Raw genomic sequence first — 266,283 nt, 5'->3', positions numbered from 1 at the left:
ACATATCCCTACTCTTATAAAAAACAGAGTTTGTGATGATGGTGTTCCTGCCATCCTGCAATATAGGCCATCCGATTTATACCCGACGGATAGGAAGGAAACTGTGGCAATTTTGCAAAATGATACCCACACCCGTCTCCGCATTTGCAAATAAGGCATTCCCTCGTTCATCCTTTTCTCCCACAAGATAAACTACTCATACAAATGAACCTTGATGTTCGGTGCAACGCATGGGCATCTTGCTAGTAGGGAGAAGGAGTTTGTGTGACACATACCTAGCTATATTAAGGGATAGGTAGATAGCATTTGTGCGAGGCATACTTAAAGCATCACGAAGATAAAAAATTGTGTGCATGCAAGTGCCGGAAAAAATGAAGCGAGAAACAATGTGTTGGAGAGAGAGAGAGAGTGAAATCTCAAAACAAAAGGTGCCCTGTTGGAATCCCATTGTATGTATTCATATGGTTCCGGAACTCGAGTTAACCTTAGGCATATGTGTGAGAGACATTATTATACTTTGAGATATTAGTGGCTGTGGGTGGGCGGAATTAAAGGGGTGGGCATGTTCGACAGAGAGAGCGCGTGTGTTTCTGTGTGAGAGACTTGTAGGACGGGGTAGAAAGAAGAATTCTAACCTTGATGGAGGGAGAGAAATACACGACGTGCGTGTGTGTGATTCCGATGACCACAGTGAAATGAGATATGTATGCGTGTGAGAGAGATTGGACAATTCATTCACGTAACACTATCTATTGACCGTGGATGTGCATCGCTTGAACATAAATCAATATCTACTTTGTATCATGGCCAAAGGTACAATATCGATTCAACGCTATAAAGATTGGACACTCACATATCATATTTGTGTCTATTTAAATAAACCTTTTCAGTTGTGCATGCCAAAGTTACAGTGATGTTTCTTCAAACAACCAATGTAGCTATCATGTACATGCACCATTGTTACTCTTGCATTCAAAATCATTAGTCTTGGATGATTTAAGGTTCTATTTATGAAGTAATATATGTAATATTCATATATGAATTCAACGGGTACGCAATTTATGAAATGGAAGCTATGTAATCATATGAGGTAACACTTTTAAGTAGCGGACTTCTTTTTGTGTGCCTCTACACTAACACGTCAATGCATTATGTTTAAAGTAAATAACCAATTGCACTAAATTATCTATTTACATGAGAAATACATAGGCTGAGCGTTTGATCCCTTTTTTGTGAACGCGCCACTACACCCGTACGATTGGCCGCGCCCGTGTGAACGTCCAAGTTATCGGCGCATCATCCCGCGTTATTGTCTTTTTTCTGGGGTGGACACACCAGTTATTAACTGCTGACGCGTGCCCCGTGTACACAGTCTCGCATGACCTTCCCGCTAGCACGGTCAAAAATTAGTTGAAACTGGATACGAACGATCCCACGGGCGGCAAAATATCCCGCCTCCTTCTAAAATTTCCACCACCTTAGTCTTTAGCATGCGAAATTCCCCTTTTGTCCTTGGTGCACGGAGACCAACAGTTACAATACCGCCCTCATCTACATAATAGGTCGGGGCTGCTTTGGTAACTTCCGGTTCCCCCCACTACACGGCACCCCCATTTCCTCTCCCCCTCCCGCAAAAACGACTAACTCCACAACACCAGAGCATCTCACATCACGCTGTCCGTACTTCATCGGCCTTTCTCCCCTCCCCTCTCGAAACCCTAGACTGCTCATCCACTGGCGTACCAGAGCCCATTCACTGCCAGCGGCGTCCACCTTGCCGGATCTGCTTCTGTGGCCGCATCTACCCCTCGCACCTCCCCTAGAAACAAGTAGACTGCTCATCCACCACTGTACCACAGCCCATTCAGTGACGTCCTTGTCCATGGCGCCGGATCTGCTTCGCTGGTACTCTCGTCAACTGCAGCGCATCTGCAGCGTCTCATTCGTACTCCCCACCGGAGAAGCTTCGTCCACACCCCCCGGATCCGCCCCACCGATGCCCCCATCGATGGCCTCTGATCCTCTTCGTAGACACCTTCCTCAACCCTACCGGAGCCGCTTCGCCGACAACATCATCAACCCCACTAGAGTAGCTTCGCCTATACCATTTTCAACCCTACCGGGGCCGCTTTGCCAACTCACAAGTCCACGGCCTCAGATCCGCTTCCTCGCACCTCATCCAACCTACCGGAGGAGCTTCTGACGCCCCGTCCACGGCCGCAGATCCGCATCGTCGACACCATCCTTAACCCAACCATCGGAGCAGCTTCACCTACACCCTCGTCCATGGCCACAGATCCGCTTCGCCCACACCGTAGTCCACCCTACCGGAGCCGCTCCACAAACACCCTACTCGACGGTTCTAGATCTCCTCACCGGACCCCGACAGCCAGCGCAGCGTCATCACCCTTGACGTTTCTAACCTGATTCCCACCGTCTGGCAAGATGCCAAGCACCCGCCACGGCCTAGGTACTTGTCACCTTTAAACCCATCCAGCATCACCTGCCCGATGTACTTCAAACATACTAACAGGTCGCTTTTACCTGTTATGCAGCTGGCAAAAACTACAAGGATGATGTTTCTTCTGGATCTAACAGCTTGGCCAACCAAGATCCTGGACCGAGGCATTGCTATGATCTTGTAAGTGTGTGTCTCTCTCTCTTGTATTGTTCTGTGCCTGCCAGCGTGCTTTGCTAGGATTTTCGACCAGTAATCCCTTTGTGCAGACAATGATTTCTACTACTGGCTGCTAAATTAGATATGTAGATGTCATACATGATACTACCTCGTACCTCCGTTCCTAAATATAAGTCTTTCTAGAGATTCCAATATAGGCTACATACGGAGCAAAATGAGTGAATCTACACTTGAAAGTGCATCTATATACATTGTATGTGGTCCATATTGGAATCTCTAAATAGACATATATTTAGGAACAGAGGCAGTACATTACACAAAATCGTAGGTGGCATGTAGGAATTCCAGTACACTACATTAGGCTCCCTTAGAGTGCCTGCTAGTCCAGCACACAGAGTCATGGCTAGTTTATGCTACGCACACAATCATTAATTGGTGGTTTAAATATGCGCAAGGGATATGCAATGTATTATCATGTAGAGATGTCTGAAATTAGCCGTGCCAAGTTGCAGATTGGGTTACACAATGAAAAAGTACAAGATGTATGTGGCAATTTCATGGAACTTTGCAAAAAAGGAGAGCCAGCGGTGAGCCTATACAGTGTGCTATGGTACGTCACTCCTCCATTGCAATCATCGTGACATGTTATTTGTATGTCAGTTCTATTGGCGAAGTTTCTTAGGGACAGTTATTACGAGTTATCCTAAGAAAATAAGCACCTGTGAATATAAGCTACATGTAATAAGCCAACCAGTTCTTATCATTGCGTTTTCAGCTTATCTTTGGTATGATAAGTGAAAAGTCTAGATTGCATTATATTTTTTCATTTTGATGCCATATGAACATTAATTTGACTTGCAAACATCACAAATTGAACCCAGTGTAGTAATTAATATGATAGGAAAATGGACCATCACTATTTGCTCAAAATGCAAATACAAAGATACCATCTACTTGGCACAATCTACTTCGGTCAATGTTTTCCATAGAGATCCCATTGCCGAATTTAAACGAAAAACGCATGACCCACATTTAAATGAAAAACAATTATTTATTGAAATTCGATGGTCCAAGTGGCTGGTTATTATCATATAGCAGCACCACCTGAAAGCATCATATAGCAGCAGCAGCTCATAGCAACTCATCATACAGCAACAGCAGCAACAACAGTGTGCAATTCCTCATATACCAGCAGCAGCTCATAGAAATTCATCATATAGCAGCAGCAGGAGAAGCTCATAGCAATTCATCATATAGCAGCAGCAGGAGCAGCTCATAGCAATTCATCATATAGCAGCAGCGGGAGCAGCTCATAGCAATTCATCATAGAGCATCAGCAGGAGCAGCTCATAGCAATTCATCATACAGGAGCAGCTTATAGCAACTCATCATATAGCAGCAGCAACTCATAGCAATTCATCATATAGCAGCAGCAGCTCATAGCAATTCATCATATACCAGCAGCAGCTCATAGCAATTCATCATATAGCAACAGCAGGAGCAACTCATAGCAATGCATCATATAGCAGCAGCAGAAGCAGCTCATAGCAATTCGTCGTATAGTGGATCAGAATGAAAATTTGGCAAAAAATCAGAGGAGATCCTCACCTTGTTGGATGAGCTCATCCTTCAACAGCACCTCAAGGCCATGGCCTGGGAGGTGGGGAGGGGGAATAAGGTGCCTTCTGCCGCAGTGTGGCATCAGCCGTAGTTGTGCAGCGCCTGCCGCAGTAGTGCGTTGGACGAACCACAGTGGAGCAGCTGCTGGAGACCATGAGAATGAGGGGCGGCACCAGAGGGAGGAGCAGCCAGGGAGATTTGCCCCTCCTCGCCGGCCATGTAGGCTAGCTGGACAGAGCATCGTTGAGGACCAGGCCAGATGGGACCAGTGGCGACGGCTTGCTGGAGGAACCCTAGTGCTGCAGGCAGGGGATCGAGGTAGAGGGAAAGGGGAGAGGAGATGCAAGCGGGCAGGGCAATGAACGCTTGCATGTTTGTTTTTACTTGAAGGTGAGGTGTGACGCAGGCGTCACCAGTTGCATTTTGAGTGTAATATCGGCAGACAACAGAGTCATTCCACTATTCCCCTTCCCTTCAATTTTTAGTGAGGTTCTACCCGAAACACCCCCCTCCAAAGCGAAATTAGTTAAGCCCAAGCCCATAACTCAAAAATGACTTCCTTACATCTTTTATGGCTTATTTTGGCAATAAGCCCTGAAAAGGCAGAATAGAACTAGCCCTTAACCTGCAATTCAATTGTGCGTGCAATGATGAATCACTCCTGCCTGCTATAGTGTACATTTAGGCATCATCATACATGGCATAACCTAATACATGTGCATTCCATTGTAGAATCTGGAATATGCAATGTTTATGTTAGTTCATACATTGCACATGATGTTTAAATGCCCCTTAAATCTGGTCAGTCAAGTGATGGTCTTTAAGCCTCCTTCTTTGCTTCTTTTCTTGATATGCACTAGTAGAAAAAGGGCCTATTGTCCCGGTTGGTAAGGGCCTTTGGTCCCGGTTTTTGAACCGGGACTAAAGGGTCGTTACTAATGCCCTAACCCTTTAGTCCTGGTTCTTACACGAACCGGGACAGATGGGCCTCCACGTGGCCGGTGCGGCGAGCCCAGGCAGGAGGGCCTTTGGTCCCGGTTGGTGGCACTAACCGGGACCAATAGGCATCCACGCGTCAGCATTTCAGGGGCTGGGGTTTTTGTTTTTTTAAGGGGGGTTGGGGGTTTTGGGGGGTTAATTTAGGTGTTTCATATATTGTGTTAGCTAGCTAATTAATAGAGAGAAGTGTCCTCTCTTATCTCCGTGCTTGGTCGACGCTACGTACTATATACATATGGAGAGGACTAGACACGCTAGCTAGTAAGCAAATGAAGGAAACAGAAGATCATCATGAACATATGCATACAGAGAGAAGTGATATCGACCACCTCTCCTTCTCCGAGAGATTGGTCGAACAACAAGTTCTCGTATATCTATCCGACACTACCGGCTACATATATACAATAATTATCTCTTACAATATAATTTCCTAATTAAATTGTAAGAACACAGCGTCCACATAGTATTCTCCGTTTTCTGCGATCACGTGGTCAAGGAAGAATGCCGCCAATTCCTCTTGAATTGCTCGCATACGATCTGGTGCTAGGAGTTCATCCCGCATCCGAAAGATCTAATTTGAAGAAGGGGGTCAATACATATATATATGAATAAATGAAACTCAACACAAATGATGGTAATAAAATAAAATTGTGAATATTATTGCTTACGCACTTCATATTGTTCGTCAGAGTAGCCCCGCTCACAGGTCGTGTAGCGGATGGACTCGCAAACGTAGTATCCACAGTAATTATTCCCGGGTTCCTGCCACAACCACTTTACAAGAAATAGAGGTCAATGAAACTGATAAGCAATCATGCTAAATGGTATTGATGAAACTAGCGCTTGAATCACTAGGAGATGCGCGGAACATGCTACTGTAGTACTTACTTTCGGGTGTTTAAATTTCAGCTTCTTCGGCAGTCCCGGAGCTTTTTTGGTGAATTTTCTCCAAACCCTGCCAGACAAAGAAAACAATTACTTGATATCAGGAAATGAACAAAGTTGCTGATATGGTGGATAATGATCGATTTAACTTACTTCTCGAGCATTTGAGTCATGTCCGCATAGTCCTGGGGATCTTTTCGTCTCGAGTCTAAGACGGTTACTACTCCCTGCTCAAGCTTAATCTCTAGGAGAATATAGTGGAAGCTGCGCACACATGCATAAGTCATCAATTACATTACTATAACCTGGACTAATAAGGGAAACCGAATATGCACAAGACAGTAACACTGACTTGAAGTTGTAAGGAAAGAGTATTATATCTTTGTTTTCATTTATTACCAACGATCGTAGCAAGTTGGACTCGGTATTTTCGGCATGATATTTAACCTCAGTTGCATCTATGAGATTTGTGTTAATGAACCCAATATCACCGATTTGTCTTTTCTTCAATTCGGCAATCTTCAATCTGCATAATATAGTGAGGATAATTATAAATACATGCAATGAAAGAGCTGACCTATATAGAGAGACTTGACATTACGCCACATCACTCCTTAGCCTTGGTATGATTTCTGGATCGATCACCTTCTGAGAGATTGCATTGAGGAATGCACATAGCTTCACAATGGCTAATCGGACGTTTTCCGGTAGAAGCCCCCTCAATGCAACCGGAAGCAGTTGCGTCATAATCACGTGGCAGTCATGAGACTTTAGGTTCTGGAACTTTTTCTCTGGCATATTTATTATTCCCTTTATATTCGATGAGAAGCCAATCGGGACCTTCATACTGAGCAGGCATTCAAAGAAGATTTCTTTCTCTTCTTTCGTAAGAGCGTAGCTGGCAGGACCTTGATACTGCTTCGGAGGCATGCCGTCTTTTTCGTGCAAACGTTGCAGGTCCTCCCGTGCCTCAGGTGTATCTTTTGTCTTCCCATACACGCCCAAGAAGCCTAGCAGGTTACTGAGAGCGGGCCAATCGTTGATGGTTACAAACAGCAACGCGTGCAGGTTAAATTCCTAATGTTTGTGCTCAGCCCACGTACGTACACCGTTTCCATTCCACAGCTGTAAAAGTTCTTCAACTAATGGCCTTAGGTACACATCAATGTCCTTGGCGGGTTGCTTAGGGCCTTGGATGAGAACTTCCGCTTCATGCACATCCAAGGAGGAAGGTTATACATACATAGAGTCACGGGCCAGGTGTTGTGACTGCTGCTGTGCTCCCCGAAAGGATTAATGCCATCCGCGCTTAAACCAAACCATACGTTCCTTGGGTCAGCTGCAAACTCAGCCCAGTACTTTCTCTCGAGTTTTCTCCACTGTGACCCGTCAGCGGGTGCTCTCAACTTCCCGTCTTTCTTACAGTCCTCACTGTGCCATCGCATCAACTTGGCATGCTCTTCGTTTCTGAACAGACGTTTCAACCGTGGTATTATAGGAGCATACCACATCACCTTCGCAGGAACCCTCTTCCTGGGGGGCTCGCCGTCAACATCACCAGGGTCATCTCGTCTGATCTTATACCGCAATGCACCGCATACCGGGCATGCGTTCAGATCCTTGTACGCACCGCGGTACAGGATGCAGTCATTAGGGCATGCATGTATCTTCTGCACCTCCAATCCTAGAGGGCATACGACCTTCTTTGCTGCATATGTACTGTCGGGCAATTCGTTATCCTTTGGAAGCTTCTTCAATATTTTCAATAGCTTCTCAAATCCTTTGTCAGGCACAGCATTCTCTGCCTTCCACTGCAGCAATTCCAGTACGGTACCGAGCTTTGTGTTGCCATCTTCGCAATTGGGGTACAACCCTTTTTTGTGATCCTCTAACATGCGATCGAACTTTAGCTTCTCCTTTTGACTTTCGCATTGCGTCCTTGCATTGACAATGACCCGACGGAGATCATCATCATCGGGCACTGGTTCCTCTTGATCTTCAGCAGCTTCCCCCCTTGCAGCATCATTGGGCACATCGTCTGGTTCCTCTTGATCTTCAGCAGCTTCCCCCGTTGCAGCATCACCGTATTCAGGGGGCACATAGTTGTCATCGTCCTCTTCTGCTTCGCCGTCTTCCATCATAACCCCTATTTCTCTGTGCCTCGTCCAAACATTATAGTGTGGCATGAAACCCTTGTAAAGCAGGTGGGTGTGAAGGATTTTCCGGTCAGAGTAAGACTTCGTATTCCCACATGTAGGGCATGGACAACACTTAAACCATTCTGCTTGTTTGCCTCAGCCACTTCGAGAAAATCATGCACGCCCTTAATATACTCGGAGGTGTGTCTGTCACCGTACATCCATTGTCCGGTTCATCTGCGTGCATTATATATAATTATGTGTGTCAAAAACCATTACAGAACATCATGAATAGATAATTAAGTGACCAAATTAATAGAAGTTCATCATCACATTAAAACCAAAGTACATACATAGTTCTCATCTAACAACATATAGCTCTCCAGAGCATCTAATTAATTAAACCATACATTGAAACTATGTAAAACATTTCAATGCGAAAACAAATGTGATCATAATCGCAACCAAGGTAACAATTGATCCAACGGCATAATGATACCAAGCCTCGGTATGAATGGCATATTTTCTAATCTTTCTAATTTTCAAGCGCATTGCATCCATCTTGATATTGTGATCATCGACGACATCCGCAACATGCAACTCCAATATCATCTTCTCCTTCTCATTTTTTTATTTTTTCCTTCAAGTAATTGTTTTCTTCTTCAACTAAATTTAACCTCTTGACAATAGGGTCAGTTGGAATTTCCGGTTCAACCACCTCCTAGATAAATAAAATCTATGTCACGTTGGTTGGCATATTTGTCATAAATAATAAATGAACCAAATAGTTATAAAAAGATAATATATACCACATCCAAATCATAGACAGGATGAGGGCCAACGGGGGCGGATACCAAAACCATCGCACTATGTAATAAGAAGGAATAATAAAAGTAACAAAATTAGACAGTATCTATCTAAAGTAAGAATTTTTTTTCTTTCAGAAAGAAGATAAGAACAAGAGGCTCACCAAGGTGGTGCTGGCGACGAGATCGGCGCGGGCGATCGACGGCGGTGAAGACGGGGACGGGACGTGACGAACCGCTAAACCTAGACAAATCTCGAGAAAAATGGAGCTCGGAGGTCGAGTTTCAAGAGGAGAAAGATTAACTGGTGTGGCTTAGACATTTCATCGAACACCTCATGTGCATAGGAGGTGAGCTAGAGCACCCAAATGCCCTGCCCTCGCCGGCCAGAAAAAACATAGCACTGTGGCGATGGGGTATATATAGGCAACTCATTTGTCCTGGTTCGTGGTAGAAACTGGGACTAAAGCTCAGCCTTCTGTCCCGGTTCGAGACACGAACCGGGACCAATGGTTGTGGGCCAGGAGCGAGGACCATTAGTCCCGGTTCGTGCCTAGAACCGGGACAAATGGGTTCATACGAACCGGGACCAATGCCCACGAGGCCCCGGCCGGCCCCCTGGGCTCACGAACCGGGACGATTGCCCCCATGGGTCCCGATTCATGACGGAACCGGGACTAATGGGCTTGCCATGCCCGAACGAAAGCCCTGTTTTCTACTAGTGATGTAAGATTTGCTCACACATCTGTTCAATTGCTTGTTTGCATCAGCCAGCCATACTAGGACTGTTTGCTTTGATTACTCGTTGCTCTTGACCTAACACTCTGACAGAGCTTGTCAACGATTTAAACACTAAGGGCTGCTGTAGTGGGGCCTTTTCTAACTCATAGGTGACATAAAGGTTTGGCTGTACACTAAAGTAGGCTCTCCAAGAGTACCTGGAGATCCAGTTCGAAGGTATGCCTAGTTTTTACATAGTGCACACATAGTAAATGCTCATTCCATTGTGTGCAAGTGCAAGAGATGCGGCATGTTTCATTATGTGGTGTTGTTTTCTTATAATCTCATCCTTTTGTGTTCACAGACTGGAAAGTATGCATATTTATCTTCCAAGGAGACGAGTAACTAGTTTGTGTCACCTTGCAGAGGGGGTGCAATGAAGATAAGATTGAGGATTTATAAGTACAAGATGCTAGGAAGGAGCCTTGCAAGAGAAGTAGGAGCTGCGCTGAGCCTCTTCAACCTATTAAGGTAAGTCACTGTATCAAACTCAACAGTTCAATTCCTTGTTTGTTTCAGGCATAGTTAATTTGCTCTTTTCAATTGCTTTATTTGTCCTCAGTTAATGATATGCCCAAAGAATGATGCCTAATTTTGGGTACTTGTATAACTATTAGTTGACATAATTAAAGGCCTTACCATTTAATTACTCTGCCAAAGTGTGCCTGAAGCTTTGAAGTCTATTAACCAACTATTATTGAATGAGGCTCACAATCTAGTTTATACTGGGCTAATGATTGCATAGTTTTGCTTGTTGTAGTATGTTTGTATGAAATCCTCTGCTGTTCATTATGCTCCCTAAGACTTTAATTGAGCTACAGAATGGCCAACTGCTTGCTTACTTCTACACAACGTGCTGTCTAAATTTGTAACTTGTCTGTGTTTTGGATTGGGCCCCAACATCATGCTCCTCTGGTGAGCTAAGAGAGATTTCTGTATGCAGGTTGCACAGACTACCTTTTTTATAATTTTTAAAATATCACCTGCTTATGCTTCATGAAGTGTAACATTATTGTTAGTCTTGTTTTGCCATGTACAAAATAGTCTGTCTTGCTCGCTTCACTGTTGTAACTATATTTTTTCCCTAGTCATGTGTACTTACAGAAACATTTCAGGATGAAGTGACATCGACACAAAGATCTGCGAGCAGTGTGGCATGGCCGTTACCGAATGATTATGGATTGGAATTGGAATGTACTGATGTTCTCGAGCATCAACTAGAGGTGGCAAGACAACGTGTACATGATTCTGAATGTACAATCAACAAGTTGAGACTGGACATGCAGGTATTAGATGCAGGAGTCAAAAAAATGAAACAAGACACTGAGGTAACAACGAAGGAATTGGAGATTTTGCAGACTGAAATTTCTGCTATCTAAATCCGGCCAATCCTATTTTCTAAAGAGATTATAGTTCAAATGGTAAGTTATGTTGATGCGCGTCCACGATGTATGAGCTGTATTTGCCCAGTGTATGTAATTTGCTGTTTGTGTATGCTTTATTATCACTAGTGCCGAACCATAATGCCCAGTGGGTATAATCGGCTGTAATTTCTTTATTGTATAGTGTAGGATTATTCTACATTTCTATGCCTTAGTCTCTTTATATTGTATAGTGTATGTTTTTTAGAGGTGATAGTATAGAGTAGGATAATTCTTTGAATATGCTATATCGTTCAAACGGGGGCCAACTCGCCCAAACGTTGTAGGGACCATGGCCCTCCACAGGCCGTACGTTCCATGGGCCATCTACGGGACGGACGATCCTTGGCCTTCTGTGGCCGTCGGATTTTTGGGCCTTCTATGGGCTGTCGGATCCGTGGGCCTTCTATGGGCTGTCGAATCCATGGGCCTTCCATGGGCCAGCGGATCCATGGGCCTTCTATGGGCCGTCGGGTCAATGGGCCTTCTGTGGGCTGTCAGGTCAATGGGCCTTCTACGGGTCCTCTCATCTATGGGCCTTGTACGGGCCGTATAAGGGGCCGTAAACGGGCTAGAGTGGAAATCATATGGGCTGACCATAACGGGCCGTTAGACGGCCGTATTTGATGATGCTATGAAAATGGCCCAACAGATTAACGGGCCACAAACGGGCCGACTGTATCCACGGGCTGAATTTGGCCAACAAGCAGAAAAGGCCTGTAACGGGCCGTAAGTAAACGAATGCTGGAAATGAGCCCAAGAATAAATGGGCCCTGAGAAGGCCGAAAGATAAAATGGGCTGGAAACGGCCCAACGGTATAATGGGTCGTTAATGGGTATAAAGTGATACACTGTTCATCACGGGCCAGTTTTACCATGGGCCGTTAACGGGCCGAGGGTTACTAAGGGCCTCGGATGTGCCAAAAGACGTCATGGGCCATACATGGGCCGGAAGTTAAAACGGGCTGGAATTATATTGGACGGCCCAGATGACGCTACTGGGCCTAATTCGGATAGGCCGTAAACGGGCCCTGGGTTAGCGGGCTGTAAATGGGCTATATGCGAACATGCCGTTAACAGGCTTGCCGTGGGCCGGCCCGCACCTTTTGACCAAGTCAAACGGGCCGGCCTTTTCACAGGAATGGGCCTCTGTTGGGCCGTGCCACGTGTCGACGTATCATAGGCGCTTTGGGTCCAATGAGTGGATGACATCTGTCCCAACGGTGAGCCGACACGTGTTTCCTCCAGCCAATGATGATTTTACACATGGAAAATCCCCATTGGTCGGGGCTGTTAACGGGTTATCGGATCCAAAACCGGACCCGATAGCTTAACGGCATTCCGTTACGGTGGATGCCACGTGTCGGTCACCCTTGACGAAAGCACTTCTGTGACGCGCGATTTATCGTCATGGAAGTGGACACTTCCGTGATGATAATTTTGGTAATGTCATGGAACACTTCTACAACAACACAGGTATGACTATCTTGATTCTGTCATAAATTTGTCATGGATGTACATGCATGACAAAAAATGCGACCTACTGTGACAAACACGTATCATCACGGAAGTGTATTTTCTTTGTAGTGTCGGGTATAGACATGGTAGTGAAGTAGCGGTTTTCTCTTTTGACGGCCTTAGCCTATCTAACATGGAACATCGTCGCACTATGCAGTCCAACATAGTCAAGCTCCTAGATCTCTTCGACCCTTCCGTAGAATCTTTCAGTTGTGTCATTGTCACCAGTCATGCATTCCATCGTCGCCCCTGAGTTCTGGTAATCACTATCCATGTCTTTGGCCTCTGTGTAGAACACGTATATGTTGATGTCGTATGCCTGATAGGTCACGAGGTTGGTCGCGGGGCCATGTGCTAACGCGTGTATGCGCAATCTGTCCGCTCTGCCCTCTTCCAAGGGATTAGCAAGAAGATGCTCTTCAAACCAATGCAAGAAAGGGGAGTTTTGCTCTCTAGTAAGTTTGGCGTCCATCTTGTTTAGCCTCTGGTCACGGTACTTCTTTCCGATGGTTTCTTTGTGTAGTGTCACAAAAGGATCAACCATGTGTAGGTGCTGTAGCACTACTAAGTTTTCTATGTCAAAGTCGTTGCGTCAGCCCGCGTGGTCCACATGCAATTCCCTCCGGCCGTTCATGTGACCTTCTCCTCTGAGCCTCCCAAGGCGCTAATTGACGGGCAAACCAACAACAAGATTTTCACCACCTAGATAATTCTCACAGAAGGAGGTGCATTCTTGGGTCAGATAGCCATGCACGATGCTTCCATCCGGATGGGACATGTTACGACGAATCCTTTGATAACCCCATTCATCCTCTCGAACGACATCATGCTGTGAAGGAATGAGGGCCCGCGGTCGATGATGTCGTCCACAATGTGGACAGACAGATGCACCATGACATAAAAGAACGCGGGCGGGGAGTAAATCTCAAGCTCATTTAGTATGACAACAATCTCTTCCTATAGCCTTCGGAGCTGCTTCACACTGATCGGCTTTCGAGAGAAACATCAAAAAAGTTGCAGAGACCAGTAAGCATCTCACGAACGTGCTTGTCCATTATCCCTCCAAGGAAAACCGGAAGGATCTGCGTCATCATCACGTGATAGTCATGATACTTCATCCCGCTGAACCTTTTCTTCTTGGTGTCTATAAATCTGTTTATCTTCCCATAGTAACCAGAACAAACTTTGATTTCGATAAGGCACTTGAAGAATTGATCGATCTCCATTGGACTTAAGGTGAAGCAAGAAGCGGGCAATAATTCTCTTCCTTCTTGTTGACTTTTTTTGCCCCTGTCCCCCGCCTACTTCTCTGTATCCTCCGACTTTTTATAGGGAGGCATGTTGTTGGGGATATTACCACTGGGTGTAAACCGGCCAGGAGAGGCCGGGTTAACCCCATAAGTAGTTCATCTGTATCTGAAGTCCATGAAGACAGACGGTGACGCTTTATGAAAGCCCAGGGCCCAAAGCCGGTTTAAGGCCTGTAGACATAAACCGGCGTTGATATGTAAACTTGTGTTGTAAGATAGAAGTAGCAGAGACCGAGCCGGACACAATTATGAGCCGGCCTCGGGATTCTATAAGCCGACGGGCGTCAACCCATGTATATAAGGGGACGACCCGGCAGCGGTTCATGGAGAACAGACAACAACTCGAGACTCAGGCAAAGCGTATTCGCTCCCTGGTCATCAAAACCCCATCAATTCCATCACAACTAGACGTAGGCTTTTACCTTCATCGTAAGGGGCCGAACTAGTATAAAACTCTCTTGCGTCCCTTGTCCGCTTTAACCCCTTTAAGCTAACCCGTAGCGATGGCTCCACGACTAAGTCCTTTCTCTAGGACATCTGCCGTGACAAAACCACGATAGTTAGCGCCCACCGTGGGGCTATCGCACGATGGTTTCAAGTTCTTGGAGGGCAACTTCGAAGGACTCAAGGGTTACGCTGTGGGCCGGATGACCAAGAATCTTCACGGAAGCTCTACATCGACGATGCAGGCTGGGGCCCAGAGGCCGGCTCAATCGAGTACGGGTACCGGGTCCCCTTTGGTGGCATACACGTTTTCATTGGCAAGATCGGCGAATCGGGCCCTGAGCCGGACATCTGCACCGACCTCGTCGAAATGGCTCAGCGTGCGAGATCTGCCCGGGTCAAGCCTGTCATGAAGCGTGCCTTCGTGGGAGTTATCCATGGAGGGGAATCTGAGGATAGATCAGAATCTGGTGGTGAGACCGTCGTTTATTCCGGCGACGAGTCATCGGCCAGAGAGACCGAGTCATTATATCAGTTCCAAGATGGCCGGATTGGGGGCAGTTCCGATGGCGACAGTAATCCGGACCCCTTTGATCTGCCAAACCGGGTTGCGATCTTCATGGCCGGCATGCAACCCGCGCTCCACTCTTTGACCGCAGCGGCGATGATTTCCGGATCGGCAGCGGCGGCAGCAGCCGGGCAGGAGGCCTTGTGCGACTGCCAGCTCAGGTTCTATCTGATTTGTTTGACGTGTTGGCAACGCTGATGGCGGAGGTTAACCCGGCGGATCAGGATGCACACAATGCGGAAATTGCAAAAGTGAAAGATCAGATCGCCCAGGCCAAAGCCGACTTAGCAGCTGAGGATACCAGGATAGCTGCGGAGCGGGCCGCTCTGGATGCACAAGCTTATCGGATTATGCTGGATCAGAGTGTGTCGAACGAAGTCCTGAAGTGGAGGCACTGATCTCGCCTGCCGCCGGTTTATGGCGCTAGAAATCTCTTTAACACCCCAGGAGCAGGGACCAGTAATCCGCCGGTGGTAAACCGGGCGGGGGCACCTGGAGCAGGGGCGCCGGTTCAGCCACGTTTGGCGGATCTGCCTCGTCAGAACAACATTGTAACACCGCATGTCCCCACGCCACCGGGTCATTACTCTAACCCAATGGACAACATTGTCGCTGCCGCTTCACGGCTGGCGGCCATCCCGATCGAAGGCGATTCTCCAGCGGCGGTCGAGACGCGTCAGGTTAAGGAGCTTCTTCAGACAGCCTTGGTTCAACAGGAGGCTTATTCATATAGTCGTGATTGGATTCATTCCACTCCCCATCCAAGCCGGAGTTCCAGCAGGCGTATGGATGTACCGGCAGTGTCAAGCAATGCGCGGAACCGTGATCCGCCCCGTGGAAATAACCCGACGGGTGGTGCTGGTGATGCTCAGGAGGTGGTCGACCAAGCTCGGGCACGCAGAGAGGCCGAGTTAGCAGCGCAGCATGAAGCCCGTCAGCTTACTCCGGTTCGTCCAACCACGTCGGTGAAACCAGGAGTTACCTCTAGTTCTTTGGGAGTGCCATGTCTTGTCCTAGCGTTGCGCAATGTGCGCCTGCCCAAGGATTTTAAGGGCCCGCGCAAGGTGCCGAATTACACCGCCGATTTATCCCCTGAAACATGGGTCGAAAGCTATGAGATGGCCATGGAGATGCTGGATGTGGATGATGCGGCATGTGCGAAATACTTCACCATGATGCTAGAAGGGACAGCCCGCACTTGGTTAAAGAGCTTACCGGCTAATTCTATCAGGTCATGGGCCGAGTTGAGAGCCCGGTTTATTCAGAATTTCAAGGATACATGCAAGCAGCCCATGTGAATTGTGGACTTAGCTGCCTGTGTCCAGGAGGAAGGAGAGTCAACAACCCATTGGGTGCGCCGGGTTTCGGAGATTTTGCATTCATCGGACCGCATCAACGCTGACACCGCAGTTTTAACATTGGAAGGCAATTGCCCATTTGAACCACTGAAGTTGAAGTTGGGACGACTCAAACGTCATTGTAATGACATGGGAACCCTCATGGCTACACTGGTGAAGTATGCCGACTCTGATAGTACCAAGGATCCCGAGTCTGACGATGATAAGACAGGGAAGGGAAAGAAGAGCGGCAACGCCAAGGGGCAGCACCACAACCCGGCGGGTCATGGAAACGGCGGCAAGCGTAAGGCGGACCACGGTTTAGACTTTGTGGCTAACACTAATACACATGACAAGGGCCAGCGGCGTAAGGGTAAACCGCCCCAGCACGGTGGAAGGCCAAGTCCTAATCCGGACCGTTTGTCTTATCTGTTGAACCAGCCCTGTCCAAAGCATGGGACGAAGGAGGACCCGTCCATGCACCTCTGGAAAGATTGTTACATCATGCAAGAGTTCAAAAATTCTGATTCTTTCCGGTATGATCATGGACCAGGAGGTGGTTCGGGCCCCGGCTCTCATGGGCCGGGTTATGGCGGAGGAAATTCCAGTTCAGGCTTCCACGGTAATCAGGGTGGACATAACAATCAAAGTAATCAGGGTAACCAAGGTGGCTATAATCATCAGGGCAATCAGCAGCAGCAGCAGTCGGGTTACTAGAGCAACCAGAAGCAGTTGAATAGCGGACAGTATCATGTCTTCACCACTAGCTTGGACAAGCGCGATCAGAAGCTTCATAAAAGGGCGGTGAATGCCGTTGAACCGGCGATGCCCCGTTATTTGCGTTGGTCCGAGCAGCCGATTGTGTGGAGTAGAGAAGATCATCCACCCTGGGTTGACAATCCGGGTCATCTGGCTCTGGTGGTGGCACCTCAGGTGGGAGGTTATAAGTTCACTAAGGTACTCATGGATGGAGGGAGTAGTATCAATATCCTTTATTATGAAACTTTCCGTCGCATGGGGTTAACAGATAAAAATCTTAAACCGTTCAATACGGTGTTCCATGGTGTGGTGCCTGGAAATCGGCATATCCTGTTGGTAAGATAGCTCTGGAGGTGGCTTTTGGAGATGAGCATGACTCGAGATCAGAAACCTTGACCTTTGAAGTGGTGAAAATCAGCAGCTCGTATCATGCCCTATTTGGACGGCCAGCTTATGCTAAGTTTATGGCACGGCCTTGTTATGTCTATCTGCAGCTCAAGATGCCGGGTCACAAGGGAACTATAACCGTGCATGGGAGCCGCAAGATTGCTCTGGAGTGTGAAGAAGGTGATGCGGCTTATGCTGAGTCGGTTTGTGCAACAGAAGAGTTGAAGTTTTACAAGGACAATGTTGATCCGGCAGATATGACTTCATTGAAGAAACCAACTACAGAGCATGATCCGGCCCTGAAGTTTAAATCGGCTGATGAGACTAAGATTGTTGACTTCGTGTCTGGCGATTCGTCCAAGCAGTTTAGCATCAGCGCTAACTTGGATCCGAAATAGGAAAGCACGCTCATCGAGTTCATCCGTGAGAATCGGGACATCTTTGCATGGAAGCCTTCTAACATGCCAGGTGTACCGAGAGAACTCACTGAGCACACTCTCAATGTTGATCCCAAGTATAAACCGGTCAAGCAGTTTCTCCGCCGGTTTAATGAAGAGTGGCGCAAAGCTATTGGAGAAGAAGTAGCTAGGCTCTTGGCGGCTGGATTTATCGTTGAAGTATTCCATCCTGAGTGGTTGGCTAATCCGGTGCTGGTCCTCAAGTAGAATGGCACTTGGCGTATGTGTGTGGATTACACAGACCTCAACAAAGCTTGTCCAGCTGATCCTTTTTCCAATTCCCCGTATTGATCAAATTATTGATGCTGCGGCGGGTTGCGAGCATTCAAGGATTTTGGATGCATATTCTGGTTATCATCAGATCAAAATGGCAGTTAAGGACCAGGAGAAGACAGCCTTCATAACTCCCTTTGGAGCCTTCTGCTATGTGTCCATGCCCTTTGGGCTCAAGAGTGCCCAGGCGACTTATCAACGGTGTGTGCAGAATTGTCTGCATAAACAGATCGGCCGCAATGTTCACGCCTATGTGGATGATATTGTGGTAAAATCAAGGAAGAAGGAGACATTGATTGATGACTTGAAGGAAACCTTTGATAACCTGTGGGTTTATAAAATGGTGCTTAATCCGGCCAAGTGTGTCTTTGGTATACCTGCAGGCAAGCTCTTGGGCTTTTTGGTGTCTAACAGGGGCATTGAAGCTAATCCGGAAAAGATCAAAGCCATCACCTCCTTGGCTAAACCGAAGTGTATCAATGATGTTCAATGCCTGGCAGGCCGGATTGCCGCGTTGAGCCGGTTTGTCAGTCGGCTTGGCGAGAAGGCCATCCCTTTATATCAGATGCTGAATAAAACGGATAACTTCGTCTGGAGTGACGCCGCTAATGAAGCATTTGAGGACTTAAAGCAGTAGCTGGCTAATCCGCCGATTCTCGCTGCTCCAGTGGACAAAGAACCATTGTTGCTATATGTGGCAGCTAATGCTCGGGCTGTTAGTGTGGCTATCGTGGTGGAGCGCAAGGAGGCAGGAAAGGAATATCCGGTTCAGCGGCCGGTTTACTATATCAGTGAGGTACTTGTTGAGTCCAAGCAGAGGTACCCGCATTGGTAAAAATTGGTGTATGGGGTTTTCATGGCAAGCCGGAAGCTTAAGCAGTATTTCCAAGGTCATCCCATCACGGTGGTCAGCTCCGCTCCTTTGGGGGATATAATCCAGAACAGGGAAGCAACTGGTCGGATTGCTAAGTGGGCTATCGAGCTCGGGCCTCACGGGTTGAAATACATACCCCGAACGGCGATCAAATCTCAGGCACTTGTGGATTTCATCAATGATTGGACAGAATTACAAGCGCCAGAGGAGAAGCCAGATCACACTTATTGAACTATTCATTTTGATGGGTCCAGGCGATTGGAGGGCTCGGGGGCCGAAGTCGTATTAACTTCCCCACGAGGTGATAAGTTTTGTTATGTTCTCCGTTTAATGTTCCCTTGCACTAACAATGCAGCTGAATATGAGGCTTTACTCCATGGTCTTCGGATGGCTAAGGAGATGAACCTAAGCCGAGTTAAGTGCTTCGGTGACTCGGATCTGGTGGCTCAACAAGTGTCCGACACTTGGGATTCCAAGGACCCACTAATGGCAGCATATCGTTGTGAGGTGGATATTGTTGCGGGTCACTTTAAAGGTTATCAGGTGGATCATGTGGACTGGCGGAAGAATGAAGCGGCGGACGCTTTAAGCCGCCTGGGTTCCCAACGTAAACCGGTTCCACCTAATGTCTTCCTGGATGTTTTGCATAATCCGTCCGTCAAGCTCCCTGGTGAAGAGGATTTGGCTGTTCCTGATCCGGAGGCTCAGTTGGTGGCGGCTCTTCATGTTATCCCGGATTGGACGGTTCCATATCTGGCGTATATAAACCGGGGCGAGTTACCAGAGGATGAAACTTTGGCCAGGCAGATAACCCGGCGGTCCAAGTCCATGGCTATTATCAATGGAGAGTTACATCATTGCAGTGTGACAGGGGCGTTTCAATCCTGTGTGTCTGCTGAGGAAGGCCGTGAAATTTTGCGTGAGATCCACGAAGGAGATTGTGGTCACCACGCCGGTTCAAAATCTTTGGTGGCCAAGGCGTTTCGTCACGGTTTCTATTGGTTGACAGCTCATGCTGATGCCGAGGACTTGGTCAAAAGATGTGATGGCTATCAGAAATTCTCAAGGCGCGCTCGTGTACCAGCTCAAGAATTGAGGATGATTCCAATCACCTGGCCGTTTGCAACTTGGGGGCTGGATATGGTTGGGCCTTTCAAGAGGTCCAAGGACAAGAAGACCCACCTTTTGGTGGCGGTTGATAAGTTTACGAAGTGGGTGGAGGCAGAGCCAGTTAGTAAGTGTGACGCAGCCACGGCGGTTCAATTCCTCGAAAAGGTGATCTTCCGGTTTGGCTTTCCACAGAGCATTATAACAGACAATGGTACCAATCTGTCAAAGGGTGCCATGAACGAGTTTTGTCAACGTGAGCACTTCCGGCTTGACGTGTCATCAGTGGCTCACCCCCAATCCAATGGTCAAGCGGAGAGGGCCAATCAAGAGATCTTGAGAGGTATCAAACCCCGGCTTATGGTTCCTTTGCAACGGACGCCGGGTTGTTGGGTTGAGGAGTTACCTTTTGTGTTGTGGAGCATCAATACCACACCCAATAGGTCGACAGGGTACACACCATTCTTCATGATTTATGGAGCGGAAGCAGTTCTTCCTAGTGACATCCGTCATGACTCGCCTCGTGTAGCGGCATATGTTGAAGCTGACAACGAGAAGGCACGGCAGGAAGCTCTTGACCTGTTAGATGAGGAATGTGACATGGCGGCAGCCCGTTCGGCGATTTATCAACAAGATCTGCGTCGCTATCATAGCCGCCGGGTTAGAACCAGAACCTTTCAAGAAGGTGATTTGGTGCTTCGGCTCATCCAGGATCAGACATATATGCACAAGCTATCCCCCCTTGGGAAGGACCCTTTGTGGTCAGCAAGAATCTACACAACGGGTCGTACTACCTAATCGATGTTCGAGAGCGCAAGGACTCACGTAAATCGGAGGAGGAAACCAACCGGCCGTGGAATATTGCTCATTTTCGGCCTTACTATACTTGAGCTATAGGCTCTGCTTATGTACATATTATGACATTGTATATATTATGATCAACATAATAAACTGGAACCTCAGCTAAAGCGGGGTATCTGTTGTTTTTCTTACATCATGTGTGGTTACATGGAGCTTACAAAGCGGCGTCCGGTTTACCCCTTGATTTAGCTTCTCAAAGCTTCATATTAGATCACTTGCGGGCTTGGTCGTATCCGAACCATAGCTACACCTCTTGATCGGCGCAATGCCACAGCATCACTTGGGGGCTTGGTCGTATCCGAACCATAGCTACACCTCTTGATCGGCGCAATGCCACGACATCACTTGGGGGCTTGGTCGTACCCGAACCATAGCTACACCTCTTGATCGGCGCAATGCCACAGCATCACTTGGGGGCTTGGTCGTATCCGAACCACAGTCACACCTCTTGATCGGCTCAAAGCCACATCAATCCGGGGCCAAAGAGAGTGCTGTAAAACAACAGCTCAAACATAGGCACCCACTGAGCACAGCTCACAATGTTGTTTGGAGATTTTTTGCTGTCGAATTTAGGGTCTGGCAGCCCGTGAAAAGCCTCGACTACAACGGGTTTATTTTCCTTTTGCTAAGTTTCTCTTTCTTTTGATAAGATTGGTGATGTTTTCAAACCGGTGTTTTTCAACCCGGTTCGGCTGTCAACTACAAGTTGTCAGTACATGAACAAGTTATAATCCGGAGACTATCAGCCCGGTCTGGTTTTGACTCAAAGTCACCAGTATGGAATAAACCGGTGTCTATCACAACCCGGAGCGGTTTTATTGTAAACCGACATCATATAACAGGAGTTACTTTTACTCCGGATTAGGGTTATTACCCTCATTACAAAGTTGGTCAGCCAACACTATGCCTAAAGGTCATAGGTATCATATATTTCCATATTTGGTTATCTTTTACAACCTTGGTCATGTATATATTTGGGTATCATGACCCGCCCGGTGGTAAACCGCCAGGGCGCTTTAAGCTTCTTATGTGCAGGAACAACTTGAATAAATAGCTATGGATTATAAACATTGTATCATAAGCATGGCGGATTAACACGCATCAGTCGCAGATAAATATGCACAAAGGCATAATAGACCAAGTGTTTTAACTAGCCTATTACAAGGCGTTTTAGTGCCCAAAGGGATAATTGTTTCTCAATAAGCATTGCAGCAAGTGGAAGACTAAACCGGCCCCCGGATTATGATTGCTTCTCAGCTTGACCTGACGGCTGCGGGTCATCTTGCACCGGTTCATCTTCTTCGTCTCTACCCAGCGGTTGGAAGTCAACAGTTTTCCAGTCGATCCCAGTTAAAGCTTGGAACACAGCTTCGTCGCTTATAAGGGTTGACGGTTCAATATCAGGGGCATAAGTGTGCTTACGGATTGGAGGGATCAGATTTTGTGCTTCTGGAATTGGCGCCGCAATCCGTCTATTCTTATCATCATAACTTGCCTGATAGTATGAGAGATCAACTTCTTCAGCCAATTCACAAGCCAGTGGACGTACTTCCTGGTTTATGGCGCGGAGATCCTCCTGGCCAAATTCTGATCCGTCTTCTTTTAAGCTTGGGAAGCCTTTAGCCACGTCCACCGGATCAAGATCAGGCACCCACGCCTTTGCCCGGGTTAGAACGGTCAGAGCTCCAGCCCTTGCCGCGGCTTTCTTTAGTTCTTCAACCCGAGCAGGCAGCATGGATAGCCTTTCTAAGGTGTCCTTGATCAATGTTGGAGGAGGTTTATTGTGTGAAGTGGTACAGATGATCCACTGCGCGCCGGTATACAGCTGCTCTATCAGAGTATAGGCCGCTTTCAACTTCTTCTGTACATCAGAGCCTAGATGGCTAATGCGAGTTCCTGCATCATTATAAACGTCAGTAAACCAGCCACACTTGGGAAGATATGTTGAAAGTATAAAGCAAGGATGCTTACCAAACACAGCAGCGGTCATAGCATGTACTTGCTGCTTTACACCAGTCAGCTCGTCTACCACTGGTTTGAGAGCTGCTTCTGCGTCTTCAGCTCTTTTCCTCAAAGCGGATTTCTCTGTGTTCCAATCCGCCCGCTCCTTGGCGAAGCTCTCCTTTAGCTTTTCCATAGGGGCTAAGGCGCTCGTCAGCTCATCTTTTGCTTTGGAAGTTTCGGCCTGTTGGGACTTGATGTTTTCTTGCAGATCAGCGGTTTGACTTTCCTTCTTGCTCAGTTCAGCCTATAAAGAGACAGATACATAATGAGTTAACAGTACATATTTGAAGTACCAAGCACATAACAAGTTATGCCCTTGATACTTGGGGGCTAATGCATATTTGCTCCTTATCAGAAATTTCTACAAGTCCCAAGCACAATACAAGTATTAATCTTGGCACTTGGGGGCTAATGTGTGTTTGCTCAAAAAACTGTTGGTATGGGAATTCTTCTACAGTCCCGGTTCATCTTTATAAAGTTAAACCGGCCCTTGGGGGCTATACCGGTGAAAGAGCAGTATGGCAAATTTTAAGGAACCGGTTCATCTTTAAAAGGTAATCTAGTCCCTGGAGGCTAAATATGCAAAGTTAAGTTATGACAAAAGTCCCGGTTTAGATTGATATCATAAACCGTTACTTGGGGGCTACTAGGAGTTGATAAACTGCAATTGGACAAAAGAGAAAAATAGTAGTTACCTCATATCGCTCCTTCATCCAGTTTACCAAACTAGCTTCATAGTCACGGCTGGTATACAGACGGTTCAAGAAGCCAGAGTGAATGTCTTGAGCATTGAGATTGGCGTAGCTTGATAAATCGGCATTCCATTTACCTTTGCCGATAGGAGAGAGCTCATCCTTGGCAGTATGTTTTGACAAAGCGACAGGATTGCCAGGAGTGGTGTGGCCAGTGCCAGTAATCATAATGTCATCATCTTTGTCATCAGCAGCCTTCACTGGAGTTGGCGGTTTGTCAGTATCCTTAACTGGACTGACCGGTTTATCATCAGTTCGGACAGGGCTGGCTGGCCGGTCCGCATGGCTTGTAGCGTCAACTTGCACTTGTTCGGCAAGGAAGCCATGGTCTTGAGGCGACGGATCATTAAGCATGGCGTCAGTGTCGGTTTCTTCCGGATCTGGAGTTGTTTCTGGTTCAGCAGCTACATTATCATCAGCCGGTTTGCTTAACCGAGCCTTCTTGCTGGGTCTTGGCTTGGCGCTGAGAAAAGATAGACATAAGGATCAGTACAACATGTAAATATAACACATCAAGAATAAAGACACGTGCGTAGCTCACCCAGGAACTGTTTTGAGGGGTGGAAGCTGTGTGGCCGATGACTCGCCAGAGGATGAGTGAGAAGTACCCTGATAATTTGAATCAGACGGGTTAAGAGGCTGGCGGAAGCAACCTGCTTTTGGGCATGAAGTATCAATGGGATAAGAGACCTCTGATCGGCGTTTCCCAACTAGACTGTTCGGTAAACTGGCGGAGGTAACTACCTGGCCGTTGTGCCGGGTTGTACGGCGAGCCTCGTGCTGCTGCGTCTTCAAAAGAAAGTTTGGGTCCAAGTAAGCTAGAGGGTGAGAAAATTTTACTTTCCGGTTTGCTTGACGGATTTTTGATGTTGGCAGAGGATCTGAATCGGAGGAAAGAATGGTTACCTCTACATCCTCAGCATGACTGCCTTCAGCGTCGTCCTGATAATAATCATTGTCAATGAGATGTACGAAAAATGAACCAAGAGAGTCAAGTTCTACCTCTGGTTCCGGATTACCCACATCGTCATCAGCTGGTGGATCGGAGGATGCAGTGGTCCTTCTCTTGGCAGGTTTTTTAACAACCTTGGTCTTTGGACGAACTGGCTTGACCGGTTTGTCTTGCGGCTTCGCCAGTTTGTCTTGTAATGGTTTCTTGTTCCAGAACGGATCATCACCCTGTCAGAAATAATCACACTTACGGAAAATATTTGGACAGAAGCAACTTCAGATAAAAATATTATATGATTCTTACAGCTGGTAGTTTGTTGAAGGTGCAGAAAGGGAGTAGTCCAGTTTGGGCACAAACAGCCTCCGGTTTGTTCAGTATCTTTTTTACAGCCTCAGTGACTTCTGCATCTGTAAGCTGAATGTCAATGTGCCGCTGAGCATCCTTCAAACTCCATGTATACTCACACATCAAACCGGAGCGCCGGCTTAAGGGAAGAATACTCCAGCTTATCCAACAACGAGCAAGATCAACTCCTGTCAAACCATTTGCCATGAAGGCTCTAAGCTTTGATAATTGAGGAGCATAGTTGGCCCTTTCTCTTGCAGTCAACCTCTGAGGAAAAGGATGTGTGTTGCTTAGGCGTTCAGGGCGGTAACCCGGCAGGGGTTTTCATCAGGTGGAGATGTATCCATGTAATAAAACCAAGTCTGGTTCCACTCTTTGGGGTGACAGTGGAGTTTGGGATGAGGGAAGGTGACTTCTTTCCTTTTCTGAACCGCCATTCCGCCCAGTCCTGTGTTGGGTCCATCCAAGAACTCTGTGCGACGGTTTAAGTGAAAGAAATCCCTAAACAGTTCGACAGTAGGTTCCTCTTGCAGATAAACCTCACAGAAGACTTGGAAGTGGCAGATGTTGGTCACAGAATTGGGACCGTTGTCTTGAGGGCGCAGCTGAAAATTGGCTAGTACATCTCGGAATTTTTTTGAACCGGGAGGGCTAAAACCTCGTCCGAGATGATCAGCAAACACGACTACCTCTCCATCCTTGAGTGTAGGAGGATTTTCAAGGCCAGGGATCCTCCAGTGGATGACATCTTTCTTGGCTAAAGCGCCCGTTTTAACAAGATTGTTTAACTGTTCTTCGGTTACTCGAGAAGGAGCCCAATTGCATTCATAGACTTGCTTGGCCATGGCAATGAAGGATCTGAAACATGATTATTACCGGTTTAAGATTTACAGTGGACAACTATACATCGGTATAAGGATACAAGCATATTGATAAACCGGATTTGGTTATTCGTAAACCGGAGTCTGACAATGGAAACGGTGTAATGCATTGACGGTTCAACAGGGGACTAATGGTATCTACCGGGTCATCATTTTTTTTTGTGAAGTTAAACCGCCCAATCTGGTATTCAAAGTGTGTAAGTGGAGGAAGAAACAAGTTTCACATCTTGCTATGGTAATTTCAGATCTACCGCGCATTGGAAAAACAAAATATATTCTGACCTAATTTCCAGCGTGCTAAAAGTTCACCAAGTTGAGATGAGTTGGATATCAAACAGGTGCTAAAACTACTACCGCGCGAGATCTATGTGGTTTTTGGATCTAATCCATGGATATAAATAAGGATAAAGAAGGGCGGCGAGAAACACTGATGAACGCCGAAACCCTAATTCCAGATCTATGGTAAAAGAAAGGGGGGCTTACTGATGCTGATGGGATGGCGGAGAGGCGCCGCGGTTTTTCTCTGATACGATCAGGTTGATGCAACAGCCTTTGTCGAAGCAGAGGCGAAGGACGACGGCGGCGGCAGAGCTTGAGGGCCGGTAGGCGCAAGGAAGATGACGACGCGAAGAGGCACGAGGGGGAAAATGGAAAGACCCCCTGGTCCTATTTATAAGGGCAGAAAGATAAACGTCAGGCACGAAAATCGAGGAGCCAAATTTTCTGATATGAGGCGGAGCTGTCGCCTCTATTGTCGGAGGCTCATTAATGAAGGTGGATTATACACGGTTTTAAAATAAGCAGGTGACGTCACGGCGGTTTATCATGGTCCTAGAAGATGATGTCATGGCGGTTTACAAGATTATGTGAAGATGTTGAAGAAGAAGTTTTCTTAAGTATTGAGGATTGACATGAACCAGTTCAAATCAATCTGGGGCCTAATGTTGGGGATATTGCCACTGGGTGTAAACGGGCCAGGAGAGGCCGGGTTAACCCCATAAGTAGTTCATCTGTATCTGAAGTCCATGAAGACAGACGGTGACGCTTTATGAAAGCCCAGGGCCCAAAGCCGGTTTAAGGCCTGTAGACATAAACCGGCGTTGATATGTAAACTTGTGTTGTAAGATAGAAGTAGCAGAGACCGAGCCGGACACGATTATGAGCCGGCCTCGGGATTCTGTAAACTGAAGGGGACGACCCGGCGGCGGTTCAAGGAGAACAGACAACAACTCGAGACTCAGGCAAAGCGTATTCGCTCCCTGGTCATCGAAACCCCATCAATTCCATCACAACTAGACATAGGCTTTTACCTTCATCGTAAGGGGCCGAACTAGTATAAAACTCTCTTGTGTCCCTTGTCCGCTTTAACCCCTTTAAGCTAACCCGTAGTGATGGCTCCACGACTAAGTCCTTTCTCTAGGACATCTGTGGTGACAAATCCATGACACATGTGGAGATCTGCCCTCATGTTTAAATCTTCCAGGTCTCTTCTTGCCTTCGGCCCATCCTTGGTCTTATCCGGCATGTTCATCACTGTTGCAAGCAAGCTCTCAAGAACATTCTTCGTGATATGCATTTGATCAAGGCAATGAGGCATGTCGAGTTTGGGCCACTACTCCAAGTCCCAGAAAACAGACCTCGCACTAGTACAGCGAGGTGCTATACAAACGGTTTTTAACCCCTTTCCGCGATGGTGTTTCGAACCGTCGCCAAGTGAGTGACTGTGATAGGGGGCCTTCCCACAAGACCCAGAAACCGTCGGCGATAGGCCCTCCTCGCACACATGCTCGGCAAAATGAGGTCATGTGCGATGGGCGAGCTATCAAATACAGTTATACGTACAGTTGTGCTAAAAAATACAATTATGCAGGCCAAATCGTTTCCGGTCGTAAGTACATCCCATACAGTCAGTCCCGACTAAACGTTTCCGTTCATATGTACATTCCACACAGTCAATCCAAGGAATACATTTCTATTAGTATGTACATCCCACACAGTTAATCAAAGAAGTACGTTTTCGTTCGTATATACATCCCACACAGTCACTCCAAGGAAAACGTTTCCGTTCGCAGGTACAGCACACACAATTTTCCCCATTAAACGTTTGTGATAGCGTTGCCATTGCACCCGATATTAACAATTTTATCGTTTGTGTTATTGAATGCATCACACGGTGCATAGAAGAAACTGTGTGGCAAAGGCTCTCCATCACACACACTTTTTATGTGGTAAACGTTTGCGTAAGGTGGCCTAACGCAAACAGTTTTTAAGAGGATTTTGTGTGTGATTGTTAATTGATCCAACACGATTTATTCCTAGAAATTGTGTGCATTTCCTGAGGTCATCACCCACGGTGTTTTCTCAATAACCGTTTGCAATAGAAAAACCCAATTAGCAGGCTAATTTCCCTATTATTAATAATCCATTTATTAATCTAATTGAAATTTCATATTAAGCACACAATATTTCATTTTCATATTAAGGAAGGAGGATTTCATAATTGAAATACATCATAGTACAACATCATATAGCTTCAGCACTCAGCTATCCCATTACACAACTGCACCAGCACCAAGTTTCACATGCAACATATATAACCTTTCAAAATTAGCATCATAGACGGCACATAGACAGATGGATCTCATCTGGAAAACTGCTGAAGCGGAAGGCGGATATTGAGCCTTCATTGATGTTGAAGGTCTTTGCAACTTTAGGCCAGTGCCTGTCCATCCTTCGTCCTCTTCAGGAACACTTCAATATTGAACTGTGGGTGTTGTATGAATACCTTCCTCGCCTCCTGACCATACAGGTGGTTTCAGAGGTAATAATCAGTGAACTGCTTTGGAAAGGCCTGAAAACAAGGATATGCATAAATATCTTCTCTAGATTTAAAATGGCACGAAGGAATTAAAAAGACAAGGTATAACAGTTAGTACCATCCTGTAGTGAACATCAGTGTGCAGACAAAGATCTTGTTTTTTTGTCGCTAATTTCTTTATCGTAACAATCTTTCTGAGTTTCTTGACTTGACTGATATTCATGGACAACTCATTTCCACATATGCAAAAATGATCAAATAGTGGGTCAAAACCTCTGACAGCATTACCTACATGTGCAAGACCAAATTGTTAAAATCCTAATATTTAAAAACAAGAAATGGAAATGTGTGTTATTAATTGCAACAGGCCTAATATTTAAAAACAAGTAAACATAGTCATTCTAACTTGTATTGTGCAGGTCTAAGTACACTAGTTATTGGCCCTATTTGGATCCATGGGTTAGAGTTAGTTTGAGCTAGTTTGGGCTCAAATAGCCCTAAAGTATCCAAACATGAGGGCTAGTTTGAGCTAGTTGTGTCTAACCCACCCAAAACAACTATCCCACCCAAGAGGTGCTGATTGGGGCTAGTTCTCCTAGTGCATTTATTGTCAATCTAACACTGTCATCCAAACACTTCTTTGGCTAGAGTTAGTTCAGGGTTAGTCATTATTGAGTATCATTGTTATTTAGGAAACGTAGGATAGCGTAGGGATTTATTCTACCTTGACTTGTACTCCAAGATGACCATGTGCTCTTATATATATACACCCATGAGGATCAAGAAATACAATCAACTATTCCACCAATCTCTCTCTCTTTTAACTGTCATGAGCTAGAAACTAACTCTAACCTCTAGATAAGTTACAATATCCAAACAGTGCCATTATTAAATCAAATGGAAAGGCGTGGTAAATACTCCCTCCAGTCCTTTTTACTCTGCATATAAGAATTGTCTGAAGTCAAACTTCATAAAGTTTGACCTTATTTATATGAAAAAATATCAACATCTACCATGCTAAAGTTATACAATATGAAAATTTAAGTCATGACACATGTACTGACATTGATTTCATATTGTGAATGTTGGTATTTTATTCTATAAAGTTGGTCTAACTTTACGAGGCTTGACTTTAGACAAATCTTATATGCGAATAAAAAGATTCAGAGGGAGTTCAACATGCTTAACAGCAACCAAATATAGTCATTCATAGAGCTATTGTTAAAATTGGTATTGATGAAATTGAACTGCACAGTTCATACTAGCACATATAGAACATCACAATGTTAATAGCTGAAATAAACAAGGCATACTACAAACAACCAAAGATGGCAATTGAAACTGTACATAGGCTAACTACAAACAAGCAAACAACCATAAACCATGGAAATAAACAAGGCGTAATGCAAACAACCAAATATAGCAATAAATATTGGAAAGGTTCTCACTACAAAAGGGGTTCGAGAAAACAAATCATGGGTTTCCTCACTTGTCACAGATTGGCTCCTCCTCGTGGTCACCATCGATGAGGTCTGACTTGCCAGCTGAGGATCCCAAGCCAGCGTCGCAGAACATGTCCTTCAGAAATGACAAAAGGGGCTCCATGGCGATGAAGGATGGCAAATTGTTCATAACGAGCTGCAGGAGATCAGCGGCAAGGCCATCGATGAGATCGACGGCTATCGAACCCGAAGGGCTGGGGGTGGGCAACTTAACCTGTGACATAACCGACGTCAAGCCGTCGGTGTCGACGACCTCGATGTCGTAGCCGGCGTCCGCGACATGCCAGAATACTCTAGCCCGCTGATTGAAAGGCTCAATCCAGGTCCAATCATCATCGTCAGCTTCCTCGGCGGCCACCTCGCCGACATCGGGCGAACAGGCCGCGGTAAAGCTCTTTTGGTCCATTCGCTCCTCGAGCTCCCCGGGAAGCGTAGCCAGGCTTAGGCTGCGACGCTCTGGAGTGGGGGAGGGGGTGGGGATGGGGATCTCTGAGAAAGGGGCGTTTCGCATGCGTCATCTAAGAATCTCAGGGTGGCGAGGGTATGTATATTGGTGGGTAAACTACACGGGCAGACCGGCAGAGGTTGACGATGGAGGCGGCGCGGCGGTACCGGCAGAGGTTTGGAACGAGGAAGGGGTGGTGTGTATGTGTGTGAGTGAGGAATTTGGGGTGAGCGAAGGATTTGGGGTGTGTGTGTGGAGGGGGGGCAAGGTGGTGTTTGAGGAAACGTCGCGGGTACTGAAATTTTACTAGGCGGGAGTAAAATGGTGGGGCTACCAAAAATTTGGATCAAGGGATCAAAGCAGAGCGGGGTGGGAGTAACGAACATCACATACGGTTAAAACATAATAGTCGTGTGCTATCAAACAGAAAACCACTCCAACTGAGCAGATATTTTTTAGATTGTGAGGGATGCAGGCAAGAGTAAAATGCCGGGGCTCCAGTTAAAAAAATCCGGGGCTACTGAAAATTTGTATCAACTGATTGAAGCAGGGCGGGAGTAACATACATCACACACGGTCCACACATACGAATTGTGTGCTATCAAACAGAAAAATCCTCTACAAGGGTAGATATTTTCAAGATTACGAAGCAGTAGATATTTTCGAGAGGGGGAGGCAAGCCTCGTGGAGCCCAATCTACTATGCTGATGTGAGTGACTACAGGGGCACGGGCGTGGCACACGGGTAGTCTAACCGAACCGTGTCTGTTTCGTACCCAATCGCAGACGGTTTCTGCATCCAACTCGTGTGTTGTTTATAAATTTGGCAAAAAGAATAAAGCGGGAAAGGGTCAAAACACGAAGACACTTGCATGTGGACCAAATATATGTATGAAAAGGGTGGTTTGATGTTCGAATACCCAGTGCACAACTTTGATGTGGCACCTGTCGCACAAGGCGCACAGTATTACTAGTCAGCCACCCCTACGAACCGCACTTCGTGTCGGCGGTAAGGGAATCCAAGCTACGAATTCATACCCCAGATAGTTAGGTTTGAAATCTCACCCTATCGTAACACAAAACCTATAGGAGTCCATCATATATATGGTTAAACTTCCCGTTTCGCTTCCGGACAAAGGTGGACCGTGTCCCGACCCACAAATGCGTGCTTGTGGTGGGGGATGGGTGAGGCCACATACGAACCACCTGCGGGTGGCCCTATACTATATGTATGAAAAGGGTGTGGTGTGATATTTAACTATACCATTCACAACTTTGATGTGGCACTTGTGCCTCACAAAATAACCGGACTTCCCCGACTCCACGAAGGCGGGTAGTGCGAAGTACCCCCCTCCCCACACACACACATGTGTTAGGGGGAGGGCATCTCACCAAGACTTACTGTAACACGGACCAAACAGAATCCAACTTGATCGTACAACCTCTCTCGCTCGTTGTTGGTCAAAGTGACGGACGTCCACACGGCCCCGCAAAATGGGCTAGCTTGTCGGTGATAAACTCACGAGGGAGTACTGTCTGAAGATAAAACCCACTCTATGCATGTGGCCCAATTATGTATGGAAGTGGTGTGTGTGGTTTTTTAATATGCAATGCGCAAATTTGATGTGGCACCATGCTTTGGAACTATAAAATCCCCACACTGATGGAGGATTCACGATGCATAGCATGTATGCGCTTAAACTTAATTAGGCCTAAAATGATCGACCTACTACTATACGATAACACGAACCAAAGAAGAAGAATCAACCCTGGTAACCTTTCTCACTGTTGGTCGAAATGATGGACGTCTACGCGGGCCCACAAATATATATAGGCTTGCCGCCCATATATAACCAAGCGAGTGAGAGAGTGCAAAGATAACCATTGCATGCATGTGCCCCAAACATATTTATGGAGGTGCATGATGCAAGCATATGTGTTGAATTAATACCTAATGCACAACATTGATGTGGGTGCAAGAATTCATAATCGCACAGGTCCCCACACAGAGCAAGAGGTTCATGACGTGTCGTGTGCTCGCCCTCCCCCCCCCCTCGATCTAGCGGGATAGATTCATGTGTACACATGCGCTATTATATATGTAATCTCACCTATATCGCGAGACAAGAAAAAAATTAATCCCCTCATAAGTCAAAATAATTAACCTCTCTCGTTGTCGGTGAAAGTGATGGACCAAGCGGGACGATAGATGGAAGCATCGCCGATAATCATGTGAGTTATTGCCACAGGACAACCACCATCTCTTGCATGTGTGCCAAAACATATATATGGAGAGGTGTGTGGTTGTGATATTTTGAATACCTAATGCACAACCTTTGATGTGGCATTTGCCTCAACTGCAAACTCCCCATACAGACTGAGGTTCATGTGTGACACCTAGTATATGTTGGTCCCATCTCCCCTTCGACACGTACTATATATATACTCCTACCCTAACACAGCTCTAAAAGAATTAATCCTCCTTGTTCGTCAAATGTGCTTCTCTCTCTCATTGGGTCAAAGTGATGGAGGACAACCTCTCGCGTGCCCACAGATGGAAGCGCCGCACGCGAGTGATTTCCTATAGGGCAACCAGTGCCTGCATGGTATTGTGTGATGTTTGAATACCAATGCACAATTTTGATGTGGCACCTGCCTCGGGAACCGGAAAGTCCCCACATGGAGCGAGGTTATGACAGACACACACACACCCACCCACACACACACACACCCACCCACCCACCCACACACACACACACACATCCCACACCACCGCCTCCACTCTGAGGCATGTCAAACTTTTTCTGAAGTGAACATGTGACCAAAGGAGTGTCGTGTTAATGTTTGAAAAGAAACAGAGATCATTCGACCCGTTTTGTACATTGATTGATTTCCTAGGGATTTAATGTGCAAAAATCAAATTTGAGCTACATGTGCACCAAAATGGATTGCAAAATCATATGTGTGTCCCTCGGTGCATGTTTCCCCGTGAAAGAAATTTCAAAACATTGAGAATACTGATTTTTAAAATTTAGTAAATCCAAAACTTAGTTGAAATTCATGAAACTTATCGTGGTGTCATATATGGACACCAGTAGACTGTGATATTGAATTTTTTTCATCAAATTTGAGACAAGTTTTGATATAATCTTACAAATGGGAGATTGTTAATAACTGGCAACCAATATCTCATACGGAATATTTATTCGGACCGTGTGCATTAGATCGTGCCATGCTTCAGTTAAGCAGTAAAGTGGCAGAATGAATCATAAAAAATAAAAAAATATACGTGCCACGTGCCCCGTGTGGCGTGCAAGCAGGCGTGAGTTGACGAGACAGACATGCGAGCAGTCCGCCACGCATGCAGACCGGGAGGCGTGCGTGCAGCCGTGTGAATTGACGGGAGGCGTTTTCGTTTTGCAGTGTCACCAGGAGGCATGCGAGTAGTTGTGTCAAATGATGGTATAGGAATGTCACAAGTCCGCCGTGCAGGCTCACCGGGAAGCGAGACAGTGTTTGACCGCCGCCCACCTCGCTCCCATTGGTCCGTATTAATGGCACGCCCGATCGGCCGCACCCCCCATCCTCGCCACACACACAATCCGCTCTCTCCAACCGCATCCTCGATGCCACTCTCAGTCCTCAAAGCCGTCAGTGTATGAGGATGCTGCCGAATCACCCCATCGGAGGGAGTGGCGACGCCCAGGCTACTGAAGCACCAGAGCACATCGTGAATATGGGGACAGAGGTTTCCGTTGCCACCGACGAGGTGGAGAACGAGGCTGCCAACAAGCGGAGGCGGGTCGGGAAATAACCGCAAGCGACTCCAGCGGGTCTAGACTTCATCAACAGCCTCCCCGATGATATGTTGACAGTCATCATATCCCTCCTCCCAATCAAATATGGGGCGAGGACAACCACCCTTTCCCAGCGGTGGTGCCCCCTATGGCTCTCCACCACCATCGACCTCCTCAACGCCCACGAGCTCTGCCATGGCTATCGCAAAAGTTTGGATGCGTTCTCCCAGATCCTCAGCAGCCACCATGGCCCAATCAAAGGCCTTATCACGGGCAAGTTCCATTCTAATGGCAAGGACCGAGCCAAGCTTCACGAGTGCTTCTGATCCCCCGCCCTAGTTCAGCTCAAGGAGCTCAGTTTTAATGATGGGCATATGCGCTTGATGCCAACGTCCTCGCTCTGCCTCGCGCCCACTCTGTGCCTCGCCACGTTCATGAATTGCCACCCCCTTAATGACGCGCCCGCTCTTTTTCTACCATGACTGAAGCACCTCGAGCTCGTCGCCATCTGCATCCCAAAGGATGACATGGAGCACCTGCTCCATCACTGTACTGCACTCGAGTTCCTTCGTCTTTTGGCGATGAATTGGTCGAGTAGCTTCCACATCGCCTACATGACTCTCCGGACTATTTATGTGTGTTGCTGGTGCTGCAATGAGAGATCACAAAAGGTGGACCACAATATGGTCATTGAGGACGCACCTTCACTTGAGAGATTACTTTTAGTCGATCAACAAGGTCCAACAAGAATCAATGTCATTTCTGCACCGAATTTGGCAGTGGTGGGCTACTCGTCTGTCAAATACTCCGAACGTGTTATTGGTGTCGGCGTCCTGGGAACAGGGGTACCCAGACTTGCCTGCCTGCGGCCCAGGGCGTGGCTCCACCAATGGCCTGGGACGGCCCATCTTTAGCAGCTACCACTCGAGACCCTCGTGAGGGGCCAAGCCTCGCGAGGCGGACGACACAAGACCTCCTAAGGGGCAGCCTCACTAGGCTGGCTCCCAAGGAGCGGAGATATCTATGCAAGGGGCACCTCACGAGGTGTGCGTGACATGAGCCATGATGACCAAGGCCAGGCGGGCGCCAGCGGGCATAGAGTACCAGTTGCCTCTTTGGTGCTAAAGGGGCAGGCGCAAGCGAGGAGTCCCGAGGCGTCAGGCAAAGGTTTCCACGTCAGTGCAACGAAACCAAGACCAGCAGGATGGAAGTCACCGTGGAGCCCACGGCGATGTCACCACGAGAGCCTTTGGTAGGCGAAGACCACCTTTTGTCAGGATAGCTTGTACTAGTTGTCCCCCTTCAAACTTGGTCGTTGTGGGATCCCTTCCCACCTAAACATTTGGGAAGGGGACCCGGGCCTCTATAAATAGGATAAGCCACCACCCTAGCAAGGGGACGGATCATTCAAACCATCCTCACACACACCAGCTCACCGAGCTCAAGAACACCTCTCCTCAGGAGGCTGTTCATCCCTTGTACTTGTTCATCCTCAGCCTGCAAGGTAATCCACCACACCACACTGGAGTAGGGTATTACACCACAATGGTGGCCCGAACTAGTATAAACCCTCATGTCTCTTGTTCTTTGGGTTCGTCGGGCTAGGCCTTGAGATCGTTGCGAGAGCGAGCGAGGGAGAGAGAGAGCTCTTCGTGCTCACCCCAGTGTTCTAACCTCAAGGGTTTGCCGGAACCCGTGATCCGACATTTGGCACGCAAGGTAGGGGTGCACCGAAGCCTTTCTCCCGTCAGTCGACCCACCAACACCCCGTGGTTCCATTGTCTGGCGACCCAAGGACCAATGCCAACCATTGGGCTGCTTGGCCCGTTGGGGTGGCGCCTTCTGCCCACGGAGACCTCAACTCCGCACTCCAGGCGGCCCGTGCACCACCGAACGCCGAAGGACACGGGCGGCGCGGATCGACGCCTTCCACCCTCACACCGTGGCGTGCGCGGGCTGCCGCAAGATCCTCAAGCTACGCAGCGGCGACGGTGCCACACACCCGACGGGAACAAGCGAACATGCGAGCCGCGCTTATAGTGGCGCGGGAGCTGCTGTGGTGCTGGCTGGCGGAGAGCGGAGAGCGGCCATGATGCGTTGCTGGAGCGCGCCGCCGAGCTGCTGGATGCCGCATCCAGGGGTACGCCGCCTTTCTACTCCTTATCTACCTCTCAAGTTGTGTCCAGATCACACGGCGGGCCTCGTCGCACCTGCGTGCTCCCAAGCGCACCAGGAGGGTTCATCGGCGTCAGCACAGCCGACGGTGCCGGGCATCCGACTGCGCCTGTGCTTCCCCCAGGGGGCGCAGGTACGGGCGTTGCTCCTCGCGGCCCCAATGGGGCGCCACCCTACAACCACCAAGGGGCACGCTGGGCCCGGCGGCGTGGGGCGTGGGGCGTCTTTGCGGGGGTTCCGGAGCGGCGGCTCCGGAAGCCTATGTGCCCCGCATGGTGGATCGAGAGTACACGCCGGAGGATGACCCTTGCTCGTTCCTCGAGCCGGGTTGGGAAGAAGAAATGCTGGAAGTTGAGGCCTTCCATGAACCACCCAGGAGCCTCGCCGACCCCGCCAACGACAACAACCGCAGGGTACCACTAATCTCTCAGGAGCAGGCTTACGCTAACCATGGTTCGCAGGTGGACCAGGCCACAGCGGCGGACGGCGACCCCAGCGCGGCAGCCCCGCTCCAACCATGGGTAGCACACTGGGGGCTGCACGGGAGGGTTCTGGAGCAAGGCCTTTCCCCGTGTCACACGGAGCAAGGCGTCGCCCGGAGGTAGGCCCTCTGCCAGGGAGGCGCCGGCGAGCCCTCCCCCGGGCAGAGGGCCCGTGGTCGCCGAGGGCGCCGCCAGCATCCCCTTTGCCCCTTGGCACCGTCCTGGTTTCTGGACGCCCCAAGGATGGTCGAGGACGGCACAGGGCGGGGCCCTTGTCTGGCGATATGAAGCAAGGCTCACGCCTGTGAAGGTCTCCGCCCGTGACACTCTCATGTAATAATGAGTGGGGCTGTACACGCCCCGGAGTCTCCGGAGAGCCGCCCTCGGGCCTCAGGGGCTCCCGCCCACGTCCTAGTGGAAGCACCATGCTCCACGCTGGCCGTCGACACTGTCCCCAAATACTATGCTCACAGCCAGTGAAAGCACTTAGCTCCGCGCTGGTGAGAAGACAACAAGACTAGCTAGGTGCCGGACGCGGCCATTTGCTTTCAACTCCTTTTGTGTAGCTCGATTTGCCGCTTTTTGGATTCGAACTTGAAGTCGTATTTTCGTTGGCCAGCATGGGGGGCGTCCTTTTTCGTTCATGTTGATTTTCTGAGTTTTCTAGATTCCGTGTCTTGCTTTGAGGCCCCCGCCTGCTACCCCTTCCCTTGCGAGCACCTCGTGAGCGGGGGCCTGGCGTGGTATGTGCGCACTACGCGCACATCTTGCCATGATCTAAAGCTTGTTTCTCGCGAGGCCCTCTCGGGCGGACTAGCAGGCTCCTCAGAAGCCCGAAACCTCGCGAGCCCGCGAAGGACTCCCGTTGGGAGAAATGCACATCGGCAACTACAAGACCAGTCCGAGGCCTGCCTAGACTGAGGTAAGTTACAGCAGCAAGCCCACGGAAGAGCTTGTGGGCTCGCAAGGGCATGTTTCAAGTCTGGCTTAAGGAACAAAACAGTAGTCTGATTACATGAGGGGCTCCCCCTCCCCAAAATGCTCTTACACCTTGAGGGGCCGTGCCCAAGCTTTTGCACGCAGGTTCAAAACAAAGGAGTGTGGGCTCAATCGGACATGTCGCTCGCAGCATCTTCCGAGTCACTCCCGGACACGCTGCTGGCGCTATCGCTGGCATCGTCTTCACCGTCATCAACCGCGCCGCCTTCATCCACCACGACCACCACCACGTCATCCTCGGAAGCGAAAGCCCTGACCAGAGCATCCACATTATCGTCCACCCAACACGCCAGGTTGTCCCGGATGGCTCCGGGCACTGGGGCGATTGCGGCGTCGAATTTGAAGTGGGGATTGATGTTCTGAAGATGAATGAAGAGACGAGAAAATGCGCGCCCAAGGAGGCCTCGGCCCTTTTCGTCCACAAGCTCGCGAGCCCTCTCGGCCCGGTCCTCGAGGCGCGTCAGGACGTCGGTGAAGAAGCGGAGATGGCTGGCATAGTCTTCTGCGTGGGGGTGGGGGGCGTGTTCGTCGCAGATGGCACCCAGCGCCTGGTTGGCCCTCACACTGAGAGCCCGGAGCATGGGAGCGTGCTCGCGCAGCAACGTCTGCCGGCGAAGCGCTTCCTCCCTGCTCTGTTGTGTGAGGGACTCGGCATTAGTAACCTGCCGCTGGAGCGGGAGCAGTTCGGCGTGGGCGGAGGCCAACTCGGCCTGGACGGAGATCAGGGCCGCTGCAGCGGCCTTCTCGCGCTGCTCCGCTGCATCCAACCTTGACCTGAGGGCTGTGGTTCTGCCCTCAGCTTCGGCTTCCACGAGCTTCAGCTTCAGGTCGTATCTGCTGGCAAGATCTGCTCGAGCCTCCGCTACCCTACGATCGATCTACTCCTGGATCCTGGCTTCGCGCGCGCTGGCGGCGTCCTCCGCCTGGGCAACCTGGCGCTCCCTCGTCTCCAGCCGTTCAAGCTCGAGGTTGCGCTCTATGGCCTCCAGCATCAGCGCCTCCTCGCACTTCAGGATCTCCTCCTCTTCGGAAGGCACCCCCTTCGTCGACACCAAGGCAGCCCTGCGCGCCTCAACCTGCTGCTCCAAGAAGGCGTTCAGAGCCCGGAGCTCCCCTTCGCATTTCTCTGTGGCCGCGCGGCGGTGGTTGGCCTCCCTGGCCTCCTCCAAGGCTCGGGCGCTGGCCTCGCGCGAGGTGGCAAGGGATGCCTTGGCCTTCACGTTGGTGCACTTGCGCTGGAGATGCCCGAAGTCGATGGCCACCTTCAGCTGATGCCATTTGTCCGCCAGTCGAAGGCCTTCGATTTTGAGGCGGGCGTCAACATCCACAAGCTCTTCCCCGAGCTGGCTCAGCGCTCACGTGCAAGCTCGAACGCGCGGCCAGGTCCATCCTCCGCGCTAAGATGTGTTAGAGAAGTTCGAAGTGGCTCGCCCGCTCCCGGCAGGGGGCTGGAGGCCGGCGCCTTTCCGGCCACCCTCTGGACCTCGGCAGAGGCCCGGTGGGGCGGGGCCTTGTTGCTCAAAGGTGAGGCCAGGGCCGAGGTCGCCCAGCTATGGGCAAGGACCATTGGTGGGGCCCTCAGTACACTCTCTGCACCCCAGGCCGGACCGCGAAGGAGGGACGACAAGAGAGCGGGGTCAAGACGCCAGGCTGGCGCGTCCGCCTTCCCGGTAGGCCTCGCGCCGCGCACGGCAGGTCGACATAAAGCGCTCAGGGTCAGCAGAGAGCCCGAAGCTGGCGAGGGTTTCTTCTCGGGAGACTTCATCGCCCTGGCGGAAGGGATCCTGAAGAACTCTGGTCAGGAGGAGAAGCGGCGCTCAAGAAATTACAAAGATAATGTACTCATTCGTCAATAGCGATTCACTTCCTCTGCTTCAATGGCCGGAAGGCGTCACTACTGCAGCTTGGAGACCCCTTCCTCTTGCGGAGCGCTTCAAAGTTCGGTCAAAGCCGGTCGAAGCCCTGGGAGCGCTCACCAATGCTGGGCGCGGCTAGTATGGCTCCTGAGGAGGCAACCTCAGGGGTGCTGGACCGCGTGCGGACCTCGGTCCCTGCCTCGTGGCGACTCTCCGGGGCCTCGGGGGCTTCAGCCTCAGGAGTATCGGTCTGCGTCGTCCCCTCGGTCGCTTGCTCAGGACGGCTCTCTCGTGCCCCGAGGGATGACACTTCAGGAGCCCCAGGCGGCGCTGGTTCCTCGGCAGCCGCGTTGCCGGCAGTCGACGGCGATCGCCCCCTGCGTCCACCTCCGGGGAGATCACCGCGCTGGCAGCGGGCAAGGGAGCCACGAAGATAGGGCTCTCGTGAGGCCCTTCAAGGCCAGTTGGGCGCAGTCCCCATTCGTCGAAGGGGGGGCATTTTCTTCACAAACTCCACCTTGTTCGAGCAGCAGTAAAGAAGGCAGCCTTCCTTCGGCGGGCTGGTAGGCATTGGGTCACCCGTTAGGATCTCGAGCACCGTGCGTCATGCCTCAGGAGCAAGAGCTGGCACCTGAAGCCTCATGCAGTCCCCGTAGCCGGAGAAGGTCCACATCGGCTGGGAGTGGTGCTGAAGCGGAGCGATGCGACACCAGATGTACTCCTTCACCACCATAGGCGTCGTCACCCTGAGGCCCTGCAGCCTGGCCAGCCGGTGCCAGACATGGGCGAGCCGCCGGTCGATGAGCTTCGCGTGCCCCCAGCCGGAGCTTAGGACATCCGGAACCTGTGGGAGTAGCAGCAGGGGGTTGCGCACACCAACATCCACAAGCACCCACCCCTTCCAAAACCTCCGACGATCGGTGAGAGCTCGAAATCGATCCCCAAGCCGGCCGTCGCCGCAATAGCCTGAAGGGATACACACCCCGAGCGCTAGAGAGCATCTGTCAGGTGCAGCGAGAAGAAGTGGCGAAGCAAGGCCACGGAAGGAGCAATGCCCACCATGGCTTCGCAGATGAAGGCGAAGACAGCAAGGAGGATGATGGATTGGGGATCGAGGTGCAATGCATTGATCTAATAATGCGAGAGAACCGCATTGAGGAAGTCGGAGAAGGGAGGGATCAGACCGGCCTAGAGGGCGTGAACATGGATGGGGACCTCGGTGGCCGTCCTGTCAATCGTTGCGCAGGAAGCAGGCCAGGCCACCGTCGCCCCCCACTCATTGGAATCAACGGCGAGCGCTGGGCGCACCTTGTCCATCGCTTCCCGATTGAGCACCACCGACCGCTCGATGGCGGGCTCGAAGACCGGCAACATGGGGGCCGAGTTACGGGACTCCTTCTTCCCCTTCTTCTTCCATCTTGGTGCCATGGCGGCGGGGAGAATTGGTGTCAGATCAGACCGGGGGAAGGAATCCGCTGTCTTTCGGAAGATGAGGGAGCTACGAAGCGTGCTGCCTGTAATGGAGGCGGGGCTATGTAGATGATAGTGGTTGCCTAGCCAAGCGGAAATCAAGGCGGCGTGGGGAAGTGGAGGCGCCCATGTCCCGTTAGTCGCCACGCATCAATCGAGGCCGCAGGCTATTGGGGTCCGCGGCGCTCCGCACTTGCCCTTTGGCTTCGCCTCGAAGCCAAGTCCGAGCACGCCTTGGACCCGGGGGCTACTGTCTGCGTCCTGGGAACGGGGGTACCCAGACTTGCCTGCCTGCGGCCCAGGGCGTGGCTCCACCAACGGCCTGGTACGGCCCATCTTCAGCAGCGACCACTCGAGACCCTCACGAGGGGCCTAGCATCGCGAGGCGGACAACACAAGACCTCCTAAGGGGCAGCCTCACTAGGCTGGTTCCCGAGGAGCGGAGATATCTATGCAAGGGGCACCTCGCGAGGTGCGTGTGACGTGAGCCATGACGACCAAGGCCAAGCAGGCGCCAGCGGGCGCAGAGTACCAGTTGCCTCTTTGGTGCTAAAGGGGCAAGCGCAGGCGAGGAGTCCCGAGGCATCAGGCAAAGGTTTCCATATCGGTGCAACGAGACCAAGACAGCAGGACGGCAGGACGGAGGTCACCGCGGAGCCCACAGCGGCGTCACCACCAGAGCCTTTAGCAGGCGAAGACCACCTTTTGTCAGGGTAGCTTGTTCTAGTTGTCCCTCTTTAAACTTGGCCGTTGTGGGATCCCTTCCCGCCTAAACATTTGGGAAGAGGACAGAGCCTCTATAAATAGGACTAGCCACCACCCTAGCAAGGGGAGGGATCATTCAGACCATCCTCACACACACCAGCTCACCGAGCTCAAGAACACCTCTCCTCAGGAGGCTGTTCATCCCTTGTACTCGTTCATCCTCAGCCTGCAAGGCAATCCACCACACCACACTGGAGTAGGGTATTACACCACAACGGTGGTCCGAACCAGCATAAACCCTCGTGTCTGTTGTTCTTTGGGTTTGTCGGGCTAGGCCTTGAGATCGTTGCGAGAGCGAGCGAGGGAGAGAGAGATCTTCGTGCACACCCTAGTGTTCGAACCTCAAGGGTTTGCCGGAACCCGTAATCCGACAATTGGGTCCACACCCGTTCAGGTACAATAGTCGCCTTCTACCTCTCCTTGATATCAACATTATTTCTAATTTAAGATGTATTTCGTCTGTCATCTAGAAAAGCTTGACCCAGATTCTGCGCACAGTGAAGGTCTTGGCACTAGAATCTATCGACCCCAACCTGCACGAAGTTGTCTGTTTCCTGAGATGCTTTCCATGCCTGAAGAAGCTGTATATCTAGGTGATGTTCCTTCCCTGTTAAATGTTAATCATAAGGGAGTTCAATTTTTGGCACCTTTTCCCAAGTTTACAATGACAATGTACTACGATTTCTGAAGGAATTTTGGAGGATTTCAGGACATACACCCCCATCCCATATTATTGGTTGCTTGATTCATTTGGTTACAATCCATAAGCATTTCTCCTTTGGATTCATCTATACTAGTTTTCTTAGGGAATTTTTCATCCACTCCAACCTCTCGTGAAGAAGGCTACATTTCTCTAGATTGTAATCAAATGACCATGTTAATCATGTCAGATCGAAGATGGCACGTTGGTGCATTTCACAAATCCTGCAAACCAAATAGGCCTATAGTAGTGTTCAAAACTGCATGTAGGCACTAACACGTTCTCTTGTTTTGCAGATAATAATAGGCCCGGTGGTGGATAATGTGATACAATATAACGACAATCGCATCGAATGCCTAGATCTGCATCTCTCAAAAATTACTTTGAACTCCTACCGAGGGACCTTACCGGAGATCATATTTGCCAGGTTCTTTGTTGTCAGAGCAAGGGTGCTGAAGGTAATGACGTTGAACATGCATTTATATAGAAAATGTGAATGGTTTGTTGATCAGAGCCGGCAGCTACCGCAGAATGGAAGAGGCTCCAAAAAAGCTAGACTTTGTATTGGAACTGCATATGACAGAGTAATTGGAAGTCATTGTGTCAACCCCATACATGACTTGTCAGCAGCTGAACCCTTTGCAGAAATGATGAGGTTTCAAAACTGGCCTTACTATTCGTATTTTTGGTTTGAACCTCTTTTATATTCATGTTCAGCTGATCAGCACGGGCGTTTGCAGCTAAATGAGATGAATTTCATTTCTAATATCAGTTTGAACCTTATAATCTTCCAATTTGAGCCATGTAACTCTACAATTTGAACCATGTAATATTTCGGGCTTTTGTGGTACAATCGTTGAAATGGCATCGTATGAGACTCGTATATTCGTAGTACTATTTTGACCTTAATATGCAATAGACGTAGATTTTATTAACCATTCACGACCAAGGATCCAGTGGGAAGCAGAGCAATGGCAAACGTCGTCACAACAAGATGTAGCTGATTAGATGCTCGTTTCTCCTAGTTTAGTATGCATGTAATTGCTTACTTTGGTGTGTGCAAATGTTATGTGTGTAGTCACTATGTAATTGTATGCTTAATTTGGTTACGCAATGTTGTTCTTACTATATGATACCCCGCGCGTTGCTGCGGGAATTAGTAGATGAATATTTTTAAAAATATAGATAAAAATTATATATAATATTGAGTAACAATTAGACCATTTGCTACATACCTGATGGATTGCCGCGGAGGCAAAATGAATCCCGTGTATAAAAACTAATTTGGATTTGCCCAATTAGAAACATTGAATAAATAAAATTAACCACCAGAACTAATTTTGAACTGCATTGACTACCCATTACAAAAGAGAAATGTGAACTGTAATGGGTATTCACAAACTTAAAGATTTTATATATTTTGGGTAGTCACAAACCCATTACAAAATGGCACAACATTTTTTATGGTAAAACTAACTGAAGCTTGTTTTGGGTGTGAAGCACGTCGTATCCTAAATTGTCAAGCAGCTTTATTGAACACTAAAATCGTAGACAACATCTTGGACAAATAAGTGGGGAATGTCTCACCTCGGTAATGGAGTCTCGCAAAAAATATTAAATGTGCCACCTTTGCCACATTAGACATGATCCAAATGGGCAAGATTCAACTGGCAAGAAAAAATGTGCCGGCTTGAAAAATCAAGATCAGTTTGTACATTAACAATAATACATCAAACTATTAACAAAGAAAAAGAAGACACATATGTATTGTATGAAAGTAATGTTTTTGGCCACCTCAGTGGACTATTTCATGAATCTGTTAATAGGCAAAGAAAAATAGTAGGTACAACTTTAGCATGATGAAGATGGGCATATATTGCATTTTGATGCTTCTATATCTATCATGGACTACAAATACATACCAGTCAATGCTTAAAATTCCAGTTGTCATATAGACCTATATGGAGGAGAAAATTTACAGTAATTTGTTGGATGGAGCAGATTGCAAACCTTTATACTAATGCTGCTGACAACATTATAGTTCCAAATTCAGAGGAAAAGAATTGCACCTTAGTGAGTATAATGCAACATAACGTGCAACAAAGTTAGTAAACTGAAAGGCTTAATTGGGGTGAACAAAATTCAGTCTGGCACCGAAACAAAACCTAGCCAAATGCAATAAAAAGAGGCGTCACTAATACATAGAATATGGCTAGCTTGACAATTTTGGCAACTCCTTGGCAGACATCTTGCAAATAGACATCAATACTGTTGGTGAAAAGGCATGAGAAAAGCAAACGGCATATATTAGTAATCAAACACTTGTGTGTGACACATGGACAAAATCGAAATCTCACTGTATAATATAAAAAGGTATATGTTCCCTGATGTCCGAGTCAAACAGCAACTCCGTGAAGTCCATGCTGGATCATGCAGAGTTGATAGCGGAGTGTTGGAAGCCTGGTGCTCGGAGACACAGATGACGCGGAATGCACAGTGAGGACTGGAAAGTAGGAAGTGATCGCAAAGGCAGAATATAATATGATCGTACCACACAGAAGTATGTCAACCATGGTATTCCTCATCTCACGTGAAAGTAAGTGCTACAATGCTCACTAACCTGGAGTGATAGTCTTCTTTGCTGATTGAGGCCAACTCTTCCATGGTTGTCGCAGCCGACGGCGGCCTTCGAGCAGGGCAAAGGCCTCGTCGGTTCTGCCTTAACCAACGATCTGTGATTCTAGGTTGCCGGCAACATAACAACAACCCGGCTCGCGTCCCAGCCGCCAAAGAGACGGTGGCGAGGTAGACCGTCGGGCGTGCAGGGTAGGTTAGGAGCATAATAATGACCCGAACAGGCCGATTCGGCTGTGCCCTCGGCGGCGATCTGGGCGGCCGGCAATGGAACCGTGGCCTGGCCTGCGAAGAGAGGAGTTGCAGGTGAAGTAGACCGATGGCAGTGCGAGAGAACTGGACTTCACGCCGAGATCGCCTGCCCGTTGCTGGATCTGGCTTCGTTTTCCCCACGGCTGAGCTATTTGTTGGAAGGGAAAAAACTGACGTTTTTATGTGGGCACGTGGCAGAGAGGCAGAGGGTCTTTTCTAAGGGAGGGCGCTTGTTCGGCTGTTACATTGGAAACGGAACCATTATGGCGTATGTGTTTTTATGGCAAATGAAGCAGCCGTTCGTTTCGCTGAACTGTATTGGCATGTATGCTTCAATAAATCCTAAAGATTATTTTTCTACTAATATATTTAGTCAGACATAAGGAGCATGAGGTGTGACGTGGCTGGATGTGATTGGTGCTGAGGTGTCTATGCTGCATGTTGAGATAAATCAAGTAGTGGGGGTGAACTTCTTAAGTATATAGGATAAGTATATATGTTGATGTTCTGTAGACAGAGCATATCACATCGCACACGGACCACACTAGGGAACCCGTCGGTCATGAATTCATCAATCGCAGACAGTTGTATACCAGCAAGCATTTGCCCACAACACACACGGCTTATTCCATCACAAACAGCTCAGGTGGATCAACTGTAGGCCACGTATCACACACGCAACTCTAATCTGATTCGTGATTGATGTCTCCGACATCGCTTCCACAGTTCGTCTTTTTTGCCACATATCACTGTGCCGGCCTCTGCTCGCGTCCCTCGGTGCGCTCTGCCCGCTGTTAGGCGCAGCATCGCGCTATGCTCGCGTACCTCCATGTGCTCGGCTTGTGGACAGCTTTTCCTTGCGTGTTCAACTGCTATATGCATATATATGGTTGCTCGCCGTTGAGGCGACCACGGAGCGCTCTGCTCGCGTCCCTGCGTGCGCTCTGCCAGTGGTTGGGGCATGCGCACGATCACCTTGGGGGGCCCCATATGCATGTGGTTGTGCGGCGTGCGGCGCCACGATGCAGTTATGTGCGACACGATGGAGTTACGCGCTGCAATTTAGAACTGCCATCCGAGGGTGCGGGTATTCCAGGTCGTCCGGCTTCCCCATTAATTCCTGCCGGATCACGGGTTCCAGCAAAACCCTTAAGGTTCGAACTCTGGGCTGCGCGCGAAGTTCTTTCCTCCCTACCGATCCACGCCCTAGGTTTGCTAAGATCTCGCGGGCGAACTCGACGAACTCACAACACAAAAGACACAAGATTTATACTGGTTCGGGCAACCGTTGTGGTGTAATACCCTACTCCAGTGTGGTGGTGGTGGATTGCCTCTTGGGCTGATCATGAACAGTACAAGGGGAAGAACAGCCTCCTCAGGTTGAGGTGTTCTTGTGCTCTGCGAGCTTGTGGATGTGAGGATGGAAGGTCGAATCGATCCCCCGCTACTGTGGTGGCTAGTCCTATTTATAGAGGCCCTGGTCCTCTTCCCAAATATTGAGCGGGAAGGGATCCCACAACGGCCAGATTTGAAGGGGAACATCTAGTACAGCTTATCCTGACAAAAGTGGTCTTCGCCTGCAAAGGCTCTGGTGACGCCGCCTTGGGCTCCATGGTGACCTCCGTCTTGCCATCCTGCTGGTCTTGGTCTCGTTGCACCGATATGGAAACCTTTGCTTGACGCATCGGTACTCTGCGCCTGCGCTCGCTCCCTTAGCACCAAATGGGAAACAAGGACACTGCGCGCGCTGGCGCCCGCCTAGTGCCCGCCTGATCTTGATCGTCATGGCTCACGTCATGAGAACCTCATGAGGTTTGCCCCGCCTTGATCTCTCCGCTCCTCGCGAGCTAACCTGGTGAGGCCGCTCCTGAGGAGGTCTTGTGTCGTCCGCCTCGCGAGGCTTGGCCCCTCGCGAGGGTCTTGGATGCCTTGTTGATGAAGATGGGCCGTACAGGCCTGCTAGCACAGCCACGCCGTGGGCCGCAGGCAGGCAAGTTTGGGGACCCCCGTTCCCAGAACGCCGACAGTAGCCCCCGGGCCCAAGGCGCGCTCGGGCTTGGCTTCGAGGCGAAGCCAAAGGTCAAGTGCGGAGCGCCGCGGGCCCCAAAAGCATGTGGCCTTGGCCGACGCATGGCGGTTGATTGGACGTGGGCGTCTCTGCTTCCCCACGCTGCCTCGGCAACTGCCCGACTTGACAAGTCCCTGCGACATGCAAGGAAAACCATCATTACCTGTGATCATGGGAGGCGCCGGTTGGCCTTCTTCCGCTATAAATGGGGAGGGGGGCAGAGCCCCCGTCGCCCATCTCTTCCCAGTTCGCTTGCTTCTTCCTCCTCTATCCTCTGCTAGCAACAATGGCGCCGATCCGAAGGTTCTCCGCCGAGGAGAAAGGAAAGGCTCCCCGCGACGAGCCGGGGCCGCTTCCGCCGAAGAAGAGGTCGGTTCACCGCCGCGAAGCAGCAACGATGCAGGTGGTGACGAGGCCTTGGTGTGAGCGGCCTCCTCCGGGGTATCCGCTGCCCTTGTACGCTCAAGCCGAGGTCTCGGGAGGAAGGAGCGACGAGCATCGGCGTGCGCGCCATGGCCAAGGTCAACGTGCCGCGGCGACGTGCGCTGTCGCTCCTGGAGTCCACGCCACGGACTCCTCGCGCGAGCTTGTGCTGTGGGCGGTGATGCCTCCAAGCTCATGGATCCGCTTTCCGCGGTTCTTCTCTGACGTGATGCCGCCGAGGGGACCCCTCGAGCTCTGGCTGCAGCATGCTGACTGCGATGCTCCGGCGACCGGAGCGGAGATTGAAGCAGTCTCCTCCGGCAAGATCTTCATGACCCACGGCTGGGGTGAGGTTGCGCGGGTCTGCCACGCGGAGGGTGCCCTCGCGATCCACTTCGATTATGACGGCGCCTCCACGCTGTTCTTCAAGGTCTTCGATGCGGAGGGCCGCCGCCTGGAGTGCTGCCCTGGAGGGGTGCACCAGGACGATGCACGTCCGACCTGCGACACCTCCAGCAGCAGCGACCCTTGGGCGTCCAGCGGCCCTCCTGAGCTCTACGAGACTCCGGAGACGAGCGACGATAGCTACGTGCCCCCGAGCTCTCGCCGAGCCCGGAGCAGGGCTGCAGCGTCCAGCAGCCGCCGTCGCTGATCTGAATGGGGTTGGCGCCGACCTCCCATGGCCCACTGTTGATGATGACGTCGGCCGTGGGAACGTGTAGATAGGATTCCCTTAAGTTCTTGTCCTTTGTTTCCTGCGAAGAATCGAGAAGTACCCCGTGGGGGCGTGTAAAGGATCTGTAATGTCTTTTGTGTATATCTTCCTTATTATGAAAATTTGCAAACGCGTGTCCTGTTCAGGTTCGGTCTCCCCTTTCCAACCTCGCGACGGCTTGTTGCTCTACGCTGACAGGTCCCAGTCCCCAGGTAGGCTGCAGTCGTCGCTGGTATGCCAGATCGCGTGCCGTGGTCAAGGCCAGAAGGTGAGCGGCCCGAGGTCCAGTAAGAGCCCCTGAGGCGTGATGCTCAGGAGGTCCCCTTTAGCATTCAAGCGGCCGTGGTAAGGCAAGAAAGAGAGGCGACGTGGCCGCAACAGGGGTGCGGCGAGCGTGACCCTTAGGCTCCAACGATTAGCCGTTCTGAGCGCGAGACTTATCTTGGCAGTTTGGGGTCGATTCCTTGCGATGCGCCGTGTTAATGCGTAGCTAGGCCAGGCCCATATGAGCCTCCCACTTATCCACGCTCTCCTTTATGCTCTACGTCCTCAGGTCCCGGCCCTCGAGCGAGCTCAGCCGCCGCTGGTATGCCAAGTCGCATGCTGTGGACAAGGCCAGGGGGTGAGGGCTGGAGAGCCAGTAGGAGCTCCTGAGTCGCGATGCTCAGGAGCCCCCCTTTTAACGCGCAAGAGGATCGCATGGGAGAAAAGGGAGCTCGCGGTGCCGCCTACTGTCATTCCCGTGAGATTCCTGCAAGCCAGCACAAGGATAAACACGGTTTGCCATTATGGTTGTCAGTCCGCCTGGCTGCTCCGCGAGGAGACGAAGGCAGTGAGGGCCTGGTGAGGTGACGTGCGCGGGGCGTGCCGCGAGCCAGAGCTCGACCGCTCAGGTTTGTCGATGTTGAAGGGACGGACCCATGCGCAAGCGCCGTGCTAGTGTGAGTTGCCCCCGTGGGAGGTGTCGGAGTAATGGGCCACGGGTAGGCTAACCCGAGACCCAGAACCTTTCAAGACATCGGGGCTGGCCGCACCCCTCAAGGCACCAAGACGAAGTGCCGCCTTCTGGTGGCCGGCTGGAGGAATAGCCGGCTGCCCGCACACGGCCGAGTTCCAGAGGCCGGCATCAAGGCAAGCCGACTCCTAGTGGGCGGCTTCCAGAGAAGCCGGCCCCTAGCAGTCGGCCCGAGGCGCCAACGAAGCCTGCGCCCTCACCAAGGAAGACAAGACAGGGGGTGGCTACAGTATAGCCCATCCCTCCCGAATCCAGGGATGGGCGAGGCCACAGTGCACCGTACCCGCGGAGATCTCCGTCCGGCGCAAAACTGTTGCCACTCCACCCCTGACATCACCACAAGGACGACGGGCCCCACCGATCAGCGAGAGCCAGGAAGACGGCTAGAGCCCCACCAGTCGGACCTGAGGGAGGTCGGCCCCCAGCAGTCAGCCCGCCCCCTTCCTCGGGACCCACGCGCCATTAACCAGACGAGACGCAGAGTGGCTAACTTAAACGCCTGCCAGGCAGCGGGGCTGTAGCCACGCTCCCATGACCGAGGCTGTGTCATTAGCATCACGGCTACAATGATCAGCAGCCGAAAAGACCCGCAACCGGCGGGGGCGGCCTGTCGGCTCCGTACCAGACGAGTCGGCGGGGGCCACCAGGCGGCGGGCCCCAGCAGTCGGCGGAGAAGCCGGCAACCAGAGAGACTGACAGCCGGGTCCCAGACCTGGCCAGATTACTATTGTACTCCTGGGGGGTAGGCCTATATAAAGCCCCCAGGGCACCTGTGCAAAGGGTTCCCAACCTGTTAGAACTAGACTGACCCATAGAGAAAGGAGGGAGCTAGCCTTGCTCTCTTCCACCTCTAGCAAACAGCTCAAGGAGCACCATTGTACCACTTGTGCCTTAGTGATCATGCGGAGACCCCACAGAGCAGGACTAGGGGTGTTATCTCCTAGGAGAGCCTCGAACCTGGGTAAAGTGCGCCGGTGTTCGTGTCTACGCCTAATCCCGCTTTCAGGCACCGGCGACGTTCTACTCGCTCCCACCATGATAAGCCATCCATTGGCATATGTCGCACCCAACCCCCGACATTTGGCGCCCACCGTGGGGCGAGGTGCACCGTCATCCAGAGACCTGTTCTGGACGGGAACCCTTTTCCTCCCTGGCGAGCAGAGCCAGCCCGGCACGCTAGACGGAGTCTGCGCTGATGCGCTGCATGGCACGGAGGTTGCCTGCGCGGCGAGCTGCCTCACCGATCTTGTCGGCAAGGTTCACCTCTCCGACGTGCCCGCGTCAGATGCGGGCACCGATGGTCCCGAGAGCCGCCTCGTCAGCCTCCTCGATCAGCTTCACGTCACCAGCGAGCCTGCTGTAGACTTGGAGTCTATTGGATCCACCGACCCGATGCTTGTCGATTCCGACACTGCGTCGCTTGACGCGTTCCCCACCAACATGGTGATCTACGACGAGCCGCTTCCTCGCGCGGAGAGCGGCGGAAGCGCCGTCACGGAGGTGCTTGTGATCGGCCACAGCGAGCACTCCGGCGGAGGTGCTCATGATCCACTCGATGCGGCACTGCAAGACTTGACGGCGCCCATCCCAGAAGACGCCGATGCCGAGGTGCTGGAAGCACGCCGCGTCCAGCTCGTCAAGAGCGCCAAGAAGTTGGCCAACATGAGACGCCTATCGGAGGCCTATCAGCGCGAGATGGACCACGCAGTGGGCGGCACGCCGGCTCCTGGTGGGCCTAGCCACATCGGCACGGTCCGGCAGCGCGGCGTGGCCATCGCCAGCCTGTTCGGGGCAGATCGCCCCGTCTACGCCACGCCTGCGGAAAATATCCGAGCTGCCCAGGCGGCAGCAGAAGAGCTGGACAAGTTCGAGGGCGAAGAGCGTCGCCAGTTGGCGGAGCGCGTCCAGCGACTCCTCGACGCGGCTGCTGAGCAGCACGAGGTCAGCTGCCGCACTGAGGCGCCCCACCGGCAAAATGACAATCTGCCTCCCCACCGATATCAGGGCGCGACGTCTTGGACACCGACTGGTGGCATCCGCGGAAGAAGAGATAAGCAGCCGGCTGCCAGCAGCAGCCGGCTGCCAGCAGCAGCCGGATTCGCATCACCATCGAGCGAGACCAAGACGGCCGCCCGAGAGCAGTGGAACGACGGGATGACTGTCCGCCTCCTCCCCCTCGTAGGGAAAGGCGCGTCTCCCCGCCGCCTGTTGAACACACGACACTCGGCGACCGCCTTGGCCGCCGAGAAGGAGTCGGAGAGAACAATGCGCGCCACCGGATCGACCATCTCCACCGATCCCTAGCGCTAGAAGAAGAAGATGAGTTGGGTCCGCCTTGTTTTGGCCCCCGCATTCGAGACGAGCCCCTCCCCAAAGGGTTCACGCTCCCAAGAGATAAGCCCAAGTACACCGGCGCCGTGAAGTCGGAGGACTGGCTGGTCGACTACTGCACAGCCGTCAGCATCGCGAACGGCAACAAGCGCGTTGCCGTGAAGTAAGTCCCGCTCATGCTCTAGGGCACGGCCTGGACATGGCTGAACAGCCTGAAGCCCCGCAGCATCAACAGTTGGGTTGACTTCACCGAAGCCTTCATCCGCAACTTCACCAGCACGTACAAGCGGCCGCCTAAACCTCACCAGCTCTCCTTGTGCGTGCAAGGCCCCAACGAGTCGACTCGTGAATACCTCACGCGCTGGGCCGAGCTCCGCAACTCTTGCGAAGGCGTGCACGAGGTGCAGGCCATCGAGTCGGCACCCTCCTCAAGCATCGGCTTCTCTGCGACGAGCCGGCGACCCTCGACGAGCTGCTGATCATAGCAGATAAATATGCCACGGCCGACTCCTCCATGAAGGCAGAGATCCAAGTTGATGCATCTGGCAAAGTGGCCCCTCAAGCTCCTCGGACCCCGACCGGCCACACCAGTCGGCGCCAGCAATCAAGCGACAACAAGCGCAAGGCCATGCAGCCGACTTCCACAAGCCGGCAGGTGGCGACAGTCGAGGACCAGCAGCCGGAAGGGCAGCCTCCATCCAAGCGCCAGAAGGGCGGCAAGCCCAATTGGCTGCCTGCCTTCTCGTATGAACAAACTCTTGACGCACCCTGCAAGTTCCACAGTGGAGCGAAGCCGTCCAACCACACCACTCGGAAGTGCCATTGGCTCACCAGAATCGCCAAGGGACACGGCCTTCTGCCTCCTCCGCCTGTTGGGCAGCCGCCTCCTCCCCCCCCCAGCAGCCGGCGGTTCGACCAGTCGGAGCCATACAAGCCGAGTACCCTGAAGAGCACGGAGCTTATGTCGTGTTCACCAGCGTGGCCGACGATAAGCACAGTAGACGGCAACGACAACAAGAAGTAAATGCGGTGGCATCAGAGACCCCCGAGTTCATGCACTGGTCTGAGAGGCCCATGAGCTAGAGCAGAGCCGGCCACCCGGAAGTAATGCCCAATCCCGGCTCTTACGCCTTGGTTCTGGATGCCACCTTTGCCACAGATAGGCGAGCTGCTCGCTTTTCCCGAGTTCTGATAGATGGCGGCAGCAGCATCAACATCCTGTACAAGGATACCATGGAGAAGTTAGGAATCAAACAAAGGCAGCTTCAGTCCACTCGGACCGTTTTCCATGGCATAGTTCCTGGCCTTTCCTGCTCACCAATCGACAAGATCCAGATAGACGTCCTTTTTGGAGACAAAGATCACTTCCGCCGAGAGCTAGTCTGGTTTGAGGTGGTGGACCTGGAGAGCCCATACCATGCACTACTTGGCCGGCCTGCTCTGGCCAAGTTCATGGCCGTCCCCCACTATGCTTAACTCAAGATGAAGATGCCGAGTTCCAAGGGAATTCTGACCATAGCAGGGGACTACAAGAAGTCTTCCACTTGTGCAGCAGATAGCAGCCGGCTGGCCGAGTCCCTTGTGATCCCGGCTGAGAAGCGGCTCCTTGACCGAGTTGTGGCGATGGCAGGCAAGCAGCCGGAAATGCCACCCAACCCCAAGGACTCGGAAGCTGAGGGCTCGTTCAAGCCGGCCAAAGAGACAAAGAAGATACCCTTGGACCCGGAGCACCCGGAGAGGTACGCTGTCATAGGTGCAAACCTTGATAGCAAATAGGAAGGTGAGCATGTCGATTTCATCCGTGAGAATCGGGACATCTTTGCATGGTCACCTAAAGGCATGCCAGGTGTTCCAACGGATTACGCCGAGCACAAGTTACATGTCCGGTCTGATGCCAAGCCAGTCAGGCAGCCCTTGCGCCGCCTGTCAGAAGAAAAGAGAAGAGTTGTTGGAGAAGAGATAGCCCGGCTGCTGGCAGCCGGCTTTGTCATGGAAGTGTTCTTTCCAGAGTGGCTGGCCAACCCAGTCCTTGTGCTGAAGAAAAACAAGCAGTGGCGCATGTGTATTGATTACACCAGCCTCAACAAAGCCTGCCCCAAAGACCCATTCGCTTTGCCAAGAATTGACCAAGTGATAGACTCCACAGCCGAATGCGAGCTGTTGAGTTTTTTGGATGCATACTCAGGGTATCACCAGATCAAGCCGAACCCGGCCGACAGGCTGAAGACCGCCTTCATCACACCGTTTGCAGCCTTCTGCTACTTGACCATGATGTTCGGCTTGAGGAATGCCGACGCCACGTTTCAACGCTGCATGCAGAAGTGCCTCCTCAAGCAACTTGGCAGAAACGCCCACGTTTATGTGGACGATGTTGTGGTGAAGACGGAGAAGCGTGGAACGCTGCTAGAAGACCTCAAGGAGACCTTTGAGAACCTGCGCCGATATCAAATCAAGCTCAACCCGGAGAAATGCGTCTTCGGAGTACCAGCCGGCCAACTTCTTGGCTTCCTGGTCTCAGAGCGCGGCATAGAGTGCAACCCTGTGAAGATCAAGGCCATCGAGAGGATGGAAGTGCCCACCCGACTGCTCGACGTGCGAAAGTTCACTGGCTGCTTGGCGTCCATCAGCCGCTTCATCAGTCGGCTGGGAGAGAAGGCTCTTCCCCTGTACCAGCTCATGAAGAAGACCACTTTTTTCGAGTGGAACGACAAGGCGGATGAAGCTTTTCTCCATCTCAAAAAGATGCTGACTACTCCACCTGTCCTGGCAGCTCCGACTCCTAAGGAGCCCATGCTCCTCTACATCGCCGCCACCAGCCGAGTGGTCAGCACTGTCATAGTGGTAGAACGCAAGGAGGAAGGCAATGCACTGCCAGTCCAGAGACCGGTGTATTACTTGAGTGAAGTGCTGTCAGCCTCCAAGCAAAACTACCCACACTATCAGAAGATGTGCTACGGCGTGCACTTCGCCGCCAAGAAATTGAAGCCGTATTTTCAAGAGACCCAATCACTGTGGTCTACACAGCTCCACTAGCCGAGATCATTGGAAGCCGAGACGCTTCAGGCCGACTGGCCAAATGGGCCATAGACTTGGCCCCCTACACCATCTACTATCAGCCTCGCACCGCCATCAAGTCACAAGCACTGGCCGACTTCCTCGTCGATTGGGCCGAGACGCAGCACCTGCCGCCAGCGCCGGACTCCACCCATTGGCGGATGCACTTTGATGGTTCCAAGATGCGCACCGGTTTGGGAGCCGGCATCGTCCTCACCTCTCCCAAAGGCGACAAGCTCAGATATGTGCTGCAAATTCACTTTGCTGCCTCCAACAACGTCACTGAATAAGAAGCACTCATTCACGGGCTCCGGCGCCAAAGAACTCGGCATTCGCCGAATCCTGTGCTATGGTGACTCTGACTTGGTGGTCCAACAGTCGTCGGGCGACTGGGACGCCATAGATGCAAACATGGCGAGCTACCGCTTCCTCGTACAGCAGCTCAGTGGATACTTTGAGGGTGCGAGTTTCTCCATGTGCCAAGGAATGACAATGAGCAAGCAGATGCCTTGGCACGAATCGGCTCTACCCGTCAAGCAATACCAACTGGCGTCGCCCTGCAACGCCTCCTCAAGCCGTCTGTCAAGCCATCACCAGAGTCGGATTCCATCTTTGTGCCGACTCCTCCTGAAGTAGTCGGATCCGACTCGAAAGCTCCAGCAGCCGGCACGGGGATTCTGGCAAGCGGCCCGGGGGCCGCGGCAGTCGCACCCGGCCCAGGGACTTCAGAACCCGGCCCGGGGACTGCAGCGGTCAGCCCGGGGACTTCAGAGCCCAGCCCGGGGACTTCATCGACTCTGCAAGTGGCAGCCGACTCCAGCCTGCCGCCTCCCGGCCCAACCGCCCTTGTACAAGTTGCAGTCCTAGCAGTCGAAGAAATTGCAGCACCTTCATGGGCCCATCCTATCCTCAACTTCCTAGTCAACAAAGAGCTTCCGACAGATGAGATCTCGGCCCGGCAAGTGCAATGCCGGGCAGCGGCATACACCATAGTCAACAGAGAGCTTGTGAGGCGTAGTGTCACTGGTGTCTACCAGCGCTGCGTGGAGCTGGAGCAAGGCCAAGCAATCCTCAAAGACATCCATCAAGGCGAGTGTGGTCACCACGCGGCTTCAAGAGCACTTGTCGCCAAAGCTTTCCGCCATGGTTTTTTCTGGCCGACTGCTCTAGAAGACGCCAAAGACTTGGTCCAGAAATGCAAAGGGTGCCAGAAGTTCCGCTCCAAGCCACATCAGCCGGCTTCTGCACTCACGACTATCCCCATTGCCTGGCCCTTTGCTGTCTGGGGCCTGGACATGGTGGGACCATTCAAAACAGCACGAGGCGGCATGACTCATCTACTTGTCGCAGTGGACAAGTTCACCAAGTGGATAGAAGCAAAACCAATCAAGAAATTGAATGGTCCGACTGCTGTGACTTTCATCTCCGACATCACCATCTGGTATGGCATACCACACAGCATCATCACCGACAATGGCACGAACTTTGCCAAAGGTGCCTTGGCCCGTTTCTGTGCGACACAGGGCATCCGACTGAACTTAGCGTCCATTGCCCATCCACAATCAAACGGTCAAGTAGAGCGAGCAAACGGCCTCATCTTGTCCGGCATCAAGCCCCGACTGGTCGAGCCTCTGGAGCGCTCGGCCGGCTGTTGGCTCGATGAGCTGTCGGCCGTCCTCTGGAGCCTGCGCACAACTCCAAACAAATCAACCGGCTTCATGCCTTTCTTCCTCGTCTACGGTGCCGTAGCCGTCATTCCAACGGACATAGAATTCGACTCCCCTCGAGTCACCATGTACACCGAAGAGGAGGCAGAAGAAGCACGTCAAGACGGCGTCGATCTGCTGGAAGAGGGCCGGCTGTTGGCACTCAGCCGGTCCAGCATCTACCAGCAGAGCCTGCGCCGATACTACAACCGGAAGGTCAAGCCGAGATCCTTCCAAGAGGGAGACCTTGTGCTCCGGCTGGTCCAGCGAACAGCCGGCCAGCACAAGCTCTCGGCGCCTTGGGAAGGCCCCTTCATCATCAGCAAAGTGTTGGGCAACGACTCCTACTACCTGATCGACGCTCAGAAGCCTCGAGCGCGCAAGAGGGACGACTCCGGCAAGGAGACGGAGCGGCCATGGAATGCAAATCTCCTCCGAAGATTTTACAGTTGATGCAGTATGTACCACGCTACCTTTTGTATTAAAGTACGAAGACTCCGGGTCCCCCGAGAAGAGCTCGGGGACTGCCCTCTTTTATCAATATGATAAGAATTATGCCTATGAATGTGTCATTTTTTTTATGCCGCTGGGCACCGGGACCGACTAGTCGGCCCGGGGACTCGCCGCCTTATACTATGAAATGCTTCCTACAGCCGGACAAGTAATGTGTTGGCACTTAAGCCGTCTCCTGCCAGAAGCCGCAGCTCGCAGAGCGACTGTCTGGTGGGCAGGAGTAAGGCAGAAGGAAAATGGCTAAGGACCCAAAGCATGTGCATAGTTCAAGCCGGCCTCCCGCCTCTACGACCGGCTGTTGAGCAGCCGGCCGGCCGGCTTCTACTTAACTTGCTAAAGAACTTTAAAACGGCTAAGTACTTGCCTTCCCGAAAGTTGCTAAGTACTCGACCCAGCCACAGTCCGCAGAGCGGCTGTTTGGCTAGCAAGACGGCAACCATGGGAGGGCGGCAAAGGAAAAAGCCAAAAAGAGCATAAAGCAAGGAAAGATAGAACTCGGAAAAATATTTTACATAGCAAAAGGCCCTTGGCCAATATTCAACGAAAGTTTGAGATACACCCCGCGGGTGGAATTGTGCAAAATTAACAAGTTCATCGAGATTGATAGGCAGGTAAAGCAAAAGATAAACTAGCGGCCTAGGGAGCGGCAGTCGGGTTCGGTGAATCGGAGGAGTCGGTGGCGCCAGTTGGTGGAGCGGCCGGTTGGTCAGTCTCCGCTTGGTCGCCTCCAGTGGTAGCCGGCTCGCTTGGGCGTGGCTCGTTGCTGGAGGCGCGGTCAAGCTGAGGCTGGCCATCCGCTCCGACCTCTGGCGCCACCTCTTTGCCTTCCTCCTCCTCGCCTTCTTCCTCGGCACTGGAGCCGATCACCTTGGCCGAGTCCTCGCCGTCCTCCAGGTTCAGCCCGAACCATTCTAGTGGCGCCTCGGCGCCGTTCTCAACTCGCTCCGGGACGAAGACGCTGGTGTCGCTGTACTCGGCGATTGCCGCCGCACGCTTGACGAGGTCATCTTCCACGACCGCCAACTCTTCCTGAGCCTCCAGCCGGAACGTGGCCAGCTGGGCTAGACTCAGTCCAGGGTACCACGCCTTGACGAATTCCAAGGCCCGCGCGCTCCAGCCCAGGCCGAGGAGCCCTTCCAAGCCTCAAGACGGCCGGCCGCCACCTCCAGCCAGTCGGCAGTCCAACTGGGAGTGCGTGGTGCCGGCATGTCCGGCCACAGGGCAGCGATCACCTGGGCGCCGGTACGCTGAAGACGGTGCAACATTCGGTGAGCCGGCCGAAGACGAGCCTCGATGCTCAGGATTTGCTCGCTAAGGGTTCGGGGCGCGTCGGCAGCGATCTGCGCGCCTTCCGCCCTACGTCCTTCGTGATCAGCTTCAATGGCCTGGTTGGCGGCGTTAGAGTGACCAAGGAAGAAGTCTGCCAAGACAGAAAGCAAAGAACCAAAGTCAGAGAGAAGAGGTCGGCTCGACCAGTAGCGGGCAGCTCAAAGAAAGAAGAAGAGGGAAGCTCACCATCGACTATGTCTTCGATCTCATGAAAGCCGGAAGTCAGAATCGCCTCCCTGTCGGTCCAGGCGGAGCGTTCGGTCGCGAACTCAGCAAGGAGCCCGGTCTCCTTGTCCTCTGCCTCCTTCTGGGCCTTCTTGAGAAGCTCCGCCTTTTTCGCCAGTTGCGCGACAAGTCGGTCACGCTCTCCAGCAAGCTTGCTGCACTCCTCTTCCTTAGCGCGCAGCGCGGTGTTGGCTTCGCCCAGCTGCTGCTGCAAGGCGGCGTTGGCCTCTGCAGAAGAAAAGTAGAAGGGAAAGGTGTCAGTTGCCAACAGAGAAGAGGTAGAGTCGACGGGGAGATCCGGCCCGACTGCTCAGCAGTCGGCCCGAATCTCAGGGACTACAGCCCGCGGGTGCGCCAGCGCGCCCCCGCGGAGAAAGGAGTTGTCAAAATCAACAGAGAGAAGAACAGCTGCCGGGGAGATCCGGCCCGACTACTCAGCAGTCGGCCCGAATCTCGAGGACTACAGCCCGCGGGTGCGCCAGCGCGCCCCCGCAGAAATAGAAGAAGACTTACTCCGGCTCTCCGACAAGTCGACAGCACGTTGATGCAACTCCTCGACCTTGGAGTTGAAGGCGGCAGCACGAAGTTTATGATAATCCTGCAGCAAGGATATCAACACTCAGAGCCTGCTAATTAAAGTTTCGAGCCGCCTGCTCAGCAGCCGGTCCGAAACTCAGGGACTACACCTAGTGGGTGCGCTGACGTGCCCCCACGAAGCAATACAAGAATTCAAAATGAAGAAGCAAGAAGCGTACCCGGATGGCCTCTCGCGATTCCAGGTACGCCTTGTTGCAGTGCTTGATAGCGTCGGCTTCGGCGCGGAGTTTGGCTTGAACATCCAAGACCGCCTTGTTCAGAGGGCCCGTCCCGCCAATCCGCACCCACCCAGTGGGCGCGGCGCTGGTCGCCTCGGTGTCCGGGATCGAGGAGCTTGCGGCGCCAGTCTCCAGCGGGCGTGGCGCCGAAGCCGCCTTTGCAAGTCGGCGGCGTGTCGGCATGCCGGCCTCAGGAGTCGGGCCCGTCACCACCTCGTTTCCGGTTGGCGGCACTGGCGGGTCCGCCGGCTGCTCGCCTTGCGCGTTCCCGGACGGTGGCGGTGGAGGCACGATCACGTCCGGCATGGCGAAGTCGCCGCCGTCCCTCTCCATGATCGAGTGCTCGTCGCCGACTTCCCCAGTCTGCGCCATGAAATTTGGAGGTGGCGGCGCAGAGTTCAGGGGAGTGATGAATATCACCGACTGGCGGAGCACGGCCTCCTCGGCCTGCTTCTTCACCGCATCGGCTGCCTCGGCCTCCGCCAGTTTCTTCAGGGCGGCGGCCTCCGCCTCCTCGGCTTCCGCCTTCTCTAGGCAGGCGGCTTCCTGCTCCTCGCACGCTTCCTGCGCGTTCCGCTCCCTCGCCTCCCGGAGGTCGGCAGCCGGATCGATCCGCTGAGTGGTGGCGGAGGTCTAGATTAAGGGAAGCAAAGTAAAGAAACTCAGACAGAATCAACAAAGGAAAAATGAAGACGCAAGGGGAAGGCGGTACTTACGCAGAAACCAGCTGCGGCTCCTTCACCGCCTTGCAGAAGCGGATGGCCTTCGCGGCCGCTTCATCCCGCTTGGTCGCCGCGGCCGAACCCTTGGCTTCTTCGGCCGGCTACCGAACAAGCTCGGTGCGGCCCTGCGTTTCTTCGCGCCGCCTTGGGCATCGGCACGGCAGACGAGCTCGTGCCCGGCTGGCCGGCTCCTGGCTGGTGGAGCGAGGCGACTTCCCCCGCGTCGTCGTCAGGCCAATCCTCGAGGCTGGCTCCGAGCCTTGAGCCGCCTGTTTCGCCGCCTCCTCCCTCGGCGTCGTCCTCCAAGGCCGCCGCCCCCAAGTCGGGGTCGTCGACGTCTCTCTCCGCTCGGTCGGGGAGGAATTGGCGCTCCGGCTGCCGGCTGGAGGAGGGGGCTCTGTTCAAAGGCCGATTGGTCAGGTTGGACAGGACGAACTCGGCAACAAAAAAGATAGAGAAAAAAGAAAGATCACTTACCATAGGCGGGGGGTCGGCGCGTGAATACGGCTCCTTGCCAAACCGCCACTCCTCCGTGAGCTCGCAGTTCGCAAGGTAATTCACCATGTGAGCTACCTCTGCGTGGGGCATCTCCTTGGTGCACCGCCGGCTTGGGTCCCGATGCCCGCTCATCTGGCAGATCATATGAGGATGGCTCTGGAGCGGCAGCACTCGGCGCGCCACGAAGGCGGACAGCAAGTCGGGCCCGGTCAGGCCCTCCGACTGTGTCAACACTCGGAGCCGCGCGATGGCGGCGGCTCCAGAAGGCGACAGCGTCTTGGCCTGGTACGACCAGTTCGGCCGCCTCCCAGCCGGCGGGCCGGCTTCGTAGGCCGGCAAGTTGACCCAGTCGCCCTCCGGGAAGACGCTCTTCATGTAGAAGTACAACCGCTGCCACATCTTCACCGACTTGATCAGTGGGATGGGAGGGAATGAATTTTCGGCCGCCGGCCTCCGCACCGCGATGAACGCGCCACATTGAGCCGGCACACCCGCGGCGAGGGTGACGAGCTTGATGAAGAAGAACTACCCCCAAAGCTCGATGGTGGGGAGGACGCCGAGGAAGCCTTCGCACAAGGTGACGAAGGCGGACAGCAGCACCACCGTGTTCGGGGTGAGGTGGTGCGGCTGAAGACCGTAGAATTCGAGGAAGGATCGGAAGAAGCTGCTCGCCGGCAGGCCGAGGCCGCGCAGGCTGTGCGAGCGGAAGACGACCCGCTCGCCCTCCTCCAGCGCCGGCGAGATCTCCCACTTCGGCGCGAGGCGGACCTTCACATAATCTTTGTCGGGCAGCCGCCGCGTCTGGCAGAGGAAGTCGATGTGGTCGTCGTGAACTTCAGAGACGTCCCATGCTCCGGAGTGTGCCATGGGGGGCGTGGGATTGGAGGATGAGCTCATCAGAGACGAACCACCGCAGCGCTCAGCATGGCTTGGAGGCGCTACGGCAAGAGGAAGAAGAAGGAGGAAAGAATAGGGAGGAGGGGCGCGCGTGCTCCGCTGCTCCCCCTCCTCCCCCTACTTATAGGCCTACGGGCTGTGAGGCCGAGGGGGCGATCGTGGGATTTACTGCGCCCACGACCCCACGCCCCCATGTTTATCGCGCAAGTTACTGCTCGTAGTAACTCGGTGGGAAACTCAACCGCCCACCCCGGCCGCAGCGGATCCGCTCGCGCGCTGAGGCGTGGTAGTGGCGGGCCCCGTTGGCAGGCGTGTCCCATCGCGGCGTGGGTTGGCAGACTGGCCCGGCCGCTCGGCGCCACGTGACATGCCCACAAACGGGCGGCGGCCTGGAGGCTTAGCTAGCATGCCACTTGGTTCCCGCCGACGCGTTTGAAGTTTGGATAAGTCAGACTGGTCGAGGCCGACTCCCGCCCATCGGCTCCGCAGAAGTCGGACGAAGCTCTCAAGCACTCGGAGAAAGAAACTGCTGAGGCTCCTCAGCAGCTCAGCCGCGGCACCTCACCAGCTTCGGGGACTACTGTCGGAGTAATGGACCATGGGTAGGCTAACCCGAGACCCAGAACCTTTCAACACATCGGGGCTGGCCGTGCCCCTCCAGGCACCAAGACGAAGTGCCGCCTTCTGGTGGCCGGCTGGAGGAATAGCCGGCTGCCCGCAGACAGCCGAGTTCCAGAGGCCGGCATCAAGACAAGCCGACTCCTAGTGGGCGGCTTTCAGAGAAGCCGGCCCCTAGCAGTCGGCCCGAGGTGCCAACGAAGCCTGCGCCCTCACCAAGGAAGACAAGACAGGGAGTGGCTACAGTATAGCCCATCCCCCCCGAATCCAGGGATGGGCGAGGCCACAGTGCACCGTACCGGTGGAGATCTCCGTCCGGCGCAACACTGTTGCCACTCCACCCCTGACATCACCACAAGCAGGCGGATCCCTGCTCCCACGACGGCTTGTCGGTACGGCCCAAGGATGATGGGCCCCACCGATGATCGAGAGCCCGGAAGACGGCTAGAGCCCCACCAGTCGGACCCGAGGGAGGTCGGCCCCCAGCAGTCGGCCTGCCCCCTTCCTCGGGACCCACGCGCCATTAACCAGACGAGACGCAGAGTGGCTACAGTAAACGCCCGCCAGGCGGCGGGGCCGTAGCCACGCTCCCATGACCGATCATGTGTCATTAGCACCATGGCTACAATGATCAGCAGCCGACAAGACCAGCGAGCGGCGGGGGTGGCCTATCGGCTCCGTTCCAGACCAGGCAGCGGGCCCCAGCAGTCAGCGGAGAAGCCGGCAACCAGAGAGACTGACAGCCGGGTCCCAGACCCGGCCAGATTACTATTGTACCCCTGGGGGTAGGCCTATATAAACCCCCCAGGGCACCCATGCAAAGACATGCACGCCGGCGAATGATCTAAATAAACTTGGAAACGGGATGAGGCGAAGACATGCACGCCGGCGAATCTTACCCAGGTTCGGGGCTCTCCGTGGAGATAACACCCCAAGTCCTGCTCTGCGGGGTCTCCGCATGATCACTAGATCAGAACGAGTTGCTACAAGTGCTCCTTGAGCTGTCGGGTTCAAGGGAGAAGAAGAGCAAGGCTAGCTCTCACTTTCCTCTCTATATGGTGTGTGTGTGTGTAACTCTATGAGACCAACCCTTTGCATGGGTGCCCCGGGGGGTTTATATAGGCCTACCCCCGGGGGGTACAATTGTAATCCGGCTGGGCGCGGGTCCCAGCCGTCAGTGTCTGTGTTCGCCGGCTTCTCCGCCGACCATTGGGGCCTGCCGACTGGTGGGTCCCGCCGGCTGCCGGCCTCTTGGTCGACAGGCCGGCCCCACCACTTGGGGGTCTTGTCGGCGGCTGGTTACTGTTGCCTTGCCCCTGATGACGAGGGCTTTGTCGAGGTAAGCGTGGCTACAGTGTGCCGTCTTGCGGGCCCTCACTGTAGCCTGACCTCGTCTTGTCTCCTTAATGTGGCACATGTTTCGAGGGAGGGGGTAGCCGGCTCCCGGGGGCCGGCTACGCCCCTGGCCGACTGGGGGAGACCGGGCCGCCTTCGTGCATCTCTTTGGCTAAAGGGGCCCGCCGCCCGTGGGCCGTACTGGCGTCTGTTGTGGATGACATTGAGGCCAACATGGCTACAGTGCCGAGCCGGACGGGAGATGGCTGACCCGTACGGCGTCCTGTGGCCATGCCTGCCTCGGGATTCGGGGGTAGTGGGTCGTACTGTGACCACGCCCCGTCTTGTCACCATTATGTGGACGCAGCCTTGGTGGGTGCGATCTTGGCCGGCTTCTTGGAGTCGGTGTTCTTCATGGCCGGCTTTTGGGAGTCGGTCCTTTTGGAGCCGGCTTCCTAGAGTCGGTCGTTTCATAGCTTTCTTGGGGAAGGTTCCTGGGACTGGGTCGCCTTCTGAGAGTAGGCTCCTAGGATAGCCGGCCGGGGGAAGGCGGCCCAGTGCTTCGAATGCTTGAAGGCCCAAATGGCCTGATAGTTTTTGAGGAGCCAGGGGGAGTCGGTTAGGCTACCCGTGGCCATTTACTCCGACAGTAGTCCCCGAAGCTGATTGAGCTTCGAGGTTGGGTGGGAGTCGAGAAGCTTGGTCAGCTTCCTATCTTGACGATCCAGCAGCTGGGAGCCGGCTTCGGTTGGGGCGCCGTCTTGGCGAAATTTTTTGAAGTCGGAGGGCGGGAGTCTGCAGGCGCGCTCACCGGGCCGCGGGCCGGCCACTTGCCGCCTGCGAACCACGTGGCATCCCCCGGCTAAAAAGCCTGCCAGCCCACGCGCGCGACGAGACATCGCCGCAGGTCAGGGGCCCGCCACTCCTACGCCCGGGCCCAGGCGCAGATTCTCTGCGGCCCAAAGTCGCTCGCACGTCTTCCTGCGGCGGTTTCGGCACGCCTTTAGGGTGTAGTTAATCGCGGGGCGTGGGGGCAATGGGTGCAGTTAATCCCACGTCCCACCCCACGCCTCGCCTCCTCGGCTTCGCCGCGCGAGGCTATAAGTAGGGGGAGGGGGGAAACGGCAGGCGCTCGCATGCCCCTCTCCCCTCCGCCATCTTCTTCCTTCTGCTCTTTCTTGCAATAGCGCCTCGCCGCCGCACCGTTCTACCACTCGATTCTCCGCCGCCGCGCTCATTCCCGCCAGCCCTACGCCGCGATGCAGTACGGTGGGGATTGGGACGGCTCCAACGTCCATGAGGATCACGTCGAGTTTCTCCGCAAGACGCGGCGGCTGCCCGACGCGGACAAGGTGCGGGTCCGTCTCGCGCCGGAGAAGGAGATCACGCCGGAGCCGGAGGAGGGTGAGCGGGTAGTCTTCTGCTCGCATTTCTTGCGCGGCATCGGCTTGCCCGCGAGCGCCTTCTTCCGCTCCTTTCTCGAGTTCTACCAACTCCAGCCGCACCACCTCACCCCGAACACGGTAGTGCTGCTGTCCGCCTTCGTCACCTTGTGCGAAGGCTACCTCGGCGTCCTCCCCACCCTCGAGCTCTGGGGGGAGTTCTTCCAGTCCAAGCTGGGCACGCGTATGCAGGGCGTGCCGGCTCAGAGTGGTGCCTTCATCGTGATGCGGAGGGTGACTGCCGACAACCCCTTCCCCATCATCACGCTGATCCAGTCGGTGAAGCTATGGCAGAAGTCATACTTTTATGTGAAGAACGTCGCCCCGCAGGGCGACTACGTCAATTTGCCGGCTTACGAAGCCGGCCCACTGGCAGGCAGGCGGCCCCAGTGGTCCTATCGGGCCGTGACGCGGACGCCGGCAGGAGCCGCAGCTGTCGCCCGACTATGGGTGATGATCCAGTCGGAGGGCTTATCGGGGCCCGACCTGCTGGCCGCCTTCGTCACGCGCCGGGTGCTCCCGCTCCAGAGCCACCCTCATCTGATCTGTCAGATGAGCGGCCAGCTCGATCTGAGTCGGATGTGCACCAAAGACATGCCGCACGAGGAAGTGGCCCATATGGTGAACTACCTTGCGAACTGCAAGCTCTCCGCAGAGTGGCAGTTTGGCAAGGAGCCATATTGCCGAGCTCATCCGCCGCCCACGGTATGTTCTCTTTTTTCTTTCTCCTCCCTCAGTTTTGTCGCTGAGTTCCTTTTGGCCGACTTGGACTAGCCGGCTTATCTCGACAGAGTCCTCTCCTTCGGCCTGCCGGCGGGTCGGACGCGGAGCGCCGATTCGTCCCCGACCGGACGGAGCACGAGCTGGCGGACCCCGACTTGGGGGCGGCCACCATGGATGACAACACCGAGGCGGGCGGTGGCCAAGCCGGCGGCGAGGCAGGCGGCTCCGGGCTTGGAGTCAGCTTCGACGATTGGCCGGACGACGACGAGGCAGAAGTCGTCCCACACCGCCAGCCGGCGTCTGGCCACGGCGCGGGTTCCTCCGCCGCGCCGCCTGCTCGGGGCAGCGGGCAAAAGCGTCGTGCCGCGCCGGGCTTGTTCGGCAGTCGGCCGAAGAAACCCAGAGGCGGGGGAGCGGCGACCAGGCGGGAAGAGGCGGCCGCGAAGGCGGCCCGCTTCGGCAAGGCGATGAAGCAGCCGCAGGCGGTATCAGCGTAAGTATATACTCCTTCATGTATTCTTTTTTCTTCTCTGGTAGTTCCTGAATCCTCGTCCTGTCTCAAAAAACCAGGGCTCCATTGTCGCTCGAGCGGGTTGCTGCTGCCTCCGTCGTTGGGTCGCCGGGAGGATCTGGGAGCACTACTCGCCGCGTGGACCCCCGTGCCGATCTTCAGGCGGCGACGGAGCGGAACGCACGGGAGGCGCGGGAGGAGCGGGAGGCGCGGGAGGCGGAGGCATTGAGGGCGGCCGCCGCCAAGGCGGCGCAGGAGGAGGAGGCGGCGAAGGCGCGCGCTGACGCCGCGGCCCAGGCCCAAGCAGAGGCTACAGCTGCGGCGATGGCGGAGGGGGCCTTGCAGGTCACCCCACTGCGCGTCGCGGCGCCTGGGGCCCAGAGCCCCCGCCAGAAGAAGCCGGCGGTGACCGGCCGGGGCTGGAGAGGGAGGACGAGGTCGTCATCCTGGAGAGGGCGGCGGCACCGGCCCAGCCGACTTGGGCGACTCGAGGCGGCCGGCCTGACCTGCCGCCTGTCCAATCGGCCGGGGATGAGCCGGCTGCGAGGAATGGTCTGGTGGTCTGGACGCCGTCACGCCAGCACGCGGGGAAGGCCGCATCAGAGCCGCAGAAGGCTGCATCAGAGCCGCAGCCGGCCGCGGGCTCCAGCTCGTCGGCCCGAGATATGGAGGCGGCTCGGGGTGGACGCCGGGCGGAGGGACGGCCGTGATGAACGTGGCCGCGCGGGACGTCCGGACCCGGCTCCAAGCCCAGGCTACGGCGCTGAGGAAGTACAACGACGAGTTCCTTGCGACACGGGCGGCCATCCGGATTAGTCTTCTTATCTTTGCTTTTTTGATCTTGATTTCTTCCGTGGGGGCGCGTCAGCGCACCCGCTGGTTGTAGTCCCCGAGTTCCGAGTCGGCTGCTGAGCAGGCGGCTTGGAACTTCCTAGCAGACCTTGTGTTGCTATTCTTGTTCTTATTCGCTCTCCTGCCTGACTTGCAGGACTACCACAACCTCCGCGCGGCCGCCTTCAACTCCCAGGCTCGGGAACTGACCCAGAAGACTGCCGACCTATCTGAGAGCCGGGGTAAGTGCTTCGTCCTTTATCTCATGTGGGGGCGCGTCAGCGCACCCACTGGGTGTAGTCCCCGAGATTCGGGCCGACTGCTGAGCAGTCGGGTCGGATCTTCCTTGACGACTTCTTCTTATTGCCTCTTCTTTCTCTGCCATCCCTGCAGCGGCCAACGCCAGTCTAAGGGAGCAGTTGGGAGGGTCTCAGGCCACCCTTTGTGCTAAGGAGGCCGAGTTTGCCGCCTTGGCGCAGGAGCGTGACCGCCTGGCCAAGAGGTTGGCCGACCAGGAGGAGAGCCACAAGGCGGCCCTGAAGGCGGTGCAGGACAGCGAAGCCGCCCTCCAGGCCGAGTACGAGACAGAGGCGGCTAGCTGGGCCGAAGCGAAGCAGACGCTGGTCAATGGCTATGGCCAGATCGAAGATTTGGTTGACGGTAAGCCGCCTTCTTCTTCGTCCTTTCTTGCCGCTTGCTGTTTTTGGCTCGTTTTCTGACTTGGTGTTTTCTCTTCTTTCTCTTTCTTTCTTGCGCAGAGTACTTCCCTCGCTACTCTACCGCCGCCAACCAGATCATCGAGGCCCGCCGCGAGGCACAGAGGCAGGCTGGCGCCGAGATTGCGCCAAACGCTCGCCGGTCGCTGGAAGAGCAGCTCTTGGCGATCCAGGCTCGCCTCCAGCCGGCTCATCGCCTGCTCCGCCGGCTTCAACGTGCCGGGGCGCAGATGTTGGCTGCCCTCTGGCATGGCAAAGTGGTTCCCCGCACCCCCAGTCGGACTGCCGACTGGCTGGAGGTGGCGGTCAGCCGCTTCGAAGCCTGGAAGGCTATGGCGGCTCAATCCGGCGCCAGGCGGGCGCTGGAGTTCGTCAAGGCCTGGTATCCTGGGCTGAGTCTGGACCAGCTGGCTACCTGGCGGCAGCAGGCCGACACGGAGCTGGAGCCGGCGCGCCCGGCTATCATCCGACGGGCTTCAGCGATCGCCGACTAGACCGACACCAGCGCCTTCGCCCCTGAGGTGGACGACAACGGTGTTGCCCAGCCGGAGGAATGGTTCGGGTTGAACCCGGCAGACAGCAAAGACTCGGCAGAGGAGATCGACTCCAGCGACGAGGGCGAAGAGGAGGAGGGGGAGGGTGAAGACGCCGGGCCGGATGGTGGAGCGGCCGGCCAGCCTCAGCTTGACCGTGCCTCCAGCAACACGGCACGCGCGGGTGCACCGCATGCCGCCGGCGATGATCAAGCCGACACCCGCCAGCCGGCCACTCCTTCAGCTGGTGACGCCGTCCCCACCGACCAACTCGGCTCCCACACCGCGCCTTTAGTCTAGTCTGCTATCTTTATTTTCCTGTCTTATCACTTTTAGAACAATATTTTGTTAAGTTTGCACAATTCCACCCACTGGGGGTGTATTCGAACTATGTTGATTGCCGGCCTGTTGGGGGCTTTATATGTAGATATGACTATGCATGTGTTTGGCTTTTCCTTGTTCTTTGCTTTTCATCCTTCTGCTGTTTCCTTTGCCGCCCTCCCTTGGTTGCCGCCTCCCCAGTCAGACAGTTGCTCTGCAATCTGTGGCTGGAGAAGTGCTTGGCCAATTGGGAGGGCATGTACTCTAGCTTTGTTGGATTATAGCGAAGTGTTTGGGAAGCCGGCCAGCCGGCTGTTCTGACAGCCGGCAAGCGTGGTTGGAGGCCGTCTTTTCGCTATACAAGTTCATTAGTCCTTAGCTGTTTTTCGTGTGGGCATCCTTTCTGCCTTGGCTCTTGCTAGTCGGACAGTCGGTTCTTCGAGCTGCGACTTTCAACAAGAGAGGACTCGGGAGCTGGCGCACTACTTGTCTGACTTGAGGTAGAAATTTAATATAGCTTAAGGCGGCCAGTCCCCGGGCCAACTAGTCGAACCCGGTGCCAGATAGAAAATCAAATGTAATAATACATTCATGGATATGACACTCGTCACTCATAGATAAATGAAGGCAGTCCCCGAGTGCCCCTCGAGGGGCCTGTTTTTTCGTACTTAATACAAAAGGGTAGCATGATACATACTGCTTTTAACTGTAAAATCTTCTCAGGAGGTTCGCGTTCCATGGTCGCTCCGACTCCTTGCCAGAATCATCCCTCTTGCGTGCTCTTGGTTTTTGCGCGTTGATCAGGTAGTAGGAGTCGTTGCCTAGTGCCTTGCTGATGACGAAAGGGCCTTCCCAAGGGGCCGAGAGCTTGTGCTGGCCGGCTGTTCGCTGGATCAGCCGAAGCACAAGGTCGCCCTCTTGGAAAGATCTTGGCTTGACCTTGCGGTTGTGGTAACGGCGCAACCCCTGCTGGTAGATGGCGGACCGACTGAGTGCTAACAGTCGGCCTTCTTCCAGCAGGTCGACACCGTCTTCTCTCGCTTCCTTGGCCTCCGCCTCCGTGTACATGGTGATCCGAGGCGAGTCGAACTCGATGTCGGTTGGGATGACAGCCTCGGCACCATATACAAGGAAGAACGGAGTGAAGCCGGATGACTTGTTAGGGGTAGTACGCAGACTCCAGAGGACAGCCGGCAGCTCATCGAGCCAGCAGCCGGCCGATCGCTCCAGTGGTACGACCAGTCGGGGCTTGATGCCGGAGAGGATGAGTCCATTTGCTCGCTCGACCTGGCCGTTTGACTGCGGGTGGGCAACGGACGCTAAGTCCAGTCGGATACCCTGCGTCGCGCAGAAACATGCTAGTGCTCCTTTGGCAAAGTTTGTGCCGTTGTCGGTGATGATGCTGTGCGGTACGCCGTACCGAGTAGTGATGTCGGTAATGAATGTCACGGCAGTCGGCCCGTTCAACTTCTTGATCGGCTTCGCTTCGATCCACTTGTTAAACTTGTCCACGGCGACAAGTAGATGTGTCAAGCCGCCACGGGCTGTCTTGAATGGGCCCACCATGTCCAGTCCCCAGACGGCAAAGGGCCAGGTGAGGGTAATGGTCTTGAGTGCAGAAGCCGGCAGGTGTTGCTTGGAACTGAAGACTTGGCATCCTCTACGGCTCTTGACTATTTCTTTGGCATCTTCCAAAGCAGTCGGCCAAAAGAAACCGTGGCGGAAAGCTTTGGCCACAAGTGATCTTGAGGCTGCGTGGTGGCCGCATTCGCCTTGATGGATATCCTTGAGGATTGCCACTCCTTTCTCTGGCTCGACGCAGCGCTGGAAGACTCCAGTGACGCTGCTCTTGACAGGCTCTCTGTTTATTATTGCATATGCTCCGGCTCGTCGTTGCACTAGTCTTGCTGAGATCTCATCAGCCGGCAGCTCTCTGTTGACTAGGAATTTGAGGATGGGATGGGCCCATGATGGAGCTGTGACTTCTTCTATTGTTAGTATGGCCACCATGACTCGGGTGGGTGGGTCGGGTGGCGTGGAATTGGAGTCGGCTACCGCTTCTTGTGTTGCTGCAATCCCCGGGCTGACTGATGCAGTCCCCGGGCCGGGTTCTGAAGTCCCCGGGCCAGGTGCGACTACGGCAGTCCCCGGGCCGGTTGTCGAAGTCCCCGTGCCGCCTGCGGGGTTCCTCCAGTCGGATCCGGCTGCCTCGGGGACAGGCGGTACGAAGATAGAGTCCGACTCTGGAGATGGCTTGATGGACGGCTTGAGGAGGCGCTGGAGGGAGACACCGGTCGGTATAGCCTGTCGGGTGGAGCCGATCCGTGCCAGGGCATCTGCTTGGTCGTTGTCGGCCCTTGGTACGTGAAGGAACTCGCACCCTTTGAAGTACCCACTGATCTGCTGGATGAGGAATCGATAGCTCGCCATGTTTGCATCCTTGGCGTCCCAGTCGCCAGATGACTACTGGACCATCAAGTCTGAGTCGCCATAACACAGGATCCGGCGTATGCCGAGTTCTTTGGCTAGCCGGAGCCCATGTATGAGTGACTCGTACTCGGCCATGTTGTTGGACGCGGCGAAGTGGATTTGCAGCGTGTATCTGAGTTTGTTGCCTTTGGGAGAGGTGAGGACGATGCCGGCTCCCAAGCCGGTGCGCATCTTGGACCTGTCGAAGTGCATCCACCAATGGGTAGAGTCGGGAGCCGGCGGTAGGTACTGGGTCTCGGCCCAGTCGACGAGGAAGTCGGCCAATGCTTGGGACTTGATGGCGGTGCGGGGTTGGTAGAAGATTGTGTACGGTGCCAATTCAATGGCCCATTGAGCCACCCGGCCGGATGCATCCCGGCTGCCTATGATCTCGGCAAGCGGGGCGGTGCACACGACCGTGATAGGATGCTCTTGGAAGTAGGGCTTCAGCTTCTTGGCGGCGAAGTACACCCCATAGCACATCTTCTGGTAGTGCGGGTAGTTTTGCTTTGAGTTGGATAGTACTTCGCTTAGATAATACACTGGCCTTTGGACTAGCTAGGCTCGGCCTTCTTCCGGGCGCTGGACCACGACAACTGTACTGACCACTCGGCTAGTCGCGGCAATGTAGAGGAGCATGGGCTCCTTCTCAGTCGGCGCCGCCACGACAGGTGGAGTGGTCAGCATCTTCTTCAGCTCATGGAAGGCTTGGTCGGCTTGGTCATTCCAGTCGAAGTGAGTGGACTTCTTCATGAGTTCGTACAGGGGGAGAGCCTTCTCTCCTAGTCGGCTGATAAAGCGGTTTAAGGAGGCCAAGCACCCAGTGAACTTCTGCACATCTCGCAATTTGGTGGGAATCTCCATCCTCTCGATGGCCTTGATCTTCACAGGGTTGCACTTGATGCCGCGTTCGGAGACCAGAAAGCCTAACAGCTGACCGGCTGGTACTCCGAACATGCATTTCTTGGGGTTGAGCTTGATCTGGAATCGGCGCAAGTTGGCGAATGTTTCTTTGAGGTCCTCCAGCAGGGTGCCACGCTTCTCTGTCTTCACCACAACGTCGTCTACGTAGACGTGGGCATTTCTGCCGAGTTGCTTGAGGAGGCATTTCTGCATGCAACGCTGAAAAGTGGCACCGGCATTCCTTAAGCCGAATGTCATAGTCAGGTAACAGAAAGCTCCGAATGGTGTGATGAAGGCAGTCTTCAGGCGGTCTGCTGGGTCCAACTTGATTTGATGGTACCCTGAGTAAGCATCCAAAAAACTCAACAGCTCGCATCCGGCCGTGGAGTCTATCACTTGGTCAATCCGTGGCAAAGCAAACGGATCTTTGGGGCAGGCCTTGTTGAGGCTGGTGTAGTCTATACACATGCGCCACTTGTTGTTCTTCTTCAATACCAAGACTGGGTTGGCAAGCCACTCTGGAAAAAATACTTCCATAATAAAGCCAGCAGCGAGGAGCCGGGCTATCTCTTCTCCTACGATTCTTCGTTTCTCTTCTGACAGTCGGCGGAGGGGCTGCTTGACCGGCTTCGCGTCGGCTCGGACGTGTAGTTTGTGCTCGGCGAAATCCTTCGGGACACCCGGCATGTCCTTTGGGGACCATGCAAAGATGTCTCGATTCTCACGGAGGAAGTCGACGAGCTCGCCTTCCTATTTACTGTCCAGGTTTGCCCAAATGACAGCAAACCTTTCCAGATTCTCTGGGTCCAGAGGTATCTTCTTCGTCTCCTTGGCCGGCTGGAAGGAGCCCTGCGTATCATAATCTTTGGGGTTGGGGGACAAGGCCGGCTGCTTGCCAGCCATAGCCACAACCCGCTCCAACATCTTCTTCTCTTCCGCCACTACGAGGGACTCGGCCAGCCGACTGCTGGCCATAGCGCACTCAATGGACTTCTTGTAGTCGCCGGCTACAGTGATGATCCCCTTCGAGCTCGGCATCTTCATCTTTAGGTAGGCGTAGTGGGGCACAGCCATGAACTTGGCCAGAGCAGGTCGGCCAAGCAAAGCATGGTTGGGGCTCTCCAGATCCACTACCTCGAACCAGATCGCTTCTCGGCGAAAATGATCCTTGTCTCCGAAGAGAACATCCATCTTGATCTTGCCGATCGGGGAACAAGACAAGCCGGGCACGATACCATGGAAGACGGTCCGGCTTGGCATGAGCTGCTTCGCCTTGATGTTCAGCTTCTCCATGGTATCGCGGTACAGTATATTGATACTGCTTCCACCATCAATCAGGACGCGGGAGAACCGAGCAGCTCGCCTCTCTGTCGCGAGGGTGACATCCCAAGACTAGTGCATAGGAGCCAAGGGATGGCATCACCTCTGGGTGGTCGGCCTGGCTCCAGTTGATGGGCTTCTCGGACCAGTGCATGAACTCGGGGGTGCTATAGGCGACTGCGTTGACCTCCTGGTGCTGACGGTGCCGACTACGCTTGTCTTCAACTTGGCTTGTGAAGACGACGTAGGCGGCGTGCTCTTCAGGGAACTCATCTTGAATGGCTCCGACTGCTGGTCGAGCCGCCGGCTGCTGGGGGGCTGGAGGCGGCGAGCCGGGAGGCGGAGGCGGCACCAGCCCCTCGCCCTTGGAGATTCGCGTGAGCCAGTGGCACTTTCGGGTCGTGTGGTTGGATGGCTTCGCGCCGCTGTGGAACTTGCAGGGGGCGTCGAGAGTCTGCTCGTAGGAGAAAGCCGGCTGCCAAGCCGGCCTGCCACCCTTCTTCTTGGGAGCGGGTCGCTCTTCGGGTTGCTCATCTTCAACCGTGGCCACCTGCCGACTGGTGGAAGGCGGCATAGGGGCCTTGCGCTTGTGGTCGTTCTGGTAGGGGCGCCGATTGGACTCGCTAGCCGGCATCTTGGGAGCTGGAGCAAGCACCTTCCCAGAGGCGTCCACTCGGAGATCGGTCTTCATCGAGGAGTCGGCCGTGGCGTACTTGTCCGCGATGATCAGCAGTTCGTCGAGGGTAGCCGGCTCGTCGCAGAGGAGCCGGTGCTTGAGGAGGGTGCCCTCTCGGCACCCGGCGGTGAAGTACTCGATGGCCTGGACCTCGTGCACCCCCTCGCAGGAGTTGCGAAGCTCGGCCCACCACGTGAGGTAGTCGCAGGTCGACTCGTTGGGCCCTTGGACGCATAGGGAGAGCTGTCCAGGCTTGGGAGGCCGCTTGTACGTGCTGGTGAAGTTGCGGACGAAGACTTCCGTGAAGTCCAGCCAGCTGTTGACGCTGTAGGGCTTGAGGCTGTTGAGCCAGGTGCGCGCCGTGCCTTGCAGCATGAGGGGGACGTACTTCACGGCTACGCGTCTGTTGCCGTTGGCTATGCTGACCGCTGTAGAATAGTCGATGAGCCAATCTTCCGGCTTCACAGAGCCATTGTACTTGGGCGTGTCTCTGGGGAGCGAGAACCCTTTGGGGAAGGGCTCGTCGCGGATGCGGGGGCCAAAGCATGGCGGACCGACATCGTCTTCTTCTTCTAGCACCAGGGATCGAGCTAGGCGGTCGATCTGGTGGCGGGCGTCGTTCTCGCTGACTCCTTCGCGGCGGCCTAGTCGGCCACCAAGAGTCGGATGTGTGACAGGCGGCGGGGTGGGACGTCTCTCCCCTCGAGGCGGGGGAGGAGGCGGATTTCCTTGGCGCTCCACCACTCGAGGGCGGCCTTCCGTGTCGCGCTCGATGGTGATTCGAGTCTGGCTGCGGCTGGCAGCCGGCTCCATGTCTTTCCTTGCGCGGGCGCCGCTCGCAGTCGGCGACCGGGATGTCACGGCGCGCTCTCGGCGCGGGGGAGGACTCTCAGCGCGGGCGCCGGCTTCATGCCGCTCCGCGGCCTCATCGATCAGCTACTGGATTCGCCTTGCCATGTAGGGGAGCTCATCGGCTCCAGCCCATTTAGCTCTTCAGTGGCCGCCTGAGCAGCTCGCAGATTCTCGAGCGGGGTGGCGTAGACGGGGCGGTCTGCCCCCAGCATGCTGGCGATGGCCACGCTGCGCTTCTGGACGAAGCCGGCTCGGCTCGGCCCGCCACGAGGCGGCATGCCAAAGGCGGCGCGGTCAACTTCGCGCTGGTGAGCCTCGGTGAGGCGTCTCATGGAGGCTATCTTCTGGCCTTCCGCGATGAGGGCGAGGCGGCGTGCCTCCAAGGTCTCCGCGTCGGCGTCGGCCGGGATGGGGACGGATAAGTCGTGCATCACCGCTTGCAGGGCGTCATGGGCGTTCTCGCCCGAGTTGGCGACGTGGCTGATGACCAACACTTCGGTGACAGCGTTGCTGCCGCTGTCAGCTCGAGGGAGAGGGTCGTTGAAGACAACCACGTCGGATGGGTAGGCGTCGAGCGATGCCGTTTCGGAGTCGACAAGCATCGGGTCAGTGGAGCCGACCGACTCCAAGTCTACAACAGGCTCGCTGGAGACGTGAAGTTGGTCGAGGAGGCTGACGAGGCGGCTCTCGGGGTAGTCCGTGCCCGCGTCGGACGCTGGCTCGTCGGAGATGCGAGTCTCGCCGAGTAGATCGGCGAGGCAGCTCGCCGCGCAGGCGTCGTCGACGCCTTGCAGCGCGTCAGGGGCAAACACCATCGGGCGCAGCAGGCTGGCTGCGCTCGCGGGGGAGAAAAAGGGTTCCCGTCCAGAACAGGTCTCCGGACGACGATGCACCTGGCCCCACGGTGGGCGCCAAATGTCGGGTGGTAGGTGCGACATATGCCAACGGGTGGCTTATCATTGTGGGAGCCAGTAAGATGTCGCCGGTGCCTGAAAACGGGATGAGGCGAAGACATGCACGCCGGCGAATCTTACCTAGGTTCGGGGCTCTCCGTGGAGATAACACCCCTAGTCCTGCTCTACGGGGTCACCGCATGACCACTAGATCAGAACGAGTAGCTACAAGTGCTCCTTGAGCTGTCCGGTTCAAGGGAGAAGAAGAGCAAGGCTAGCTCTCACTTTCCTCTCTATGTGGTGTGTGTGTAACTCTATGAGACCAACCCTTTGCATGGGTACCCCGAGGGGTTTATATAGGCCTACCCCCCGGGGGTACAATTGTAATCCGGCTGGGCGCGGGTCCTAGCCGTCAGTGTCTATGTTCGCCGCCTTCTCCGCCGACCATTAGGGCCCGCCGACTGGTGGGTCCCGCCGGCTACCAGCCTCTTGGTCGACAGGCCGGCCCCACCGCTTGGGGGTCTTGTCGGCGGCTGGTTACTGTTGCCTTGCCCCTGATGACGAGGGCTTTGTCGAGGTAAGCGTGGCTACAGTGTGCCGTCTTGCGGGCCCTCACTGTAGCCTTACCTCGTCTTGTCTCCTTAATGTGGCACATGTTTCGAGGGAGGGGGTAGCCGGCTCCCGGGGGCCGGCTACGCCCCTGGCCGACTGGGGGAGGCCGGGCCGCCTTCGTGCATCTCTCTGGCTAAAGGGGCCCGCCGCCCGTGGGCCGTACTGGCGTTTGTCGTGGATGACGTTGAGGCCAACATGGCTACAATGCCGAGCCGGACGGGAGATGGCTGACCCGTACGGCGTCCTGTGGCCATGCCTGCCTCGGGATTCGGGGGTAGTGGGCCGTACTGTGACCACGCCCCGTCTTGTCACCATTATGTGGACGCAGCCTTGGTGGGTGCAATCTTGGCCGGCTTCTTGGAGTCGGTGTTCTTCTTGGCCGGCTTTTGGGAGTCGGTCCTTTTGGAGCCGGCTTCCTGGAGTGGGTCGTTTCGTAGCTTTCTTGGGGAAGGTTCTTGGGACTGGGTCGCCTTCTGAGAGTCGGCTCCTAGGGTAGCCGGCCGGGGGAAGGCGGCCCAGTGCTTCGAATGCTTGAAGGCCCAAATGGCCTGATAGTTTTTGAGGAGCCAGGGGGAGTCGGTTAGGCTACCCGTGGCCATTTACTCCGACAGAGGCTCTGGGGGTCCAGGCGATTCCTTGAGGACCGTCTCCATCTCCGTCGGGACGGCGCGGTGCCTGGCCTCCTGAGTCGCCAGGGTGCGCCGCAAGTTGCGCTGGTAGACGAATGTCACGCTCGGCAGACCAAAAGGCATGCGAACGTAGTTGTGCGGTGGACCCTCGCAGCGGCCCACACGTGAAGTGTCGGAGTAAATGGCCACGGGTAGCCTAACCGACTACCCCTGGCTCTTCGGAAAATTTATCAGGCCTTTGGGCCTTCAAGCACTCCAAGCATTTGGGCCGCCTTCCCTGGCCGGCTACCACTAAAGACGACTCCCGGAAGGCGACCCAGCCTCACCGACTCCTCCCTAGGGCGACTACGGGGTGGCCGACTCCAAGAAGTCGGCCAAGAAGGACGCCGACTCCTAGGAGCCGGCCAAGCCCACAACCACTCCCACATAACGGCGACGTGATGGGGTGTGGCCACAGTGCGTCCCACGACCCCCGAAGCCCGAGGCGGGCATGGCTACAGGAGGCCGTACGGGATGGACGTCTCCCGTGCGGCTCGGCATTGTAGCCACGCTAGCCTCGACGTCATCCACGACCCACTCATGTACGGCCCAAGGACTGCGGGCCCCTTCAGCCAGAGAGAGGCGTGAAGGCGGCCCGGCTTTTCCTAAGTCGGCCAAGAGTATAGCCGGCCTCCATAAGCCGGCTACTCCCTTCCTCGAAGCAGGAGCCCCATTAAGGAGACAAGACGAGGTGAGGCTACAGTGATAGCCCCTAAGGCGGCCCACTGTAGCCACGCTCACCTCGACAAAGCCCTCATCATCAGAGGCGCGGCTACAGTAAGCAGCCGCCGACAAGACCCTAGGCGGTGGGACCGGCCTGTCGACCAAGTAGCCGGCAGCCGGCGGGACCCAGCAGCCGGCGGAACCCAGCAGCCGGCGGAGAAGCCGGCGAGCGTAGACACTGACGGCTGGGACCAGTTCCCAGTCGGATTACCATTGTACCCCCGGGGGGTAGGCCTATATAAACCCCCCGGAGCACCCATGCAAAGGGTTGGCTTCTAGGTTCGCACCCAAGCATAGCACACACACCATAAATAGAGAGAAGCAGGAGCTAGCCTTGCTCTTCTTCTCCATTGACCTCAACAGCTCTAGGAGCGATTGTAGCTACCCTTTATCGATCTAGTGATCATGCGGAGACCCCGCAGAGCAGGACTAGGGGTGTTATCTCCTCGGAGAGCCCCGAACCTGGGTAAGATTCGCCGGCGTGCATGTCTTCGCCTCATCTCGTTTCCGGGCACCGGCGACGTTTTATTGGCTCCCACAATGATAAGCCATCCCTTGGCATATGTCGCACCAACCACCCGACATTTGGCGCCCACCGTGGGGCCAGGTGCACCGTCGTCCGGAGACCTATTCTGGACGGGAACCCTCTTCCTCCCCCGCGAGCGCAGCCAGCCTGCTGCGCCCGATGGCGTTTGCCTCGACGCGCTGCAAGGCGTCGACGACTCCTGCGCAGCGAGCCGCCTCGCCGACCTGCTCGACGAGACCCGCATCTCCGACGAGCCTGCGCCCGACGCAGGCACCGACTACCCCGAGAGCCGCCTCGTTAGCCTCCTCGACCAACTTCACGTCTCCAGCGAGCCCGCTGCGGACATGGAGTCGATCGGCTCCACCGACCCGATGCTCATCGACTCCGACACCGCGTCGCTCGACGCCTACGCCTCCGACGTGGTGGTCTTCGACGACCCCCTCCCTCGAGCTGACTGCGGCAGAAGCGCTGTCACCGAAGTGCTGGTCATCAGCCACGTCTCCGACTCGGGCGAGAACGCCGGCGATGCTCAGCAAGCGGCGATACACGACCTCTCTGTCCCCATCCCGGCCGATGCCGACACCGAGACCCTGGAGGCACGCCGCCTTGCCCTCATCGCGGAGGGCAAGAAGATAGCCTCGATGAGACGCCTCACCGAGGCCCACCAGCGCGAAGTCGACCGCGCCGCCTTCGGGACGCCGCCGCCGCCTAGCAGCCCGAGCCGAGCCGGCTTCGTCCAGAAGCGCGGCGCAGCCGTTGCCAACATGCTGGGCGCATATCGCCCCGTCTACGCCACCCCGCTCGAGAATCTGCGAGCCGCTCAGGCGGCTGCAGAGGAGCTCAATGGGCTGGGAGCCGACGAGCTCCCCTACATGACAAGACGGATCCAGCAGCTGATCGACGCGGCTGCAGAACGGCACGAAGCCGGCGCCCGAGCTGATAGCCATCCCCCGCGCTGGGAGCACGCCGCGACGTCCCGCTCGCCGACTGCGAGCGGCGCGCGCCAGAAGAAAGACAAGGAGCTGGCTGCCAGCCGCAGCCGGACTCGCATTACCATCGAGCGCGACGCGGATGGCCGCCCTCGAGCTGTAGAGCACCAGGGAAACCTGCCCCCTCCCCCGCCTCGAAGAGAAAGACGCCTCACTCCACCGCCTGTCACACATCCGACTCTTGGCGACCGACTCGGCCACCGAGAAGGAGTCGGCGAGAACGACGCCCGCCACAGGATCGACCGCCTTGCTCGGTCCTTGGCGTTAGAAGAAGAAGACGATGTCGGCCCGCCATGCTTTGGCCCCCGCATCCGCGACGAGCCCTTTCCCAAAGGGTTCTCGCTTCCCAGAGACACGCCCAATTACAACGGCTCGGTGAAGCCGGAAGATTGGCTCATCGACTACTCCACAGCCGTCAGCATCGCCAACGGTACGTCCCCCTGATGCTGCAGGGCACGGCGCGCACATGGCTCAACAGCCTCAAGCCCTACAGCATCAACAGCTGGCTGGACTTCACCGAAGTTTTCGTCCGCAACTTCACCAGCACCTACAAACGGCCTCCCAAGCCTCGCCAGCTCTCCCTCTGCGTCCAGGGGCCCAACAAGTCGACCCGCGACTACCTCACGCGATGGGCCGAGCTCCGCAACTCTTGCGAGGGAGTGCACGAGGTCCAGGCCATCGAGTACTTCACTGTCGGGTGCCGAGAGGGCACCCTCCTCAAGCACCGACTCCTCTGCGACGAGCCGGCTACCCTCGACGAGCTACTAGTCATCGCTGACAAGTACGCCACTGCCGACTCCTCCATGAAGACCGAGCTCCGAGTAGACGCCTCGGGGAAAGTAATCGCTCTGGCTCCCAAGACGCCGGCTGGCGACCCCAACCGGCGCCCCTACCAAAACGACCACAAGCGCAAGGGCCCCATGCCGACTTCCTCCAGTCGGCAGGTGGCCACAATTGAGGACGAGCAGCCCGAAGAGCGGCCCGCTCCCAGGAAGAAGGGTGGCCGGCCGCCTTGGCAGCCATCTTTCTCCTACGAACAAGCACTCGATGCTCCCTGCAAATTCCACAGCGGCGCGAAGCCGTCCAACCATACGACACAGAAATGCCACTGGCTCACCCGCATCACCAAGGGCGAAGGGATGGTGCCGCCTCCGCCTCCCGGCCCCCCGCCTCCAGCTCCCCAGCAGCCGGCGGCCCGGCCGGCGGTCGGCGCCATCCAAGACGAGTTCCCCGAAGCACACGACGCCTACGTCGTTTTCACCAGTCAAGTCGATGACAAGCGCAGCCGACGCCGGCAGCACCAAGAAGTAAACGCAGTCGCCTCTAGCACCGCTGGGTTCATGCACTGGTCGGAAAAGCCCATCAGCTGGAGCCAGGCTGACCACCCAGAGGTGATGCCCTCGCCTGGCTCCTATGCTATGGTCTTGGACGTCACCCTTGCGACGGAGAGGCGAGCTGCCAGATTTTCCCGCGTCCTGATAGACGGCGGGAGCAGTATCAACATACTGTACCGCGATACCATGGACAAGCTGAACATCAAAGCAAAGTAGCTCATGCCGAGCCGCACCGTCTTCCATGGTATCGTACCCGGCCTATCTTGCTCTCCAATCGGCAAGATCAAAATGGATGTTCTCTTCAGAGACAAAGATCACTTTCGCCGGGAAGCAATATGGTTCGAGGTGGTGGATTTGGAGAGCCCCTATCATGCACTACTTGGCCGACCTGCTTTGGCCAAGTTCATGGCTGTGCCCCACTATGCCTACCTGAAGATGAAGATGCCGAGCTCGAAGGGGATCATCACGGTAGCCGGCGACTACAAGAAGTCCATCGAGTGTGCCATGGCCAGCAGCCGGCTGGCCGAGTCCCTCGTGGTGGCAGAAGAAAAGAAGATGTTGGAACGGGTTGTGGCCATGGCCGGCAAGCAGCCGGCCTTGTCCCCCAACCCCAAGGACTGTGATGCGCAGGGCTCCTTCCAGCCTGCCAAAGAGACAAAGAAGGTACCTCTAGACCCGGAGCACCCGGAGAGGTTCGCCGTGATTGGGGCGAACTTGGACAGTAAATAGGAAGGCGAGCTCGTCGACTTCCTCCGTGAGAATCGAGACATCTTTGCATGGTCCCCAAAGGACATGCCGGGTGTCCCGAAGGATTTCGCCGAGCACAAATTACATGTCCGAGCTGATGCGAAGCCGGTCAAGCAACCCCTCCGCCGACTATCAGAAGAGAAGCGAAGAATCGTGGGAGAAGAGATAGCCCGGCTCCTTGCAGCCGGCTTCATCATGGAAGTGTTCTTTCCAGAATGGCTTGCCAATCCAGTTCTGGTTCTGAAGAAGAATAACAAGTGGCGTATGTGTATAGACTACACCAGTCTGAACAAGACCTGCCCAAAGGATCCGTTTGCTCTGCCACGGATTGACCAAGTGATAGACTCCACAGCCGGATGCGAGCTGTTAAGTTTTTTGGATGCGTACTCAGGGTACCATCAGATCAAGTTGGACCCAGCTGACCGCCTGAAGACTGCCTTAATCACACCCTTTGGAGCTTTCTGCTACCTGACTATGACATTCGGCTTGAGAAATGCCGATGCCACTTTTCAGCGTTGCATGCAGAAATGTCTCTTGAAACAACTCGGCAGAAATGCCCACGTCTACGTAGACGACATTGTGGTGAAGACAGAGAAGCGCGGTACCTTGCTGGAAGACCTGAAAGAAACATTCGCCAACTTGCGCCGATTCCAGATCAAGCTCAACCCTGAGAAGTGCGTGTTCGGAGTGCCAGCCGGCCAGCTGCTAGGCTTCCTGGTCTCTGAACGCGGCATTGAGTGCAACCCCGTCAAGATCAAGGCCATCGAGAGGATGGAGATTCCCACCAAGCTGCGAGATGTGCAGAAGTTCACTGGCTGCTTAGCCTCCCTGAATCGTTTTATCAGCCGAGTAGGAGAAAAGGCTCTCCCCTTGTACCGACTCATGAAGAAGTCCACTCACTTCGAGTGGAATGATCAAGCCGACCAAGCCTTCCATGAGTTGAAGAAAATGCTGACCACTCCGCCTGTCCTGGCTGCGCCGACTGAGAAGGAGCCGATGCTCCTCTACATCGCCGTGACTAGCCGAGTCGTCAGCACTGTTGTTGTGGTCCAGCGCCCGGAGGAAGGCCGAGCCCAGCTAGTCCAGAGGCCGGTGTACTATCTCAGCGAAGTGCTGTCCAGCTCAAAGCAAAACTACCCGCACTACCAGAAGATGTGCTATGGGGTGTACTTCGCTGCCAAGAAACTGAAGCCCTACTTCCAAGAGCACCCCATCACGGTTGTGTGCACCGCCCCGCTTGCCGAGATCATAGGCAGCCGGGATGCATCCGGCCGGGTGGCCAAATGGGCCATTGCATTGGCGCCCTACACGATCTTCTATCAACCCCGCACCGCCATCAAGTCGCAAGCATTGGCCGACTTCCTCGTCGACTGGGCCGAGACCCAGTACTTACCGCCGGCTCCCGACTCTACCCATTGGCGGATGCACTTTGACGGGTCCAAGATGCGCACCGGCTTGGGAGCCGGCATCGTCCTCACCTCTCCCAAAGGCGACAAGCTCAAGTACACGCTGCAGATCCACTTCGCCGCCTCCAACAACGTGGCCGAGTACGAGGCGCTCGTACACGGGCTCCGGCTAGCCAAAGAACTTGCATACGCTGGATCCTGTGCTACGGCGACTCAGACTTGGTGGTCCAGCAATCATCTGGCGACTGGGACGCCAAGGACGCGAACATGGCGAGCTACCGTTTCCTCGTCCAGCAGATGAGCGGATACTTTGAAGGGTGCGAGTTCCTTCACGTGCCAAGGGCCGACAACGACCAAGCAGATGCCCTAGCACGGATCGGCTCCACCCGACAAGCCATACCGACTGGCGTCTCCCTCCAGCGCCTCCTCAAGCCGTCCATCAAGCCGTCTCCGGAGTCGGATTCCATCTTCGTACCGCCTGCGCCAGAAACAGCCGGATCCGGCTCAAGAAATCCCGCAGGCGGCACGGGGACTTCGACGACTGCCCCGGGGACTGACGTAGTCGCACCCGGCCTAGGGACTTCAGAACCCGGCCCGGGGACTGCAGCAGTCGGCCCGGGGACTGCAACGACACAAGAAGCGGTGGCCGACTCCAATGCAACACCCAACCCACCCACCCGAGTCATGGTGGCCACATTAACAGCAGAAGAAGTCACAGCTCCCCCATGGGCCCAGCCCATCCTCAGGTTCCTAGTCAGCAGAGAGCTGCCGGCTGATGAGATCCCAGCAAGACTAGTGCAACGACGAGCCGCAGCATATACAATAATCAACAGGGAGCTTGTGAAGCGCAGCGTCACTGGAGTCTTCCAGCGCTGCGTTGAGCCAGAAAAAGGAGTGGCAATCCTCAAAGACATCCACCAAGGCGAATGCGGCCATCACGCTGCCTCAAGATCCCTCGTGGCCAAAGCTTTCCGCCACGGTTTCTTTTGGCCGACTGCCTTGGAGGATGCTAAAGAAATAGTCAAGAGCTGCAGAGGATGTCAAGTCTTCAGTTCCAAACAACACCTGCCGGCATCTGCCCTCAAGACCATTCCCCTCACCTGGCCTTTTGCCGTCTGGGGACTGGACATGGTGGGCCCTTTCAAGACAGCCCGCGGCGGCTTGACACATCTACTCGTTGCGGTGGACAAGTTCACAAAGTGGATCGAAGCCAAGCCAATTAAGAAGCTGAACGGGCCGACTGCCGTGACATTCATCACCGACATCACTACTCGGTACGGCGTGCCGCACAGCATCATCACCGACAACGGCACGAACTTCGCCAAAGGCGCACTGGCACGTTTCTGCGTGACGCAGGGCATCCGACTGGACTTAGCGTCCGTTGCCCACCCGCAGTTAGACAGCCAGGTCGAGCGAGCAAATGGACTCATCCTCTCCGGCATCAAGCCCCGACTGGTTGTACCACTGGAGCGATCGGCCGGCTGCTGGCTCGAAGAGCTGCCGGCTGTCCTCTGGAGTCTGCGCACTACACCCAACAAGTCAACCGGCTTCACTCCATTCTTCCTTGTGTACGGTGCCGAGGCTATCATCCCAACAGACATCGAGTTCGACTCGCCTCGGATCACCATGTACACGGAGGAGGAAGCCAAAGAAGCAAGAGAAGACGGCGTCGACCTATTGGAAGAAGGCCGGCTGTTAGCCCTCAGCCGGTCCGCCATCTACCAGCAAGGCCTGCGCCGCTACTACAACCGCAAGGTCAAGACAAGATCCTTCCAAGAGGGCGACCTTGTGCTCCGGCTGATCCAGCGAACAGCCGGCCAGCACAAGCTCTCGGCCCCTTGGGAAGGCCCCTTCGTCGTCAGCAAGGCACTCGGCAACGACTCCTACTACTTGATCGACGCGCAAAAACCAAGAGCACGCAAGAGAGACGACTCCGGCAAGGAGTCGGAGCGACCATGGAACGCAAACCACCTAAGACGGTTTTACAGCTGAAAAGCAGTATGTATCACGCTACCCCTTTTGTATTAAGTACAAACCAACAGGCCCCCCGAACAGTACTCGGGGACTGCCTTTTATTTATCTATGAATGACGAGTGTCATATCCATGAATGTATTATTACATTTTGAATTTTTGTCCGGCACCGGGTTCGACTAGTCGGCCCGGGGACTGGCCGCCTTGAGCTATATCGAAAGTCCTCCCTAAAGTCAGCAAAGTAGTGCGCCGGCTCCCGAGTCCTCCCTTGTTGAAAGTCGCAGCTCAAAGAACTGACTGTCCGACTAGCAAGAGGAAAGACAGAAAGGACGCCCACACGAAAAACGGCTAAGGAACAACTAACCTATATAGCAAAGAGACGGCCTCCATATATGCCTGCCGGCTGTCAAAGCAGCCGGCTGGCCGGCTTCCTAAAAAACTTAGCTTAAGTCCGGCAAAGCTAAAAGTACTTCCCCCTCCCCAATCGGCCAGGCACTCCCCGGCTACAGATTGCAGAGCAACTGTTTGACTAGGGAGGCGGCAACCAAGGGAGGGCGGCAAAGGAAAAAAGCAGAAGGACAAAAAAGCAAAAGTACAAGGAAAGACCGATTGCATAACTTATATACATAAAGCCGCCCACAGGCCGGCAACAGACTTCAGTTTCAATACACCCAGTGGGTGGAATTGTGCAGACTTAACCAAACATTGTTCAAAAGTAACAAGACAGGAAAACAAAAGAAAGAAGACTAAGGCGCGACATGAAGGCCGAGCTGGTCGGGGAAGGCGGCCTCGCCGGCTGAAGGAGTGGCCGCCTAGCTGGTCCCGGCTGGACCACCTCCTGCGGCAGGAGACGCACTCGCACGCGACATAGTGCTGGAGGCGCGGTCAGGCTGGCCGGCTACTCCACCAGCCGGCTCGGCGTCTTCACCCTCCTCCTCCTCCTCTTCGCCCTCGTCGCTGGAGTCGATCTCCTCCGCCGAGTCCTCGCCGTACGCCGGGTCCAGCCCGAACCAATCTTCCGGCTGGGCGACTCCATTGTCGTCCACCTCGGGGGCGAAGACGTTGGTGTCGGTGTAGTCGGCGATCGCTGAAGCCCGCCGAATGATGGCTGGCCGCGCCGGCTCCAGCTCCGTGTCGGCTTGCTGCCGCCAGGTAGCCAGCTGGTCCAGGTTCAGGCCGGGATACCAGGCCTTGACGAACTCCAGCGCCCACCTAGCATCGGAGCGAGCCGCTGACGCCTTCCAAGCCTCGAAGCGGCCAACTGCCACCTCCAGCCAGTCGGCGGTCCAACTGGGGGTGCGAGGGACCGCTTGGCCGGGCCAGAGGGCGGCCAAGACCTGCGACCCAGCATGCTGAAGCCGGCGGAGCAGCCTGTGAGCTGGCTGGATGCGAGCCTGGATCGCCAGGAGCTGTTCCTCCAGCAAGCGGCCGGCGGTTGGCGAGATCTCGAAGCCGGCTTGCCTCTTCGCCTGGCGACGGGCTTCGATGGCCTGGTTGGCAGCAGTTGAATAGCCAGGGAAGTACTCTGCGCGAAGAAGAAAAGAAAAGAAGAACACCAAAATCAGAAAAACAAGTCAAAGTGGCAGATGGCAAGAAAGGACGAAGGGGTAGACGACTTACCGTCAACCAGATCCTCGATCTGGCCATAGCCAGAGACCAGAGTCTGCCTGGCCTCTGCCCAGCCGGCCGCCTCAGTCTCGAACTTGGCCTGGAGGGTGGCTTCGCGATCCTGCGCAGCCTTCAGCGGCGCCTTGTGGCCTTCCTCCTGGTCGGCCAGCTTCTTGACCAGGCGGTCGCGCTCCTGCACCAAGGCGGCGAGCTTCGCGTCTTTGGCACGAAGAGCAGTTTGGGACTCCCCCAGCTGTGCCCTCAGACTGGCGTTGGCCGCTGCAGAGATAGAAGAAGAAGAAGAAGAAGAACAATGAGAAATCATCAAGGAAGATCCGAGCCGACTGCTCAGCAGTCGGCCCGAACCTCGGGGACTACACCCAGTGGGTGCGCTGACGCGCCCCCACATGAGATAAAGATCAAGTCACATACCTCGGCTCTCAGTAAGATCGGCGGTCTTCTGAGTCAGCTCCCGAGCCTGGGAGTTGAAGGCGGCCGCTCGGAGGTTGTGGTAGTCCTGCAAGACGGACAGAAGACCGAAGTGAGAACAAAAGCAGCAAAGACAAAATCTCCAAGAAGTTCCAAGCCGCCTGCTCAGCAGCCGACTCGGAAATCGGGGACTACACCCAGTGGGTGCGCTGACGCGCCCCCACGAGAGAAATCAAGATCAAGAAAGAACAAGATGAGAATACTAACCCGGATGGCTGCCCGCGTTGCGAGGAATTCGTCGGTGACCTGCCTCAGCGCCGCGGCTTGGCTTCGGAGCCGGGTCCGGACGTCTTGTGCAGCGACGTTCACCACGGTTGTCCCTCCGCCCGGCGTCCACCCCGAGGTAGCGCTGGCCGCCTCCGCGTCTCGGGCCAACGAGCTGGAGCCCATGGCCGGTTGTGGCTCCGACGCAGCCTTCTGCGGCTCCGACGCGGCCTTCCCTACACACCGGCTTGACGGAACCCGGACCGCCACCTCAGCTCCCGCGGCCGGCTCGCCCTCCGCCGACTGTGCGGGCGCAGGCTCAGGCTGGCCGCCTTGGGCCGCCCTAGTCGGAGGAGTCGGCTCCGGCGCCTTCTCCAAGATGATGACGTCGTCGCCGCTTCCTCCCAGCCCCGGCTGGGAACCGCTGGCTCCCCTTGGCGAGGGCTCCACGTCCCCGGGCGCCATGGTGCGCAGGGGGGTGACCATCAAAGCCTCCCCTGCCGCCGCCTCGGCCTCAGCCTCTGCCTCGGCCTTGGCTGCGGCCTCGGCGAGCGCCTTCGCCGCCTAATCCTCCCGAGCCGCCTGGGCGGCGGCTGCCTTCCGTGCCTCCGCCTCCCGCGCTTCCCGCTCCTCCCGCGCATTCCTTTCCGTCGCCTCCTGGAGGGCGGCGCGGGGATCTACGCGGCGGGTGGTGCTCCCAGAGCCCCCTGGCGACTCGACAACGGAGCCGGCAGCCACCCGCTCAAGTGACAGCAGAGCTCTGATCGTCGAAAGAAAAGAAGACGAAGGTTCAAGAACCACCAAAGGAAAGAAAGAAGGAGAGTACATAGAAAGAGAGAATTTACGCCGACACAGTCTGCGGCTGCTTCACCACTTTGCAGAAGCGAGCCGCCTTCGCGGCCGCCTCTTCCCGCCTGGTGGCTACTGCCCCACCCCTGGACTTCTTCGTCCGGCTGCTGAACAAGCCCTGGGCGGCCCGACGTTTCTGGCCTCTACCCCGAGCAGGCTGCGCGCCGGAGGAGCCCACGCCGCGTCCGGATGCCGGCTGGCGGTGCGGGACGGCTTTGGCTTCGTCCTCGTCCGGCCAGTCATCGAAGGTAGCGGTGAACCCGGAGCCACCTGCTTCGCCGCCGGCTTGGCCACCGGCCGGCTCGACGGCGTCCTCCATATGGACCGCCCCCAGGTCGGGGTCTTCCTGGTCATGCTCGGTCCGATCGGGGACGAAGCGGCGCTCCACGTCTGTCCCGCCGGCCGGCCGAAGCAGAGGACCCTGTCAAAAGAACGAGCCGACTGAGTTAGAGTCAGCCCAGAAGAACTCGGCGACAAGGCTGAGAGAGAGAGAGAAAAAGAAACGAGGGGAGCGTACCACAGGCGGAGGATTGGCACGGCTATATGGCCCCTTGCCGAATTGCCAGTCTTCGGAAAGTTGGCAGTTGGCGAGGTAATTCACCATGGAGGCGGCGTCGTGCTGCGGCATCTCCTTGGTGCACATTCGGCTCGGATCGAGCTGGCCGCTCATCTGACAGATCAGATGAGGCCGGCTCTGGAGCGGAAGGACCCGGCGCGTGACGAATGCAGCCAGGAGGTCGGGCCCCGTCAGGCCCTCCGACTGGACCATCACCCGCAGCCGGGCGATGGCGGCGTTTCCTGCCTGCGACAGCGTCACGGCCCGGAAGGACCACTGGGGCAGCCTGCCCACCGGTGGGCCGGCTACGTAGGCCGGCAAGTTGAGGTAGTCGCCCCGGGGAGCGATGCTCCGCACGTAGAAGTATGACTTCTGCCACTTCTTCACCGATTGGATCAGCGTGATGATGAGGAAGGGGTTGTCGGCGCCTGATCTCCGCGACGCGATGAAGGCGCCAGTCTGAGCCGGCAGGCCCCGCACGCGCGTGCCCAGCTTCGACTGGAAGAACTCCCCCCAGAGCTCGAGGGTGGGGAGGACACCGAGATAGCCCTCGCACAGGGTGACGAAGGCCGACAGCAGCACCACCGCGTTGGGGGTGAGGTGGTGCGGCTGGACCTGATAGAATTCCAGCCAGGAGCGGAAGAAGGCGCTCACTGGCAGGCCAAAGCCGCGCAGGAAGTGCGAGCGGAAGACCACCCGCTCGCCCTCCCGCGGCGCCGGCCTGATTTCCTTCTCCGGCGCAAGGCGGACCTCCACTTTGTCCGCGCTGGGCAGACGCCGGGTGTCGCGGAGGAAGTCGATGTGGTCGTCATGGATGATGGAGCCGTCCCAATCCCCGCCAAGCTGCTCTAAGTGAGGAGGCATGGCGAGGGCTAGCGCGGCGGCAGAGGAGCATGCGGAGGAAGAGCGCGGCGGCGAGGCGCTGTCGCGAGAACGAGCAAGGGAAGAAAATGGTGGAAGTAGGAGGAGCGTGCGAGGGCCTGCCGCCCTCCGCCTCACCCTACTTATAGCCTCACGAGGCCGAAGAGGCCGGACGTGGGGAGGAGACGTGGGATTAACTGCGCCCACTCCCCCCACGTCTCGCGTTTATTACGCATAAGTGCGAGCCGAGACTGTCGCACGAAACGTGCGGGCGGTTTCGGGATGCAAAGGATCCGCGCCTGGGCCGGGGCGCGGACGTGGCGGGCCCCCTCCCTGCGGCGACGTCCCGTCACGCGCGTGGGCTGGCAGGCTTTCCGGCCACGTGGCACGCCGACGGCCCGAGGCCGGCCCGCGGCCCGGTGCACGTGCCTGCGGGTTCCCGCCCCCCGACTCCAGAAGATTTCGACTAAGGCAGCGCGCCTGACCAAGGCCGGCTCCCAGCTGCCGGCTTGTCACGATAGGAAGCTGATCGAGCTTCTTGAACCCTACTCCACCTCGAAGCCCAATCAGCTTCGGGGACTACTGTCGGAGTAAATGGCCACGGGTAGCCTAACCGACTACCCCTGGCTCTTCGGAAAATTTATCAGGCCTTTGGGCCTTCAAGCACTCCAAGCATTTGGGCCGCCTTCCCTGGCCGGCTACCACTAAAGCCGACTCCCGGAAGGCGACCCAGCCTCACCGACTCCTCCCTAGGGCGACTACGGGGTGGCCGACTCCAAGAAGCCGGCCAAGAAGGACGCCGACTCCTAGGAGCCGGCCAAGCCCACAACCACTCCCACATAACGGCGACGTGACGGGGTGTGGCCACAGTGCGGCCCATGACCCCCGAAGCCCGAGGCGGGCGTGGCTACAGGAGGCCATACGGGATGGACGTCTCCCGTGCGGCTCGGCACTGTAGCCACGCTAGCCTCGACGTCATCCACGACCCACTCCTGTACGGCCCAAGGACTGCGGGCCCCTTCAGCCAGAGAGAGGCGTGAAGGCTGCCCGGCTTTTCCTAAGTCGGCCAAGAGTATAGCCGGCCTCCATAAGCCGGCTACTCCCTTCCTCGAAGCAGGAGCCCCATTAAGGAGACAAGACGAGGTGAGGCTACAGTGATAGCCCCTGAGGCGGCCCACTGTAGCCACGCTCACCTCGACAAAGCCCTCATCATCAGAGGCGCGGCTAGAGTAAGCAGCCGCCGACAAGACCCTAGGCGGTGGGACCGACCTGTCGACCAAGTAGCCGGCAGCCGGCGGGACCCACCAGCCGGCGGAGAAGCCGGCGAGCGTAGACACTGACGGCTGGGACCAGTTCCCAGTCGGATTACCATTGTACCCCCGGGGGGTAGGCCTATATAAACCCCTCGGAGCACCCATGCAAAGGGTTGGCTTCTAGGTTCGCACCCAAGCATAGCACACACACCATAAATAGAGAGAAGCAGGAGCTAGCCTTGCTCTTCTTCTCCCTTGACCTCAACAGCTCTAGGAGCGATTGTAGCTACCCTTTATCGATCTAGTGATCATGCGGAGACCCCGCAGAGCAGGACTAGGGGTGTTATCTCCTCGGAGAGCCCCGAACCTGGGTAAGATTCGCCGGCGTGCATGTCTTCGCCTCATCCCGTTTCCGGGCACCGGCGGTGTTTTATTGGCTCCCACAATGATAAGCCATCCCTTGGCATATGTCGCACCAACCACCCGACATGAAGGCCAAAAGAGCTCCTGAGATGCGGCCCTGTTGAGCCATGGGATGTCGATGCAGATGAGCAGCCCAGCATCCTCGCCTGGATGGGGAGCTGCGCCTCATGAGCGGCGGTCGCCGCGCATGGCCCTTGCGTCTTGTAGTTCCTGAGTGGTCTTGGTGATGAACTCCTGAGCGGTGGGTGCTCCCCGCCCTGTGTTCTCCTGAGGAAGAGGTGCCGTGAAGCACGCCTCCAAGTGGTGCACGAGCGCCTCCCTCGTGATGTTGGCAAGGTCTGAGGCCCTCCAGAAGAGAGCTCCCGAGCCCTGCCCGAGAAGGGCGCAGGCGCGCGCCTTCCTATGCGATGGAGGGAGGCGCCCCTGGAGCGGGTGCTGATACTGACGAGGTTCCAGTCGCGACGCCATCCTCCTGAGGTCCCGCGCGGCGCAGCTGCTTCTTCTTCTTGGGGATGGCCTCAGGAGGGCCCTCGGCCTTGCTGTCGGGGTCATCGATTGCTGCAGCTTGAAAGGCACGCTCGAGGGAGCACACCATGTCTCTTTCTTCACATGGGACTATGATGATTCCACCGCTTCCTGGCATCTTGAGGACATTGTAGCCATGATGGGTCACCACCATGAACTTGGCCAGGGCCAGATACCCGAGGATGGCATTGTACGGTAGACAAATGTGGGCGACGTCGAAGTCGATGAGATCGGTACGGTAGTTCTTGCATTCTCCAAAGCTGACAGGGAGGCGGACCTGCCCTATCGGTGTGGTGGAGCCGTCGGTCACTCCTGAGAAATGCTTGGTGGGCTGAAGCTGATCATACGGCACTTGGAGGTTGTCGAACGTGTCGACGGACAGGACGTTGAGCCCTGCGCTGCCGTCGACGAGGGTTTTGGTGGATTGCACATTGCTGATGACTGGGGAGCAAAGCATCGGGAGGGCGCCTGCGGTGGCTGCGCACTTGAGCTGATCCGCCGAACTGAAGGTGATGGCGCACTGTGACCACCTGAGTGGGCATGAGGCCTCAAGCTTGGGGAGGACTGCATTTACTTCACGGGCAAACTGTTTGAAGATACGCTGCGAGGCTGGGGCCTGAGCTCCGCCTAAGATGCAGGCGATAGCACGTGGCTCCTGGAAGCCCCCAGCCTCCTCGTCTTGATGGTGGTCGTCATTCCTACTTGTTGGTGGTGGTAGTGGAGGAAGACCGGCGTTGCCCCGAGGACGATCCTCACGAGGCTGGTCCCTCCAGGCGCCCTCGCGAGGCTGATCCAGCCAGCGATCCTCACGAGGCCGGTCGCTCCACTCCTGGCGCGGGCCACGGTCGTCCCAGCGTCCGCCACCACGTCCTCCTCCCCGGCCGTAGCCCCGGTCATTGCGCTCGGGGCATCGACCGAAGTGTCCTTCTCGGATGGCTCTGAGCTCTTGACAGTCGCTGGTGTTGTGGGTGTGCAGGTTGTGGAAGGCGCAGAACGGTCGGCTGCTCTTGGATGACTCGGGCTGATCTCTGCCGCGCTTGGTGTCCGGCTCCGCCGTGAGCACGGCTGCTCCCTTGCGCTTCATGTCCTTGGCCTTGGCTTTCTTCTCCTCCGTGTCCGCAGCCGGGAGCTCAAGGAGAGAGAGGCGCCCTTCCTCAGCTCTTGCGCACTTGGTCGCCAGGTTGAACAGCTCCTGAGATGTGCACAGCTCCTCGTGGATAGCGAGCTCCTCCTTTATCTTGACGTCGCAGACGCCATCAGAGAACGCGGAGATGATGGCCTCGTCCGTCACCTTGGGGATCTTGAGACGAACGTTGTTGAAGCGCTGGATGTACTTCTGGAGGGTCTCTCCTGGTTGTTGCTTGACGCGACGCAGGTCTCCCATGGCCAGTGGGCAGTCGCGAGTGCCCTGGAAGTTGGCGACGAAGCGGTCGCGCATCTCGTCCCAGGAGGAAATCGAGCCTGGAGGCAGGTTCAGGAGCCACAAACGGGCGCTGTCTTTGAGTGCCATGGGGAACCAGCTCGCCATGACTTTCTCGTCGCCGTTGGCCGCCTCGATGCTTAGTTCATAGAGCTGCGGGAACTCCGCGGGGTCGGGGGTGCCGTCGTAGCGAGGAGGCAGATCCGGCTTGAACTTGCCCGGCCAGGCAACGCTACGCAGCTCGGGTGTGAAGGCGCGGCAGCCGGCCGTGGTCACCGCGGCCTGTCTTGGAGGCAAAACTTGGTCTTGATGCCCGCGCACCGCTACGGCGAGCGGCGCGGGGCCTTGTCGCGGCAGACGATCCTGGCACGGCGGTGCGAGGAGTGGCGGAGCGTTCCCTTGCGGTCGAGGGACTTCTTGACAGCTTCTTTCTTCACGCGCAGGCGCCCAACAAGGCGGGTCGCGTCGTCGAGGCGCGCGCCTTGGCGCCAGGGCGCCGTCTTGGGGCAGAGGTGGCGGAGGCGCTCCATGAGCTACATCGCCTGTAGCTGACGGAGGGCGAGGCGGAGAGAGGGACGGCACAGGGGAGCCCCCTGCGGCACGGACAAGCTCGGCGATGTAGTCGAGCCAGTCCTCATAGAGTTCATCGACCGGGAGGTAGCGCTAGAGCTCGTGCGCCATGAGGAGCGCGGCCCGTGCGTCCATGGGAGCGCAACGAGCGTGGGACGACGAACCAGCTGGAGTCGGCGATGGGGTGGCGGTGCGGCCGTCCCGCCGCACCGAGGGGTGCAGCGAGGATGCTTGCTGCTCGATCCCCACCGGGCCGGTAGCGGCGTTGGCGGCAGGCGACGGGGAACGATGAGGTGGCCTGCCGACTAGAGCCGTCTGAGCGACGCGGGTGGCGAGGGCAGCCCGGCGCTTGGCACGAGCACGGCAAGCATCCGCCATGGAGACGACGGAGCAACTCGACGCGGAGTGACGGAAAGGAAGCTTCGGCGCACCCCCTACCTGGCGCGCCAAATGTCGGATCACGGGTTCCGGCAAAACCCTTAAGGTTCGAACTCTGGGGTGCGCACGAAGTTCTTTCCTCCCTACCGATCCACGCCCTAGGTTTGCTAAGATCTCACGGACGAACTCACAACACAAAAGACACAAGATTTATACTGGTTCGGGCCACCATTGTGGTGTAATACCCTACTCCAGTGTGGTGGTGGTGGCTTGCCTCTTGGGCTGATGATGAATAGTACAAGGGGAAGAACAACCTCCTCAGGTTGAGGTGTTCTTGTGCTCTGCGAGCTTGTGGATGTGAGGATGGAAGGTCGAATCGATCCCCCACTACTGTGGTGGCTAGTCCTATTTATAGAGGCCCTGGTCCTCTTCCCAAATATTGAGCGGGAAGGGATCCCACAACGGCCAGATTTGAAGGGGAACATCTAGTACAACTTATCCTGACAAAAGTGGTCTTCGCCTGCAAAGGCTCTGGTGGTGACGCTGCCTTGGGCTCCATGGTGACCTCCGTCTTGCTGTCCTGATGGTCTTGGTCGCGTTGCACCGATATGGAAACCTTTGCTTGACACCTCGGTACTCTATGCCTGCGCTCGCTCCCTTAGCACCAAAGGGGAAACAAGGACACTGCGCGCGCTGGCGCCCGCCTAGCGCCCGCCTGATCTTAATCGTCATGGCTCACGTCACGAGAACCTCGTGAGGTTTGCCCCGCCTTGATCTCTTTGCTCCTCACGAGCCAACCTAGTGAGGCCGCTCCTGAGGAGGTCTTGTGTCGTCCGCCTCGCGAGGCTTGGCCCCTCGCGAGGGTCTCGGATGCCTTGTTGATGAAAATGGGCCGTACAGGCCTGCTAGCAGAGCCACGCTGTGGGCTGCAGGCAAGCAAGTCTGCGGATACCCGTTCCCAGAACGCCGACAATTCCCGCGGCCATTATAACCTTAGTCTCTTCATCCTCTCGATCTCGCCCCACAACACAACAAGCACACCCACGATGACACATACAGAGAGGATATCTAGCGGCGCTCCAATGGAGTTCGACGAGCATAAAGTGGAGACCCACGCGAGGGAGACGGTTCTCTCGGTGGTGTACACCATCGACCCGACCGTGGTGGAGGACTACATCAACACCGTGGAGCAGTTGCTTGCTCGAGACAAGTACAAGGTGGTCGGCATAGGCCTCCAGTACACCGGCGGTCATCCCGGCGAAGATCAGCAGGTTGCCGTCGCCCAGTTGTGCATGCGCCATCATGTCCTCATCTTCCACTACTGCATGGCCAAAGAGCCTTGCGGCCGTTTCCCCAGGTTTGTCAACGACACCGACTACAAGTTCACTATGATGGAAACCTGCAACGATGTAAAGGCCCTCAAAGTTACGGGCTTGGCCAGCAAGAACCTTGTCGAAATCCGTGACCACTACAAGGTCTGGGGCGGCACAAAGAAGGACTCCCTGGTTGAACTCGCCTCGGCCATCATCGACCCCTACTACGAAAAGATGAAGTAGGATGCCAAGAGAACAAATCTCGTATCCTGGCACGGGGCCTGGACGCGGCAACTGGATGAACCTCACCTCAGGTTAGCGGACAAGAGCGTGTACACATGCTACGAGATGCACATGCAGATTGTTGACATGAGGAACTACCTCGTTACTGAAATCGACAAGACCGGACCAAGCCACAAGCAGAGCAGTAGCGGCAAGCTTCCCAAGAAGTAGATAATGATCAGATGATCGTTTATCCTAGTTAATTATGTATGTAATATATAGTTGACTTTGGTGTGTGGAAATGTCATGTGTGTATTAGCCACCTATGTAATTATGGATGTAATAGTTTACTTTGGTGTGTGCAAATGGCATGTGTGTAGTAGCGACCTATGTAATTGGATGTTTAATTTGGTTATGCAACCATGTCCTTATAAGTGTGTATATATATGTTGTTGTTGTTGTTGTTCTATATGCAATCCCAACGCACAACACACACGTCTTATTAACAGCAATCGTCTGTGTTATTATCGGTCTTCGCACACATTTTTTATTACAGACCTGTTTGCCGCGTATCACACACATCTTGTTAAATTGAACCGTTTATGTTCTCTTGGCTCAACGCAAACGGTTCCGAGTGAACTGTTTGCCCTCTATCACACACACGTTGATCTGGCTGACCGTTTCTTTTGTTCCGCCTAATCACAAACAGTTCATCCGAGTGAACTGTATGTCGTATATTGCACACACCTTCATCTGGCTGCCCATTTCTGTTGTTCTGCCTCCTCACAAACAGTTCATTGTACTGAACCGTATGCCCCGTATCGCACACGCAACTAAAATCCAAACCATGTTTGATGTATCCATCATCGCAAACTTTTTGCATCTTTTTGACGGTTTTTTACATCACCGTTTGCGATTATTGCGTCGCACACAGTTTCGTCGAAGGGTCTCTGATTGTAGTGTCGCGTTAGCAGCATCCTGCAGTAGTGTCATCTTCCATATCTTCAGCAGCGGCTCCCACGCCTTTTTCATCTTTCCCGGCGCGGGGCACTGTTCCCAGTTTTTCAACAGCTCATCGATTTCGGTGCCGCTCCTCTTACGTGGAGGTCCTCGATGCTCAGCCTCACCATTGAATAGATCTCCATGGTTTCTCCATGGGTCATCCTTCTCGAGCCATCTTCAATGGCCCATGTACACGATTTTTCCAGACCCTTCATCTTTCGTTAGCTGCTAAGACATTGTATCATCCATGCACCAGGTACATCCGCAATATCCAGGGCACACCTGGCCTACAACATATCTGTAACTGAGATAGTCATGCACCGTCATTATCAGCGTGGTTCTCATATAGAAATAGTCACCTTTGCTGGTGTCCCATGTCTTGGTCGATGTTTTCCATAACATGTCTAACTCCTCTTTCAGTAGCCCTATATATAGACTAATATTATTTCCCACTTGTTTTGGCCCTTGAATAAGCATGCTCATGTGTATGTACTTTGACTTCATGCACAACCAGGGGTAGGTTGTACATCCATACAAACACGGGCCATGTGCTATGGTTAGTGTTCTAGTTGCCAAGCGGATTCATGCCATCGTTACTCACGCCAAGCACGATGTTCCTTGCATCATCTGCAAAATATCTATATTCGGTATTGAATGCTCGCCATTGGCTAGCATCCGCGAGGTGTCTCAGCTTCAGATCATCTCCATCATCGGGCTTCACCCTCTCCGCGTGCCAGCGCATGAGCTTTTCTTCCTTAGGATCTATGAAATAACTCTGCAGATGGGGAGTGATCGGTAAGTACCATACAACTTTCTAAGGAGATTTCTTTCTGGCCTTCTAGTAACAAGAAGCATTGCACACCGGACAGCTGGTTTTTCCGCGTGCTCCTTCCGATAAATGATTTAATTGTTGATAGATGAATGGTATCTAATGTGTGGCAGTCAAGAGGGCACACGATCTTCTTGGCCTCATCAGCACTAGTAGGACATAGGTTCCCCGCGGGAAGAACTTTATTATGTAGATACTTCAAATGCTCATCGAGGCTTGTGTTTGTCCATTTGTTTTTGGCCTTTGTCTTTAGAAGTTCGAGCATGAAACTCAAGCGGGTCAACTCAGGATCGCAACCGTCATACAATGGAGTCTTCGAGTCTACCTCCAGTTACGCCAGCTTGGCCTCCTATCTAGAAGTAGCTCTATCGCTAGTCGTATTCCTGCGAAGCATGTCTCTAACATGAGGGTCCTGCATGACTGAACTTAGTCACGTCGAAGACTACATCGTGTCCGCCTCTTCTCCGTCGTGTCCGGCCTCTTCTTTGCAATGTGCGTCCTCTTCCCTGCCATGTTCGGCCTCTTCTTCGCCGCCATGTCATGCGCCCTCGTCTTTAGGTCCATCTTCGGTCATCTCTTCGTCTAGACCCATGTCGTCATTGCCTGCCATGTGGACATCATCATCGTCATCTTCAATTATCCACCGAGTATAGCCATCCATGAAACCATGCATGAGCAGGTGCGCCTTCAAACTGCCACGCTCAAAGGGGTCCAAGATGACGATTACTTTGCATCTTCTACATGGACATAAAATCCCAGTCCGGTTATTTGCATACATGTTGTGCACCGCGGATCGCAACCATCTTTCCACTAACCTTCATGATTGCCTGTGTGGTATAATAAGCAAAGAATTATTACCATGCATGCATATGCATACATCAAAGTCATACAAAAATTCGGCACGACCTTCCCTAAAAATAGGACATTTAGAGTTTGCCCTAAATTCGCCAAAACGGAAATAAATTGACATTTCGGCAAAACATATAAGCAACTCATGTCATGCACGATTCGACAAATACACATAGGCAGCAACTCATACCACACGCACATTCCCACCATCATAGCGCAAAGACACATATTTTCATTATAAAGTAGTGGACAAATATGCATGGCTTACTTCTAAAATGGGTAGATCTAGTTGGAAGGAGAAGCTCTACCTAACTAGTGGAGAGGGGAGAGCTAGCTAGTGAGACAAAGCGTGGAGTGGGAAAAGGGAGAGGTGGAGGGAGAGACAAATATAGTGAGGAAGAAGCTAGAGAGAAGGAGAGGTCATTAATGAAGGAGATGGTCGATGGGGGAATTAATGGAGACAGAAGAGAGGTAGGAGAAGGAAGAGAAATAATGGGAAGAACTAAGTGAGGGAGGTAGAGGAGGGAGAGGGGAAAGGGGGAGGGTGGGTGAAAAGGTGGCTGCTACGCATAGCAGCAACACGGGATAGGTAACAGCGCTACTACTAAGTATATAGCAGTAGCGTGTGTCCTTGGATCAACGCTGTTGCCAAGTGGGGCCCACTTGATGGCACCGTGCACACATAGCGGTAGCGGTGGGCCACCGACATGCGCTACTACTATGTGACTACTAGTAGTGCTGCTTTTTGCAGAACGCTACTACTAGTGACAGCCCCGGTGGCTCAGTATGGGACCACTTAGCAGTAGCGCTGGCCTGCCGGACCGCAATACTGCTAATGTCCTACTTGTACGCTGGTGCACGCCGTGCTCTACTGCTACATAGCAGTAGCACGACACCATATGCCCGCGTTACTGCTAAGGTTCTATCTATAAGCTTTCTCCTACTAGTGTGACTCAATTGGAGTTCGGTCGCTTAGGATTTATTTTTCTCTCGCATACAGATAACTTTGGCCTTATAAGAGTTTGCTATTTGCCAGTGTGTTCTTGTGTGCGTGTGTTGATGTTGACTTGTGCATCCTAATTATGCAGAGTCAGGTGTGTGCTTTTTGGATGATCATAATGCCCGCCTGAACTTTGGATTGAGTCCATAATTTATTACATTTGCTATTGGTAAGTTGACTCAAAATTTCGCCAAAAAAAGGTGACTCAAAAAGAATTCGAGTCTGTCGACTCTGTGGGAGAAAAAAGCGGTGGTGATGCCATGAGTTCAAGCATACAATGTCAAATGCATGCGTGTTTCCAAAAAATTGTACTCCCTCCGCTATAGTTGTACTAAAGCGGCGACAATTAATTTGGATTCTAGTGAGTAATATCTTTTTGCACAATTTTAGCTAAGGGCTTTTACCAAAAGTTGTACTTCTAGTTAAGGGCTTTACCAAAATGTTGTGTGGTGACATGATATCAATTGAAGCTTGTGTTGTCAAATGCATGTGTGTTTATAAAAAAAATGTCCTATCTTTTGCACAATTTATACTTTTAGTTCAGGGTTTTGCCAAAATTTTGTGTGGTCGCATGGGTTTGCTTTGCCAATTGAAGAAAGGGAGGCGAGGTGAAGTTTCAAGGCCAAGACGTGGCCTCGGGGGAACGCGAGCAAGGCCGAGTCAGGAACGAGCCGAGGCTGGAGACGACCTGGCTGGCCACGACGTCTTAGGTTTAGACGACGCGGACACGTCTCGCGAATGGATTTCTAATGCTAGGACCAGAGCATCATCATATATATATGAAATGCACCAGCTTTAAATAATCATGTGCTCTACTGAAAATGGTGCATTGCTACCAATATGAATGAATGCTCTATCATATATTTGTAATAGTTAGTTACCATCGACCCCGGTTGACTGCTCGTCTTACCATCTGTTAGAGGGATAGCAGGGATTGGTGGAATCGATGGATATATTGCTTGGGCCTCGTGGTCATATATAAAAGAGTACATGATCAAGTTGGAGTACAAGACAAGATAGAACAAATCCTAGTCTATCTCATATTTCCTAACTAATCATGATACTCAACATGCCCCCGCAATCACAATGGTAGTGACACAGACGGTGCGACTGGAGAAGAATCCGAAGGTAAGCCGACGGACATCCCCCTCCCCCACCCAATCGTAATGGTCAATGCATCGCGAAAGTCGTGGCTGGAGTGGAAATCGGTGAGGTTGCTCCAGAAAGGTGGTAGCCCTTTGTGCCGATGTCGATGTTGATGTATCCGAGAGGGTAGGGTGGTCTAGCCATTATCGAGGTAGTCGTGCGAGGGACACCGTGGTCGATGTCGAGTCGGGGTGGCCGGTGTAGAGGTAGTCGCCGTGGACCGGGAAGAAGAGCGACGGCTGTCGGTGTCAAAACCGGCAGATCTCGGGTAGGGGGTCCCGAACTGTGCGTCTAAGGTCGATGGTAACAGGAGACAGGGGACACAATGTTTACCCAGGTTCGGGCCCTCTCTACGGAGGTAATACCCTACTTCCTGCTTGATTGATCTTGATGAATATGAGTATTACAAGAGTTGATCTACCACGAGATCGTAATGGCTAAACCCTAAAAGTCTAGCCTGTATGACTACGGTAATGAGTCTGCCTCCTCCAGACTAAGTCCTCCGGTTTATATAGACACCGGGAGGATCTAAGGTTACACAAGGTCGGTTACAGAGAAAGGAATCTACATATTTGATCACCAAGCTTGCCTTCCACGCCAAGGAGAGTCCCACCCGGACACAGGTGCAGTCTTCGGTCTTCATGTCTTCACAGCCCATCAGTCCGGCCCTTGACTAACAGGCCGGATGCCCGAGGACCCCTTAGTCCAGGACTCCCTCAGTAGCCCCTGAACCAGGCTTCAATGTCGAGGTGTCCGGCGTGCAGATTGTCTTCAGCATTGCAAGGCGGGTTCTCCTTCCCGAGTACTCCAAGATAGTCTTCGAACATGTCCAGATCTGTAACACAAGTACCACACACTCACACAGCCGTAGAGAGTATAATATTTCACGAGTCCCATCCGCTGACAACTTTTTGCGACATCACATCACATCCGTCCGGTCATAATTCCGAACCATTTTTCATCTGCCGCTCCATGTTTCGAGACACGGTTGCCATCGACACATCTTGTCGAAGCAGAGATCGTGTCCCTTTATTGCGGGATTCTCATCAATACGGGCGTGGCTAACCCAACCGTGCCGTTTACACAGCCCTTGGGAACAGGCGATTTTTAAGGCGAGTGGGGAGGCGTTCGATATTCACTGCCTTTATAAGGAGATAAGAATTCCCTTTCTTCACCCACGCCTTATCTTCCTCTCTGTCCTTCCATTCTCGAGCTCCAGCGCCCAAGTTCCCATCTTCTCCACCTCAAGGAAGCACTCAATCATGTCTGGATCCAGAGGTCAAGGCAAGTGGATGGCCTCTTCCGTCACGGCGAAGGACGTCGCCGAGCTTCGGGAGGCCGGGTATCTGGCGAAAAAGATCGCCCACCGTGTTCCGGCCAAGGGACAAGTCGTCCCCACACCGAAGCCCAATGAGAGGGTGGTGTTCCTCCCTCATTTCGTCCGCGGGCTAGGGTTTCCACTCCACCCTTTCGTCCGTGGGCTGATGTTCTATTACGGGCTAGATTTCCATGACCTATCCCCGAACACTTTCCTCAACATCTCGGCATTCATTGTCGTGTGTGAGGCCTTTCTCCGCGTCCAGCCCCACTTTGGACTATGGCTCAAAATCTTCAACGTGAAGCCAAAGGTGGTGGATGGCCAACACGCAGAGTGTGGGGGAGCCATGGTGAGCAAGATGCCCAACGTCACATGGCCCCAAGGCACGTTCGTGGAGACTGTCAAGGAGTGGCTGAAGCTGTGGTTTTATATCACGGAGCCAGGCGGTGCCACTTGGGGGGCCGCTCCCAAATTTAAGTCTGGGGCTCCAATGCAGATGACCTCCTGGATGGAGAAAGGCCCAAATTGGTCTTCGTCGGATGAGCTGACGGTGCTGCAGACGCGCGTTCAAAGCATCGTGAACAAGAACATCAAGCTCGTCGACGTGATCCAGGTTATGCTAGTTCGCCAGATCCTCCCTTGTCAACGTCAAACTTCCCCTTTATGGGAATTCGATCCGGAGCAGCACCAGACCCTGGTGAGGCTCTTCGGCACCACTCACGAAGACACCTGGAAGCTGCTCTTCAAAGGCGATGAGAAGCCGCCGGCCATTGACTCGGATCGTGGGCATGATCTTGCCCACCCCGCCAGCGCGGTAAGTCCTCCACATCTCAAGGCATGCCCTCTACCTGTTTCTCCAAGAGGGTAACTGAACTTTGCTTAATTTATCATTTCAGGAATGGACGGAGAAAGCGGAGCGAATTCACAGTTCGGCTCCGCTGCCCAAAGAGCCAGTCATTCCGCTCCTGGCGAAGACGCTGGTCCCGGCGCCCTATCAGCCGCCGGAGAAGAAGGCCAAGGGGGGCCGGGGTGGCCTCCGCCGCAAAGGCACTTCGGACGTGATGTCTGAAGACAAGACTCACTCCTCTGCCGCCGCAGATGACGACGAGGAGGAGGAGGAAAGCAACCCTCCCCCTGATGGGGGGAGGAAGAAGAGGGCGGCCTCCACAAATCTGGAGGCGGAGGCGCCCAAGAAGGGGAAAGGCTCCCTCGCGGATAAAACCGCGTGGGACGTCGACAGCAGTCCGGAGAGACCCTCGCGGAGCAAGCCCCTGGCTGCGTCGTATGTCCTGACAGACTCGTGCTTGCCCGTGTATCCGGCCTTTCCTCCTTATTGTATTAACATGGTTAGTTATGCTATTGCAGTCCGGCCCATAACAGCTCCCTGCGAACCTCGTCGGGAGGTTCGCTGGATTCAAAGGCGATGGCCAGCAAGTCACCGCCGGCCGCTCACTCTCCCCCGGTGAAGGGCGACATCGAGGTGTCGTCCCGAAGGACCCTTCCTGGCCGGGGAGAGGTTCCGGAGATCATCAAGGCGGCGCCAGAGGTCGAGACCTCGGCCGCCGGACACATGGGGCAACAGATCCCCATGGGGACTGATGATGGGGGCCAGGTTCAATTTGGCCCCCAACCGAATACGGTTCCGGAGACCCACAAGGCTCAGGAATCCGATAAGCAGCCTCCCTCGAAAGAAGGAGGCGCGCCCATCCCGCCGGTGACCTCTGTCCAACCAGAGGGACCGGACAATCACTGGAAGCGCTACGAGGCGCTTCCATTGTGGATGAACACCGAATCCTTATGGGTACGGTGATTGAGAAGGTTCAGTCAAAAGCGGACTGAACGAAGCCTGCAGCGGCCTGCTGACAGGCTTTGAGGTAAGCGACGCAAAAGAGAAAAATCCCAATATAGACAGTAGCCCCTGAGACACTGTCCGGTGTTCGGAAAGAAAAGCCGGACAGAGGATCAATTAATTTTCGCAGGGAACTAACTAAATGTGTCTTATAAGCAGGCGTCGTTGTTGGCCGCGACCTCACACGCTGCCGAAGTCTCCGGACTAAAGCAGAAGCTGGAGCGGGCCGAGGGAGAGCTCGGCCAAGCGAGGAAGCAGCTGGAAGAGCAACAAGGTATGCAATGACTTGCTATATATTCTGAAAGAATAAATGCTGTGTATTGACTGTGATGCCATGATTTATGTAGGAGCGACGATCGAGGTCGAGGCCGTAAAAAAGGCCCTGGCCAAAGCCGAGGAGAAAGCTGCCAAGGAGCAAGCCGCCCGCAAAAAGCTCAAAGGCCAGGCTCAACGAGGTCCAGCAAGAGCTCCAGGACACGGTGAAAAAGTGCGATGCCTTGGAGGGCGATGTTTCGGTTCGAGAGACCGAACTCGCCAAGGCTCGCCAAAATGCGGAAGAGGCCCGGGTTGAAGCCCAAGGCGCGCTCCAGGAGATCCAGGAGGCCAAGAAGATCGCGGCGGGTAAGGCGTTTAGTATGCAAAGCAAGTATGTGAAGAAGAAGTATTTCTTACTAACCCGAATTCGGAGTTCCCCAGGGGCATTCGCGGACCTGCCGCGCAGCGTGTCAGACGCTGCGGAGTTCTTCCGAGCTGAAGAAGGGAGCTCGACGGAGAAGCTGTTCTGGTCGCAGTACCTTGCGCCAGAATATCCAGTGCCCTTCACCGATCAGCTAAAACAGCTGGTCGAGCTGCATAGGGTGGCCGAACTGGCCATGAAGGATTTGATAATCTGGATGTGGCCTGCCGAAGCTATACCTAGCAGCTACTTTGGCCTCGTGAAGCGGCTGGTGAGTGCCTGTCCTCGGCTGGACATCGTCAAGCGGTCGGTCTGCATCGAGGGTGCGCGCCTGGCCTTCGCCTATGTCAAGGTGTGGTGGGCGAAGATGGACGCCGTCAAGCTAGCGACCGAGGGGCCGCCTGAGGGCAAGGAGCACCGCACACCCGAGCAATATTTTGGAGACGTCCTGGAGGGGTCCCGCATTGTTGCAGAGCAGTGTGCGAAAGACGTGATCTTTGAATGAATACATTCATATTTTGTCTCGCCCTGTATTATGAAACAAAAGACAGTTTATGTAATATAATGCTTTGTGTTAGATTTTTACCTCTTGTGGCGTCGTTTTCATTAAATATGAGAGTTGGCTAGTCGTCGGCTTCAGCCCCCACGTAGGTAATACGGGGGTGTTCGGGATGGAATCTAAACACTCTTGATCCAATTATATGGTCCTTGAAGGAGTTGTTTAGCGCAACGAACCAGGCAATCAGACTATCTGGCTCTAATGCCCTCACTTAGCCATAGGAGTTTGACAATAAAAATGTTGGCGCAGCCCCTAGTATCCGAACTAGAGTGCAATAAGCGCCTAATCGGGTAGGTACCGATCCCTCGCATAATGCGGAAAAAATCTCCAACGATTTGAGACCTCCGAAGAGCTGATCGGCTCTCGCCGCATCATGACAGTCAGTTTTCGGCTTTCTCTACTGAGGTGCTCCATCGGGTGAACCAGGGCACAATCGCAGTAGTTCTCCCTTTACTACCTTAGCCGATATAGCGGAACGTAAGGTAGCAAGCACAGGAGCCGGTCAACCCAACTATTGACCAAAGACATGATTCGGAGCCAATGCATATAATGCTAAATTCGGGGTGCCGAACCGTACTGTAAAAAAATGTTCGGACTTTGTTGCCGTAGTGTGGGGCGCTATGAAGCCCCTGGCAAATGGGAACGTACCAAAGTGTACGGGTGCTACTTGATAAGGTTATTAACAAAAAATAAAGGAAAACAGAAAAGGAGCAAAGGTAATGAGCTAGGGCCGCAGAATTTGGGCCGCAAACTGTTTTAATTGCAATTTTATTAATACGTCAAAGCGCATTGATACAAATAGTGCGATAAGCAACGGGCAATTTGACATGCCACGACCAAGGGAGAGTTGCGTGTGGGTCCTAAAAACAGGTAGAGTGATCGTTAGAGAAAACACCTAGAAATTCCCCGGTATGCTTGCGCTTCTTGTCATCTTGGTGTGTTTATCCTTTGACAGGACTGGTGATCAGGCCATCGGGGAAAGCCTGTGGAAAAGAGACCTGAAAAGGGGAAAGAGAAACAGTGAAAGTATGTGCGTCCGGGAGTGGTCAAGCCGTATTGCGGATCACAGGCTAGTTATGCCTCCGTCTATGCCCATGGTATTTTGAGTGCGTAGTTATGTATGCGCGGTACAAATGCCGCCACTTCAGTGGGGCTGGGAAGGAGGCCAAATTGCTAATCGATCTCTTGATGAGCCGAGCTGTCACGCTGCAGAATAGTCCGGACCCTCTTAACAGTGTCCGGGAGCTTGCCGCCGAATTGAGGTTCTGCTTGAAAAGGCCGCTCTGTACTTCTGCTGCTAAGGCCGCGGTGTGTTCCTCGGTACGGAGGGAACGTTTCGTGTTTCCATTGACTGTTATGACGCCGCGTGGCCCGGGCATCTTGAGCTTGAGGTAAGCATAATGAGGCACCACAATGAATCGAGCAAATGCGGTTCGTCCGAGCAGTGCGTGATAGCCGCTGCGAAAAGGAACGATATCGAAGATTAACTCTTCGCTTCGGAAGTTGTCTGGAGATCCGAAGACAACCTCTAGCGTAATTGAGCCCGTGCAGCGGGCCTCTACACCTGGTATGACTCCTTTGAAGGTAGTTTTTGTGGGCTTGATCCGTGATGGGTTAATGCCCATTTTGCGCACTGTATCCTGATAGAGCAGGTTCAGGCTGCTACCGCCGTCCATAAGGACTCGCGTCAGGTGGAATCTGTCAATTATTGGGTCAAGGACCAATACGACTGAACCGCCATGACAGATACTGGTCGGATGGTCCCGTCGATCAAAAGTGATTGGGCATGACGACCATGGATTAAATTTTGGGGCGACTGGCTCTATCGCATAGACGTCCCTGAGCGCGCGCTTGCGCTCCCTCTTGGGGATGTGTGTAGCATATATCATGTTCCATTTTGACCTGGGGGGGGGCTTCTTTTGTCCCCCTGTGTTCGGTTGCCGGGGCTCCTCATCATCGTACTCGCTTTGCGATCCCTTTTCTTTGTTCTCGGCATTTAATTTGTCGGCCTGTTTGAAAACCCAACAATCTCTGTTGGTATGATTGACTGGTTTATCAGGGGTGCCATGGATTTGGCACAGACGATCGAGTATGCGGTCCAAGCTGGATGGTCCCCGATTGTTTCTTTTATATGGCTTCTTCCACTGACCGGACTTGGAACCACTGAATCCGGCATTGACTGTCGTGTCCTCAGTGTTGTCACCATTACTTCGGCGTTTGTGTCTGCTGCGTCGGAGCTTGCCGTTGCTATTTTTGGCCTCGGGGGTGCCCATGTCACTTGCTGTATTTTTACTACGGGCCAGCCAACTATCCTCTCCCGCACAGAAGCGGGTCATGAGTGCCGTGAGGGCTGCCATGGATTTTGGCTTTTCCTGGCCGAGGTGGCGGGCTAGCCATTCGTCACGGATGCTATGCTTAAAGGCCGCTAGGGCTTCGGCATCCGGACAGTCGACGATCTAGTTCTTTTTAGTTAGGAACCTAGTCCAGAATTTCCTGGCTGACTCTCCAGGATGTTGGACTATGTGACTTAAGTCATCGGCGTCTGGTGGCCGGACATAAGTACCTTGGAAGTTGTCAAGGAAACCTTCCTCCAAGTCCTCCCAGCTGCCAATAGAATTTTCAGGCAGACTGTTTAGCCAGTGCCGAGCTGGCCCTTTGAGTTTTAGTGGGAGGTATTTGATGGCATGAAGATCATCCCCGCGGGCCATGTGGATGTGGAGAATAAAATCCTCGATCCATACCGCGGGATCAGTTGTTCCATCGTATGATTCGATGTTTACGGGTTTGAACCCTTCTGGGAATTCATGATCCATTACTTCGTCAGTGAAGCAAAGAGGGTGTGCGGCACCTCTATATCGGGCCGCATCGCGACGTAGCTCCGATGGAGTCCGTCTGCGGTTTTCGGCCCGGGCGTGACTAGGTTTGTCGCGTTCGAATAGACAGTCGTCCTCGCGTGTCAGGGCACGTCCTCGCGATCCATAGATCGATCTTGTATGTCCTGCTCTACTATCCAGGTCTTGGCGAAGGTCATATGTATAACCCCGAGCTGTCTTATCCCTGCCTTTACTGTGAGGTGGGGCAGTCTGGTGTTCGGCTTGAGTTGCTGTTTTATCCCGACCGCGTGGTGGTCAGTCCGCCGCATTGCATGATGCTGGTGCGGGTGCTGCCGCCTCGTCATTGAACTGAGGTAGCAATTTGCGCTTCGGGTAACTTTTGGCTGGGCGCTTAAGGCCGTATTCCTCGGCTTCCAGGACGTCGGTCCATCTGTCATTGAGCAGGTCTTGATCAGCTTGAAGCTGCTGCTACTTCCTTTTCAGGCTCCTCGCAGTGGCTATTAACTGAAGCTTAAAGCGCTCCTGCTCGAGAGGTTCCTCAGGCACGATAAAACCCTTGTTGCCGAGGCTCACCTCCTCCTCGGAGAGCGTATGATAACTACCGTCCTCCGAGTCTTTGTCTATGGCCTGTTCATTGGGGCTAACTTGCCCATCTTCCCGATTGTCTTGTTCGGCCGTTTGTTCGTCGGGTTCTAATGTGTCTTCGGCACCATCTGGAGTGTTGTCGTCTCCTGTGCCGGTGTTGCTGTCTCTGCTTCGGCACGATTTAGAGCGGCGCCGCTGACATCGGCGCTTTGGTTGTGTCTTAGGAGGGTCCTCCTTCGCTGGGTTTTCCTTGTCATCGCCGCTATTATTTTTTGGCGCATCTACCATGTATACGTCATATGAGCAAGTGGCCGTCCATCGTACAGTGAACGGCGGGTTTTGGGCCTCCTCGTCTCCGGCATCGTCGTCCATACCGTTGATGTCTTCGGAGTCGTAATCGAGCGTGTCGGTTAGGTCTTCGACAGTGGCTATGAAGTGGGCGGTGGGTGGGAAACGAAATTCTCCATCATCCGCTTCCAGCTCGAACCGGATATAATTCGGCTGAGAGTCCTCCGCCAGAGATAGATTCTTCAATGAGTTTAGCACATCGCCTAAAGGTGAGTGCCGGAAGATGTCCGCGGCGCTGAATTCGGCGATTGAATATGCGGACGCACATGGCTCGGAAATTATGGCCGAAAACGAGTCCGGGGTTCCGATGACACAGGCCTCTCCTAAGGTTAGGTCTGTGTGCGGCTCCAACGCTGCAGAGTCTGCAGCCTCCGAGGCAGGGTTGAACTTCCCGTCCTTGGATGGTGCGATCCGCTCCGGATCTAAGGCCAGAGCGGTTACAGTTGTGATTTCCTGAGTGTAGTTCGATGACTGATTTAAGTCATGTTCATCGTGGCGACGGGGAGCGACTACCGCGGTCCCGAATCCGTCGAAGATCAAGTCTCCGCGGATGTCTGCGACGTAGTTCAAGCTCCCGAATCTGATCTGATGGCCAGGGGCGTAGCTGTCGATCTGCTCTAGCTGGCCAAGCGAGTTGGTCGGCAGTGCGAAGCCGCCAAACACAAAGATTTGTCCGGGGAGGAAGGTTTCCCCTTGGACGGCATCGTTGTCGATGATTGAAGGGGCCATCAAACCTTTTTGGGGACGGCACAGTGGAACTCTCAATGAAAGCACCAATGTCGGTGCCAAACCCGGCGGATCTCGGGTAGGGGGTCCCGAACTGTGCGTCTAAGGTCGATGGTAACAGGAGACAGGGGACACAATGTTTACCCAGGTTCGGGCCCTCTCTATGGAGGTAATACCTGTTGGGGAACGTAGTAATAATTCAAAATTTTCATACGTGTCACCAAGATCAATCTAGGAGATGCTAGCAACGAGAGAGAGGGAGTGCATCTTCATACCCTTGAAGATCGCTAAGCGGAAGCGTTACAAGAACGCGGTTGATGGAGTCATACTCGCGGCGATTCAAATCGCGGAAGATCCGATCTAGCGCCGGACGGACGGTGCTTCCGCGTTCAACACACGTACAACCGGGGACGTCTCCTCCTTCTTGATCCAGCAAGGGGAGAGGAGAAGTTGAGGGAGAACTCCAGCAGCACGACGGCGTGGTGACAATGGAGCTCGTGGTTCTCCGGCAGAGCTTCGCTAAGCACTACGGAGGAGGAGGAGGAGTTGGAGCAGGAGAGGGCTGTGCCAAGGGAAGGATGTGGCTGCCCTCCCACCCCCTCACTATATATAGGGGAAAGGGGAGAGGGGGGCGGCCCCTCTAGATGGATCTAGAGGAGGAGGCGGCGGCCAGGGGAAACCCTAGATGGGTTTGGGCGCCCCCACCCCCTAGGAAACTTGCCCCCCAAGCCGGGAGGGGCGGCTGACCTAGGGGTGGCGCCCCCACCTCTCCTGGTTACGTGAGAGGGGTTGGGAGGGGCGAACAGCCCCTTAGTGGGCTGGTTTGCCCCTTCCCCTTGGCCCATAAGGCCCCCCAACGCTTGTCGGGGCCTCCGAAACCCCTTTCGGACATGCTGGCCATAGCCTGGTACCCCCGGAACAATTCCGGACTCCAATACCCTTCGTCCAATATACCGATCTTCACCTCCGGACCATTCCGGAGCTCCTCGTCATGTCCGGGATCTCATCGGGACTCCGAACAACCTTCGGTAACCACATACTATTTCCCATAACAACTCTAGCGTCACCGAACCTTAAGTGTGTAGACCCTACGGGTTCGGGAACCGTGCCGACATGACCGAGACACCTCTCCGGCCAATAACCAATAGCGGGATCTGGATACCCATATTGGCTCCCACATGTTCCACGATGATCTCATCGGATGAACCACGATGTCGGGGATTCAATCAATTCCGTATTCAATTCCCTTTGTCTATCGGTATGTTACTTGCCCGAGATTCGATCATCGGTATCCCCATACCTCGTTCAATCTTGTTATCGGCAAGTCTCTTTACTCATTCCGTAACGCATGATCCCATGGCTAACTCATTAGTCACATTGAGCTCATTATGATGATGCATTACCGAGTGGGCCCAGAGATACCTCTCCGTCATACGGAGTGACAAATCCCAGTCTCGATTCGTGCCAACCCAACAGACACTTTCAGAGATACCTGTAGTGCACCTTTATAGCCACCCAGTTACGTTGTGACGTTTGGTACACCCAAAGCATTCCTGCGGTATCCGGGAGTTGCACAATCTCATGGTCTAAGGAAACGATACTTGACATTAGAAAAGCTCTTAGCAAACGAACTACACGATCTTGTGCTATGCTTAGGATTGGGTCTTGTCCATCACATCATTCTCCTAATGATGTGATCCCGTTATCAATGACATCCAATGTCCATGGTCAGGAAACCATAACCATCTATTGATCAACGAGCTAGTCAACTAGAGGCTTACTAGGGACATGTTGTCGTCTATGTATTCACACATGTATTACGGTTTCCAGTTAATACAATTATAGCATGAACAATAGACAATTATCATGAACAAGGAAATACAATAATAACCATTTTATTATTGCCTCTAGGGCATATTTCCAACAGTCTCCCACTTGCACCAGAGTCAATAATCTAGTTCATATCACTATGTGATTGTAATGAATCCAACACCCATGGGGTTTGTTCATATCTCGCTTGTGAGAGAGGTTATTAGTCAACGGGTCTGAACCTTTTAGATCCGTGTGTGCTTTACAAATCTCTATGTCATCTTGTAGATGCAGCTACCACGCGCTACTTGGAGCTATTCCAAATAACTGCTCTACTATACGAATCCGGTTTACTACTCAGAGTCATCCGGATTAGTGTCAAAGTTTGCATCGACGTAACCCTTTACGACGAACTCTTTTACCACCTCCATAATCGAGAAAATTCCTTAGTCCACTAGTTACTAAGGATAAGTTCGACCGCTGTCATGTGATCCATTCCTGGATCACTATTGTACCCCTTGACTAACTCATGGCAAGGCACACTTCAGGTGCGGTACACAGCATAGCATACTGTAGAGCCTACGTCTAAAGCATAGGGGACGACCTTCGTCCTTTCTCTCTCTTCTGCCGTGGTCAAGTCTTGAGTCTTACTCAATACTCACACCTTGTAACACAGCCAAGAACTCCTTCTTTGCTGATCTTTTGAACTCCTTCAAAATCTTATCACGGTATGTATTCATTTGAAAGTACTATTAAGCGTTTTTGATCTATCCTTATAGATCTTGATGCTCAATGTTCAAGTAGCTTAATCCAGGTTTTCCATTGAAAAACACTTTTCAAATAACCCTGTATGCTTTCCAGAAATTCCACATCATTTCTGATCAACAATATGTTAACAACATATACTCATCAAAAATTCTATAGTGCTCCCACTCACTTCTTTGGAAATACAAGTTTCTCATAAACTTTGTAAAAACCCAAAATCTTTGATCATCTCATCAAAGCGTACATTCCAACTCCGAGAAGCTTACTCCAGTCCTTAGAAGGATTGCTGGAGCTTTGCATACTTGTCAGCATCTTTCAGGATTGACAAAACCTTCTGGTTGTATCACATACAACCTTTCCTCAAGAAAATCGTCGAGGAAACAATTTTTTTGACATCCTATCTGCAAGATTTCATAAATAATGCAGTAACTGCTAATATAATTCCAACAGACTCTTAGCATCGCTACGAGTGAGAAAATCTCATCGTAGTCAACTCCTTGAACTTGTCGGAAAACATCTTAACGACAAGTCAAGCTTTCTTAATGGTGACGCTTACCATCATTGTCCGTCTTCCTATTAAAATCCATCTGCACCCAACAGCCTTACGACCATCAAGTAGTTCTTCCAAAGTCTATACTTTGTTTTTATACATGGATCCTCTCTCGGATTTTATGGCCTCGAGCCATTCGTCGGAATCTGGGCCCACCATCGCTTCTCCATAGCTCGTAGGTTCATTGTTGTCTAGCAACATGACTTCCAAGATAGGATTACGTACCACTCTGAAGTAGTACGCATCCTTTTCGTCCTACGAGGTTTGGTAGTGACTTGATCCGAAGTTTCATGATCACTATCATAAGCTTTCACTTCAATTGGTGTAGGTGCCACAGGAACAACTTCTTGTGCCCTGCTACACACTAGTTGAAGTGACGGTTCAATAACCTCATCAAGTCTCCACCATCCTCCCACTCAATTCTTTCGAGAGAAACTTTTCCTCGAGAAAGGACCCGTTTCTAGAAACAATCACTTTTGCTTCCAGATCTGAAATAGGAGCTATACCCAACTGTTTTGAGTATTCTATGAAGATGCATTTATCCGCTTTGGGTTCGAGCTTATCAGCCTGAAACTTTTTCACATAAGCGTCGCAGCCCCAAACTTTTAATAAACGACAGCTTAGGTTTCTCTAAACCATATTTCATACAGTGTCATCTCAACGAAATTACGTGGTGCCCTATTAAAGTGAATGCGGTTGTCTCTAATGCCTAACCCATAAACGATAGTGGTAATTCGATAAGAGACATCATGGTATGCACTATATCCAATAGGGTGCAGTTATGATGTTCGGACACACCATCACACTATGGTGTTCCAGGCGGTATTAGTCGTGAAACAATTTCCACAATGTCTTAATTGTGTGCCAAACTCGTAACTCAGATATTCATCTCTATGATCATATCATAGACATTTTATCCTCTTGTCACGACGATCTTCAACTTCACTCTGAAATTACTTGAACCTTTCAATAATTCAGACTTGTGTTTCATCAAGTAAATAAACTCAGCATCTACTCAAATCATCTGTTAAGTAAGAACATAACGATATCCACTGCGTGCCTCAGCACTCATTGGACTGCACACATCAAAATGTATTACTTCCAACAAGTTGCTCTCTTGTTCCATCTCACTGAAAACGAGGCCTTTCAGTCATCTTGCCCATGTGGTATGATTTGCATGTCTCAAGTGATTCAAAATCAAGCGAGTTCAAATGATCCATCTGTATGGAGTTTCTTCATGCATATATACCAATAGACATGGTTCGCATGTCTCAATCTTTTCAAAAATGAGTGAGTCCAAAGATCCATCAACATGGAGCTTCTTCATGCGTTTATACCAATATGACTCAAATAGCAGTGCCACAAGTATGTGGTACTATCATTACTATCTTATATCTTTTGGCATGAACATGTGTATCACTACGATCGAGATTCAATAAACCATTCATTTTAGGTGCAAGACCATTGAAGGTATTATTCAAATAAAAAGAGTAACCATTATTCTCCTTAAATGAATAACCGTATTGCGATAAACATAATCCAATCATGTCTATGCTCAACGCAAACACCAAATAACAATTATTTAGGTTTAACACCAATCTCGATGGTAGAGGGAGCATGCGATGATTGATCACATCAACCTTGGAAACACTTCCAACACATATCGTCATCTTCATCTTTAGCTAGTCTCCGTTTATTCCGCAGCTTTTATTTCGAGTTACTAACACTTAACAACCGAACCGGTATCTAATACCCTGGTGCTACTAGGAGTACTAGTAAAGTACACATTAATATAATGTATATCCAATATACTTCTGTCGACCTTGCCAGCCTTCTCATCTACGAAGTATCTAGGGCAGTTCTGCTTCAGTGACCGTTCCCCTCATTTCAGAAGCACTTAGTCTCGGGTTTGGGTTCAACCTTGGGTTTCTTCACTAGAGCTGCAACTGATTTGCCATTTCATGAAGTATCCCTTCTTGCCCTTGCCCTTCTTGAAACTAGTGGTTTTACTAACCATCAACAATTGATTCTCCTACTTGATTTCTACTTTCGCGGTGTCAAACATCGCGAATAGCTCAAGGATCATCATATCTATCCTGATATGTTATAGTTCATCACGAAGCTCCAGTAGCTTGGTGGCAGTGACTTTGGAGAACCATCACTATCTCATCTGGAAGACAACTCCCACTCGATTCAAGTAATTGTAGTACTTAGACAATCTGAGCAATGCTCAACGATTGAGCTTTTCTCCCTTAGTTTGTAGGCTTAAGAAACTTGTCGGAGGTCTCACACCTCTTGACGTGGGCACAAGCCTGAAATCCCAATTTCAGCCCTTGAAACATCTCATATGTTCCGCGACATTTCAAAACGTCTTCGGTGCCTCAATTCTATGTCGTTTTAACATTACGCACTGAACTATCACGTAGTCATCAAAACGTGTATGTCAGATGTTCACAACATCTACAAACGACGCTCGAGGTTCAGCACACCGAGCGGTGCACTAAGGACATAAGCCTTCTGTGCAGCAATGAGGACAATCCTCAGTTTGCGGACCCAGTCCGCATAATTGCTACTATCAACTTTCAACTAAATTTTCTCTAGGAACATATCTTAAACAATAGAACTAAAGCGTAAGCTATGACATAATTTGCAAAGACCTTTTGACTATGTTCATGATAATTAAGTTCATCTAATTATTTAATGAACTCCCACTCAGATAGACATCCCTCTAGTCATCTAAGTGATACATGATCCGAGTCAACTAGGCCGTGTCCGATCATCACGTGAGACGGACTAGTCATCATCGGCGAACATCTCCATGTTGATCGTATCTACTATACGACTCATGTTCGACCTTTCGGTCTCTTGTGTTCCGAGGCCATGTCTGTACATGCTAGGCTCGTCAAGTCAACCTAAGTGTTTCGCATGTGTAAATCTGGCTTACACCCGTTGTATGCGAACGTTAGAATCTATCACACCCGATCATCACGTGGTGCTTCGAAACAACGAACCTTCGCAACGGTGCACAGTTAGGGGGAACACATCTCTTGAAATTTTAGCGAGAGATCATCTTATATATGCTACCGTCATTCTAAGCAAATAAGATGTAAACATGACAAACATCACATGCAAATCATAAAGTGACATGATATGGCCAATATCATCTTGCGCCTTTTGATCTCCATCTTCGAGGCGCGGCATGATCACCTTCGTCACCGGCATGACACCATGATCTCCATCATCATGATCTCCATCATCGTGTCTTCATGAAGTTGTCTCGCCAACTATTACTTCTACTACTATGGCTAACGATTAGCAATAAAGTAAAGTAATTACATGGCGTTTTTCATTGACACGCAGGTCATACAATAAATTAAGACAACTCCTATGGCTCATGCCGGTTGTCATAATCATCGACATGCAAGTCGTGATTCCTATTACAAGAACATGATCAATCTCATACATCACATATATATAATTCATCACATCCTTTTGGCCATATCACATCGCATAGCATACCCTGCAAAAACAAGTTAGACGTCCTCTAATTGTTATTGCATGTTTCTAGCAAGAACGTTTCTTACCTACGCAAAAGCCACAACGGTGATATGTCAATTGCTATTTACCCTTCATAAGGACCCTCTTCATCGAATCCGATCTAACTAAAGTGGGAGAGACAGACATCCGCTAGCTACCTTATGCATCAAGTGCATGTCAGTCGGTGAAACCTGTCTCACGTAAGAGTACGTGTAAGGTCAGTCCGGGCCGCTTCATCCCACAATGCCGCCGAATCAAGATAAGACTAGTAACGGTAAGCAAATTGGACAAATCATCGCCCACAACTCTTTGTGTTCTACTCGTGCATAGAATCTACGCATAGACCTAGCTCATGATGCCACTGTTGGGGAACGTAGTAATAATTCAAAATTTTCCTACGTGTCACCAAGATCAATCTAGGAGATGCTAGAGAGAGAGGGAGTGCATATTCATACCCTTGAAGATCGCTAAGCGGAAGCGTTACAAGAACGCGGTTGATGGAGTCGTACTCGCGGCGATTCAAATCCCGGAAGATCCGATCTAGCACCGAACGGACGGCGCGTCCGCGTTCAACACACATACAGCCCGGGGACGTCTCCTCCTTCTTGATCCAGCAAGGGGAGAGGAGAAGTTGAGGGAGAACTCCAGCAGCACGACGGCGTGGTGACAATGGAGCTCGTGGTTCTCCGGCAGAGCTTCGCTAAGCACTACGGAGGAGGAGGAGGAGTTGGAGGAGGAGAGGGCTGTGCCAAGGGAAGGATGTGGCTGCCCTCCCACCCCATCACTATATATAGGGGAAAGGGGAGAGGGGGCCGGCCCCTCTAGATGGATCTAGAGGAGGAGGCGGCGGCCAGGGGAAACCCTAGATGGGTTTGGGCGCCCCCACCCCCTAGGAAACTTGCCCCCCAAGCCGGGAGGGGCGGCTGGCCTAGGGGTGGTGCCCCCACCTCTCCTGGTCATGTGAGAGGGGTTGGGAGGGGCGAACAGCCCCTTAGTGGGCTGGTTTGCCCCTTCCCCTTGGCCCATAAGGCCCCCCAACGCTTGTCGGGGCCTCCGAAACCCCTTTCGGACATGCTGGCCATAGCCTGGTACCCCCGGAACAATTCCGGACTCCAATACCCTTCGTCCAATATACAGATCTTCACCTCCGGACCATTCCGGAGCTCCTCGTCATGTCCGGGATCTCATCCGGGACTCCGAACAACCTTCGGTAACCACATACTATTTCCCATAACAACTCTAGCGTCACCGAACCTTAAGTGTGTAGACCCTACGGGTTCGGGAACCATGCCGACATGACCGAGACACCTCTCCGGCCAATAACCAATAGCGGGATCTGGATATCCATATTGGCTCCCACATGTTCCACGATGATCTCATCGGATGAACCACGATGTCGGGGATTCAATCAATCCCGTATTCAATTCCCTTTGTCTATCGGTATGTTACTTGCCCGAGATTCGATCGTCGGTATCCCCATACCTCGTTCAATCTTGTTACCGGAAAGTCTCTTTACTCATTCCGTAACGCATGATCCCGTGGCTAACTCATTAGTCACATTGAGCTCATTATGATGATGCATTACCGAGTGGGCCCAGAGATACCTCTCCGTCATACGGAGTGACAAATCCCAGTCTCGATTCGTGCCAACCCAACAGACACTTTCAGAGATACCTGTAGTGCACCTTTATAGCCACCCAGTTACGTTGTGACGTTTGGTACACCCAAAGCATTCCTGCGGTATCCGGGAGTTGCACAATCTCATGGTCTAAGGAAACGATACTTGACATTAGAAAAGCTCTTAGCAAACGAACTACATGATCTTGTGCTATGCTTAGGATTGGGTCTTGTCCATCACATCATTCTCCTAATGATGTGATCCCGTTATCAATGACATCCAATGTCCATGGTCAGGAAACCATAACCATCTATTGATCAACGAGCTAGTCAACTAGAGGCTTACTAGGGACATGTTGTGGTCTATGTATTCACACATGTATTACAGTTTCCAGTTAATACAATTATAGCATGAACAATAGACAATTATCATGAACAAGGAAATACAATAATAACCATTTTATTATTGCCTCTAGGGCATATTTCCAACAATACCCTACTTCCTGCTTGATTGATCTTGATGAATATGAGTATTATAAGAGTTGATCTACCACGAGATCGTAATGGCTAAACCCTAAAAGTCTAGCCTGTATGACTACGGTAATGAGTCTGCCTCCTCCGGACTAAGTCCTCCGGTTTATATAGACACCGGGAGGATCTAGGGTTACACAAGGTCGGTTACAGAGAAAGGAATCTACATATTTGATCACCAAGCTTGCCTTCCACGCCAAGGAGAGTCCCACCCGGACACAGGTGCAGTCTTCGGTCTTCATGTCTTCACAGCCCATCAGTCCGGCCCATGACTAACAGGCCGGACGCCCAAGGACCCCTTAGTCCAGGACTCCCTCAACGGCAGTGGTCTGAGGAGGAGGCGGCGCAGCTATGTTAGGAGCGCGGCGGCGGTCCTCGAAGTAGGCGAGGAGGAACCCGACAGCATGACGAAGACCAACTCTGATACCATGTTAGAAGGGATAGAGAGGGATTGGTGGAATCGATGGATATATTGCTTGAGCCTCGCGGGTTTATATATATAAGTATATGATCAAGTTGGAGTACAAGACAAGCCAGGATAAATCCTAGTCTATCTCATATTTCCTAACTAATCACGATACCCAACATCATCGATTATAGTTTTCTAAACGACTAACAAAGGATGTCACAAAACCAGTGGACAAAGGAGTACAAGAAGAGGATGAGGTGCCAAGGGAAGCTCATATTGGTTTTTCGCAGAGTTTGGCTGGCGACCAGGAGAATGAACATGTGGTGATGAGGGGCACTTTAGAATTTGGACATTGCTTTTAGGTAGAGAGCATAAGGGGCGATGAGAACTACTCTCTTCGTCCCCAAATAAGTGTCGCTGATTTAGTATACTTTTGTACTAAATCAGCAACACTTATTTTGGGATGAAGGGTGTACTACATTAGTTCTAAGCATCTTCGTTTGTATCGTTTTCTAAATGCCCAACTAAAGTGAGTTTATTCTCTTCTCTAAGAATAAGGTTGGAACAGACACATTAGTCACCCCTTTTACGAAGTCCATGTATGGTTTTCCTTGCGACACCAGGGTGAAACCTAGCCATTCACCCTCAAGTCAAACTTGCCAAATCTCATTATGTTGTAGATTGCCTCCGAGAATGTCCCACATGCACTTGAGACTCAGTTTGGCAGGGAAATATACGGGATGTACATTTGCAAAACTTCCCATCAAACTAGCAAACCAATATGAGGACCATAGATGCAAAGGATTTTCACAGGAATTTAGAGGGGTTGAAATACATAGGAATTTTCCTATGTTGGTCATTTGATTAATAAGATTAAATATTATAGGAATTTTTTCTATGGAATATTTTTTTACAACAATCGACAGAAACTTTTGCATCCACTCAAACCTCCTGAAAATAATTCTTTGTTTTTCTTGTGAGAACAAATAAACTAAAACATGTAGGATTCAATTGAGTACGACATTCTAATTTTCTGTTTTTCATATTCTTATGCTTTTACAATCATGTGAATTAAAGAGGCCCTAAGCCAGCCATCACGGTCTATTGATTGGAGAATATGGGCTTTGCGGACCAAATCTGGGTGGGGCGGGAATAGGTATATGTTCCTTTCCATTATGAATCGCGATTGTATGGCCAAGGGCGGTCTCCTTGAAGTACTTAGTTTGGGCCATATTTGAGTTATGGCCTAGCAAAGGCTTAGGACAGGCCTGGCTGAAGAAAATGGCTATATCTCACTTGTGCGAGGTAAATGATGCGCTCCCTTCAGACGCCCCGTTAATGGGACGGCCTAGCCAGGAGGAGCGCTGCTCTGTAGCACATATTTTCTCCTTTTTTTATTACTTTTACTTATAATTGTAAACAGGAGACAATATTTTCCTATGAATTTTAAGAAAATTGACCATGCGTTCAAAAAATAGATATATGCCAAAAACAATCACATAATTCAAGAAAATGCTGAAGCAATCAAAAAAAATGACCATGAGATTTTCAAAACATATTTATATATAAAAATGTTTGCATAGTTAAGGAAAAGTTTCATACCATTCAAACAATATACATGAAATTTTAAAAATGTTCATGCATCATGAAAAAATGTTCGTGACATTTTATATAATGTTTAAACATTGTTGAAAATATGCTCTTGTAGTAGGCGAGAAATAGGCTTGATGTCTGGCTGAATGTGCAACCCGTATTCTCTTAATATTACATATGAGAGTGCTCCTAAACATGCTGAATTTGAGAAGCCCACTAGCTTGCACGTGTTACGACTATTTTTTTCCTTAGGTAGTTCCCATTTCTTTCGATCGATAGTTTCTGTTTCTTTTTTCTATCGTTCGTTTTTTCACCGCTTAAATTCGTTTCTATTCAAGAATATCTCATTCAACAACATTTCATCCATTTTAAAAAAAAGTTCATGAATTGAAATTAGTTCACAAATTTAGAAAAAGTTTTCCAATTTTGGAAAAAGTTCATCAAATTTGAAAAAAAATTCACCGAATATAGAAAAAAAAGTTCATCAAATGTGCATAAAGTGTGCATAAATATTGAAAAATAATCATTGAATTCACGAATTCAAAAAAAAGTTACATGGACTTTTTAGAATTCACGAATTCAAAAAAGTTAATCAATTTTTAATTTTTCTGACAAATTCAAGAAAACGTTCACTGTATTTTTTTTGAAAAAGTTCATGGATTTTATAAAAAATCACACATTTTGATAAAACAGTTCACACATTTTTAGAAAACAAGAAAAAGAATATAAGAGCGAAGAAAACAATAAAAGGATGTTACTAATCACATCCGGGTGGGTTCTCCAGTTGGCTACTGTAGCTAATACTAGAATCATATCTAGTGCACATTTTTGGGGTTTAAAAAAAGAAAAGAAAAAAGAAGAGTAGTTCAGCCGGCCCACGCTTAATAGGACCTGGCCCAATACAACATAGGGCGTACAAATGTTCTCTTACTTTGAATTTTTTTTCCTCTTGAAATATTATTGTTAGAATGTTTTGTCAATTTTTAGTTTCTCGGAAACTTTAATTAATATTTAAAAATTATAAAAACAAAAAATCTTTTTTAAAATCCCATGAATCAAAAACTGCTCATGAATTGCAAAAACTATCTGCATATTTTAAGAATGTTAATGTATTTTTTAGAACTAGTAAATTTAAAAAATGTTCATATTTTGGTAGATGTTCACATATTTTAATTATTTTCACGAATTGTTTATAACTTACATCCAATTTAAAATGTTCATGCATTTAACAATTGTTCATGGCTTTCAACAAATGTGCATGGGTTAGAAAAAACGAAAATAAGAACTAAAAACTGAAAATATGATATGTATAATTAAACAAAAATAAAACAAAAAATGGAAATTAAGAAAATAAAAAAAGTAAAGTAAAGAAAGGAAAATAAAAACCAGAAGAAACCAGTAGAGAAATCAGGCTAATGGCTAGCCCAGTTAGATTCCTCTGCAATTGCGGGATCTATTTTGCGAAACCAGCATAGAATAGAAAATGCCAACACAGCAACTAAAAAAAACTTATAGAGCCCGACGGAAGATATATGATAGTAACTAATCAGTGGGTACCCCCGCAAGTGGCTTCCAGGGGGGCTGCTGAGGCGCGTCGCGTGGTGCGCCCAACCGTTGTCATGTGTCATGTCCTGGGCCCACCCGCGGCAACACATTTTTTTCCTTTTTGCATGTGTTTGTTTTTCTTTGGGTTTTAAGATTTTGCTTTGGTTTTCCCTAGGTTTCATGAGGGGGGGGGGGGGGGGGGGGGGGGGACGTGAGAAGCATACCATGTGAAAATCACGGTTGTGCTTTCGCGTGAAGTACAGCAGTGTTTCCGTTTTTACTCTCTTTATTCACTCGTGTGTGCGTGGGTCGACTATTTGAAAACGCAAAGTATGTCAGATAGGAAATGCTAGATATGTCTCCACGAGATTATCTTTCTCAACTTCCTTTTGTTGATAACTTTATTTGATTTGGCATGCCTTTTTACTACCACAACATGTGACCCTGATGTATGGGCCGTCTTTGCTACATCAGCTTGAAAATAAAGTATGGTGCAAAATAGTTCAAATTAAAAATTGTGGTATAACTTGTTACTGATTTACAAATATGTGACAGGTGGCTCATGCAGCTTTTCAAAACCATTGTGATTAATCAAGTTTGTACTTGTTTGGTGTTCGGCAATATATTCACCAAAAACATAGTGAAAAATCGAGATGTAAAAGTTAAGGTTCGAAATGGCAGCCTTAAGAAACCTTGATATAACTTTTAGTTTTATTATGGATCTCTGTTGTCTGTTTTTCGCACCAATTTGTTCGATCTTATGTACCTTGATCGATTAACCAAGTGTCTCAAACGGGAATAAGCTCAAACAGATTACAGGCAGTCCATGGAACCATTCTTCGTTGCCTACTGCGTTTCTTATAACTAATCTCTTCCGTGATCAACATTTTACCTCCTACCTGCCACATATTTTCATTTTCTGTCATTGGCTGCTTTCTGAGAATGACAATTGGCTCCAAAACCAATTTCTGAAAACCAGCGCAGCCTCTTGCTAACCGGTTACTGGTTAAACTTTGCAGATCATGACAGGGTGATCTATTTTTCTAGATACTGTGATGACAGGATGAACTGATCAATGCTTTCTTTAATCAGTGAAATTCACTGCATGTAGGCAGATTAGGACTTGAAGGTGATCATATACTTTGATAGGCAGATAAACAAGGTTAACTTAGTTACCCAGGGCAGTTGCTGACTGACTTGGTACATGCAACCTCAATATTCTACTGCTTACTTAAATGTGGTCACTGAGATTTGACAGAGATGTGCAGTTCATCATGTCAGGACTAATCCCTTCTGACTATTTGCATGGTGTCAACCAATCAATCTGAACCTGCGATACAGTTCATTCCTCCTTGTCAACGCAGCGTCGTCAGACAGCAGATGCAGATCAGCACCACATGTCAGCTCAAGCATACACACATTCGGGCCCAATGAAATGAAATGAAATCGTCCGTTGAAGTTTTCAATTAGATCCAACCAGATCGTTTCTCGTGATCCGTCCAGCGAAAGAGGCAAAGATTGATTGCTTCTTTATGATACTGTACTCATCTTCTGAAGCTTCAAGCTGTGGGCTCTAATTTAGTGGGCTGCATGGGGCATGCGACTTCTTTAATTTCTTGACCCGCGGGTCGCTTTTCATGCCTAGTGATTTTCTAATCAGCAAGTCCGAATGGAAGTTCACTTCATGTTTGGCTGTTTCTTTCAGAAGATGTGTACTACTGTATTCAGGAACTTTCTAAGAGTCAGAGAGTGAATGCATCCACTGTGTCTCTGTATTTGGTGTAGGCTCTCTATCTATGGGTCGATATGATTATTAACTTGTTCTATATATAGATAAAAAAAGGGGAAATAAATTGGAGAATAAATCTGTACTTGGATGATTGATGCATCAATATTTTGTGGTCTCAAAGTAAAATAAATCTAGAGTGCTACATCTTGAATTTTCTTTTTTGAGTGCTACAATTAGGCCACAATCAAGGTTGACAAGTCATGAAAGGAAAGTTGGGGAACACTATAGAACAATATCTGTGGTTTCCAATGACTAGACTATTGTGTTCAGGGTTGTTCTGGTAGGATTAGGCACTCAGCTCCCCACATTCCTAACACTCTTTTTTTTCCTTTTGAAAAGTCAACTCTTCAAATTGAACCAAAAAAGAGGAAGAAAAACTCAACAAGGAATGAAAAACAAAGAAGCTGAACACATTGTTAATCATGAACAGTAGTTGAGGAGAGATACTAGTAATACTCTTTGCCCAGATCTTTGGAGCCATCAACCAGCAGTTGCAATGGCTACCTCAAGGCTGAGAGTAGCAGTCTCAACCAATTTCTCTAAACAATCTACACACCAACCATAATTTGCAGAATTCAGCCCATATCATAAGATTTATCTTTTTTTCCGAAAAGGGGGACTCCCCGGCCTCTGCATCAAAACGATGCATACGGCCCTCTTATTAAACAAATAAAAAGGTTCCAACAAGGTCTTAAAGTCTTCAAATAAAAAGTAAAAAGAGCTCACACAGAGCCAAAAAGGCTAGAAGACAGACTAGCCAAATAAAGGATGCCACAACCGGCAGGCAAAAAGAGAGATAGGTAAACTAGTTGCCTATCCTATTACATGACCGCCATCCAAACCGGTTGAAGATATCCCGAGCTACCATCTCCCAGCGGATAGATCCAGTAACCAAACGCTCTCTAGCCTCCGTCGGAGTGAGTAGCGACTACGAACGGATCAATGCCGTGGCTCGGAAAATAACCTGCAAAAAATGAATGTGTGTTGTCCTGTTAAAAACCAAATCATTTCTGCAATTCCACAGAGCCCACAACAAGGCGCAGACTCCTACGCGAATATGTCTCGCTAAATCGGGCTCTATCCCGTTAAGCCACGTTCCAAATAACTCATTGACAGAATTCGGTGGAGTAATATTAAAAGCAATATGGACCGTCCGTCATAAAACTTTGGCTAGCGGGCAATCAAGGAAAAGGTGTTTGATTGTCTCATTCCGATCACAGAAACTACACCTAGTAGGTCCTGTCCAATTACGCTTTGTCAAGTTGTCCTTAGTTAAAATAACTTGTTTATGGACAAACCACATAAACACTTTGATTTTCAAAGGAACTTTGACAGCCCAAACATGTTTGGAACTAGGAATCAAGCTTGAATTGATACATCAACATACATTGATTTAACTGAAAAAACTCCAGACCTAGTAAGCTTCCAGCATAATACATCGGGTTGTTGAGAAAGCTGAACCTCCATCAGTGTACTTACTAGACGGAGCCATTCTTCCCAACGATTGCCCACTAGCGCCCTTCTGAACTGAATATTAAGGGGGATAGATTGAAACACCGTTGCAACGAACACCTCACGTCGTTGAACAATACGATACAAAGACGGGTATTGAATGGCTAGGGGTGTCTCTCCGAGCCAAGTATCCTCCCAAAATCGCGTACTAGCACGGTTACCAATAATAAACTTTGTCCTATTAAACAGGGATAATTTGACTTTCATAATTAAGCCCTTTCCAAAAAGGTGAGTCAGTCGGCCTTACTGTCACCTGATACAAAGTTTTGGTTTGAAGATACTTGCTACGGAGAATTTGCGCCCAAGTGGCATCAGTCTCACTTGATAACTTCCACAGCCACTTACTGAGAAGACATCTGTTCTTAACTTCAAGATTCTCGATACCAAGACCCCCTTGGTCTTTCGGTCTACAGATGATATCTCATTTGGCTAGACGGTATTTTCATTTTAGTTCATCACCCTGCCAAAAGAATCGTGATCGATAAAAGTCCAGTCTTTTTCTGACTTCAACTGGGACTTCAAAGAAGGACAAAAGAAACATAAGCATACTCGTGAGAACCGAATTTATCAGAATTAATCGGCCTCCATATGACTTGAGCTTGCCCTTCCAGCAACTCAGTTTCTTTTCAAATCGGTCCTCGATGCACTTCCATTATCTGTTTGTCAGCCTACGATGGTGGATTGGTATTCCTAAGTATGTGAAAGGTAAAGCCCCCAAATCGCACCCAAACAATTGCCTATATGCCTCTTGTTCGTCATTGGCTCTACCAAAGCAGAACAACTCGCTTTTGTGAAAGTTAATCTTTAACTCAGTCAATTGTTCAAATATGCATAACACCAGCTTCATATTTCTCGCTTTGGCCAAGTCATGCTCCATAAAGATGATTGTATCATCGGCGTACTGAAAGATGGACACACCTCCATCAACGAGATGAGGAACCAGGGCACCCACTTGACCAGCTTCCTTAGCCCTTCCTATCATAATTGCCAACATATCAACTACAATGTTGAACAGGATAGGGGACATCGGCTCCCCTTGTCTCAGGCCTTTATGTGTCTGGAAATAATGACCTATTTCGTCATTCACTTTAATTCCAACACTCCCTTTTTGCGTAAGCGATTCAACCTGGCGACGCCAGGCTTCATCAAAACCTTTCATACGCAATGCCTGTTGGAGGATTTATCTGACGAGCTGTATACTCCTGATGGATCGATCATTCGCCCTGCTCTTGTTTACTTACCTCGAGGAATGGTCTAGCAAACTACCTGGTCCTGGATGATTAAGTTAATGAAGAGGGTTAATCAATCAGCTGCATGATCGGCTACGCAACTTGCCAGCCTTGATCGATGGACATGCGCCATAACATATCTTTGTCGACGAGTTACCGAGTACCTAGAAAGCCTCGGCAACTGGGGGAATATGCTATGCCATGGATTCTGCAGCTTTAGCTAGGTCAGTTGACAAGCAAGGCGTGTACACGGCATGCACACGCTTGCCTTCATCTCAAGGTAATTAGTGACTGAATTCCAGCAGTTAACGCTGCCGGCCAGTTGGTTCCTAACCAAGTTTGACCTCCTACACTGGCCTCCTTCCAGTGTTGAACACGTAAGTACGTGTTCTTTGAAACCATTTACTTAGTATTCTCTTCGCTTTAAAATAGTTAGTGTGCTATACATTTTGATACTATACATTTTGGGACAGAGAGAGTATATAGCTAATGAAATTTGATGTTGTAGATGTTGGTATATTTTTTACTACCTCCGTTCCATGATAAGTGTTGCAATTTTAAACAAACCCCAGTTTAAAACTATGACACTTGTTTTGGATCGAAGGGAGTAATAGATTTGGTCTAATTTAAAGGATGTTTGACTTAGGACAAGCCTAAAGCTTTAAGGTTTTGGGAACGGAGGAAGCAGCCGTGAACATGTTTTTGAAGGGATGAAATACGTCAACTCAACCCGGAATCATTTAACGAGTTCTGCACAGCTATGTGAATGTGGTGACAGGATGTACAATCTCCTCGTCACCTTGAAGTCGTCTTAGCTGCATTTCAGAGCATTTCTCTTCTGTTGTTGGAGGCTAATTAAACTATTACTCTCCCTGGCTAGTCACTAATCAGTGACGTTTTGGGATCGCAAAGTCAAAGGAAGGGAGCCAAATGGAGAATGCCAGGAGCATTGGCGGGGCCCACGTCGCTGTTAAGGGCTTTGACGTGCTCCCGAGTACGTGGTTGGATCAGGAGCCAGCAAGAAAACAAGGGTATAATCCAAAAACAGATGAAATAATCAAGGTCAGCGCGAGATCGGTATAGATCCTACTCCTACTAAGCGCTGCCACCAAAATCACGGACAGAAACCTTATGTTGACAGCTTGCTTATTCCTATCTGTTGGGCGGGATCAAGTTTAATAAGGAAAGGTGCGAGCTGAGCCTACCTCTGATGCTTAGGTTCTTTGTGGTGAAACCAACCCATAAGAATTCAAGTTCTATACTTAGCATTGGTGCTCGCATTTTTTCTGAATTTATTTCAGGCTTTCCGATGATGTTCATTCAGTGTGAGGAGATGTTCCGGTGGACTACAGAGGCGCCTATGGCAGGTGCATTTATAGAGGTGAGCGTAGCGTAAGTATGAGCATCTACACTTGTACTATGTTCACAAAAAATTTAATAAGAAAAGGTTGCAGTGAGGGAGGCGTGCTCGTATTTTCAAAATGAAAAAAAAAACTGTTTTTTTTTCACATGTACATATACATCTATTCCACATATTCAAAGGAAATACTTTACCACGTGAGATGCATAAAAAGGACAAATTTGTGTGTGTATTGTTTGATATTTTCAAATCCACACGTTGTTTTCATATAAACATATGTAAAAACACATGATATATGAAAAAATGTAGGTGCATAGATCATATCTACATTTACATGCTATTTTTCGGAATTTTCTAACACTTCAAATAAATTTATTACATATGTTTGAAAAAAGGCTCACTGGAGCTCGGTATCCAAAAGTAATTTTTGAAGGTTGCATCCTTTTGAAACGCATTCCAAATGATCACAAAAAAATCTAAGAAGATGTTTGATGGTTATATAGGCTGTGATAGATATTCAAGCACCATTGCATAACAACACACTCTATATTTGGATGGTCAAAGGCAACCTCAAAAATCGTATTAGGCCCTATATATTTGGATGGACAGAGTAGATGGTGTGCAATCTCCGGTGAATTAGTAGCCACTTTATCTCTGTGTTTTTTTTGGTAAAATTTGTATTTTCCCTCTCCATGCATGTAAAGTCCATATTTGCATTTGAGTTCAGTTTAGTTTATTGCTCAAAGAAGTTATGGTTCGCAAGAAACACGGATAATCACATATGCAGAAACAAGATACAATATGCCACCGAGACGCGTAGAAAATATTCCCTCAGTTCCAAATTAACTGAAATTCCAGGTTTGTCTTAAGTCAAAATAGTTCAAGTTTGAGAATTTATAATAAACAATGTGCTAAGATCTACAACATCAAATACACATAGTACTCCGTTTTAAAAGATGCACATAATACGAAAATATATTTTATATATAATCTCATGAGATTAATTTGGAGTTTTATATGTTAATATAATTTTATGCAGACTGTCAAATTTAAAGAAATTTGACTTAAAATAAAACTAAAACTTCAAGTAATTTGAAACGGAGTAAGAAGTCCAAGTGACGACGGCTCGGAAATGCACCTCAACAAGCATCCAAAGGGTAAATATGTTGGCAAGCATCGCTCGGGGGCAAAACTAGGCTAAATGCCCTGTCCCAAGATACAAGGCTAGGATCAAGGGATTCACCCCTTGCTCTACTCTCACAAGTCATACATGCATGAAACCATGTCATTTCCTCAGCAATCATGTTTCTGCCAAATGGATGGAATTGACATGAATGGACGAACAAATTAGCAGCCTGCCCCACACAGAATATATTAATCAACTAACTGAAGCAAGTCAACTAGTTGAAGTCGGCAACGCGTGGCAGCATGCTTGATTTGGTCATTCACACGTTAATATGGCATACCTTACTATATCTAACCAGCAAACTATGTGAGTTGTGACAGATTGGTTAAGGATTTGTTTATGCTGATCTTGCCTTAATGACTACAGACAGAAGTATGCCCCTGCTTGCTAATTGCATGATTGTACACGGGTCAAGGCACATCTGGCTAAAACAGGAATATTTCATTCATTTGATGATTTCTTTGGACCAATAACTTTATAGAGTAAAAGTATTACTTTCCCCTTCTATTCAATCGAAATCAAATAGAAGTTTCAGCTCCAATACAAGCAACAGTACAAAATAAATAAAGTTTTTTTTATGAAAAGGCTTTCAAATGGTCCTCTCGAACAGGTGATGGCACGCAAGCTGCTCCAACCCCTAAGCCAACCCAAGTTTTGTTGATTGCCGGTGGGAATTCATCAAAGTTATGGTCCTGTCGGACCATCACCCTAGAGAAGAAGTCGTTACAGCCGAGGAGCCATAGTTTGAAGAGCCTACCTCAATTAAATCTCGCAGGTCTCACATTGGCACTAGAGAGCGCTCCAACATGGTGAAGATGAGGCCGGAACCTTCAATGGCAAAGGAAAGCCGCCACCAAGCTGACAAAACCTAAACCTGACTATCTGAGCGGTAGGGAAATTCTATATCTATAAAACCCCAGTGTTTTTCTGACTCCTTTGGGGATCTCTAAAAATATATCATGAAAATGAGTATGCTGCTCACTTTAAAGCCGATGAGAAGTAAACGACCTCCATATGATAAAATCTGTGCTTGCTAACTACTTGGGCGCTTCTCGAAACGGTTTTCAACGTTATTGGTAATACAATGGAATGATTGATGAACTAAAACCGGGCTGTGTGCATCCTGGATGTCCTTGTGATTTCTTGCTGGTGCAGAGGCTGGGTGTAATTGGTATCTTCGCGATATTAATATATTTTCCTAAAAAAATAAAACAACGTCAGTTATTTCCGAACTGGGGTAATATTATTTTAGAAGGAAAAGGAGAGGATGATTAGGTGTTCGTTCTAATCCATCCAACAAAATCGACAGAGTTTGTGATGCCCACACCCATGCGCGTCCAACGGGTAATCCAATCAACAAACTTGTCTAAGCACACACGTCCCGTTAAGTAGGTTCCATATAAACCCATGCACAGCGGATAGTTACCTTGGATACACACGTAGTCACGTACTAACGTGTGAATGAGGACGATGTACTCGTCCGTGATGTGTGCATCTCTGTCCTGTACCCTCTCGCAGAGATAAAAGAAAGAAAAGAGGTGACTGTTAGGGCCGGCAGGGCGGCAGCTCTAGAGGCTAACGTGACTGAGCCAGCAATCAATCGCGTTTGCATGTGTCGATGTGTCAGCTTGGCCATCTGCAGGATAGTGGGAAAAGTTGGCGTAAAAACACACAAGAGGAAGAAGAGATCGATGCGTGCAACTGTCAAAAGAGACAGACATTAATCCCAACGGCAACAAACGAGTGAAATGATGGCATATCCAATGGGCGCCTGCAAGGTCAACTCCGCCACTCAAGCTAGCTAGCTAGGGGCGGTAGAAGATAAGGGGACACATGGTTACGGTTTTAAGCTACACTCCAGCTTAGCATGCCATGCAGCTAGCTGCCGGCGTCACATGGCCATGCGCTTCCAGGGTCAAGTGCCTCCGGCCGGCCGGCTCCCCGATGGTCTCAAAGATCTCTCCCCGTGATTTTCTTATGCATATAACATACTCTTTACCAATTCACACTTTTTTTGCGAAAATGATGGGATCTATTATAAAAGTTCACCGAAAGTACAAAGCATCTCAAACATAATAAAAATTACATCAAGATTCTGAGACCACTACTACCGTCAGAAGGAGCCACCAACGCGTTGCTATCGCTGCTCCCTTATCAGAGCCGGCTTGACCTTGTCGATGACGGGCAGAAAGTCTTCATGCACGTGCCCCTAAGGACCATCTCTCTTCGAATTCCTAGGGTTCAATAGAGATACGTTGCTGCAAGGTCTGAGAAATGATAAATCACTAAGAATTCGAGAAAAGATGGGAAACAATCCTATATACTACTTAATCATTGTATTTTAGTTTTAATTTTCATATTGTTAGTCTAAAAGCTAATGTTTCACAAAGTCAAATCTCAATGAAATAATTTCAACTAATTCCCGTAGTAACGCGCGGGGGCCATCTCTTGTTAGAGATAAAGCTTCCTAGCAAACACATTATAGTTAGCAGATTCTGTGCAATGAGTTTCGAATCCTGATCCAGAACGATCAATTTATTCTAGCTAACACATGTCTTTTCCATTTCTTCTAAGGAACTTAGAACTTTAAGTTCAACTATTTACAGATGGTGCTCAAACTAAATTAAAAACAAATAGCGTCAATCCATGCACGATGCATGCCATACCTTGATAAGTGTCCGCCTGAGATAGATGTTTCTTGGTGGGATCCTTATTCACATTCCATAATTCTCGGTAATAATATTAGTACCGAGAATGCTTACTGTCGCCACCACCTAAATTGCTTCCATGATGGAGAAGACACGGGACGGGCATAGTCAAAGAGGGAAGATTGCTTAACATCGCCATTGGCTCCCCGCGCCACACTGTCGACGGGGAGAGTGAAGGACAATGAGGGTGGGGTGGGCTACATGAGCCCATGGGTGGTCGGAGGCGTCATCGACGATGATTTGGGCGGCGACAGGAGGTGGCAATGATGACTGTGGGGGTGGTTGGCTGGGTTTAACTTCCTCCCACCAAAACCTCTAAGATTGTGTGGGGGTTTGGAGTAGACATGTTGTAGAGGTGGGTTAGAGTGCTCTAACTCCAAAAAAATCATTTTTAGCTTTTTTGTGTTATAGTTGTTCTAACGCATCTCTAATCAATGCCAGAAAACCTATAGGTCCAAGAACTGTCGTCTTTGGGCATGAGACATATATAACTAATGCATATAAGGCCTTTAAATCTCGAAAGTTTTTTTGGGCAATTACAAAGAAAATCCCCTTCTTCCCAATATATTGGGAACCACTCTAGCATACAAATACTTCTCAAAAGAGACTTTTGCCCCAGAGGTGAGTGCACAATCTGGTGTAGAACGGAGAGGATATCCTAAGTTGATGTGCACAACTTCCTCTCATTGAAGTTGATTGCCTCAACCAATTTCTGTTACATCAACACAAGTGGCAAATTGAGGATGATCTACGAAGCGCCAATTCTAAGTAAGTTCGGGTCAATTTTGGTGGAAAATATGAGATCTTGCCAGCATTCACTCCAGAGCCAACTATGAAGATACATGGTCTTCCACTCTGATCACTTGAGGAATGACAAGAAAGTAAATGATTCTTCAAAGGAATTAGCTCTAGCGGAACAGAGGAACGAAATATCGATAGAGGAACAAAAACTGCAGGGTATGAAATTTGGGTAGAGTTGGCAGGGAATGTCCAACTGAAACATTCTTTGATTACCTTTTCTTCTCCAATGAGGAAGAGCCTGAGTTGCTGTAGCTGGTTTTGAAAAGGGAATCAATCTCAATTTGGTACTTGTTCTTTACATGAACCCTCTTAACTAATATTTTCTTAATTATACCTATATATACCTCATTCTTAGGAGAAAGAGAAGGGGTCATAGAGAGAACAAAATTTGTAAACAAAACAAATCCACACTTCGGGAAGGTGAGATGAACTAACAATTCCTTTCGTCGTGTATCCTTGATTGATGCAGCTTCAGATACTTCTTCAAAAACATTATGGGATGTAAATTGGTATACAAGATTCAAAAGAGAGCGCATGGTTCTATTGAAGAAGGAATTACAATTCAAATCGGGAGAGAAAAGGTTTGTAACCTACATATCATACGGGAACACATTACACCACAAGTAAAATGCCACTTGAGGTACATGTATGCATCCATTTCATCAGATGATCCAACGCAAAAAAGTATAATATTTCTATTTTTAGTGCTCACCATATAGAAAAGGTAATACTAAAGCAACAAAGCCAAATGGTACAAGGTGCTGAGGAAATCCTCATACGAGTTAACTAATTAAAGGAAGACACCACACAATAGCACTATCCGGCCAAATCATATCATCACTGACGTGCTTCTGCCATGATAGATGGACCAGCTGGCCGGTTAGTTATAGCAACTTCATTCCTTTTTCATGGTGACCTTTATTTCTATTTTGTTATCATTGATGCAAGTGAAACACACACACACACACACAATTCACAGGCACACATCATTCAAATGCACAAATACTTTTTGTTTTGATAACAAACAAGCATATAATTGAGGGTTCAAAGCCAACATGTACATTGAACACACTTAATAGCCAAACATATTGAACATACTTGTAAAATTAACATGATTTAAATTGCTAGATATAGCTATGCTATACTTTTTTAGAGAATAAATGCAAAGTGATGCCACTTTGTACTGCTATCATAACTACTACCACTATAACCTCAAATAGTTGCGCTATTTTACATAGCTCACTTTGAGCTATAGCTAAAGCTATTACCTTATAAGTGCGCATGGACAAAAATTAGCATATAATCATCTGTACATGTAAATTTAATCCAAAAACAACGATGTATATAACTAAATAACATTAAAAACAGAAACTCTAACAAGGTAGCATCAAATCTATCTTGTGAGGTTGTTTTGCCTTGGAGGTCGACTAGTTGGTGACTGCTTCAAGGCGACTTCCATGACACTCATGATGTCATAACAAGGAAATAAAATAAACCGCCTATCCCTTATTTAAACGATGGATTCTCTTTTTTCCCTACATGCCCAACGTTATTTTGTTAGGCATTTGCTTTTTTAGTTTTTACTTGGGAAGCACTGTTGTAAATAGCTTCCACTATAGCTCATGATAGTTGACGTGGCTTTACCTCGGACCTCAACCCGATGCCACCAAAAACATGATTTAAAACCTTCCAGGTATTTTTTTCGTATTAAGAAAGAATGTTTGTAGATGTGGTGATAGTGAAATGAACCTACATCACTTTTTCAAATGCAATTTTTCTAGAGTAATATGGTTCACTTGGCCTCAAGGCTGATGAGTAAAATTCCAATTAGCATCCCACTGATGTAATTCAAATGGCCCAATCCTCTCATTGCTAAATTAAACCTAGATACTATTTTTACTTTACCACGGAATACATGGAAAGCTAGGAATGATCTTCTTTTTAACAAGAAAAAATGGAGTCCTCTGTGAAGGAAATATGCCCTAGAGGCAATAATAAAGTTATTATTTATTTCCTTATTTCATGATAAATGTTTATTATTCATGCTAGAATTGTATTAACTGGAAACATAATACTTGTGTGAATACATAGACAAACAGAGTGTCACTAGTATGCCTCTACTTGACTAGCTCGTTGATCAAAGATGGTTATGTTTCCTAGCCATAGACATGAGTTGTCATTTGATTAACGGGATCACATTATTAGGAGAATGATGTGATTGACTTGACCCATTCCGTTAGCTTAGCACTTGATCGTTTAGTATGTTGCTATTGCTTTCTTCATGACTTATACATGTTCCTATGACTATGAGATTATGCAACTCCCGTTTACCGGAGGAACACTTTGTGTGCTACCAAACGTCACAACGTAACTGGGTGATTATAAAGGTTCTCTACAGGTGTCTCCGAAGGTACTTGTTGGGTTGGCGTATTTTGAGATTAGGATTTGTCACTCCGATTGTCGGAGAGGTATCTCTAGGCCCTCTCGGTAATGCACATCACTTAAGCCTTGCAAGTATTGCAACTAAAGAGTTTGTTGCAAGATGATGTATTACGGAACGAGTAAAGAGACTTGCCGGTAACGAGATTGAACTAGGTATTGAGATACCGACGATCGAATCTCGAGCAAGTAACATACCGATGACAAAGGGAACAACGTATGTTGTTATGCGGTCTGACCGATAAAGATCTTCGTAGAATATGTGTGAGCCAATATGAGCATCCAGGTTCCGCTATTGGTTATTGACCGGAGACGTGTCTCGGTCATGTCTACATAGTTCTCGAACCCGTAGGGTCCGCACGCTTAACGTTACGATGACAGTTATATTATGAGTTTATATGTTTTGATGTACCGAAGGTTGTTCGGAGTCCCGGATGTGATCACGGACATGACGAGGAGTCTTGAAATGGTCGAGACATAAAGATTGATATATTGGACGACTATATTCGGACACCGGAAGTGTTCCGGGTGATTTCGGAGAAAACCGGAGTGCCGGAGGGTTACCGGAACCCCCCCGGGAGAAGTAATGGGCCTTATGGGCCTTAGTGGAGAGAGAGAGGGGCAGCCAGGAGGGGCCGCGCGCCCCCTCCCCCTCTGGTCCGAATTGGACTAGGAGAGGGGGCGGCGCCCCCCTTTCCTTTCCCCCTCCTAGTAGGAGTAGGAAAGAGGGGAGTCCTACTCCTACTAGGAGAAGGACTCCTCCTCCTGGCGCGCCAACAAGGGCCGGCCGGCCTTCCCCTTGCTCCTTTATATACGGGAGCAGGGGGCACCCCATAGACACAACAATTGATCTATTGATATCTTAGCCGTGTGCGGTGCCCCCCTCCACCATATTACACCTCGATAATATCGTAGCAGTGCTTAGGCGAAGCCCTGTGTCGGTAAAACATCATCATCGTCACCACGCCGTCGTGCTGACGAAACTCTCCCTCAACACTCGGCTGGATCGGAGTTCGAGGGACGTCATCGAGCTGAACGTGTGCTGAACTCGGAGGTGCCGTGCGTTCGGTACTTGATCGGTCGGATCGTGAAGACGTACGACTACATCAACCGCGTTGTGTTAACGCTTCCGCTTTCGGTCTACGAGGGTATGTGGACAACACTCTCCCCTCTCGTTGCTATGCATCACCATGATCTTGCGTGTGCGTAGGAATTTTTTTGAAATTACTACGTTCCCCAACAGTGGTATCAGAGCCTGGTTTTATGCGTTGATGTTATGCACGAGTAGAACACAAGTGAGTTGTGGGCGATATAAGTCATACTGCTTACCAGCATGTCATACTTTGGTTCGGCGGTATTGTGAGATGAAGCGGCCTGGACCGACATTACGCGTACGCTTACGCGAGACTGGTTTTACCGTTGCGAGCACTCCTTGCTTAAAGTTGACCGGCGGGTGTCTGTCTCTCTCACTTTAGTTGAACCGAGTGTGGCTACGCCCGGTCCTTGCGAAGGTTAAAACAGCACCAACTAGACAAACTATCGTTGTGGTTTTGATGCGTAGGTAAGAACGGTTCTTGCTAAGCCCGTAGCAGCCACGTAAAACTTGCAACAACAAAGTAGAGGACGTCTAACTTGTTTTGCAGGGCATGTTGTGATGTGATATGGTCAAGACATGATACTGAATTTTATTGTATGAGATGATCATGTTTTGTAACCGAGTTATCGGCAACTGGCAGGAGCCATATGGTTGTTGCTTTATTGTATGCAATGCAATCGCCATGTAATTGTTTTACTTTATCACTAAGCGGTAGCGATAGTCGTAGAAGCAATAGTTGGCGAGACGACAACGATGCTACGATGGAGATCAAGGTGTCACGCCGATGACGATGGTGATCATGACGGTGCTTCGGAGATGGAGATCACAAGCACAAGATGATGATGGCCATATCATATCACTTATATTGATTGCATGTGATGTTTATCTTTTATGCATCTTATCTTGCTTTGATTGACGGTAGCATTATAAGATGATCCTTCACTAAATTATCAAAGTATAAGTGTTCTCCCTGGGTATGCACCGTTGCGAAAGTTCTTCGTGCTGAGACACCATGTGATGATCGGGTGTGATAGGCTCTACATTCAAATACAACGGGTGCAAAACAGTTGCACACGCGGAATACTCAGGTTAAACTTGACGAAGCCTAGCATATAACAGATATGGCCTCGAAACACGGAGACCGAAAGGTCGAGTGTGAATCATATAGTAGATATGATCAACATAGTGATGTTCACCGTTGAAACTACTCCATCTCACGTGATGATCGGACATGGTTTAGTTGATATGGATCACGTGATCACTTAGAGGATTAGAGGGATGTCTATCTAAGTGGGAGTTCTTAAATAATATGATTAATTGAACTTAAATTTATCATGAACTTAGTACCTGATAGTATTTTGCTTGTCTATGTTAATTGTAGATAGATGGCCCGTGCTGTTGTTCCGCTGAATTTTAATGCGTTCCTTGAGAAAGCAAAGTTGAAAGATGATGGTAGCAATTACACGGACTGGGTCCATAACTTGAGGATTATCCTCATTGCTGCACAGAAGAATTACGTCCTGGAAGCACCGCTGGGTGCCAGGCCTGCTGCAGGAGCAACACCAGATGTTATGAACGTCTGGCAGAGCAAAGCTGATGACTACTCGATAGTTCAGTGTGCCATGCTTTACGGCTTAGAACCGGGTCTTCAACGACGTTTTGAACGTCATGGAGCATATGAGATGTTCCAGGAGTTGAAGTTAATATTTCAAGCAAATGCCCGGATTGAGAGATATGAAGTCTCCAATAAGTTCTACAGCTGCAAGATGGAAGAGAATAGTTCTGTCAGTGAGCATATACTCAAAATGTCTGGGTATAACAATCACTTGATTCAACTGGGAGTTAATCTTCCAGATGATAGCGTCATTGACAGAATTCTTCAATCACTGCCACCAAGCTACAAGAGCTTCGTGATGAACTATAATATGCAAGGGATGGATAAGACGATTCCCGAGCTCTTCGCAATGCTAAAGGCTGCGGAGGTAGAAATCAAAAGGAGCATCAAGTGTTGATGGTCAATAAGACCACTAGTTTCAAGAAAAAGGGTAAAGGGAAGAAGAAGGGGAACTTCAAGAAGAACAGCAAACAAGTTGCTGCTCAGGAGAAGAAACCCAAGTCTGGACCTAAGCCTGAGACTGAGTGCTTCTACTGCAAGCAGACTGGTCACTGGAAGCGGAACTGCCCCAAGTATTTGGCGGATAAGAAGGATGGCAAGGTGAACAAAGGTATATGTGATATACATGTTATTGATGTGTACCTTACTAATGCTCGCAGTAGCACCTGGGTATTTGATACTGGTTCTGTTGCTAATATTTGCAACTCGAAACAGGGGCTACGGATTAAGCGAAGATTGGCTAAGGACGAGGTGACGATGCGCGCGGGAAATGGTTCCAAAGTCGATGTGATCGCGGTCGGCACGCTACCTCTACATCTACCTTCGGGATTAGTTTTAGACCTAAATAATTGTTATTTGGTGCCAGCGTTAAGCATGAACATTATATCTGGATCTTGTTTGATGCGAGACGGTTATTCATTTAAATCAGAGAATAATGGTTGTTCTATTTATATGAGTAATATCTTTTATGGTCATGCACCCTTGAAGAGTGGTCTATTTTTGTTGAATCTCGATAGTAGTGATACACATATTCATAATATTGAAGCCAAAAGATGCAGAGTTGATAATGATAGTGCAACTTATTTGTGGCACTGCCGTTTAGGTCATATCGGTGTAAAGCGCATGAAGAAACTCCATACTGATGGACTTTTGGAACCACTTGATTATGAATCACTTGGTACTTGCGAACCGTGCCTCATGGGCAAGATGACTAAAACACCGTTCTCCGGAACTATGGAGAGAGCAACAGATTTGTTGGAAATCATACATACAGATGTATGTGGTCCGATGAATATTGAGGCTCGTGGCGGATATCGTTATTTTCTCACCTTTACAGATGATTTGAGCAGATATGGGTATATCTACTTAATGAAACATAAGTCTGAAACATTTGAAAGGTTCAAAGAATTTCAGAGTGAAGTTGAAAATCATCGTAACAAGAAAATAAAGTTTCTACGAGCAGATCGTGAGGAGAATATTTGAGTTACGAGTTTGGTCTACATTTGAAACAATGCGGAATAGTTTCGCAACTCACGCCACCCGGAACACCACAACGTAATGGTGTGTCTGAACGTCGTAATCGTACTTTACTAGATATGGTGCGATCTATGATGTCTCTTACTGATTTACCGCTATCGTTTTGGGGTTATGCTTTAGAGACGGCTGCATTCACGTTAAATAGGGCACCATCAAAATCCGTTGAGACGACACCTTATGAACTGTGGTTTGGCAAGAAACCAAAGTTGTCGTTTCTTAAAGTTTGGGGCTGCGATGCTTATGTGAAAAAAACTTCAACCTGATAAGCTCGAACCCAAATCGGAGAAATGTGTCTTCATAGGATACCCAAAGGAGACTGTTGGGTACACCTTCTATCACAGATCCGAAGCCAAAACTTTTGTTGCTAAATTCGGAAATTTTCTGGAGAAGGAGTTTCTCTCGAAAGAAGTGAGTGGGAGGAAAGTAGAACTTGATGAGGTAACTGTACTTGCTCCCTTATTGGAAAGTAGTTCATCACAGAAACCAGTTTCTGCGACACCTACGCCAATTTGTGAGGAAGTTAATGATGATGATCATGAAACTTCAGATCAAGTTATTACTGAACCTCGTAGATCAACCAGAGTAAGATCCGCACCAGAGTGGTACGGTAATCCTGTTCTGGAGGTTATGTTACTAGACCATGACGAACCTACGAACTATGAAGAAGCGATGGTGAGCCCAGATTCCGCAAAATGGCTTGAGGCCATGAAATCCGAGATGGGATCCATGTATGAAAACAAAGTATGGACTTTGGTTGACTTGCCCGATGATCGGCAAGCCATTGAAAATAAATGGATCTTCAAGAAGAAGACTGACGCTGACGGTAATGTTACTGTCTATAAAGCTCGACTTGTTGCGAAAGGTTTTCGACAAGTTCAAGGGATTGACTACGATGAGACCTTCTCACCCGTAGCGATGCTTAAGTCTGTCCGAATCATGTTAGCAATTGCCGCATTTTATGATTATGAAATTTGGCAAATGGATGTCAAAACTGCATTCCTGAATGGATTTCTGGAAGAAGAGTTGTATATGATGCAACCGGAAGGTTTTGTCGATCCAAAGGAAGCTAACAAAGTGTGCAAGCTCCAGCGATCCATTTATGGACTAGGGCAAGCCTCTCGGAGTTGGAATAAACGCTTTGATAGTGTAATCAAAGCATTTGGTCTTATACAGACTTTTGGAGAAGCCTGTATTTACAAGAAAGTGAGTGGGAGCTCTGTAGCATTTCTGATATTATATGTGGATGACATATTGCTGATTGGAAATGATATAGAATTTCTGGATAGCATAAAGGGATACTTGAATAAGAGTTTTTCAATGAAAGACCTCGGTGAAGCTGCGTATATATTGGGCGTCAAGATTTATAGAGATAGATCAAGATGCTTAATTGGACTTCCACAAAGCACATACCTTGACAAAGTTTTGAAAAAGTTCAAAATGGATCAAGCAAAGAAAGGGTTCTTGCCTGTGTTACAAGGTGTGAAATTGAGTAAGACTCAATGCCCGACCACTGCAGAAGATAGAGAGAAGATGAAAGATGTTCCCTATGCTTCAGCCATAGGCTCTATCATGTATGCAATGCTATGTACCAGACCTGATGTATGCCTTGCTATAAGTCTAGCAGGAAGGTACCAAAGTAATCCAGGAGTGGATCACTGGACAGCGGTCAAGAACATCCTGAAATACCTGAAAAGGACTAAGGATATGTTTCTCGTTTATGGAGGTGACAAAGAGCTCATCGTAAATGGTTACGTCGATGCAAGCTTTGACACTGATCCGGACGATTCTAAATCGCAAACCGGATACGTGTTTACATTGAACGGTGGAGCTGTCAGTTGGTGCAGTTCTAAACAAAGCGTCGTGGCGGGATCTACGTGTGAAGCGGAGTACATAGCTGCTTCGGAAGCAGCAAATGAAGGAGTCTGGATGAAGGAGTTCATATCCGATCTAGGTGTCATACCTAGTGCATCGGGTCCAATGAAAATCTTTTGTGACAATACTGGTGCAATTGCCTTAGCAAAGGAATCCAGATTTCACAAGAGAACCAAGCACATCAAAAGACGCTTCAATTCCATCCGGGATTTAGTCCAGGTGGGAGACATAGAAATTTGCAAGATACATACGGATCTGAATGTTGCAGACCCGTTGACTAAGCCTCTTCCACGAGCAAAACATGATCAGCACCAAGGCTCCATGGGTGTAAGAATCATTACTGTGTAATCTAGATTATTGACTCTAGTGCAAGTGGGAGACTGAAGGAAATATGCCCTAGAGGCAATAATAAAGTTATTATTTATTTCCTTATTTCATGATAAATGTTTATTATTCATGCTAGAATTGTATTAACCGGAAACATAATACTTGTGTGAATACATAGACAAACAGAGTGTCACTAGTATGCCTCTACTTGACTAGCTCGTTGATCAAAGATGGTTATGTTTCCTAGCCATAGACATGAGTTGTCATTTGATTAACGGGATCACATTATTAGGAGAATGATGTGATTGACTTGACCCATTCCGTTAGCTTAGCACTTGATCGTTTAGTATGTTGCTATTGCTTTCTTCATGACTTATACATGTTCCTATGACTATGAGATTATGCAACTCCCGTTTACCGGAGGAACACTTTGTGTGCTACCAAACGTCACAACGTAACTGGGTGATTATAAAGGTGCTCTACAGGTGTCTCCGAAGGTACTTGTTGGGTTGGCGTATTTCGAGATTAGGATTTGTCACTCCGATTGTCGGAGAGGTATCTCTGGGCCCTCTCAGTAATGCACATCACTTAAGCCTTGCAAGCATTGCAACTAAAGAGTTTGTTGCAAGATGATGTATTACGGAACAAGTAAAGAGACTTGCCGGTAACGAGATTGAACTAGGTATTGAGATACCGACGATCGAATCTCGAGCAAGTAACATACCGATGACAAAGGGAACAACGTATGTTGTTATGCGGTCTGACCGATAAAGATCTTCGTAGAATATGTGGGAGCCAATATGAGCATCCAGGTTCCGCTATTGGTTATTGACCGGAGACGTGTCTCGGTCATGTCTACATAGTTCTCGAACCCGTAGGGTCCGCACGCTTAACGTTACGATGACAGTTATATTATGAGTTTATATGTTTTGATGTACCGAAGGTTGTTCGGAGTCCCGGATGTGATCACGGACATGATGAGGAGTCTCTAAATGGTTGAGACATAAAGATTGATATATTGGACGACTATATTCGGACACCGGAAGTGTTCCGGGTGATTTCGGAGAAAACCGGAGTGCCGGAGGGTTACCGGAACCCCCCCCCCCCGGGAGAAGTAATGGGCCTTATGGGCCTTAGTGGAGAGAGAGAGGGGCAGCCAGGAGGGGCCGCGCGCCCCCTCCCCCTCTGGTCCGAATTGGACTAGGAGAGGGGGGCGGCGCCCCCCTTTCCTTCTCCCTCTCCCCCTTCCTTTCCCCCTCCTAGTAGGAGTAGGAAAGAGGGGAGTCCTACTCCTACTAGGAGGAGGACTCCTCCTCCTGGCGCGCCAACAAGGGCCGGCCGGCCTCCCCCTTGCTCCTTTATATACGGGGGCAGGGGAACCCCATAGACACAACAATTGATCTATTGATCTCTTAGCCGTGTGCGGTGCCCCCCTCCACCATATTACACCTCGATAATATCGTAGCAGTGCTTAGGCGAAGCCCTGTGTCGGTAGAACATCATCATCGTCACCACGCCGTCGTGCTGACAAAACTCTCCCTCAACACTCGCCTGGATCGGAGTTCGAGGGACGTCATCGAGCTGAACGTGTGCTGAACTCGGAGGTGCCGTGCGTTCGGTACTTGATCGGTCGGATCGTGAAGACGTACGACTACATCAACCGCATTGTGTTAACGCTTCCGCTTTCGGTCTACGAGGGTACGTGGACAACACTCTCCCCTCTCGTTGCTATGCATCACCATGATCTTGCGTGTGCGTAGGAATTTTTTTGAAATTACTACGTTCCCCAACACTCTGCAAGTCATCTATGCTACAAAAGTTATGCTTAATGCATGATCAATATAGGAGAAAGAGGAGATTAATACATGCTCGGTCAACAACTGAATTTCCGTACTACTCCATGCCCAAATCCAAATACAAAAAATCAATTTGTTGCTCTTTCAACTTCCACTTATGGTGCTTATAATCCGGAGATGGAAAAAGATGAAGCTGGAGTTGGAATCCTCCTCAAAGATGATTTAAACAATTTTTTTCATTAAAGATTCCGCAAGCAATGTTTTTCCGATTTTGCAGGCGGAAGCACTGGGAGTAGCACTCGCAGTGGATGCGGTTAAGGCTCTGGGGTGGAATTTTTTGTCTTTTTCTCTGATTACAGGAATCTAGTTGCAGCGGTGGAGGCCAGGAATTTATAAGAGAGTATAGGTCATTGGAAGACCATACCGTGCTTACTGAATTCCTTGACCACTCTTCCGGACTACGTTCATGCAAGATCAAGCTCATTCCCATGATTGCGAATGTCAGTTCTCACTTTCTAGGCAAAAAAATTATATGCAGAGATCCTCTTCTGTCCTTTCTATCTTATGCGACAATTCTAGTGATTGTAAGGCCATGAAAAGTGCTAAATCAATCTCCTCTCCATTTGAAAAGTTGATTGATGTACACTGTTTGGATTGCAACAAATAAAATCGAAAACACTCTTTGAGGGTTTATGTTTCCAAAAAGAGAGAGAGAGACACACACACACACACACACACACACACACAGAGAGAGAGATAATTGAAGAGAGAACAAGGAGAGAGAAGAAAGCACCGAGAAGAGAAGAGAAGAGAGAAACAAGCTAGATAGAAACAAGACAAGAAAAATAAGAGTGATATGCATATGTTCATGTATACTTTGATGTATTGTGTCTATATGTATATGTTCACGTGTATTTTGCATGATGATTACGTGTGTATGACATGTGGTAAATAGAGAGAAGAGAGGAGAGTGAAGAAGGAAAATAGTAGAGAGAAGAGAGAAAAACCTCCACGTTTTTTCAATTTCTAGTTCTTAATATGATTATATATTCTGATATTATGCGTATATATGTTCATGTATGTATGCATGATATATGTGGGCATGCCATGTGATACCGGCCATGGAGTGACGATGTGTTTTTTACGGAAATATTCATGAGTGCCAATGTTTTGGGAAAATGTTGATTCATCAAATTTTTGGCGCTCAATTTGTCCCATATTTAGTAAAGGTTTTGCTAATTTTTAAATAAATTTATAGATTGTTCCAATTATACTTTCTTACCATTTATCTCAAAATTGAAGATCGTAATGGTTGTGAACGCAACAAATGGACTCAGTGTGCCACATATGTGGCGACATCTGAGTAGGGAGGTGTGCAAGGGTGGTTGAATAGAGGTGTACGTGGATGAAGAACAACTGCTTCTCCCTTGTGCTTGGAGAGGACTTCAGGCAAAAGATGGTATGTTATAATAATGGATGATTTTCATAAACCTGTTCAGGCTTCTTAGATCGATATGTCCAACAAATGTCTGGTTTTCCCATTTAATTTTCCTCAGATTAGCCCTTTCTTTGTAAGGCTTGAGGTCCTGAAGATGCTACATGTCCCAATCCATAGGCAGATCATAGTCGAGGCCCACCTCAAACAATAGAGGACCTTAACTTCAAGGTTTTGATATAAAACAATGATGTGGATCAAACCTTTTTAGGTTGTCCTAGCTGGATATGAATGGTAGGCATACATGTTTGACATCGGGTTGAGGGCCGACATGTACATTCTTGGCCAACCCAATTTTGTATCATGCTACACTTGCCTAATAGTCCAGTGCTTCACCAATGTAAGTTTTATGACCATATATATACATATATTAATTGCTATAACTAATTTTTCTTACATATAATTTAGAGAACTTACTTCATCGGGTCCCATCAATCCGGTAGGATTGTAGCAGGAGGTATGTCACTGCAGGCACAACTCTTTCTTGGCAAGAGATGGACCAGGTCATAGGCCTTTTGGAGAATATTGTGACACTTGTTGAGGAGTGCAATGTTGGCCCGTACAATATATCATTTGTGCCATTCATGAACAACTTGAATAAGAGCAATGTTGAAAAGCCACTCCCGGTAAGGATTATATTCAATGTCAAACAATTCATGTATAATTTGTAAATTGAATAGAGTGCTTACTATATATACCTATATGTTACCAATTGTGTTCTTGCAACAAAAACTCCCAAGACGTGTGGTGCCTAAGAAAATGAAAGCTCAACGTAGTGGTGACATGAGAGTCATTATGTTTGACAAGACGGACATATCATCCACCTACTCGACGTCGCAAGAAGATGGACGCTTCGTTGTCAATGTGTGAAAAGATCTCTTTGACGTCTACGCAATAGAAGTTGGAGACAAGATCATCGGCGTGCTCCACCATTGTCATGCAACCCCGGTCCTCTTCCTACAAACCATAGCTAAGGTGGCTGACAACTGGTCTTTTGAGGTCTTTGAGTGCTTTGTTTGAACTGTTGTCGTAAATCGGGAACTCGGCTTATGTTTCTCTTAAAGCAAAATAATTATATTGTTGGGGAACGTAGCATGCAATTTCAAAAAAATTCCTACGCTCACGCAAGATCTATCTAGGAGATGCATATCAATGAGAGTGTGTCCACGTACCCTCATAGACCGAAAGCGGAAGCGTTAGCTTAACGCGGTTGATGTAGTCGAACATCTTCTCAATTCAATCGATCAAGCATCGAACATACGGCACCTCCGAGTTCTGCACACGTTACGTCCCTCGAACTCTTGATCCAGCAAAGTGTCGAGGGAGAGTTCCGTCAGCACGACGACATGATGACGGTGATGGTGAAGTGATCCGCGCAGGGCTTCGCCTAAGCACTACGTGAATATGACCGGAGGAGTAAACTGTGGAGGGGGGGCGCCGCACACGGCTTGGAACAATTGATGCGTGTTAGAGGCGCCCCACCCCATATATAAAGGAGGGAGAGGGGAGGAGGCCGGCCCTAGGCGCGCCCCAAGTGGGAGGAGTCCCACTTGGGCTCCTAGTAGGATTCGGCCCCTCCTCCTTTTATCGGAGGGAGAAAGGGGGGAGGAGAGAGAGGGGAGAAGGAAAGGGGGGCGCCGCCCCCTCCCCTTGTCCAATTCGGACTCCTCCCTTGGGGGGCGCCACCCCTATGTGGGCTGGTTTGCCTCCCACCTATGGCCCATATCTTCCCCCGGGGATTCCAGTAACCCCCCCGGTACTCCGATATGTACCCGATACATTCCGAAACACTTCCGGTGTCCGAATACTATCATACAATATATCAATCTTTACCTCTCAACCATTTCGAGACTCCTCGTAATGTCCATGATCTCATCCGGGACTCCGAACAACATTCGGCAACAAATCACATAACTCATAATACAAATCGTCATCGAACGTTAAGCGTGCAGACCCTATGGGTTCGAGAACTATGTAGACATGACCGAGACACATCTCCGGTCAATAACCAAAAGCGGAACCTGGATTCTCATATTGGTTCCTACATATTCTACGAAGATCTTTATCGGTCAAACCGTAATGACAACATACTTAATTCCCTTTGTCATCGGTATGTTACTTGCCCGAGATTCGATCGTCGGTATCTTCATACCTAGTTCAATCTCGTTACCGACAAGTCTCTTTACTCATTCCGTAATGCATCATCCCGCAACTAACTCATTAGTCACATTGCTTGCAAGGCTTATCATGATGTGCATTACCGAGAGGGCCCAGAGATACCTCTCTGATACTCGGAGTGATAAATCCTAATCTCGATCTATGCCAACCCAACAAACACCTTCGGAGATACCTGTAGAGCATCTTTATATTCGTTACGTTGTGACGTTTGATAGCACACAAGGTATTCCTCCGTTATTTGGGAGTTGCATAATCTCATAGTCAAAGGAATATGTATAAGTCATGAAGAAAGCAATAGCAATAAAACTTAACGATCATTATGCTAAGCTAACGGATGGGTCTTGTCCATCACATCATTCTCCTAATGATGTGATCCCGTTCATCAAAAGACAACACATGTCTATGGTTAGGAAACTTAACCATCTTTGATTAACGAGCTAGTCTAGAAGAGGCATACTAGGGACACTGTGTTTTGTCTATGTATTCACACATGTATCAAGTTTCCGTTTAATACAATTCTAGCATGAATAATAAACATTTATCATGATATAAGGACATATAAATAACAACTTTAATATTGCCTCTAGGGCATATTTCCTTCAGTCTCCCACTTGCACTAGAATCAATAATCTAGATTACATTGTAATGATTCTAACACCCACGGAGTCTTGGTGTTGATCATGTTTTGCTCGTGGAAGAGGCTTAGTCAACGGGTCTACCACATTCAGATCCGTATGTATTTTGCAAATCTCTCTGTCTCCCTCCTTGACTTGATCACGGATGGAGTTGAAGTGTCTCTTGATGTGTTCGGTTCTCTTGTGAAATCTGGATTCCTTTGCCAAGGCAATTGCCACTGGTATGTGTCGGTCCTAAACAAACGGTTTTTAACCCCTTTCCGCGATGGCATATGGAACCATCGCCAAGTGAGTGTGGGCGATAGGGGGGGTCCTTCCCTCACGACCTAGAAACCGTCGGGGATATGCCCTCCTGGCACACATGTTCGGCAAAATGAGGTCATGGGCGATTGGCGAGCGCTCAAATACGGAAATACGTACAGTAGAGCTAAAAAAATACAATTATACAGTGAAATTGTTTCTGGTCGCAAGTACATCCCACACAGTCAGTCCCCACTAAACGTTTCCGTTCGTATGCTCATCCCACACAGTCGCTCCAAGGAAAACGTTTCCGTTCACAGGTACATCACACACAATTTTTCCCGTTAAATCGTTTGCGTTATTGAATGTATCACACACGGTCCGTAGAAGAAACTGTGTGGCAAAGGCTGTCCATCACACACAGTTTTTATGTGGTAAACGTTTGCGCAAGGTGGCCTAACGCAAACAGTTTTCAAGAGAAAGTCATGTGTAATTGTTCATTGATCCAACACGGTTTATTCCTAGAAACTGTGTGCGTTGCCTGAGGTCATCGCCCACGGTATTTTTTCAACAACCGTTTTCAATAGCAAAACCCAATTAGCAGGCAAATTCGCCATTAGCAGGCTAATTATCTGATTATTCATAATCCATTTATTAATCTAATTGACATTTCATATTAAGCACATAATATATTTCATTTCCATAGTAAGGAAGTAGAATTTCATAATTTAAATACATCAGAGTACAACATGATATAGCTTCAGCACTCAGCTATCCCATTACACAACTGCACCAGCAGCAAGTTCCACATGCAACATGTAGAACCTTTCGAAATTAGCATCATAGATGGTATCTAGACAGATGCATCTCATCTGAAAAACTGCTGAAGCGGAAGGCGAATATTGAGCCTTCATTCATGTTGAAGGTCTTTGCAACTTTAGGCCAGTGCCTGTGGATGATTGACCGTCTGTCCTTCGTCCTCTTTAAGAACACTTCAATATTGAACCGTGGGTGTTGTATGAAAACCTTCCTCACCTCCTGACCATAGAGGTGGTTTGAGAGGTAATCATCAGTGGACTACTTTGGAAAGGCCTGAAAACAAGGATGTGCATAAATATCTTCTCTATATTGGAAATGGGGCAAAGGAATAAAAAAAGGCAAGGTATAATAGTTAGTACCATATTGTAGTGAACTGATGTCTTCTTCATTGTGCAGACAAAGATCTTGTTTTTTTGTCGCTAATTTCTTATCCTAACAATCTTTCTGAGTTTCTTGATTTGATTGATATTCATGGACAACTCATTTCCCCATATGCAAAAAGGGTCGAGCAGTGGGTCAAAACCTGTGACAGCAGGACCTACATGTGCAAGACCAAATTGTTAAAAACCAAAATACTAGAATGGTTCCTGCAATTGCACAATAATGTGCTATTAGACAACGGACCATGCACGTGCTAACCTCGATTGTAAACCTCAATGCTTCCCATTGTTTCCCTGCAACACATATAAGGTAGTTAGTCATCAGGTTAAGTAAGGGTTCGCATGCTATCAGTAAAATACGTTGATGAAAAATAAGCACATTGCAGATTCATCAGATTAATTCAAGCCACACAGAAAACCCATTTACCCAAACCAAGCATGATTAAGAACTAGGAAATATAGCACTTGTATATGTTTCTCATGTATTAAGTGCAGCCAAATTCGATTTATTCCTCACATGCACAACAATACAAAATTCTACCCACGACAATTGGACATCGCATTGCAGAATTGAACCAAGCAGTTAACTAAACACCACAACAAATGAACCAAACATTAACTGAGCACCACATTGCACAATATAACATACTCCTAATAGAAGATCAGACATTTAACCAAACAATTAACTACAGCCAATTGTAGAAATTGTATTTGTTTCTCGTGTATTTACTACAATCAAATTCAATTTATTCCTCACATGGTATACAATAACAGAATGCACCCACAATTTTGTACAGATAAATCGATTTATTTCTCACATGGAAGACAATACAAAATTGCAGGCTGAAGAATTGAACATCACATTTGCAGAATTGAACCAAAGAGTTAACTGAAGATGACAACTAATTAACAAAACAGTTAATAAGGGAGCACCACACTGCACGACATATAGAACATATACACTAGAGCAATAGATTGCATGGTAAAATTAGATAGCACAATTCACTAGAATTTGTGAAGGAAAGGCAGGAGCAGCACACGCAACGGGTAAACCGAGCATTCTTCACCGGCATAGCTAGCAAATGGCAAGGTGCTCCTTCAAGATCTGGGGGTCGGCAGGAATGGCAGCCATCGCAACCTCATCCGCGCGTGCGGCCGCGATTTGCTTCTCCGCTGCCAAATGCTCCTTGAGGTCCTGGCTATACTGCGTGCACCATGGCTTAGGCCGGCGCTTATTTGGTGGAGGGGTCGGTGATTTGGGTGGAAGGTGTCGCGCTCGCGCCGGCGGTCGGGGCATGTGGGATGTGGAAGGAGGAGGAGGATGGGGGTCGGGTGTGGATTACCTGCCTGGATAGAGGAGGTCGAGCAGCGTGAAGGAGGGTCGTCAACGAGGAGGCGGCGCTGCAAGCAAGGAGTGAAGGTTTCAACTTGGAAAGGAAGGCGGAAATAGGGGAAATGTGGCTTTTGGTAAGGGGGAGGGGGCGGGGAGGTAGATATTTCCGCGAAAGCCGAAAATTTGGAATCGCTTCGGCGAAAAAACTGGCGCGCAAAGTGTCATCAGACACGGTCCCTTATTCAGAACTGTGTACGATATGTGGACATCACAAACAATTCAGATAGCTTAACCCGTGTGTGATGAGTTTGAACGTCAAAATTTTTGGTTCGAATTTCCATGGTTACAGTGGTCATCCACGTCTTTGCATAATTTGGGTACACAAAGGAGACTACAGCACACCCACACTTCTTAATCGAGCAAGTTCAGCAATTAAACAGAGCTAGCTGACCTAACCATTACTCTAACAAATTAAAGACCGGCGCTCTTAATTAAACAAAACAAAGAGTACTACTACGACTGGTGCTCATCGATCTCCGCCTCCGCCTCCATGTCCAGCTCGCGCCCGATGGTCTCCTGGGGAAGGGGCTTCATGGCATCCATCGCACCATACTCGGCAAACATCTTGCCATCTGTGTCCGCCATCTCTTTGGAAAAGGCCGCCACGAGATGGCGTGGGCGGACGCGGTCTGGGCTTGGACGGGCTCCGTCGTCGCAAGGTATGCGGCGGAGGAACGGACGGCTGCTCGAACACTCTCGACGATTGCTAGCTCTTCGGTCGTGGGTTGCCGACCGTTGTCGGAGAAGCTTCGTTCGATTTGTGCGGTGACCGCCAGGAGCTGGGCGTGGGTGGCCTTGACATGGTCGTGGGCGGCCTCCATTAGGGCTAAGGCCGCCGCTGCGGAACGGACAGCTGATGTGCCGCTCTCGCCAGTTGCTATCCCCGAGGCAAATGTTGTTGCCGCCACCTGAGAAGCAAGAGCGGCCGTTTGGGCTGCCTTTGCCGCCCGGTCACAGATTGCGGCCGCGCTCATGCACCTTGTTAGCACGTGCATGGCGGCTGCGGCCGCGCTCTCGCAGGAGTGGGCCACCAAAGTTGCCCTCACGAAGTGGGTCCACGTGCCCATCTTTCACCGGCGACAATTGAACAGTGAAATGATATTTGGGGAGCGAGCTAGTGTGCTTGAGATGCCGGCTGTGGACTGTAGCCGACGCACCTTCTCGCGTAAGCCATAGGCGTACTATACACCGACGGTGCTCCAGGATATTTTGTGCTGCATCTCACACGGTTGCTGATAATAAAATGTGTGCAATCTACTTGATTTTTCATCTTGATTTCAATTACATAATGGGGTCACAGCGGCAATGGACGGTGTTTGAATTTCTAGACCTTTTATCTGGAGTGAACATGCAACTATAAGTGTGTCATAAAAGAATTGGCATTATTCAGGGTTCGTTTGAACATTTTATACATTAAATTAGTTTTCTAGCCATTTCAGGTGAACAATTCAAATTTAAACTACATGCACATGCTCCAGTGCATATAAATTGGTTTAAAAATCAAATATGTGTCCTTGGGTGCATGCTTAGGTCCCATGCAAGAAATGAGAATGAATTTCAAACACCAGGGCACAGTTGATTGCCGGCAAAACATTGAGATGCCTGGTTTTTAAATTCTAGTAAATCAAAAACTCGTCTGAAATTCATGAAACTTGGCATGCTATCATGGAGCGGCATCAACATGTAGTGGTAAAAATTTGTCCCATTTGGGGCAGGTTTGGGTATATGGCTTCTCACAACAAGCATGATGGTTTTCGTTAGGGAACGTCCCACCTTTGGGGACGAAACAATATCCATTGCCTCTTATTGCTTTCAATTTTTTTTCTTGTGTCAACATAGAACAACAGGAGTGTTGTGTGAATTTTTGTGATTTTTCGGGGTTCGTTTGGACATTTTTATGCATTAACTGAGTTTTCAATGCATTTATGTGCATAATTCAAATTTGAGCAACATGCACATGCTCCAGCACATATAAATTGGTTGAAATGTCAAATCTGTGTCCTTGGGTGCATGCTTAGGTCCCATGCAAGAAATGGGAATGAATTTCAAACACCAGGGCACCGTTGATTGCCGGCAAAACATTGAGATGCCTGGTTTTTAAATTCTAGTAAATCCAAAACTCGTCTGAAATTCATGAGACTTGGCATGCTATCATGGAGCGGCATCAACATGCCGTGGTACAAATTTTGTCCCATTTGGGGCAGGTTTGGGTATATGCTTCTCACACACCGGAGCTTCTCACAACAAGCATGATGGTTTTCGGTAGGGAACATCCCACCTTTGGGGACGAAACAATATCCATTGCCTCTTATGCTTTCAAAAAATTTTCTCGTGTCAACATAGAACAACAGGAGTGTTGTGTGAATTTTTGTGATTTTTTGGGGTTCGTTTGGACATTTTTATGCATTAACTGAGTTTTCAATGCATTTATGTGCATAATTAAAATTTGAACTACATGCACATGCTCCAGTGCATATAAATTGGTTGAAAAATCAAATCTGTGTCCTTGGGTGCATGCTTAGGTCCCATGCAAGAAATGGGAATGAATTTCAAACACCAGGGCACCGTCGATTGCCGGCAAAACATTGAGATGCCTGGTTTTTAATTTCTAATAAATCCAAAACTCGTCTGAAATTCATGAAACTTGCCATGCTATCATGGAGCGGCATCAACATGCCGTGGTACAAATTTTGTCCCATTTGGGGCAGGTTTGGGTATATGATTCTCACAAACCGGAGCTTCTCACAACAAACATGATGGTTTTCGGTAGGGAACGTCCCACCTTTGGGGACGAAACGATATCCATTGCCTCTTATTGCTTTCAGATTTTTTTCTCGTGTCAACATAGAACAACAGGAGTGTTGTGTGAATTTTTGTGATTTTTTGGGGTTCGTTTGGACATTTTTATGCATTAACTGAGTTTTCAATGCATTTATGTCCATAATTCAAATTTGAACTACATGCACATGCTCCAGTGCATATAAATTGGTTGAAAAATCAAATCTGTGTCCTTGGGTGCATGCTTAGGTCCAATGCAAGAAATGGGAATGAGTTTCAAACACCAGGGCGCCGTTGATTGCCGACAAAACATTGAGATGCCTGGTTTTAAAATTCTAGTAAATCCAAAACTCGTCTGAAATTCATGAGACTTGGCATGCTATCATGGAGCGGCATCAACATGCCGTGGTACAAATTTTGTCCCATTTGGGGCAGGTTTGGGTCTATGCTTCTCACAAACCGGAGCTTCTCACAACAAGCATGATGGTTTTCGGTAGGGAACATCCCACCTTTGGGGACGAAACGATATTCATTGCCTCTTATGCATTCAAATTTTTTCTCGTGTCAACATAGAACAACAGGAGTGTTGTGTGAATTTTTGTGATTTTTTGGGGTTCATTTGGACATTTTTATGCATTAACTGAGTTTTCAATGCATTTATGTGCATAATTAAAATTTGAACTACATGCACATGCTCTAGTGCATATAAATTGGTTGAAAAATCAAATCTGTGTCCTTGGGTGCATGCTTAGGTCCCATGCAAGAAATGGGAATGAATTTCAAACACCAGGGCACCGTCGATTGCCGGCAAAACATTGAGATGCCTGGTTTTTAATTTCTAATAAATCCAAAACTCGTCTGAAATTCATGAAACTTGGCATGCTATCATGGAGCGGCATCAACATGCCATGGTACAAATTTTCTCCCATTTGGGGCAGGTTTGGGTATATGATTCTCACAAACCGGAGCTTCTCACAACAAACATGATGGTTTTCGGTAGGGAACGCCCCACCTTTGGGGACGAAACGATATCCATTGCCTCTTATTGCTTTCAAATTTTTTCTCATGTCAACATAGAACAACAGGAGTGTTGTGTGAATTTTTGTGATTTTTCGGGGTTCGTTTGGACATTTTTATGCATTAACTGAGTTTTCAATGCATTTATGTCCATAATTCAAATTTGAACTACATGCACATGCTCGAGTGCATATAAATTGGTTGAAAAATCAAATCTGTGTCCTTGGGTGCATGCTTAGGTCCAATGCAAGAAATGGGAATGAATTTCAAACACCAGGGCGCCGTCGATTGCCGGCAAAACATTGAGATGCCTGGTTATTAAATTCTAATAAATCCAAAACTCGTCTGAAATTCATGAAACTTGGCATGCTATCATGGAGCGGCATCAACTTGTCGTGGTACAAATTTTGTCCCATTTGGCGCAGGTTTGGGTACATGTTTCTCACAAACCGGAGCTTCTCACAACAAGCATGATGGTTTTCGGTAGGGAACGTCCCACCTTTGGGGACGAAATGATATCCATTGCCTCTTATTGCTTTCAATTTTTTTTTCTCGTGTCAACATAGAACAACAGGAGTATTGTGTGAATTTTTGTGATTTTTTGGGGTTCGTTTGGACATTTTTATGCATTAACTGAGTTTTCAATGCATTTATGTGCATAATTCAAATTTGAACTACATGCACATGCTCCAGTGCATATAAATTGGTTGAAAAATCAAATATGTGTCCTTGGGTGCATGCTTAGGTCCCATGCAAGAAATGGGAGTGAATTTCAAACACCAGGGCACCATTGATTGCCGGTAAAACATTGAGATGCCTGGTTTTTAAATTCTAGTAAATCCAAAATTATGTTAACCATTCACGTGACGACACGTGTCTTGGTTTTAATGGTTGTAGGAGGTGCCGTGCGGACAGCTGCTTGACCTGGACTGAACGGGAGGCGTGCGAGCGCCGTCCAGTGCGCAGGCTGACCGAGAGGCGTGCAAGCTGTCCACGAGTGTCAGGCTCACCGGGAAGCGTGCGAGCTGTACGCTGCGCAGGCTCACTGGGAAGCGAGCCCTTTGACTTCCATGGCCGCCCGCCTTGCTCGCATCCTCTCCATTAATGGCGCCCAAGCCGCAGTTTAATTCGCTTTTTAAATATAAAACACTCATCGCAAATGTTTTAGTTAGAACACCCGTATGCAAACCGACAACTTCCCCAGGAAGCCAAGAGAAAATGTGCCGAGCAGGATTTCTGCAGCTCTTGATTGCAAACGTGTTAGATAGAACACCCGTATGCAAAGTGAGAGCAGCGCAGGATTTGTGCATCCTTTCAACGCAAACGGTTGTTTTGGATAACCCGTGTGCAACCACGTACAAACAATTTGGTAAGATTTGTCAATCCTTGTAACACTGCAATTTGTCAAAATATGAAGCTAAAAATCACTAGCAGTATCTAATTTTTGCAACTAAAATTCAGTAATTAAGCATAGATTTCATTCATAGATTAAGCAGTCATTCTTAATTTATACAAACAGTTCAATTCGACAGCTGAACCGACCAAACTTTTCCCCAATTGTTGCCAACCACGTACTGAAATAGCTAGTTCAACTATATATACTAGCTAACTTTAAGTACGTTGTACAGTTCCACCACATCTATAGTCAGATGAACTGAACAAAATAGCCCCTAAATACTACTACTACTACTGCGGAGGGGCTTTGTACTACTTCCAGCTGCCTCTCCTCTGCCGAGCATGCTCAGTAAGAGGCGGAGGAGGAGGAGCCTACCTACGAGCTGGGCAACCGCAATGCGGTGCCTGCCGCTAATGCAGCTTCAGCGACGCTCACCTCGAACGCCCTCTGCCGCTCGAGACGACCCCTCTCGAAGCGGTGGTTCCCCTTGTAGATCTCCTGATTCCTCGCTTCTGAGGCGGCGTGTGCCGCGGCCACGGCGGTGGTAAGGCTCTTTGCGTGCTCGACGAGGCGTCCTCCTCCTCCCACAGGAACTCAGTGTAGCGCGCAAGGTCGCTGACGCACGTGCGGGCATCCACCTCCGCCTCCCACCTTCGGGCGGCAGTGGCGGAGCGGGTGATGACCCCGGCGGTCGATGGTGGGCTGGCGGCCACGGCGGCCGACGATGGGGTGGCGGCCACGACCACCACCGCCCGCCTTCGGGCCGCGGTGGCGGGGCGGGTGATGGCCACAGTGGCCGGCAGTGGGGTGGCGGCCACGACGGCCACCTCCCACCTTCGGGCCGTGGTGGCGGAGCGGGCGAGGGCCCTAGCTTTCGACGGTGGTGTGGCGGCAACGGCGGCCGGCAATAGCTGCCGACGGGCACCAGCATCGGAGCGTGTGGTGGGTGTTCCACGCACACCCAATAGGGACGCCACGCGCACTACACTACGCCAGGGACTGCGCCACCGCCGCGGTGTAGCCTCCCAGCTAGAGCTGTCCTCTGATGGCGGCGGAATGGTTGAGCGACGACGACGGACCGGTGCCATTGGCAATTGTGGGAGAAGCAGACGAGATAAGCTACAGGGATGGAGGGCAAAATGCGACGCAGGACTCGCCAGCCGTGAGGGTTTTTATAGCAGGCTGGTAAGCATTGCGATTTTGGGGGATTTCATCGAGTCGGGCGGGAAGCTTGCACGGGAACCTGCGAGGTTGCGCGGGAACGGGCTCACCGACGATTCATTGGTGCCACCGTTTGGCAAAAAGAACGCCCCCGCGCGCTACGCAAGCTTGTGCTGTAAGCCGTCTGCGGCAACGGGGTGACAAGACGTGCGAGAGGAGGACGAAAGGCCACGTACACATACGGTTAATAAAAAAACGTTTGCGATTTAATTACCTACTATACCACTGTCCTGGTTTATAAGTATGATTTAACTAATAAAATACGAATGATGTCGCCAAAGATTATATAGTTGGATTTGTATTTGAACATAGTCTCCAATTATATACTTTTTAAAACATGCATTAACATTTTGTTGGTTAAATTTGAGGGCAAAGTATGGCACGGAATATAAAGGAGACTATAGACTAGACGGAGGTGGTACCACACGGCCGCTCTCTACGCAGCGACGCAACTGTCGGCCGGCTTGTAGGCGACCATTTCCTGCGTGTTCAACTGCTCTATGCGCGTGGTTGCTTTCGGTTCAGGCGGCCGCGGCGCGCTCTGCTCGCGTCCCGCCACGCGCGCTCTGCTCTCGCGTCCCTCCGGGTGCTCTGCTCTCGTCCCTCCACGCGTGCTGCCAGTGTTTGGGGCCGGCGCACGATCACGCACGTTCGTGTGCAAGCGGTTGCGCCGGGTGCGACACGACGATGCAGTTACCCGCTGCAAAAACTGCCATGCGGACGCGCCGAGAATCCACACCGCCCGGCCCCCTTTTATTCCTGCGGCCATTTACCTTCATCTCTCGTCTCACACGACACAATAAGTGCACCCACGAGGACCATACAGAGAGGACATCCAGCGGTTCCAATGGCGCTCCCAGTGGCCGACGACGACAACGGCAGGCAGTTCACCACGCATCACGTAGTGGACACCCACGTGAGGGGAAGGCCCTCTCGGTGGTGTACACGAACGATCCGGTCTCGGTGGAGAGTTCCATCCAAACTATGGAGCAGTTCCTTGCCGAGGACAAGTACCGAGTGGTCGGGTTCGACCTCGAGTACACCATCGGTCGTGCCGGGCACGATCAAAAGGTTGCCATCGCCCAGTTGTGCGTGCGACATGACGTCCTCGTCTAGCACTTCCAACTTGCCACAAGGCCTTGCGAGCGTTTCTCCAGGTTTATCAACAGCTCCGACTACAGTTTCGCTACGATGGACACCACTAACGATCCAAAAACGCTCAAGGTTTCGGACATGAAATGCCCGAATCTTGTCAACATCCAGCACCACTACAAGGTCTGGGGTAGCGACAAAAACAAACTGAACTCCCTGGTTGACCTCGCCTCGGCCATCATCGACCCCTACTACGCGAAGATGAAGGAAGAGAGCAATAAGGACAAGAACGCCTGGCACAGTGTGTGGCATAAGAGACTGGATGAACAACATGTCAAGTACGCGGCCATGGACGCGTACACAAGCTATGAGATGTACAGGCGGATTGTTGACATGAGGAACTGTCTTCTTCCTGACAAAGACGAGGGATCGAGCCACATAGCAGTGGTAGGAGCGTCACAAGAAGTAGATGACTAGACGATCGTTTCTCCTACTTTAGAATGCATGCAATTGTTTATTGAGGTGTCTGTGCGAATGATCTGTATAGTCACTTATGTAATTGGATGTTTATTTCAGTTCTATATATATACATGTTATTCTACTGTAGACAGAGCAATTCACACGGCTTATTAGCAGCAATCGTCTGTGTTATTATTGGTCTTCGCACACATTTCTGATTACGGACCTGTTTGCTGCGTGTCACACACATCTTGTTCAATTGAACTGTTTCCATTGTGTTTCCTAATCACACACAGTTCATCCCAGTGAACCGTATGTTGTATATCGCACACGCCTTCATCTGGCTGCCCGTTTCTTTTGTGCCTCCTCATCCCAAACAGTTAATTGAGCTGAACTGTATGCCCTGCATCGCACACGCAACTAAATTCTGAACTGTGTTTGATGCATCTGTCATCGCAAACGTTTGCACCTTTTTTGACGGTTTTTCTACACCACCGTTTGCGATTATGGCATCGCACACAGTTTCGTCGAAGGGTCTCTAATCGTAGTGCGCGTTTGGACCATCCTGCAGTAGTGTGCTCCAGTATTGTCACAAAAGATTTTCATTGGACCCGATGCACTAGGTGTTACACCTAGATCGGATATGAACTCCTTCATCCAGACTCCTTCATTCGCTACTTCCGAAGTAGCTATGTACTCTGCTTCACACGTAGATCCCACCATGACACTTTGCTTGGAATTGCACCAACTGACAGCTCCACCATTCAATATAAATACGTATCCGGTTTGTGACTTAGAGTCATCCGGATCAGTGTCAAATCTAGCATCGACATAACCATTTACAACGAGCTCTTTGTCGCCTCCATAAACGAGAAACATATCCTTAGTCCTTTTGAGGTACTTCAGGATGTTCTTGACCACTGTCCAGTGATCCACTCCTGGATTACTTTGATACCTCCCTACTAGACTTATAGCAAGGCACACATCAGGTCTGGTACACAGCATTGCATACATGATAGAACCTATGGTTGAGGCATAGGGAATGACTTTCATTTTCTCTATATCTTCTGCAGTGGTCGGGCATTGAGTCTGACTCAACTTCACACCTTGTAACACAGGCAAGAACCCTTTCTTTGATTGATCCATTTTGAACTTGTTCAAAACTTCATCAAGGTATGTGCTTTGTGAAAGTCCAATTAAGCGTCTTGATCTATCTCTATAGATCTTGATGCCCAATATATAAGCAGCTTCACCGAGGTCTTTCATTGAAAGACTCTTATTCAAGTATCCTTTTATGCTATCCAGAAATTCTCTATCATTTCCAATAAACAACATGTCATCCACATATAATATTAGAAATGCTACAGAGCTCCCACTCACTTTCTTGTAAATACAGGCTTCTCCAAAAAGTCTGTATAAAACCATATGCTTTGATCACCTCATCAAAGCGTATATTCCAACTCCGAGATGCTTGCACCAGTCCATAAATGGATCACTGGAGCTTGCACACTTTGTTAGCACTTTTAGGATCGACAAAACCTTCTGGTTGCATCATATACAACTCTGCTTTAAGAAATCCATTAAGGAATGCAGTTTTGACGTCCATTTGCCAGATTCATAATCATAAAATGTGGCAATTGCTAACATGATTCCGACAGACTTAAGCATCGCTACTGGTGAGAAGGTGTCATCGTAGTCAACTCCTTGAACTTGTCGAAAACCTTTCGCAACAAGTCAAGCTTTGTAGGCAGTAACATTACCATCAGCGTCAGTCTTCTTCTTGAAGATCCATTTATTCTCTATGGCTTGCCGATCATCGGGCAAGTCAACCAAAGTCCATACTTTGTTCCCATACATGGATCCCATCTCAGATTTCATGGACTCAAGCCATTTTGCGGAATCTGGGCTCATCATCGCTTCCTCGTAGTTCGTAGGTTCGTCATGGTCTAGTAACATGACTTCCAGGACAGGATTACCGTACACTGGTGCGGAACATGCTCTGGTTGACCTACGAGGTTCGGTAGTAACTTGATCTGAAGTTTCGTGATCATTATCATTAGCTTCCTCTCTAGTTGGTGTAGGCATCATGGGAACGGTTTTCTATGATGAGCTACTTTCCAATTCGAGAGAAGGTACAATTACCTCATCAAGTTCTACTTTCCTCCCACTCACTTCTTTCGAGAGAAACTCCTTCTCTAGAAAGGATCCATTCTTAGCAACAAATATCTTGCCTTCGGATCTGTGGTAGAAGGTGTACCCAATAGTTTCTTTTGGGTATCCTATGAAGACGCACTTCTTCGATTTGGGTTCGAGCTTATCAGGCTGAAGCTTTTTCACATAAGCATCGGAAACCCAAACTTTAAGAAACGATAGCTTAGGTTTCTTGCCAAACCACAGTTCATATGTTGTCGTCTCAACGGATTTAGATGGTGCCCTATTTAACATGAATGCAGCTGTCTCTAATGCATAACCCCAAAACAATAGTGGTAAATCGGTAAGAGACATCATAGAATGCACCATATCTAATAAAGTAAGGTTACGACGTTCGGACACACCATTACGCTTTGGTGTTTCAGGTGGCGTGACTTGTGAAACAATTCCACGTTGTTTTAAATGAAGGCCAAACTTGTCACTCAAATATTCGCCTCCGCGATCAGATCGTAGAAACTTTATTTTCTTGTTACGATAATTTTCCACTTCACTCTGAAATTCTTTGAACTTTTCAAATGTTTCAGACTTGCGTTTCATTAAGTAGATATACCCATATCTGCTCAAATCATCTGTGAAGGTCAGAAAATAACGATACCCGCCGCAAGCCTCAACACTCATTGGACCGCATACATCGGTATGTATTATTTCCAATAAGTCAGTGGCTCGCTCCATTGTTCCGGAGAATGGAGTTTTAGTCATCTTCCCCATGAGGCATGGCTCGCAAGCATCAAATGATTCATAATCAAGTGATTCCAAAAGTCCATCTGCATGGAGTTTCTTCATGCGCTTTACACTAATATGACCTAAACGGCAGTGCCACAAATATGTTGCACTATCATTACCAACTTTGCATCTTTTGGCATCAATTTTATGAATATGGGTATCACCACGATCGAGATTCAACAAAAATAGACCACTCTTCAAGGGTGCATGACCATAAAGATATTACTCATATAAATAGAACAACCAATTCTCTGATTTAAATGAATAACCGTCTCGCATCAAACAAGATCCAGATATAATGTTCATGCTGAACGTTGGTACCAAATAACAATTATTCAGGTCTAAAACTATTCCCACAGGTAGATGTAGAGGTAGTGTGCCGACGGCGATCACATCGACCTTGGAACCATTCCCGATGCGCATCGTCACCTCGTCCTTAGCCAATCTTCATTTAATCTATAGCCCCTTTTTCGAGTTGCAAATATGAGCAACAGAACCAGTATCAAATACCTAGGCGCTACTACGAGCATTATTAAGGTACACATCAATAACATGTATATCAAATTTACTTTTGTTCACTTTGCCATCCTTCTTATCCGCCAAATACATGGGGCAGTTCCGCTTCCAGTGACCAGTCCCTTTGCAGTAGAAGCACTCAGTTTCAGGCTTAGGTCCAGGCTTGGGTTTCTTCTCCTGAGCAGCAACTTTCTTGATGTTCTTCTTGAAGTTCCCCTTCTTTCCTTTGCCCTTTTTCTTGAAACTAGTGGTCTTGTTGGCCATCAACACTTGATGCTCCTTTTTGATTTCTACCTCTGCAGCCTTTAGCATTGCGAAGAGCTCGGGAATTGTCTTGTTCATCCCTTGCATATTATAGTTCATCACGAAGCCTTTATAGCTTGGTGGCAGTGATTGAAGAACTCTGTCAATGAGACTATCATCGGGAAGATTAACTCCCAGCTGAGTCAAGTGGTTATGGTACCCAGACATTCTGAGTATGTGTTCACTAACAGAACTATTCTCCTCCATTTTGCAGCTATAGTACTTGTTGGAGACTTCATATCTCTCAACTCGGACATTTTCTTGAAATATTAAATTCAACTCCTGGAACATCTCATATGCTCCATGACATTCGAAACGTCTTTGAAGTCCCGATTCTAAGCCGTAGAGCATGGCACACTGAACTATAGAGTAGTCATCATACCGCGTCTGCCAAACGTTCAAAGCATCTACATTAGCGGGAGGGGGCTTTTCACCTAGCTGTGCATCAAGGACATAATTCTTCTGTGCAGCAATGAGGTTAATCCTCAAGTTACGAACCCAGTCCATGTAGTTGCTACCATCATCTTTCAACTTAGTATTCTCTAGGAACGCATTAAAATTCAAGGGAATGGTAGCACGGGCCATTGATCTACAACATAGATATGCAAAAACTATCAGGACTAAGTTCATGATAAATTAAGTTCAATTAATCATATTAATTAAGAACTCCCACTTAGATAGACATCCCTCGACTCATCTAAATGATCACATGATCCATATTAACTAAACCATGTCCGATCATCACGTGAGATGGAGTAGTTTTCAATGGTGAACATCTCTATGTTGATCATATCTACTATATGATTCACGTTCGACCTTTCGTTCTCCAGTGTTCTGAGGCCATGTCTGTACATGCTAGGCTTGTCAAGTTTAACCCGAGTATTCCGCATGTGCAAAACTTTCTTGCACCCGTTGTATGTGAACGTAGAGCTTATCACACCTGATCATCACGTGGTGTCTCGGCACGACGAACTGTCGCAACGGTGCATACTCAGGGAGAACACTTATACCTTGAAATTTTAGTGAGGGATCATCTTATAATGCTACGGCCGTACTAAGCAAAATAAGATGCATAATAGATAAACATCACATGCAATCAAGATATGTGACATGATATGGCCATCATCATCTTGTGCCTTTTATCTCCATCTCCAAAGCACCGTCATGATCTCCATCCACTACTAGGGAAAAGCCTAGCAGTAGCGCGGGTTTTAGGCCTACCGATAGCATGGGTGCAAGCGCTACTAGTACGGCACTACAGCTAAAGGTTAGCAGTAGCATGGGTGTACCCGCGCTACTGCTATATCCACTTAGTAGTAGCGCTTCCTCGAAAGGGCGCTACTGGTAATTACTAGTAGCGCCTCTCGCGGCCCGCGCTACTACTACTATTTTGTATTATATTTCTTTTTTATTTCATGTTGTATTCATACACCTTTATACAAGTTTTCATATAGTAGCAATTTAGAGATTGTTTTTACATCATAATGAGTTATTACATTACTCGGTGAAAGAACCGTGGACTAGTTTCAAGTGGATGGACATCCACTTGAAACTAATCCGCGGTTCTTTCACCCAATGATATAGTAAATATCATCATCATCATATCATTAACAACTTATCATCATAATACATCATTGTCATATAACACCTCCTCATGATAATCATTTTCATCAATGAGACATCATATAGCAAGTTGGTCACTAGTCATAATCACAACTCCTCCTCATCATCATCAACTCTAAGACATTGTACCACATAATAACACATTGTACCTAGGACCTACTTCTTGAAGGAAATATGCCCTAGAGGCAATAATAAAGTTATTATTTATTTCCTTATTTCATGATAAATTTTTATTGTTCATGCTAGAATTGTATTAACCGAAAACTTAGTACATGTGTGAATACATAGACAAAACATAAGTGTCCCTAGTAAGCCTCTACTTGACTAGCTCGTTTATCGAAGATGGTTATCTTTCCTAACCATAGACATGTGTTGTCATTTGATGAACGGGATCACATCATTAGGAGAATGATGTGATGGACAAGACCCATTCGTTAGCTTAGCATTATGATTGTTACTGTTTCATTGCTAGTGCTTTCTTCATGACTTATACATGTTCTTCAGACTATGAGATTATGCAACTCCCGAATACCGGAGGAACACTTTGTGTGCTATCAAATGTCACAACGTAAATGGGTGATTACAAAGATGCTCTACAGGTATCTCCGAAGGTATTTGTTGGGTTGGCATAGATCGAGATTAGGATTTGTCACTCCGTGTTTCGGAGAGGTATCTCTGGGCCCTCTCGATAATGCTCATCATTATAAGCCTTGCAAGCAATGTGACTAATGAGTTAGTTGCGGGATGAAGTATTACGCAATGATTAAATAGACTTGTCGGTAACAAGATGAACTAGGTATGATGATACCGACGATCGAATCTCGGGCAAGTAACATACCGATGACAAAGGGAACAACGTATGTTGTTAAGCGGTTTGACCGATAAAGATCTTCGTAGAATATGTAGGAGCTAATATGAGCATCCAGGTTCCGCTATTGGTTATTGACCGGAGATGTGTCTCGGTCATGTCTACATAGTTCTCGAACCCATAGGGTCCGCACGCTTAACGTTCGATAACGATTTGTATTATGAGTTATGTGTTTTGATGACCGAAGTTTGTTCGGAGTCCCGGATGAGATCACGGACGTGACGAGGAGTCTCGAAATGGTCGAGACATAAATATTGATATATTGGACCATATTATTCGGACACCGGAATTGTTCCGGATAGTTTCGGGTAAAAACGGAGTGCGGGAGGGGTTACCGGAACCCCCCGGGCAGTTGATGGGCCTTAGTGGGAAGGAGAGGCAGTGGCCAGGAGGTGGTGCCCCCCCAAGCCCAGTCCGAATTGGACAAGGGGTTGGGGGCGCGGCCCCCTCTCCCTTCCTCCCCCTTCTCCTTTAGGTGGAAACCTACTAGGACTTGGAGTCCTAGTAGGATTCCCCTTCTCCCGGCGCGCCTAGCTAGGGCCGGCTGGCCTCCCCTCCCTCCTTTATATATGGGAGCAGGGGGTCACCCAAGAACACACAAGTTGATCTTTTAGCCGTGTGCGGTGCTCCCCTCCACAGTTACACACCTCGATCATATCGTCGTAGTGCTTAGGTGAAGCCCTGCGTCGACAACATCATCATCACTGTCGCCACGCCGTCGTGCTGACGGAACTCACCCTCGTCCTCAACTGGATCAAGAGCATGAGGGTTTTCATCGAGCTGAACGTGTGCTGAACGCTGAGGTGTCGTATGTTCGGTACTTGGATCGGTTGGATCGCGAAGAAGTTCGACTACATCAATCGCGTTATTAAACGCTTCCAATTTCGGTCTACGATGGTACATGGACACACTCTCCCCTCTCATTGCTATGCATCTCCTAGATAGATCTTGCGTGATCGTAGATTTTTTTTTGAAATTACTGTGTTCCCCAACAGGGGCATCCGAGCCAGGTCTATGCGTAGATGTTATATGCACGAGTAGAACACAAAGAGTTGTGGGCGATAATTGTCATACTTTGATTCGGCGGCATTGTTGGTTGAAGCGGCCCGGACCGACATTACATGACTGCGTTCATGAGACTGGTTCTACCGACGTGCTTCGCACACAGGTGGCTAGCGGGGGTGTCTGTTTCTCCAACTTTAGTTGAATAGAGTTTCATTACGCCCGGTCCTTGTTGAAGGTTAAAACAACACACTTGATGAAAAATCGTTGTGGTTTTGATGCGTAGGTAAGAACGGTTCTTGCTAGAAGCCCGTAGCAGCTACGTAAAACTTGCAACAACAAAGTAGAGGACGTCTAACTTGTTTTTGCAGGGCTTGCTGTGATGTGATATGGTCAAGACATGATGTGATATAATTTGTTGTATGAGATGATCATGTTTTGTAACAGAGTTATCGGCAACTGGAAGGAGCCATATGGTTGTCACTTTATTGTATGCAATGCAATCGCCATGTAATTGTTTTACTTTATCACTAAGCGGTAGCGATAGTCGTAGAAGCAATAGTTGGCGAGACGACAATGATGCTATGATGGTGATCAAGGTGTCGCGCCGGTGACGATGGAGATCATGACGATGCTTTAGTGATGGAGATCATGAGCACAAGATGATGATGGCCATATCATGTCACATATTTTGATTGCATGTGATGTTTATCTTTTATGCATCTTATTTTGCTTAGTACGGCGGTAGCATCATAAGATTATCCCTTACTAAATTTCAAGGTATAAGTGTTCTCGCTGAGTATGCACCGTTGCTACAGTTCGTCGTGCCGACACACCACGTGATGATTGGGTGTGATAAGCTCTAAGTTCACATACAACGGGTGCAAGCCAGTTTTGCACACACACAATACTCGGGTTGAACTTGACGAGCCTAGCATATGCAGATATGGCCTCGGAACACTGAGACCGAAAGGTCGAACGTGAATCATATAGTAGATATGATCAACATAGTGATGTTCACCATTGAAAGCTACTCCATCTCACATGATGATCGGACATGGTTTAGTTGATTTGGACCACGTGATCATTTAGATGACTAGAGGGATGTCTATCTAAGTGGGAGTTCTTAAGTAATATGATTAATTGAACTTTAATTTATCATGAACTCAGTCCTGATAGTTATTTTGCATGTCTATGTTATTGTAGATCAATGGCCCGTGCTACCGTTCCTTTGAATTTTAATGCGTTCCTAGAGAAAGATAAGTTGAAAGATGATGGCAGCAACTACACGGATTGGGTCCGTAACTTGAGAATTATCCTCATTGCTACACAGAAGAATTACGTACTGGAAGCACCGTTAGGTGTACCACCCGCGCCAGCAACTGCAGACGTTGTGAATGCCTGGAAGACGCGTGTTGATGACTACTCGATAGTTTAGTGTGCCATTCTTTATGGCTTAGAATCGGGACTTCAAAGACGTTTTGAACGTCATGGAGCATATGAGATGTTCCAGGAGTTGAATTTAATATTTCAAGAAAATGCCCGAGTTGAGAGATATGAAGTCTCCAACAAGTTCTATAGCTACAAAATGGAGGAGAATAGTTCTGTCAGTGAACAAATACTCAGAATGTCTGGGTACCATAACCACTTGACTCAGCTGGGAGTTAATCTTCCTGATGATAGTCTCATTGACAGAGTTCTTCAATCACTGCCACCAAGCTATAAAGGCTTCATGATGAACTATAATATGCAAGGGATGAACAAGACAATTCCCGAGCTCTTCGCAATGCTAAAGGCTGCGGAGGTAGAAATCAAAAAGGAGCATCAAGTGTTGATGGTCAACAAGACCACTAGTTTCAAGAAAAAGGGCAAAGGAAAGAAGGGGAACTTCAAGAAGAACAGCAAGAAAGTTGCTGCTCAGGAGAAGAAACCCAAGTCTGGACCTAAGCCTGAAACTGAGTGCTTCTACTGCAAAGGGACTGGTCACTGGAAGCGGAACTGCCCCAAGTATTTGGCGGATAAGAAGGATGGCAAAGTGAAAGGTATATTTGATATACATGTTATTGATGTGTACCTTACTAATTCTCATAGTAGCGCCTGGGTATTTGATACTGGTTCTGTTGCTCATATTTGCAACTCAAAACAGGGGCTATGGATTAAGCGAAGATTGGCTAAGGACGAGGTGACGATGCGCGTGGGAAATGGTTCCAAGGTCGATGTGATCGCCGTCGGCACGCTACCTCTACATCTACCTTCGGGATTAGTTTTAGACCTAAATAATTGTTATTTGGTGCCAGCATTGAGCATGAACATTATATCTGGATCTTGTTTGATGCGAGACGGTTATTCATTTAAATCAGAGAATAATGGTTGTTCTATTTATATGAGTAATATCTTTTATGGTCATGCACCCTTGCTGAATGGTCTATTTTTGTTGAATCTCGATCGTGATGATACACATGTTCATAATATTGAAGCCAAAAGATGCAAAGCTGATAATGATAGTGCAACTTATTTGTGGCACTGTCATTTAGGTCATATCGGTATAAAGCGCATGAAGAAACTCCATGCTGATGGGCTTTTGGAATCACTTGATTATGAGTCACTTGGTGCTTGCGAACCATGCCTCATGGGCAAGATGACTAAAACTCCGTTCTCTAGAACAATGAAACGAGCTATTGACTTATTGGAAATAATACCTACCAATGTATGTGTTCCAATGAGTCTTGAGGCTCGTGGCGGGTATCATTATTTTCTTACCTTCATAGATGATTTGAGCAGATATGGTTATATCTACTTAATGAAGCATAAGTCTGAAACATTTGAAAAGTTTAAAGAATTTCAGAGTGAAGTGGAAAATCATCATAACAAGAAAATAAAGTTTCTACGATCTAATCGTGGAGGTGAATATTTGAGTTACAAGTTTGGTCTTCATTTGAAACAATGTAGAATAGTTTCACAACTTACGCCACCTGGAACACCACAGCGAAATGGTGTGTCCGAACGTCGTAACCGTACTTTATTGGATATGGTGCGATCTATGATGTCTCTTACTAATTTTCCGTTATCGTTTTGGGGTTATGCTTTAGAGACGGCTGCATTCACTTTAAATAGGGCACCATCAAAATCCGTTGAGACGACGCCTTATGAAATGTGGTTTGGCAAGAAACAAAAGTTTTCGTTTCTTAAAGTTTGGGGCTGCGATGCTTATGTGAAAAAGCTTCAACCTGATAAGCTCAAACCCAAATCGGAGAAGTGCGTATTCATAGGATACCCAAAGGAAATTGTTGGGTACACCTTCTATCATAGATCCAAAGGCAAAATATTCTTTGCTAAGAATGGATCCTTTCTAGAGAAGGAGTTTCTCTCGAAAGAAGTGAGTAGGAGGAAAGTAGAACTTGATGAGGTAATTGTGCCTTCTCCCGAATCGGAAAGTAGTTTATCACAGAAATCAGTTCCAGTGATTCCTACACCAATTAGTGAGGAAGCTAATCATGATGATCATGAAACTTTAGATCAAATTACTACAGAACCTCGTAGGTCTTCCAGAGTACGGTCCGCGCCAGAGTGGTATGGTAATCCTGTTCTAGAAGTCATGTTACTAGACCATGATGAGCCTACGAACTATGAGGAAGCAATGATGAGCCCAGATTCCGTGAAATGGCTTCAGGCCATGAAATCTGACATGGGATCCATGTATGAGAACAAAGTGTGGACTTTGGTGGATTTGCCTGATGATCGGCAAGCCATAGAAAATAAATGGATCTTCAAGAAGAAGACCGACGCTGATGGTAATGTTACTGTCTATAAAGCGCGACTTGCTGCAAAAGGTTTTCAACAAGTTCAAGGAGTTGACTACGATGAGACTTTCTCACCCGTAGCGATGCTTAAGTCTATCCGAATCATGTTAGCAATTGCCGCATTTTATGATTATGAAATTTGGCAAATGGATGTCAAAACTGCATTCCTGAATGGATTTCTGGAAGAAGAGTTGTATATGATGCAACTATAAGGTTTTGTTGATCCAAAGGGTGCTAACAAAGTGTGCAAGCTCTAGCGATCCATTTATGTACTGGTGCAAGCCTCTCGGAGTTGGAATAAACGTTTTGATAGTGTGATCAAAGCATATGGTTTTATACAGACTTTTGGAGAAGCCTGTATTTACAAGAAAGTGAGTGGGAGCTCTGTAGCATTTCTAATATTATATGTGGATGACATATTGTTGATTACAAATGATATAGAATTTATGGATACCATAAAGGGATACTTGAATAAAAGTTTTTCTATGAAAGACCTCGGTGAAGCTGCTTACATATTGGGCATCAAGATCTATAGAGATTGATCAAGACGCTTAATTGGACTTTCACACAGCACATACCTTGATAAAGTTTTGAAGAAGTTCAAAATGGATCAGTCAAAGAAAGGGTTCTTGCCTGTGTTACAAGGTGTGAAGTTGAGTCAGACTCAATGCCCGACCACTACAGAAGATAGAGAGAAAACGAAAGTCATTCCCTATGCTTCAGCCATAGGTTCTATCATGTATGCAATGCTGTGTACCAGACCTTATGTGTGCCTTGCTATAAGTATAGCAGGGAGGTACCAAAGTAATCCTGGAGTGGAGCACCGGACAGCGGTCAAGAATATCCTAAAATACCTGAAAAGGACTAAGGATATGTTTCTTGTTTATGGTGGTGACAAAGAGCTCGTCGTAAATGGTTACATCGATGCAAGCTTTGACACTGATCCGGATGACTCTAAGTCACAATCCGGATACGTATTTTTATTGAATGGTGGAGCTGTCAGTTGGTGCAGTTCCATGCAAAGCGTCGTGGAAGGATCTACGTGTGAAGCGGAGTACATAGCTGCTTCGGAAGCGGCAAATGAAGGAGTCTGGATGAAGGAGTTCATATCCGATCTAGGTGTCATACCTAGTGCATCGGGTCCAATGAAAATCTTTTGTGACAATACTGGTGCAATTGCCTTGGCAAAGGAATCCAGATTTCACAAGAGAACCAAACACATCAAGAGACGCTTCAATTCCATCCGTCATCAAGTGTCAGAAGGAGACATAGAGATTTGCAAAATACATACAGATCTGAATGGTGTAGACCCGTTGACTAAGCCTCTTCCATGAGCAAAACATGATCAGCACCAAAACTCCATGGGTGTTAGAATCATTACTTTGTAATCTAGATTATTGACTATAGTGCAAGTGGGAGACTGAAGGAAATATGCCCTAGAGGCAATAATAAAGTTATTATTTATTTCCTTATTTCATGATAAATGTCTATTATTCATGTTAGAATTGTATTAACCGGAAACTTAGTACATGTGTGAATACATAGACAAAACATAAGTGTCCCTAGTATGCCTCTACTTGACTAGCTCGTTTATCGAAGATGGTTATGTTTCCTAACCATAGACATGTGTTTTCATTTGATGAATGGGATCACATCATTAGGAGAATGATGTGATGGACAAGACCCATTCGTTAGCTTAGCATTATGATCGTTACAGTTTCATTGCTACTGCTTTCTTCATGACTTATACATGTTCCTCAGACTATGAGATTATGCAACTCCCGAATACTGGAGGAACACTTTGTGTGCTATCAAACGTCACAACGTAAATGGGTGATTATAAATATGCTCTACAGGTGTCTCCGAAGGTATTTGTTGGGTTGGCATAGATCGAGATTAGGATTTGTCACTCCGTGTTTTGATCTTCGTGGAATATGTAGGAGCCAATATGAGCATCCAGGTTCCGCTATTGGTTATTGACCGGAGATGTGTCACGGTCATGTCTACATAGTTCTCGAACCCGTAGGGTCCGCACGCTTAACGTTCGATGATGATTTGTATTATGAGTTATGTGTTTCGATGACCGAAGTTTGTTCGGAGTCCCGGATGAGATCACGGACGTGACGAGGAGTCTCAAAATGGTCGAGACATAAAGATTGATATATTGGACCATGTTATTCGGACACCGGAAGTGTTCCGGATAGTTTCGGGTAAAAACGGAGTGTTGGAGGGGTTATCGGAACTCCCCGGGGAGTTGATGGGCCATAGTGGGCCTTAGTGGGAAGGAGAGGCAGCGGCCAGGAGGTGGCGCCCCCCCCCCCAAGCCCAGTCCGAATTGGATAAGGGGTTGGGGGCGCGGCCCCCCTCTCCCTTCCTTCCCCCTTCTCCTTTAGGTGGAAACCTACTAGGACTTGGAGTCCTAGTAGGATTCCCCTTCTCCCGGCGCGCCTAGCTAGGGCCGGCCGGCCTTCCCCTCCCTCCTTTATATACGGGGGCAGGGGTACCCTAGAACACACAAGTTGATCTTTTAGCCGTGTGCGGTGCCCCCTCCACAGTTACACACCTCGATCATATCGCCGTAGTGCTTAGGCGAAGTCCTGCGCCGGTAACATCATCATCACCGTCGCCATGCCATCGTGCTGACGGAACTCACCCTCATCCTCAACTGGATCAAGAGCACGAGGGACGTCATCGAGCTGAACGTGTGCTGAACGCGGAGGTGTCGTACGTTCGGTACTTGGATAGATTGGATCGCGAAGAAGTTTGACTACATCAACCGCGTTATTAAACGCTTCCGCTTTCGGTCTACGAGGGTAGGTGGACACACTCTCCCCTCTCGTTGCTATGCATCTCCTAGATAGATCTTGCATGATCGTAGGAATTTTTTTGAAATTACTGCGTTCCCCCAACACTTCTCTCTCATAGGACCTACTACCTTCTCTTAGGTAAAATAGTATAAAACTAGATAGGCCCTGACTCTCCATTATGGAGAATGGAGATTATCCTTTCTCCAATTCTTGCCCTTCGCACAATTTTGCTTCCAAGTACCTCCCTACGACTGACCATACATTTTTTCCATTCTTTGATTGTCATGTCTTCACCGGTTTTAGAAATCCTATATGGACAGGTGTGATTCGTAGGATGACCTGGCCGTATGTTCAAAACATCAAGGCGACCATTCTGAAACATCAGATGAGCCACACAATCCTTCAGGATTTTCTATTGAAAAAAATAGTGATAACTTCGTAGTTAGCAATGTAGTTCAGTTTTAGAAGAATTTATGCAAACCATGCACGGATGTCGTAATAGTAAAAAATCTTACCATGTCATCTCCATGGATGTTACCATAGTTCAACACGTGCACTAGTGGCACGTATTGACCATAATGTGGAGGAGTTTGATAATAGATATTGTAATTCTCAAGATCAGTAATAAATGAGATCAGATGATTTTTCTCCTGATAAGTTAATTATGAGCCATCGGTGTAGTAGGTTCTGTCTACCATCTTCCGCACATTCTTTGAAGAATGAAAATAAGCTGTCAATGGAAATAAGTTGTCAACTATTTTGAAATAAACAATATAAATTACTTAATAACTATGTTTGAGAAACTCACATAGCGGTAGAATTGGAAGCGTATCAACAAGGACCCAAATGTCCATATTGTCTTCGGCAATGTCAGGATCACCAAGATCCATGGTGATAAGCATATCCTCATGAAAATCATACATCTTGCAAAGTGCTTCCCAATTCGGGCAACCAAAATGGGTTATGCTCTCAGAACTGTACAGATTTACTTCAAAATCCATACCATGATGGGTCCTTAGGTGAATTTTCTTTGTTTTCATACTTTCATGATCTTCAAAATCCATCCTCTCCAAGACATAGCGTCTTGCATGGCATGGGATAAGCTAGTCGAATTGTAAAAGACGAAAATTACACGTTGAAGTAGTTGAAGTTGTGCTTAATTACGAAAAAAACACTTGTCGTCATTGTGTACCATTTCAACATCAAAGGTCTCTTGGAGCTTAATGCTGAAGCGCTGACCTTCGTCCAGGTGAGGCCTGTCGCACAGACCTCGGTCTTCGTTGCACCAGTCGCACTCCCCCGGGAGACTTTCGTCGTCCGATGACGACATTTCCTATGTCCATAATTCAAAGATTAAACTTGTACAATTAAATATATGTACTACAAAAACTAAATTAGATCATTATTATTCATCATGGGTTGACTATCGGTATGCTGAGTCTTTTCTTGAAAACTCTCAGCTCACATGGTGTATATATTCGATCGTCGGTGATGGTCGCTCCTCCCTTCGTCCTCGAGTGTATTACAGCAAAATGTCTAGCAAACGGGAACGAAGGAGAAGCGACCCCCACGACAATAGTCGGGATTCTTTGTCCTCTCATATATGGTGGAGACTCTCCCTCACTGATTCCTCTCCGACATTTGCGACCGTCGGTGATGGTCGTTACTCTTCCTTCCCCTAGTGCATAACAAAGGTCTAGCATAAGGAGAAGAAGGAGAAATGACCCCCACGACAACAGTCGGGATTCCTCTTCTCTCATATATGGTGCAGACTTTCTCCCTCACTCATTTGTTGACTATCATGTATGGAGTCTCGACAAACCTAAAGTCAACCCAAAATGTCGTTTAATTATCTTTCTAGAAAATCCAGGCCACTCGATATTTCCTACATATTCTAGCACAAGTCATGCCAAAATTCACGGAAAAATCCAGCATGACCTTTGCTAAAAAAGGACATATCGAGCGCCTGAAATTTGCCGGAACGGAAATTAATCAACACTCCGGCAAAACATAGGCCACTCGGAGGTGTAACCTGCAAACATGGCCGGCCACTTGGGCAAGCACATATCCTATTTGAGCAACACAAGATATACATGTTTATATCTACATCATATGAGCATTCAAACTTGATGGTCATTGCATTTCAATGGTTGAAAATATGAACAAAAACATTTCAAAATATCTTATAGGACTCATATTGACATGGAGATTTCGCTGGTCTCACCTCGAGGTCGGAGGGGGTCGGTGACGGGGACGACGGCGGGGATGATGGAGGGGCTCCTTGATTTCTGAAAAAACAAAAACCATATAAGCTATCAACTAATCAAATGCATACGCCTTGCATAGTGGGGTCCAATTTGAGCATTCAAAATAGGAGTAGTTCTCCAATTTGAGCATTCAATAAGCAAAACCAAATCGTAAAATAAATAAGTATTCAAATTAGCATGCATTCAATAAGCAAAACTAAATCATCTCTTGCGTCCGTACATCATCGAATATTATCACTAATACATCTAGAATATTATCATACATATAACATCACTAATACAGCTAAAACCCTAGCGAACGATGGGTATCGGCGCGGGCGGTGGACACCCAAAGAGAAGGAACAATCACAGGATCATAGCTCCAGTGAGATCCCTGAAGAACCTGCCAGGTATTGGAGAACCTGCCCTCCAATGCAACCATGTAGCGACGGACGTGCTCATCCTCCTCGCTGACATGGTGACGTACCACCTCACGGAGTCCTCAAGCCTCCGCACCGTCACTGGCCCACGCGACCGCCACCAAAGAAGGTTCGGGTCAACGACCGGCTGGCTCCTCACCAAGCTGCGCCCCTGGTAGGTAGCACCTCCCAGTACCAGCCCAGCCGAGCCCAGTCCCGGACATGGCCCCTCTGATCAAGCAGGTGTCCTCCGCCGAGTCGACGACGAGGATGCGGGATCGGCATCGTCCAGGTCGATGCGGGAATAATTGCTTTAACTAAAAAAATAACAACAAATGTGACATGTTCAAAATATGACATGTCCACTTCAAAACGAATCAACCTAGAATACTGTTAAATACACCTAAAAATAAACTAGTTCTATTAATTTTCTTACTAAAAATATACTAGTTCTATAGTAAAATTTTAATTAGATCATCAAATCTCATATACCTAAATTTTCTTACTAAAAATAAACTAGTTCTATTAATTCAACTAAACACACACTATAAATAAAAATAAACTAGTTCTTACTAAAAATAAACTAGTTCAACTAGTTCTATTAATTTTCTTACTAAAAATAAACTAGTTCTTACTAAAAATAAACTAGTTCAACTAGTTCTATTAATTTTCTTACTAATTCTATTAAACACTTACTAAAAACAGTAAAAGAAATTATATTGAATTTTTTCTCTAAACTAAACACTACTGCTCTAATTAACATCTAGTTAAACCCTACTGCCCTAGTTCTTAAGCATCTACAAGTACTAACTAATTAGATGAACCCTACCTAGGCACTTAAGCATCTACAACTACTTAAGCACCCATTGATGAACCCTAGGAATTTTTCCTAAAAACTAATTAAACATCTAAAACTACTGCCCTAATTAACATCTAGTTTACAATTAAGCATCTACAACTACTGCCCTAATTAGCATCTAATTTGATGAACCCTAACTAATTAGATGAACTCTAAAATTTGATGAACCCTAGGAAGCCTAGCTAGGTAGAGATAGGGGAGGAGGAGGAGGAGGTGTAGGCGTGCTCACCTCGGGCACCGGCGGAGTTAGGGAGCGGCGGAGGGAGGGGCACGCGGCGTCAAGGTCGCGGTCGGGGCTCGGGCGCGCGGCGGAGGGCGGCGTTGTAGGGCAGCGTCGAGGGCGTGTGGAGGGTGACGGGAGAGCACGCGGCGGCCGACGGCGATGTAGGGCGACGACGGCGGCGACAACAGACGAGTTGGATTTGGGGGAAGTGGTCGTGGGTAAGAAGAACCGCGCGGTTAAGTCAAAAATAGCAGTAGCGCGGGCCAGGAAAAGCGCTACTGCTACATTAGCTATAGCTAACTTAGCTATAGCGCTGGCTGACAAAACACGCTACTGCTAAGTTAGCTATAGCGCATGTCCTGAAAGCACGCTGCTACTACACCTTTCTCCTTTATTTTTCTTTTTCATTTATTTTCCTTCACATTTTATTTTATTTCCTTCCCCTTTTTTATATTTCTTTCATTTTCATTTACTTTTCTATATGTTTTTCATTTTATGTTCCTTTCATCAGCAGTAGCGCTTTCTGCGTAAAATACGCTGCTACAACAATCTTAGCAGCAGCGCGCTTTGCTTAAGCTCGCTACTACTATTGGTAGCCTGGCGAGAACAGTAGGGGAATTGTAGTTGTAGCGCTTCTTTAATGAGACGCGCTACTGCTATAAACTTAGATGCAGCGCGTTGGTTTGCCGCGTGCTAGTGATAAATAGTAGTAGCGCTTCGTTTTGACCCGCACTACTGGTAAGTTTCTGTGTATAAGGTTTTCCCTAGTAGTGATCGTCACCGGCTTGACACCTTGATCTCCATCATAGCATCGTGGTCGTCTCGCCAACTATTGCTTCTACAACTATCGCTAACGCATAGTGATAAAGTAAAGCAATTACATGGTGTTTGCATTTCATACAATAAAGCGACAACCATAAGGCTCCTGCCAGTTGCCGATAACTTTTACAAAATATGATCATCTCATAGAATAACGTATATCACATAATGTCTTGACCATATCATATCACAACATGCCCTGCAAAAACAAGTTAGACGTACTCTACTTTGTTGTTGCAAGTTTTACGTGGCTGCTACCGGCTTCTAGTAAAAACCGTTATTACATACGCATCAAAACCACAACGATATTTCGTCAAGTTTGCTGTTTTAACCTTCAACAAGGACCAGCCGTAGTCAAATTCGATTCAACTAAAGTTGGAGAAACAGCACCCGCCAGCCACATTTATGCAAAACAAGTTGCATGTCTGTCGGTGGAACCGGTCTCATGAACGTGGTCATGTAAGGTTGGTCCGGGCCATTTCATCAAACAATACCGCCGAATCAAAATAAGACGTTGGTGGTAGACTATCATCGCCCACAACTCTTTGTGTTCTACTCGTGCATATCATCTACGCATAGACCTGACTCGGATGCCACTGTTGGGGAACGTAGCATGCAATTTCAAAAAATTCCCTACGCTCACGCAAGATCTATCTAGGAGATGCATAGCAATGAGAGGGGGAGAGTGTGTCCACGTACCCTCGTAGACCGAAAGCGGAAGCGTTAGTTTAACGCGGTTGATGTAGTCGAACGTCTTCTTGATTCAACCGATCAAGCACCGAACGTACGACACCTCCGAGTTTTGCATACGTTCAGCTCGATGACGTCCCTCGAACTCTTAATACAATTCTAGCATGAATAATAAACATTTATCATGATATAAGGAAATATAAATAACAACTTTATTATTGCCTCTGTTAGAATTAATCCGAGGCACTCCATCGATCTACCGAGGATCAAGCAATCACATGAGGCACGACACCGAGATTTGTTAATGAGGTTCACCGATATGGCTACGTCCCTGGGGCATGACTACGGGCGATTCTCCCCACGACACCGCTACAATACCGCACCCCGGCCGCCCGGGCGCCGGCACACGCACCGGCTCCCCCTGCGTGTCTGTGCTATTATGTTGGCATAGGTTACATCGTGTGTCTACCCCCAATATATATGAGAAGCCTAGGATACAAGTGTCCTATTAGGACACAACTCCTACCCTGTCTACACACAGTCCAAAACCAAGTCCAACTGTAACCTACCTTGTACAATAATATTCGACACAACTCTAACAAACTCCACCTTGGCGAATATTCTCCACCACCTTGGATTCATCCATGCATCAAACCTCCATGTACATTGGACTTGAGATACACCATGAGCACCGCTCCTACTCCCAGACTCCATGTGACTCCACCTGCAACTGTAGTCCCTTCTCGTCTTCTTCACAGTCAACACTCGAGCAAAATTAAGTTCCTCATTACTCTACTTTGTGCTCCCAACTTCCGGAGAATCCGTTCAATGTCGTCACACACCGACCATGTTTGCGTGAAAGTGAACGACTCACGACCATGTCTGTGTGAAAGTGAACAACTCACATATTGGATGCCACATATAAGAGTTATCCGAACTCAACATCACTGCTCTTTCTTGACCGTCTGTCTGAAACTTGAAGGAATTTCACCGTTGCCCTGTGTCACCTTGAGTCAAATTCACAGTTGTCTCACCCTTTTTCCGGATAGTAAATTGTTAGGCAATCCTGGGCCGCTATCACCAGTGTTTCCGACCCACATGCGTTAACCAGGCCCAACCGGAGAGCAACACCGACTTATGACATACCTTGGGCCCTCTCCCCCCAAAAGACTAGCTTGTTAGGAGGGGACACCCCCGCCCTTATAAATCGTGTTCTGCCTCCTCCCACAACCGATGTGGGACTAAACCCAACAATCTCCCCCTCACACATCGGTCATCCATGGGCCCGCTAACACCAGTGTTTCCAGCCCACCAATCATGACCGACCACCCGTGAGTCTACCGAGATTCATTCCAGGCACCTGGGCTCTGATACCAATTGTTAGAATTAATCCGAGGCACTCCATCGATCTACTGAGGATCAAGCAATCACACGAGGCACGACACCGAGATTTGTTAACGAGGTTCACCGATATGGCTATGTCCCCGGGGCATGACTACGGGCGATTCTCCCCACGACACCGCTACAATACCGCACCTCGGTCGCCCGGGCGCCGGCACACGCACCGGCTCCCCCTGCGTGCCTGTGCTATTATGTTGGCATAGGCTATATCGTGTGTCTACCTGATGCAACCCCGTCTTCGGAGAAGAGGGGGTACAAGGGGAGGTCTGATCTTCACGGCGTAGGATCGATAAATGGATGGGGATAACTAGCTCCAAGCAGCCGAAAAATGGAAAATAAGAGATTATGACCCGACGAGGAGGATGCTCACCGAAGCTTGCAATCCGAACATTCACCGATCCATAACCCGCAATACTACCCCACACAACCATGCTCAAGTCGTGGAGCACGGGATAGGTGCAATCCGCAAGGGAAACCACGAACTCTAATCCACACAACACGATCTAGTCGTGGAGCACGAACTAGGAGCAATTTCTCAAGGAATCACGAGAATAAGGATAATAAGAGCTCTCCAATCTCAGGAGGAGTCTATGTCTTTGGTCTTTGATAGAAATGGCAGAAGTCCCCAACGAAGGGAAGAGCTAGCCTATTTATAATCGGGACAACCCCCCTGGATAGGTGTCGGAGTAAATGGCCACGGGTAGCCTAACCGACTCCCCCTGGCTCTTTGAAAATTATCGGGCCGATCAAGCCTTCAAGCACCCAAAGCACAGGGCCGCCTTCCCCTGGCCGGCTATCTCACAGGCCGACTACTGGAAGGCGACCCGGCCCTAAAAACCCTCCCGAAGAGAGCCACAAGAATGCCAACTCTAGGAAGCCAGCCACAAGAGGACCGACTCCCAGAAGCCGGCCACAAGAAGACCGACTCCACGATGCCGGCCACAAGAGGGCCGGCTCCCGGCAAGCGGCCAAGATAGCACCCTCAAGGGCTGCACCCACATAACGGTGAGAAGACGGGGCGTGGCTACAGTACAGCCTGCCATCCTCGAATCCCGGAGCACGCGTGGCCATAGTGCGCCGTGCGGGTCGGCCATCCCCCATCCGGCGCGGCACTGTTGCCATGTTGACCATGACGCCACCCACGACAGGCTGTCAGTATGGCCCGCGGGCGGCGGGCCCCTTCAGCCAGAGAGAAGCTCGAAGACGGCCAAGCCTTCCCCAGTCGGCCTGGGGTGTAGCCGGCTCCCAACAGCCGGCAACCTCACTCCCTTGAAGTATGTGCATCATTAAGGAGACAAGACGAGGTAAGGCTACAGTGAGAGCCCGCCAGACGGCGGCACTGTAGCCATGCTTACCTCGGCAAAGCCCTCGTCATCAGGGGCGAGGCTACAGTAACCAGCCGCAGGCAAGACCCCCGGGCGGTGGGGCCGGCCTGTCGGCCGAGAGGCTGGCAGCCGGCAGGACCCACCAGTCGGCGGGCCCCAGCGGTCGGCGGAGAAGCCAGCGAATACAGACACTGACGGCTAGGACCCGCGTCCAGCCGGATTACCATTGTACCCCTGGGGGTAGGCCTATATAAACCCCCCGGGGCACCCATGCAAAGGGTTGATCTCTTAGAGTTTTAGACACCACATAGAGAGAAGAGGAGAGCTAGCCTTGCCCTTCTTCTTCCTCTAGCCAAACAGCTCAAGGAGCCACTTGTAGCGACTTGTGTTGATCTAGTGATCATGCGGAGACCCCGCAGAGCAGGACTAGGGGTGTTATCTCCCCGGAGAGCCCCGAACCTGGGTAAGATTCACCGGCGTGCATGTCTTCGCCTTATCCCGTTTCCAGGCACCGGCGATATCTTACTGGCTCCCACAATGATAAGCCACCCATTGGCATATGTCGCACCTACCACCTGACATTTGGCACCCACCGTGGGCCAGGTGCACCGTCGTCCGGAGACCTGTTCTAGACGGGAACCCTTTTCCTTCCCAGCGGGCGTAGCCAGCCCGGCACGCCCGATGGCGCTTGCCCCGACGCGCTGCAAGGCGTCGATGACGCCTGCGTGGCGAGCTGCCTCGCCGATCTTCTTGGCGAGGCTCGCATCTCCGACGAGCCTGCGTCCGACGCGGGCACGGATTGCCCCGAGAGCCGCCTCGTCAGCCTCCTTGACCAGCTTCACGTCTCCAGCGAGCTTGCTGTGGACTTGGAGTCGGTCGGCTCCACCGACCCGATGCTTGTCGACTCCGACACGGCATCGCTTGACGCCTTCCCCACCAACATGGTGATCATCGACGACCCTCTTCCTCGAGCCGACAGTGGCAGCAGCCCTGTCACCGAGGTGCTGGTCATCAGCCACGGCGCCACCTAAGGCGAGAACGCCCACGACACCCTACAAGCGGCGCTACACGACTTGTCCGCCCCCATCTCGGCCGACGCCGACGCCGAGACACTGGAGGCACGCCGCCTCGCTCTCATCGCGGAGGGCCAGAAGATAGCATCCATGAGACGCATCACTAAGGCTCACCAGCGCGAAGTCGACCGCGCCGCCTTTGGTACGCCGCCTCCTGGCGGGCCGAGCCGAGCCGGCATCGTCAAGAAGCGCGGCGTGGCCATCGCCAGCATGCTGGGAGCAGACCGCCCAGTCCAAGCCACGCCACTCGAGAACCTGCGTGCCGCTCAGGCGGCCGTAGACGAGCTAAACGGGCTGGGGGCCGACGAGCTCTCCTACATGTCTAGACGCATCTAGCAGCTGATCGACGCGGCCACAGAGCGGCATGAAGCCAGCGCCCGCGCTGAAAGTCCTCCCCCACGCCGAGAGCACGGCGTGACTTCCCGGACGCCGACTGCAGACGGCACCCGCGCGAGAAAAGACAAGGAGCTGGCTGCTAGCCGCAGCCGGACTCGGCTCACCATCGAGCACGACGCAGAAGGCCGCCCCCGGGCTGTGGAACGATGAGGCGATCCGCCTCCTCCCCTGCCTCGTGGGGAGAGATATCCCACCCTGCCGCCTGTTACGCATCCGACTCTCGGCGGCCGACTAGGCCACCACGAAGGAGTCGGCGAGAATGACGCCCACCACCGGATCGACCGCCTAGCGTGATCCCTGGCGCTAGAAGAAGAAGACGATGTCGGCCCGCCTTGCTTTGGCCCCTGCATCCGCGACGAACCCTTCCCCAAAGGGTTCTCGCTCCCAAGAGACACGCCAAAATACAACGGCTCCGTGAAGCCGGAAGACTGGTTGATCGATTACTCCACCGCAGTCCGCATAGCGAACGGCAACAGGCGCGTTGCCGTGAAGTACGTCCCGCTCATGCTTCAAGGCACGACACGCACTTGGTTGAATAGCCTCAAGCCCTACAACATCAACAGCTGGCTAGACTTCACGGAAGTCTTCATCCGCAATTTCACCAGCACGTACAAGCGGCCTCTCAAGCCTCGCCAGCTCTCCTTGTGCGTCCAAGGGCCCAGCGAATCAACTCGCGACTACCTCACACGTTGGGCCGAGCTCCGCAACTCCTGCGAAGGGCCCCAGCGGTCGGCGGAGAAGCCGGCGAATACAGACACTGATGGCTAGGACCCGCGTCCAGCCGGATTACCATTGTACCCCTGGGGGTAGGCCTATATAAACCCCCCGGGGCACCCATGCAAAGGGTTGATCTCTTAGAGTTTTAGACACCACATAGAGAGAAGAGGAGAGCTAGCCTTGCCCTTCTTCTTCCTCTAGCCAAACAGCTCAAGGAGCCACTTGTAGCCACTTGTGTTGATCTAGTGATCATGTGGAGACCCCGCAGAGCAGGACTAGGGGTGTTATCTCCACGGAGAGCCCCGAACCTGGGTAGGATTCGCCGGTGTGCATGTCTTCGCCTTATCCCGTTTCCAGGCACCGGCGATGTCTTACTGGCTCCCACAATGATAAGCCACCCGTTGGCATATGTCGCACCTACCACCCGACAATAGGTGTGAAAGAGAACTAGCTTCTGGAACCAGCTTAGGTGTGAAAGTGAACCAGCTTTGTTTGACTAATGGCTTCAAGACTTAATGAGGTAGCTTCTGGAATACTCTCGTTGGAGGTGGTTGGCAGTTCCCGATCAAACATTATTCACTGGAGTCAAACAATGTTTCCTTCAGCAGCAAACTCGAGTTCTGGGAACCTTTCGCAAGTTGGAATATCCAAACTCGTGCAAAACATTGTTTCGCCAGAATCGGAACAATGTTTCTTCAGCAGACAACTCACTCTTGATGAATTCCTAACTTTGTTTCTTCGCCATAAAACATTGTTTTGCACGGACTGAAATGTGTTTCGCCTTCTTCGATATCGCACCTGAGTTCAACCAACAACAAAGGAGGTGAAGGCACAACCATGTTTTCAAGGTCAAATGATATACTTAAGTTAGTGTTCACCTGATCATGTATTTGCATTGCGCGGCTTCTTGTGATTGGACCGTTGATGATTGGTGGTCTGGTGCCCATGGTTGGGATGTCCTCATCATCCTCCCCCTCTTGAGAAGGAGTCGTCCTCGACTCTAAAGGCCCAAAGTATGGGGAAAGATCGGAGACATTGATGGTTGGGCTAACACCATATTCTTCTGGAAGATCGATCTTGTAAGCATTGTCATTGATCCTTTCGAGCACCGTAAATGGTCCATCACCGCGTGGCTGCAACTTGCACGTGCGTTGCTCAGGAAAACGGTCCTTCCGAAGGTGTACCCATACCAAATCACCTTTCTCGAACACCAGCTTCTTCCTGGTCTTGTTTACCCGCTTCGTATATTGTTCAGTCATTTTCTCAATGTTCTCCTTTGCCTGGGCATGAAGTTTCTTGACGAAATCAGCACGCTTACTTGCATCAAGGCTGGTTCGTTCCTGCAATGGCAAAGGCAAAAGATCGATGGGAGCAATAGGTTTGAAGCCATAAACAAGTTCAAATGGGCAAAATTTAGTGGTCGAATGTACCGCCCTGTTATACGCGAACTCCACATGAGGTAGACACTCTTCCCACATCTTCAAATTCTTCTTGAGGACTGCTCGCGGCATCATGGAAAACGTTCAGTTGACAACTTCAGTCTGTCCATCAGTTTGTGGGTAGCATGTCATGGAAAATAGGAACTTGGTGCCAAGTTTTCCCCACAAGGTCTTCCAAAAGTAGCTCGGAAATTTGGTGTCACGGTCTGACACAATCGTGCGTGGCACTCCATGTAGCCACACAACTTCCTTGAAAAACAGATCAGCAATGTGTGAAGCGTCATCGCTCTTATGACATGGGATAAAATGTGCCATTTTGCTAAAAACGATCAACCACCACAAACACTGAGTCACTCCCCCTCTTAGTCTGTGGTAAACCAAGAACAAAATCCATAGAAATATCTTCCCACGGAGTATTCGGAATAGACAGAGGAGTATATAAACCATGAGGGTTCAAGCGGGACTTAGCTTTGTGACAAATCTCGCATCTCATCACGTAGCGCTCCACGTCACGTCTCATTTGCGGCCAAAAGAAGTGATGAACGAGCACACTTTTAGTTTTCTTGGCTCCAAAATGTCCCATGAGACCACTAGCGCGAGCCTCCTGCAAGAGCAACAAACGAACAGAACAATCTGGGATGCACAATTTGTTAGCTCGAAATAGAAATCCATCATGCAAGTGAAACTTCTCCCATCCCTTTCCCTTGTTGCACTTTGAAAATGGTTCCGAAAAGTATGAGTCGTGAGCATACAAATCTTTGATGCTTGCTAAACCAAGGATTTTAACATCAAGTTGGGAAAGTAAAATGTGACGCCTAGATAATGTGTCGGCAACGTTATCCTTCCCTTTCTTGTACTTGACAATATAAGGAAAAGACTCTATGAACTCACTCCATTTTGCATGTCTACGGTTCAGGTTGAGTTGGCCCTATAGATGTTTTAAAGATTCATGGTCAGAATGTATTACAAACTCTTTTGGCCATAAGTAATGTTGATGTTTCCAAAGGTCGAACAAGTGCATATAATTCTTTATCATAGACGGAATAATTAAGAGTTGGACCATTAAGCTTCTCACTAAAGTAGGCAATGGGTTTACCTTCTTGCATTAGAACTCCACCAATGCCAACACCACTTGCATCACATTCAATCTCAAATGTCTTACCAAAGTCAGGAAGTGAAAGCAATGGGGTTGATGTCAATCTCATCTTTAGTTCTTGGAAGGACTTGTCTTGGGCATCACCCCATTGGAATGGAGTGTCTTTCTTTAGTAACTCATTCATGGGTGCAGCAATGGTGCTGAAATCCTTCACGAACCGGCGGTAGAAACCTGCAAGTCTGAGGAAGCTACATACTTGGCTCACAGTTTGTGGATCCATCCACTCACGAATATCCTTGATCTTCTCTTCATCGACCTCCACACCTTTTGCTGAAACAACAAAGCCAAGAAACACAACCTTGTTTGTGCAAAATGTGCACTTTTCCACGTTAGCATACAACTTTTCCTCCCGTAGGACAGCAAGCACACATTTTATATGTCCAACATGATCCTCCAAAGTTTTGCTATAAATCAATATGTCATCAAAGTAAACCACTAAAAATTTGCCAATGAAGGATCTAAGCACATGATTCATCAATCTCATGAAAGTACTAGGTGCATTCATTAATCCAAAAGGCATAACCAACCATTCATACAAGCCAAATTTTGTCTTAAATGCAGTTTTCCATTCGTCACCCTCTTTCATTCTTATTTGGTGGTAACCACTTCGCAAATCAATTTTGGAAAATATGGTGGAGCCACAAAGTTCATCAAGCATGTCATCGAGCCTAGGAATCGGGTGCCGATATCTCACAGTTATATTGTTAATAGATCTACAATCAGTGCACATGCGCATGGTACCATCTTTCTTTGGAACTAAAAGTGTAGGAACAGCACAAGGAGAAAGACTTTCCCTTACATACCCTCTGTTAAGAAGATCTTCTACTTGCCTCTGAATTTCCTTCGTCTCCTCTGGGTTTGCTCGGTACGGTGGTCGGTTTGGTAGTGGGGCACCCGGAACCAAGTCGATTTGGTGCTCAATGCCCCGCTTCGGTGGCAAACCAGGTGGTACCTCCTTGGGAAACACATCCTTATACTCCTGCAAAAGATCGAAAACAACACTAGGAAGGGTTGAGGGTAAATCGTTAGCAGCCAATAAAGTTTCCTTGTACATGAGTACAAAGAATGGAGTATTAGGTTCTCTCAATTCCCGCATATCCCTTTTCCTAGCTATCAGAACTAATCCCTGTTTTTCCCGGGGCTTGGTCATATTTGGCTGTGGAGCTTTTGGCTGTGGAAACACTCCCTCCCTATGTTGGTGGATCACTCGTTGTGTATGATCACTCTCTCCCTTTTTCTTTCCTTTTCTTTTCATCTCATCAAGATAGACTTCCTCGGGTGTCATGGGCAGCCAAGTGAACTTTTGTCCTTTATGGACAAAACATAAGCGATTCGCATGCCCGCTGATTTGCACATCACGGTCATGCAACCACGGTCGTCCAAGAAGCAAGTGACAAGCGTGCATTGGCACCACATCACACTCAACATCATCTTGATATGTCCCAACTAAAACTGGTATTTGCACGCTGCTAATCACCTTAATTGCGCCACAATCATTCAACCATTGCATGCGGTATGGGTGTGGGTGACGTTTTGTTTGCAATTGAAGCTTCTCGACCATCTCCGTGCTTGCAATATTGTTGCAACTACCACTATCAACAATCACTCGACATATCTTTGAGTTGACAAGGCAACGGGTGTGGAAAAGATTATGCCGCTACCCCTTTTCCTCCTCCACAACCTTGGCGTTAAGTGAACGACATACAACCAAAGCTTGTCCATCAAGTTCCTCATGAGATAAAATAGTTCCTCCTACTTCCCAACCTTGCTCCTCTTCCACTTCATCATTGCCATCTTCAGGGTCACTTTCAGACTCCCATTCACCTCGTTCATTGATGATCATAGTTTGTTTGCTTGGACATTTCGAAGAAATATGATCTCTTCCTTTGCACTTGTGGCATTGAATGTCGCTGCTGCGTGTAGAACTCTTTTCGGGAGGTGGAGCAAAGGATACTCCTGCTATAGCTGATGGCTCTTATCTTGATTGCGAATAGCAGGTGAGGAAGCCGTTGAGGCATGTGGGTGCCTAGGTGGTGCACCCTCAAACTGAGAACCATATGGCTGTTGTGTTCGCTGCCATGAGCGTGTGGTGGTGCGGCCTTGGAAAGCACGAGTACGACCATTACGCATATTATTCTTCTCAGCTCTTATAGCTTGATGTACCACATCTTGTAATGTATCATAAGGAAACATCTCCACAGAATCTGATATTTCATCATTCAGCCCATGTAAAAATCTTGCCATCTTCGCCTCATCACTTTCACCGGTTCTTGTCCGAGCACCTCCATCTCTTTATAGTACTCCTCAACAGTGCGGGAACCTTGAGTGAGCCCCTGCAACCGCCTGTGCAATTGCCTCTCATAGTATGATGGAACAAAACGGCGCCTCATGACTTCCTTCATCAAATTCCAGTTGCGGATATGATTATTGCCTGACATCAACCGATCGTCTTGCAGCTGATTCCACCATGTAAGAGCATAACCAGAGAACTCCATAACAGCAAGATCAACTCTCTTGGCTTCTGAAAAACCATGGATGCGAAATATTTGATCACACTTCTCTTCCCACTCAATATATGCATCCGGATCCTCTTTTCCCGTGAATGATGGCACATGTAGCTTCACTCTCGCTTGGTTGTCACGGTCATCCTGATCACGACGGTCATAATGATGACCATTGCGACCAAAAACAGCACCACGGCGAGGCGGGGAGTAGGGTTCATAGTCCCCCATGCCTTCATCTTCGTCACCATGCTCGGAGAGATCTTCAAGGAAGATGCCATCACCATCATGTGCCTCTCGTCGCCGGTGATCAGCAGCAAACCCGCGGGGGTCATGGCCTCGCCCGCGAGCTTCTCCTCCATGCTGCCCACCCTCACGAGGGGGCAGCAAAGTCGCCACGCCTCCGTTCAACACCAACAGCAGGGGCGCCATGGGCAGCAGCTCGTGCCGCTCTTCCACGACCAACATGGCGATCGTTGTGTTCTTGACGTTGCCGGTTGTCGGCGGCCAGCAAGGCAGCGGGGCTGTGTTGATGTTGATCCCCATTACCCGTGATAGGAAGACGACCACCGAACATCCTTCGCATAGCTGCAACTATACTCTCCTCAATCATATCGCCAAGTGTTGCGCGAGTTTTTGGGAGATCATCTTCCACATGTTGATGTCCATGTACACTCGAGTTGGATCCTGTCATGTTAACTCTTGCAAATAAGTGGACGAAAGAAAAATATATGTGGAAAACACTCAGCTCGCCTTCTTGTTTACCCAAATTCTAATGATTCCTTGGCGGCTGTGCGGAAGTAGCAAATCAGGAGTGGACGGGCGAATGAAAGGAAGGAAGTTGACGGTTTCTAGGTGGATCTGGGTGGGGTAAAAAGGGAGGGCTAGTGCTAAGATCCAATCGATGCAAACCAAATGAACAAGAAAAAAAATTGTAGATCCTTGCACCACGTTTGAGCTGCAACACTTGCCACTTCAACTTCTGAAATTTCTCACCAAACTGAATATGATTGCACACTTGCTCAACACTTTCTCTTCTCTCTTTTTTTGCTTTTTTCACTCTTTTTTCTCTCTCTCTTTTTTGCTCTTTTTTTTGTAGCACAATAGATCCAACAACAAGACTCGAAGAAAAACAGCAGCAACTTTGGATAGAACTTGATGAACACACAAAGAGGAAAGCAAACAACTAGATCTCAGCAAACAAAGGCTTGGATTTTTTGTGTGGCTTTTTGGCTTTGGACTCTAGGATGGGGAAAACCAAACTAAAAATGATAGATCTAGCAACAAAGATACAGATCCTACCTTGCTCTGAATACCAGATGATGTGACCCCGTCTTCGGAGAAGAGGGAGTACAAGGGGAGGTATGATCTTCACGGCGTAGGATCGATAAATGGATGGGGATAACTAGCTGCAAGCAGCCGAAATGGAAAATAAGAGATTATGACCCGACGAGGAGGATGCTCACCGAAGCTTGCAATCCGAACATTCGCCGATCCACAATCCGCAATACTACCCCACACAACCACGTTCAAGTCGTGGAGCACGGGATAGGTGCAATCCGCAAGGGAAACCACGAACTCTAATCCACACAACACGATCTAGTCGTGGAGCACGAACTAGGAGCAATTTCTCAAGGAATCACGAGAATAAGGATAACAAGAGCTCTCCAATCTCAGAAGGAGTCTATGTCTTTGGTCTTTGATAGAAATGGCAAAAGTCCCCAATGAAGGGAAGAGCTAGCCTATTTATAATCGGGACAACCCCCTGGATAGGTGTGAAAGAGAACTAGCTTCTGGAACCAGCTTAGGTGTGAAAGTGAACCACCTTTGTTTGACTAATGGCTTCAAGACTTAATGAGGTAGTTTCTGGAATACTCTCGTTGGAGGTGGTTGGTAGTTCCCGACCAAACATTGTTCACTGGAGTCGAACAATGTTTCCTTCAGCAGCAAACTCGAGTTCTGGGAACCTTTCGCAAGTTGGAATATCCAAACTCGTGCAAAACATTGTTTCGCCAGAATCGGAACAATGTTTCTTCAGCAGACAACTCACTCTTGATGAATTCCTAACTTTGTTTCTTCGCCATGAAACATTGTTTTGCACGGACTGAAATGTGTTTGGCCTTCTTCGATATCGCACCTAAGTTCAACCAACAACAAAGGAGGTGAAGGCACAACCATGTTTTCAAGGTCAAATGATATACTTAAGTTAGCGTTCACCTGATCATGTATTTGCATTGCGCGGCTTTTTTGTGATTGGACCGTTGATGATTGATGGTGTGGTGCCCATGGTTGGGATGTCCTCATCACTACCCCCGACATATATGAGAGGCCTAGGATACAAGTGTCCTATTAGGAAACAACTCCTACCCTGTCTATACACAGTCCAAAACCAAGTCCAACTGTAACCTACCTTGTACAATAATATCGACACAACTCTAACAGCCTCTAGGGCATATTTCCTTCATATATAACATAAGTCGGGCTTCATGTGGCCCACACTCGGCTTATAGACCACACCGTCATGGAGCCGTCATCCACTCCGTGATGGTCACGTGGCAAGAAACTCTGCCAAAATGGTTGTGTAAGCCGAGCTCTTTTTGTGGTATATGCCAAGCATTTCCTATAAGCCGAACATTCTTTCTGTCATGCTCAGTTTATGATCATCTAAGTCGAGGTCTATTTGTTTGTCGTGTTTTCTTCTTTTAATACTCGGCTTGTAAGCATATAAGCCGAGTACCCGTGAATTTACGCTCGGCTTACATCCAGATACATGGCAACTTATGGCTTTCCTGTAGTGTAGGGGTGTGCAAAATGCACGCCGTTAGTTTACCAGCGACACGATACTAGTGGCATACTAGTGGAATGCCGCTAGTAGACACTTCCTTACATCCCTAATAGCCCTAGATAGAATAAATGTTGCACACTTGGTGCCCAAACCGAAGAGAATTTGGAGTACTTACGAGTGAGGTAACTGATTTTTTTTTCTTTCTAATTTCAGTCGATTGAAAACGAATAGCTTCGAATCACTAGATTAGAAACGGAAGGATGGATATGTTTTCTCTTCCTCCAACCGTTTTTTCACTCCTTCAACCTATTCCATACATCACACTTCTCTCTCCCTGGACACCGATTTCTCTCCCTACCACCCTTACCGTGGCGTCCTCATCTTGAACTCGGCAACTACATAATCTGAGCGGCAGCGAAAATGAAAAGGTCCTCCACGCGCACCGGTCAACCCTCGTTCTTGCCTTCACCGGTGAGGTACTATCTCTCCCTTCCCCCCTCCCAAATCGAGTGGTCTAAATGTGTTTTGTAGGCAACTGATAAATAGCAAATACAAAAGAAAAATTTGGTAGACATGTGCATCTGCAGAAATTCAGTGCCCCTTTAGCTGTTGCCTTTAATTAGCTTCAACCCCCAAAACCTTAGCACAACACTCACTCGTATTTTATATCCCTAGATCAGCTACAATGCCTACATTTGGCAGTTGAGAACGACAAAAATGAAGTAACAAAATCAATCAAAATAAAGTTTCCACGAGCTAGACGTGCTACACATCGCTCCATAATTGGGGTGCGGCAGCTGCAGCTGCAGAGTGGAGACATGATGAACGACCCATCATCTGACTCTCCCCCTACATTGACCCTGCAACACATTTCTTTAATCCCAAGAACCCAAACTCGCCATCGATCACCGATCACATAATACTAGTACTGTATTAGAAAATAACCCGCATTGCAAGAACAAAAGTAAACACCGGCCAGAATGATACGATGCCTCTGCCTTGCAAACCAATTCAAACCCCCCTTAATTGGGGTTCCCACACAGAAGAATATATTGTGGTGAAAAAACTAACCTTTGACACCTAACTTGGTGCAGTTATAAAAGGGGGCTTGGCCTCACAGCTTCGACACCATCTCCCTTCTTCTTCTTCTTCTTCCACCTTCCAAGTTCCAGAGTCATTGTTGGTAGCTACCTACCTAATCGACACACCCGAGACGTGCAATGGCGATCCCTGTCATCGACTTCTCCAGGCTTGATGGCGACGAGAGGGCGGCTGCCCTGGCGGAGATCGCCGCCGGGTTCGAGCAGTGGGGGTTCTTCCAGGTAAGCATACGCATATAGATAGCTATTCAAAGGTTCAACAATGGATGCCAATGTTCCATGATACTGATGAGAGGATCCTGTGATGCAGCTGGTGAACACTGGCATCCCTGACGAGCTGCTGGAGAGGGTGAAGAAGGTGTGCAGCGACTGCTACAAGCTGCGCGAGGAGGGGTTCAACGGGTCCAACCCCGCGGTCAAGGCCCTGGCGGCCCTGGTGGAGCGGGAAGGCGAGGGCCTCGCCCCAAGGAAGGTCGAAGGCATGGATTGGGAGGATGTCTTCACCCTCCACGACGACCTGCCATGGCCCTCCATCCCTCCAACCTTCAAGTAAGTGAGGGACAGATGATCAGATATCCAGTTTTTGTTGGTGGCGTTTGTTGATCGTCTTCGCACTCTGCAGGGAGACGATGATGGAGTACAGGACGGAGCTGAAGAAGCTGGCGGAGAAGCTGCTGGGCGTCATGGAGGAGCTTCTGGGGCTGGCGGAAGGGCAAATCACCAAGGTCTTCTCCAAGGACGGCGACTTTAAGCCCTTCTACGGCACCAAGGTGAGCCACTACCCGCCGTGCCCGCGCCCGGAGATGGTGGACGGGCTGCGCGCCCACACCGACGCCGGCGGCCTCATCCTGCTCTTCCAGGACGACCGCGTGGGCGGGCTGCAGGTGCTCGGCCGCGATGGCCGCTGGGCCGACGTCCAGCCCGTGGAGAACGCCATCGTCATCAACACCGGCGACCAGATCGAGGTATGTTGAGTAGTATTGTACTATCATGCTGGTCTTGGTGGACTTGTGGAGCTCACGTTAATTATTCATCTTGCTTTGTGATCTGGAGAAGCTCATAAAGAAATAAGCAGTCAACCCAACAAAACAGCACAAAAAAAATTTAGGTTCTGAATCGAGAGTGATATCTTCAAATTACTTACTGCAATCAACTTGATCACAGGTGATGAGCAATGGCCGGTACAAGAGCGCGTGGCACCGCGTCCTGGCCACCCGCGACGGCAACCGTCGCTCCATTGCCTCCTTCTACAACCCGGCGCGCGCTGCCACCATCGCGCCGGCGATCCCGGCCGCCGCCGACTCCGGCACGGGCGGCGACTACCCGAGCTTCTCGTTCGGGGACTACATGGAGGTGTACATCAAGCAGAAGTTCCAGGACAAGGAGCCCAGGTTCGCAGCAGCGGCGGCGATCAAAACTACGGTGGACTGATCAGCCTGAGCCAGCAGCCAAAATGGCTGCACCTGCAAAGCTTCAGCTGCTTCTTCCTCCACTTGCTCTCTTAATTAAGTTATACTCGGTTAAGTGTGCAATTACAATACGGATTGGTACAATAAATAGGTTGCTAAAGTACAGATGTATCGGTGCCGTTCGGCAGTCCCACAGCCATACATGCAAATATATGGTGGCATATGAGACTGTCAGAATGTGCTGTCGTCAGGTGATGCCGAAGTGATTTCTAGCTTGGAATGGCATCTCTCTATGCGTTTCAAATCTTTTCTTCTGTTTGGGTGTGAGGTTTGTCCGTGTGGTTTGTAAATGTACATTAGTGGGAGCTGTGAGGACTGTGGAAAGGTCCTGTGAATGGAATATATATTGATGGATTGCTTACGATGCAGTGTTAAGTTTCAGTCTGGAGTCTGGACCAATATATGTTGCCCGAAGCGGTACTACTTTCATGAATTTTAAGAGTATAGTATAGTAAATTATATTTGACTGACAAAAACTATATTGTGAGAAGTATTTATATAAAAACTAATGGAACAATTAGTGCCTGAAGATTGACAAATCTACTGCACTCCACTGGAGCACTATTTTTCCTTTTCTTTTGTGAGCTAACTTGAGCACTGGTAGATCACTGATCTGCTGGGGGTTTTTTTTCAAGCCAAACATGGTAGAACAATTGTTCTACGGCAATTTTCTCATATATAATCAGTATGTTAAAAAGTGGGGAGGAAAGAGCAGAAAACTAAAAAAAGAGTCCTACAAAGAACAGTTTAAGGACTTAACCAACTCCAGTTTTTTGGGAACACCATCATGTCACTAAAATTTTATATCAAACCATTGCTGAAATTCATCTGAATATTTATCCTTCAACTAGATCTTGAGACACTTTAAATCTGCCTTTAGAGTGAATCTCCAATTCTAGGGAACTGCATCTTGTTTATCTCGAAGAACTGGAGGAATATCTATGCCAATGCCTAAAAAATTTAACCTCCCCCTCCTTCTCCTCCTCCTCCTCCAACTCCTCCTCCGGATCCACTGCATCCGGAGGTAGCCCCGCGGCGATCCGGGCTTCGCGCCTTGCCCGGATCTGCGCAAGGAGCTCGAGCCGGCGCTCCAGCGTTAGAAATGGCTGGCTCCTCACCCGGCGGCTTGGGGGCATGGCTACTAGGCAAGCGGGGGGAGTGGAAAGTGGCGGCAATGGCGGACATGCGGAGGAAAATGTGGATGGTAGGGTTTCGATGCCGTCGGTTGACTTAAATAACCAGGCAAGGCACTACGCGGCCCGCCGAAGCGGTGCCATGCGGTGACATTGGTGCGATGGAGGAGGTGCGATGGAGGAGACGAGTTTCAGACCGCCGGGTTTCTGGCGTTTCCGCATGGGACCCTGTCGTCAGCCCGACGTGACGGGCGTGCCCGGGCGCCCGCATATTCGCCTCATATTTGGGTTGGATATGAGAGGTGCCGGTTAGCCCGGGCGCTTGAGGCCCGTTTGAGGGGGTCACCTGGGTCGAAAAATCGTGACCGGTCAGTGACCAGGGGGGCCGCCCGGGCGTTTGAGGTCGGTTTGGGCGCCCAACTCTAGATGCTCTTACTACTAGCAAAACGGCCAGTGCGTTGCAACGGGAAAAAAATTATAATCTCCAATGGCCATGACCACACTTTGCTGCATCACCGAGATACACTATCACTCTCATTTTTTTGAAAAACTTGAACAATTTTTGGAAATCATGAATATTTGTTTAAACTCGTGAACATATCTGAAATCGTGAACATTTTTCAAATTCATGAACGTTAACAGATTTTTGAATATTTTCTAAAATCATGAAAAAAATAAAATTCATGAACATTTTATACTATTTGCAAACATTTTTCTAAAACTGTAAACATTTTCTAAAACATTTTTCATGAATAGGCGAACGTTTCTAGAATCGACGAACATTTTTTGCGGAAATTGGTGGAACAATTTTTTAAATTCACTAACATTTATTTCATTTAACAAACATTCTTTTAAACGCATTATCATTTTTCAATCCGCAAACAATTTATGAATCAATAAACATTTATTGAATATGTGACTATTTTTAAAAAAATCCCAAACATTTTCTAAATACACCAACATTTATGAATTATTGAATATTTTATTTAAATTCATATTTTTGTAATTTTCGAAACTTTTTGCAGTCCCAATTATTTAAAGTAGAAAAAACGAAGACAAAGATGAAAAACAAAAAGTATTAAATAATTTGAAAAACAGGCCACCAAGACATCAGTCAGCCCAAACAGGCGCACTATGTCTTTTTCCAGGGCAGCATTTTTTAAATTCGTGAACATTTTACAGATTTTCAAACATTTTCTAAAATCATGGAAAAATTGAATTCATGAACATTTTATATTATTTGCAAACATTTTTATAAAATTGTGATAATTTTTTAAATCATTTTTCATATATAGGCGAACATTTCTAGAATGAAGGGACTTTTTTTGGAAATTGGTGGAACAATTTTTGAAAAAACATTTTTTTGATTTAACGAATATTTTTTGAAATGTATAATCATTTTTTCAATCCCTGAATGTTTTATGAATTAATAAACTATTTTGTAAGTCACAAACAGTTTTTGAATTTTAACCATATTTTACAATTCATGAACCTTTTTTTAATTGGCAAAAAAAAATTCAATTTCATTAACATTTTTAATATACGGACGTTTAAAAAAATCATGAACTTTTTTTTATTTTCCGAACATTTGTTTTCAATATCAAAATTACGAACATCTATTTAAAATCATGAGCATTTTTGTAAATCCACAAACATTTATGAATTATTTAACATTTTACTTCATAATTTATATTTTTTAAACTTTTGGAGCTTTTTTTGAAGTCCCAAATTATTTAAATAGGAAAAAACGAAGACGAAAAAATTAAATTAAATTAAGAAATAAAATTTGAAAAACAGGCGGCCCTGATATGGGCCGGCCCAAACAAGCGCTATGTGTCTTCTCGCAACGCACAGATCGCAGTATAGAAGGTGCTACTACATAGGCCGGCGCAGGATAGGATTCCCGTGTGTGAACACACATGGAGGATAACTGAAGCGGCGGAGTTTTTTTTCCCTAGAGGCGATCTAGGGTTCCACCTATCCTCCGGCGGCTACGCACGGAGTCTACGTCAAACCTCCCTCGTCGGCCGGTGTTACCGACGGCGGGGAGTCCCCACTAAGGCGCGACCTGAAGGAAGCGCTTGCATGGCGAGTTTGCCTCCACCGGTGAGCGGGGGCGGAGAAGGAAGCGAGAAGGATGCGAGGAGCGATAAACCTGAACTTGCGGAGAAGGATCAGGCTAGGGTAGAGAGTATGGGGGTAGATTCAAAGGCGGAGGAGGAAGTAGGTAATGGAAGCAGGGAGGCAGAGGTGGGAGTAGAGGATGAGGAGGAGTGGGATTATTACGGGCCGGTGCCGGATCTGGAGGACAAATTTGCTGGGATGAAACTCCATGGAGAGGAGGAGGATGAACTAGATCTGTCTGGCAAAGTTGATGAGTTGATTGGTGGAGTTCGGTGGCTAGGGTTGTTTTGAGTGTATACCACCAAGCCTTTCAGGCATGCAGCCCTGCTGAAGCAAATGAGGAACGCGTGGGCGGCGGCTCAAGGCGTCACCTTCAATGTAAAAGGCCCTAACATGTTCCTGTTCCAGTGCCATTGCCTGGGAGATTGGAAGCGGATTATGGATGGGGGTTCGTGGATCTTCCGTTATGCTCTGGTGATAATCCAGGAGTATGACGGTTTCACCGACGTTTCGGAGTACAAGCTGAACAAAGTGCCTTTGTGGGCGAGAGTTAAGGGGCTACCAGATGGATTGACAGCCAAGAGAGAGCTTGCTGAGAAAGTTGCTGCCAAGGTTGGCGAACCACCTTTTACAGTCATTGTTAATGAAGGCAAGATCAATCCAGCGAGTACTTTGAGAATCGGAGTTTTTGTAGATGTGAGTACACCTCTGGTTAGGTTTGTACCGATAACCCTCAAGGAGATGAGGAGGTATCCTGTCTATTATGACAGGCTGCCGGACTTCTGCTATTTTTGTGGTTTGATAGGACACACAGTTGAGGAGTGCGGGGATGGAATTCATGACCCACGTACCTGCGAGTGGGGAGAGTGGCTTCTGTGGGGCTCGGAGCAGCCAACATATCAGGCAGGAGGAAGGGCAAACATGGAGGGTCGAGGTAGAGGAGGTAGATATGGAGGAAGAGGAGGTAGAGGTGGTAGACAAGGGAGGGGAGGTCGTGAAGGAGAAATAAGAGATGGGGAGGATTATGACCGGCAAAATACTAATGTGGACTATTCCCAACAAGACGCGAGATCGCATGAGAACATGGGGGCGCGCAAAAGGCTGGTCTCAGCTAACGGGTCAGTCAATATCAGAGGCCAAGTGCTTCGAAACTTAGAAGGAAGAGTAGCCGGAACAGTCCTAATGCTGGAAAACAATGGAGATGACACATTACCGGGGGTAAATAATACTCCGGGGAAAGTCCAGATAATGAAGATAAGAAGGCAAGATGGTGTGTTACATGGTGAGGATATGGCCATAAGTGTTCAGGCGGCCTCCTCCGGGGAGGGCCGCCGAGCCCAATGAGAACTCTATGCTGGAACTGTCGCGGGATTGGTGATCCTGCAACGATCAAAGAGCTCCGCGATTTAGTGGAGGCGTGTGCGCCGATGGTGCTTTGCATTATGGAAACGCAGTTAGCGAAGTATAGGGTGGAATGTTTGGCAGGTAGTTTAGGTTTTACTGGTCGTTTTGGAGTAGATAGTGCAGGTAGAAGTGGAGGTCTATGTGTGTTCTGGAAGAATAATGTTGATCTTGAAATAAAATCCTATTCTCAGTATCACATTGATTCGGTGGTGAAGGAGCCGGGCAAAGACCCTTGTCGCTTGTCATGTTTCTATGGTGCGGCCAACAGGAGCTTGAGGTACAAGACGTGGGACACGATGAAGTTCTTACGAGGAGAGAGTACCCTGCCATGGCTATGCATCGGGGACTTTAATGAGATACTCCGACAAGAAGAGCAGATGGGTCCTAATGAGAGGGACAGTGCACAGATGGAAGGCTTTAGAGAAGCGGTCGATGTATGCGAACTAGCTGATCTCGGATACAAAGGTTTGGACTGAACCTTTGAGAAGAGAGTGGTGGGAGGTGAATTTTGCAGAGTACGGCTTGATCGAGCCTTGGCGAGCGCCAGCTGGTCAACAATGTTTCCCTTTGCTTCAGTAGAACATCTCACAGCAGCAAAATCTGACCATAGCCCAATTTTACTGTTAAATGAACTTGAAGCAAACAACCTGAGGATTGCACTAAGGAAACCTTTCCAGTATGAGTGTTGTTGGAAAACAGATGATAGGTTTGGGGGCACCCTGAAACGTGAGTGGGAGCAGAATCATCCAGCTACCAACATAGCAGAATTAGCTGCAAAGTTGTCTTCGGTCGGAGCGTCACTTAAACATTGGAGCCGAACAACGTTTGGATCAGTACGTGAAGAGCTGAGGAAACTACTTCATCAGTTAGTAGTTTTGCGAGCCGACCCGACGCGTGTTGGGCCGGGCGAAGAGGAGAAGAGGGTCCAGGACAGGATTGTCGAGATTTCATACCGAGAAGAGATAATGATGCGACAACGGTCGCGTATTGATTGGCTATGTGCAGCTGATAGCAATACTCAGTACTTCTAGAAGAAGGCAAGTGCTAGACGAGCAAGAAACAATATAGCTCAGCTTGAGAAACCGGATGGGACAGTAACTACAGATGCTGAAGAGATGGCCGGAATGACTAATCAGTTCTATGAAGATTTGTACAGGTCTGAAGGATGTATTGGGTTGGAGGAGGTTTTGTCTCACATTCCTGTCAGAGTGGATGGAAACATGAATGCAAAGCTTAATGCACCATACACAAAAGAGGAGGTAAAAGATGCTCTCTTTCAAATGTTCCCAACAAAAGCACCGGGTCCCGATGGTTTTCCCGCACATTTTTTTCAGAGACATTGGGACCTATGTGGTGAAGAGGTTACTAGCATGATTATCAGATTGCTCAATGGAGATGACTCGCCGGAGGATATCAATCACACGTTCATCGTTCTCATTCCCAAGATCGCTAGTCCAAAAATTCTAAGACAATTTCGGCCTATAAGTCTTTGTAACGTGATCTATAAGATTGCGTCAAAGGTCTTAGCCAACAGGCTGAAGATCATTCTCCCTGAGGTAATTTCTGATCCGTCAAAGGTCTTAGCCAACAGGCTGAAGATCATTCTCCTTGAGGTAATTTCTGATCAGAAATTACCTCAGGAAGAATGATCTTCAGCCTGTTGGCTAAGACCTTTGACGCAATCTTATAGATCACATTATAGGAGCAGTCGACCTTTGTGCCTGGACGTCTAATCACTGATAATTTTTTGACAGCCTACGAGTGCTTGCACTATATGAAAACGAAGAGAGTAAAGAATAATCATTTTGTAGCTCTAAAGCTAGACATGATGAAAGCGTATGATCGCTTGGAATGGGCGTATCTGAAGGCAGTTATGTTAAAGATGGGTATTAGCCCACGGTTCACAGAGACTATTATGAGATGTGTTTCGTCCGTCACATTTTCAGTTTTGTTTAACGAAGGCAGTCTGCATGATTTCAAGCCATCAAGGGGCATGAGGCAAGGGGATCCAATATCTCCGTACTTATTTTTACTTGCAGCTGAGGGTCTCTCATGTCTTTTAAAACATCTTGGCGGCGGGATACGGGGGTTAGCTGTTGCAGACACGGCCCCGCAAATTAAGCACTTGCTCTTTGCAGACGACAGTCTTTTGTTCTTTGAAGCTAATATGGAGAATGCAACTCAAGTCCAAGACATTTTGAGGATGTACTGTGACGCGTCAGGCCAGCGTTTGACACGGAGAAATCCTCAATTTATTTTAGCAAAGGTGTGCCAGAGGCAACACGGAATGAGATAAAGAATGCATTGGATGTTCAGAATGAATCCTTATCAGAGAAATACTTAGGCCTGCCCACGGATGTAGGGAAGAACAAGGAAGGAAGTTTCAGATATCTGAAGGACATAATTTGGAAACATATTAAAGGGTGGATGGAGAAATGTTTATCAGCAGGGGGAAAGAAGTCTTGATCAAATCAGTTGCGCAATCCATCCGACATACTCAATGTCATGTTTCAAACTGAGCCGTGGATTAACTGAACATATAAACAGCCTTATTCGGAAGTTTTGGTGGGGGAGTAAGCGTGGCTAAAGGAAACCGGCATGGGTTTCTTGGAAAACTATGTGTAAACCAAAGAATATGGGAGGTATTGGATTCAGGGATATAGAGCTATTCAACCTTGCTCTACTTGCTCGTCAAGTCTAGCGATTACTTCAAGACCCGGAGTCCTTGAGTGTGCGTGTTCTTCGTGCTTGATATTACCCTCAGAGCAACATTTTGGTTGCAGGCCTTGGTGCTCGACCTTCCCAGGTTTGGCGTTCACTGGTAGAGGGGAGAGATGTGCTTGTTATGGGCCTGATAAAAAGGATTGGATCGGGGGCTAACACACGCATCTGGGAAGACAACTGGCTGCCGCGAGACTTCAAGCTAAGACCTATCTGTCCTATTTCTTTAGCTCCGCCGCAGTTAGTCTCTGAACTTATTGATGCAGTGACCAGATCGTGGAACAAACAAGTGCTGTCTGAGCACTTTGTTCAGCCGGATGTGGATGTTATTCTTAACATTCCTTTAAGCTCTCGTGTACAGCCTGATTTTTGGGCATGGCACTATGACCGTCGGGGAATATTCACAGTCAAATCAGCATATAGGATGATAAGTGGAATCAAACACCAACGTGAGGACTGGCTAGAGCATAGACCGAGCCACTCAAATACTGCAGCGGAAAGCAGATCCTGGTCTCAACTCTGGAAAGTAAAAGTTCCATCAAAGGTCAAGGTTTTTGTTTGGAGATTAGCACAAATGTCTCTGCCTACTAGATCAGTCCGCCATGAGCGCAACATGGCCACGCCCCCTGTTTGTGGTTTATGCGAGGAGGAATATGACTCATGGCGGCACTCTTTGTTTGAGTGCGGGATGGCTCGGTGCGTGTGGGCGCTGGGTGATGAGGAAACACTGGAACATTTGATTTCCAACAGAAGTGATGACGCACGGCTATGGCTATTCTGGCTTTTTGAAACAATGAATCAGCAGGATCTTGCTAGAGTTTTAATCACCATGTGGGCAATATGGTGGGCACGGAGAAGGGCGATCCATGATAATGAATTCCAGAGCCCATTATCTACTATGTGCTTTGTTAACAGGTACCTACAGGACCTTGAAATAGCGTCAAAATGTAACTCCAGTACACATGCTAGCGAGCCAAAGCCAAGAGGCCGGAAGTGGATTCCGCCTGGAGAAGATGTGGCGAAAATGAATGTAGATGGCGCTGTCTCCAGGTCAGGGAAGACGGGAGCATGTGTTGTTATTTGCAGGGACAAAGATGGCAGCTATATTGGTGCATCGGCGGTGATGTTTGATGGCTTAGTGGAGGCTGCAAGTCTGGAGGCCCAAGCATGCAATGAGGCACTAGCTCTTGCCCAAGATCTTCTTCTATCACATGTGATCATAGCTTCGGATTGCCTGCAAGTCGTCTCGGACATCCAGGGTGCTGCGCAATCATCTTCTTATGCTTGTGTTATTGATGAGATTAAAGTTAGAACTTTAGACTTTGTTAAAGTTAGCTTTCGTTTTGAGAATAGGGAGGCGAATTATGAGGCTCATGCCTTGGCAAAGGCAGCCTCGACACTTCCTATTGGCCGACTTGTGTGGCTAGGGAACACACCAGACATTATTTGTATTCCGTCAGTTTTGATCGATGAATAAAACCCTAGTTACACCTCAAAAAAAACTTATAGGTGGCATCGATGGGTAATATTTGACAACTTTAGGGGCAATTTCGGTGACGTACTACCAAAAGCAATAACCCTTTATCTAGTAAACAATAGTGTAGCCTAATCGGGAATATTGAACCTACTACTAGTACGACATAGCTAGAAAGACCCGTCCTTCAGTTCAAAAGAAAAAGAAAAAGGATTGATCGTTATTGACTACTCCCTCCATTCCTAAATATTTATCTTTCTAGAGATTTCAACAAATGACTACATACGGAGCAAAATGAGTGAATCCACACTCTAAAATATGTCTATATACATCCGTATGTGGTAGTCCATTTGAAATTTCTGAAAAGACAAATATTTTGGAACGGAGGGAGTAAAAGGTATGATGTCTAGCCTCATACCTCAACGTAAAGATGCAGCACCAACTTGTTTCAATAACGATTTGAAGCAAATGCTTCGACAGCCAAAGCACCATGCTTAACTTCTACTGTAGATCAGGATTCTGAATCTTCCTCTATGAAAAGTCCATGTTGTCCTTCTCTTGTACATTTTTTCACCTCAGTTTTGCTAGAATTTCTAAATCAGGAGGGATGATGTTTTAGGAGAGACGGAGTCTACGTTTTCCCTATTATGCTACTGGAACTCATGGAAACACCACAACGGTGATTGCATGTTCCAGGAGGATGCCGGTGTGTCTCCTGGATGCTCACCGTGCTCATGCCGTGTGTTAGCTGGGCTGTCTAGGCGCGCTAGTCGTATAAATGTATTGCCTAGTATTTTCAACCAGATAGATTTTTTTTATTGTATTGGCTAGAGCATGCACTTCTACAGTATGCACATCTCCCTCCCTCGCTTGTACTCTGGTCTATGCACTGTGGCCGTTTCAGGCCATTTTTAAAATATCTCAGAGGATTTATGTACATGGATTGAACCGATACCTCTATGGTAAAATCACTAGAGGTATGTGTGACATATCTTGATCCTTCAAATAAAATCTTCACATTTCCACAAAAAAGAAAAAAAATCTTCAGAGTAATGCTAAGTTGAAATACAAAAAGTAGCCATCAGCTTAGATATATATGTTTGAGCAAAAATAGAGGGGTTCATTACAATGGGCTATCATCTTCGCGTGGGCTGTCATCTTCTGCTAGGCCCAGAGATAATGAGCTATACTGTTGATTTACAAAGCAGATAATTACAAACACTATCAGTGTTACCATCACCTGCTGTCACTGTCACTGTCAGGTCAAAAAGTCTGCTCGTCTCCTGTGATGTTACAGATGCTACAGAAAAAGATCATCTATCTTCTAACACAAGGAGGTTATCTATGTATAGAGCTATGTATGTACAGGAACATGCTAGGGTCTAGAGCGCCTTCTGGTCCAGCCTCTCGTTCCAGTTCAGGCACCTGATCAAGCTGCGGAACCAGTCCCCGGTTTGGTCCGATTTGTTGACGGTCGGCAGCGGGTGCTCGCTCATGGATATATGAACAGAGTCTCCTCGCGACAGCTGCTGCCGCCTTTTGCCGTCGAACGACACCCATGCATTGCTTCTCGCGTCGTCCGGGATCTGGTAAAAATCACAAAGTCAATTGGTCAGCAGAGCAAGGCCGTGGTATTGTTGGGTAACAAGGCCGGGGATATTCTAGAGACATAATAATGCCAAGAATTTATCAGGATGAGATAATGGCATAAGATTACATGACAATATTAGGCATTTCACCATCCATCTATTGGAGGATTTCCGTACCTTCAATTCAAGCCGTGCAGAGTCAGGAAGTATGACAGGTCTAAATGACAGCGAGTGCGGACAGATTGGAGTGAACAGCATACATGGGACATTTGGATGCACCTGGACAGCAAAAACCACAATGACCCCAGTAAATAACTTGTTCTTTTCACTTGATATATCGTACTCCCTCCATTCCTAAATATTTGTCTTTCTAGAGATTTCAATAAGTGACTACATACAGAGCAAAATGAGTGAATCTACACTCTAAAATATGTCTATATACATCCGTATGTGGTAGTCCATTTGAAATCTCTAAAAAGACAAACATTTAGGAACGCAGGGAGTAGTACACATGGGAAAAGGAACAGTTGACTGGCAAGAATGAAAAGGTTGCTAAACACAAGTAGTGTGATTGTGGTGCTCAAAACACAAATGTACAGGTGACATAGTGCATTTGAACGAAGCACTAGACCAGCAAAGCAGACAAACAGGCCATAGCATCACTTCCGTTATTCAGCCTTGAGGTATGCGTTGCCCCCAAGTTTTAAAATACAAGATCTTAACTGCAGCAGGTAGATTGAATCTTGCTCACAGGCAACAGAGGAAAACTTTGTATTATGATTGAAGTAGATGGTGTGTATTACAAAATGAATGCGCTAGTATAGCTTGTGAAAAGCATTTGTAGTTTAAGCTTGTCAAAAGGAACCACTAAACAATTCTGCAGTGGAAATCAAGGACAAAGAGCTTTCCAGATGTTCATTGGCCTGGTTTCGTTGAACAGGTACATGATGCATGACAGATGGAAGTTTTATTTATATAACCAAAAATCTGTCTTAAATGTAAAAATTATATCCATATGCTGCATAACTGAGAAATAACATGTCACGTGGAGTGAAAATATAACACAAGAAACATGCATTATGTGAATCTGGAAAGTGCTTTTGTTTACATGCCATGACACAATTCAAGTCAATGCTTTTGCTCAGTTCTTCCTAGTAATATAACTTGCAAAAATTAACCTACCATTGAACCCCCTGCTGCAGTAGAGTATGCTGTGCTGCCAGTTGGTGTTGCTACTATCACACCATCTCCTTGAACCTATATATATTCCCATTAATTCAAAGTAGTTGAAGTTACAGTGGATACATAGTAGTACAACAATCCTGAACATCTAAGTAAATACAAGCATCAAACAGTAATATAATCTCCAGGACTACAAGATCAAGAGTAGCAAGTAGACTCAGCAACACTAATATGTGATGATTATACTGCAATAACCGTTTCTTTCAGGGCACCAAGTGATAAAAGTATGAAACAATGAAGGACAGTTCAGTTTGGAGAAATTTTGAAACATAAGTGACAACTGGCTAAACTTTTCTAGCATAATACAGAATTTGGAGGTGCACCCATGAAAATTGAGTTAATTCAATATTTGCCATTGTGAACTTTGCGTAGCCGAAAAATTCCAGAGAGAAATATAGACAAAGGGCAATGATGCATAGTTACCAAGGAAAAAGGCACAAATAGAGACATCTAGTTTCTAAGGCTTTATACAGATCTTACCTTAGTGATAAGGTGGTTATGCTCATAGCATTCAATTTTTGAGAGATATGGATTAGAACCCCGATCAACAACGACTTCATTTAGCACATCAAACACTTTCCCGGGCATTGCTTTTCCATTTCGAAAGATTACACAGCGTAGACGCATTCTAAGGGTTATATAAACTCCAAGCGTATTGTTCCCATGGATGACAGCTCTCATATCTTGCCTGAAACCTTCAAACTGAAGTGAAGGAAATGTTACATGCTTAGACTTGACAAAAGAAAGTCATAGGATAAAATTATCTTAGAATGGAGTCTGAAACATACATTATGTGAAGTCAGAAATCCAAGAGATCCAAGATTGAACGAGACAACAGGTGGTACAGAAGTCCTAAATAAGTTTGATGCGTGCAATATGACCCCATCACCTCCCAAGCATGTGACAAAATCAACTCTCTCATGAAGGTCGCTGATTTTTGGAAAAAATGATATTAGTAAATAGTAATGCAGAAATTAATATGCAGTTATATCGCTCATCAAACTTACATATGTTTCACTTATACCTGGTATCTTGAGTATAGAAGGTTTGCACAAAACCATAACCAGGAATCCTCGCAAATATATCATGAACATCAGGCTCCACAAGAACATTCATCTTTTCTTGATGATAAAGAAACGAAGCAACCTGAAAAGTAGTATACAGGATATCAAATGATGTGTATGTTGCCAAATAAGAAATAAAATTAGGTAGAAGTACATGAAATGTATATCCTAAGTGACTATCAAACAGCTTGGATAGTTGGAGTAGATAACTAAGTCTTAGACAAACTTTGACACTTACGAAGACATGTACCAAAGAGCATGGACTGCACGAGCTACAAAACTGGGAAATGTGTAACAGATACGTTAGCTACATGATACAGACTGGTTGGCACACATGAATGATTATCCCTACCATGAAGTGAGATCTACAAGTCAATCCACCTCACACAAAAGAGATATGGCTGTTTTGAATTTTAAAGCAAACCCTCATCAATCAGACAAAACCTTTCAAGAACTTAAACTTTAAAGAAGAAATTCAAACTATAGTAGCTGACTTAACTAATGCTCTCTTTGATACAACAATACTAAAAATCTCGCAATTAATTCTGTGTAGTTCCACATCTTACTACAAATCTATGAAGTAAGGTAAGTTTCTGAACACAAAACTAGCACTATATTTATAATTTTATCGAATACATAATTTGCATGACGGAACTTTATTCTTTAAGATAGTAGAGTACATTTTGCTACCAAATACAAAAAAAGAAAATATGTATTGATATATGAATGATATGCAATAAATAGATATGTACTAAAAAATGGAAATTGTGAATCCACCTCTTTAGCCTCTTCCATGAGCTCATCACCTAATTTCTTCAACAGTAAGACGGTCTTTGGAGGAGATTTCCACATAAGCATCTGTTGCTGGGTGCTAGGATGAGTAAAAGCTAAAGATGATTCTGTTACTTTTTCTCTAGTACAAGAGAATCCATCTGTACGTACTAGAAACATCTCAGCTTTTCTTCTTGACTGAACTCTGACAACACCAGTTGTGGCACAAATACTTCCATCGATTGTATCTGATGAGTATCTCTCAAGATAAGGACCACCATTCTTTTCAGATGGTTTCTGTGATCCAAGCTGAGCATTCCCATTGGGATTGCTGGCATTAGACGTTCTAGGATCAATAGTCAGGAGTGAAGCTGCACTTCCCTTTTCTTCAAAAGAAGTGGAGGTTCCATTGTTCGAGGGTTTTCCATTAGTGATACCTGAAGAAACCGATAATATATAATCATTGTCAAATAATGTCCCATTTGCGTTTTTCAAAACCATCATGTCTGATGCTTCACAATCAATGGCCTCATTATGTTCAGCTCTGAGATTTTGTTTTCTCCTTGAGATCATCAAGCTACTCGATCGTCTTCGAGAGTTCAGAACAGATTTTGGATAAACTCTTTTGCTTCTAAAAAATTTGGTCATCTCCTTTCTAGAGAAAACATTGCAAGTAGGAAACTGTGCCTTAAGGGGACTAGTCTCCAGTTTAAAATCTGAAAGAAGTTCTGTCCTGCTGTCATGCAGTTCACCTTGTTCAGTGCTTTGACCATTGGGAAGGGAATTAGTAACTTCCAGATTATTACTTGTAATTTCTATGTCTATATCACGTGCTTCCCCAGCATCCACGGTTCTATCAGACTTCACTACTGCACCATTTTCACTACCATTTGACGAGGAACCTGGGCCATTTGTCGGATCATTCTTGAGCGCCTTACCATTCACAATTGGTGAACGCTTTTTGGTGGCCAGTCTCTCTGCACGAGTGGCATACTGCTTCCATCTGGAGACCATTGCAGACGTCCTATTAATCCCTTCCTTGCTATGAAGATAAATGGGCTTCTTCGTCCCATCAGACACAAGCGCCGCAAATTGCTGAACCTGTTCAGCTGAGGGAGAGGTCCCAATCTCAACTGGCATGTTGACCACCTCTATCTTTCCGGATGAGACAGCTTTGCCAACTGCTGAAAGATATAAATCATCCTTAACATCTTCCTCCCGGAGATCAACAATAGTTCGGAATCCCTTAGCCAATAACCACACCAAACCCTCCTCACTGACTTGCCCTCCCCTCCAAAATGCAACCTCCAACTCATCTGTCTCCGAATCATCTGGCACAGTTGAGAAGTACACCGGAAACCAATTTGCAAACAATGTTGGACAGGGATGACCATCAACCCTTGCGAAACCCGCATCATAGCAGGCATTCTTCAACCTTTGCAGCCTCATCCAGATATCCAATCCTCGGGGCTCACTCGGTACAAGGTAGCTAGCAAGTGCAACCTGCATGCTCTCACAACACCGCTTCATATCACCACGGAACAGGGCCAGCGGCGGAATCCTATCCATCGTGCTGTACTCAGATCCTTGGAACGCGCTCGCGACACCTGACCGCCCTGCAAGCACCTCTGTCCTACCCCGGTTCAGCAATGCCAGCATGCAGCCAAGCACAGCAGCAACCTTGTCCTCGAGCACTGGCAGGTCCTCGGATGGCACATCATACCGCACAGGGCACTCGCCTGTCTCCGGATCACAGAGCGCCGACATGACAGCATTTTGGAGCTGCTCTGCGGCACGGAATATGCGGCAGTATGCCTCAATCTCTGCAATGTCGCCGGGCACTGGACCCACCCACAACAGCTGGGATAAGTCCCTTGTGTGAGAATTCTGCAGCAAAGAATGTGCCCCATCAGTTACCAAGCCACACTAAAATATCATCTGGAGCTATGGATGCAATCAAGCAAGCAACAAAGTTTCCACTTCATTTCTAGCTTCAAGCCAAGTGTTCGATCAAATGTCCACAGAAACCATATACAGGCTAGAACCATACAACACAGAGAGCATGCGCCATCAGCCATACATCCCATAAATGGGGTACAATCTGCATATCGAAGGTTCAAGAACTAGAAGCCGCTAAGATCGCTTCCACGAACTGTTCGACGGAATGCTCGAGAACGGTAACTAACCTGGGAATCGAGCCCGATCCGGGAACTGAAGGACGAGGCCCGCGCGGCGACGCCACGGCGCGCCGCCGCGGGGCGCCAGCACCACCACCGGCCGGCGGCGACCCAGGCGACACGTTCGCCCGCGAGCGGCGGGAGCGGGAGCTTGGCGGGCCCGTGCCGCGCGCAGACGGCGAGCATCACGCGCGCGCGACGAGGACGAGCGGAGCGGGAGGAAGCGCGTCGCTGTCGAGGCCGCCCGTGGTCTCGGCGTGCCTCTCGATGGCATCCACAGGTGAGGGGGTGGAGTAAAAACTGCGGCCTCTGAGGGAGGGAGGAGAAGAATCCGAACTACCGGTAGGGAAAACAAGAGGGTAGGCGAACTGGCAAAACTCTCCGCGGCAGGTTGGTCACGCCGCCGCCATTGTGGGTGGCTGTGGGCGGATTGCCGTCGCCGATCCCAAATGGAGCGCGCACACGCACGCAAAAATATGTGGAGAAATTGCAGAAATGTGATGGGAAGGGGAAACGGGCAGAGAAAGAAAGTTTGGTCTTGGGGTGATCAGAGGAGTCTCTTTTCTCCGAGATCGACATTCTTGGAGGTTTGCTGAAAGGATGAGGTTCTGTTTCGGGAGGATATCGTGGACCACATTGTGTGGTTTGGGTTTTATGGATTTTTGTACAAGTTTTGCTGATGGGAGGAAAAGAAAAAGGGTGAACAAAATTATGTGTGCCTTTATGGATTTTTTTTAACACAGTACAGACGCAAGCACTCATATAAACGTGCATACATTCATCCCTGTAAACACACACACGCACACCCTACCCCTATGAGCACCTCCGACAGACTGAGCCGGCATATCATCTTAGATTTTAGGGTAATAATGATGATGGTAATGGGGACCCATGACCCTCACATCCTTCTTTGAGGTGACACAGGAGGGGGGGGGGGACTATTTTTGCACCGCCTGCCTCCCCTCGTCTCTCTCCTCCACCTCACCGCTGCCGTTGGCCGCTGTTGGGCAAAGTCCGAGCAGTGCCGGTGGCGAGAGGGACTCTCCCGGCGCGCCCCCTCCTCCGTGGCCATGGCGTGGGTGCTCCTCCGACGGATTTCCTTGGCGATGTGGTGCTGGCAAGGTCCGGTGACGGTTCAGTGTGGTGGCTGCGGTGGAGGTGTGTGCCTCGTCCGGTGATGCAGCCTGTGGCTATGGCGACCTGTGGTCTTGCCCCCATACTAATTCGGTTCCTGCTGCCATAGGCATGGTGACGCCGGGCCTCCATGGATGTTGGGCACCGCGGTGGTGCAGGCGGTTGGTGCTGGTGAGGCGTGGTGTGCGGTGGTGCACGACGGGAGTCATGGTGGGGCGGTGGTCATGGCGAGTGCAGGCAGCGGTGTGGCGGCGTGGGCGTGCGCGGCGGTGTTGTTTAGAGGCGACGACGCGAGCTACTGACCAGGTCGGTGGTGGCACTGTGATGGCTCGGCCAGGATGGAGTTCCTGGCGAGTAGCGAGTGCCCGGCTACCTCCTGGGCTGTGTAGCTTGCGGCGGTGCTCTCCGGATGATGTCGGCGTGGGAGTTGTCTGTTGAGAGGTGCTGGGCCCTCGCAAGGTTGTCCCTTGGTGTGGGTGACGGTCGTCGTGGGCGGTCCTGGGCCTTGCTGGAGTTGTCGGTGGCTGTTGTTCTTCGGCTAGGTTGGAGATGTTGGTTGGGTCACGTTTCTCTCTGATGTGCGGTCTGTCGGCGGTCCTCGGCTAGCGGCTACGATGGCGTGGAGCTGCGGTGGCGGCGGTGTGAGGCCACATGGATGGTGCTTGCCAATTCTTTTGTGGTGTGGAGATGTGCGATGCTCAGATGAAAATCTTGCTCGGCTTTGGCCGGGCCGACGGCGATGGCACCCATGGGTGGCATACCCCTCCTTGGAGGCATCACCAAGGTGGATTCGACATTCTTCTCGCTCGGTTGGGGTTGGTGATTGCCTTCAAGCGAAAGCCTCGATTCAGTTGGATCAGCACGATGGCGGCATCCTCGACGTCGCTCCTCTGTTGAGAGCATTGTGTTTGGAGGCACAGCTTGGTTCCTCATTTCTCTCCGGTATTCACCGTGGTCCTTTTTTTATCCTTGACAGCCCTACGTACGGCCATTGCCAGTGCGTCCAAGACAGTGTCTTTCTCGGATCTGATCAAGTCCTGTCATTCACTTGCCACCTCCTCTTAGGCATTCAGGGTGGATGGTGCATCGACAAGCGAAGTTCCTTGGAAACTGGTAGTCTTTGGAGGTGTCTGGTGTTGATCGAGACGTGATGTTGTTCTCGGTTAGGACAAGCTCTTTTGCTTTGTAGTTTTTGTTTGGTCGTGTCGTGGATGTCTTCAGACTTGTCGGGGTGTGGTGTTCGTGCTACGCTCGTTGTTCACAACTAGTGGTAGTGTTTTTGTAATCAAATTTCTGCCTTCTATAAAGCTATGGTACGCCTAGGCGTACTCTGAAAAAAGATGATGATAATGGGTTTTCTAGGAACTCTAGGTTACATTGACTAAATTCTTTGAGAGTTTCAGGCAGCTTTTGTGCTATACCGCTCAAAATACAATTCCAACAAATACGAAACAGAGAAGCTAAAACAAATGAAACCAAAAAAGGAAATACATGACAAAAAACGAAATAAAAATGTTTGAAACTTCACAAGTTTCCAAGAGTTAACCGAAGTGATTAAACCTTCACAAAAGTGACTGAGACACTATCAAACAAAAACAGGTGTTGGGACTTAAAAAAAATCCAATCCTACATTTTTAGGAAATTATGTGTTTTTCGGCAGGTGCAGAAATAGGTGGAACGTCTTACCTCGTTAGAGGCGACGATTTCGTGTTAATGTACAAGGGCATATCGCTGGAGTGCACACTGCATGGGTTACAAGGAGAGGGGAAAATATGGAAGAGATAAAGAAGGTTTACAACACGCCTAACCTCCTAACACAATTAATGTTAGAGAAAAGGCTACCGCCCGACTTTAAATTAATGAAGCCCTTACAGCAACCAAGAATAGCACAACATCAAAACGCATACAACAAAGGAAGAAAGAAAAGACACGGCATGATACAAGGCGCCAAGGACCAGCCACACACCCTAGAAAACGATAAGCCAAGATTGAATGGAAGAGGAGAACTGCTTGGTGTCTTCTGAGCTCAGCTTCGTGATCAAGCAACTGGAGCCGAGAGCGGAGCCACCATGGGAAGGGGACATGCCGACATGGGAGGCCATGCCATCGCCAACATCCAAACGCCAGCAAAGACAATGCCATCCGGCTCCATCACCTGGAGGAGCCCCTTGCTCCCACTGATCTCGAGCAAAAGGGCACCGCAACAATGAGCGATGGCTATGCTCACCTCCCTCGAGCCAGAATGAAAATCGCCGTCAAGGTCCAGCAATGATGGCTCCGAGCACCATCCTACAGTCGGAACATGCATACCTAAAGAGCGCCAGTGTCAAGGCCACGGGACCGTCAACACGAAGAGAGGAAGCTGTTGTCCATCCCCACACCACGGCCACCAACAGGAAGGGTCCTGCTCAAAAGACGGAGCCTCCAAGAAGGGAACGGTGCAAAAGCGCCGCCGCCCGGTCTGGGAAAGGACCAAGGGTTTTCACCCTGAGCACGGGGGAGGGGCAACCTATATGACGCCCCCAAGAATGGGAACGACACGAAAGGGCGTCGACGTCACCGGCACCGACATAGTCGGGATGAGCTTTCACCAGGTACCGACCACCATCCACCCAGCGACCACAAACCACACATCAAGCGCACCCCATTGGGGTTGGCAAAGAGATGAGCAGACAAGTCGTGAGGAGGACAACATCAAGAACCGAGAAAGATGAGACCTTGCCCATAGTCGGCCCTGCATGCCTCCCACGCGAGCTACCTCACCGTCCGCACGACCAAGATAGCACACCAGCACCAGCCAGGCAGCACCTGCCGTGAAAGCACCGCCAAGCCCGCCACCCAGAGCCGCCGCTTCGGCATCCAAGAGGCAAACCTTGCCCGCCTATCTCATAGAGATGAGCCGCCGATGCGCAGCTAGCCACCCTCGCTGCCGCACCAACGCTCCCCCACAACCTACAGTCCCACCATTGCCAACCACCACCAGCACGAAGACGAAATCCATGAGGTTCAGATCTACATGACCCTAAGGTTCATGTACCAGATCTAGGGGAGGGGCAGCCACTACCAATGATCCATGGATCAGGCCGCGAGGGGCGTCACCCAGAGTAGTGGACCACTCCATCACACACAACCGAGGACTGACCCCCTGGTCAGATCCACCGGCACGGCAGTGGCGGACGGAGCAAGCGCGGGGACCGCCCAGCCCGCTGCTTCGCGACAGCCAGCGACCAGCCACGTCGTTGAGGACGACACCCACAAGGCTGGACAGATCCCACCACTCGGAGAAGTGGCGTGCAGAACTTGGCAGGAAGACGACCACCTGCCAGGGAGGGAGCTTCGGGAGAGGAGCGGGCAGGGGAAGAAGGAGGCGGAGAGCCCCCCCCCCCCCGCCGCCGCCGTCGTGGGCCCCATAGCTTGTTATGGGCGGATATTGTCACAAAATAGTTTATAGTCAACATGGGGGTCACTGAAGGGAGCAGAGTAACCTGGGAAGAGATGTGGTTTTTCGTCGTCTTTGTTGATCAAATTTGGATGCTGATGGACGGTTACAATGCTGGACCAAGAGATCATTCCTACATGCCCCTGTTGCACACTTTGAACAAGACCAACATTGATGCCAGACTCATGGTTAAAATTGTATCTACTCTCATTATCTTCAGATAGTCCATGTACTTATGTAGATTGCTTAAAGTGTTCAAATTGTGTTATGACACCAGATACTTCCGCAACGTGTTGTGCCTAAGGAAATGGGTGCAAATGGAGAGCTAACAATTGTTTTCCATCCTTGAGTGAACATCAGTTCGACTTCATACTCGGCTTCAGGACAAGGAGATAGAAGCATCGTCCTTAATGGGTGGAGCAAAGTAGTTGACGTGTACAACATGGATATTGGAGACATGATAATCTTCGTGCTAAGTCATGGACATGCAGGGACCTTTCTCTTCCTTGATTTCATTGCTGCTGAACCAGATGAGGAGTAGTTCTGACTCTCTTTCATGTTGCCTCAATGACCGTCTATCTCTGTGGGTCATGTTTTATGCTACTGTTGGTACTTATGTGATAATGATGAACATGTATGTGCTATTAAGTAGTATTAAGAGATTATTCCCTTTTTATAATACTGAGAGCACGCATGGAGAAATAATCAATGGATTTCGATAAGAGCATCTGAACCCTAAACCCTAAAAAGATTGATTCTAATATATTATAAACTCTGCCATGGCATAATTTATAAGGTACTACGTTCTGAACACCAACACGCCATTTTGTTAACCATTTTTTAATCCGCCGAACATTTTTCGTGATGCCAAATGTTTTTTATGGCAATACAAATCGTCCCTAAAAATGGACATGCCTAGTGACGCCCAATATCGTCACCCAAAATCAGGCCAAAACATTGACAAAGTTGCCGAGGGCGCTGCCCCGGTATGAAAACACCTTGTGACGATGGCCCGTCACAGAAAATGATTTTAGACGATGTTTCCTGTTTTGTCGCTAAGGTTTTTGTCACTGAATAGAGCAAATTTTGTAGTGCCATCAGCGGGGTGCCTCATTGCATTAGCCTCTTGAACCCTCTTTTCCTAGTGCCACCGGGTGTGCTCTGATATTTCCCTCGAAGAAAAAAATCTTTGTAACCGTGGGATTATCGGAAAGAATCGGAGGATTGATACGTCTCCAACGTATCTATAATTTTTGATTGTTCCATGCTATTATATTATCTGTTTTGGATGTTTTATATGCATTAATATGCCATTTTATATTATTTTTGCGACTAACTTATTAACCTAGAGCCCAGTGCCAGTTTATGTTTTTTCCTTGTTTTTGAGCTTCGCAGAAAAGGAATACTAAACGGAGTCCAAACGGAATAAAACTTCACGATGATTTTTCTTGGACCAGAAGACACCCAGGGGACTTGGAGTGCAAGTCAGAAGAGCCATGAGGTGGCGCCCTAGGGGGGCGCCCCCTACCTTGTGGGCCCCTCGGTGACCTCCTGATCTAGTTCTTCCTCCTATATATTCACATATATTCCAGAACCACGAGAAAAATCCACGAAAACAATTTTCCACCGCCGCAACCTTCTATTCCCGTGAGATCCCATCTTGGGGCCTTTTCTGGCATCCTGCCAGAGGGGAATTTGATCACGGAGGGCATCTACATCAACTCTATTGCCCTTCCGATGAAGCATGAGTAGTTTACCACAGACCTACGGGTCCATAGCTAGTAGCTAGATGGCTTCTTCTCTCTCTTTGATTCTCAATACCATGTTCTCCTTGATGTTCTTGGAGATCTATCCGATGTAATCTTCTTTTGTGGTGTGTTTGTCGAGATACGATGAATTGTGGATTTATGATCAGATTATCTATGAATATTATTTGAATCTTCTCTGAATTCTTATATGCATGATTTGATATCTTTGTATTTCTCTTCGAATTATCGGTTTGGTTTGGCCAACTAGATTGGTTTTTCTTGCAATGGGAGAGATGCTTAGCTTTGGGTTCAATCTTGCGTGATTTCACCCAGTGACAAAGTACAGGTAGCGAAACACGTATTGAATTGCTGCCATCTAGGATAAAAAGATGGGGTTTTCATCATATTGCTTGAGTTTATTCCTCTACATCATGTCATCTTACTTAAGGCGTTACTCCGTTCTTTATGAACTTAATACTCTAGATGCATGCTGCATAGCGGTCGATGTGTGGAGTAATAGTAGTAGATGCAGGCAGGAGTCGGTCTACTTGACACGGACGTGATGCCTATATTTCATAATCATTGCCTTGGCTATCGTCATAACTTTGCGCTTTTCTATCAATTGCTCGACAGTAATTTGTTCACCCACCGTATTATTTGCCTTCAACAGAGAAGCCTCTAGTGAAACCTATGGCCCCCGGGTCTATTTTCCATCATATTAGTTTCCAATCTACTATTTTGCAATCTTTTATTTTCAGATCTATAAACCAAAAAACCCAAAACTATTTTATCTTTTGTTTAGTTTTATCTATCTCTATCAGATCTCACCTCTGCAAGTGATTGTGAAGGGATTGAGAACCCCTTTATCGCGTTGGGTGCAAGTGTTTGATTGTTTGTGTAGGTGCATCTATTAGGGACTTGCGCGTTTCTCCTGTTGGGGAACGCAGTAATTTCAAAAAAAATCCTACGCACACGCAAGATCTATCATGGTGCTGCATAGCAACGAGAGGGGAGAGTGTAGTCCACGTACCATCGTAGACCGTAAGCGGAAGCGTTATGACAACGCGGTTGATGTAGTCGTACGTCTTCACGATCCGACCGATCCTAGTATCGAAAGTACGGCACCTCCGCGATCTGCACACGTTCGGCTCAGTGATGTCCCATGAACTCTCGATCCAGCTAAGTGTCGAGGGAGAGCTTCATTAGCACGATGGCGTGATGACGGTCATGATGAAGTACCGACACAGGGCTTCGCCCAAGCACTGCAACGATATGACCGAGGTGGAAATCTGTGGAGGGGGGCACCGCACACGGCTAAGAGATCAACTTGTGTGTCTATGGGGTGCCCCCTCCCCCGTATATAAAGGAGGGGAGGAGGAGGCCGGCCGGCCCTAGGGGCGCACCAAGGGAGGAGGAATCCTCCTCCTAGTAGGAGTAGGATTCCTCCTTTCCTACTCCTACTAGGAGGGGGAGGAAGGAGAGGGGAAGGGAGAGGGAAAGAGGGGCCGCGCCCCCCTCCCCTAGTCCAATTCGGACTACCTTGGGGGGTGCGCCACCTCCTGGCAGCAGCCCTCTCTCTCCCCTAAAGCCCACTAAGGGCCCAATAACTTCCCAGGTGGGTTCCGGTAACGCTCCGGCACTCCGGTTTTATCCGAGATCACCCGGAACCCTTCTGGTGTCCGAACATAGCCGTCCAATATATCAATCTTTATGTCTCGACCATTTCGAGACTCCTCGTCATGTCCGTGATCACATCCGGGACTCCAAACTACCTTCGGTACCTCAAAACACATAAACTCATAATACCGATCGTCACCGAACGTTAAGCATGCGGACCCTACGGGTTCGAGAACTGTGTAGACATGACCGAGACTCATCTCCGGTCAATAACCAATAGTAGAACCTGGATGCTCATATTGGTTCCTACATATTCTATGAAGATCTTTATCGGTCAAACCGCATAACAACATACGTTGTTCCCTCGGTCATAGTCATAGTATAAGTCATGAAGAAAGCAATAGCAACAAACTAAACGATCATCGTGCTAAGCTAACAGATGGGTCAAGTCAATCACATCATTCTCTAATGATGTGATCCCGTTCATCAAATGACAACTCTTTGTCCATGGCTAGGAAACTTAACCATCTTTGATTAACGAGCTAGTCAAGTAGAGGCATACTAGTGACACTTTGTTTGTCTATGTATTCACACATGTACTAAGTTTCCGGTTAATACAATTCTAGCATGAATAATAAACATTTATTATGATATAAGGAAATATGAATAACAACTTTATTATTGCCTCCAGGGAATATTTCCTTCAGTCTCCCACTTGCACTAGAGTCAATAATCTAGATTACATTGGAATGATTCTAACACCCATGGAGTCTTGGTGCTGATCATGTTTTGCTCGTGAGAGAGGCTTAGTCAATGGGTCTGCAACATTCAGATCCATATGTATTTTGCAAATCTCTATGTCTCCCTCCTTGACTTGGTCGCGGATGGAATTGAAGCGTCTCTTGATGTGCTTGGTTCTCTTGTGAAATCTGGATTCCTTTGCCAAGGCAATTGCACCAGTATTGTCACAAAAGATTTTCATTAGACCCGATGCACTAGGTATGACACCTAGATCGGATATGAACTCCTTCATCCAGACTCCTTCATTTGCTGCTTCCGAAGCAGCCATTTACTCTGCTTCACATGTAGATCCCGCCACGACGCTCTGCTTGGAACTGCACCAACTGACAGCTCCACCATTTAATAAAAATATGTATCCGGTATGTGACTTAGAGTCATCTGGATCAGTGTCAAAGCTTGCATCGACGTAACCGTTTACGACGAGCTCTTTGTCACCTCCATAAACGAGAAACATATCCTTAGTCCTTTTCAGGTATTTCAGGATGTTCTTGACCGCTGTCCAGTGATCCACTCCTGGATTACTTTGGTACCTCCATGCTAAACTAATAGCAAGGCACACATCAGGTCTGGTACACAGCATTGCATACATGATAGAACCTATGGCTAAAGCATAGGAATGACTTTCATTTTCTCTCTATCTTCTGCAGTGGTCGGGCATTGAGTCTGACTCAACTTCACACCTTGTAACACAGACAAGAACCCTTTCTTTGCTTGACATTTTGAACTTCTTCAAAACTTTATCAAGGTATGTGCTTTGTGAAAGTCCAATCAAGCGTCTTGATCTATCTCTATAGATCTTGATGCCCAATATATAAGCAGCTTCACCGAGGTCTTTCATTGAAAAATTCTTATTCAAGTATCCTTTTATGCTATTCAGAAATTCAGTATCATTTCCGATCAAAAATATGTCATCCACATATAATATCAGAAATGCTACAGAGCTCCCACTCACTTTCTCGTAAATACATGCTTCTCTAAAAGTCTGTATAAAACCATATACTTTGATCACACTATCAAAGCGTATATTCCAACTCCGAGAGGCTTGCACCGGTCCATAAATGGATCGCTGGAGCTTGAAAACTTTGTTAGCACCTTTTGGATCGACAAAACCTTCTGGTTGCATCATATACAACTCTTCTTTGAGATATCCATTCAGGAATGCAGTTTTGACATCCATTTGCCAAATTTCATAATCATAAAATGCGGCAATTGCTAACATGATTCGGACAGACTTAAGCATTGCTACGGGTGAGAAGGTCTCATCGTAGTCAACTCCTTGAACTTGTCGAAAACCTTTCGCAACAAGTCGAGCTTTGTAGACAGTAACATTATCGTCAGCGTCAGTCTTCTTCTTGAAGATCCATTTATTCTCTATGGCTTGCCGATCATCGGGCAAGTCAACCAAAGTCCACACTTTGTTCTCATACATGGATCCCATCTCAAATTTCATGGCCTCAAGCCATTTTGCGGAATCTGGGCTCATCATCGCTTCCTCATAGTTCATAGGTTCGTCATGGTCAAGTAACATGACTTCCATAACAGGATTACTGTACCACTCTGGTGCGGATCTTACTCTGGTTGACTTACGAGGTTCGGTAGTAACTTGATCAGAAGTTTCATGATCATCATCATTAGCTTCCTCACTTACTGGTGTAGGAATCACTGGAATTGATTTATGTGATGAACTACTTTCCACTTTCCTCCCACTCACTTCTTTCGAGAGAAACTCCTTCTCTAGAAAGGATCCATTCTTAGCAACGAATATTTTGCCTTCAGATCTGTGATAGAAGGTGTACCCAATAGTCTCCTTTGGGTATCCTATGAAGACACATTTCTCTGATTTGGGTTCGAGCTTATCAGGTTGAAGCTTTTTCACATAAGCATCGCAGCCCCAAACTTTAAGAAACGACAACCTGGGTTTCTTGCCAAACCACAGTTCATATGGTGTCGTCTCAACGGATTTAGATGGTGCCCTATTTAATGTGAATGCAGCCGTCTCTAAAGCATAACCCCAAAACGATAGCGGTAAATCAGTGAGAGACATCATAGATCGCACCATATCTAATAAAGTACGATTATGACGTTCGGACACACCATTATGCTGTGGTGTTCCAGGTGGCGTGAGTTGCAAAACTATTCCGCATTGTTTCAAATGAAGACCAAACTCGTAACTCAAATATTCTCCTCCACGATCAGATCGTAGAAACTTTATTTTCTTGTTACGATGATTTTCCACTTCACTCTGAAATTCTTTGAACTTTTCAAATGTTTCAGACTTATGTTTCATCAAGTAGATATACCCATATCTGCTCAAATCATCTGTGAAGGTAAGAAAATAACGATACTCGCCGCGAGCATCAACACTCATCGGACCGCATACATCAATATGTATTATTTCCAACAAATCTGTTGCTCGCTCCATTGTTCCGGAGAACGGAGTCTTAGTCATCTTGCCCATGAGGCATGGTTCGCAAGCATCAAGTGATTCCAAAAGCCCATTAGCATGGAGTTTCTTCATGCGCTTTACACCAATATGACCTAAACGGTAGTGCCACAAATAAGTTGCACTATCATTATTAAACTTATATCTTTTGGCTTCAATACTATGAACATGTGTATCACTACTATCAAGATTTAGTAAAAATAGACCACTCATCAAGGGTGCATGACCATAAAAGATATTACTCATATAAATAGAACAACCATTATTCTCTGATTTAAATGAATAACCATCTCGCATCAAACAAGATCTAGATATAATGTTCATGCTCAACGCTGGCACCAAATAACAATTATTTAGATCTAAAACTAATCCCTAAGGTAGATGTAGAGGTAGCGTGCCGACGTCGGTCACATCGACTTTGGAACCATTTCCCATACGCATCGTCACCTCGTCCTTAGCCAATCTTTGCTTAATCCGTAGCCCCTGTTTCGAGTTGCAAATATTAGCAACAGAACCAGTATCAAATACCCAGGCACTACTGCGAGCATTAGTAAGGTACACATCAATAACATGTATATCACATATACCTTTCACTTTGCCATCCTTCTTCTCCGCCAAATACTTGGGGCAGGCACTCAGTCTCAGGCTTAGGTCCAGACTTGGGCTTCTTCACTTGAGCAGCAACTTGCTTGCCGTTCTTCTTGAAGTTGCCCTTCTTCCCTTTACCCTTTTTCTTGAAACTGGTAGTCTTGTTGATCATCAACACTTGATGATCCTTCTTGATTTCTACCTCCGCAGCTTTCAGCATTGCGAAGAGCTCGGGAATCGTTTTATCCATCCCTTGCATATTATAGTTCATCACGAAGCTCTTGTAGCTTGGTGGTAGTGATTGAAGAACTCTGTCAATGACACTATCAACTGGAAGATTAACTCCCAGCTGAGTCAAGTGATTGTGGTACCTAGACATTCTGAGTATATGCTCACTGACAGAACTATTCTCCTCCATTTTGCAGCTGTAGAACTTATTGGAGACTTCATATCTCTCATTCCGGGCATTTGCTTGAAATATTAACTTCAACTCCTGGAACATCTCATATGCTCCATGACGTTCAAAACATCGTTGAAGTCCCGGTTCTAATTTGTAAAGCATGGCACACTAAACTATCGAGTAGTCATTAGCTTTGCTCTGCCAGGTGTTCACAACATCTGGCGTCGCTCCTGCAGCGGGTTTGGCACCCAGCGGTGCTTCCAGGATGTAATTCTTCTGTGCAGCAATGAGGATAATCCTCAGGTTACAGACCCAGTCCGTGTAATTGCTACCATCATCTTTCGACTTAGCTTTCTCTAGGAACACAATAAAATTCAACAAAACAACAACACGGGCCATCTATCTACAACAACATAGACATGCAAAATACTATCATGTACTAAGTTCATGATAAATTAAAGTTCAATTAATCATATTACTTAAGAACCCCCACTTAGAGAGACATCCCTCTAATCATCTAAGTGATCACGTGATCCATATCAACTAAACCATGTCCGATCATCATGTGAGATGGAGTAGTTTTCAATGGTGAACATCACTATGTTAATCATATCTACTATATGATTCACGCTCGACCTTTTGGACTCAGTGTTCCGAGGCCATATCTACATATGCTAGGCTCGTCAAGTTTAACCCGAGTATTCTGCATGTGCAAAACTGGCTTGCACCCGTTGTATGTGAACGTAGAGCTTATCACACCCGATCATCACGTGGTGTCTCAGCACAACGAACTGTAGCAACGGTGCATACTCAGGGAGAACACTTATACCTTGAAATTTAGTGAGAGATCATTTTATAATGCTACCGCCGAACTAAGCAAAATAAGATGCATAAAGGATAAACATCACATGCAATCAATATAAGTGATATGATATGGCCATCATCATCTTGTACCTTGATCTCCATCGAAGCATCGTTGTCGTCTCGCCAACTATTGCTTCTACGACTATCGCTACCGCTTAGTGATAAACTAAAGCAATTACATGGCGATTGCATTTCATACAATAAAGCAACAACCATATGGCTCCTGCCAGTTGCCGATAACTCTGTTACAAAACATGATCATATCATACAATAAAATTTAGCATCATGTCTTGACCATATCACATCACAACATGCCCTGCAAAAACAAGTTAGACGTCCTCTACTTTGTTGTTGCAAGTTTTACGTGGATGCTACGGGCTGAGCAAGAACCGTTCTTACCTACGCATCAAAAACCACAATGATTTTTCGTCAAGTGTGCTGTTTAACCTTCAACAAGGACCGGGCGTAGTCACACTCGATTCAACTAAAGTTGGAGAAACTGACACCCACTAGCCACCTGTGTGCGAAGCACGTCGGTAGAACCAATCTCGCGTAAGCGTACGCGTAATGTCGGTCTGAGTCGCTTCATCCAACAATACCGCCGAATCAAAGTATGACATGCTGGTAAGCAGTATGACTATTATCGCCCACAACTCTTTGTGTTCTACTCGTGCATATAACATCTACGCATAAACCTGGCTCGGATGCCACTGTTGGGGAACACAGTAATTTCAAAAAAATTCCTACGCACACGCAAGATCTATCATGGTGATGCATAGCAACGAGAGGGGAGAGTGCAGTCCACGTACCCTCGTAGACTGTAAGGGGAAGCGTTATGACAACGCGGTTGATGTAGTCGTACGTCTTCACGATCCGACCGATTCTAGTACCGAAAGTACGACACCTCTGTGATCTGCACATGTTCGGCTCGGTGACATCCCATGAACTCTCGATCCAGCTGAGTGTTGAGGGAGAGCTTCGTCAGCACGACGGCGTGATGACGGTGATGATGAAGTTTGATACGTCTCCAACGTATCTATAATTTATGAAGTATTCATGCTATTATATTATCCATCTTGGATGTTTAATGGGCTTTACTATGCACTTTTATATTATTTTTGGGACTACCTATTAACCCAGAGCCCAGTGCCAGTTTCTGTTTTTCCCCTTGTTTCAGTGTTTTGCAGAAAAGGAATATCAAACGGAGTCCAAACGGAATGAAACCTTTGGGAGCATGATTTTTGGAACGAACGTGGTCCAGGAGACTTGGAGTTGAAGTCAAGGAAGCTTCAAGGTGGCCACGAGGCAGGGAGGCGCGCCCCCACCCTCGTGGGCCCCTCGTGGCTCCCCTGACCGACTTCTTTCGCCTATATATATCCATATACCCTAAAAACTTCGGGGAATAGAATAGATCGGGAGTTCCGCCGCCGCAAGCCTCTGTAGCCACCAAAAATCAATCGGGACCCTTTTTCGGCACCCTGCCGGAGGGGGGAACCCTCACCGATGGCCATCTTCATCATCCCGGCGCTCTCCATGACGAGGAGGGAGTAGTTCACCCTTAGGGCTGATGGTATGTACCAGTAGCTTTGTGTTTGATCTCTCTCTCTCTCTCTCTCTCTCTCGTGTTCTTGAGGTGGTACGATCTTGATGTATCGCGAGCTTTGCTATTATAGTTGGATCTTATGATGTTTCTCCCCCTCTACTCTCTTGTAAATGATTGAGTTTTCCCTTTGAAGTTATTTTATCGGATTGAGTCTTTAAGGATTTGAGAACACTTGATGTATGTCTTGCATGTGCGTATCTGTGGTGACAATGGGATATCACGTGATTCACTTGATGTATGTTTTGGTGATCAACTTGCGGGTTCCGCCCATGAACCTATGCATAGGGGTTGGCACACGTTTTCCTCTTGACTCTCCGGTAGAAACTTTGGGGCACTCTTTGAAGTTCTTTGTGTTGGTTGAATAGATGAATCTGAGATTGTGTGATGCATATCGTATAATCATACCCACGGATACTTGAGGTGACATTGGAGTATCTAGGTGACATTAGGGTTTTGGTTGATTTGTGTCTTAAGGTGTTATTCTAGTACGAACTCTATGATAGATCGAACGGAAAGAATAGCTTCGTGTTATTTTACTATGGACTCTTGAATAGATCGATCCGAAAGAATAACTTTGAGGTGGTTTCGTACCCTCCAATAATCTCTTCGTTTGTTCCCCGCTATTAGTGACTTTGGAGTGACTCTTTGTTGCATGTTGAGGGATAGTTATATGATCCAATTATGTTATTATTGTTGAGAGAACTTGCACTAGTGAAAGTATGAACCCTAGGCCTTGTTTCCTACCATTGCAATACCGTTTATGCTCACTTTTATCATTAGTTACCTTGCTGTTTTTATATTTTCAGATTACAAAAAACCTATATCTACCATCCATATTGCACTTGTATCACTATCTCTTCGCCGAACTAGTGCACCTATACAATTTACCATTGTATTGGGTGTGTTGGGGACACAAGAGACTCTTTGTTATTTGGTTGCAGGGTTGTTTGAGAGAGACCATCTTCATCCTACACCTCCCACGGATTGATAAACCTTAGGTCATCCACTTGAGGCAAATTTGCTACTGTCCTACAAACCTCTGCACTTGGAGGCCCAGCAACGTCTACAAGGAGAAGGTTGCGTAGTAGACATCAAAGTTACCGATGCAGGGCTTCGCCCAAGCACTGCAACGATATGACCGAGGTGGAAATCTGTGGAGGGGGGCACCGCACACGGCTAAGAGATCAACTTGTGTGTCTATGGGGTGCCTCCCCGTATATAAAGGAGGGGAGGAGGAGGCCGGCTGGTCCTAGGGGGCGCGCCAAGGGAGGAGGAATCCTCCTCCTAGTAGGAGTAGGATTCCTCCTTTCCTAGTCCTACTAGGAGGGGGAAGGAAGGAGAGGGGGAGGGAGAGGGAAAGAGGGGCCACGCCCCCCTCCCCTAGTCCAATTCGGACTCCCTGGGGGGGGGGGGGGGCGCCACCTCCTGGCTGCAGCCCTCTCTCTCCCCTAAAGCCCACTAAGGGCCCAATAACTTCCCGGGGGGGGCGGGGGCAGTAACCCTCTGGCACTCCGGTTTTATCCGAGATCACCCGGAACCCTTCCGGTGTCCGAACATAGCCGTCCAATATATCAATCTTTAAGTCTCGACCATTTCGAGACTCCTCGTCATGTCCGTGATCACATCCGGGACTCCAAACTACCTTCGGTACATCAAAACGCATAAACTCATAATACCGGTCATCACCGAACGCTAAGCGTGCAGACCCTACGGGTTCGAGAACTATGTAGACATGACCGAGACTCATCTCCGGTCAATAACCAATAGCGGAACCTGGATGCTCATATTGGTTCCTACATATTCTACGAAGATCTTTATTGGTCAAACCGCATAACAACATACGTTGTTCCCTTTGTCATCAGTATGTTACTTGCCCGAGATTCGATCGTCGGTATCTCAATACCTAGTTCAATCTCCTTACCAGCAAGTCTCTTTACTCGTTCCATAATGCATCATCTTGCAACTAACTCATTAGTCACATTGCTTGCAAGGCTTATAGTGATGTGCATTACCGAGAGGGCCCAGAGATACCTCTCCGACAATCGGAGTGACAAATCCTAATGTCGATCTATGCCAACTCAACAAACACCATCGGAGACACCTGTAGAGCATATTTATAGTCACCCAGTTATGTTGTGACGTTTGACAGCACACTAAGTGTTCCTCCGGTATTCGGGAGTTGCATAATCTCATAGTCATAGGAACATGTATAAGTCATGAAGAAAGCAATAGCAACAAACTAAACGATCATCGTGCTAAGCTAACAGATGGGTCAAGTTAATCACATCATTCTCTAATGATGTGATCCCGTTCATCAAATGACAACTCTTTATCCATGGCTAGGAAACTTAACCATCTTTGATTAACGAGCTAGTCAAGTAGAGGCATACTAGTGACACTATGTTTGTACTAAGTTTCCGGTTAATACAATTCTAGCATGAATAATAAACATTTATCTTGATATAAGGAAATATAAATAACAACTTTATTATTGCCTCTAGGGCATATTTCCTTCATCTCCTACTGGATTGATACCTTGGTTCTTAACTGAGGGAAATGCTTATCTCTACTGTGCTGCATCACCCTTTCCTCTTCAAGGGAAAAACCAACGCAAGCTCTAGAAGTAGCAAGGATCCTGTGAGGAACCTTTTTCTTCCATTGATGTGTCTCCACCTTGATGTACCACACTGGTGACAGTGAGTACTATTGGCATAGTCTCCACAATACATAATGCAGTCATACTTGCATACATGAATTGTCTCATATCCAAGACCAAGATTAGAAAGAGCTCTCTTAGCATCAGCGTAAGATTTTGGAATGCCCACCTCAGGCAAAGCAGTATTCAACAACTGACAAAGCATATTGTATATCTGGTAGGTCATACGCGTATATGTTTTGAGATGAAGCACCCTGATAATGAACACCATCCGTGCCATAGTGTCGCATCCCTTGTGAAGGAGTTTCATCGCTTCTTCGTTGAGCTTCTTAAAAATGTCCAATCCAACAGATGGGTGTGCTTTATTTCCAGCTATTCTGCCCATGTCATCCACTACAACTCCCAGCATATCAAACACAGATTGTTGGTACATCCCAAAATCATCAGAGTCGTCCGATTCATAACCATCACCATTGGCAGTACATCTGCTTCCACCGATGTCCCCTGATTCCCCATGATAGATCCACCTCCTATAGGTCCTGAGCATACCAGTGACATTTATGCGACATTTGACAACATCAATATTTTCGCGGATCCCATTACGACAATTTTTGCATGGGCACAACATATCTTCGTCCCCGTTGTTGTGAGCAAGAGCGAATTCTATAAATTGATTCACACCAACCATGTATGGTGCCGTCAGCACCATTCCATGAGTAATCCGATTACGACCCATTGCATGTACAACATGAAAAGTAAACAGAACGCACCTGATATGCTACAATGTTTTTCAGTAAACATATCTCACCTGAAATCGTCCCTGTTTCACGCTGCCGCAGCCGCGCGTGACTTCACCCTTCAACTATGGTGCATGGCCTCGCCGTACCCTCGTAACCGTGTTCACCTCGTCGTAGCGTTGTAGCCGCGTCGACCTCATCGTGCCGGCCTCTCGACTCACCAGGGGCATGGTATGAGCAGAGGGCCTAAGCCGACGATCCCAATTCCCTTTGTTAGGAGGGAACCAGACGATCCGAATTCCAAGTTCCCGCTATTATGTGATGTGTTCCCACTAAATGAGTCAGCTAAAAAACAATTACTTGTTATTTGCTATTTACATTCACACAAAAAATGGCCCACCAACATTGACTATGACATTGAGACTCGTCGCACAAAAGGGACATGCCTAATGACGATCCAATACCTCGCCAAAAATCAGCCCGGAACGTCGCCAAAGTTGCCGAGGGCGCTGCCCCGGGGGGGACCTCAAGACAGTGGACCGTCACGAAAAATGATCTTTGGCGTTGTTTCATGTTTTGTCGCCAGGGTTTTTGTCACTGAATAGATCAAACTTTGTAGTGATTATGTCACATTGAACCAAATAGTTGGCCATTATGTATGATTACTGGTTTTGCGCTATTCCTTGTGAGCATTGCACATTTAATATTTTTTGGTTTATACCAGTTTTGTTTGTTTTCTTGTGTCTATAGGTGTTTTGGAGCAACCTAGGACCAAACATGATGAAAGTACCAAGAGAAGTTCAATACGGAGGACTTATAGTACTAGGCTTTCATTTCAGAAGGCAGAAAAAATGTTTTTTTCAAAGTGCTCCAAATCTAGATCTAAAACAATAAATGGATGCATGTCGTTCCCGTGAATCCAATGAGCCTGAGAACATCAAAATCAGAGTTCGTATAAACAAATTGCGACCGTTTTACCGAAGAGAACAAAACACAAGACGACGTACCATACAACCTCGCGCGATCGTATGTGCGGTCGTATGGCATGCTCCTAATGATGCCCTTTCATATTCTTCATCAATTTCGCCCCGGTTTGTTCCCATGAGATTCTTGGACAATAAGGAAGGCTTTGGGAGAGGATAAGGCTCATGTTGAGCCTTGGATGCATCCCATCAATGGAGAAGACCAGGAAGATGTCTTATATATGCACCTCCAACCCTAATTGCCACAGAATCATCTATCATTCATCAACAACACATCCAAGTTCATCTCCATTGCTGCTTCATCCACCACCATAGAAGAGAGACAATATCAAGGGAAGAAGAGAAGGCTCCACCACCATGAGCACGGGCCTTCGGGCCGGTGCCATCTCCACCACGTCGGTGCCATCATCATCATCATCACAACCATAGCTGGCACTGCCATTATCACCACCTGCCTTCTCCCTTCACCAAATCGATGCCGGCTTGTAACTTGACCCTCTCCTCTATGTTTGAGTAGTTGTATTTGTTCTCAGGGATATGGATGAACTCTTTTATGATTAGAACTATTATTTCCAAGCAATCCCATATGCTTTTTGTTGGGAAACGTTGCATGAAAAACATAAAATTTTCTACGCACGTGCAAGATCTATCAAGGAGATGCATAGCAACGAGAGGGGAGAGTGTGTCTACGTACCCTCGTAGACCGTAAGCGGAAGCATTTAGTAATGCGGTTGATGTAGTCAAACTTCTTCGCGCTCCAACCGATCAAGTACCGAACGTACGACACCTCCGCGTTCAGCACATGTTCAGCTCGGTGACGTCCTCCGCCTTCTTTATCCAGCAAGACGACGAGGTAGTGGATGAGTTCCGGCAGCACGACGACGTGGTGACGGTGATGGTGAAGCTATCTCCACAGGGCTTCGCCTAAGCACTACGAAAATATGACTGAGGGTGTAAACGGTGGAGGGGGGGGCGCCGCACACGGCTAAGCAATTGTCGTGGGTGTGCTAGGTGCCCCCCCACATATATATAGGTAGGGGTGGAGGGAGCAGCCAGGAGGCGCCCCCAAGTAGGCCGAATCCTACTTGGGCTCCTTCCCAAGTGGCGCCCCCCTTACCATATTTGTCGGAGGGGGAAGGAAAGGGGGGAGAGGGAAGGAAGGGGGAGGCCGAATCCCCCTTTCCTCTCCCCCACTTGGGCGGCTGCCATAGGGGGTGCACCAGCCCCTTGTGGGCTGGTGTGCTCCCCTCTAATGGCCCAATAGTCCATTACCCTCCCGAGGCTTAAAAGCTTCTAGAAAAATGATAGCACGGACAGCCGAAACAATTTTCCTAATATTTCTTTAACTTGAACTTTTTGCAGTACATCTAACAACATATAGGGGAATGCCTTTTTTATCGTCGGCATTGGTTTTTCCAATGAAACGAATAAGTTTTGGATGGAGACTTCACATAAGCATTGCACAATGATCCGCATTAGGCGGGGAGCAGCAGCAAGGAGATTCCCCAAAATCATGCTAAGAATGGCTAGGATTTCCAGAAGAAGATGCCATTCGTTTGATGAGAAATAAAAAGGAATATCGAGAATTCGCGTGGGGGTGTCCGGTACCCCTCTGGTATTCCGATGACTACCCAGTACAATCCGAAACACTTCCGGTGTCCGAATACCATCGTCCTATATATCAATCTTTACCTCTCGACCATTTCGAGACTCCTCGTTATGTCCGTGATCTCATCCGGGACTCCGAACAACATTTGATCACGAAATCATATAACTCATATAACATTATATTGTCAACTAACGTTAAGCATGCGTACCCTACGGGTTCGAGAACTATGTAGACATGACCGAGACACCTCTCCGGTCAATAACCAATAGCGGAACCTGGATGCCCATATTGGCTCCTACATATTCTACGAAAATATTTATCAGTCAAACCTTATGACAATACGTAATTCCCTTTGTCCATCGGTATGTTACTTGACCGAGATTCGATCGTCGGTATCTTCATACCTAGTTCAATCTTGTTACTAGCAAGTCTCTTTACTCGTTGTGTAATACATCATCCTGCAACTAACTCCTTAGTCACTTTGCTTGCAAGGCTTCTTATGATGTGTATTACCGAGTGGGCCCAGAGATACCTCTCCGATACTCGGAGTGACAAATCCTAATCTCGATCTATGCCAACTCAAAAAATACCTTTGGAGATACCTGTAGAGCATCTTTATGATCACCCAGTTACATTGTGACGTTTGATAACACACAATGTATTCCTCCGGTATCTGGGAGTTGCATAATCTCATAGTCGAAGGAATATGTATTGACATTAAGAAAGCAATAGCAATAAACTGAACGATCAATATGCTAAGCTAACGGATGGGTCTTGTCCATCACATCCTTCTCCTAATTATGTGATCCCTTTATCAAATGACAACTCATGTCCATGGTTAGGAAACCTTAACCATCTTTGATCAACGAGCTAGTCTAGTAGAGGCTCACTAGGGACACGGTATTTGTTTATGTATCCACACATGTATTTAAGTTTCCGGTCAATACAATTCTAGCATGAATAATAAACCTTTATCATGATTTAGGAAATATAATAATAAACATTTTATTATTGCCTCTAGGGCATATTTCCATCAGTCTCCCACTTGCACTAGAGTCAATAATTTAGTTCACGTTGCCATGTGATTAACATCCATAGTTCACATCGCCATGTGACCAATACCCAAAAAGTTTACTAGAGTCAATAATCTAGTTCACATCGCCATGTGATTAACACCCAAAGAGTACTAAGGTGTGATCATGTTTTTCTTGTGAGAGAAGTTTAGTCAACAGGTCTATCTCATTTAGATCCGTATGTATTTTGCAAATCTCTATATCTACAATGCTCTGCATGGAGCTACTCTAGCTAACTGCTCCCACTTTCAATATGTATCCAGATTGATATTTAGAGTCATCTGGATCGGCATCAAAGCTTGCATCGACGTAACCCTTTAGGACGAACTCTTTATCACCTCCATAACCGAGAAACATTTCCTAGTCCTAAGGATAATTTTGACCGTTGTCCAGTGATCTACTCCTGGATCACCATTGTACCCCCTTGCCAAACTCATGGCAAGGTACACAATAGGTCTGGTACATAGTATGGCATACTTTATAGAACCTATGGTTGAGGCATAGGGAATGAATTTCATTCTCTCTCTATCTTTTGTCGTGGTCAGGCTTTGAGTCTTACTCAACTTCACACCTTACAATACAGGCTAGAACTCCTTTGACTGATCCATTTGAACTCCTTCAAAATCTTGTCAAGGTATGTACTCATTGAAAATCTTATCAAGCGTCTTGATCTATCTCTATAGATCTTGATGCCTAATATGTAAGGAACTTCATCAAGGTCTTTCATTGAAAAATTCTTATTCAAGTATCCTTTTATGCTATCCAGAAAATCTATATCATTTCGAATCCGCAATATGTCATCCACATATAATATCAGAAATGCTACGGAGCTCCCACTCACTTTCTTATAAATACAGGCTTCACCGTAAGTCTGTATAAAACCATATGCTTTGATCACTTCATCAAAGCATATATTCCAACTCTGAGATGCTTGCACCAGTCCATAGATGGATCGCTAGAGCTTGCACACTTTGTTAGCACCTTTAGGATTGACAAAACCTTCTGGTTACATCATATACAACTCTTCTTTAATAAATCCATTAAGGAATGCAGTTTTGACGTCCATTTGCCAGATTTCATAATCATAAAATGCGACAATTGCTAACATGATTCAGACAGACTTAAGCATCACTACGGGTGAGAAAGTCTCATCATAGTCAACTCCTTGAACTTGTCAAAAACCTTTCGCAACAAGTCGAGCTTTGTAGACAGTAACATTTACCATCAGCGTCAGTCTTCTTTTTGAAGGTCCATTTATTTTCTATGGCTTGCCGATCATTGGGAAAGTCCACCAGTCCATACTTTGTTCTCATACATGGATCCTATCTCAGTTTTCATGGTCTCAAGCCATTTATCGGAATCTGGGCTCATCATAGCTTCTTCATAGTTCGTAGGTTTGCCATGGTCTAGAAACATGACTTCCAGGATAGGATTACTGTAACTCTGGTGCGGAACGTGCTCTGTTCGACCTACGAGGTCCAGTAGTAACTTGATCTGAAATTTCATGATCATCATCATTAGCTTCCTCTCTAGTTGGTGTAGGCATCATGGGAACGGTTTTCTTTGATGTGCTACTTTCCAATTCGAGAGAAGGTACAATTACCTCATCAAGTTCTACTTTCCTCCCACTCACTTCTTTCGGGAGAAACTCCTTCTCTAGAAAGGACCCATTCTTATCAACAAAGATCTTGCCTTTGGATCTGTGGTAGAAGGTGTACCCTATAGTTTCCTTAGGGTATCCTATGAAGACGCACTTCTCCGATTTACGTTCGAGCTTATCAGGCTGAAGCCTTTTGACATAAGCGTCGCATCCCCAAACTTTAAGAAACGATAGCTTAGGTTTCTTGCCAAACCACAGTTTGTACGATGTCGTCTCAATGGATTTAGACGGTGCCCTATTTAACGTGAATGCGGCTGTCTCTAATGCATAACCCCAAAATGATAGTGGTAAATCGGTAAGAGACATCATAGAATGCACCATATCCACCATTACGCCGTGGTGTTCCAGGTGGCTGAGTTGTGAAACAATTCCACATTGTTTTAAATGAAGGCCAAACTCGTAACTCAAATATTCGCCTCCGCGATCAGATCGTAGAAAATTTATTTTCTTCTTACAATGATTCTCCACTTCACTCTGAAATTCTTTGAGCTTTTCAAATGTTTCAGACTTGTGTTTCATCAAGTTGATATACCCAGACCTACTCAAATCATCTGTGAAGGTCAGAAAATAATGATACCCGCCGCGTGCTTCAACACTCATCGGACTGCATACATCGGTATGTATTATTTCCAATAAGTCATTAGGTCGCTCCATTGTTCTAGAGAACGGAGTTTTAGTCATCTTGCCATGAGGCATGGTTCGCAAGTATCAAATGATTCATAATCAAGTGATTCCAAAAGTCCATCTGCATGGAGTTTCTTCATGCGCTTTACACCACTATGACCTAAACGATAGTGCCACAAGTATGTTGCACTATCATTACCAACTTTGCATCTTTTGGCATCAATATTATGAATATGTGTATCACTACGATTGATATTCAATAAACCATTCACAGTAGGTGTATGACCATGGAAGGTTTTATTCATGTAAACGGAACAACAATTATTCTCTAACTTAAATGAATAACCGTCTTGCAATAAACATGATCTAATCATATTCATGCTCAACGCAAACACCAAATAACATTTATTTAGGCTCAACACTAATCCCGAAGGTAGAGGGAGTGTGCGATGGTGATCGTATCAACCTTGGAATCACTTCCGACACACATCGCCACCTCGCACTTAATTAGTCTCTGTTTATTCTATAACTCATGTTTTGAGTTACTAATCTTAGCAACTGAACCGGTATCGAATACCCAGGGGCTACTACGAACACTAGTAAGGTACACATCAATATTATGTATATCAAATATACTTTTGTTCACTTTGCCATCCTTCTTATCCGCCAAGTATTTGGGGCAGTTTTGCTTCCAGTGGCCATTTCCTTTGGAGTAGAAGCACTCAATTTCAGGCTTGGGTCCAGCTTTAGGCTTCTTCATGGGAGCGACAACTTGCTTGCCATTCTTCTTGAAGTTCCCTTTCTTTCCCTTGCCCTTTTCTTGAAACTAGTGGTCTTGTTTAACCATCAACACTTGATGCTCTTTCTTGATTTCTACCTTCACCGATTTGAGCGTCGTGAAGAGCTCGGGAATCATTTTCGTCATCCCTTGCATATTATAGTTCATCATGAAGTTCTAGTAGCTTGGTGATAGTGACTAGAGAACTCTGTCCATCACTATCTTATTTGGAAGATTAACTCCCACTTGATTCAAGCAATTGTAGTACCCAGACATTCTGAGCACATGCTCACTGGCTGAGCTATTTGCTACTTCTTGAGCTTGCGTTGGTTTTCCCTTGAAGAGGAAAGGGTGATGCAGCAAAGTAGAGATAAGTATTTCCCTCAGTTAGAGAACCAAGGTATCAATCGAGTAGGTGGTACAAGCAAGTCCCCAATCTATACACCTGCACAAACAATCAAACACTTGCACCCAACGCAATAAAGGGGTTGTCAATCCCTTCATGGTCAATGGCAAAGGTGAGATCTGATAGAGATAGGTATATAAGATTGGCAAAATGTAAAACCAAATAAAAGTAAATAAATTGCAGCAAGGTATTGTTGGTATTTTTGGTTTATAGATATGAAAATATATGGTGGAAAATAGACCCAGGGGCCATAGGTTTCACTAGAGGCTTCTCTCTTGAAAGCAAATAATATGGTGGGTGAACAAATTACTGTCGAGCAATTGATAGAAAAGCCAAAGTTATGACGATATCAAGCACTACAAAAAAAGACACATCCGTGATATTTTGGGCCGAACGAATTTTTTTCCTGTCATGCTTATGACAGTTCTATGACGATAATTGTGACAAAACCCGGTATCATCATAGATGTGGTGGGCTCCTACTTCTATGACAAAAAATCATGACAGAAAATGGGCTTTTCATCCTGGGCGGGCCGGAGACGCAACTGCATGACATTCTTTGGGCCGTCCATGACGGAAAAACCGTGGTAGAAGCGAGGGCGAGGAAAATATCGGGGAGTTCCCAGTTACGGTGGGTGGTCGGGGCCGAGCGATGCACGGAGGTTTGCGCGTTTCTTTCGTACACGTACGCATGTGGGTGCGAGGCATTGGGCTATAACTGAACCCGAGCGAGGCATTCGCCTACTGAACCCGAGCGGTTGCACTGCAGGCTACGCGTTACTGAACCCGAGCGATCGATCGATGGCTGTTAACTGAACTCGATCGAGTGATTCCTTCGCTACTGCTGCTAGCTGAAGCCGATCGATGCTGCCTATGGATGAACAATGAGCGTTGTTGGGGGGGGGGTTTGGATGAACAATTCTTGGTCGGGGGTTGGATGAACGGGACCCCATGTTAGTAGAGGCCGTTGCCGCTGGATGAACAGGACCCCGATCGAGTCGGTTGGGGGGGGTGGATGAACAGGACCCCATGGAGGGCTAGATGAACAGGACCCTGTGGAGGGTTGGTTGAACAGTAGCCGGTGGAGGGCTGGATGAATAGTAGCCCATGGAGGGGTGGTTGAACAGGACCCCGTGGAGAGGGCTGGTTGAACAGTAGCTGGTGGAGGAGCGGTGGAGGCTGGATGAACAGGAGCCCGTGGATGAACAGTTGTAGGTGGAGGCTAGAGGAGGTCGACGGTGGATGAACAGTAGCCCGTGGAGGCTGGAGGAGGTCAATGGTGGAGACGAACAGTATCCCGTGGAGTCCCGTTTTGCGGTACGCCACACCCCTCCCGATGAACAGGACCCCCGTTTCGACCGTAGCGCTCCAACACAAGTCCGTTTCCTCTGTTTTGCGGTACGCCACACCCCTCCCGATCAACAGGACCCCGTTTTGACCGTAGGAGGTCCAAGAGAAGTCCGTTTCCTCTGTTTTGCGGTACGCCAGACCCCTCCCGATGAACAGGATCCTGTTTCAACCGTGGCCGGTCGAACACAAGGCCGTTTCCTCCGTTTTGCGGTACGCCAGGCCTCATTTCGATCGGCTGTTCCGTCCAAGCCGGTTGGCTCCCGATGAACACGACGTATTCCATTGCCTCCCGATGAACACGACGCATTCCGTTGCCTCCCCATGAACACGACGACAACGCAGTTTTTCCGTTCCGCCCCAGCCATGTACACGAGCCCTGGCCGTACGTATGCGCGAGTAGGCGTTCGAGACCCCGCCCGTATGTATGTACGTGGCCGTATTTACTTTCTTGCACCCTGGCCGCTGTACATACGTGTACATGATATTAACGGGACTGCGTGACATGCTACGTGCGCGCCTCTACTACGACACGTGCCCTTCCTTACACGGCCACGGTTCATCGATGCAGCCTGCAGACAGACCGATTGATGTACGTACATGTTCGCGACCAGAATGACAACGCTATGTACGCTTCGACCAGGTGGGTTCCAACTGTCACGCACTTCCTTGCATGCAAAGATGTAGCTGGTGGGTCCCAGCAGTCAGGGGGTGAATCATTTTTTTGCCCGTAATATGGACGCACTTCCTTGCATGCGAAGATGTAGCTGGTGGGCCCCGACAGTCAGGGGGAAACATTTTTTTCGCGAAATACGGTGGCCCGTCCGGTGGGTCCCTGCTGTCAGGTGGAGGAATCATTATTTTCCGCGTAATAAGGAGGCACTTCCTTGCTGCGGCCGTGGACCCAGCTTTTAGCCTCTCCACGTACAGTACTCTTCCGATGGAAGTCGTTCCTTGACCACGTTGACCACACCGCGCCGAGAGCACCAGGGCGGTGGACGATGGCGAGGCCTAGGAAGGGGACGACGCGGAGCCGGGGAAGACGCGAATGTGGATGCCCACGCGGAGAGGAGTACGAGGGTTCACTGGTTCAGCTTCGGTGTGAGGCTGCCGTTGTCGCAGGGCCTGGCCAGCGGTGGGAGTAGTAGGGGGCGGTGAGGCCTCTGCGGCATCACAGCCGACCACGGGAGGCAGGATCACGCGACATGACCGGCGCTGGTTTGGGCGGCTGGAGCAAGAAGACTAGAGGTTGAAGAAGCATGACGGCCGTTGGATGGACATCGTACGGTCACTGCAGCTAGAATCGTTTATATTGACTAAGTTGACAAAGCCCTTGGTATGCGTCAACTTAGTAGGCCCACAGGTCAACCTCCGAAATGGTGCGCCCCAGATGTCAGGGGGAGGAATCATTTTTTGGGCGGCGGAAACTAGAATATCCGAGATTGAAGAAGAAGCACGACATCCGTTGGATGGACATCCAACGGCCACTGCTGCTAGAACCGTGTGTTGACTATAAGTTGACAAAGCCTTGCACACGCGTCAACTTACTTTTCTTTGAGGGGACGCGTCAACTTAGTAGGCCCACAAGTGTGTGGCAAAGAACTTATAGCCCATTTGCGATTCGTAAGAATGTACAACCCATTTTTGAATTCTAATGGAATTTACTACAGCCCATTTACAGTTTGTTAAAAGTACAACCCAGTTTCTAGCTAGGACAACGATTAATAATTTCAACCAACCGTTCAATATAGAATTCAATAAAATTTCCCACATTTTGATGGGATCTGAAATATTTTTATCCCGAAATTTCTAGCCAGATTAAATACAATTTCAATATAAATTTGTATTACATAAAAATCCAACAAAACATTGCGCGCGCAACAATTTCCCACATTTTTTATAGTTAGTGCCCAGTTTTTATAATTACATCTCATTTATTATTTCTTAAAGCCCATTTACTTGTCAAGCCTAATGCATCCCTCCTAGGAAAGATTTGCAGCCCAGCGGGGCGGAGAATAACAAGTTGACCTTGCCTGGGTATTCCTCAAAAAAAAGTATAGCTGGGCTAGCCATTTTTAGCTTGAAAAATTTAATATCTGGGCTAGATATCTGGCCTGGGCTAGACGGGCCACAACCCGCCCAGTTAATACTCTGCTCTCCTCTGAACAACAACGAAAACATCGCTCAAGAAAAACTCTGCAGTGCTCACACCTCAAAAACACAAATACTGCTCGAGCTGCTTGGTCCTAGCTGTCGCCGCTCCTTGTGCAATTCTCTCGTTTATTGACTACTAGTAAGGTACACGTGCATTGCACGCATGAGATTTGGTAACCAAATTATGAATAAATACCACACTATAGCATGTAAGCTTTGAGTCATATATGCATGATGTGGATGTTCATTTAATTCTTATAGTTCATCTCATTCAAAATCAATTAGTTTTATAAAAAATCTATTTTAAGATTCATGGAATTGTGCATTGTAAAGCATAAAGTAAAAACAAAAAGTGACAATTCATTTAGAAAAGAAAATTTGGGCAATTAAGATATGGAAGATTCTAAAACAAAGGAGAAATGCTTGTGTTTTGAGGTTTGTACATTATGCTTAAGTTCAGCCCTGGAGTCTTCTAGATTATACATGTGGCAGAATCTGATGGAATGTAGATCATATCCAACGACCAGTAGTGCTCGGATTTGCCATCTCTGTACCGTCGGATTGGCTTCATCCAACGACCAACTTTCAAAGTTATTCACACACTATATAGGGGTACAGACATAGGTTGACAATGGTGTGGGACCGTGATGTCAGGAAACCAGGAGGAAGCAAAAAAAATATTTATTGACTACATAGGTTGACAATGGTGTGGGACCGTGATGTCAGGAAACCAGGAGGAAGCAAAAAAAATTATAGTTGTATATAATAAGGAGGTACTTGCATCCGTGCGACTATGGCCCTAGTGGGTCCCCACTGTCATCCTCTCCAAGTAATGTCATCTCCTCATTCCTCATGTCCGTTGACCATGTTGACAACGCGAGACGGTGGCGCCACGGCTAGCGCAACAACTTGAAGGACGACGGAGAGGGCCTCGCGGGCCCTACGGATGGTCTGATACAGCGCCCGCTGCTCATTCGGGAAGCCAGGATCATAGGGCCACATGTCCGCGACGGCATTGTCGTTCGCTTGTTCACCGGTGCTTGTTGAGGAGACGGAGGTTGTAGCACAGGTCCTCCTGCGCTGGTAGCTCTTCCGCCATTAGGGCGTCAAAGTACGGTCGCACCTGCTCTATGGTGAACACGACATGAACCGGCTTGGACAGTGGCGCCGGCTCCTGGTCAGAAGTTACGCCCATCGTCTGATTGTCGTCGCTCAGCTCGGCGAGCTCGCTGGCGAGCCAGCATGTCCAGTTGCTGGACCGACCCGCTGCCAAGCACGAGTCTGACTGCCCTGGCCCACCCAGACCGCCTCCCTTGCCCGCGCGCGCTTTCCGCCCGAAACGGTCAGCGCCGCCCGCCCCGCTTCCCAGTGCAGGCGATTACTTCGCCTTCAAATGACACAAGTGCCGTCCGTCCGTTCGTCTGTCGCCCACATTAATGATACACGGTTGCCGAGGCGGCTACTCCGGTGCTACACGTTCGTCCCTCTGCCGCCCACCATTGCTATATAAACTGCTGCGCCGGCCATAGCCGCAGTCATACGCCTCCGTTCCCTTTCTCCCGTCCACACCACTACTGCCCACCATGGCTTCCTCGCGCTCCAGCGCTCTTCGGGACGGGCGGACGACGGACCACAAGGAGATGACAGCCATTGCTGCCGACTAGCTGGCCGGCAGGCAGCCGGAGGACAATGATGTCCCAATGGAGAACATGGTAGTCGATGATCCGGCGCCAACCCCCTCCTCCGCGCCATCCTCGCTGGTGCATTGCACCATGACCATCGGCGAGGCCCATGCCCAATACATGGACACGGTGAGGCAGAAGCGTCAGGAGCAGTTTCGGGAGGGGCAGGCCGCCGCCGCCTACAACCACCATCTCCTCCAGGAGCACCTGCAGGCGGAGGAGCAGATCGCTGCGGAGCGGGCGGAGCAGGAGGCGCCGCTCGACTCGTACCGCTCCGCCCGCGAGGGCTGCCTCGAGCGCTGGCGGTACCGCATGCGGGTGGCGGAGGCTGTGGCCGCCTACAAAGAGGGCGATGAAGTGGGCGAGGCGCTGTTTGGTGATACCGAGGACGAGGCAGAGGACAATGCCGGCTCCGACGAGTCCCCGCTCCGCTGGCGTCTACGAGGCCCTGCTCCGCCGAGGCCCCATGGCGCCAACAACGAGGCAGAGGACACCGCCGGCTCCCCCGAGGCCCCGCCCCGCCAGCACCGAGGTGGAGGACCTCGCCGGCATCGACGAGGCCCTACTCCGCCGATGCCCCGCCCTGCCAACAACGAGGCAGAGGACATCGTCGGCTCAGCCGAGGCCCCACCCTGCCGGCAACGAGGGGGAGGATTTCCCCCGCTCCATCGAGGTGCCGCCCCGCCGGCAACGAGACAGAGGACATCGCCGGCTCCGTCGAGGCCCCGCCCCGCTGCCAACGAGGCCGCGCCACACAGAAAACGAGGAAGAGTAGAACACGATAGGTCACCGCCGCTCGGGTGCAAGTAAGGCCACCGCTGCTACCCTCCGGTTGAAGCCAAGCTAGGCGGGTTGACCATTGACGAACGATTAATTAGCTTCTTGGCGGTGACGTGGAGTCGGAGAGCTATGTTGGAGAAGGATGCTGCTTCAGTTACTTAACTGCTGGTGCAGTTGGGTCACTGACACGTGGGCCCAACAGGCATCTGTGCCACATATCAGTTACACAACTGCACTTGCAGTTAAGTCACTGAAGCTCAGTCCGCTGGAGAAGAAGCTTCTGTTCGGCTCAGCCGAACACAGGTGGGTAGCTTCGGTTAATTAATTATACCTCCAGTGCACCCCTTTTTAGTTGAAGAATGTATGAAATGTAATGAAATCTGGCATGTTTATATGAAATCTGACCGTGTATGAATGAATTTAGTTTGATTAGTTCAAATTCTTGTATCACTGGCATTGGATGAACATGCAAAACAATACGTACTAGCATTATTCCCAGGGTGATCACCTCGTTTGCAGCAGTTTCACATGTACTCCATCCGGTCCTTTTTAGTCTGCATACAAGTTTTGTCTGCAGTCAAAGTATCTCTACTTTGACCAATCTTATAGAAAGAGTATGAACATTCACAATGTAAAATCAACTGACTTGAAAGAAATCTAATATGCAAAGTAAAAAGGAACAGAGGGAGTACAAAGAGTTTGAGCAGCTTTTTAGCGTTCCTGTACATTGCAATCAAACACATAGGCCTGCCAATTCATAGAGAACATTCAAAACAATCGATGATTATGCATCTCAGTGATTCACATGTCAGAGCCAATATTTACTTCACAACTAAAGAATAAAGAAAAATCGATCGATGCTGCTGGCAGCAAAGGGCGTCCCATTCAAAAATATCAAATGCATGTCTTCTTGCTAACATCAATGAGCAAAATTTGACAAGGTTGTCCCATTCCAAAATGTCAAATGTGTGTTGTTTTGCGTACATCAATGAGCAAACTTTGACAAGGTTTTCCCATTCCAAAATATCAAATGCCTACGATTGTGGAATGGGCAGGGTTTGCCATCAGTTCGGACATTGACATGGCACCTCGTGCTAAATAAACCAGCTGTTCTTTTTGTGCAGTTCCACCAAAATCAACTAAATTTGCGCGTAGCTTGTATGATTTCGCCTTTATATGTTGCAACGCCTTGAAGATATCGACACCTCCTTTCTTGTGGTGGAAATGAATGATTCAATGTATTCATGAACATTTTGTGCAGTTCCCATTGAAATCAAGCTGAGCACCCCTGTTGCACAAATACAAAAAAGTGATTAGTATAAAGCAAACTGTACTATGAATTGACAGTTTAAACATGCACCTACATGGTCCATGTAGAGCACACTTTAAAAAAAATGGAACTCACCGGAAAGAATCCTAGAACAACATTGTACTTGCGCATCATAGCAAAAAAGATGGAGATCTGTCAGTCCTTCTGAGCTGAAGCTAGTTTCGTCTTGTGGGGAGTAATGTAACCATCCTTCAACTGCTCCTTCTGATGAGAAGATAGACATGGCTTCTTCATCCTGGCATAATCGGAACTAGTCACTTCACGTACTCCATATTCTTCTTCAGGGGAGGATGATCCTGTTGTGCAAAGACAAGAGGACAACTAAATGCTAGCATCCCTGTTTGCTCGAAAAAAGGAAAGGAAATATTTAAAACAACACAGATGAAGCACTTCTCAAGGACGATACCACTTTCTCATGACAGTATCTAAACAGTAGCACAACACCAATAGAGATGACAAAGCTCAATCATATGGATGAAATCCGTGGGCGAGTACCAACCTCTGTCAGGAGGCTTATTGTATAGAGCATACAAATCAAGCACTTCGATTAGTTTAATGTTTCCAACATCTTCTTGTGCAGTTCCACTAAAATATATGGTATCTTCAAAGAAGATCCCTGATTGCACAAGTAGAGATAATTACATATTACATTAAGAGTGGCATCAAATCAGTGGCAAAACAATTGCTCATTCCAGCCATAGCAATAAATTAAGATGCAAAACTATATCATTACTTGTGTCATCACAGTTCCAGTGCTTCATTACAGCACCAGGAGTTGATTTTTGTTTTTCTTCTGCTTGTTCTTCCCCTTCATCACTTGGTTCAATAACAGACAAGCTTCGCCTTCAATGTAAGATTTGGCATGTCAATTAGGGAGCACAAGTATAGCACTAAACAATGACATTAATTTTCTAATGAAAGTGGAAAAATACAGGCCAACAATTGTGAAATATCCTTATCTTACCTCAATGGGATATTACGGTGCACATACAGATTGGAAGTCTTGTCTCCATTTGTGCAGTTCACTAAAATGAAGCAACATTACCATACAAGTAGCACAACATATGAAAGCACACTGCACAATCATGTGAAAGAAGGCTAGTACTGACCCCTCATGACACGGAATTCAAACAACTCACAAGGAGAAGATCTGAACCAAATTTGCCAACACGGATAGGAAGTAAGATCTCCTCTTGTGCAGTTCCACTAAGATCAAGCAATCAAGCAACGTTGTCGGTGTGACATTTTGGCTGAACTGCACGAAACACTCTTAAAACAAAAGTGTTTTGTGCAGTGCAACAAAAGGTCACAACAGCAACAAGGTGAAGTAGATAACCCTGTTTACACAGAGGTGCAAAGGAAACAACTAGTGGTCAATAATGGTGGATGACACAGAAGCCAACAAAAAGAAGCATCTAACTTATCTAAATGGGAAAGAAAGCAAGACAGTAGCATTTCTCAAACGGTGACATTGATTCATATTAATAGAGAGATTATATTAACAACAAAATTTGTTAAACATGTAATTTGCTTTTAACTGTGGCATTGCATCAATTTTCCAGCGACATTATTAGAGGGTGTTTGTTTACAGGGACTTTTTGGTATAGGGACTAAAAAAGCCCCTTTCAGTCCCATCTAAACTAAACATGAGGGACTTTTAGGGACTAAAAGTGGGCATTTGGGACTAAAGAAAGAAGACCCCGAGGGAGAGTCTTTTTGGGACTATTTCCAACAGTTGCCCCTGCCCCGCATCGCACCTTATCTCTATTAGTTCATTACTAGGGGTAACATGGTCTTTTAGCATGTCATTTAATAACCTCTAGTCCATGTTTAGTCCCTGGAACCAAGCAGGTAGGGACTAGGGACTTTTTAGTTGGGACTAAATAAAGTCCTAGGACTTCTTAACCAAACAGGGCCTTAGATTAACAACAGCTAAAGAGCTGCACGGGACAGTGGACGCACCAGCACCATGTGCATCTACTGATGTATGAACGGGTGATGCACAGTCTGTTGCAACAAAGAACAAACAACCAAGGAGCATATTTGTGTTAGTCCCAGTTTTGTTATCTTTAGACACCCTTCCCTATGTGAGCGCAACAAATCTAGTCCTGCTCAAACTCTACAACCTTATCCCCCAAAACAAAAAAATCAGTTTGTTACAGATGTGTGTACTGCGTTTGTCATTGTTTTCCCTTTTCAACCAACATAGGTACTGGATAGCCAGTCTGTACTAGTACTTTCCCCCTTCCTTTCCTCTTTAAACCACGTCCTAGATTCATGCATGCTATACAACTTTCCCCACAACTTTTCCCCTTCCTTTCCTTTTTGAACCACGTCTTAGATTCATGCTATACAACTTCCCCCACTACTTTCCCCCATTCCTTTCCTCTTTGAAACACGTCTTAGATTCATGCTATACAACTTTCCTGTTTGATCCAACACCTAGATTCGAGTGCAGAAGCGGAAAAAGCCCACATGGAGCTAGAGCAATGCATGTGGAATAAGTAAATTATACCTTAAGGTTCTTGGGGTGTGGTTCGGTGGGCGACCGGAGGTCGTTCTGCCCACACTATGTACGGCGGCGAGGAAGAAGGGGTCGGAGGCCCTCCCGCGCCGCCACTGGGTGAAAGAGAACACCTGCACCGGTAGTGGATTCCCTCCCTCGCCGACGGCGATAGCGTTAAGCCTCCTTCCCTTCCCGGCGGACGGATCCTGCCGGCTCTTTGACCAGCAGTGAGGGGAAAGAGAGGCCAATGAAGTCTTGTTTAGATCTGGAGAGGGTGAGAGAGTGTGAAGAGAGAAACTACAAGCGCTGAGGCTCCAGCGTGTATATATATAGTGGAGAGAGTGTGAAGAGTGCAAACCCTAGAAAACAAGCGCCGAGGCTGCAGCGTATACGTGATGAGGTGATTATACGGTCACTACGAGATCGTATAGCTCCGTATCCATCCATTTTGACCAGTCAAAGAATCCTCCTGGCACCGCCCCAGATCACTTTCTCTCTCTGTCATGCGGGGCCTACCCGTCATTGGGTGGAAGAAAGAAGTCGAACAAAAACAAAATAATGCTCAAGTGTGGTTATCGAACCCGAGACCTCCAGTTTGATGAGCGAACAGGCTAACCAGCTACACCACCATCACGTTATGTTTAACGAGAGGAAAATAACCTTTTATACATTCCTTCATTCGTGTGACAAGCATGCCGTGTTTTTTTTGCGTGGGAGTCATTGGGATTTAAATCATAATCATGTCATGTGGCTTTGGTGGTAAGGTATTTTGGGATTTAAAGCAGTGTTGGTAGTACAGAAATAATGCATCCTTAGTCACCTTACCTCTCTCCACGTAGTACGTTGGGTCCCACCAGTCAGAGGGTGAAACAAACAAATTAATAAAAAATTTAAAAGCGCCAGTGGTGTATCTTACCTCACACATCTCGCTACTGCTCATGAACACTGTCCAATTGATCCCTCTGTTCGCTCATGTACTATTTTAAGTGAATCCTTATTATAACATGCACACAATATTGGGCACTTGTATTCGACCTAAGTCAGTGTGCCACTGTATCTCGTACTACTCCCTTCGTCTAGGTGTAATAAGTCACGTTAGAAGGTGCAGCGGGACCAAGGTGCAAGCAGATTGGAGGAGAAGGAGAAACTTGACCGGTCCTTCCTCCAATCAAAGCCCTGATATCTGTCTCTAAACACAACAATCAATCACAACAACTAAGAGATGCCGTTTTAGCTACCATGCAGGGCCACGTATTAACTCGCATGCAAGCCGACTTTGATTTCTTGACTGATCAACGCGTAGTTGCACTCCATGCATTAGGTTTCCGGGGGAGATAACGAGGCAGAGTAAGGAGCGTTTGGTTACATTGCTTAGGCTGGTCATAGTGGTGAGTAACTTGGACTAGTAACATGCATATGTTACTAGTCTATGTTACTACCTTCATAGTGGGTAGTAACATATGGATGGTAACATGCAAGTCTTCATTAATTGAGATATAGACTGAATTTACCTCGGGGTGTGTTATGTTATAGTAACATAGTATTATGTTACCACAAGCATCTCTTTCCTCATTAACTACATGCCACATAAGCATTTTTTTCTTGGGATGTGCTATGTTACTACCTAAGTTACTCCCACAATGGCTAGACTTAGTAAGGGCATCCACAGTGTGATGTTTTTGCGCCTCGAAGGCCACCTCTAAGGATTTCTAGTCTGCCTCTATACACTGCACGATTTAGTTTGTCCGCCTCTATGCTTAGCGTCGCCTCCAACACTAGAGGCAGCCTCCAAGTGAATAAACAAATGGAAGAAAAGAAGAGAGGAGGAAAGAGACCTGCATGCACGCGGATGACAAGTTGTAACTTGGATTTTTTTTATTTGTTGTAGGCTTATGGTGGGTTCCACCTTGGAGGCATGTTAAAATCTTTATACACTGCGGAACTTTCATTCATGCTTAGAGGCACTAACGTGGGGCCCAGCTTAGAGGCTGCACTGCCTCCATACATTAGAGATGCTCTAAGGAAATTTCTCGGCTAGCCCAGCTAGCCAGCTTTCGCTTTGCCAACCTTGTCTGGTCAAATGGTTTAGTTCTTTTTCTTACCAGCCTTGCCCCGTGAAAATCGTTGTCATGAGTGGGTCACCAATTTTTTCGTGCGTGAAGTTTGCCGTCGGAAGCGAGCCGATCTAGCTCTCCTGAGCTAGCAAGGTTTTTCTAGCCCACCTAAGCTAGCTGGCCCACAAAAGCTAACATATTTTAACAGTTCCAAATGCCTAACCTTGCCCGGCTAGGCTATAAACTGTTCTTGCTAAGGATCCAAACGCTCCCTAAGTAACAAACGCTCGCTAGCAACGAGGCCAGGAGGGGATTGAGATGTGAAGTTAATGGACGACGCCTAAACATTTTGGGAATATCTTATTTTCGTAAGATGACTTAACACCTAAACGGAGGGAGTACTACTCCTCAGTCCAGGTTTGATGGAATATTCGTCACCTCTTCTCGTCTTCTACATACTCCATTTGTGTCTCACTTCCTGTGGCTTCGCACTCGCACGATATTCCTATTCTATGAACCTGTGTGTGTGTGTGTGTTTAACAGCATGTGTGTGTGTTAGAGAGAGTGACACATCGACCTACTCCTATAGAGAGATGGTGTGTTGTATGATTTAGCCGCGAGAGTTGCTGCATCCTCTCGTTTCCGGGCGTCCGGTCGGGACAGGCGGATAGCTGCCATGCCCGCTCATGACCAGCCTGCCCCACCCAAAGCCCCTCCATCGCCCGTGCGCGCTTCCTGCCCGAAACGGTCAGCGCCGCTCCAAAGAATCGGTGCCGCATTCATGCCCGGGCAGATCGGACGCGACCTCTCACTGGCGCCTGCGTTGAAGGGAGAAGCGGATTCAAGAGTGATGGTTGCTTCGTCCGTCCAACTTACTGCTGGGTCTATGTGATTTGACGGCTCATTGGTCATTATTACTGAGGTGGTACGACTGCTGGATGTCCCACGCTTTCGGTGAAAGGAGGTACTACTAGATTACAATTTTCTCCATTCTTACAGCGGAGGAGTGCGAAAGCAGTGAAAACACGCAGGCTCGGTGATTACATGGCCCACCTCACACTATCACCATATTTTCTGGGCACCGTGCGACACCTAACTCTTTACATAGTACTCCCTCCGGTCCTCTTTTGTTTGCGTATAAGAAAAATTGGTTTTCCCTGCAATGCTCTGCGCATTGGCATATTTTGTCCGGTCTTCCCAGCAGTGCCCCTGCATGCATGCACCCGCAATTACTCCAATCTCTCCCTCCAATGCCTTTTGCATCTTCCCAAGGCAAGGCAATAGCCTATCTATCTCTCCAACGCGCATGCAGAGAGATGGAGAGGGAGAAAAGTATGTATGCGAGAATTTAGGCATGCAGCAAGCCAGTTAATCGTTTGCATGCGTGCATTAACTAACCCAGCCTTTCTCTGCGATAAACAAGGGCAAACTCATCCAATTTTAAGCAATCCATCCCCTCCTTGGTATCCGGGCTGCACCTAATATGCAGACAAAAAAGGACCGGAGGGAGTACTAGTATAGTACGTATTGTAATTTCTCAGCGAGATAAATTTGTACAATGCTATGAAGCTTCCAGCTTCTGTTTCATGTATCTTGCGTCCAAGGTTGCCCGTTGCAACATTTCATCAAATACAAAGGAGACTAGCATGCATGTTATTGCATCTCAATGATTGACAGATCATAGCCAATATGTACTCCCTCCGTCCCAAAATAAGTGTCTCAACTTTATGCAAACTTTAGTACAAAGTTGTACTACTACTAAAGTTGACACTTATTTTGGAACAAAGATAGCTAAAGAAAAAAATGATCCCTGCAGTCCCTAGCCCTTGAACCGTAAACCCTAATTAGGCTTTAATTTGCTGGCAACGTTGGAGCTTCCCAAGAAATGAAGTTTGCAACCCTTTGACCATGGATCATTTTGTGCAGTTTCAGCAAAATCGAGATGAGCATCCTTGTGGCAAAGAAATTGAAGAAGCGTGATTAGAATAAGATTACTGGGACTAGTTGATGAGACATAAACTCATCACAAATACAGTACGCAGAAGCCAGTAGAGGTATGTGCGGGGCAAACAAGTAGAGAAATATCCACATGGAGTGATGTGGGCAGCTGGAGAAGTGGTGCAAACCGGCTGTAAAGAAAGTGGTACCTGAGGGATGTCAGGACATAGCTCAACCTAGAGGAGGGCGGCGGGAGGCGGCAACTGCCCACGTCGCGGCAGTGAGCAAGGGACGAAGGCAACCTCACCGCCTTTGTGAGAGAGAACGGCGGGACCCCTGATCGGGATGTGCCGACTGTGGGTTTTCACCGTCGGCGATAGCGACTGCATCTACACTAAGCATCCACCCCTTCCCCCGGCGGACGTGATCCACCAGGATGTTAGAGATATGGCCATAGTCGTTTTGTGTGAGAGAGTGTGAAGAGAGCAACCCCAGCAAGCAACCGTGTAGGCTCGTCCTGGCTATGTATATAATGGAGCGGTTTCCTTTTCTCTCCATATGAACCTATTTATATTGCGTACGTGCCACTGAAGAAAAAAAACTTAATTTATAAATGACGCGGCATCGTTCATGCGTGGTTCCCGACCCTCCATTATTTATAAGTGAGTAACTACTACTAGACGCATCAAATTATCATGTGGGCTGCATCATCTTACAGAAATGAGCTCCACCGTGTCACATGTGTGGTTGGGGAAGACACAAAAGACGCAAAGAGTGCTACTAGTACACTACGTGCATGGGTGCGTGCACCTCTTCTCTTCGAGCATGGTTATTAAAAGTATAGCCCACTACTATACTACCACGCGGTTATTATATATGGGCAAAGAGTATATGCAGTAATAATGACTAATAAGTCGTGAAATCACGAGGCCCACCTTTCTCTATGTTTGATCGAGGAAGCATCCATCATTTCACTCCTAGTTGAATATCCACCCGCTGCTACCTCCGCGAATAAATAAAAATCCGCTTCTACCTCCGTAGCATGGTTAATAATATAGCCATGTCAATCACGACGAAATATTATTCACTGATACAATAGGGATGGATCTAAGGCTGGTGATTTTTTTACTTTGTCTCTTTCTCTTTTTGTCTCATTTACTCATTTTACATAGGAGCATGTGTAGAGGATGGCTATTCCTTTCAATGGGACTTCTTCATGGGGTTTAAGACTAAGCAGCTCCGAATTATGCCCGCTGCCCACCATTCTGAATCGTGCCATCTATGATAGGGAGTAGTCCCATTGCAATAATGAGGTCCACTAGGTCTAGCACGTCCTGTAAGAAGAGACTGTCATGCAAAACATACATCTTGTTTCCTTCTTCCTCGTACAGTATGTACCACTGGTATGTACTACTAGTACTACTACTACTCGTTCTCCTCTAAACCTTGCGCTTGGCATCTCCAAAATATTAACCTTGCGATTGGCTCTTCGCCTCTTCGGGAAGTCGAGCAATAATGGTGCTACAATATATATCATTCTGGCTATATGAGACCGAATGAATTGCTGCACGTCCACCACGTGGGCGAGGGTCGAGGGGCGAGGGAGAGTGCGCACTATTATGTCCGTTTCAATATGGACTACATACGAAGCAAAATGAGTGAATCTACACTCTAAAATACGTCTATATACATCAGTGTTTGGAGTATGTACTAGTAGTTCATATTAATCTACTAAAGGACATATATTCCAAACAATATGATAATCTCTCTAACCAAGGTAGGGACGAGGAGTAAATAGAGGGAGTAGTAAATTTTTCTCCTTGTCCCGCGAGCCACCGCGCGCGTCGGTGAGGGAGCGGGCGTAAGGCATAGTAAGCAAGCTTCACCTCGTCCTGCAAGCCACCGCGCCCGTGGGCAGGGGAGACGGCATACTAAGCAAGCTTCTCCTTGTTCTGCGAGTTGATGGGACACATCAAAAGTACGTAATACGTAAAGAGCATCTAGAGTGTATAGAGCCTTGCCTCTAAGGTAGGCCCCACATGGTTTGCCTCTTTTTTAACATAACGCATCAAGTCGCAATTTGTTTGTTCACCCGTGGTAGACGATCCTCCATCAAGTGGACAACCAGTACACGTGTCAAATTACCACGTGGGCTGCCTTTTTCATACAGAAATGAGCTCCACCGTGTACCCGCGCGTGTGTGGTTGGGAAAGAGACGGGAGTACGTGCGCCGTGCGTGCACCTCTTCTCTTCGTGCACGTCCCCCACCTATGTGTGTGTGTGAGAGAGATACAAACCTAGACAGATGGCGTGTGTGTTCGTGAGTGTTTTTTGTTTGGGGTGGGGTGGGGGTGTGATTTCATGAATGTATTTGTGGGAATATGTGTCGATGACATGTCAAACAAAAATTGACACATGCAATGTGTGTGAAATAGAGGTCTATCTATATCATATATAGAGGGGGCGATCCACGAGAAGAGAGGGAGGGGTCATAGATATCGATAGAGTCGAAGAGAGGATCAAGTGGGTGGGTGCGAGATCGATGAAGAGAGCCATCGAAATTGTGTGCGTGCAAGTCAAAGATATAGGACGACTGACCTACCGGAACGTCAGAGGGCACAGGGCAAGTTTGTGTGTGGCAGGGAGACATGACTAGAGCGCTCGATGTATCGGTGTGTGTGTGGGAGGGGGGGAGGGGGGAGGCAGAGGCTTAACTAGAGAGGTAGAACAACTCGTATATGTGTTGAGAAGGAGAGACGCAGCTATGTCTTGAGGGAGATCGGTTGACATCCATACATAACTGAAGGACGGGAAATAGGTTGGGACAGAGAGAGAGAGAGAGAGAGAGAGAGAGAGTGAGGAAAGAGAGAGGGAGGGAGAGGGGTAGAGTGCTGGATGGGTGATGGAGTTGCTTCTCGAAGATGGTGGGAGAGGCCTACTAGACAAACTGAGGGTAGAACTGCAATATTATCAATAAGAATGAGGATGTGTTTCTGTGTGTGCCTGTGCGTGATAGATGTGTCGCGACGCATGCATGGATGATGAAGGGGAACCATGTGTTTGGTAAGCAAACCTAACTAGATCGGTAGATCAATTGTTGTTTGTCGGAGGAAGGGAGAGACATAAGTAATGAGGTAGATCGATCGACGCGTGGGGAAAAACGAGTTATAAGGACCTAGCTAGCTATATGTATAGAGGGAGATCGGTCGGTTTACATCCATTTGTTAGAGGCAAATAAGGCCTAGCGAGACGGATAGACAGAGAGAATGGAGCTAGGAGGTGGTGCGAGAGGCCGAGCTACTAGCTAGATAGGGGGATGAGTGTGTGATTGTGAGATTGATGAAAAGAGGGGCGAGAGTTTACACATGTGTGGGACCGTATGAGAGACACGAGGCATGGACACAGAAAGGAGGAGATGGAAGGTGCGTGTGTATGTTGTAGGCAGACATCGCTGGAGAGGTTTATCGATCGGTGTGTGTCGGAAAGGAGTTGTGGATGCTGTGGGAGAACGACCTAAAGAAAAAAATGAATGTGCGCGATGGATAGAATGCTGAGGGAGGGGGAGGGCGAGGAGGGCATGTGCATGCACGAGAGAAAGTTAGTGCTAGCTACAAAGGTTAGAGGATTGTGTGGGTGTAAGAGACTAACAAAGATCATACTTTGATATGAAAGTGGATTCATATATCTGAATAGGAGATCATAGTGTTATAAACATAATGCATCAGTACTGTAGGATGCTGCTAACGCGACACTATGATCAGTGACCCTTCGAGAAACTGTGTGCGATGCAATAATCGCAAACGGTGTTGTATGAAAACCGTCAAAAATGTATAAAACATTTGCAATGACGGATGCATCAAACACGGTTCAGGTTTTAGTTGCGTGTGCGATGAAGGGCGTACGGTTCAGTTCAATGAACTGTTTGTGATGAGGAGGAACAAAAGAAACGGGCGGCCAGATGAAGGCGTGTGCGATACACAACATACGGTTCACTCGGATGAACTGTTTGTGATTAGGCAACACAAAACGGTCAGCCAGATCAAGGTGTGTGCGATATACGGCATGCGATTCACTCGGATGAACTGTTTGCACTGAGACATGAGAACAGAAATGGTTCAACTTAACAAGATGTGTGTGATACGCGGCAAACAGGTCTGTAATCAGAAATGTGTGTGAAGACCGATAATAACACAGACGGTTGCTGCTAAAAAGACGTATGTGTTGTGCGATGGGATTGCATACAAAACAACAACATACACACACACACACACACTTATAAGGACATGCTTGCATAACCAAATTAAACATCCACTTACATAGGTGGCTACTACAACCATGGCATTTGCACAGACCAAAGTAAACTATTACATGCATAATTACATAGGTGGCTACTACACACATGACATTTCCACACACCAATAAAGTAAACTATGTATTACATGCATGATTAACTAGCATAAACGATCATCTGATCATCATCTACTTTTTGTGACGCTTGCTCTGCTTGTGGCTCGATCCGGGCTCGTTGATTTGGTTAACGAGGCACTTCCTCATGTCAACGATCCGCCTGTGCATCTCGTAGCATGTGTACACGCTCTTGGCCGCAAACCTGAGGTGAGGTTCATCCAGTTGCCGCATCCAGGCCCCGTGCCAGGATACGGGACTTGTTCTCTGGGCATCCTGCTTCATCTTTTCATAGTAGGGGTCGATGATGGCCGAGGCGAGTTCGACCAGGGAGTCCTTCTTCGTGCTGCCCCAGACCGTGTAGTGGTCACGGATTTCGACAAGGTTCTTGCAGGCCAAGCCCATAACACTGAGCGCTTTTACATCATTGGTGGTATCCACCGTGGCGAACTTGTAGTCAGTGCTGTTGACAGACCTGTTGAAACGGTCGCAAGGCTCTGTGGCCATGCAGTAGTGGTAGATGAGGACATGATGGCGCACGCACAACTGGGCGATGACAACCTTCTGATCTATGCCGGGACGACCGGTGGTGTATTGGAGGTCGATGCCGACCACGTTGTACTTGTCTCCAGTAAGCAACTGCTCAACACTGTTGATGTAGTCGTCCACCACGGCCGGGTCGATGGTGTACACCACCGAGAGATCCGTCTCCCTCGCGTGGGTCTCCACTCTATGCTCGCCGAACTCCATTGGAGCGCCACTGGACATCCCCTCTCTATGTGTCATCGTGGGTGTGCTTGTTGTGTTGTGGGGCGCGATCGAAAGGCTGAAGAGACTAAGGTTATAATGGCCGCAGGAATTAAAGGGGAAGCCAGACGACCAGGAATATCGGCAGGCCCTGATGGCAGTTCTAATTTGTAGCGCGTAACTCCATCGTGCCGCACGTAACTGCATCGCGTGGCAACGCACGCGGTGCAACCGCATGCATATGGGCCCCCCGACGTGATCGTGCGCACGCCCAACCGCTGGCAGAGCACGCACGGAGGGATGTGAGCAGAGCGCTCCGCGGCCGCCTCAAGGAAAAGCTGTCCACAAGCCGAGCGCGCCGACGGACGCGAGCAAAGCACGCAAACGGACGCGATAGAGCGCGCCGCGGTGCCTAACGGTGAGCACAGCACGCTGCGGCGCCTAACGGCGAGCAGAGCTTGCCGAGGGACACGAGCAGAGGATGGCACAGTGATACGTGGCAAATAAGACGAACTGTGCGAGTGATGTCGGAGACATCAAGAATGAATCAGATTAGAGTTGCGTGTGCGATGCGTGGCAGACAGTTGATCCATCAGAGCTATTTGTGATGGAATAAGCCGTGTGTGTTGCGGGCAAACGCTTGCTGGTGTATAACCTTAAATTTAACCAAAAAAGTGTTAATGCATGTTACAAAAATTGTATAGCTGGAAACTATGTTCAAATACGACTCCAACGATATAATCTATGGCGACATGCACTCATATTTTATTAGTTAAATCCTACTTACAAACCAGGACGGGGGTATAGTAGGTAATTAAATCACAAACTTTTTTTATTAACTGTATGTGTACGTGTCCTCTCGTCCTCCTCTCGCACGTCTTGTCACCCCGCTGCCGCAGACGGCTTACAGCGCAAGCTTGCGCAGCGCGCGGGCGCGTTCTTTTGGCCAAATGATGGCGCCAATGAATCGTCGGTGAGACTTTTCCCATGCAACCTCGCAGGTTCCCGTGCAAGCTTCCCCCCGACTCGGTGAAATCCCCCAAAATCCCAATGCTTACCGGCCTGCTATAAAAACCCTCACGGCCGGCGAGTCATGCGTCGCATTTCCCCTCCCTCCCTTTAGCTTATCTCGTCTGCTTCTCCCACAATCGCCAATGGCACTGGTCCGTCGTCGTCTCTCAGCCACTTCGCCGTCATCAGAGGGCAGCTCCATCCGGGAGGCTACACCGCGGCGGCGACGCAGTCCCCGATGTACTGTAGTGCGCGTGGCGTCCCTGTTGGGTGTGTGCGGAACACCCACCACACGCTCCGCCGCCGCTGCCCGTCGGTAGCTGTTGCCGGCCGCCATTGCCGCCACACCACCGTCGAAAGCCAGGCCATCTCCCGCTCCGCTGCCGCGGCCCGAAGGTGGGAGGTGGCTATCGTGGCCGCCATCCCACTGCCGGCCACCGTGGCCATCACCCGCTCCGCCACCGCGGCCCGAAGGCGGGAGGTGGTGGTCGTGGCCGCCACCCCATCATCGGCCGCCGTGGCCGCCAGCCCACCGTCGACCGCCGGGATCATCACCCGCTCCGCCACCGTCGCCCGAAGGAGGGAGGCGGAGGCCCGCACGTGCGTCAGCGACCTTGCGCGCTACATCGAGTTCCTGCGGGAGGAGGAGGAGCGCCTCGTCGAGCACACAAAGAGCCTAACCGCAGCCGTGGCCGCAACACACGCCAACGCAGAGGCGAGGAATCAGTAGATCTATGAGCAGTCCGGCCGCTTCGAGAGGGATCGTCTGGAGCAGCAGTGGGCGTTCGAGCTGGAGGCCTTCGCTGAACGTGCAGCAGCGGCAGGCACCGTATTGCATTTGTCTAGCTCGTCGGTAGGCTCCTCCTCCTCCTCCGCCTCTTACTGAGCGTGCTCGGCAGAGGAGAGGCTACCGGAAGTAGCACAAAGCCCCTCCGTGGTAGTAGTATTTAGGGGCTATTTTGTTCAGTTCATCTGACTATAGATGTGTGGTCGAACTGTACAACGTACTTAAAATTAGGTAGTATATATAGTTAAACTAGCTATTTCAGTACGTGGTTGGTAACAATTGGGGAGAAGTTTGGTCAGTTCAGCTGTCGAGTTGAACTATTTGTATAAATTAAGAACGACTGCTTAATCTATGAATGAAATCTATTCTTAATTACTGAATTTTAGTTGCAAAACTTACATAGTGGTAATGATTTGTAGCTGCATATTTTGACAAATCGCAGTGTTACAAGGATTGACAACTGGCAACGTTACTAGATCAATAAATGTAAATCTTTCCAGTTTGACAAATGGCAACATACCCAATATGACAGATGCAAATCTTACCAAATTGTTTGTACGTGGTTGCACACGGGTCATCCAAAACAACCGTTTGCGTTGAAGGGATGCACAAATCCTGCGCTGCTCTCACTTTGAACACGGGTGTTGTATCTAAATCGTTTGCGATCAAGAGAACCAGAAATCCTGCTCGGCACATGGAAGGTGGGACGTTCCCTACCGAAAACCATCATTCTTGTTGTGAGAAGCTCCGGTTTGTGAGAAGCATATACGCTAACCTGCCCCAAATGGGAGAAAATTTGTACCACAACATGTTGATGCCGCTCCATGATAGCATGCCAAGTTTCATGAATTTCAGACGAGTTTTGGATTTACTAGAATTTAAAAACCAGGCATCTCAATGTGTTGCCGGCAATCAACGATACCCTGGTGTTTGAAATTCATTCCCATTTCTTGCATGGGACCTAAGCAAACACCCAAGGACACATATTTTATTTTTCAACCAATTTATATGCACTGGAGCATGTGCATGTAGTTCAAATTTGAATTATGCACATAAATGCATTGAAAACTCAGTTAATGCATAAAATGTCCAATCGAACCCCAAAAAATCACAAAAATTCAAACAACACTCCTGTTGTTCTATGTTGACACGAGAAAAAAATTTGAAAGCAATAAGAGGCAATGGATATCGTTTCGTCCCCAAAGGTGGGACGTTCCCTACCGAAAACCATCATGCTTGTTGTGACAAGCTCCGGTTTGTGAGAAGCATATACCCAAACCTGCCCCAAATGGGACAAAATTTGTACCACGGCATGTTGATGCTGCTCCATGATAGCATACCAAGTTTCATGAATTTCAGACGAGTTTTGGATTTACTAGAATTTAAAAACCAGGCATCTCGATGTTTTGCCGGTAATCAACGGTGCCCTGGTGTTTGAAATTCATTCCCATTTCTTGCATGGGACCTAAGCATGCACCCAAGGACACAGATTTAATTTTCAACCAATTTATATGCACTGGAGCATGTGCAAGTAGTTCAAATTTGAATTATGCACATAAATGCATTGAAAACTCAGTTAATGCATAAAAAATGTCCAAACGAACCCCGAAAAATAACAAAAATCCACACAATACTGCTGTTGTTCTATGTTGACACGAGGAAAAAATTTGAAAGCAATAAGAGGCAATGGATATCGTTTCGTCCCCGAAGTTTGGACGTTCCCTACCAAAAACCATCATGCTTGTTGTGAGAAGCTCCGGTTTGTGAGAAGCATATACCGAAACCTACCCCAAATGGGACAAAATTTGTACCACGGCATGTTGATGCCGCTCCATGATAGCATGCCAAGTTTCATGAATTTCAGACGAGTTTTGGATTTACTATAATTTAAAAACCAGGCATCTCAATGTTTTGCCGGTAATCAACGGTGCCCTGGTGTTTGAAATTCATTCCCATTTCTTGCATGGGACCTAAGCATGCACCCAAGGACACAGATTTTATTTTTCAACCAATTTATATGCACTGGAGCATGTGCATATAGTTCAAATTTGAATTATGCACATAAATGCATTGAAAACTTAGTTAATACATAAAAATGTCCAAACGAACCCCGAAAAATCAGAAAAATTCACACAATAATCCAGTTGTTCTATGTTGACACGAGAAAAAAATTTGAAAGCAATAAGAGGCAATGGATATCGTTTCGTCCCCAAAGGTGGGACGTTCCCTACCGAAAACCATCATGCTTGTTGTGAGAAGCTCCGGTTTGTGAGAAGCATATACCCAAACCTGCCCCAAATGGGACAAAATTTGTACCACGGCATGTTGATGCCGCTCCATGATAGCATGCCAAGTTTCATGAATTTCAGACGAGTTTTTGATTTACTAGAATTAAAAAACTAGGCAAATCAATGTTTTGCCGGCAATCAACGGTGCCCTGGTGTTTGAAATTCATTCCCATTTCTTGCATGGGACCTAAGCATGCACCCAAGGACAAATATTTTATTTTTCAACCAATTTATATGCACTGGAGCATGTGCATGAATTTCAAATTTGAATTATGCACATAAATGCATTGAAAACTTAGTTAATGCATAAAAATGTCCAAACGAACCCCGAAAAATCATAAAAATTCACACAACACTCCTGTTGTTCTATGTTGACACGAGGAAAAAATTTGAACGCAATAAGAGGCAATGGATATTGTTTCGTCCCCAAAAGTGGGACGTTCCCAAAAAACCCATCATGCTTGTTGTGAGAAGCTCTGGTTTGTGAGAAGCATATACCCAAACCTGCCCCAAATGGGACAAAATTTATACCACAACATGTTGATGCCGCTCCATGATAGCATGCCAAGTTTCATGAATTTTAGACGAGTTCTGGATTTACTAGAATTTTAAAACCAGGCATCTCAATGTTTTTCCGGCAATCAGCGGTGCTCTGGTGTTTGAAATTCTTTCCCATTTGTTGCCTCGGAGCTAAGCATGCAACCAAGGACACATATTTCATTTTTCAACCAATTTATATGCACTGGAGCATGTGCATGTAGTTCAAATTTGAATTATGCACATAAATGCATTGAAAACTCAGTTAATGCATAAAAATGTCCAGCGGAACCCCGAAAAATCACAAAAATTCACACAACACTCCTGTTTTTCTATGTTGACACGAGGAAAAAATTTGAAAGAAATAAGAGGAAATGGATATCGTTTCATCCCCAAAGGTGGGACGTTCCCTACCAAAAACCATCATGCTTGTTGTGAGAAGCTCCGGTTTGTGAGAAGCATATACCCAAACCTGCCCCAAATGGGACAAAATTTGTACCACGACATGTTGATGCCGCTCCATGATAGCATGCCAAGTTTGATGAATTTCAGACGAGTTTTGGATCTACTATAATTTAAAAACCAGGCATCTCAATGTTTTGCCAGCAATCAACGGTGCCCTGGTGTTTGAAATTCATTCCCATTTCTTGCATGGGACCTAAGCATGCACCCAAGGACACAGATTTTATTTTTGAACCAACTTATATGCACTGGAGCATGTGCATGTAGTTCAAATTTTAATTATGCACATAAATGCATTGGACACTTAGTTAATGCATAAAAATGTCCAAACGAACCCCGAAAAATCACAAAAATTCACACAACACTCCTGTTGTTCTATGTTGACACGAGATTTTTTTTTTGAAAGCAATAAGAGGCAATGGATATCGTTTCGTCCCCAAAGGTGGGACGTTCCCTACCGAAAACCATCATGCTTGTTGTGAGAAGCTCCGGTTTGTGAGAAGCATATACCCAAACCTACCCCAAATTGGACAAAATTTGTACCAAGGCATGTTGATGCTGCTCCATGATAGCATGCCAAGTTTCATGAATTTCAGACGAGTTTTGTATTTACTAGAATTTTAAAACCAGGCATCTCAATGTTTTGCCGGCAATCAACGGTGCCCTGGTGTTTGAAATTCATTTCCATTTCTTGCGTGGGACCTAAGCATGCAACAAAGGACACATATTTTATCTTTCAACCAATTTCTATGTATTGGAGCATGTGCATGTAATTCAAACTTGAATTATGCACATAAATGCCTTGAAAACTTAGTTAATGCATAAAAATGTCCAAACGAACCCCGAAAAATCACAAAAATTCACACAACACTCCTGTTGTTCTATGTTGACACGAGGAAATAATTTGAAAGCAATAAGAGGCAATGGATATCGTTTCGTCCCCAAAGGTGGGACATTCCCTACCAAAAACCATCATGCTTGTTGTGAGAAGCTCCGGTTTGTGAGAAGCATATACCCAAGCCTGCCCCAAATGGGAGAGAATTTGTACCACGACATGTTGATGCCGCTCCATGATAGCATGGCAAGTTTCATGAATTTCAGACGAGTTTTGGATTTACTATAATTAAAAAAACCGGCCATCTCAATGTTTTGTCAGCAATCAACGGTTCCCTGTTCTTTGAAATTTATTCCCATTTCTTGCATGGGACCTAAGCATGCACCCAAGGACACAAATTTAATTTTTCAACCAATTTATATGCACTCGAGCATGTGCATGTATTTCATATTTGAATTATGCACATAAATGCATTGAAAAATAAGTTAATGCATAAAAATGTCCAAATGAATCCCGAAAAATCACAAAAATTCACACAACACACCTGTTGTTCTATGCTGACACTCAATTTTTTTTGAAAGCAATAAGAGGCAATGGATATCATTTCGTCCCCAAATATGGGACGTTCCTTACCGAAAACCATCATGCTTGTTGTGAGAAGCTCCGGTTTGTGAGAAGCATATACCCAAACTTGCCCCAAATGGGACAAAATTTGTACCACGGCATGTTGATGCCGCTCCATGATAGCATGCCAAGTTTCAAGAATTTCAGACGAGTTTTGGATTTACTATAATTTGAAAACCAGGCATCTCAATGTTTTGCCGGCAATCAACGGTGCCCTAGTGTTTGAAATTCATTCCATTTTCTTGCATGGGACCTAAGCAAGCACTCAAGGACACATAATTGATTTTTCAACCAATTTATATGCACCGGAGCATGTGCATGTAATTCAAATTTGAATTATGCACATAAATGCATTGAAAACTTAGTTAATGCATAAAAATGTCCAAACGAACCCCGAAAAATCACAAAAATTCACACAACACTCCTGTTGTTCTATGTTGACACGAAGAAAAAAATTTTGAAAGCAATAAGAGGAAATGGATATCGTTTCGTCCCCAAAGGTGGGACGTTCCCTACCAAAAACCATCATGCTTGCTGTGAGAAGCTCCGGTTTGTGAGAAGCATATACCAAACCTGCCCCAAATGGGACAAAATTTGTACCACGGCATGTTGATGCCGCTCCATGATAGCATGCCAAGTTTCATGAATTTCAGACGAGTTTTGGATGTACTATAATTTAAAGACCAGGCATCTCAATGTTTTGCCGGCAATCAACGATGCCCTGGTGTTTGAAATTCATTCCCATTCTTGCATGGGACCTAAGCATGCACCCAAGGACACATATTTTCTTTTTCAACCAATTTATATGCTCCGGAGCGTGTGCATGTAGTTCAAATTTGAATTATGCACATAAATGAATTTAAAACTCAGTTAATGCATAAAAATGTCCAAACAAACTCCGAAAAATCACAAAAAATCACAGAACACTCCTGTTGTTCTATGTTGACACTCGAAATTTTTTTTAAAGCAATAAGAGGCAATGGATATCGTTTCGTCCCCAAAGGTGGGATGTTCCCTAACAAAAACCGTCATGCTTGTTGTGAGAAGCTCCAGTTTGTGAGAAGCATATACCCAAACCTGCCCCAAATGGGACAAAATTTGTACCACGGCATGTTGATGCCGCTCCATGATAGCATGCCAAGTTTCATGAATTTCAAACGAGTTTTGGATTTACTATAATTTAAAAACCAGACATCTCAATTTTTTCCCGGCAATCAAAGGTGCACTGGTGTTTGAAATTCATTCCCATTTGTTCCATGGGACCTAAGCATGCACCCAAAGACACATATTTTTTTCAACCAATTTATACGCACTGGAGCATGTCCATGTAGTTCAAATTTGAATTATGCACATATATGCATTGAAAACCCAGTTAATGCATAAAAATGTCCGAACGAACCCCAAAAAATCAAAAAATGCACACAACACTACTGTTGTTCTATGTTGACACAAGGAAAAAATTTGAAAGCAATAAGAGGCAATGGATATCGTTTCGTCCCCAAAGGTGGGACGTTACCTACCGAAAACCATCATGCTTGTTGTGAGAAGCTCCGGTTTGTGAGAAGCATATACCCAAACCTGCCCCAAATGGGACAAAATTTGTACCACGACATGTTGATGCCGCTCCATGATAGCATGCCAAGTTTCATGAATTTCAAACGAGTTTTGGATTTACTAGAATTTTCAAACCAGGCATCTTAATGTTTTGCCGGCAATCAATGGTGCCGTGGTGTTTGAAATTCATTCCCATTTCTTGCATGGGACCTAAGCATGCAACGAAGGACACATATTTTATTTTTCAAGAAATTTATATGCACTGGAGCATGTGCATGTAGTTCAAATTTGAATTATGCACATAAATGCATTTAAAACTCAGTTAATGCATAAAAATGTCCATTGGAACCCTGAAAAATCACAAAAATTCACACAACGCTCCTGTTGTTCTATGTTGACACGAGGAAAAAAATTGAAAGCCATAAGAGGCAATGGATATCGTTTCGTCCCTAAAGGTGGGACGTTCCCTACCAAAAACCATCATGCTTGTTGTTAGAAGCTCCGGTTTGTGAGAAGCATATACCCTAACCTTCCCCAAATGGGACAAAATTTGTACCACAACATGTTGATGCCGCTCCATGATATCATGCCAAGTTTCATGAATTTCAGACGAGTTTTGGATTTACTATAATTTAAAAACCACACATCTCAATGTTTTGCCGGCAATCAACGGTGCCCTGGTGTTTGAAATTCATTCCCATTTCTTGCATGGGACCTAAGCATGCACCCAAGGACAAATATTTTATTTTTCAACCAATTTATATGCACTGGAGCATGTGCATGTATTTCAAATTTGAATTATGCACATAAATCGATTGAAAACTCGGTTAATGCATAAAAAAGTCCAAATGAACCCCGAAAAATCACAAAAATTCACACAACACTCCTGTTGTTCTATGTTGACACGAGGAAAATTTGAAAGCAATAAGAGGCAATGGATATCGTTTCGTACACAAAGGTGGGACGTTCCCTACCAAAAACCATCATGCTTGTTGTGAGAAGCTCCGGTTTGTGAGAAGCATATACCCAAACCTGCCCCAAATGGGACAAAATTTGTACCACGGCATGTTGATGCGGCTCCATGATAGCATGCCAAGTTTCATGAATTTCAGACGAGTTTTGGATTTACTAGAATTAAAAAACCATGCATCTCAATGTTTTGTTGGCAATGAATGGTGCCCTGGTGTTTGAAATTCATTCCCATTTCTTGCATGGGACCTAAGCTGGCACCCAAGGACACAAATTTGATTTTTCAACCAATTTATATGCACTGGAGCATGTGCATGTATTTAGAATTTGAATTATGCACATAAATGCATTGAAAACTCTGTTAATGCATAAAAATGTCCAAACGAACCCCGAAAAATCACAAAAATTCACACAACAGTCCTATTGTTCTATGCTAACACTCGAATTTTTTTGAAAGCAATAAAAGGCAATGGATATCATTTCGTCCGCAAAGGTGGGACGTTCCCTACCGAAAACCATCATGCTTGTTGTGAGAAGCTCCGGTTTGTGAGAAGCATATACCCAAACCTGCCCCAAATGGGACAAAATTTGTACCACGGCTTGTTGATGCCGCTCCATGATAGCATGCCAAGTTTCATGAATTTCAGACGAGTTTTGGATTTACTATAATTTAATAGCCAGGCATCTCAATTTTCGCCGGCAATCAACAGTGCCCTAGTGTTTGAAATTCATTCCCTTTTCTTGCATGGGACCTAAGCAAGCACTCAAGGACACATATTTGATTTTTCAACCAATTTATATGCACTGCAGCATGTGCATGTAGTTCAAATTTGAATTATGCGCATAAAGGCATTGAAAACTCAGTTAATGCATAAAAATGTCCAAACGAACCCCGAAAAATCTCAAAAATTCACACAACACTCCTGTTGTTCTATGTTGACACGAAGAAAAAAATTTGAAAGCAATAAGAGGCAATGGATAGTGTTTCGTCCCCAAAGGTGGGACGTTCCCTACCATAAACCATCATGCTTGTTGTGAGAAGCTCCGGTTTGTGAGAAGCATATACCCAAACCTGCCCAAATGGGACAAAATTTGTACCACGGCATGTTGATGCCGCTCCATGATAGCATACCAAGTTTCATGAATTTTAGACGAGTTTTGGATTTACTAGAATTTAAAAACCAGGCATCTCGATGTTTTGCCGGTAATCAACGGTGCCCTGGTGTTTGAAATTCATTCCCATTTCTTGCATGGGACCTAAGCATGCACCCAAGGACACAGATTTAATTTTCAACCAATTTATATGCACTGGAGCATGTGCAAGTAGTTCAAATTTGAATTATGCACATAAATGCATTGAAAACTCAGTTAATGCATAAAAAATGTCCAAACGAACCCCGAAAAATAACAAAAATCCACACAATACTGCTGTTGTTCTATGTTGACACGAGGAAAAAATTTGATAGCAATAAGAGGCAATGGATATCGTTTCGTCCCCGAAGTTTGGACGTTCCCTACCAAAAACCATCATGCTTGTTGTGAGAAGCTCCGGTTTGTGAGAAGCATATACCGAAACCTACCCCAAATGGGACAAAATTTGTACCACGGCATGTTGATGCCGCTCCATGATAGCATGCCAAGTTTCATGAATTTCAGACGAGTTTTGGATTTACTATAATTTAAAAACCAGGCATCTCAATGTTTTGCCGGCAATCAACGGTGCCCTGGTGTTTGAAATTCATTCCCATTTCCTGCATGGGACCTAAGCATGCACCTAAGGACACATATTTTATTTTCAACCAATTTATATGCACTAGAGCATGTGCATGTAGTTCAAATTTGAATTATGCACATAAATGCATTGAAAACTCATTTAATGTATAAAAATGTCCAAACGAACCCTTAAAAATCACAAAAATTCACAGAACACTCCTGTTGTTCTTTGTTGACATAAGGAAAAAATTTGAAAGCAATAAGAGGAAATGGATATTGTTTCATCCCCAAAAGTGGGACGGTCCCTAGCAAAAACCATCATGCTTGTTGTGAGAAGCTCCGGTTTGTGAGAAGAATATACCCAAACCTGCCCCAAATGGGACAAAATTTGTACCACGACATGTTGATGCCGCTACAGGATAGCATGCCAAGTTTCATGAATTTGAGACGAGTTTAGATTTACTAGAATTTAAAACCAGGCATCTCAATGTTTTGCCGGCATTCAATGGTGCCCCGGTGGTTGAAATTCATTCCCATTTCTTGCATGGGACCGAAGCATGCACCCAAGTACACATATTTGATTTTTCAACCAATTTATATGCACTGGAGCATGTGCATGTAGTTCAAATTTGAATTATGCACATAAATGCATTGAATACTCAGTTAATGCATAAAAATGTCCAAACGAACCCCGAAAAATCACAAAAATTCACACAACACTCCTATTGTTCTATGCTGACACTCGGAAAAAAAATTGAAAGCAATGAGAGGCAATGCATATCGTTTCGTCCCCAAAGGTGGGACGTTCCCTACCGAAAACCATCATGCTTGTTGTGAGAAGCTCCGGTTTGTGAGAACCAATACCCAAACCTGCCCCAAATGAGATAAAATTTGTACCACAGCATGTTGATGCCGCTTCATGATATGATGCCAAGTTTCATGGATTTCAGACGTTTTTTGGATTTACTATAATTTAAAAACCAGGCATCTCAATGTTTTACCGGCAATCAACGGTGCCCTGGTGTTTGAAATTCATTCCCATTTCTTGCATGGGACCTAAGCATGCACCCAAGGACACAGATTTTATTTTTAACATATTTATATGAACTTGAGCATGCGCATGTAGTTCAAATTTGAATTATGCACATAAATGCATTGAAAAGTCAGTTAATGCATAAAAATTTCCAAACGAACCCCGAAAAATCACAAAAATTCACACAACACTCCTGTTGTTCTATTTTGACACGAGAAAAAAATTTGAAAGCAATAAGAGGCAATGGATATATTTTCGTCCCCAAAGGTGGGACATACCCTACCGAAAACCATCATGCTTGTTGTGAGAAGCTCCGGTTTGTGAGAAGCATATACCCAAACCTGCCCCAAATGGGACAAAATTTGTACCACGACATGTTGATGCCGCTCCATGATAGCATGCCAAGTTTCATTATTTTCAGACGAGTTTTGGATTTAATAGAATTTAAAAACCAGGCATCTCAATGTTTTGCCGGCAATCAACGGTGCCCTGGTGTTTGATATTCATTCCCATTTCTTACATGGGACCTAAGCATGCACCCAAGGACACAGATTTGATTTTTTCAACCAATTTATATGCACTTGAGCATGTGCATGTAGTTCAAATTTGAATTATGCACATAAATGCATTGAAAACCAGTTAATGTATAAAAATGTCCAAACGAATCCCGAAAAATTCCAAAATTGAACACAACACTCTTGTTGTTCTATGTTGACACTCGAAATTTTTGGAAAGCAATAAGAGGCAACAGATATCATTTCGTCCCCAAAGGTGGCACGTTCCCTACCGAAACTATAACGCTTGTTGTGAGAAGCTCTGGTTTGTGAGAAGCTTATACCCAAACCTGCCCCAAATGGGACAATTTTTTTACCACGGCATGTTGATGCCGCTACATGATAGCATGCCAAGTTTCGTGAATTTCAAACGAGTTTTCGATTTATTTATAGAATTTAAAAACCAGGTATCTCAATGTTTTGCCGGTAATCAACGGTGCCCTGGTGTTTGAAATTCATCCCCATTTCTTGCATGGGATCTAAGCATGCACCCAGGGACACAGATTTGATTTTTCAACCAATTTATATGTACCGGAGAATGTGCATGTAGTTCGAATTTGAATTATGCACATAAAATGCCTGGAAAACCAAGTTAATGTATAAAATGTCCGAACAAACCCCGAAAAACTCCAAAATTGAACACAACACTCTTGTTGTTCTATGTTGACACTCGATTTTTTTTGAAAGCAATAAGAGGAAATGGATAGCGTTTCGTCCCCAAAGGTGGCATGTTCCCTACCGAAACCATCACGCTTGTTGTGAGAAACTCTGGTTTGTGAGAAGCTTATACCCAAAGCTGCCCCAAATGGGACAAAATTTTTACCACGACATGTTGATGCCGCTACATGATAGCATGCCAAGTTTCATGAATTTCAGACGAGTTTTGGATTTACTAGAATTTAAAAACTAGGTATCTCAATGTGTGCGGCCAAGTGACGGTGGCAAGGTGTTTGAAATTCATTCCCATTTCTTGCATGGGACCTAAGCATGCAACCAAGGACACATATTTGATTTTGCAATAAGTTTATATGCAATGGAGCATGTGCATGTAGTTCAAATTTGAATTATGCGCATAAAATGCCT

The 266,283-nt window shown here is 48.7% G+C and overlaps 2 protein-coding genes and 1 pseudogene across 2 annotated transcripts; 1 reads left to right on the top strand and 2 right to left on the bottom strand.

Annotated features, from left to right (window-relative positions):
• Positions 1-40,794: 40,794 nt before the first annotated feature.
• On the bottom strand, positions 40,795-188,222 carry LOC123096695 (uncharacterized; annotated as a pseudogene).
• Positions 188,223-191,552: 3,330 nt separating this feature from the next.
• Positions 191,553-193,391, top strand: LOC123099646 (1-aminocyclopropane-1-carboxylate oxidase). The gene is made up of 4 exons (XM_044521766.1): positions 191,553-191,783; positions 191,872-192,110; positions 192,184-192,526; positions 192,726-193,391. Exons 1-4 carry the CDS (start codon positions 191,682-191,684, stop codon positions 192,990-192,992), a joined length of 951 nt encoding a protein of 316 aa, XP_044377701.1. The 5' UTR covers positions 191,553-191,681; the 3' UTR covers positions 192,993-193,391.
• A 9,555-nt stretch (positions 193,392-202,946) lies between these two features.
• LOC123096290 (probable NAD kinase 2, chloroplastic) lies at positions 202,947-209,309 on the bottom strand. The gene is made up of 8 exons (XM_044517982.1): positions 208,739-209,309; positions 206,559-208,439; positions 205,742-205,863; positions 205,506-205,647; positions 205,198-205,419; positions 204,658-204,732; positions 203,653-203,754; positions 202,947-203,472 (listed from the first exon to the last, which is right to left on the bottom strand). Exons 1-8 carry the CDS (start codon positions 208,913-208,915, stop codon positions 203,269-203,271), a joined length of 2,925 nt encoding a protein of 974 aa, XP_044373917.1. The 5' UTR covers positions 208,916-209,309; the 3' UTR covers positions 202,947-203,268.
• Between the last annotated feature and the right edge of the window lie 56,974 nt (positions 209,310-266,283).

This window comes from Triticum aestivum, chromosome 4D, assembly GCF_018294505.1.
Source record: "Triticum aestivum cultivar Chinese Spring chromosome 4D, IWGSC CS RefSeq v2.1, whole genome shotgun sequence".
NCBI classification, from domain to species: domain Eukaryota; kingdom Viridiplantae; phylum Streptophyta; class Magnoliopsida; order Poales; family Poaceae; genus Triticum; species Triticum aestivum.
The sequence above is the reverse complement of the archived record's forward strand: the minus strand, read 5'-3'. Positions and strand labels throughout refer to the sequence as shown.

Coding starts and splice junctions, on each gene's coding strand:
- LOC123099646 (XM_044521766.1), top strand. CDS start 191,682: ATGGCGATCCCTGTCATCGACTTCTCCAGGCTTGATGGCGACGAGAGG. Junction 192,111..192,183: donor TCCATCCCTCCAACCTTCAA/GTAAGTGAGGGA, acceptor CGCACTCTGCAG/GGAGACGATGATGGAGTACA. Junction 192,527..192,725: donor ACACCGGCGACCAGATCGAG/GTATGTTGAGTA, acceptor ACTTGATCACAG/GTGATGAGCAATGGCCGGTA.
- LOC123096290 (XM_044517982.1), bottom strand. CDS start 208,915: ATGCTCGCCGTCTGCGCGCGGCACGGGCCCGCCAAGCTCCCGCTCCCG. Junction 204,733..205,197: donor ATAACCACCTTATCACTAAG/GTAAGATCTGTA, acceptor GAATATATATAG/GTTCAAGGAGATGGTGTGAT. Junction 203,473..203,652: donor CTGCACGGCTTGAATTGAAG/GTACGGAAATCC, acceptor GATTTTTACCAG/ATCCCGGACGACGCGAGAAG.